Raw genomic sequence first — 284,494 nt, 5'->3', positions numbered from 1 at the left:
TCAAAAATCAAGTCCAGTGTGTGGGAGAAATTTGGAGTTATCTGAAGAAAATATTGTGAACGGCGTTGCTGCATTTTCGTGTTGGATAGCCGTAAATGTGGAACTTCATCGCCGAGGAAGCACGCAGATAACTGTGGTAACAAACCAAGCAGTTCTGTCGAACAGTATTTTTTCAAATTTAACACTAAGTATGTGTATTTTTTTTATATAATAAACGGGCAGACTGGGACAATGCTACGATCAAAGATGCTCGTGTTTGTAGTGTTATTGTGTTATGACAGTTATTGTGACAACAACGGTATAGTTAAGCCCTGGTAAGTAAACAGATGTTTTCTGTAAACTGTAGACTGGTTTAATAGTTAGGTGAAGTTCGATATCTGGAATTAATTGTGACCTGTGTTATGCTACTTAGCAGATAGCAGTATCTATCTGAACCATAGACTGTAAAAAAAATAGATCTGAACAAATGTCGTCTATTTTTTTTTTAACGGATGAGATCCTGCAGGAATCTTGAAAAATTTGACTCCACAACTGGTGTGATTTTCACAGTCCACGACGCAACAAGTAGGCATTTTTTCTTGACGAGAAATTCTCTGGTTAACACACAATTCAATGGGATGGAATGAACTTTCTGACCCCGACATGCGCACTTCGAACTTAGAATTTTCCTGTGACGTCGACCGTGAAGGGGTCTATAGATTCAAAACGGGACGCGCTATTTTGTTCTCAAATACGTGACGATTGCGTATTTTAAGGGACGGGTGGCAACCCTATGGTGTACCTATAAACCACATAACATGGTGTCAGAAGCAAAAACTTTATCTTAACGGACGTCTACAAATAAGAGATTACACAGGACGCCGGCAAGTTTTTTTTTTCTCTCTCTTCGCCGATTACCGAAAGTGTGGGGCTAACGCTAATGCTAGCGAGCTCACAGACGGCGACATGAGTCAGTTTCAAGTTTGTCCACCAGAGAAGTTCACATTCAAAGCCGAAGACTGGACTAAGTGGATTAAACGCTTCGACAGATTCCGCATCGCATCTGGATTGGAGACACAAGCGAATCAAGTGAATGCACTGATTTACACAATGGGGGAGGAGGCAGAGGATATACTGGTTTCCCTGCACCTCAGCCCAGAGGAAGTGAGTGAGTACGACACAGTTAAGAGGAAGTTGGATGCTCACTTTGTAACACGCAGAAATGTGATCTTCGAGAGGGCAAAGTTTAACCAGAGGCAGCAAGAGATGGGTGAGTCGGCTGACAGCTTTCACACAGCGCTGCACTGCGGATACGGGGCTCTGCATGACGAAATGGTGAGAGATAGACTTGTTGTGGGTCTGAGAGATAAACGCTTGTCAGAACAGCTACAACTCGATCCTGAACTGACTCTAGAGAAAGCAATTAACAGAGTTCGACAAAGCAAGCAGGTAAAGAAGCAACAGGAAATGCTAAAAATGAACTTTAAAGCAGATATCTCCAATTGCGGTAGCGCAATAGCGCACGTTCAAAGCAACCCAAGCCGCAACACAAGCAAACAGATAAAACACAGAAGGAAAGACAGACACAATGTAGAAGATGTGGTGATTCAAGATGGCATAGCCTACAACAATGTCCAGCTAGGGAGGTAATATGCAATAACTGCAGAAAAAAGGGACATTACGCCAGAGTGTGCAAAACCAAAAGAATGTGTGAAATGCATGTAGCCACAGTGGTTGAGGACACTGGTGAGGAAGTTGCATTTCTGGGTTCACTGTCAGCGGACGCAAATGGCAGCCCATGGATGACAGACATACATGTGGAGAATCTCAATGCACGCTTTAAAATTGACACTGGCGCAGATGTCACCGCTATACCTGAAATGCTGTATAACCAGGGCCAGTTCAGCAGGCTGGAGAGGCCAACGAGGGTTCTGCTGGGACCAGGAGGGACTCGTCTGAATGTGAAGGGCAAGTTCACAGCCACTCTAAGTAAGACCAGTAAAAGTACTAAAGAGGAAATATGTGACCCTGGACCACAAAACCAGTCTTATGGGTATTTTTTTTTTAAATTGAGATTTATACATCATCTGAAAGCTGAATACATAATCTTTCCATTGATGTTTGATGTTTGTTAGGATAGGACAATATTTGGCAGAGATACAAATATTTGAAAATCTGGAATCTGAGGGTACAGAAAAATCGAAATATTGAGAAAATCACCTTTAAAGTTGTCCATTTCTATTGGCGATTGTGCTGCATCCATTCACAAAAATAAATGTTTTATATATTTAAGGTGGGAAATTTACAAAATATCTTCATGGAACATGATCTTTACTTAATATCCTCATGATTTTTGGCATAAAAGAAAAATCTATAATTTTGACCCATACAATGTTTTGTTGGCTATTGCCACAAATATACCCGTGCAACATAAGACTGGTTTTGTGATCCAAGGTCACATATATGTTGTGGAGGGGCTGTGCACACCACTGCTAGGTGGCACACCACTTGCTGCAGTGGCACTGCAGTTGGTCGCCAGAATAAATAACATTAGCCTGGACTCCAAAGAGACAGTAAAAAGGGAGTTCCCAAAGCTTATCTGTGGATTAGGAAAAATGGAGGGCGAGTAAAACATAGTACTGAAACCAGGCGCTCAGCCTTTCTCCCTCTCAACTCCCAGGCGCATCTCCCTCCCACTCCTGCCAAAGGTTAGAGAGGAGCTGGACCGTATGGAGCAGCAGGGAGTTATCTCAAAGGTGGAGGTGGTGGTGCCGAAACGCACAGGCAAGGTGAGAATATGCACCGATCTCACAGAGCTGAACAAATCAGTTATGAGAGAGAAGCACCCCCTCCCCTCAGTTGAACACACTTTAGGACAGCATGCTGGGGCCAAAGTGTTTTCAAAGCTAGATGCCAACGCAGGCTTTTGGCAGATTCCACTGTCCAAGGAGTCATCTCTGCTAACCACTTTCATAACTCCATTCGGGCGGTATTGTTACAATCGCCTGTGCTTTGGGATCTCGTCAGCACCAGAACACTTCCAGAAGCGCATGTCAGGCATCCTGGAGGGCCTGGTGGGTGTTCTGTGTCAAATGGATGATGTGCTCATTTGGGGAGCCACACAGACGGAGCATGATGAGAGACTGTGGAGAGTACTGTCACGACTGCAGGAGGCGGGAGTGACGCTCAACGACAAGTGTGAGTTTTCCAAGAACAGGATAAAGTTCCTGGGGCAGGTCATTGAGGCATCAGGCGTCAGCGCTGATCCTGATAAAGTGAGCGCTGTAAAAGCCATGCCAGCACCCAGTAACGTCAGCGAAGTGAGACGCTTCCTGGGGATGACAAACCACCTGGGGAAGTTCCTGCCTCACTTGGCTGAGAGAACGTGACCACTCAGAGACCTGCTGAGAAAGTCCAGTATGTGGGCCTGGGGGCCGCAACAACAGCAGGCCTTCGATAACATCAAAGAAGAACTGACGACACCCCCAGGGCTTGCATTGTATGACCCTAACGCTGAAACGCTTGTCTCCGCTGACTCTTCCTCATATGGGATGGGCGCCGTTCTTCTCCAGCGGCAAACAGACACAGAGTGGAAACCTGTGGCGTATGCCTCGAGAGATTGATTGTATTGATTGATTTATATATATATATATATATATATATATATATATATATATATATATATATATATATATATATATATAATGTGACAACTGGAACGTTTTTCTCTGTATTTAAAGATTAAATGCGTTAAGTCTGCTCTGATCATCATAGCAGCCGTCATTTATGTTTCGCCGGCAAGGACTATAGTGTTTCTCTATTATTTCTCGGGATTCAAGGACCAAGAAGAGTCAGAGTATTATCAACCTGAGACGGTTTTATTTTCCTTGCTCTGTGTTCAACACCAAAAAAAGAAAAGGTGGTTTCATTTTATTTATTTCTAAAAAGAAGGGGATATTTTATTTTTACGTTTAAGGTTTTTGTTTTGAGGTAAAATAAATAAGTCTCTATTTGTTACTACTTTTGTATTTGTTTCATTCTATATGTTCATCCAGTAATTTGATTACCGTATTGTTGTAGGAAGCAAACAGCCCATAACAAATAATGAAGTAGCATTTTATTTAATCAAGGTTAATGTGTACACAAATTTGTGTATAGTTTAGGCTACATTTTTGGAGGCACCGTGACACAAATTATAGTTTCTGTAGAAATACCAGAGAAAAGCTGCTGATCCAGAGACGCTTCACGTCTGCCGTTCCAGAGACACTTCACGTCACGTCTGCCGATCCAGTGTCTCCGGACAAGATGGCCACCGCTGAGCCAGTGTCTCCGGACAAGATGCCCTCCGCCGAGCCAGTGTCTCCAGACAAGATGGCCGCCCCCGAGCCAGTGTCCCCGGACAAGATGGCCGCCGTCATGCTGTCTGTTTCTGTTCCCGATCCAGTGTCTGTTTCTGTTCCCGAGCCGGTGTCTGTTCCTGTTCCCGGGCCGGAGTCTGTTCCTGAGCAGAATCCCATAAAAAAAATCTGCCCTCAAGAAAAATGTTTTTGGGGTGGGGCAGTGTGCCGCCATGGCCTCCGGAACTGTCTGGTCCACCCTGGCCACCCAAACTGTCTGGTTTGCCCTGGCAACCCGAACTGTCTGGTCCACCCTGGCCACCCGAACTGCCTGCTCCGCCCTGGCCTCCTGTCCTACCGCAGTCTCCAGGTCCTCTCTCGCTCCATGGTCCTGGCCCTCCGTCCCGCCCCCGGGTCCGCCTCTGCTCCACAACCCTCCTGGACTATTCTTTCCTGGGGAGTGTCTGGAAGCCATGTTAGCAGTTCCCCATTATGTTGATTATTCTCCCCAGGTGTTTCTTATTAGCCACACCCCCTTGTTATCTTGTTTAGCTTGTTTGCCTGTGTATTTAAACCTCTGTGCTTCAGTTGTTGTTTGTCGGTCGTTGTAGCTGTTTGCTGTTAACTTTTCCTTGTTCCTGTCCTGAGTTCCATCTTCTGTTGTTTGCCCTCGATTACCTGTTTGTTTCATTAGTGCTTGCATGTGGATTCTCTCTCCGCTTTGTCCTTGCCTCATCATTACACCAGGTCTTGCTGATTTATGCGCCTTTAACAGTAGTGTTACACAATCTTAAAACATTATTTAATGCAGTTGTCATTTTTCAGTGTAAATTATTTAAATTGATTGGTAACAGCCCTATGTTATCTTATTATTATATTTATTGATCAAATTTAAGAATTTAAATTGAAAGATGAAGCATATATTTAAAACAATTAGGGGAAAATGCCCTTTATAAAGGTTAAAATATCATATGCAGATTTAAATATGTCAAGCTGACTGAACTGTGTGAAGAGTTCTTAAACTTTTTCATTGGTAAGATTGATGGAATTAGATCTCAGATTTCATCTGTTAGCAGTGACTTTATTGCTTCTGTTGACCCTCCTAATCAATTGACCAGTTTTACACCTGTTTTTACACCTCTGCAGCAGCTTAACGATATAATTGCTCATATGAAGCCTACCAGGTCTCCTGGTGATGTGTTTCCTTCTTCTCTAAGCAGGTACTTGACTCCACTGGCCCAATCATTCTGTCTATTATGAATATTAGTTTGTCATCTGGTGTTGTTCCGGTTAGTTTTAAGCATGCAGCCCCTTCTCAAAAAAAAAAAAAAAAAAAAAAAAAAATGGCTTAGACCCCTTTGACTTGAGTCATTTTCGCCCCATTTCGAAATTGCCTTTTATACTGGAAAAAAATTGTGAATGTACAGCTTAATGACTTTTTAATGAGGAATAACATTTTCGATAGATTCCAATCAGGTTTTAGAGCTGGTCATAGTACAGAGTCTGCTCTTTTGAGGGTCTCTAATGACATGTTACGAGGTGTTGATTCTGGAAACCGTGTTGTTCTTCTTTTGTTAGATCTTACAGCTGCATTTGATACAGTTGATCATAATATTCTCATTGATCGGCTTAGGGATCAGGTTGGTATTCAGGCCGTAGCCCTGAAATGGTTCTCTTCCTATTTGAAGGATAGGACTTTTTCAGGGGATTATTCTTCTACTGTTGCCCCTCTTGTGTGTGGGGTTCCACAGGGCTCTATACTGGGACCAATTTTATTTTCCCTTTATATGCTCCCTCTAGGTAGCCTGGCTAACGTCAGACCTCGTCTCATTGAGACGTGGTCTGGGAACCACGTTCATTTTCTCGTATTTGAGGCGTGGTTTACGAATGCCCAGAGCTGTTACGAAAATGCGCCTGTACATAGCTCATAGCCAATCGTTTCAATTATACCAGATGACGTATGTAGAGCGACAGAAACTCGACGAGGAAGAAGACGAAATAAACTTGCGTTCTAAACTACTTAGAACACTATCTAAGGCTGCATCGAAAGGTAACTTCGCGTCTGCTGCCATGTTGGATCCATAGATATAAACAAACTGCTTCGGTGTGTCGCATAGACGTCGTCATCGTCTTGCTGCTCCCTCCCCGTTCTGTGATTGGTTCCCTTTTTGAGGGGAAAATCTGGTCCATGGTGTCCAGGCTGCCTAGCAGCGTGAATAAAATCGAGCTGCGCGCAAGGCAGCATGGGGAAACCCAGGCTACCCTCTAGGCTCTATTTTGAGAAATTTGGGATTCAGTATCATCTGTATGCGGATGATTCTCAAATTTATTTACCACTGAAATATGGGCATAAATGTGCCATTCAGTCTCTCCATGCTTGTTTGACCAAGGTTAAGTACTGGTTGGCGAATAACGTTATCCAATTAAATGAGGATAAGACCGAGATGATTTTATTTGGAAATCAGGGGTGTGTGGAGGATGACTGCCTGGGGTTGTTTCCTGGGAAAAAACTGTCTAGCGTGAGAAACCTTGGTTTCATTTTTGACTCTGAGCTTAAATTTGACCGGCAAATCAATGCTGTTGTTAAGAATAGTTTTTTCCATCTTAGATCGATATCTAAATTGAAATCTATCCTCTCTTTCAAGATATGGAGAAGGTTGTTCATGCCCTTGTGTCATCCCGTTTGGATTATTGTAATGTGTTGTATCTGGGTGTGAGTCAGGCTTCTCTCTCCCGTTTGCAGATTGTTCAGAACTCAGCTGCCAGACTTTTAATGGGTACTAAGAAGAGAGAGCGTATTACTCCTGTGTTAATCAAAATACATTGGTTACCCATACGATAAAGAATTCAATACAAAGCGTTGTTGTATATTTTTAAGTCTCTGCATGGGCTAGCACCAGAGTATGTTACTGATTTAATGAGTCGCTGTCAATCCAGTAGATCTCTGCGCTCAAATGATCAATTGCTCCTTTAAAATGTAAAGGTGATCGGGCGTTCTCTGTTGCAGTTCCTAGGCTCTGGAATGACCTTCCTCTGTCTGTAAAATCTTCTCCTTCATTGGGTGTTTTTCAGAGTGCGCTTAAATTAACCTTTAATTAACCTTCCAACCTTTAAGGACACCAATTTTCTTTGTGAATGAATAATGTATCGTAAATAAATAAATGTTCTTCCTTAAAATACAGGGTGCATAAGTCTGGACACCCCTATGTTAAATTCCCATAGAGGCAGGCAGATTTTTATTTTTAAAGGCCAGTTACTTCATGGATCCAGGATACTATACATCCTGATAAAGTTCCCTTGGCCTTTGGAATTAAGATAGCCCCACATCATCACATAGCCTTCACCATACCTAGAGATTTGCATGGAGTACTTTCCATAAGATCATCTCTCAATGCAAATCAAACCAGCTATTAGGCTAACTGAAATAAAACCATGCCAATCTCTAGGTCTCTATGGGTATTTTAATTCCAAATATATCCCATATAACAACATTTTTTGGTAAATTGTATGAAAAGGATCCTAATGCTATTGACCCTTTCTAAATTCTATTACTTCAATAAAAACTGTTAGTAATGATTTTAATTCTATATGTTCAAAAAATATATCATTGGAAGAAGTTAATGAAGGCATTAATTACTTGAAAAATAACAAATCTGATGGGTTGACTTCAGAGCTATATAAAACGTTTTGTGACCCTTTATCTGAATTGTTATTGGCAGTGTATGAAGAATCATTTGTCAATGGATGTTTTCCTCCATCAATGAGAGAGGGTGTTATTACTCTAGTACCAAAATCCCATAAAGACACTCTTTTGATTGATAACTGGCGCCCAATCACATTATTAAATAACGACTATAAAATTTTGGCATCTGTTCTGGCAAAACGACTAAAATATGGCCTGGATGATTTGATTGATTAGTGCCAGTCAGGATTTATGAAGGGACGACACATATCAAACAATGTAAGGTTAGTTCTTGATTTGATTGATTATCCTGATTAGGTTCTGGATCCTGCTCTAATTATGTTTTTAGACTTCCAAAAAGCCTTCGATACAGTTAGCAATAATTTCATTTTTATTACATTTCTTTGACTTTAATAATTATTTTATCAATGCAGTGAGAACATTATATGTAAGAGGAAGTAGTTGTGTCAAACTTTTTTCTGGAACAACCTATAGGACTTACCTATAGGACTTATAAAGTTCAGAATTTAAGACTTTTTAAGACCCCGCGGGAACCCTGTGTTATGGTAATCGGAACGGAAGAGTGTTTTTTTGATCCGCAACTAGAGCGATCCCTTCACTGTCACCCATTTGCCTGGCTGCGCAGGCACTAATTCAACCGGAACCGAATCATGTAAAGAGTTAACTATGCTAGGCGCATCCAAAGCAGTATCTAAAGCTCTAGCACTCTTACTATCCTCAATTAAAGTTTGGATGCGTGTCACTAGTTCTGAAATCTTCTCCGTCAGCCTGACTATCTCCTTGCATTTATCACATAAGCCCCTTTCACACAGCACGATGATCCCGGCAAATTGCCATGAAATTGCCAGAACGCCTTCTGTGTGAACGCAAACACGACCCGGGATTGATGCCGGCATCGATGACGGGTTGGGGACCTAGTAACATTGCCGTGTTCAGCCCCGGAACGCGCGCTGTGTGAACAAAAGCCGTAATAAAGCCATGTCGTAGTGATGCCGCTGAAGCCGGGATCGTTCGCCAGCTGTGAAACGGTACGTAATGCGCAAATTTATGATCGAATGTGAGAAAAAGAAAATGCACAAGCGTGGTTTCTCGAGAGAGAAATCACAGCTCATAAGCAAACTTAAGACACTGCTGAGACATTACAAGTCACATCGATGTCACGTGTCTGTACGGGATTTATACGGGTTGTGTGTGAACGCACTCTCTGATTCCGTAAAATCACTGGCAGTGTGAATGAACCAAAATCAAACGAACCTGGGTCAAATCCTGGGTCACTTTATCCGTGTATTTTCCGGAATCTCTGTGTTAAAGGGGCTATATAAATCCTATATTGCAGACAGAGAAGGCTATGCTAAACATGTGACATGAAGTGCAGGTGACAATAACAGGACAAGACATTACTCACCGAGTTTGTTTACTGATTCTTACTCACCTGGGGCCTCATTTATAAACGTTGCGTACGCACAAAAGAAGGCGTACGCCGCTCTCTACGCAATAATTGGTATTTATAAAAAGCGAACTTGACGGGAAAATGTGCGGTCCTTCACGCAAGGTCTGACCCAGGCGTACGCACAAAAACACGTGAAAGTGTGTGAAACTGTAGACCGTTGTGTAAAAGAAATGGCAATAGGCCTACTGCCTCTCATAATAATGTGAAGACTTCACAAAGCAAGTTTTACAATTAACAGCCTACACGAACAGCCATTTGATCGATCTGCAGTGTAAAACAAACAAAATCAAACGAAGATTACAACAGAAATTCAAATTAACACATATTTGCAAAAAGAAAAGTGAAATATGTTCTGCAATAATATTGGCATGTTATGCAATTCATCCTCATAACACATCTGTAGCTTGTCAGATGCAATCAAATGGATGGTAATAAAATGGCATGATGCCGTCACAATGCGTAATGACGTGAGTGAAGTTACGTTTCTTGGTTTTCCTCTGTGTTTGCCATGATTTCGCAATCGATGAATATTAATTCTGGGCGTTTCACGGACTATTTATGGACAACTATGGGCGTGACATGAAGCCGCAAAAGCTGCGCTACATTTAGAATTGATTGTGATTTATTAAGGGAAAACTGCGTAGGATGTGCGTGCGCACGGTTTTATAAATCCGAATATTTCTGTGCGTACGCACGTCCTATGTTTCATCCGTACGCCACTTCTGATGCAAATCCTACGCCGAGTTTTATAAATGAGGCCCCTGGGCTTTTTATGAACTCAAAGGTGCGGGTGCGCGAGAGAAAAATAAATAAATAAATAACTGAGCGGGCGCGTTAACAGGCTAGCGAATTACTAGCGTGTTGTGCTAATAATAACGGAAGCTAGCGATGTCAGGTTAATCTGAGATGTTGGGTAAGCTGTATTTAGTAGTATAAACAACTAGAAATGATAGTAAATGATGGTTCAAAACAGAAAGAAATACGAGGCTAAGACGGAGCTTACAGCACCGAAGCAAACAAACTCACAGCAGGCAGCGAGGCAGACAGGAGCAATCGATCAGCGATCAAGCAGCGATAGGAATAAAACTGCAAAGTTTGGCGTGTGTAAAGCTGCAAAGAGGAGATTTCTGACTCAAACTCACAGCCTTTAAAGATATGGATTCTAATTGAAATGTACAGATAAAGAACACTAAGTACTTAAAGCTACAATATGCAAGATTTTTTTTGCCGCTAGAGGGCGCTACATCCAAACAACAACAACGGCGTAGCTTGATGACGATGTGAAGGAGCGTGGAACGATGGGAACTGTCGTTTTAAACTCCACCGTGGATGTAAATCAGTCAGACGGGAATCGAAAAATCATGTTCATGGATGAGGCTAAGTTCTATTTTTATAATGACATGCTTTTTGTGGCGAGGGGGGCGTGGTTCAGCGCGGTCTGTAATGGGAGAGAGAAGAGACGAGCGGGACGCAAGTAGGTCAAGCGCAAATGATGAACATCCGCATGGAGAGATCGCTTATGAGCCGCGCGCTGGAACGAGAGAGAGACTGAAGAGAAAATTGGACGCAGAGAAAGAAAACCGGTGGATCCGAACTCTCATTTTTGAACTGTTTTGTGCCGTCGCGGTTGCCACGGTGAATGCGCGTTGGGCACGACTTTTGTTTGTTTTGCTTTATTTTAATAAAGGACGAGTCCCAGTCACGCCGATCCCTGTCTTCTTCCTTCCTGACTCTTGAACCTCATCACACTTTTGTTTCATTAAAATGAATTAACCGCAAGAAAAGTAAGGTTTAATACTAAATCGGTTATCATAGAGGTTACTGTATGTCGAATTCATTGCTGTGATAACGCGGCGCAGTTTTACGTGTTCTAAACATTTGTTGTAAAAGTACATTCAAACATACCCACATCATTTGCCAAAATACTGATTAATCTTTATGTATAACACATGCTACTGTATATTTATTTACATGGCCATAAACACCAGACGTGATAAACAATGCCAATAAACTAAACACAAATCTAAAGCAATAATTCTTCCCTTACATAAACATAACTATTACAGAATGCTACATTTGGAAAATATAAAATTAAGCATGCTTTGTCGACAGAACCAGCTGCAATCGGTAAAGAATAATTGTGTTCCATAACGACTGCAAGAAACAAGCTAACGTTTGTTGCTTGATAGACGCTACAACTACAACTTCCGCATTTGTCCAGGACTCCACGCAGTACGAGCGGAAACCAAGGGTAACGCGGATATGACGCAATTGACTGGCGACTCCCATCTCCCCCCTGCTCTAACGCCCCGTTTCCTTGGTTAAAATCGCAATTTTCTCACGATTTAAAAATAGTTGGAAACATTTGGGATATTGTAAGTAATCAACTTAACAAAATATATAACACTGGCCTTGAGATTATGGGATATTTTAATGCAAAATTCTTGCATATTGTGCCTTTAAATGTGTTGGCTATTTTATTTCCCCTCGCCTGAAACAAGATATCTTAATGAAGCAGAATAGACAAAATCTTAAAATTCACCAGTGCATGAAAAAACAAAAACAAAACAATGGTTTTGCCTGTAGTGTCTGTGCCTTAATCTTTTGGGATGGAATTGTAGAGTTTCGAAGTATAAAATGGGGAAGCATTAGATCTCATAAATATATAAAAAAGAAAAGATGTGGTGAATAAAGAGAAACTTTTTTTTATTTTTTTCCCCTTAGTATAATTTAAGATGAAGTGTACAAAGAAGTAAATATGACATGTCTATATAAACATCATTACATTGCAGTGTAAGTCCCTGATGCATGCATTATTAAATCACAAAAGGAAAAATAATCATGTATCTCTTTACGTCAAAACAAGAATATAATCTCAGTCATCTTTTAAAAATTACACATCTAAAGATAGAACTTTTGTTAGCCTTTTTATACTTGTCATACAAAAAACACAAAGACATATAAAGAGGATGTATAGAATTATGGGTATATAATTCCATATAGAGTTATGGGTAAGAGTCAGAGGTTTTGGATGTAAAAAAAAAAAAAAAAAAAATCACACCCTGAATGCTTCAAAATGCCATTTGAACTTGAAGGTTTGTCCACCACAGGGTCAATCTCTAGCTGTGTCCCAAATGACGCACTATACACTATATACTTATGCACTATGTACTCAACGGTGTAGTATATGAACTTAATGAATGTATTTTGTCTTTCAACATCAGCGTCTGATAGCTCCTCCCCCATCCGCTACGTAATTAAAGCTGCGACAGTCGAGTGCATGAAGTGTCCAACGTTCAAAACACTTTGTTTTTTCGGTTAAACAAGTGCATGATCCATTCTTTTTAGAATAGTGCGAACAACTCGCACTATTTATTCCACAAAATGGCGTAGAATAGTGCACAAGTACTTGATTTGGGACGCACCTATAGACTAAACAGAAACACTTCATCCGGTTCACTCCTCGCTGGTCATCTTGAGGAGGTTCTGCTTGTCGATCTTGAAGAGCCTCCACCCTTCCTCCAGAGACAGATCTGACGCCCCACGCCGCTTGTAGAAGTCGATGGAGGGCTTGTTCCACTCCGCCACGATGAAGTGCATACTACTACACCGAGTCCTGACCGCCGTCTGCAGGAAACCAATGATTGGGAACACTGATTTAGTACAAGATATACTGCCATGAGGAAGATTGGAGAGGCTGTATAATGTTAGATCATTAACCTGGGTATAATTATTGTAGACTTTGAGCTTTGGTACACTTGTGGAAAAGAATTACACTTAGTATACTTTTACGGAGAAAGTCATAATATCATAATATTTGATATTATTTCAACATCGTCATTACAAATGTGAAAATGGCAAATTAGTTTATGCAAGTTTCAATCAAAATAACACTTAAGTATATTTTAGTGAAGTTTTACACACATATACATATATACATATATATATATATATATATATATATATATATATATATATATATATATATATATATATATATATATACACACACACTCACCTAAAGGATTATTAGGAACACCATACTAATACTGTGTTTGACCCCCTTTCGCCTTCAGAACTGCCTTAATTCTACGTGGCATTGATTCAACAAGGTGCTGAAAGCATTCTTTAGAAATGTTGACCCATATTGATAGGATAGCATCTGTAGTTGATGGAGATTTGTGGGATGCACATCCAGGGCACGAAGCTCCCGGTCCACCACATCCCAAAGATGCTCTATTGGGTTGAGATCTGGTGACTGTGGGGGCCATTTTAGTACAGTGAACTCATTGTCATGTTCAAGAAACCAATTTGAAATGATTCAAGCTTTGTGACATGGTGCATTATCCTGCTGGAAGTAGCCATCAGAGGATGGGTACATGGTGGTCATAAAGGGATGGACATGGTCAGAAACAATGCTCAGGTAGGCCGTGGCATTTAAACGATGCCCAATTGGCACTAAGGGGCCTAAAGTGTGCCAATAAAACATCCCCCACACCATTACACCACCACCACCAGCCTGCACAGTGGTAACAAGGCATGATGGATCCATTTTCTCATTCTGTTTACGCCAAATTCTGACTCTACCATCTGAATGTCTCAACAGAAATCGAGACTCATCAGACCAGGCAACATTTTTCCAGTCTTCAACTGTCCAATTTTAGTGAGCTTGTGCAAATTGTAGCCTCTTTTTCCTATTTGTAGTGGAGATGAGTGGTACCCGGTGGGGTCTTCTGCTGTTGTAGCCCATCCGCCTCAAGGTTGTGCGTGTTGTGGCTTCACAAATGCTTTGCTGCATACCTTGGTTGTAACGAGTGGTTATTTCAGTCAAAGTTGCTCTTCTATCAGCTTGAATCAGTCGGCCCATTCTCCTCTGACCTCTAGCATCAACAAGGCATTTTCGCCCACAGGACTGCCGCATACTGGATGTTTTTCCCTTTTCACACCATTCTTTGTAAACCCTAGAAATGGTTGTGCGTGAAAATCCCAGTAACTGAGCAGATTGTGAAATACTCAGACCGGCCCGTCTGGCACCAACAACCATGCCATGCTCAAAATTGCTTAAATCACCTTTCTTTCCCATTCTGACATTCAGTTTGGAGTTTAGGAGATTGTCCTGACCAGGACCACACCCCTAAATGCATTGAAGCAACTGCCATGTGATTGGTTGATTAGATAATTGCATTAATGAGAAATTGAACAGGTGTTCCTAATAATCCTTTAGGTGAGTGTATATATATACATATATATATATATATATATACATATATATATATATATATATATATATATTACATATTTACAAACTTTTATGTTAGGTGTGATTAATCGCGATTAATCGATTTGACAACACTAGTTTAAATTTATATTTAATGCAATTGGTTGAACTTTATTGGTTGTGCTTTTTTTGACCCACGTAAGCACATCTTAATATGCGATTTCATAATAATTATTTCTACTGTTTTTGAAATATTGTTAAAATGTACTGACTAGCATTTATGGTAAACTAAAATATACTTTATAAACTAATTTGCAATTTCCCATTTGTAATGACGATGTTGAAATAATATCAAATAACACACTACAGTTAAAATGATAGTTTTACTTTACATGTGCTTCAGTGTATTAGTCAACACATCAAATCAAGTGCACTTCTTTAAAGAACAACAATAGATTATTAAAACATAATGAATTAAAATGCAAAGTAAATAAAATAACAAACTATTGCAAAGTGCACTTCTAAAAGTGTGTACTCTCTTTAAGTACATTTAAGTGGCCCTTTATTTCATTTAAATTATATTATCTTCAAGTACAATTAAAAAAAATATAGCTGCAAGCAGCAATTATCGGGGCCAAGCAGAACAAGACAAGACGTGTCAGACCAGCTGCAACAATGAGCAAAGTTTGGCGTCAATATGTCAAGGCATTGCAGAGATAAAGCCTGAATAGTCTTTTTGTCATCATGCCTCAAATTTGCTGCTGCGCTATACAAAAACGGTTTCGTCTATCGACACGAAATCCATAACTTTTAGGTCGGCACAGTCTGGAGATGATACGATTCAATTTTGGTGAAAATCGGACATACGGTCTAGGAGGAGTTCGAAAAAGTAGGTTTTGAATGAAAATCAAGATGGCCGACAGGAAGTTCGGCCAAATAAGGAAAACTTGGTATCTATGTTCTCGGCGTGACCCAAGGAATCTATTAAGACCAGTGGCATTTCAATAGCCGGATGTATTCAAAAGTGATTAGCCTTTTTGTAAATTTTGTTATAACTTTTGACCACTAGGTGATGCTGGTTCAAAACTTCTCACGCTCCTTCATGGCATCGTGCTGATGACCCATACTGAGTTTCGTAACGATACGTTCATGCATTCATAAAATACAGCATTTTAGCACATAATTCAAAATGGCCGACAGCCAAAATGGCCAATATAGTAAAATTGAATATCATTTGACTCAGCATGACGCCCTGAATCTAACGAGACCACTTTTATGACAAATGGTTTGGACAAACTATTCAGAAGTTATAAGCAAAAACAGCCATTTTTCATATCTCCGGACCAGTAGGTAGCACTGAGCCGAAACACAGCATGTTGCCTCAGGTCATGCTTGTGATGATATGTACCAAGTTTGGTCTGAATATGATAAAGTGTTGAGGAGATACAGGCTTGAGTCTGTTTTCGCAAGCGCTACGTAAAATTTGTTTGCGTGGTATTTGAGAACGGTTTCACGAATTAACATGAATTCCATAACTTTTTGTCAGCATGGTCTGGAGATGATCTGGTTAAATTTTCGTGGAAATTGGAGCAACGGCCTAGGAGGAGTTCGAAAAAGTAGGTTTTTCGGAAAATTCAAAATGGCGGAAAACTTTCCATGACGGAAAATTACGTCATAGGATGCAATCGAATCGGCTTGAGCTCAGGAATCAGAGGAAAAAAGAATTTTGTTTCTAGCCCTTGTGATTCAAGGGTTATTAGCATAAACATGAGTGCAAATTTGGACAGTTGGTGGCGCTAGAGGAATGGGTTTGGAGACTCCAAATTTGCTATGGTGACTGTTCAGACTGTCCTCTATCAGTGTGCCGAATTGCACAACGCCAACAGATACAATAGGTGCCTACGCACATTCTGTGCTTGGCCCCTAATTACACTTGTAAGATTTGAAGTACACTACAAGTGCACAATTAAGCGCACTTCTGTTTCACAAGGATAACTATGCACTCTAGCAACACACAGGAACAGCTCACAGAAATAGATGCGGTTGATCTTTAGGTGTTATAAAGGAAATTACCTCACTCAGTTTCTTCAGGATTTCAGAACCGATCCCAAAGCCTAATTTGAGCAGAAGGAAAAGTGTTACATCATAAATCTGACCATTTGATTTCCCAAATGCATACGGTCACATTCATACCCCGATACTCCTTCATGACATAGAAGTCCTCCAAGTAGAGCAGTTTTCCAATCCAGGGGTCATAGGTGAAATAATACATGGCAAAGCCAACGATCACATGACCTGGAAAAAAAGGTTCAATCACTCTATTGTTTGCAGGAAGAGAATGCATTTTGTAGCAACTTCAAAATCACAGATAAGACTGATTTTACACGGAGACAAGCGCTGTTGGTTTGCGATTTGCTGAAATTAATTTCGGGTGGGATTATTGGCATCACAACTCTCACAGTCACCACAGTCACGTCATCCCAGGTGTCAATTTTTTGATTAATCTGTCACTTCACTTTTTCTTTTCACTTTTATTGTGTTGATTTGAACATTTATACCACACTGCAAAAAATTATTTTCCTTAGTATTTTTTGTTTTCCCGTACAAATATATATATGTCGTGTCGTGCAAACATATATATAAATGTTTATATAAAAACAACGGTGTTTTGTGGGCCTGAAAACGCATGTTTTTGAAACCGATACCGTTATTGTCACAATTAAACTACTAAAGCGTAAATTTGTGAATGCTTGGAAATTGTGCATGTGTATAACGTGTTCAGTCTATATGCGCGTAATGTTTCTTTACAAAGTGGCATCGCCATCTATTGACCTGGCATGAATAATACAGCGTTTTTTTAGCCATTTCCGCAGATCCGTGTGAACGGAGTTCGTTTTGACAACGAGGCCTTCTGTAAACGTAAAACACAAAGGAAAAACTTTTCCATTTTAGGACGTCATTGTCGTGTAAACGTACCCTTAAATCAAGATAGATTTACTTGAGAAGCTAAATGTTATAACTTCTTGTTTCCTGAAAAATTTTGTACGTTTATGCTTAAATATTTCCCCGCCATTGACAGAATCTTCCGGCAATCCATGTTTTCCCTGTTATACGGTAGGGGGCGCTATTACACATCTTCTGAAAGAGTACTGAATGTTAATATCTTAAGCCATTTTGCTTCTCAAGTAAACAATTTTAATTTGTTAAGATATATTAAGATATATATTGTTAAGATATATATATATATATATATATATATATATATATATATATATATATATATATATATACCAGAAAAACGAGACAAAAATACTGATTAAGAAAATATATATTTTTTTGCAGTGCAGTAGAGTAGGGTTGGGAATCAAAACACGCTAAAAAGACTATCATGACGTTCATTCTTCCACAGATGTAGATGGAATATAGTTATAAAATAAAATATCATGGCAATTAGAATAGTTTCCCAAACATTTGCCCATTAGTTCCTCCTCGGAATTACTAAAAGATTCATTAATGGAATCGATCATTCCTTGCAATTCCCATCCCTAGGTGTGAGTATGGTAACAAATCCATATGATCCATCTGAAAGAAAGTTGTTAGTTTTGGGCATATTGTTGTGTGTGTAAGGCTGGTGACGTCCCAGCTGTTATGGGCCTTACCTCTGGTTTATTGTATATGTTACACTATTGTAACCGATCTTTCAGTTACCTCCCCGCCCATCCATGTACACGCCACGGGCAATGTACATGGCGAAGCAAGAGACTGTAGCCTGAAGACAATAAATTACAGAGGGGGATTGGATAAGCGTTCTTGGCAATTGTCAAACAACTGAAATTCTTTGTTGAATGTTCAGATGCACAAAAAAGACACTTTATATTCCAGTGCTCATGTTACAGTGTTGCTTCAATTAATAGGCGAGTTCACCCAAACAAGAAACTCTGGCCTTATTTACTCACCCTCATGTCAATCTAAACCAAATTTTACATGCAACTCTTTTCAACAGCTTCAAAAAAAGACAAAATCCCATTATAAACTATACATGTAGTATAATCCAAGTCAAATGGTAGAAACAGACCCAAATTTAAGTTGTTGCACTACAAAAAATTATGCATTTTTGACTCGTTTTCCAGTTCAAATATCTAAACAAGATGCATTTGAGAAGCAAAATGACTTAAGATAACAAGTCTTGTTTTCTGAAAAAATTTAGCAAAAGAACAAATATCTGCCAAAAAGGTCAGGAAAAAAATAAAATTGTGTTCTATTTGAATTCGTTTATTGTTCTGACCCTAAATTTGTTCTTGTTTTAAGCATAAACTCACTTATTCAAGAAAAAAAATAAGACTTAATATCTTTAATAATTTAAGAATGTTTAAATAATTAGTAGTTTTGCACTGGAATATTGAGTACGAAAATAATTTTTGGGAGTGTGCATAATTATAATGTTCCTAAAATCTCATTTTTGGGTGAACTAATACGTAACATGGGCACTGCAATGCAAAGTGTTACCAAACACTGTTTTGCGTCATTATGCACAGAAACCCTTTTGGTAACCCGAGCGTCCGTGAGAGTTTAACACACTCCTGATGTGCTCACTTCAACCTGATTTGGGGAAAAAAAAGAAAAAAAAAAAGAAAAGCAGAACAACAACACAACACAAAGTGCATTGAAACGCAGAGTTTGTCCAGGCTCAGTCTTACCGTCGGCGCTCTGGTGCTGTTTAGGCACTTCAGCCACTATACAGTGATAGAAGGGATGATCTCCGAAACCGTCCTCCAGGAGATCTACAGGAGCAAAACAGCAATTACAAGACCGTAACAGAAGCTGCAAACTCTGAAATAGGGCTGCAACAAACGATTATTTTGATAATCGATTAATCTAACGATTATTAGAACGATTAATCGACTAATCGTCGATTATTTCGCCGACTAATCAGTAAGTTTGGAACGATTATTCAGCCTTTTCAATTTGTTAAAACACTGAGTTATACATATTCTAACTATAATATAAAAAAAGAAAATCACTTCAGCTTTTGAAATGGTTGGTTTAATGAACTTTGAGTCAACTAAACAGGTCATTCTCTTTAAGTTTTCAGATTTCTGTCCAACTCAAATCACACACAAATGCAAAAAGCATTGGTTAAATATTCGGTTCTCTTTCAATAAAAAAAATGAACAAAAAAAATTATCAGCTGCATTACAGACAAACTTAAACTGCAAACAATTATTATAAGAACACAATTTAAAAAAAAAATTGACAGCTGAGCTGACAGAGACATTCTCATTCACCTTTTAATTTACAGTATAAAAAATCAACAGACATGATATTCTTCATAACATCTCTTTTGTAAGTCTTCATGAATATGGAACAAAATACAGGCAAGTGATAAGACTGTAATAACTAATAGTTACAATAATAAAAACAGCCCTGAATCCTAAGCTCGATCAAGCTTTATTCTATGCAAAAATAATCATCACATTACTGTAATTATATTATTATTGTTAATATTATTGCTATTATTAGTAGTATTGCATTCTCTAAAAAGAGATTTACTGCTAGTTATTTACGTTAGCTCCAGCTGGAGAACATTCACCTCTCACCGGCTCGTCTCGTGCCGGGTTTTTCCTCTTTAAGTGCTTTAACATTCATGTTGTGCTCCCGTGAAAAGCAAGTTACGCCTTGCATGTATTGCACACGACAGCATTCTTGGTTTGAAGTTTTGTGAAACTTTCACACACCTAAGTTAGCTAGTTCGGATTCGTTTGCACTCCGTCATAATTCGCGCTGTGTTTTCTTCTACCGCAATAGCATTTGTAACGGCTGCATTACACTCTAGCGCTACAGCGCCGTAGCGGTCAAATCGCGATATTGCAGGCCCTTACATTAGGTCACGTGGGATCAAACGACTACTCGACAACAAAGATATTTGTCGACAATTTTTTATTGTCGACGTTGTCGACAATGTCGACTAATCGTTTCAGCCCTACTCTGAAATGTTATTGCATTTACACTGCCGTTCAAAAGCTGGAATAACAAAAAGCTTTAAAAAGAAGTCTCTTCAGCTCACTTCTGCTCAAAAACACAGTAAAAATTTGAAATATTATTACAATTTAATATAGCAGTTTTCTATGTGAATATATTGTAAAATGTAATTTATTCCTGTGATCAAAGCTGAATTTTCAGCATCCTTACTCTAGTCTTCAGTGTCACATGATCCTTCAGAAATCATTAATTGTAATGTTTTACCATATTACAGTCTTTACTGTATTTTCATTAAATAAATGCAGCCTTGGTGAGCAGAAGACACATTTAAAAAATCTTAATTATTCCAGACTTCTGACAGTCAGTGTACTTACCTTTTTCAGTCAGAATAACTTGATCTTCCATTTCCTCAAATTTTGCCAGTTCCTAATACAAAAGATACATATTCAGGTTAAAAATGATGAAGTTAGGATTACTAACTACTAGTGCTGTCAAATCGATTAATCGCGATTAATCACATCTAACATAAAAGTTTGTGTATACACACACACACACATTATATATTTGCAAACTTTGATGTTAGATGCGATTAATCGACTAGTGCTGAAACTCTTCAGATCTCAACATCACATTTGAGCTCACAAACACATCTTTATCGTCAGTATCTTGTATTAACACAGCATCAGTCAGGTTTAAAACTGAATTGATCACCTTTATGAGTCGCAGTATGTCAGACACGTCGTTGGGCTCGGCTTTCCGTAATATAAAATTGGCCATTTTCTTCTTTTACTCTTTTTTCCTTTGCTCACTAGTCCTCTGTATGTGAAAAGTAGTAAGATTTGTTTCTTCATCCGCTTCTCAGAGGGTTGCCCTCAGCTACAGGTCAGAGATCGGCTCTCTCTCGCTTGGAAAGGCATCCAGAGGCTGTTCTGGTGATAATGGTTCAGTTGTGTTCACAGTCGGGACGGTTCCTTCTTTTATTGATGCTCAAAGGGGACGGAAACTTTCAGGCCACTCCCAGTGTAACATAAACTGGTTCTTCCTGAAAACTGGGGCTTGTTTGTTCACTCAAAGCAATATGGGTTAATGTTTACCATTCTGGAAAGATAATCTCCAGTTTATGAACATGCAATCAATATATTTATACAGGTCATGTAATACATAACAATCCTGGTTAACCTAATAAAGTGTACCAATTCATTTGTTTGTGCAATCTAAACAATTGCACTAATTTAATTTAACTTAATTAAAATTGCACATACAGCCAGATGTAGACATTTCATATTTGACAATTATATTATTTATTGCAGATAGGCCTATATGTAAAAATTGTCAAGCCATATCTAGAGAGCAGACTGGTCAGTATATCCATAATAATACACTAATAATGTCAGAAAAATTAAATGTGCATTAAAATAAACACTTATTTTACACAATATTTACTCAAAAATCAGCAATAAACAATTAACACTTTTGCTAATCAACAAGTGGATAGTCTGATCACAAAGTCAAATATCAGTCAATAAAAGTAATACAAATTAAATTCAAAACCTAGAAAGTCAATGCATACTTGCATTTTTATTTATTAAAACATTTTTCTAAAATTCACAAAACAAAATAGGTTTAAACATGATTCATATTTATAACCAAAAGCACATCATGAATATAAATGATGGTTGAGGGAAATCTGCAAAAGCTTATAAAAACCCATTTATATCCTAATAAAAACACTATAAATAGATCAGTGTGCGTTAAGTCAGGTTTGCACATGATTTTATATATGCAAAGTTTTAATAAATCAGGGCTAATGTGCATGAGGAGGTTGGTGGAGTGTTTTGCCATGATTTGCTCTTGTGTGTTTTCAACACAACCTGACTTACGGTTGGTTTGCTACAGAAAAACATTTATTTTATATTATTAACATCATCTTCAGTGATATCACAGTTAATGCTGATTGTCAGGAAGTGTTTCTGGAGAATTCTTTCTGATACGCTTTCCTCAAAAGATCTTAAAAATAAACGGGTGTGACGATGGAAAAATGTTTGCACATGCAACTGGATGACGTATTAATGCATTTAACGACTAATATTACAACAGAATTTCCTGCACTGAGTAACTTCATATGCGGATTTTTCCATTGTTCCTGACACATGACACTGCCAGTATTTTTCGTGGAAAATTTTCGCATTACACCTTTGACCCAAACATGTGATTGACCTTTGCTGCATAAACCAAAACACAGTCTGAAGTAAAATCAGGTCTGGGAGCAATTTTCCACAGCCATCGTGTTACAAAGACACTGCTCTATTTGTTCTGGCTATTTTGACATTCATAATGGAGTATTATTGTATATATAAATTGTGCTGCAAAAACAAAAGACAAACTATTTGGATACAAATTCAGCAGTTTGTTTGCAGTACGTCTCGTCCATGAATGCATGAGGTCTGAAATGCCACTCAAACACTACAAGATATAGTTTAGTCTTAAGCTATAGCTTATTTCCCCAACATTATTAGTATTAGAGGGTTCCTGCACCTCATGACCAATGAATATCCACGACTTATATAGTCATTTGTGCTTAATGGAGGAAGTTTTTTAACACTTTATAACTTTAAATATTCAATTTATTGCAAAAAATGTGTTCAATACAATTCTCGATCACACTGGGAAAAAATGATATACATTATAGAAATATCCAAGACTTTTATGAGTTTATTGATTTTATCTATTTGGCCTTTGCAACTTCCTGAAAATTCCAGATTTTCTGACCATGGAAACCCAAATATATACATCACAGAGTACATACTTAAAATAATAATCTATTCTAAAGCACTAGTCCACTTCTATTATAGAGTTCATAATACTGAAATTGCAGCAAAACTGCATGCGCTTAACGTTAAGATTTAACATAACTTTATTGTCTGGCAGTTATGTTTGCACTTTAGCCTTAGCATCTGTCTGGGACGGGGTCAATAACAGCCTTATCTAGTCTTTAACAGTGTGACATTACTGCGCATGCGCATGTTTCACTAATACAGGCCTTTCCTTAAAGGGGTCATGACATGAGAAATCAAATTGGCCTTGATCTTGCGAGATATAAGAGGTTTTTATACCATTAAAACAAGATTCATAGCTTAAAACGTCCTCCATAAACAAAGCATTTGTTTAATCAAGCTCCAAAAATGGCTTGTTTGGATATTGCAGGATCTATGATGTCACACAGGCAGGCCTACATTTATTTGCATATGACATTGGCGAATAGTTTGTTTGCGCCTCTGTTTTATATGGATAATGTTTCACTCCTGCAATAGTGAGTGGCATTGATAATGTTTCTTCTGCAATGAGCCAATCATAACAGTGGTGTTTACTAAAGCCCTATAGGCTCTATGCACGATCGCTTCCGCGTTTTGTCTCAGCCCGCCCAGTTACATCCAGTGCTGCGTCAGAAGCCGTTTTTGCATTAGGTGGAGATAATGGCAAATTACACTCTCTGTTTGCAAGAACTTCCAGCGGTTAACGTGAATGATGTTAACAATATTGTGAGGCAGTTAACTGTCACAAATATGAGTAAGAAAGAGAAGTTCTTTAAATTAAAAATTTCGAGCTACATCGACAACTTTAAGGGTGAGTATTCTCTCATATCACGCGAAATCCGACTAGCGAATCAGTTTCTAAAATCGTTGTCTCCGTTTCTGAGAAAATTAATTTTATTAAAGTGAATTGTCCTATAGATAGGTTTCCGATGACGTCACATTTCTCCCGCAACTCCTTACGGCGCCATCTTGTGTGTCAAGTGGGTCAAGCGTGTGTGTTACGGAACATGATAATATCCTGAATCGTTATTATTCTGAACATAAAAATCATCCGATTATTCTCCGTTTGGCTGGAGTTAATGTTCAGTGCTGCTCTTGTGAACATTTAGAGGTTTTGTGCTCTGGAGATGTGACACTTTATCTAATCATTTCCAAGATGGGCTAGCTAAATGCGCTAACGTTAGCTCTCATCGGCTGTCAAATCGCTGTACCCAGGCGGCTACTATCGACACAGCCCTTGAGAGGTGTTGGTTGGGCAGAAGCACACTCTGACGATTGTCCACCTTCATCACTTTCTCTGTGGCCACATCAGCTGGTCGAGCCAGAGGCTACACCTGGAGCACATCGCTCCGTGCCTCTGCTCTCCATCTCTCTCCTACACTAAATTAGTTCGGAGCGTTGTGTTGTTGTTTTTTTTTACCCAGATGGTGTTGTCTTGACACTGAGTCTAAATGTACCGTATAATAAAGGCTGTGCAGATATCAGCCGCCTGGCTACAGCGATGTGAACCGCCAATGCAGGGCTCCAGACTAACATTTCCACGAGGGAGAGAGAGCAAGACAGCGCTTAGTTTGGAGACGGTGAAGTTTTGTTTACACATTCGCCTGGCTCCGAAGAGAGAGAGAGAATGCACGCGCGCGACCGGCTCTCTCTCTCTCTCTCTGCTTGTTCTTTCAGTTAAACATGCGCCCAGTTCATCTACATTACTCACCGATCAAATAAGACTTTGGCGGGACAAAAATTCATTTTGGCGAGCGCTAAAACAAGTTCAATGCAGGAGAATTCATGCGTGAATTTAACTGAGTAGTACATGACATGCACTCGCACAAATGCGACCATATAAAAATTTAACTCGCACATTCTAACAAAATAATTGTATGCTTCCAGAGACTTTCTTCCTCTTAATTCGTCAAAAGTGTACGCACTAACAGTGTGGATGAGATACTTGGCAATGTCCATTTCCTGAATATCGGGGTACGCCGCAGGATTAGCCTAACTTACATAACCAGTCCTCTTTCGACATTGTGTAAGGATCCTTTCCATCGATATAACTCAATTTCTCATCATATCTTGCCTGGCAAACATCGTCTGTGTCCCTGTAAATAACCTTCACCTTGTCGCCAGGTTTGGAGGAATTTGTCATCGTTATCTCAACACAAAAGAGTCAAAAATACTTTATATTAACTGGCTTTCTATTAATGCAGCACAGTGGCTTACTGACAGCTTTGACACACAACATGGCGGCGCGCCGCAGAGGATAATGGGTAATTCGCGAAACGGAAACCCATCTATAGAATGCGCTATCCGGAAGTAAAGACGCCGGCTGAGATCCTACCGGAAATATGTCAGCAGCGTTCGTGCATAGAGCCTATTCGGACAGGACTAGTGTAACATGGAGAGGAGGGGTAAAGTCATTATCTCCAGAGCTTCTCTGTGATTTTAGTCCCGTCTGAATGTGCATCTCAGTGATCATCACGGACAATGTCAGTAAAGATTACGGCGGCTTCTACCTTCAGTAAAAAGGTCTGGAAAAATGACCTCAGGTAATCCCCTGCGAATAGACCCGCTGTAAATATGCACGTAAATATTTCATCATTTCCTGTTTAAAAGTAGTTTTCCGCAGTTTTTCCAAGTATGGAGACGCTTGAAAAAGCATCAGTTGCGTTCTAGACGCTGGGATGAGTCTGTGGCAAAACTCAAGTGTTTCACACACACCATTCAGATCAGAAAGAAGATCGACAGCACTTGTTAGAGGCACGAAACATCTTAGTGCCTTTTACCAACATAATCCAATCTGAAGTTAATTAATACATCGTTTGACCGGACATAAAGGTTTTATATATATATATATATATATATATATATATATATATATATATATATATATAAATATAGGTTAGGCTATGTGTTATATATATGTGTGCTATATGCGCACGTGATATCAGGAAGCAAGGCAATACGCACATAACGACAGCCACCCACACCCCTCCCACTTCTGCTAGTTTTACTGAGATCTCTTACCCCGTGCGAATTGGCCATTAATATTACAGACGTCCTGTGGTAAAATTACATTACTCCATCTACCCTGGTAAAGTTAGTCCCGTCTGAACAGGGTTTAAGAAGCCTTAAAGGAGCCGCGCCTAAACTCTTTCCCTGCCAGTGCTTAAAAAAAAAAAGTGTTCAGCCACCGCCAGCATTTTTTATTGTTTTGACAAACTTCATGGCTCCCAGAATATTTTGATGTCTAAATATATCTGAACACGCTATATATTAAAAGAAAGACCATACCCTCTTTAAAAAAACAAACAAACATATGTTTTATTCTAACTTCATTTAGCATTTTTGTCATAGACCGAGTCTGGATGGGATTCAGAATGATGATCAACGCACAGATGGAGTAGATCGAGTCCATCAACACCCCCAAAGCTTCACTGTCCTGTAGCTCGTCCTGGCTCCACATTTCATTCAGTTTTGATTTATATATTGATGATCGCAAAATTTTACATTATGCATCTGTTAGCACATGATATCGCTTGATTCTGCTTCTTCTTCACCTGTGTTTTCAGAAGATGTGTAATAGCACACCCTGTATAAAAAATGTGAAAACATGCTAAGCCGTAAAATTCCGTCAAGGGCGGAGAAAGAGATAAAAACTGATCATTTCAGACAGAGGGTCAGAAAAGAAATCTATATATATATGCGATATTATACAATTACTACATTATAAGTGAACCTCAATAAATATATAAAATAATACAAAAATCCATGTCATGACCCCTTTAAAAATAATCAAATGTTTCTTATTCAGTCATTTAACTCTAATAAATTCAGTCTCAATTCAATTGGAATGTATTGCAATTACAGCAGCAGCAAAGCATCACTGATGATTTACTTTCATTTCAGAGAAACTCCTTTAATGACAGGACTGATTGATGGTTGAGTGCTTCAAAAACTGCACCATATCCCCCTCTAGTGTCAGACACATCTGATCAATGCATGTGTTTCTATCAGGACTCCCACACCTTTGACCAGTTTCCATGGCTAATGATTTGGTTCCACTTTATATTAAGTGGCTTTAAGTTCTATGTACTTACATTGAAATTAATAATTTGATACAATATACTTAGTGTACATACATGTTTTTACATTGTACTTCTATTTAAAAAAAATACCTAACAAACTAATAATACTTCTTTCGCATTTATTAATCTTAGTTCATGTTAATATTAATCTTACCATTTGCTAATATTTTCAAGATCCAAAATTGTATCGGTTAACATTAGTTAATGCACATGAACGTTAATATTTATTAACCAACATTAACAAAGGTTTATGTTAGTTCATGTATTAAATAATGTCAACAAATGACTCTATTGTTAAGTTTTACCCAAAAACGGTCTGTCTTAGAAAGCGCGGTAGAATTTTCTCTATTGAATTTTCTATTGTTTATGGCTAATATTCCATTCATTTCTATGACATGAGAAACAAGTTATTTTCCAGGCATACGAACAATCAGACACATATTGCAGAAGACAGAACAGACTACATGTTTATCAAAACTCTCCTTTTATTCTGCACTTTGGAAACAGCGATTGGCCACAAACCAGAACAAAAACCTCCAGTGAAACATTAACCTCATTTGAGTTTATCAAAGTACTTGAGTTTGCCTGCGGGGTCTGGGATGATCTGTGTGGAGAGAGAGACAGAGACACTTTATATATTTGCAGAGAAACACACACATACAGTACACGCGCTCTCACACACACACACACACACACACACACACTGAAATCGAGGTCAAATCTTATCAAATCTTACCGTATCACTGCCAGGCTTCCATCCAGCCGGACACACTGATATCAGACACACAGAGAGTCAGAAACACCACAGACACAACTCTTACATTTATGCATGCTCTTACACCTCTTATTCAAGTGTGATATAAGCTATTTATATTACAACGTTTTGGTTGTTTGGTGTTTAAAGCCATGCCAGCTTCCCTGGCTATTTTAATGGCGAGTAATAAGTAAAAAAAAAACTATAAAAGAAACAATTTAAAATTTGTTTTAGATAAAAACTCTCAAATGGATTTACGGTTGACTTGATAAAATTATTATGAATTATTCTATAATTTGTTAAGAGAATTTAAACCATATCAATTAAATAAAATATGATTAAGAGATACTGGACTCTGGCAAGAGAAACATACTTTTCTTGGAAAAGTATTTTTTTTTTTTTATTCTTTTTAACTATTAAATCATGTAAAAAAAAAAAAGACTAATTTCTCTGGCTAGTTAAGTAAAGCGTTTACTTTAATTCTGAATTAAATCTTTCAAATCATCCATTTCTGAGCTGAATTTAAATTTTGGTCATTGCCTTCCATAGCACAATTACTAGAAATAAATAGGTAGATACTCCAGATGTTATTTAGTAATATTATAATAATTATTTAATATATAATAATAATAATAATAATAATTCACTTCGTCATCTGATCACACTCCTGAACCAGTTTTATTTTAGTATTACTTATCTATTGTTATAGTATTTATTAATATTTTGAATTTGCTTTTATTTTTATATTTCTAGTCTAGATTTTAATTTTAGTTTTTTTTGTCATTTTTATTAGTTTCTTTTAAATAGTTCTATATATCTATAATTTATTTGTTTTTAGTCATTTCAGTTAACTTAGTTTAAAATTTATAACTAAATTTTAGTAATTTAAATAACTTATTTAGTTGCCAAGGCAACATTTCTAATTTAAGTTTTACAAGTTTTTCATGTAATATTTGTATATAATTACATTTAAGCTGTATTTCACTTTTTGAAAACTACTGTATTTTTAATGGTTTGTTGACAATAACAACCCTGTAAACTGTAAAGCAATATGAAAACCCATTTTCTACCATTTTGAATTTAAGATCAACCAATCAATCTCAAACTTTGTGTTTGCATTAAAATATTGTAAGTATTGAAAGAGATTAAACATTGGTTAACTTTGGCAGCTCTAGCAAACATTGTTTATAATCCATCATTCAGATTAAAACTGATTAAAGTCTAAAACAATGTCTCTCAGATAAAACTAGGGGTTTAATAAGAAGGCAATGGCAGATGTGAAAGTATGAGTAAATGCCGTACCTTCTCCGTGTTTGTCCGTGTACTGGAAGGCCTGCACCAGTCTGAGGGTCTCGTCCACCGAGCGGCCCACTGGGAGATCGTTCATGGTGATCTGCCGGAGAACACCTTTATCATCGATGATGAACAGACCTCTAGAAGACAGCAGGGAATAAAAACATATTGCAATACATGCTTTAAAACCACGGTTCTGATTTTTCATTGAACATCTATGATTTTAGGGGTGTAACTATACCCTAACCCTCATGTTACGATTCGATATACAGACCCTTTCCAAAAAATTAGAATATCATGGAAAAGTTTATTTATTTCCATAATTCCATTCAAAACGTTAAACTTCCATAGATTATAGATTCAGGGCCCACAACTTAAACGATTTCAAGTTGTTTATTTGTACATAATTTGGGCTTCCAGCTAGGGCTGCAACGATTCATCGAGTTACTCGATTACAAAAATTCCTCGAGGCAAAAACTCTGCCTCGAAGCCTCGTTAAATTCCTATGCGCACTATACGCGCAGGGATCTGATTTCACGGACCGTTGTTCAGTGTTCAGGAAGCACACCATGGCGCGTGATACATTTTGAATTTATTTGGCGCGATGGCAGAGAGTAGATGTCCATAAACGGCAGAGAATGTCTAAAGTTTGGGATCGCTTCCTTTCAGCGTCGCTGAATCAAGGTAACGATTCTGTCCCCCGCATTTTTTTTTTTTTTGACTATAAGCCTATACATTGATGTTCGCTGAATTTAATCCCATACTGTATTTGTAGTGATGTCGTGATGCGATTTGACTAGATATGATGTTTAGCTTTGATGTTTTTAAGAAGTACACGTATAGCCTAAAGAAAGAACCCCTTCACTAAAGAAAGAACCCCTTCACACACACATGCACCCTCGTCTCTCTCACGCGCCAGTCAGACCAATTGCGGCAATGCATCACATTTGCTTAAACTTTTGTGTAGCCACGCAACAATAATTTCAGCATGCATTCACTGTATTCACCGAGACGTGATGGAGGAACAAATATTGTATTGCAGTCTTTGCGAGACCTTGTCTATGTCACGTGTACCAAATAGTTACAGACAACAACAAAAAAAATGAAACTCCCCAGCCTGCTTCTCCAAATCCACTCGTACTTTTGGGGAAGACATAATCGGCTACCAAAGTAATTGAGCATAGAACATTTTAAATTAACAAAAAAAAATATAAAAACGTGCTAATATACTTCAACTAGCCTAAGTGAAAAACAAAATGCTATTCTTTTTCTATTTAACAAAATGCATATTTGCAATAAAACATTCCCCTTTTCAAAGCTACACTTATTTTTTTTTATATAAATTGTATACATTGTGTACCTGTTTGGCTTGATATTTTATATTCATTTCATTTATTTTTGTTCTCTGGTGGGTAATTTGCAGAAGGTGCAATAGTCAGGGGGCCAATTCTGAAAAGGGCTTCCGTTAAGACTTTTGCGGACATGTTTTGGTACAAGCTGTCACCCTATTTTTTTAGTTAGAAGACATCCATAGGTAAGATATTAGGGTGGTTGTCAAGCTGAATTTTTTTTTTGTGACTTGTACAAGCAATTTCAGGCCAATTTTTTGGTTTCCTGCTCAACACGACATGCCAACAGTAAATGTTGAATATCTCCACAACCACAAGGACCATATTCATAAAAATGGTATCAAATGAAAGCCAACACTCATGGGATGTCAGAATGAACATTTATTGTACAGTGTAAGAGACAACAGAACTAGAACATGAAAAAAACTATCTCCGCCTAAAGAGAACCAGTTTTCAAAGTGAATATCAGCTTGGAAACATAACCTAGTATCCCAAAACCTCTATCAATCAGTACCCATATCTATGGGAATGAGTCAAGCCAAGTTTAAAGCTTGTAGGGAGAGACAGTGCAATGCTGCACAAGTTATAATACTTTAATGTTAAGGCGGAAATTTAGAACTGTAGATGATGGTCTATGGTGCTATTTGACTTAATTAGTGTACCAGGTTGTAACACAAATTATATTACATTCACATATCACTATAGTTATTAATTCCATCCTAACAAAACTGCTCTCTCACTTCTTTAGGGTTAGGGGTTAGTAACTAGTTAGTAGTAATAACTATGTAATAGTCCTATGGCAAAGGTATGTTTTTCCCCATCAAAGCAGTGGCTCTCAGGTTGGCAGAGGTTGGCTCTCAGGTTGTCAGTCTCATCCCTTTGAGACTGAATGGATTGAATAAGCAAGGTCAAGCTAAGTGCAATGCAAATAATGGTGTGTGTCGATTATATTGCAAAAATATTGCACAATATTATACTACAATAATCTCCAGAAAGAGCACAAAGACACCACTTCCTGAAAAATCACTTCAATCAAAGGGCTTTATCTTGGCTGTATTTTCCATATTTGTCTTGACAAATGAAACATTGTTCCCAATCAATATCTCTTCCTATTTGTTTTTCTTTGGACGCTAGGCTTACAGCTTCCTCTGGATCCATGTTATCTCATCTGAAGGCAAATACATTTTTCACTACACTAGTCTGATTGGTTTCTGAGTGGATCACTACAATGTCCTCTGACATAAGCTGAGGGCTTTGCTATCTAACAAACGTATTAACGCTTTTAGCTATAGCAGACTGTAAAATAGGCTGCTGTGCAGCAAATAAATTAAAAACAATATTTCCATTACACATCTGCACAAAACTTAATTTACCTATTAGTAAGTAAGCTAGTAATTATGAAAGTAAATTAGCCTAGCTATACACTCACCTAAAGGATTATTAGGAACACCTGTTCAATTTCTTATTAATGCAATTATCTAATCAACCAATCACATGGCAGTTGCTTCAATGCATTTAGGGGTGTGGTCCTGGTCAAGACAATCTCCTGAACTCCAAACTGAATGTCAGAATGGGAAAGAAAGGTGATAAGCAATTTTGAGCGTGGCATGGTTGTTGGTGCCAGACGGGCCGGTCTGAGTATTTCACAATCTGCTCAGTTACTGGGATTTTCATGCACAACCATTTCTAGGGTTTACAAAGAATGGTGTGAAAAGGGAAAAACATCCAGTATGCGGCAGTCCTGTGGGCGAAAATGCCTTGTTGATGCTAGAGGTCAGAGGAGGATGGGCCGACTGATTCAAGCTGATAGAAGAGCAACTTTGACTGAACTAACCACTCGTTACAACCGAGGTATGCAGCAAAGCATTTGTGAAGCCACAACATGCACAACCTTGAGGCGGATGGGCTACAACAGCAGAAGACCCCACCGGGTACCACTCATCTCCACTACAAATAGGAAAAAGAGGCTACAATTTGCACGAGCTCACCAAAATTGGACAGTTGAAGACTAGAAAAATGTTGCCTGGTCTGATGAGTCTCGATTTCTGTTGAGACATTCAGATGGTAGAGTCAGAATTTGGCGTAAACAGAATGAGAACATGGATCCATCATGCCTTGTTACCACTGTGCAGGCTGGTGGTGGTGGTGTAATGGTGTGGGGGATGTTTTCTTGGCACACTTTAGGCCCCTTAGTGCCAATTGGGCATCGTTTAAATGCCACGGCCTACCTGAGCATTGTTTCTGACCATGTCCATCCCTTTATGACCACCATGTACCCATCCTCTGATGGCTACTTCCAGCAGGATAATGCACCATGTCACAAAGCTCGAATCATTTCAAATTGGTTTCTTGAACATGACAATGAGTTCACTGTACTAAAATGGCCCCCACAGTCACCAGATCTCAACCCAATAGAGTATCTTTGGGATGTGGTGGAACGGGAGCTTCGTGCCCTGGATGTGCATCCCACAAATCTCCATCAACTGCAAGATGCTATCCTATCAATATGGGCCAACATTTCTAAAGAATAAGGGTGTCACGATTTCGATTTTAAATCGAAATCGATCAAAATTAATGCTCAATCTCGATTATCGAATCAAAAAATGGAATCGTCGATGCTGCCACGCCCCCATGTCACGGCAGCCTGGCTTGCCTGTAATAGGTAAAACTCCTTTTCTAGAGAATATTGAAGCCTTTATTTTAAAACACATTGCAGCGAGAGCATCATATCTCGTCTGAGCGGGCTGATTGTCTGTGCTGCGGCAACTGCACGAACCTATGGCGAGTTAGCAGTGGCGTACGGTCCAATGGGAGCGCATGGCGCACTGCCAACCTCGAGCGCGCCAATTTGGATGTGGCTGGAGAGTATAATTCACAAAAAACTCGCCAAAGGATTTTAGGTTTAAATCGACTGAAGCGAAGTACCTGATATGAGAGTAATAGCACGGCAAGGCAAAGCAGTACTCGTTCCCTTATCTCTAAGGGAACCGAGGTTACGCAAGTAACCAAGTAGCCTACGTTCCCTTACGAGAACGTTCTCTCGTACTGCGTTGCAAACGCTGTGGGAACCCAATTTAAAACGCCGTGCTATTCGCCTGTGACTGCTCTGAGGAGTCCAGGGAGCCAGGTAATAGGTTATATTGTTTAAGTTTCCAATTGACTGAAGATATAAGTTATTGTTACATTATGTTGTTAATAAACGTTTTAAATTTGACAATGTAGTGTGTGGTATTGCGAACAAAGGTCAGATATTATTATATTGCATAAAAGTCTTAAAATGGCATAGCTTGTGCTTTCAATTTATTTTTTTAAAATCGAGAATCGAATCGAACCGTGACTTTAGAATCGAAAATGTAATCGAATCGAGGATTTGGAGAATCGTGACACCCTTACTAAAGAATGCTTTCAGCACCTTGTTGAATCAATGCCACGTAGAATTAAGGCAGTTCTGAAGGCGAAAGGGGGTCAAACACAGTATTAGTATGGTGTTCCTAATAATCCTTTAGGTGAGTGTATGTCTGGTAAGTATATAGCTAGTTGGAAAACAGTTTAGCTTACCTGTTTCTGGCAACATTTGATGGTAGAATGGTAGAATCTTGAGGTAAATGTTTGTGTAGACAAATAGATCAAGTTAATCTGTTGTGTGATTGTGTGATTCACTCCTTTATAAAGTTTTGTTCAGACTGTACTGTTGACACCTGCTGTGATCATCTTCTCTGGATCTGCTGCCTCAATCTACTGCCAAATCACAGCTGTGCTGACACAACAGTGCCCCTTGTGGTGTGATACTCTTGTGGTATTTATTGATTATTATTTTTTAACGATCATGCTTGCACATAAATTGGATTATATTGCACATTTGCCCAAAATTACAATAGGTAACATGGAAGAAAATGGAAGCACTTTGGGGGAAAAAATCTGCTTTTACCACTTTTAAGAATATAGTGTTAAAATGGACAAAAAAACATTTTCTAAGCTGACAACCTGGCTAGAACACATGTTGAGGGGATAAATATTAATACTGGATAGGTTGTATACTTGTACCAAAAAGTGTCCGACAAAGTTTTAATATCAGTTTTGGCCCCCTGACTACAATCCTTTTTTTGTAATGTTGTATTAAGAAGACAAAACTAAGGGCAAATGGCCTTTACTATTTAAGTTTGTATTCACAGTTTTACATGTTATACATGTTTTACAGTATAAAGTTGACTTAACTGTATTGTTATATAATTGTTGGCACTGGCACTTATAAACACTAAATGGGTAAAAATTACAATAAATAGGCTTAGTTTTGAAGCCAAATGTTGGAGTTTTTCAGCCACATCATTTTCGTTATGCATTATTTGTTTTGGTTGTTTAAAAACACACTAAAAGTTTTTATCCGATTACTCGATTAATCGATCGATTAAGTGCTAGATTAATCGATTACAAAAAGAATCGATAGCTGCAGCCCTACTTCCAGCTCATAAAACCCACGAAAACAGGATTTAAAAAAATTTGAATATTACATGAAATCACACAGTAATTCCACAGTGATACCATGGTCATTGAACCAGGTTTTGGTTCTTTTGGCAGTGTGGGCCGGTGCAAATCCTGCTGGAAAATGAAGGAAGCATTAAGTGCTCTGAACATGTCCTGGTAGACGGCTGCGTTGGCTCTGGATTTAATAAAGCACAGTGGACCAAAGTCCTCTTTTCTGATGAGATCTCATTTGGAAACCAAGGTCCCAGAGTCTGGAGGAAGAATGGAGAGGCACACAATCCAAGATGCTGGAAGTCCAGTGTGAAGTTTCCACAGTCTGTGTTGGTTTGGGGAGCCATGTCATCGGCTGGTGTTGGTCCACTGTGCTGTCCACTCAACGCAGCCGTCTACCAGGACATGTTCAGAGCACTTCATGCTTCCTTCATTTTCCAGCAGGATTTGCACGGGCCCACACTGCCAAAATAACCAAAACCTGGTTCAATGACCATGGTATCACTGTGGAATTACTGTGTGATTTCATGTAATATTCAAAATTTTTTAAATCCTGTTTTCGTGGGTTTTATGAGCTGGAAGCCCAAATTATGTACAAATAAACAACTAAATACTTGAAATCGTTTAAGTTGTGGGCCCTGAATCTATAATCTATGGAAGTTTAACGCTCTGAATGGAATTATGGAAATAAATAAACTTTTCCATGATATTCTAATTTTTTTGAAAGGGTCTGTATATATCACGATACTGAACTCTCTTTTTGAAAAAAATCAAGTTTTTTTTTTTTTTTTTACATGTGAGAGGCGGTATTAAAGTGAAATGACATCTGACACACAGAAGCCAATGGCACGTCACTATGCTTATTGGTACATCCGGTCTTTATTGGCATGTGTCAGTGGATAGTGATATGAGTCACTGACATTATCATGACACACTGACACTGATACGACACCTGGCTGACACTGAGTCGAGGAACATGTCGCTGTGTGTTGTGACACCTCCAGTATTTTAAATATATCAATTAAACGCATTAAAGTCAGTAATAAGTGTTATTTGTGTCTGTATTTGATTGGCATGTGCCACTGAATGTTTTGTGATACCAGTGCTAATTTATGTTTTTGCACTTGTACAATAAAGAAGATTGCTAGTAACTCGGTATGTAATCCTTTACAGATACGTAGCCTAACAAATGATTTTAATAATTGATTTTTTTAACACTTTTTGTAAGGACTTGAAACATTGGCCAGCGCAAGATTCTCATCTGTGGCTTTAGTGTTACACTCACTTATACTGACACCTACTGGCGTGCGTCCGTGCAGCATCACGCAAAAATAAAAGTTTACAGTAACAGACGCGACTGTTAAAGGGGTGGTTGATTATGATTTCACTTAGTTAGTGTGTAATGTTGCTGTTTGAGCATAAACAACATCTGCAAAGTTACAACACTCAAAGTTCAAAGCAAAGGGAGATATTTGCTTTTAAAGAAATGGCTTTTTAAGGACTACAACAAACGGCTGGTAGAGACTACACCACATTCCTCCCGGGTTAGTGACATCACCAACCCTAGAATTTACATAAACCCCGCCCCCTGAACACGATTTATAGATTATCAAGACAGAATATGCTAATCAATGACTAGAAGATAACACATACCTACTAACTAACCATTCAGAAATGTCCTGTTGCTTCTACATGTTGTCACTTCTTCTTGAGTCTCTCCATCATTGTCTGACTCCGGTTTGAACATAAAATGCTAAAAGTTTTTGAAATTTTCAGTGTGTGTCTGTGTGAGGTAAAAGGACACAAGCTGTTGAAGCTCCGCCCCCTGTGCCGGGAGCAACAGCTCATTTGCATTTAAAGGAACAGACAAAAAAACTGTGTTTTTGCTCACCCTCAAAAAGTGACAACTTTAACATGCTATATAAAAATATCTGTGGGGTATTTTGAGCTAAAACTTCACACACACACTCTGGGAACATCAGAGACTTATCTTACATCTTTTGAAAAGCACATTATACCACCTCTTGAGTCTTTAATGCGTTATTCGTAGTGAGCCATGAGAGATTTATTTCGTGTCTTTCCCAAGAATGGGCAGTTTGTGACTTTGAAAGATAAACAACAAAGTAGCACTGGTATTACAAAACATTCAGTGGCACATGCCAATCAAATACAGACACAAATAACACATCTGAAATACATTACTGACTTTAATGCATTTAATTGATATTTAAAATATCACAAAATTAGGCTATTTATATAGGATTTGATCATTCACACAAGAAAGAATGAGCACATCGCCTTCCAGTTTCCTTGCATATAAACTTCAAAGGTACTAATCCTCCCTTACATAACCTTGGCCCTACACACTTATCTGACTTCCCTCAACCTTACGCTCTTCTAGTGTGGGATTGTTCGTCACCCCTGAGTTTAGTCTGGTGAATACGAGAGCAAGGTCTTTCAGTGTTGTGGCATTTCCCAGGTTGTGAAATGCTCATCCTCAAAACATCCGTCAAGCATCCACCCTTCTCTCCTTCAAAAACACATTTTTTCTCTGAATATTACTCTCCAGTCTGTAAATTGTACCTTGTTATGGATATGTTATCCGTTTGAATCCCTCTTTGTTTGTATCTTTAAAAGGTTAGTTCACCCAAAAATGAAAATGCTGTCAGTAATTACTCTCCATCATGTTGTTCCAACTCCGTAAGACTCTCGTTCATCTTAGGAGCACAAATTAAGATATTTTTCTTTTAAACTAGGATGGCTACTTCCTCTGTGTTGTACGTCAGCACGTAGGCTCACTATTGGCCGACGCTGGTCATGTGTGTGACGAACAACCCAGAAGCGCTGCGCCATTACACTACATGAACTCACTCGAGGCCCACAGAAGAAAATGAATAGTTGAATAAAGTCGTTATTTTGGGGGGGTTTTTGCGCACAAAAAGTATTATCGTCACTTGATAAACTTAAGGATGAGTCACTGTAGTCACTTGGACTATTTTAACAATGTCTTTACTAACTTTCTGGACCGGCAAGTTTCAATTACCTAGAAGTCTATGGAGGAGTGATCCAGCTCTCAGATTTAATCAGAAATATCTTAATTTGTGTTCCAAAGATGAACGAAAGTCTTACGGGGTTGAACAACATGAGAGAGAGAGTAATTACTGACAGCATTTTCATTTTTGGGTGAACGAACCCTTTATCCTAACTTTGTAAGCAACTTCTGTATATTACTTTCTGGCCATGGGATGTGTATTGTGATGTTGATGTTGATTTGGTTCTGTTCCTTAACCTATCTTTGTAAAGCGACCTTGGGTGTTGGAAAGGCACTATATAAATAAAAATTATTATTATTAGTAGTAGTAGTACCTGAGTGTGTGTCCCTGATCCTCAAGAAAGACTCCATAGTCCTTGGATATCTGGTGGCTGAGGTCAGAAAGGAGAGGGATTTTCATTGGTCCGAGACCTCCTTGCTTCCTGGGTGTGTTGATCCTGAAAAAGAAAAGAAAAATCTGCAATGAGTCCTCACTTATATAACATTTCATATGCACAATTCTATCATCTTAAAGGGATAGTTCACCCAAAAATGAAAATTAGCCCATGATTTGCATTTATTAACCCCCTGCACTTGTATGGACACTATAAAAAAACAATGCCCATTCACAGAGCCGGCCCGTCCATTAGGCGACATAGGCGGTCGCCTAGGGCCCCGCCTTGCCAGAGGGGGCCCCTGTATCTAACAAATACTATATTTTATAAATCGTTAATTGAGCATAATATTGAGAATTCACTCAGGTGCGTGCATCTCGACTTTCGCAGTCGGAAAAGCCGGACGCATTGCATGGACCTGACTAATCATGATACAGTTCACAGAGACGGTGAGTTAGGGCTGTCAACGAATATTCTAAATTCGAATATATATTCGAATAGTTTTAAAAAACAGAAATTCGAATGTGAAAATTAATATTCGAATGTGGAAAAACGCCCGCGGTAGCAGAGGCGCGGCTGTCAGCTTTGCGAGTGGGCGCGCTGCCTGAGGGGTCAGGGACAGGTAACAGGAAGAAACGTTAACGGTAAACAGAAACATTACTAAAGAGTACTGACTAAATAGATATTGCGCAGCATGAATAAGGTAGGTTAGATACAGCAGTTTCATGCACTGCAGGCTTCCACTGGTTTGATTATTTACCGTTGGCGTTTCATGTCAAGGAAAAGTTAAATTTTTACCACAGCACAGCTCGCTCGGAGCGTTCAATGTCGGATTCGCGTCTAGTTGGACTCTTAAACATTTTGAATTTGCGCGTCAAAAGCAAAAGTTTGATGCTCGGAGAGCGTGACGCCTCATTCGCGCCACAGGACCTCCAGACGCGCGTAAACGCGTCTTTACATTGACTTAACATTGAAATCACTCGCGCCAGCAGACGCTCTATTCGCGTTTGGTGTGTGAACGCAGCGGGTGAGGGCGAGAGAGAGAAAGAGTGCTTGCGAGTGAGCGAGCAAAAGTGAGTGAGGTCTGCGGTCTTGGTCTTGGATTTACTTGTTTGTTTTTGTGTATGTAATACGTTGTCAAATATGTTTAAACTTAAATAAACTACCTATACAAGTAGTTATGTCTCTTTGTATTAATTTGTCCTGTTATTGACGTAATGTACGTCATTGACAAAATGCGCAACCAGATGTTCGAATAGTTCGAATATTCGTGTGTTTTTTAGAGGGAATATTCGAACGTAATTTTTGAGCAATTTTGACAGCCCTACGGTGAGTATCTAATAAATTACCCAGACCTACAACATATATAAAAAGGATAGCTCTGTGTAGTTCAAACATGACAAATTTCCGAAAAAGATAATAAATACATAACAATAGAACGAATAAAATACAAAAACATAAGAAATATACACAGTAGCTCGTCACATGCTAATTTGCATAATACCGCCCGAGACATAGTGGGAGACCTCGAGTACCGTAATTATCACAGTATTCACACCCACGGATTCCACCACACTTCTCTCCAAAATGCTCACGTTTTAGAAACAAGAGACATTTTTTTTTTGTGGTGCTCTTACCCTTTAGTAATGCTTAATTTCTTAGGCCTATATGAGGCATTTTGCATGACAGAAAATGTGCTGTCAAAAATAAAATACCAAATATTATAATCTCTATGGTAATATCGACTTCACATTTGGATTGCCTCTTGTCTGTCATAACGTCACAAAGTCTCGTCAGAGTCGTAGTCATACAGCAATGCTATTTTTAGTTAATTGAATAAATAATAATATGTTAAACTGTGGTAGAAATGGCATCCAAACGCCATCTTTCTGGAGCTGAAAAAAGGAAGAGGAAAGTGGTTGAGGAATAAAGACAAGCTCAAAGTAAAGGTGTGTTCTTCTGACTTCTATAAATAGTGCGTTATTTATTGCTGTAGGCCTATTATTAGTTTTACTAATAAATGTAACAATGCCCATGATCGCAGTCGCAGACAGACAGACATGGAAAAATTGGGCCACATTCAGCGTGTTAAGAATTATCTACCCATGCATTTTGTATAGATTTTAATTCTCTGATGAAGTTATCGTAGTTTTTTTTAAAATTAAGGTGGACCATCTCAGACCTCAAAATGGCCGTTTTACCCCTTTTAATAGGCTATTTATGCAATTAATTTATATTAACTGTCTCTTTTTCTGCAATTTCTCAACTGAGAATAATGGTCATTAATAATCACTATTATAATTTTGAGCAAAATAATTGTGATTATCAGTTCCATTATTATCATGCAGTCCTAACCCACCCCATCCATTCTCCCTTCCTGCTAAAAACAGGTTTCTCCCTCTTTCCAAATTAATATTTAAACATTTAAAAATAATACAAAACATTTTTATTATTGTGATCATCAGTAAAAAGTTCAAATGTAGTAGCCTACTGCATTTCTAGTCATGCATAATTACTACTGCATTTACAAAAATACCTTTAATTTATGCTTTATTTTATGCTTTATTTTTTATGTGTGCTTTCTGTCTTTTATGTACTAGGCTAGGGCTATGCTAAAAATCTCTTAGTTTCTTAGTGTTTTTTCATATGTACGTTGAATGTTAAACTTTTATAAACTTATATATTGAGCAATCTATAGCCTAATTTTTTTAATATATATATATATATATATATATATATATATATATATATATATATATATATATATATATATATATATATATATATATATATATATATATATATATATATATATATATATATATTATAATTTATGTACAATTTATACATTTTATTTCATTTATTTGAGTTTCATGTAAATATTTTTTTCATTTTTGAATGCTACACTTAATACACATTTACAAACTTAAATATTGAAATTGTCGTATCATGTGCTTTCTCTTCCTTCATAAAATTGTTATGAGAGTTTTTTACTCCAGTGGGGCCAATTTTCATGATCTTGCCTAGGGCCCCACAACCCCACGGGCCGGCACTGCCCATTCACTCCCATTATAAAGCTAAACATTTTTTTATACAACTCAGATTGTATTCGTCTGAAAGAAGAATGTCATTTACACCTTGGATGGCTTCAGGGTGAGTAAATCATGGGCTAATATTGATTTTTGGGTGAACTATCCCTTTAAACACATATGTAGACCCAGAGAGTGTGTGTGTCCTAACCAGGCCAGGTGAGTAAACTGCGAGTCCACCGAACAAGCGACCACCTCTGCGTTGATGTCCTGAAACTCGTGCAGGCGATCACTGAAGGCGATGATCTCAGTAGGACACACAAATGTGCTGTGGATCAATAATACAACAGTGTAATCAGATTCATGAGAAATAAGAGAGTTCTAAATTCAAAGAGTTTAGAATAATTATTTTTCTGAAAGTCTTCTGCTCACCAAAGCTGCATTTATTTAGTCAAAAATATAGTACAACAGTTATATTGCTAAATATTATATTACGCTTTCAAATCGCTGTGTATATATAGTAAAATGTAATTTATTCCTGTGATCAAAGCTGAATTTTCAGCATCATTACTCCAGTCTTCAGTGTCACATGATCATTCAGAAATCACTCAAATATGATCATTTGCAACTCAAAAAAATGTATTTGATTATTATCAATGTTGGAAAACAGTTTTGTCTGGAAAACAGTTTTGTGGAAACCGTGATACAACACCATTTAAAAGTGTTGGGGGTAAGAAGGTTTAAAAAAAAAAAAAAAAAAAAAAAGAATCAATGCTTTTATTCATCAAGAATGCATTAAATTGACCAAAAGTGTCAAAGACGTGCGCATTTACAATATTGCAAAAGATTTCTAGTTTAAATTAAATGCTGTTCTTTTCAACTTTTTATTTTTTCGGGATCAAAGAATTTTGGTTTCCACAAAATTATTATGCAGCAAATCATCATATATTAGACTGATTTCTGAAGGATCATGTGACACTGAAGACTGGAGTAATGATGCTGAAAATTCAGCTTTGATTGGAGTGCTGTCAGTACAGAGAACAACGACAAAAATCGGTGTTGCCTACACCGAGTTATCCTCTTTTTAAAATTTGCACCCTGTTGACTTCGATGGGGCAAGTACTAAACCTGCTTTTAGCCTCTTAACATCCTTGATGTGTCATTACAAGTGCACAGCTAATGTGAGTGATTCCTTTAGAGTTAACAGTATTCCATTGTCGAGTTAGGTTAGGTTAGGTTCCTTTTATTGTACCCGTAGGTAAATTTGTTTTACAGTGCAATGACTATGGCATCCAATACAAAAACACACAACATAGAACACTCCACAATACATAGGAACAAATAATTAAATACTCATACTGAATAAAGTGCTCTCAAAATATTAAATGTGGTCTTTGTAAAAGAACCTTAAGAAGAACCTAAAAACAAACAACTTAAAAATCAATAAAAAACGAGTCGAGTTGTCGAGTTCACACGCGTGATAACCTATGCGCGTGAACTCGACAATCGATTACTATGGACTTCGACCGAAAACAGGATGTAAACACAGGTATGAGCGCTGGCGGAATTAACATCATTTTTATTAATATCTTTCACATCTACTGCAGTCAGATTAACTCGTGATCACTCTAAAGGAATCACTCACATTAGCTGTGCACTTGTAATGACACATCAAGGATGTTAAGAGGCTAAAAGCAGGTTTAAAACTTGCCCCATTGAAGTCAACAGGGTGCAAATTTTAAAAAGAGGATAACACGGTGTAGGCAACACCGATTTTTGTCGTTGTTCTCTGTATTGACAGCACTCCAAATTTACAAAAAAATGAGCTCAATGTTAAAATTGACCGGAGTTCTCCTTTAATGATTCCCAGTTTTTGACAGGTAGTGTACGTTATGTAGGCAAAGCATGCTCACAAGTCCAGCGGGTAGAAGAAGAAAACCAGGTATTTTCCTTTGTAATCTGACAGTTTCAGCTCCTTAAACTCTCCATTGATCACAGCTGTCCCTTCCCAGTGTGGAGCTGGTTTTGAAACTAGAAAAGAAAGAAACAGAAAGTTTAGTACATTATTAATGCAGATCTTTCAGCTTGTGTACATGCATGTATGAACTACTGTCTCTTTAAGAGCTTCAACAGTCTTCTTAATGCATGCTGAAAAAATTGTCTTGGATCGAAGTCTTAAACCATGACGTGTCCTTAAAAGATTGATCAAAAAACACAAACCGAGTCAGAAAGAGCCGATCTGCACAAACAAACAGCGCACATATTAATAACTCAAACGCTGATGTGAACTTTCATGCAGACATAATATTGAATTTATGTAACTTCCATTCTCTCAAAATAAGTTATATAGCAATCAAATAGACGTTCATTTGAAATCACTCCACATATTTATCAAATAAGAGAAAATGCTAACAGGCTAATTAGTAAATATTGACAGCTGTTATAACTAGAGATGCATGCAAAATAACATTAGTTTACAATTAATAGATTAAGAAAAATCGGTAAGATCAAATTTTTCATTAAACTTATACATTGAGAATGCATGTGCTTTGAAAATGCATAAATACGCGAAACACACTTTTGGCTTTGCTCAGGTGCAAGGAATGATCAGAGACGGGAGCGCGGAAAGCCTCTCCGGGATAAACGTGTCCACCGGCATAATTATAACACTCCTGCTCCTTCCTCCCGTTTGCACCGTCACACACAACCGATTCAGTGATTAATAGCAGTGTGCACGCCACGCCGAGCCATTCTCTGGGCGTTTTAAAGTAGCGACGGACATCCATTGCTGCGTCTTGCAGGAAGCACGTCTCTCTCAGTTTGATTATTATTCCTCTATCTGGCGCCGCGCACGGAGACGTCACTGATCTGTATGATAGACGGATCGACTGCTCCGCATTCTATTGAGCGGGTCTCACGTGATGTATATGATGTAGAGATCTGGAGGTTTCCGCTCCAGCGCGCCATTTTCAATCCATTAGAATCCATCAGTGATGCACAAATGAAGAATTATTTAATTTATTTATTAATAAATTACCATTTAATAATACCCGTTTTAAAAAAAAACAGTTTTAATTAGTTTTATCGAACTGAAAAATTAACATGAATTTGAAAATGTCTTAGCATCTGGTTTGTCTATGCTCGATTTCACAAATTGAGTGTTTTTTTTTTAATATTTCTTTTTAATCTGATAGCATAACTTGCATTTTTTTACTCTGATTAATGTTTATAAGATTTTACAAAATAAAACTTTATTTGTGTGTACTCAAATTTTGAAATTAGTTTTTACCATATCTGTTGACTTGGTAGATTTTTAAAACTGACCAATTTTGCTAATAAATATTAATTTCTGTTACTAATTTAAAAGATGATCGGTCAGACCAATACATCTATTTGAATTTCCTTGTAATTTTTTATTTTTTTTAAAGATTTTTTTTTTCTATTTTAGCTAAAACTATATTCACGTAAATGATTAGTTTTGTTTTTCTTAGAAAAAAAACGCACATTTCCAAGGCCATTGTTCAGTAGTACTGCGGTCATCCAGTCACACGGTGGCGCTGTAGTTCCGGTATATGTTCGTCACTTCCGCTGCTGCTGTAGTTCAGGACGGTCGTGTGCTGGCGGGAGTTCACCAGACTAAAACCTTTTAAGCCTAGTTATTGGTTAGTATTGGACATACAACTATTATTGTGTGTCTTACCACTAATTTTAAACATTGACTAAAAGTTATACGTCACATTTGTCCAAGTTTGTCTGAACGTGTCCCTCTTTGTTGCGGTTAGCGGCTTTTTCCTTACGTAACTCGACGGAGCCGGTATGAATACGTGCCATTTGTTCTTAATCTGTGTATAATCGCGTTACATGTTCTTTGGGTATCTAAAATGTTTGATAATTTACTATACACTGGTTTTCTGGTTAAGTTGATGGTTGGTTTACCGGGTCACGAGCTGGACGCGCGCGCGCATGGCGCTGGCTATTGTGTGCGTAGTCTGTGTATTACTGATATGACTTGTGTATTCATAGTTATATTATTAATTTAATACACGGTGCTCTCTGTATCTGCACATAAGCTATTACACACACAAAAAGGATGTCAAGTCAGTGTTTTAAAACGATAGTTCACAAAAACGAAATTCTGTCATTTCCTCTTCCTCAAGTCCCAAACCTGTATGAGTGTCTTCTCCTGAACACAAAATATATTTGAAAGAATATGGTTAACTAAACAGTTGATGGACCCCATTAACTTAAATACTATGTTAGTAAATTCTGACATTTTTCAAAAATCTTCTTTCGTGTTCAGCAGAAGAAAGAAATTCATGTAGGTTTGGAACAACTTAAGGGTGAGTAAATGATGACAGAATTAAACATTTTGCTTGAACTGTCCCTTTAAGAGAAATGTAGAATTTTGATGCACTTGTGTGACACATTGTGATTTATGCATTAAGTCGAGTATAGACACAATCTGTCAATAATAAACATTCATCTCCTCTCTGTTGTGTATCACAGCAAACCTCTTCTGATACGCGTCCTTATTTAAACACCATGGGCGACAGCGATGACGAGTACGACCGCAGACGCAGAGACAAATTCCGCAGAGAGAGGAGCGACTATGACCGTTCCCGGGAGAGAGAGGACCGTCGGAGAGATGACTGGAATGACAGGTGAGGAATAGGGTATTAACCTGCATAAAGGAATTACATTTATGCATTTGGCAGACGCTTTTATCCAAAGCGACTTACATTGGCTCACATTTACATTCTAATCAGTTCTGAATTAAATGTCAACAGTATATAGAACAACACATATAGACACACACGCCATATATTTGTCAAATTCATGCAACACCACACTTTACAGCTTTTATCACTAACAAAACTCAGAATTAATACATTCTTACTTTTTCAACCACATCAAGTGGTATTTATAATTCAGGTCCCCATTTGAATTTCTTGGGGTATGATATTAGTCAAAAGGCTTGTATGTTTGCACATTTTTATATATTTCTTGTGGTTGTCGTTTACTGACGGCCCTCGGCAAGAGAGTGGGACCGGGGCCGTGAGCGGCGCAGTCGAGGAGAGTACCGGGACTACGAGAGAGGCAGACGAGAGAGATTCTCACCTCCACGTCATGACATGAGCCCCCAGCAGAAGCGCATGAGGAGAGACTGGTAAGACCTTTCAGTGCTGCGTTGATGTAGTTTTGTAGGCTAGCCTGGAAATTAGCGTTTCCCTTGGTTAAAACCAATATGATTTTTCTATTGGCTTTTGAATTATAGCAGAAAACAAGCTCTGTGACCAACAAAAGTTTATAATTCTTAATTGTTTTGTTAATGATAATCTTCACAAATGAACACAATTTTTATGAATTTGGAGTCCTAAGCAGAAGTAAAATAAGTAAACGTACTACACCACACTCACAGTACATCAGTGTCTCCACCATCAAGCTTCCAACATCTTTCAGTTTTAATAATAAAAAAAAAAATCCCTGAAAGTTTGTTGAAATAGTTTGAAAAAGCATGATTTATAAACTAAATGAGGCTGTGAAAGTGAAATAATGAGTGGATGAGTTTTCCAGTTTGACGTTTAATGTCCCAGATAATCTCTGTAAACACTGTATCTCTGTAAACACAGAATATTATCATTTAAACTTTTTTTTTTCCCAAGAAAAGCTTTACACAATTTAATTAAAAAAATCACAGTTATTAATTTATTTTATGTCTTGGAATAAAATGTGAAAATATCTTGAGCTTGTGTTCACCGCAGACTTGTTTCAAGCATTTAACCTGTTAAGCTGCAACCCCACTTTTGAAAAATCCCAAAAAATGACGTACCCAAACTGAAACAGATACAGTTCATGAACCCTTTGTACTAAAAGCACAAGTATGATCTCATTTGAAAGCTGACACCTGGCTGTTTATTGTAATGTAGAATTAATTATTGTCATAATGACAAAAATTGTTATAAATAGCTTCAAAGTTTTGTAAAGTTATTAGAAATTATTTTTTATGAAACATCCTCATGAAAATAAAATTGAAGTTGGCACTGGAGCAATCTAGAAATGCACTACAGCTAATGCCACATGTCTAAACATTTTATGTTTAAAATCTTAAGATAATAAGTCCAAAACTCTGTATTTAGTGAAATGTTTTTCAAGACCATGTCATGTGACTTTATTTTGATTTGATGCTAAAATGCTACTGATATTTATTGTCATCTTCTTACCATCTATGCAGTATATTGTCTTTATTGTTTTGTGGTGCAAACGAGCCCCATTCAGTCTCAGTCTCCCCCTGCACACATTCACACTTCTCCAGCCTGGCTATGGCTCTAAATATGCATTTCTTTTGTCTGCATTATAGTTACTAACGACTGGCTATTCACATGCTATTCATATGGTTTCAGTCACTAATTTCTTTTCTCAAAGTTCACCTCACATTCTAAACTGTTTTAAATGCATTTCTTGAATAAAGAAACATTTCAGTAAGCATTCAAAAAATAATAAAAATATAACTTCTAGGTGGCAGGTGCACCTAGGGCTAGCTAGCATGTTAGCTTAGCACACCATCAATACACGACAATTTATGAGATTAAAACCATGTTTGTGCTTATAAACTTACTTTATAAAGCAAATCGAGTATTTTAAATAATTTTCTGTGATCTAATTTGGCTTCAGATAAAAAAATCAGACAGAAAATATACTATTGTATACTGTTCTGCACAATGATAGTCTATATAGATTAGCATTACATTATAAATATAATCTATTATTATGGAAATACCTGGCATGGATTGAAAAACACAGGTAACTCAAATATCATAGCAAACATGTTTATTGTCTTCAAAACGACTGTATCTCCATGTTACAGCCATAGTTACAGCGCGATCTGTTGTTAGCTGTGTGTGTGTTCGAGGCTTCCTGGATTGTCACATGATTATGGCACTTCTTCATGTTCTAATACTGTGCACAGGGCGGCGAGGGCGCCCTCAGGCTATTGGTATGAATTGAAAACACATTAACAGAGTATACAAACGCTCATAATGATTACATCGACGCATTTGGATATAAATTCAATAAATATTATTCCTGTCTATAGAAATCTGATGTAAACCTATGAGAATATATCAATATTTCTCCAAATCTGCACATTTTTTAGCTAAAAGCCCGGAAGGACGTTGTTTTGTGTATCGCTGTCATGACGACGGCACGGGAGTTTTTTTATGAATGAAAGCGGCTGACGCGCATAATTCATATCAAAGGTATCGACTCATTTTTTCATTTCATAACTCCTGACACAAATTAAGTCAAGTCAAGTCAAGTTTATTTATATAGCGCTTTTCACAACACAGGTTGTATCAAAGCAGCTTCACAGTAATAAATTAGAACAATACATCAATGTTTGTTTCTAGTGGAACGTCTACGTTCGGTAATGCTGATCAATAGTATCGTTGATTGATTAATTTAATTAAATATCCCCAAATATCCCCAACTGAGCAAGCCAAAGGCAACAGTGGCAAGGAACCGAAAAACTCCATCAGGTGACCTAATGGAGAAAAAAAAAAAACCTTGGGAGAACCCGGGCTCAGTCGGGGGCCAGTTCTCCTCTGGCGTTTATGAACTAGAGGTCGGATTTAACTGTAGGATTAAAAGTATTATATGAATGCCTGGCTGAAGAGATGTGTCTTTAATCTAGTTTTAAACTGGGAGAGCGAGTCTGAGCAACGAACAGTATCCGGAAGACTATTCCAGAGTTTTGGTGCTAAATGTGAAAATGCTCTCCCTCCTTTGGTGGACCTAGATATCCTAGGTATGACCAAAAGCCTCGAATTTAGTGATCTTAAAGAGCGCGATGGATTATAGGGCGATAGAAGATCCGTTAAATAAACTGGAGCTAAGCCGTTTAGGGCTTTATAAGTCAGTAGCAATACCTTGTAATTAATACGGGACTTTATAGGTAACCAATGTAGGGATGATAAAATCGGTGTTATATGATCATATTTTCTTGATCTAGTTAGAACTCTAGCGGCGGCATTTTGGACTAACTGTAGCTTGTTTATTAAGGATGCAGGACAACCGGCTAATAACGCATTACAGTAATCTAGTCTCGAGGTCATGAATGCATGAACTAACTTTTCTGCGTCAGAAACTGATAGCATATTACGTAGCTTAGCAATGTTTCTAAGGTGGAAAAAGGCTGTTCTTGTAACATATGAAATATGATTTTCAAAAGACAGGTTGCAGTCTAATATAACACCCAGGTCTTTTACTGTAGAGGATAAAGTAACAGGACACCCTACTATGTTAAAGTTGTATTGTGAGAGGTTTTGTGGGTGGTTTTTTGAACCGATAAGTAGTACCTCTGTCTTGTCTGGATTTAATAAAAGAAAATTATGCGTCATCCAATCTTTTATATCTTTAACACACTCTGTCAATTTGGATAATTTAGCGTTTTCATCTGGCCGTGATGAAATATAGATTTGAGTGTCATCAGCATAACAATGGAAACTAATTCCATGTTTCCTTATAATATTTCCAAGTGGTAGCATATATATTGAGAATAATAGAGGGCCTAACACAGATCCCTGCGGCACTCCATAGTTTACTGGAGTTATGATAGATTTTTCTCCATTTAAATAAACAAAATGGTAGCGGTCAGATAAATACGATCTAAACCAGCTTAATGCTTGTCCTTGAACACCAGTATAATTTTGTAGTCGATCTAAGAGTATTGTATGATCTATAGTATCGAACGCAGCACTAAGATCAAGTAAAACTAATATTGAGATACAGCCTTGGTCAGAAGCTAAAAGTAAATCATTTGTGATTTTAACGAGCGCAGTTTCAGTGCTATGATGCGGCCTGAATCCAGACTGAAACTTTTCATAGGTGTCATTTTCTTGTAAGAAAGAGCCCAGTTGAGCGGACACAACTTTTTCTAGTATTTTAGACATAAAAGGTAGATTTGAAATGGGTCTATAATTTACTAGATTATTCGGATCTAATTGTGGTTTCTTAATGAGAGGTTTTATAACTGCCAGTTTAAATGTTTTTGGAACATAACCTAAAGATAAAGACGAGTTAATAATATTGAGGAGAGGCTCTTCCACTACAGGTAACACTTCTTTCAATAGTTTAGTTGGTATGGGATCTAATAAACATGTTGTTGTTTTAGAGGAAATGATAAATTTATTTAACTCTTTTTGTTCTATAGTTGAAAAGCACTGTAATTGTTCTTGCGGCGTGATAATTGAGGCTGAATTATAAGGCGCGATTGAGGATTGAACGTTTACAATTGTGGTTCTGATGTTTTCTATTTTCTCAGTGAAGAACTTCATGAAATCATTACTACTAAACTGTAATGGAATACTTTGTTCAGGAGACATCTGTTTATTTGTTAGTCTCGCCACGGTGTTAAATAAGAACTTAGGATTGTTATGGTTGTTTTCTATTAGTTTGCGTAGATGCTCAGCCCTGGCCGCTTTTAGGGCCTTTTTATAACGTGACATACTGTCTTTCCATGCGATTCTAAAGACCTCTAAGTTGGTTTGTTTCCATTTACGCTCTAAATTACGGGTTTCTCTCTTTAGAACACGCGTAGTACTGTTGTACCATGGTGCTTTACTTTTCTCTCTGACCTTTTTTAATCTAATGGGCGCAACAATATCCAATGATCCAGAGAGAATGGTGCTCATAGTGCTAGTTAATTCCTCAAGTTCATCTGTTTGTTTGGGTTCACTGAGCAGCTGAGACAGATCCGATAAGCTGTTTGAAAAATTATCTATGGTGGATGGAAGGATTGTTCTGCCTAATCGATAACGCGGCGCAGCATGATATATTACAGGAGTACGTAATATGCAAGTTACCATGTAATGGTCAGTGACATCGTCACTTTGTGGAATGATATCTATATCAGTTGGATCGGTTCCATGTGATATAATTAAATCGAGTGTATGATTAAATCGATGAGTCGGTCCGGTAATGTTTTGCTTGACCCCAAAGGAGTTTAATAAATCTGTAAACGCAGCCCCTAACGCATCATTTTGATTATCTACATGGATATTAAAGTCTCCAACAATTAATGCTTTATCGAAGTTAACTAATAGGTCTGAGAGAAAATCTGCAAACTCTTTTAGGAAATCAGCGTAAGGCCCAGGCGGTCTATATACGGTAGCCAAGGCTAGAGATAATAGGGATGTTTTTCGAACATCTAAGAGCGTAACATTTAGTACAAGTACTTCAAATGAAATAAACTTATAACCCGTTTTCTGAGTAACATTGAGAAAATCTCTATAGATTGTTGCAACACCGCCGCCACGACCATTCAGACGGGGCTCGTGCTTATAGGAGTATCCTGCTGGAGTAGACTCATTTAAACCAAAATAATCATTTGGTTTAAGCCAGGTTTCAGTAAGGCAAAGTACATCGAAGCTATTATCTGTGACTATTTCATTTACAATAACTGCCTTAGGTGTGAGTGATCTAATGTTTAGAAGACCTAGCTTTAAAAATTGTTTTTGATTACCAATAGCAACATTTTCTGGTTTAATAACAATTAGATTTTTTCTAGATCCTGCAGTAGATTTATGATTTGATCTCACTAAACGAGGAATAGACACAGTTTCTATGCAATGTTCTACACTATTTATATCAGTTAAATTGGTGCAGCAGAGACTATGATTTGGACTTTTGTTTACTAGTCAAAAGGTATTTAACATTTTGGAGATGTTATCTGACAGAAGATCCGATCCGAATCTGCTTGGGTGTAAGCCATCAGCACGGTAAAGCCTAGGACGCTCCCAAAACAGATTTCAATTATTTACAAAGAGAAGTTTCTGCTCATTGCACCATGACATTAACCATTCATTAAGCGCAAATAATCTACTAAACTTTTCATGACCTAGTCGATACGTGGGAAGCGGTCCTGACACAATAATCGTTATATCAGGCGATGTGCTGCGTACCGTATCGATCAGATTCCTGAAGTCTTTCTTCAGAACTTCCGTCTGGCGCAGTCTGATGTCTGCCCCTCCCGCGTGCAGGACCACGGTTCCGACGCGCTCGTTCAGAATCTCGGGAACGTGAGCAGCGATTTCAGAAACACGAGCACCAGGAAAGCAGTGACTATGCACCTTACTTTTATTTAACGTAACGTGTACGTGTCGAACGATGGAATCGCCGATGATCACAGCATCGCGTTCTGTTTCGCGAAGAGGGGAGAAGCGGTTTTGTGTGGATATCTCGAAAACCGGGAGGGTCGGAGAGAGTTTTCTTGGTCTAGACCTGACTCGCGACTTCCGCTGCGGAAAAATCCAGGCTTCGTGATGGCATGTTGGAGCCGGAGTGAACGAGACCATGGCTGATCGCGACCTCGACGTTCGGGACCGATGTTGAGGAACGCACGGAGTAGACGAGGTCGGAGTCAGCGGGTTAGTAACATTAATCTCTGATTTGTGTGCCTCGGCACGTGATGTTTCGAGAGCCAAACGCCGGTCTATCAGCTCGGCTTTTCTTACTAAAAGGTCGTGGATCTGTTTCTCAACAGCTTCCAGCTCAGACTGCACCGCGTGCAGCTCAAATGTGTCCTCACCTGCACCAAAAGGTAGACTACTTACATTTGATATATTCGCCATTTTAACAGATGGACAGTAAGTTAAGTTAGCAACGACGCTACCAGTGGTGCTATCAATATTAATACTAATTTATGGCTTAAGTCTTGGATATAATCCGTCTTTTCAGTGGTACGGGTGTAGAGTAGACGCACGATAGGCGAAAAAATGTTTGTTTGTAACTTAAATGAGTGCGGAGAAGACGCGTTCAGCCGTGATCCACGGACGTAACCTATAAGAGTATCCAGCGTTGGATCACAAGGCTTGAGACGCGTCTGCTCAACAATCCGCGTTATAACTATGAGGTGAGGAAAAGTAGAAAATGTTGGTTGTAAGTGAGTTTAAAGAGAAATCAAGAATTATAAATCAATCGATGGAGCTCCAAAGACAACAACGCGCTCAGACGCGACTTAAGAAATAACTGTCGCTATAAGTTTCTCAGAATACAATAGTGGTCAAATTCTGAAACTTGAGTCTTATATCTTTGTAATGATGTATAGTTTGTCAAGGTATAACATTAAATCTGATAGTAACTTTGAACTATTTATAAAAAAAAACGCTTCAGTGCGCCCGCGCACTGGCAACGGTTAACAGGTTAACCAAAAAAAAAAACCCTGTTGACTTCAGGATGGTGGAACTGGAAGTGCTATAATGCAGGTTTTGGCCTACAAATATGTGTCATCCCTGCAGCACTAAGCAAAGTAGTTAAAGTGACGTCAATGCATTCCCTCTATTGTAGACTGATTATTTGCTTTGGGAAAACAAATGGAGCACCTTAGACCATAACCTCACTCTGCATCTCTTCCTCCCTCTCATTTGTTTTTCTCAGGGATGACCATGGAGGCGACCCGTACCATGGTGGCTATGATCTTGGTTATGGAGGCGGTGGAGGACCCAGTTATGCCCCCCCGCAGCCCTGGGGTCACCCTGACATGCACCTCATGCAGCCTCACCATGGGATCCCCATTCAGGCCAGGTGAGAGAAGGAAATGAGCAGCTGTAAATCCATCACTTCTAGGGCTGCCCTCGACTAAAAAAATGTTTGGTCGACTAGTCGTTTATTTAAGTCATTGGTCGACTAATCACGCGTTTATATTAAAGGCACACTATGCAGTTTCCGTTTTTCTCAAACAGCGACTCTGTGGAGTACTTGTATTTAACGTTACTGACGTAAATACCACTCACACAGAGCCGTCTCTGCACTCTTCCGTCCGCGCTTTCTTTTCTCCGTCAACTCTGCCATGATTCACGTCTGAAATGCGTGCTAGTGTCTTCCATAAAGGCTGCTTCATATGTTGTTGATGTATGTAACGTAAAGCAAGTCATGATTCTTGCGAGATTTGTCGGGGCGCCACCTTTCAAACCTGCATTGCTGGTTTTGCCAGCGACGTCCCCCCCCCTGCTTTGCTATCGGGATGATTCGCCCTACTACGAGTTCGTTTACCATCGAAATGATTTCGAAGCTGTTATACTATGGTACAAATCTTGCATAGTGTGCTTTTAATAAGCCATAAATCATAAGTAATGCGCCTTTAATTATATATAAAATAGAAAGCCTAATCAGCGCTCAAACGCACACATAAAGCTTGCCACAGCGCACCGGCAAATGTAAGGATTATGAATGAGTTGTGAAAAAAACAAAACTGTCTAAACATTTACATTTATTGGTAATGTTTTCTGTATTTTCGGCTGCAGAGATTGTTAACGATGCTGACTCGTCATCTCCGCAGTAGTGGACGCGTCTATATGCACGTTTCATAGCCTACGGATTACATAATTACCAATCGAATCAATTTAATGAGTTTATTGAAATGTAGACATTTCAACTTTTCTATAGAGATATTTCTCGTGTCTTGCCTGTGAGGCAAGTATACGCTGAGCTTCGGTTCATTAATGTGATGTGCTCAAGTTCACTGAGACCGAATAGACAGAAAGCACCATTATTTTTCAAAAGCACAACATTTTGTTGTTATTATGAGTTTAAAGGAGTCATGACCTAGTATTACCTTGGATACCTACTGCTGTATTATAGTCTTTCAGGCCCTTCTAAAATAGAAAAGTGGAAAAAAAATAAACACAGAGCTCCTCAGACCCTTATTTCTGAAGGCATTATTGTCTCGCGAGATCTGATGCGATATTTTGGCTGTCGTGGACAGTCATTTTAATAATGCAAATGTGGGGCGCGTTGATTGGTGGCAGGAAGGAGTGGGTTGACACCGCAGGTGACGCTTTAGCATATCATTACAAAATGACATCATGGCGCAAATTATGAATGAACCCGACCCGACCCGAAGTATGAGGCGCCGTTTAGGGCTTAAATCAAACTTCATTCACGCACACATATATGAAACACGCTTGCATACATACTAAGTAGTCACACATACATGTATATGAACTCTCCACGCACATACTCATATGAGACGCGAGCACACACACACAAACTCGCGCACATAGCTGCTACTCATATGAGACGCGAGCACACACACACACACACACAAACTAGACGGCGCCTCATATATAAGCGTTAGGCAATCAATATACAATAACCGAATTCATGATGATCTCAGTCATTTGTTGTTTGCAAAGTAACGTTAGCAGCCATTCCCCATGTTTACCTCGAAGCTAATACTCCCGCTAGCATACAATAGCCGCATTAGCAGTTAGCTGCTGTTTGTTACACAGAGTAGAGCAATAAAAACACATTCTTACTGTTTCAATTGCAGGCAAGTGTCTGATTGTTGAAAATGGCCCCTTTTTCCCGAGCTTCGATGCCAACTTCGCCTGATATTGCCTCAAATTTGTGAAGGATTCCGGCGTAAAATGTTTAGTTAGCACAGACACATAACGTTAAGCCAGTGGGAAGGGTTGTAGGAACCGCGTCATTAAAAATGAATTTAATCCACTGGTCCCTGACAGCTTGGTCCGTTCTTGGGAGAGAAAACACATTTACATGTTGATTCTGGCAGTCAACAACAGAGCAACTCAGTGTGCACTACGTTTCTGCTTCTTTCTCGACTGAATATGAGGGGAGGAGGGGCGCCAGGGCGCACTTCCTGTGGCAGGTCTGCGGTGTCCATATATGGTATATCCTGCCCCGTCATGACATCAAGTCGGGGCTGAAATCAAAATCTCGTATTTGAGTGCGCGTGCACGCGCGCTGGTTTATGAACCCTGGGGTAAACGAACGCTTCACTTTTAAATATCGGCTTCCCGGCCAGTGTATAATCATTAGGCAATCATAACATACATTGATTCTCGTGGAAAAGTGAAAATTGCAGGTCATGACTCCTTTAAGAAAATTAAAGTAGACCTTTCCTTTCGTTAACAATCTGTCCGTTACAGCCTAATTTCGCCACTTCTTGTGGAGTATATATATTTTTTTTTCTGCGACTAACCGACTAATAAAATCTTAGTCGGCTAACGGTTACTCTACTATTAGGGGGCAGCTCTAATCATTTCCTTGTATTTAACCTGTGTGTGAAACATTTCTTCTTCTCTCTGGTCTTCCTCCAGGCTGGGAAACATCCACGATATGGATCTTGGTCCTCCCCCTCCTGTGATGAAGACGTTTAAGGAGTTCCTGCTGTCTCTGGATGACTCTGTGGATGAGACGGAGTCGGTCAAACGCTACAATGAGTACAAGATCGATTTTAGGCGTCAGCAGATGCAGGACTTCTTCCTGGCCCATAAAGATGAAGAGTGGTACGACAACAGTTGCTGTTTTTGCCCTAGTGTTTTGTTTAGGTGATGTTTTTGCATTAATCTAGTGATCGCAAGAGAGTGGCGAAACAAGTCCTGCATCTCAACAAAGAAGAGGCTGATTTCTGCATCTCTGAACATTTGACTATCTCTATCAGTTTATAACTACACCTCCGGTTAGAATAGTTTAATTATGTTAAAAGGATTTTGTCTAGACAGTTTTGTCTTTTTGTACTTACAAGTACGACTTTGTAGTCAGTGATGCACCAAATTGATTTTTTTTTTTTTACTGAAATTTAGTTTTTTGTTGCTGAAAACTGAAATCGATTTTTTTTTTTTTTCAACGTACCTTCTGATGTTCATGTTTATTTTTGTGCTATAACTATTAGTAAAGATTTTAGAGATTATCAGTTCACCTGCGCTACACACTGGCGCTTGAACTGATGCAGCTACAGCTACTGAGCGCTAATCAAACAAATTAATTTTTGACCAATTATTTTTGGTTGCTGAAATTTTGGTGCATCATATAGTTATATTTTAATGCATAGTTCATTTATTACCACAGTCAGTTGTGTTTTGAGACTTTTTTTTTTTTTTACATTTTTCATCATTTACTTGCCATAAGATCGAATGATAATTAGTCTATTTTGACATCAGTTTGTCTCTACAGCAACTCAATTGGTCTCGTCATTGACTTGATGCAGATGTTTTAAACATTCATTTCTTTTCAGGTTTTTGCATATTGTTTTTTTTTTGGTTTACAAATTAACAAAAACCCTTCTTCCCTCCATCACCACAAGGTATTGGAAGATGAGAAAAGCGCTTGGACCCGTCGCAGGAGTCGCTGTTAGTCAGTCAGGGTTTGCACTGCGCACAATGCAGCTGCCATTAGAATCAAAGTACCAGGGCTCTTAGTTAGACAGTCGAACACTCACAATCCAAACCTGCCGCCGCGGTCACGGAAAGATTTTTTTTATTTTCTGTAGTGTGTGATGCCTTTCTTCCCCTTTCTTTTTCATTTTTGATATTTGGATCAATCAAAACCCCCCCCAAATGTACACACTCCTCTGAGAAGACCGCTCTCAGTGTAAATGTGTTGTAATGCGGGGAGTACATCAGGTAAATTTAGTGCACACAATGGAAAATGTTTCACCCAACTGTTTGACTCTCATTTCTTGATAATGCATCAGTTGTTATTGTTTTTCATTTTTCTTCTTTGGTGGTGAGTGTTACTGTATTACACACACTTAAACACACAAGCTCTTTTCATAGTATGTAGTAAGACTGACAAGTGCACTTAACTTTAGCCAACAAATTGGTGTCATATGCTCTATTCAAAAACCTAGTGTGCTGTCAGCTGTTCAGCTACCTTCAAAGACAGCATCTTAACTAGAACAAAACGTCAGAAATGGACTGATTTGGAATGCTCTACATGTACAGTTTGGCAATAACATGTTGCTAAATATCTATATTCATAATTTCTTGTCTTATTTTGGAAGGAGACATGCAATGCTGTCTTTGAATCTAGCCAAAAGAGCAAATCTTAGAAGGCAACAGCTCAGTAGTTTTGGAATAGAGCTACAATTTCATATGACAAAGTTGGACAGCTATGTGGGATAATAGATATTGTTTAGTTTAAGAATTGGTGGCTTACATTTAAACATTTTTAGATATATTTACAAGGCAGGTTAGGACAAGGTTAAAGCTTGCATGACTGGGAAATAGTTGCTAACGTGTTGTTTTCTTCCCCAAACACCCCATTTGTCCCTCTTTCTCCTCTGTCTGCCTGTCAGGTTCCGTTCAAAGTACCACCCGGATGAGGCTGGGAGGCGCAAAGCAGAATCCCACAGTGCTCTCCAGAACCGGCTGAACGTCTACATGTATCTCATGGACAATAGCTGGTTTGAATCCGTCACTTTGGACATAGAGCGTGCTCCACAAATCACCAAGATTTTAGATGCAGGTTTGGAGAAGTGCTTTTAATTTGCATGCTCATTTTAATTGTCTAAAATTTACTCGCCCTCATGTCATTCCAAACTGTCCATTTGTTGATGCACCAAAATTCAATTAATTTGACTATTTTGAATGGAACAGTGACATTTGATTAGTGTGTCTTCAATGGCACGGAGAACTCTAGAATTCAACTCTAGATGACCATTTTTCTAAATGTGCACAAGCCTATATTACATATTTATTATTTAATGCGTGTTTGAATAAATCTGTTGTGAAAACAAGTTTTTATTGCATACACCCTTAAAATGTTTATTTAAACAAGGAATAACTGCTTTATTAAAATGTAAATGTTTATATACAACTGTTATTATTTGTTGATTATTTGTCAATTGATAACATTTTCTCATTTTTTTCTTCATTTTTGCTAAACGAAAACTTGAATTTTGGTGCATCACTTATGTCCACTGGTGTGATTTATGTGAGATACTATGACTGTTGTGTACCAGCGTGCCACTAAGGACAGATGTCCACAAGTAAAAACATGAATGCACTGAGTTTCTTTATAGTAGAAACTGAAGTTGTAATTTTAATTGAAAGAGACACTGACATTGTTTAAAAGCAAACAGCTTTACAGTTTTAAACATGAAAAAACAATCTATTGTATAAAATGCTCTATAAATAAATTGCGTAACTTTACCGGCATGCCGAATTGAAGAGCTTGTGCAAACATTCAAATCGCTAGGGTCAGTACATATTACAGAACATCAGATTTCATTTATGTGAAGATGGTAAGGAGAGATGACTGAGATGTCGGAGGATTTTGTGCGCAACAGATCCTGAGCGCCATTGACAAATTTTTTGTAAAATGTGTGGTCAGTAACGGCTCACAGAGTACGCGTACGAGTACACACACAGAGTACGCGTACGAGTACACACACACAGAGTACGCGTAATCGCGAATTTGAAAGTGAAAAGTGAGCACGCATTCAAAAGCGATCTCTTTCATCATTTCCTTTCCAAACATCATATTCAGCTTCGCCACATCCCTAATATCAGGGTCTTTACTGTATACAGTCAAACCAAAATTTATTCAGACACCAACATTTAAGATGTCGCTATAGTAAGAAAATGGTAATAAAATATGACAAGAACTCCGTTGATATTTCACTGGTTTTGTCCACCTTCTGTTAGACTGTCTTACAAATGAATTATGTTGAATATAACTACACAATTAGATAATGCCAATTTAGCTCAACCAGTTACCAAGCAATGCTTAATTTTGTTCAGTCTGTGGTGTAAAAATGTCACATTAACAATTAAAGAAAAAACACTTAAAGGTGCTGTATGTAACTTTTCACTTTACTAAAGCATAAAAATAACATATGTTTGCACATATTGAGGAAACATGCAAAGTTCACATACTCGTTTCTCTGAAAAACACTTCTACAGCCAGTTATTTTACTTAGAAATGTGCGTTTCCAGGCTGGAATATTTGTTTTTGTTTTGGTCTGTTAATGCACGTTGCCAATTTTTCATTGATTTCATTGAAACAATGATCTCCAATATTTTGAATTCGACATTATTAGGGCCCAAGCCCTGAAAGGGCGAAGGCCCTATTGTTTCCGGTAGGATTATTATTATTATTATTATTATTATTATTATTATTATTATTATTATTTTGTCAACCTTTCGGGCACTTTTGGGGCCCTTAACATGCTCGAAAACTCTTGAAATTTTGCACACACGTCAGAACCCGCGGCCATCAGGGCCGGACTGAAGCTGGTACCCGGGCGGGGCAGGGGGGCTCGACAGCGCCCCCTGGAACGGGATCCAAACACGTGTCCATAAATCAAACACGCTTGCATGTAATAATATGAAACTCGGTACACATATAGATCTCATCGGGCCGAACAACTTTCGTGCTCTAAGTTTTACGCCAGCCAAACAGGAAGTTGGCTATTTAGCGTTGTTTGGAAACGCATGCTGTGGAATTTAATGTACTCCTCCTAGGGAATTCATCGATTCGCCTCCAAACTTGGTGTGCATGAAGTCAAGACATTGAGGATGCTAAATTGCGGACGGATTTTTGATATCTCGAACGGTTTGGCCGTGGCGAGGAAACAAATTTATGGCGAAAAAATGAAACAGGAAGTGTGTTATAACTTCTGCATACATTAACTGATCTTGATGAAACTTCAGCAGTGTGTTCGTTGTAAGAGGCCGATCACATGGATGTGACTATTGTGAGTCAAAGTTATAGCGCCACCAACAGGCAGCAGGAAGTACATCACTTTCAAAATGCTTTGAAATCAGTGTCTTATTTTTACCCGATTTGCTTCAAACTTTATGTGTACAATGTAGACACACGGCAGATGTAAACCTGTGAAAGGATTATTGATATCTTAGATACTGTTGCCGTGGCAACGCATCAAACTTTAATATTATTTTTTGATGCTTTTGAGACTCTTAACATACTTGAAATTGCATGAAACTCAACAGACACATCACATTTATTAGCCCGTAGACATGTGCAAAGTTTCAGAAACGGGCGTGGTGGAATGGCTCAGTAGCGCCACCTTTAGTCAAAAATGGGGGCTTAGTTTTTCCTAGAATCACAAAACTTGGTATGTGTATTGTTCTCATCAAGACGGACAACTTTCTAATTTACATGAACCATCTCCGACCAACAGGAAGAGAGAGATTTTGGTTTGAAAGTGGATTTTCTGAAGAATTTTCTCTCCCTCTCTCTGTGTCTGTGTGTGTGTGAGGGGAGGGGGGGATTTGACTATTGCTTTTATATTGCTAATCAAGGTTTCAGGGGCTTTTGGGGTCCTTAACGTGCTCAAAAACTCTTGAAACTTTGCACACAGGTCAGAACCCACGGCCATCAGGGCCGGGCTGAAGCTGGTACCCGGGCGTGGCTGGGGGGCTCAACAGCGCCCCCTTGAACGGGGTTCTAAAACTTGATCCATATATCAAACACGCTCGCATGAATTAATATGAAACTCGGTACACATATAGATCTCATCGGGCCGAACAACTTTACCCGGTCAAGTTTTACGCCAGCCCAACAGGAAGTCGGCTATTATGGGTTGTTTGGAAAACGCTTGCTGTGGAATGTGAAATACTCCTCCGAGAAAATTCACCATGTCCCCTTCAAACTCGGTGTGCATGTAGTCAAGACTTTGAGGATGCTAAATTGCGGACGGATTTTTGATATCTCGAACGGTTTGGCTGGGGCGAGGAATCGAATTTATGGCGAGAAAAGAGAAACACGGAAGTGGAATAACTTCTGCATACATTAACTGATCTTGATGAAACTTCAGCAGTGTGTTCGTGGTAAGAGGCCGATCAGATGGATGTAGCTATTGTGAGTCAAAGTTATAGCGCCACCAACTGGCAGCAGGAAGTGTGTCACTTTCAACATGCTTTTGACAAAAGTGGGGGGGTTAGTTTTAACTACAGTAAAGAAAAAACAGTTTGTATATTGTTCTCATCAAGCCGGACAACTTTCTAATTTACATTCAATAGCTCTGGCCATCAGGAAGTCAGATATTTTGGTCTGAATGTGAATTTTTTGGCAAAATCAGCCTCTGAATTTTTAGCCACTCCTCTTAAACTATTTATTTTATTCGTACCAAACTTTTTCAACATGATGAAACTACATTAAATATGCTAAATTGTGATGGATAATAAATATCTCAAACGGTTTTGCTATGGCGAGGGATTAAAGTAATGTCCAAAAAGGAAACACTAAAAATCTTCTAAAAATGTAATTATATACCATTTATTTCTATATAAAAGAATACAAATATCACAACTAAACCCATTTTATTCTGTTTTTGCAATTCAAGAAGAATGAAAAAGTTAAAACAGGCTATTTATTGCTATTTGGTTCAACAAAAAAGCAAACATAGGGCTATACTGCCCTCTTGTGTCCAAAAGGACATCAAAATAGTATATAAAACTTTTTACCAGGTAGGCCAATATTGTATTTAAATATACATTTATTAGGTATGTGTCTGAGGATATTTTCCCACCGGTTAATCGACGTGTGACACGAGTGGGTGCTTTTAAATCGCTAATATAATAGTGAAAGAAAAATAATGATAATGTTGCACACACAAATCACACACATGTGGGAAAGAATGATGCTTTTAAACAACACTAAACCGCCATTAGGTGTCGCCAGGCATCCATCTTAATAAGCGAGTCATTGATTCATTCGTTCAAACGATTCGTTCGAATGAGTCGATCATGATTAAGACAGATGTTTATGGATTGATCATTCAATCTTTGAGTCAACCGATTCGTTAAAAATGCTGAATCGTTCAGTTATGAGAAAACACGTGATGCGTGATGGTTCTGCCGTGATCTTTGTTTAACTATTTTCGCTGCTGAAACAGAACAAAAACAGTCAACATTGCATCTAAAATGTAAGTGACTTAATTGTAACTGTTTATTAATCTGTTGTATGAAATCTAGGGGTGGGAGAAAAAAATTATTCTTAGATGCATCGCGATGCGGACGTGGACGATTCTGAATCGATTCACAAATGTCAAAAAATCGATTCTCTAAAAAAATATTTTTCTAATAACGTAATATTGACGGAAGGCAAAAGGCGGAACTCTAAGCGGACGTGCTGCACGCAGTCTGTGGCGCGCACATAACAGAGAAGTTTCTTCTGCTCACCAAGGCTGCATTTATTTGATTAAAATACAAACAAAAACAGTAATATTGTAAAATATTATTCCAATTTAAAACAGTTTAAAATATATTAAAATAGAAAGCAGCTGTTATTTATTCCTGTGATCAAAGCTGAGTTTTCAGCATCATTACTCCAGTCGTCACTGTCACATGATCCTTCAGAAATTATTCTAATATGATGATTGATACTCAAGAAACATTCATTATTATTTTAAATGTCGAAAACAGTTGTGTACAGTCTTTGATGAATAGAAAGTTCAAAAGAACAGCATTTATCTGAAATCTAAAGCTTTTGTAACGTTAAACACTACCGCTCAAAAGTTTTGGGTTAGTAATAATTAATTTTATTTTTGGGGGAAATAAATAAAATAAATCAGTACTTTTATTTATGAAGGATGAGTTAAACTGATCAACAGTTACAGTAAAGACATTTATAATGTTAAAAATATATATATTTGAAATATATGCTGTTCTTTTGAACTTTACATTCATCAAAGCATTTTGAAAAAAAAATCTGTACACAACTGTTTTCAACATTGAAAATAATAATGAATATTTATTGAGCATCAATCATCATATTAGTATGATTTCTGAAGGATCATGTGACACTGAAGACTGGAGTAATGATGCTGAAAACTCAACTTTGATCACAGAAATGAATTACTATGTAAAATATTTAAAAATTGAAAACAGCTGTTTTAAATTGGAATAATATTTCACAATATTACTGTTTTTGTTTGTATTTTTAATCAATAAATGCAGCCTTGGTGAGCAGAAGACACTTCTCCTAAAAACATAAAAAATCTTACTGACCCCAAACTTTTGAACAATAATATATATGTGTGTGTGTGTGTGTGTGTGTGTGTGTGTGTGTGTGTGTGTGTGTGTGTGTGTGTGTGTGTGTGTGTGTGTGTGTGTGTGTGTGTGTGTGTGTGTGTGTGTGTGTGTGTGTGTGTGTGTGTGTGTGTGTGTGTGTGTGTGTGTGTGTGTGTGTGTGTGTGTGTGTGTGTGTGTGTGTGTGTGTGTGTGTGTGTGTGTGTGTGTGTGTGTGTGTGTGTGTGTGTGTGTATGTATGTATGAATATAGCTGCGAGCAGCGATTACGGGCCCAAGCCGGCGGTACCGCCACCCCGGTGCCTTTTGGTAACTAAAGGCACCGGGGTTGCGGTACCACCGGCTTGGGCCCGTAATCGCTGCTCGCAGCTATATTTATTATTATTATTATTATTATACATTTTACTGGTGGCCCACTGTATGAAGAATGTTTGGGTATATAATATGTCAGTTTACTTTATTTTGCTATCCTCACTTACATAAATGAACTATAGTGTCCTGCACCCTCTAGTAAAAAAAAAAATCTAAAATTATATCTGGTGTCTGAATCATTTTTGGTTTGACTGTTTCCTCAAAGCAAGTGTTTGTTTGTTTTCGTTAGCCGTGATAAAGATGGAAGGAGGAGGGGAAAATGACCTGCGTATCCTCGAACAGCCCAACGAGGAAGAAGAGGAGCGGGAGAGACTCTCCTCTGGTGGACCTGGTTCTGAACCTCCCAAACGGGACGAGTCCAGGCCTGTGGATGCTGAGCGCAAACCCTCAATTGAAAAAGACAAGATGGTGAGTGAATGTTGCATAATGGAGCAAAGGATCATGCACTATTGGGAGGAATGATGTTTAATGTTGTATGTCAATAGGGAGAGGGTGATGAGGAGACTGAGAAAGATGCGGCCGCTTCTGCAGGAGGGAGTGAAGGAGAGAAGACCGAGAAAGAAGCGCCTGCCGAACCAATCCCAGAACCCAAGAAGGTTAGTTAGCCAGGTTCTGCTGCTTTGGGTAGTTGATGTGCCATTTATTGGGCCAGACTGTTTTGTAAATATGTGTTATCTTTATTAGATCTCAGCATGTCTACTTACATTCAATGCAATCCAGTGTATTAGCATTCTAGTGTTTCCCATTAATTACCTGCACTGTGGCGGCCCGACAATAGTCTAATCTCTCCTGCCAGAGTTTCATAACGAACCGAAAATATAAAAGATCTTTCATTGTGTTTTGAGCCATCTATCAATCAAGGTCATGTTTGCAGCACAAGAGAACTGCTAATGATTATTAATGATAAATGAACCGCTTAATGACATAGCCGATGTAATAAAGCATTTGTATACACGTTTGTCATAGAAATGTAAAGGTCTCCCAGCAGTTTTCTGCCAAAATAAAAGCTCACGGCTTTTACTTCTTGCAAGTAAAGGAATTAAGACATGCGTATTGTAATTTTACCACTGTAGTGTAAATAAAATAATGCAGACTTCCCCTCCACATTAGACCTTCCTCTTTCGTTTCCATGTTTAAATCCTCTTTGAAGACCTATTTGTATTCTTTGTTTTAACCGAGGGTGTAAATTCTTCATTTGTCCTTTTTAAATTCTGAATTTAATTCTGATTTATATTGCTTGTACAGCATTTTAGTTTCAATGTCTGTTGGTTTAAAATGTGCTTCACAAATCAATGAACTAAATAACTTTTTTTTTTTTTTTTTTTTTTTTTTTTATTATACATACTATCACAACTAAGAGGTTTGAGTCCCACTACAAGTCAAAGCAAAGACTCTTAATTTTGACTCAGTGCACCAGAAGGATGTATTTAACTTTTAAAAATGTAAACTCGTATGGAAAACACTGCATTCTCTTTCTCTCGCTAGCTGAGTAAGAAGAGGAAGAGGAAGCACAGTGGAGACAGTGAAGATGAAGCCAGTGCTTCTGAGAGCGAATCTGATTCTGACTCCGACTCGAACTCTCACTGCTCTGAGAAACCCTCGGAGAAAGAGAGAGAACCGGACGAGGGAGAGGATAAGGAGGAAGAGGAAGAAGAGGAGGGGGAAGGTCAGTGTCGAGGCTTCTGGCAATGAATCAGCAGTGTTAAAAAGATAGTTCACCCAAAAATAAAAATAACCCCATGATTTACTCACCCTCAAGCCATCCTATGTGTACATGACTTTCTTCTTTCAGATGAACACAATCGGAGTTATATCTTGGCTCTTCCAAGCTTGATAATGGCAGTGAATGGCCGTTTCTCTTTTTAAGTGAAAGAGTAACCCTTGACCTCACGCACAACGTAATGACGAACGCGGAAGCGCAGAGGATAGAGCAAAACAAAACATCAGTCACAAAGTCTAAAACGAGAATTTTTAAAGTCGGAGGAGCTTGAGTTTGTTGACCAGCCCTCTTTGTTTGAAACGTGAGAGGCATCAAAGCTTACAACAATACTCCTACATCTACGTCATACATGCATCACGGGTTACTCGTGGTGTCAGTCGACTTGTGTACGGCCGTTTGCTGGAAACTAGTTATTTTAGTCGATAAAGTTTTAAATATGAATATTTTTCTTACACAAACTCATTGCTTTGCTTCAGAAGGCCTTTATTAACCCTCTGGGGACCAAAAACGCGCCGGCGCGTTTTGCTCGTTTTTTTTTTTAGCAATGAAAAATAAACACAAAATGCTCTGTTAATTTTGATCTTTAATTTTCGTGTTATACATCAATCGATCCTGTTCAGTTTCTATTTTTTTTCTGTATACTCACAATAAAAATAAAGTGTTTTGCTTTTTGACAAATAAAGAAACTTTAACATGATGCGATTTCTGCCTTCTCTCTGTCAGTAAACTCCCATTTGAAACGCGTTCGAAAATGATCAATAACTCCGCGAAAATTCAGTCAAACAGGCAAACAGACCCACAGGCATAAAGCTTGAGATCGCATCTGTTAAATGAAGTCATTTATATAAAAAACAAATATTATCAGCTTCTGTAATCTGTATAAAAAGAGAGCGACTCCAGTCGACCTCATTACGAGATGATTCACAGTAATGTGACCACTCCCCGGAGAGCGCGTGCTATTCAAACGCAAATTCTGAGAACTATTTCAGAGCTGTGAAACGCCCACATCAGCTGTAAACAAAGCGCGTCGCGACTCCTCGCGAGTGAGACATTATAGCCTACCTTATGGAGAAATGTTTCCTCAGAACAGTGCTGATATGAGGAGCAATATCTCCTGATATGAGGAGCAGATTCCGCTGAGGAGTGAGGTAGGCTGTTTTCTTTTCTCACGTGTGGAATAACGTTATGGAATAACGTTAGTGTAGGCCTATGCAAACCGCAAAAAGATGAATCGCATTTCTATAATATGACTCGCCTTTCTGTGAGATGAATGAAGGGGACATATTTGTAAAGACTGTTTAGCCTAAATATGAATCGCGCGTCTGTTTGTGAAAGAATAAACTGCTTTGCTACTGAGATGAGTAAAAATTGACTGGAATATGTTGAAATAAAATGTAAAAAGCTTGGAAGAGCCAGGACATTTTTTAATATAACTCCGATTGTGTTCGTCTGAAAGAAGAAAGTCATGTACACCTAGAATGGCTTGAGGATGAGTAAATCATGGGGTAAATGAAAAAGTTTGGGTGAACTATCCCTTCAAAGCATCATAGTTGTGACAAACATGTTTCTGGTCTTTTAAAGCCGCTGATGTAAAGGAGCGGACGGAGGAGCAGAAGGAAAGAGAGAAAGAAAAGAAGAAGCCGAAGGATGATCAGCCTCCACGACCTCGACCTCTCCACAGGACCTGCTCTCTCTTCATGAGGAGCATCGCTCCAACCATATCCAAAGCAGAGATCGTCGCTGTGAGTGTTCACACAAACACACTGCTGAGTTTCTCTGTTATTGTCCATGTCGTTGTTGAATGCTGATGACTAAAGACTGGTCTCTTTCTTGGCAGCTGTGTCGACGTTATCCAGGATTTATGCGCGTTTGTTTGTCAGAACCACAGCCAGAGCGCAGGTGAGTTGAATTCAATTTCAACACACTTTATTGAGGATATTTGACTGGGATTTGTTGCATTTTCTGTTAAGCTTCTTTGAAATATGTATTCAAAGTCCCCGTAGGTCCTTCATATCATAAATTCAGTTATCATCAAATTTAAGGTCATAAAATGTCTAAGTTATAACAAATTTCTTAATTATTGTAAGAGGTCTTAAATTTGGGGATGGAAAAACAGGAATTGTAATGAAACCTAATGTGATTTATTACACTTTAGAAGGCTATAATTTAATTTATTGAATGTGATCACTGCACATTTCAAAGCAAAAAATCCAATATTGGTCAACTTCTGATATCAAACATGAATTTACTGAATAAAACACACCGAGTATTTTAAACGTGCAGTTTCTCATTTTGCTCATAAGCAGTATAAAGCTGAATGTGTACCGCAGCCCGTTTAATTAATTAAAATAATCTAAAATACTTTATTGTCGAGATTGTATTGGTTTGTTTCTGTATGGACATGGTAATAATTTTATTTGTGCGGGTCTTAAATGTGTTTTTAAAATGCAGGTATTGTGAAAAGCGCCATAAAAATAAACGTGACTATTAAATTTAAATCTTAGTAACTTAATGCTATTTGTTTTTCTCCATTTAAGAGATGAATCATTTACCTCAAATAGTATTTATTCCCTAGTAGATTAAAAACTTTTTATATATATATTTTTCCATACTGAGGAAGGCTTGCGACCCAAAACGTCTGTTGTATTATTCCTCCATAAAAAATGTGAGATAAAGTGACTAAAAGGGTTTTGAATTGAGTGCGGCTATTTTTCCAAAACTGTTTACTAAATTAACATACATTTATGTGCCAATATATATGAATATAAAATGCTTCACTAAATCATTTTAATACAAGAAAGGAGATGTGGAAACTTAAAAAAAAAAAAGTAGTAAATTTCTAATCTCTGTGTGGCCCAGGTTTTTTAGGCGTTGCTGGGTGACCTTCGACAGAGGAGTGAACATCAAAGAAATCTGCTGGAACCTGCAGAACATCCGGGTGAGTTCTAGAGCCATCAGCCTGAGGAACCATCATGCATAGCAAGCGTCTCGCTCATTCTCTCCTCCTGTTCCTCTTTGACCAGCTGCGGGACTGTGAGTTGGCTCCCGGAGTCAATCGAGATTTGGCGCGTCGTGTGCGTAATGTGAACGGAATGACTCAGCACAAGCAGGTTCTCCGTAATGACATCAAGATGGCTGCTAAACTGATCCATGCACTGGATGACCGGGAGAGACTCTGGAGCCACAAACCCAGAGAAGAGACGGTCGCTCTAGAGGTAATCTCACTTGCACAACCCCTGATACAATTTTAAACACCTTGACTAGGGATGCACCAAAATTTCGGTCGAAACTGCAATTTTCGCTTTTGGCTGAAATTGTTTTGGAGGGCTGAATCAGTGATGTGTTTTGACTGTCAGTGTGTATTTCATGCACACAATGTGGATTAGGGCTGTCAAAATGGCTGAAAAGCTCAATTTGAACTTCTTTCTTAAATATGAGCAAATTCGAATTATGTTTGAAAGGCAATACTTAATGTTAAGAGGAAGAACTGTATTGTCTCCTATGCCCACTAGAAGGTGTAAGTGAGCACAATAACCAAATATAAACCAAATCAAGCATTGCTGCTTTTATTGAAATGAAATGACATTCACTTTTTAAAGTGCATTAACTTTTGAAACGGTTATTCTTAAATAAACAAGGAAGATTAGTTTACACTAGTGCATGAAACTGTAAGTGCATCAGTAACCTGAGAAAGACAGCGTAATGAACTACATGAACACAAAATGGCAAACTGCCATTCAGAAACAATCCACTTCTACTCACTACATCTACATATTGTGAGTCAAAAACACCAGAAGGTGAACTTGATCTGCAGCGAGGGCTGAGCTCTTTTTATTGACAATGTTTTCAGCTGAGGAAAACACACGCTCATGCCAGGTATGGTCAAGTATGTCTTTGCCCGATTTTTGCCACCAACTGAGAGCGTTTTTGTCACCAGGAAGCCTTTTCCTGGCAATTTTTTCAAATGAACAACACAACCGCACCTCGCTGTATACTGGATAAGCTAACAAAAACCTCTTGACACACCAAAAATGTAATAAAAACTGCTTTGTGAAGTTTAAATGTTTGTCCAGTCAAACCAAAAATTATTCAGACACCAAAATTGTTTTACTCTTGGGTGCAGGACACTATAGTTCATTCATGTAAGTGAGGATAGCAAGGTGTCTGAATAAATTTCGGTTTGACTGTATATGTATAGTTTTGATTATTAAATAAATCTGATTAATTGATGATTAAACTAATTTTGGTTTGAGTTTTCAAGTAAATTACAAATGTAATTTTGGACTGAGCTTTTATCTATATTTTTTTTTTTAATGTTTTCCCTCCATTTTCCTGAAGATCCCTGCTCAGAACCCCATTCTGAAAAACATCACTGATTACCTCATAGAGGAAGTGAGTGCAGAGGAAGAAGAGCTTCTGGGAAGCGCCGGAGGAGCCGACTCCGAGGAGGGATCCAAAGAGGGAAACCCCACGGAGATTACTGTGGAGAGAGATGAAAAACTTGTCAAGGTCTGAAAGAGACTTTAAATGTCCAGCACATATTTCACACTAATAAGAAGAAAACTAAGCCTATTTTTTTTTTAGCACCATTCCAGGTTTATAAATGATTCTCATTATTGTCATAAGGGGAATTCTTGTGCTAAATTTTCACTTGTTCCATATTTGATGCATTTTATTCTGTCATTTTTATGCATTTTATTCTGTTTAAATCAGACTTGCTCTCAAAACTTTCTATTATATATTAATATATATTTATATTATATAATTTATTTCTTTTTTAACATGTACTGTGTTGAACTAAACTGGGAAGGGTCACAGCACTTGTATATTGTCATCCTATTGTTAGTTTAACTGCTTCTATTGCTCTCCTCATTTGTAAGTCGCTTTGGATAAAAGGATTAATTGTAAATGTAGTTTCTACTTTGAAACCCATCCCTCAGGAGTGTAATATGTTTTGGTTTCCTCCCAGGTGTTGGATCGTCTCCTCTTCTATCTGCGTATCGTACACTCTATTGATTATTACAACACCTGCGAGTACCCGAGTGAGGACGAGATGCCGAACCGCTGTGGCATTATCCATGTGCGAGGACCGATCCCCCCCAACCGCATTACTCACAGAGAAGGTAAGCGCTACTAAGAGATGACTAGTGTAGAAGTGTGTCGTTTATTCTGCCTTAAAATACTTTCTCGTAGAGCTGGGGCGGGATGATATGTAGGGGTGTAACGATACCCTCATGTAATGATTCGACAATACTAAATTCACAAACTAACAATTAACAAAAAAAATATTGTTTATTAAAATGCTAAATTTGGTATTTCATTGGGGGTGGAAGTGAATAGGCTTGAACTTGGTTGTAACCTTATGCATGTCACAATAGTGACACCAGAATAATAAATTTTAAAAAATCACGATTCTGAAGCTGAAAATGCAGAATTATTTTAGATAAATATATGCTTGCACTCTCACTGACTAGAAACAGTATATTTAAACACTTTTTACTGGTAACATCAGACATTTGGCATTATCAGGACCCACAAATATTCCCCATTGCATTATTATACATTATATTAAACATTGTATGTAGTAGTTTAATGTAGGGATGGGCATGATTAATCGACGATCGATAATTGATCGTTAAGAATTTCGTCGATCACGTTTATTTGTTATCGATTAAACTAATGCAGGTTGCGTTGCGTAGTGTGAGTCTTGAAGCAATGGAATTAATTTTAGTGCGGAGGTACCTGTGCATCCCGGCAACGTCAGTCCCCTCAGAGCGGGTGTTTTCGGCGGCTGGACTGGCTGTCACCAGGTTGCGGTTGCATCTGATCCCAGATCATGTCAACATGCTTATCTTTCTCAACAGAAATCAGTAGACTGGTGCAGAAGTTCTATGGGAACTTCATGCGTTTTCTCATATCGAATAGCTATCTTATTTATCAAAACGATTCCATTTACACATGGTCACATAAATGTGTTTTTGCAAAACGGATATAAATCCGATCTTGAATTCCCGCGCTATATGCATATTTAAACTGTTGCACGTCACCGAAAGCAACTGATATGAGCTGCATTTTATTGATCATCAGCGAACATTTCTAAATCAAAGACCGCAACAAGATATTGTGGCAACAGCCCTGGTAAGATCATTTCGGTTCTTTACGTTTAAAGAAGATGATTGTGTGTTGATGAATGACTTTCACTTTGATTTGCGATAGTTTGCACGTTGGCTTGATGAATAGATGCTCATCTGTGGTGATGCGGGTTGAAGTAGCGTCGTCATATCTGGCTATAACATGACATATAGCCTATAACACGCTCTCACACGTTTATTTCTTAGCATTTTTGGGATAAGTCAAATTTATGTAGTTTCAACAACCAGATGCATTTACTCTTGTCCAGTTTCGTCTGGAATGCTTCTCAGATCTCCTCCTGAAGTGGTTTGAGCGATCTGATTTAAAGGAATACTCCACCGTCTTTTCATATTAAACTGTTATTCCCTTAACTAAGACGAGTTGATACATACCTCTCTCGTCTCAGTGCGTGCACTCAATCGCTCTGGCGCGCGGCGAAACTTTGTTCACTCAGTTCATTCAATACGGGCCAAGCAGAGAAGCAACCAAACACCTCCACGTTTTCCCTATTTAAACACAGTTACTCGCGTAGTGTAACTCGACCTAGGACGGTGACACAAAACAAAACGTTGCGCTTTTCTAAGCATGTAAAATGGATAACTATATTGTATGGCGGAATACCACAGCAACCGCTTAAGATATTACTCCGCCAAGACGAAGTGCTTACAAGCACTTGCTATGGTATTCCGCTATACAATATAGTTATCCATTTTACACGCTTAGAAAAGCGCAACGTTTTGTTTTGTGTCACCGTCCTAGGTCGAGTTACACTACGCGAGTAACTGTGTTTAAATAGGGAAAACGTGGAGGTGTTTAGTAGCTTCTCTGCTTGGCCCGTATTGAATGAACTGAGTGAACAAAGTTTCGCCGCGCGCCAGAGCGATTGAGTGCACGCACTGAGACGAGAGAGGTATGCATCAACTCGTCTTAGTTAAGGGAATAACATAGTTTAATATGAAAAGACGGTGGAGTATTCCTTTAAATCCGTCTCGAATGCGTTTCGGAGGGCATTTACATTTGGTCTTTTCACGATCGGATAGCTATCCGATCACAGAAAACGGATGAAGTGGTCATGGGTCTCTGTTTAAGAACGCCGACTCGCTGTTCCGCTGTTTTAGAGCACCGCAGGGCATATCTTCAAGTCTACCGAACGTCCAGTTTCACTGCCACAAGTTGATCATCTTGTAATAAAGATCTCATCGAGGACAAACAAACTGTATTTTTGTATTTTCATTGCATTTTTAATTCATAAAAAGTTAAAGAAATAATGAATTTCAATATAAAAATATTAATGATTAATCGATAGTCGATCGTTAATTCTCCCGACGATCGACTAAGAAAATTTAATCGAATGCCCATCCCTAGTTTAATGTAGTACTGACATTAAAATTAAACTAAAATGGAACTTTTTTTTTTCACACAGTAATTTTAATTTTGGGTGAACTATACACAATACATATTGCCACTATCCACGATACATATTATTGCATTTTTGTATTGCGATATATTGTTACACCTCTAATGATATGTATTGTGGTGGTGATATTAATTGTCTAAAGAGATTTTGCTATGTTATGGGTATGTTTAGTTGTAAAGTGCATGTCTGCTAAAATTTGTTGACAAACGCATGTATGAGAAAGTAAGGCACAGGACGTGCTTGACATTACAAAGAATTAAGAAACTTCTGACTCAACCAATGGCCAAAAGTTGAGGACAGGATTAGCTGTTTGTTTGATGCAACAAATTGCAAAGAAATGTAACTTGTCGCTGCTTTTTCGACCATCTTGTAGTGTCCGACTGGCAAAAGACATTTGAAGAGAAGCTGGGACACTTGTTCAGTGTGAAGGAAAGCCTGTCTGAAGATGAGGCAGCGAAGATGGGCCGCAAAGATCCAGAACAGGAAGTTGAAAAGTTTGTGTTGGCCAACACACAGGAACTGGGCAAAGACAAGTGGCTTTGTCCTCTAAGTGGCAAAAAGTTTAAGGTGTGTGATTTTAAAAACGTGATCCTTTGTTCATGTAGTTGTTCATCTGGTAGCCTTGGGGAGGATGTTTGTGTTTTACAAAATCAATCAAAATATCTATCAATCTCTCTCAAGGGCCCAGAGTTTGTGAGGAAGCACATCCTAAACAAACATGGTGACAAGATTGAGGAGGTGAAGAAAGAGGTGGTCTTTTTCAACAACTTCCTGATGGATGCAAAACGACCCTCCATCCCAGAGATGAAACCGCCACCTCCTCCAGGTCCAGGACAAGGTAAAGCAAGCTAGGGGAAAATTGTTTTTTGAAGTTGTAAGTGAAAATTATTGGAGCAAGTTTTACAAGAAAATACCATTTCAGTTTTTCTACTTCAATTTCACATTTAATTTAAAGGGATATTTCACCGCTGGAAAGATGAATGTGTATTTAAATTGGGTCATTTATGTTGTACAAATGTGAAATTATTTTAGAAGTTGGTGCCTTCTAGACTGAAAAAAGCCAGGAAATGTATTTTTGGCTCATGTGGATGAAAGACAACAACTCCCAGAATGCACTTGCTTCGCTGCCCTACGAGGACACGCCCAAGCCACGCCCACCGGTTACAGAGGGCAGTATCAGAAGAAATGTTACAACTAGGCTACTAGTCGACTCGAAACTGAAAAGACGGCGTTTTATGGTGAGCTCCCCCTATGGGCGGGTCGAACACATGCGGGACGAGCTCCTCCTACTGGCTGTAGTCTCTCGCCTCTGGACTAAAAGCCTCAGATGATGATAAATGACGATCTTTGGGTCATCAGAGGTTTTTTTCCAGACACACAATACAGAAATCTCTCGTCTCAGCGGGACATGAGGGAGGGAAACATGGCCATTCCAGAATACTACCGGGTTTCTACTGATACAAAGCTTAATGCTAATCGGTGAAGTATCCCTTTAAATGTTACCTACCGTTTCTTTGTAATTTTACTAGCAATTAAAAAAGATTCTGCTCCAATTTGTATCAGTGCGTCTGTCAATCTTGTTGATTTGGTATTGACATAAATTGTGTTCTCAGAAGTTGGAGATATGAAATGAACATTTGTATTTGTTTCTCTCTTTAGGAGTGCTTTCACCCGGAGGTCTTCCATTCCCACCTCAGGCTCCTCAGGGTCTCATGGGCTTTGGCCAGCCCAGACCTCCAGTTATGGGTTATGGAGGTGTGTGTGTGTTACAGGAGGATAGCTAGAGTGAGAATGGTTGTTAGCAAGGGTGGGAATCATTTGGCATCTTCTGGGAGTCGTGATGCAATTGCAAATCAATTTTTAATGCATATCTCAGTTTTGGTGCAACAATTATGGTACATCTAGCTTTTCCTTTTAAAAGCACAGGCACACAATTATCATTTTTTTGTTGTAATGTTATGTAGACTATATCATAGACTTGTGTTGCACGTAACTGTATTTTCCTTTTTGAAGTGATTCCAATCATATTTCAAGCAATTCAAAACCATATATATATATAGGCATAGGCCAAGTTTTCTTTATCGGGCCGATAAAGATAACATTAAAAATGAATATACAATACTGTGCAAAAGTCTTGGGCATGTTAATATCCCACCCCCCACCATCATCGAGTCCGTCTGTGATTACATGAAGAAACTGAAGAAACAGGTTTCTTCAAACATATTGGAGACATTCCCGCAGTTCTTCTGAATTTAGTTTGTCTCAGTTTTTTGTGTTTCTTCATGGAAATGTAAACTGATATTTCCTACTGAAACACTAAAGCAAAAGATCTAAATAACTGACTTAAAACCATTTTCTTGGGGGGGGGGGGGGGGTATTAACATGCCTAAGACTTTTGCACAGTACTGTATTCACCTTATTTTTAACGGAAATACGGACGCAGCCAGTTGACGGTATTTTGTGCGAGACTTCCGGTCACTGGCGCGCTGATCACTTTTCACCATATCGGTTAATTAAACAAGTGTTCCTAACAACTAACTCATCGTCATGGCTTCGGGGAAGACCGGGATTGTTTGTGCAGTTAGAGGTTGTCATAAACTGATACAAAAGAAAGGTTTACTTGGAGCAGGAGTGTTTTAATCATCGAAATCATTTACATTTTAATCAGGCGCCCTACGACCAGAGAGACACTGGCTGAGTGGCGTTTCTGTTGCGTGGCGTTTTACATGTCTTTGCACACCAGAAACGTGTCTGACGCGGCACTGCTAGGTGACATATGATAAGCCTCATTCATTGGTGATTATATTCGACATAATGGGGAGAGAGTTGTGGAAGGCCTTTAATGTTAAACATATATATAGCAGCAAAGACAACGTCGGCAGTATTGACGGCAAAACAGGCTACAGAATATTTCGTTCTGTATTGACAGGTGCAATATTAGAAAATCGATTTTTTTTCATTGCATTTATATCTGCATTTGTCAAAACCTAAAATTTCAAACATCAAAATGTAATTTATTAATATGTATTCATGTAAAATTAAATACAAAGATCTTTTCCTATTCTATTTAGTCTGGAAACGCTTCCAAAACGCTTGCGTGTCGCGTGAAAAATAGGCGTCGATTCTATTTATAGCATGCACGCGTTTTCCGCGCCTGTGAGTGCGTGCGTGTCACGTGTCACGCAGGCAGTGTGCACGTTCTAACCTGTTAACATGGGAGCCGAAATAAAAACGGACACGCAGTGTGTCGCCGGCCTGAGGAATCCCTTCGCCTGTGGTTAAAAGCTTTACATTTGAAGAAACCATCGAAACGACCGTATGTTTGTTCTTTTCATTTCGTGAGCACCTATAGAAGACCACCCGATACCAGAAAAGTGGCTGGGCTATGAAGTCTCAATAAAAACCATGATAAAAACTCCAAGGAGAAACAAAATCATTATAGTAACCCCTGTATAAAATCTAGTGATCATGGCATAATGGCATGATCATGGCATTTATTTTGTATGATTTACAACTATTTATAGCCATCTACTTATTGCTATCCATCCTATGCTTTGGTTGCATTCTTATGGCATTATTAATACATTTGACTTGACAAAATACCTCCATATTAGTCCAGCGTTGGCTCGACTATGTTTAGGGCGGGGCTGAAGGAGCCGGTGAAGTTTTGGCACTCTGCCAGCTAGATGCATGAGTGTTTTCAACCAGGTCCGGTACCCTAACTGAGTGAGGCGGGGCTTTAGTTCTTTGTAGTATTCATCTGCTACGGCATGTGTAACATTTTTCTATCAACTCTGCATAATCCTTCGCGATCGATATGTTATTTAGCCCAGGGAAGCGAGGAAACGGAAGTGCCGCACAAAAACCGGATATTGGACCCATGTTTACTTCCGCGTTCGAAAATAAGGTGGATATCTGCAAATATATTGCGCATCCCGAGAATTTACAACATGGCAGGGTTTTAAAAATGTTTTCTACAATCAATTTTGCAGTGTTTGTGCATTTAACAGGCCATTTCATTGCAGTGTATCCGTAAATCTAAACCCTGACTGTCACCTTTTTCAATGCTGAATTATGTCATATTGAGGTGTTTCTCCAACCTTTAACAGGTGGTCCTCCTTACCCACCGAACCAGTATGGTGGAGGTGGCAGGGGCAACTACGACAACTTCCGCGGGCAAGGCGGTTACCCCGGAAAACCTAGAAACAATCGGTGAGTTGATTTTTGTATTTAAGTTTTGATGTATTTGCATGCAGTCAGGACACAGGAGTGATACTATATTAAGCTCTTTTAGGATGTTAATAGATACGCTTTAATAAAATGTCATCTTTTTTTTCCCATCTCTTTTCCAGAATGATGCGTGGGGATCCTCGCAATATCATTGAATATCGTGATTTAGACGCACCAGATGATGTGGACTTCTTTTAGAGCTCCAGTTTTATTCTCTCCATTTTAATCCATTTTTTTTTTTTTTTTACAGTTGTCTCAGCATTTCCTTGTTTTTGCATTCATTCCAGAAGCAGAAGTCTCTTTCTGTTCACTCGCATGAATTACAGAAGCGCTCCACCTTGAAGTGAACGCATGTCCTTTACGTTGGATGTCATTGCGTACTCAGTGTTATAGAATGAGCTTGTGCTTGTGGCCTTTTTTTCTTCCAATAAAACTTCGGTTTGGATTATTTTTGTGTACTGTGTTGGTTTTCAATTTAATTAAAATTGATTGTAATTTAATCATGTATCATTTACATTTTACATTAAATTACTATTTTACGTCTTTTTTTTTTTTAAAGGTACAAACAATTCAAGAAAACGCGGAAAAAAATGGGAAGCTAGTATTTTTGTGATTTTAAAAAGCAAGATTATTTGATCTTTTAAATAGTCTTTTTTAAGGTGAGACTCTCTCTGAGTGGATTTTGCTCCATGTAAACTTCCTTTCTGGTTCACACATGTGTATTGCATGCATTATGAAAGTATTTTCCACAGTGTTTCATGGTCATGACATGGAAGTTGAACGACTGGATGGACATTAGACAATTTAGTGTCACTATCTCCTGAGAGCATGTATAATGGATAAGTCTTTAGCTGTACTTTTGAGTGTTCTTGAATGTTATTTCATGGCCCTGTGCACTTCCAGTTATTCTAACTCTAGTAATGAGGTAAAATACCCACAAATGTGGCGTTAAACTTGTATTTACTTTACAACATTCCTTGAACTTTGAAATAAATGATACAGCTCACAATATTAGATGCATTAAGCTGATAGCCACTCATCAGCGCTTAAAAAGAGGTCTGATGATTAGTATTTTCATGCATCTGTATTAAAAGTAAGATACAGGATTATTGAGGGTGGACTCAAACGTTATGCTCCTAATAGCATTTTGTTGCTTCTGTGCATTTCTACTTTGTCTTTATTTGCAAAGCAACTCGATATTCGTACTTCCGCTCAATTTCATTTCGCTTCTGTACTCAGTCTGAGACAGTGTCATAGCTTTCCGTTTTCCTCCGGCCTGAAAACAGCCGGGCCAATCAACGAACAGAGGGCGGGCTGAGAGCCGTGACGTAGACGCTGATTGTACCGTGGATGCGTAGATTTACTTCACATAATCTGCAAGAGTCGTTCACAGCCATGTTCACTCCAGTATTTCGCTCGATGGTTTTGTTTTCGCATCATACATGTGTTTACAGTGGAAGTTAGATGCGGCTGAGCATGCGCATAACACACGCCATAACCAAACGTTATGTGATTGGCTTACGGGTAACCAATGATTTTAAACTTCAGACAAGCGCCCCCCCGCGAGAGAGAAAACGCTTCTCTATTATGTCATTCCAGACTCTGTCTACGAAGCAAAGCGAAGTAGCAGAGTTTGGTATTACCAGGCTTATTTTAAATGGTGAAAAGGAAAATTCCCCACAGCTTTCAGAAAGAATTAAGACGCACAAGTAAAAAGACTAAATAGCAAGTGGCCAAATGAAAACCTAGATCTTTTTGGGTGGGGAGAGGGGTAGTCTTGTAAAACTACTATTATCGTCTCAAAATGTGGAAGTGAAATTTCTTTAAGGAACATAAATGATTATATATAGGAGGTGGTGTTTTTCATTTCAACTATAAGAAGCAAATTACTTAAATTTGCTCACATTATATTGTCCTTTATAGAAAATGGATTGTTCCGAAAGATACGTTAGAATGGAGATGGAATCTGAACCAAAGAAATCATTTTGGAGAGGTTTGGAAGATTTACAATTTCACATTCAGTTGGAGAAACTATCTTAAAGCTTTTACAGCATGAGTGAAATGGAAAATATTTCGCGGTTACATTTATTTTAATGTCTTGACAGACTTTTTTAATCGTTATTTCAAAAGCAACTTTTATATTTGAAATGCAATTGGAATCGAGAATGCTGTGAATGTTTCTTCCTCAGGGGTAGTTGGTACTGGATAACATCATTTTTAACAACAATTAATCATGTTCATGCTAATTATGGATATATATATATATATATATATATATATATATATATATATATATATATATATATATATATATATATATATATATATATATATATATATATATATATATATATATATGAATAATCATTTTGCTTATAATCATATAAATGAATCAAGGATTTTGTCTGTTTTCTTCAGTTTGCTCAAATCACAGACAAACTGGCATCCTTGTGCTTCTAGGAACAGTTTGCATGATGTTTTTCATCATCATGACTTCTGTCATCTGTGAGTTATTAATGAAATACTGTCTTTAGTGTTTTGCTACTAGACTGCTTTAATTTAGCACTGGTGTGGATATAGACTGCAACATCTTTGTGTTTTTAGTGTGACAAATAATGTGAACATGGACTTTTTTTTGTTCAAGATCAACATTGACTAAACTGCTAATTGTGATATGAACTGAACTGCTTTGCTCTGAGCTTTAATAAACTATTTGAATTAGCATATGAATATATAAAATATTTGCAGAGAAGCTGAAAAAGTTTGTCTGTTTATTTTGAAGTTTCGCATCAAGAAAGAAAGTTCTCAATGCTGGAGAGTTGGATTAACAGCCATACGTCTGATCTAACCTCAGTCAAATCTGAGTTTCAGATCTCAGGTGAGAACTTCTTCATCATCATCATCATCATCATCATCACAGATCAGTTTTGGTAATGGAATGTTAATTAATAATTGTTTTTGACAGGTAGTGACCTAGAAAAGAAGGTTTCTGAGCTGCAGAATTTGGTGTCCAGTCTGAGTTCATATTTGAACATGTCTGCATCAATTAACACAATGACCAAAGGTTAGTGTCTTGACTGCCGTAACTCTGATGTTTTATTTTGTTTTATTAGGCCATTTATGGATAATAAATAAAAAAAAAATTAAGTATCATGATGATTTAAAAAAAAAAATCTTTTTAGAACAAAGTTTAAACATAAATGTCCTCCATTACTAATGTCTGTTTGGCGTCAAATCTTTAATGCAATGAATTTTTGCATGATTTAAGTGTCTCAGCAGGGCATGACTGTTAAACATCACTTCTCTTTGACACAAGATTTAATACGTGCATTAAAGTCATTGATTATTTACTTATCTTTTGTCCCTCTTACTCTCCAAAAGAAATGCATGAAAAGAAGTTGTCTAATATTGAGACCTTGATGACTGATCTCGGCTCTTCACTGAATTCACTCGCATCCAAACAAGAGAAAAACCAACAAAAGCTGGGTGAGTGCTGGACGTACATTCAGCTTTGAATAATCCTCATATCTAAGGCAAGCTGTATATTTCTATTTCTTTCTCCTACAGATCGCCAAAAGAAATTGATGGACAATTTGGGTTCGGCAGTATCATCTCTTGGGTCTAGCCAAACACGGGACCGTGTGATTTCAGCTGCGATTTTTCACCATGCACAAAGTAATTTTATAAATTCTAACTGTATTCATGAAAATCACGTTCTTCAGAATTGTGCTTTTCTTATATTAGAGGTAATCAGGCTGATATATTGTTCTGTTTGGCTCTTGTCTCTGGCTAAAGTGGAGATGGCAAGCTCACTGAGGGACATGAAGAATACAGTGGAGGAACTGGCATCATTAGTTCAAGCTTCGTCTTATAAAATATCATTAACCAGTGAGTAAACTCTAAATTCAAGGTGTAATATTGTGCTTATGTAGTGTCTGTTTAATCACAGACATTCTGAGCAGGATTACATTTCTTTAATCTGCATGAGATGAAAAACAGAAAGTGGTTTGCTGTCACTGTGTAATTATTTGTGAGGTTGGGTGAGGAAAAACTCTGATGTGTTTGATTCAGACGGTATTAAAATCATAGGACATGAGTACAGCGAAATACTAATTAAACCTCTTCCCCACAGAGAAAACTTGTCATGCCCAGGGTTTATAGGGAGATTCAAAATGAAAATTTGCAATTCAAATGCTGTTGTGTAATAAAACCATTAATGACTTTCTTGATTGAATCACAAGAGGAGTTGACTAACCGAGTGTCTCAGAGAGAGGTGGAGTAAATGATGACAGAAATGTTTTGTCTGGGAACTAAAGTGTTAATTTAGTCTTGTCCTCGTACATAGGCTCACTCACATCAGGCTGTAGTGGACTTGAGTGGATCCCATTCAGCAACAGCTGTTACCTGTTCTCTGGTCACTCAATGAACTGGACCCAAGCAAAAGATTACTGCGAAGAGCAGGGCGCGTTACTCTTAAAATTAGAAGAAGGCTCTGAGGAGGAGTGGGTGAGTACCAGAAACACACACACACACACACACACACTTTTCCTTAACCCTTTCAGGGATAGTGGCCACTGTGAGAAAACACTTTTTTTTTATTACCTCTCATATTGCTTTATAATTTAAAGCAGGAATGTTTCCATTTTTTATGGTGTTTTAAGTAGCGGATCGGAGGTAATGTGTTTGCTGTGAGTGTTGTGGAAGGAAACTGGTATGCTGCAAAATGCTAATTTAAAAAAAAAAAGAAAAAAAAGAAAAAAAAGATTGCTACAACTAGGGATGTTCATTTGGGGTTTTTCCTAACCGACGAGCGAAGCTCATTAACTGATCATTAATCATTAACCGACAAGATTAGAATTCAATTAAAATAGAATGGATTAGTGTCTGTGACCCATTAAAAATACCAACATTTTTTTTCAGGGGTTTAGTTTTGCATGTGCAAGTAACAGCATAAACAACAGAACATGAGGATACAAACATCGTCACATCATGCACCAGTAGCGCTTCTATCAACAAAAGCTTAATAAAATCATATATATATAAGGAATAAATATGCAACCCGTATAATTCACTTAAAGGTGCATTGTGTGATATTTAAAGCTGCAGTCGGCAGGCCCGTCGCGACAAGGCAAGCAAACCAAGCAACTGCTTGGGGCCCCGAGCTGGCCTGGGGCCCCAAGACAACGACTGGTTAAGAATAAAATGCAACGACAAACTGTGTGAGCGCATAGACTGTAAAAAAAGATGGACGAGGCCTCTTCGCTCTCTTCCATTGATGAGAACTGAAGCCGCCAGAGTCCCGATATGGCGCTGACATATTGGAACTTGAGTCTGAGTAGTGAGCAGGAAGTAAAGCCGCGAAATCAACGCTCCGCACTCACTTGCCTCAGGGAAAGTGCATTCTGCACACTTTTTTAAAAATTGATTGCAGTACGACAAGAGGCTTACTTTAAAATAAAGTAAATACAATCTCCTCAGTCCTCCGAAGATCCCGAAAAAATGTCCGTTGGTGCTTCAGTGACTACTTCGTTCGAGAACCTGTCAATCACAGCTGTCAATTATGACGTTACACCACCGCATCACGTAACTAACTAAAAACCAACTTATTTTAGAAGCAGACACTTGAAATTACATCAGCGTGATAAAAACGAAAGCAAATGAAAGAAACCACCTTTGGAAAAAGATATTTGAAGTGTAATTTAATTGTTTAGGTGGTCTCACATCCCGTTGACTAACACGGGGAGGCGGGGCTTATGACCTATACTAGGACCAGTCACCGGGGGGCGAACGAGACGTTTGGCTTCACTTTTCAGGGCTTGTGCGGCACGCTTGTGTGAGCCCCCTTTTGATAGTCAACGCAGTAAAGTGCAATGACACTGTTATCGGGATCCCCCTCAAGGGGGACAGCAGCCAGCCAACAACGTGATCTCTGCTGTCGGCAAAATACAAAACCTCCTCGGCAGTCATCATGAAGCGTAATTATGCTCCATGTCCATTTTGCTTGAGGCCTCCAAATTCCTTCAAACGGCCCTGGCAGTCGGCAAGTCTGGCAGATTGAGTCGACTTAGCCAAAATTTTGAATGTTTACAACTCTCATGCGTCATGCCCCTCCCCCACTACCAACGAGCACCCGCCCATCGTCAGTGCGTGTGTACCTGATTTTCTGTGAACGCGTCCGTCTCTTCAGCATCGATCAACACCATGGACTCGGAGGTAGGCTGCCCTGGCTAATCTATCCATCGATAGCAATAACCAAGGAATTGGAAGCTTGTTAGTAGATTTTCTCTCCGCCATCACGCTTCGTACAATCTTCAGGCGAACTTCAGGCGTGTCGTGTGCATGTGATATTGTATGGTGCGCGTCTGCGTGAGGGAGAGGGGATCTGTGGCGTGTGCACGAACTGTGATTGACAGTCAGATCTCACACCCCCCTGCGCTGATTGGACCCGATGATCCGGGAGCGGTGGATTTTTGCAAAACAAATAACACGCTCCAGGTGAAGTTAGAAGCTCGTTTTTTTTTCTAAAACCACCTTATTTATGTTGTTCTGTCGGATTATAGTGTCGATTTCACTGAATATGATCAAAAAAATGTTGCCGACGGCAGCTTTAAGAGGATCTGTTGACAGAAATGCATTATCATATACATAACTATGTTTTCAGTGGTGTATAAAGACCTTACATAATGAACCATTGTGTTTTTATGACCTTAGAATGAGCATTTCTATCTACACACACCACAGGTCCGCTTACATTGACGTGTTTCTACGGTGGCCCTAAAGGGACAAACGCGTTTCATCACTATGTTGTTCTTCGTGCAAAGAAACGAGCTAACGTCAGCGAATAAAACACTGACACAATTATGAACAAGTAACAATAATAATTATAAAAACAATACAAATAATTAAGTAAATATAATTTCTTAATTTATCTTTGTAAAGAAACCTCATTGCTTAACTGGCAACTCTCTGCTGTCTACGTCACTTCCTGTCGGCCAGCGTAACTTCTGTTGGGTGCAGTTCGCAACCTCACCACTAGAAAAAAATCACACACTGCACCTTTAAATAATTAACAGAGTAACAAAACTGTGTGACTAGTAGGCTATATGATGAGTTTCAGTTAATTTTTGTGACACGCTGCAAAAACAAGTTCACAGAAAGGAAACCGAGATGGCAGAAATTGGCATCCTGTTTGTTTTACAAAAGTTTTGTTTTTATTGTGAGTGTACACAAATAAAAGTAAACCCTTTACAGTTTCTAATCATGTCTTACTCTTATCTGTATGACCATATAAGACAGAGTACTTTAAGTACTTTCCACTATTATAAAATTAAAGTGATCCCGCCTCACGTGCACACACACAACATATCAGTTCTAGCATTGCTAACTTGACATCGCAGCCAAACATAAAAAGCTACACTGCTTAAATTAAATAGTCTGTAGTGTTAAATCTATGCCGTTCAGCGTGAGCATTTCTGAGCATGTGAAGGATGATGTTTTACATGGATATTTGAACGCGTGTGAAATACAGAGCCTAGTTTATATAACAAGTTATAGTTTAGCATCCATATACATCGCAAATATGGAAAATCATGCCAAATGAGAGAGGTAGGCTACGTTGGCCCAATGCAGGTTTCTGTTTTCGCTTTAAATGATTTTTTGACTTGACGTTTATAAAGCTACTTTTATTTTTCGTTCTTGTTCCGTTCTGAATATTGCAACATTTAAAGGATTTGTTGTGGCGTTAGGGGAACTAAAATAGCCTATAGCTATGTTTATAGTGTTTTTTTTTTTTTATATTTCGCTTTATTTACCAGTATTTTACATTAATGTTATAATAATACATTTATTTTAAAAAATGTGACTTATACACAACCTGTTTTTCTCTTAAAAAATGTTTAACGTTTTCAAAATGTCTTGAAAAATTACTTTCAAAATTACATTACTTTTTAAACCGTTAAACTGATTGTATTAACCGGTCAAAATTCTTGCTCTTGGTTAAAACCAGTTAATTATGAGCATCCCTATCGCTACAACTATAAAAATGACAATTTTATAAGGAAAACTTAGGTGGTTTTCATTGTAACCATTATGCCTACAGAAAAAACAGGGTTGTTACGTCATGTAACCATTGTGTGTATACAGGAAATCACTGGGTGTCTGTGCATGAAAGGATTAATACCTTTATTCTGCCTTTCAGTATTATTATTTTTTTATCTCTCCTCCTAGGAATTTGTTACCCATTTGTCCAAACCATTTGAATACTGGATCGGTCTAACGGATCAGAACACAGGCCAGTGGAGATGGGTGGATGACACTAATTGCACCATGGACAAAGTGTGAGTTGAATTATGCAGTCACAGTTTTCCATATGGAATTCATTTTCCATTATGTCCATTATACACAGCTTCCACATGATATCTTAAAATTATTCCCCTCAATTATTGGCCTTTGTAAAGGAAAGCAATCAATTCAAGATAATGTACTTTAAGAGTTTGATTGTTAAGTACATGCAACTTAAATTACCAAAAAAAGTTTTCTATATGCATTTTTTTGGCTTTGGTTACAGACACTGGGGACCTGGGCAGCCGGATGAGTGGCTAGGACATCCGTATGAGGGAGGAGAGGACTGTGGACAACTAACAAGAAATGCGAATATTAATGACAACCACTGCTCCCTCAAGTTGAGATTCATATGTAAAGGATCCAAGGATTCTTAAAGGGATAGTTCACTTTGAAATTAAATTTTGGTATGTTTTAGCTTACCTCAAAAAACAGGGGAATTGTTTTAATTTGGACTCTGTGCTTGCTCTTTGAGACAGTGACCATAGACCTGCATCAAATGACTGTGAGACAAGAACGGTTTGACCTAAAAATATCAAAATTGAAACTACTGCGGAAAAAAAGACACCTACATCTTGGATGCCCTTGAGGTAAGCTAAAACATACCAAAATTTAATTTCAAAGTGAACTATCCCTTTAATCGCAACCTATTAGTATGTTGCTTCAAGAGAGCGACCATGGATTTGTGTTTTCTTTTTTCTTTATTCATTTATAATCCTTTAATCATAATCATTTAATTATTCCATTTAATCATATAATCGTTTATTCATTTTTATTACATTTCCTTGCTCTCTGAATTCTTGCTGTTGTTGTTTAATCTTATGATCGTGTGGTTTCCAGAGATATTTGTGTTCACAAGTTAAGAGATCTTTAGTGTCACAGGACAATGCTGTGAAGCAGTAATCTTCCATTGCTTTTGCTTCTGTACAATGACACTTGTTGCATGTGTGCTGATCAAACAGAAGTCCAACAGGGATGAAGACCAAAGTAGGGATGAGGTTCAGAAGAAGTTTGCAACTAAGATTTTAGCATAACTTTTCAGGGTGCTCTCTTCTGGATTTTTGGGGCAGATCATGGGAAAATCACGGGACTATCAATTAGAATAGAATTATGTAGAATTGGGTAAGAGAGAAACATTAACCACTTAATTGGGGAAATTGAAAGATGCAAAATAAGATACACCGGTGTTTTGCAGATGAGAAGTTTATTCTATGTATCATCTTTTTACTACTTTACTTCATTTTACTCTAATTCATTCCTTTAATAACTGTTTTAATTTCCCTTGCTTTTATGTTGTGCTTATTTTCTATGCAAAAGCACTTTGAATTGCCATAGTGTGAAATTTTAATTCCTTTCTTTATAAAGCACTTTGAATTGCCATAGTGTATGATATGTGCTATATAAATAAACTTGACAGACCTAAACAGACCTATGGGGGTTATTTATATTCTTAACAACAATTGATGTTAAAGGGGTTGTTCAGGATTTTGGACATCGGACCTCATTTCCAAGTTAGCCTGGGTGTTATTTATCAGTGGAGACAGTTTTCAACATTTTTCATCCAGTCCTTTCAGTTGCATAGTTCGCCGGTGCTAGGCTAGTGCGAGTCAACGGTATCTGCTAGCCTGCCATTAAAAACAGTTTTACCCACTCCACAGTACAGCAAAAGCAAATAAATTATAACGCCAGGCTATCGATGTAAATGTCTGAGAGAATAATGTTAGAAATCAAACTACCCTTTCATCGCATTGCAATAGTTATACTTTGTTCCCTGTATTTATTAGCACAGTCTACAGCAGCGGCGGAGTGATATTAAGTTACCTAGGCAACCGAGAGAGCCGGTCCACATGACAATCATGCAAGTGTATGTCCCTGCCGCTGACACTCATCCCTCAAAGTAAAGTAGTTTGATTTCTAACATTATTCTCTCAACAGACATTTACATCGATAGTCTGGCAAAAGCAAACCCTTCAAAACTTCTGTTAAAAATATTAAACAAAAATAGAGAGTCAATGCATCAATGCATCAATGCATTTTATCTCTACACCCTTGCTTCATTTAGAATACACGGTTCAATGAATATGCAAATTAGCCCCGCCTCCACTCACTCACACCAACTCGGATTACCTGGGGCCTGTTTCAGAAAGGAGGTTCAACCAACTCTGAGTTAAAACTTGAACTCTGAGTTGACTTACCCTGAGATGGGAAACTCTGAGTTTTCGGTTACAGAACAGCTGAATTGAGTTAGTTCAATCAACTCTGAGTTGACTGACTCTGATTTAGCGCGTGCACCACAACTATAAAAAGCCATTATCAATGGAGCACAGATATTATGAGTCACCAATCAACAGCGCCAGACAAAAAAAGGGTCTTCATATTTCTCACCAGTGCGAACATTATTACTGTATTAGAACATTAATTTAATTAAAGGGATTACTCTTAATTCTTCTGTAATTTAAAGTAAAATCTGATGTAATTGCATTAGACTATAGAACAATTCTGTATATTTAACATACATTTTTAAAAGGTATATTTTTTAATGTAACCTCATATTTATTTAATTCTCATAAATAATTCATGCAATTGTATATTGTTTATTTGAAAGCATTAAAAGTGCTGTTTCTTGTCTCTCCTTGCATTGTTCAAGTGGTTTAGGTTGATATGGTAATTAGTAATAAGTAAACCAATGCTTTCTAAAGATTGTCATTATTACATTAAACTAATTACACTGTTGAAGATGTAATTTGTAGTTAGTAATATAAGTAACTTGCCCAACTGTTATAATATCAGAGGTGAAACTGGAAGAACAGTATGTTATTCAACCTAATTTTAATTTTCATGTAGGTGCAATCCTGCAGCAGCTGAAATTTAAATATATATAGTAAGGCTTTAGCATATCATGGGTGTAGGCTACCTGACTTTACAAACATTTGACATATTAAATAACTAAATAGCATCCAGTGTCTAGCAGTGCAGAAGCATTTACGGCTGAGGGAATTCCTGGAGGGACTTCAGAGCCAGTCACTCCCAAAGATCCAAGGGCCTCATAAAATGGGTTTACATATGTGTTATTTTTTATATAGGCTATTTTTTATATTTCCATATATTTTACTTTGAGTTAGGATTTTTGTTGGTCCCAATAGATTCTGATGGTAATATCTGTCTTTTGGAGCCTCCTGTCCCAACAGAATCCCAGGCAGTTGTAAGTCGCCTACTCAATACACCAGAAATGATGACAAATAGTGTTATAAAGTGCACTCAGCCAAATGCTCATCACATGGGGATAAAGAGTTTCTGCTGCCAGAGCTACAGAGGTAATGTTAATATTATGTGTCTACACATCAAACAATCTACACATTCACATTTTTGCACATTTTTATGTGGAGTAGCCTATAGAATCAAAGTTTAAATCTAAGTATAAACAGGTATTCGTATCTCCCCCCGCGCCCCAGAGTGTGGAAGAACAGCTGGAGGACGGTCCATCAACTTGTGTTGCACAGATGAACACAGTTCAGTGATTTCCAGTAAATGCCACAGTTTAATTCTGTAGAATTTGTTCAGAACTACATTATGTAACTCTTATCTACTACTGTATTTTTAGTTGCCAGTTAAGGAGTTATATAGACTTCATCTTATTAAAAAAAAAAGAAAGAAAAAAAAAACTGCAGTAAAAATAGCAATATTTTATTTATTAATAAAATATTAATTTTATTAATAAAAATGTACTGAAAGAATTAATAAGGTGTTTAAACACTACTTCCTCTTTAAAAAAGGGGAGGAGACCAATAGAAACTCTGGGTTTACCGAAGAAAACCTGCTCCCGACCAGGTTAGGTTCACAGAGTAAGTTACCATGGTAACTGACTCAGAGTTTAAGTTACCTCTCTTTCAGAAACGGGCTTGACTTACTCTGCTTTCTCAGGTTTAACATACCTCCCATTCTGAAACAGAAAACTCAGAGTTTCCCTCATTTCAGGGTTAACATACTCAGAGTTTTCACTTAACCTCCTTTCTGAAACAGGCCCCTGATCTACTCTCTCAACTTTACTGTAGTAAACACACAATGGCACAGTGGAAATATAAATATAATGTCTTGCTAATGTTACACAAACCACCTCAGAGTCAGAAAGCTGCCTTCTAACAATCATCAGAAACGCTTTAAAGGGGTCATATGATACGATGTCTTGTTTTACTTTTTCTTTAGTGTGTGTTATGTAGCTGCTAGTGCAAGTATAAGATCTGCAGAGTTACAAAGCTCAAAGTCTTAAACCCAAACTGCTTTGCCAAACGTTTTCCAATAATATCGATATTTAAATCGGTAAGCATCAAATATGAACTCACACAGCATCGATACATTAGCATAAAATTATTAGCAGCATTATTCTATAGCAGAAGCATTCTGCGATCTAATTAAAAAATTATGTATAGGCTAGACAAACGTAAGATAATACAATTCCGATTTGTGTCTAACTTCTAATAATAATTATTAAAACGTCCTCATTGACAATCTGCATGAGCCTACTATCGACCTGTTTTGAGGTGTTTTGTGAACTTTTTTTGCACTTGAAACGGAAAACATGAGGAGAAATCGAGTCGACTATGATGCGCATGCGCAGTAGCTTCAGCATCACCCTTGAGCTCATTCCTTTATGGATAAATATGGAAGCCCAGTTCCGCAACATAAGAAAAAAATGCTTTGGTAAATCATAATTATGACAAACTAAGTCGAAATTATGACATAAAAAAAGATGAAATTATGAAATAATGGAATAAAAAAACATTAAAAGTTTTCTAATAATTTCCACTTTTTATAAGCCTATCATAATTTCGATTTAGTATTTCATAATTTCGAGGTTTGTAATCGCATACATAAGCATATCATGACTGCCATGTCAATTTCCACTTTTTATTCTCATATCCTAATTATGACTTAGTATGTCATAACTTGCGATTTTAATAACTATGATTGTAATAATTTAGATTTTTTTTTTCTTAGAATGTCTTAATTTTTTTGTCATATTTAAGATTCAACAAAGGATGATTTCTTTTCTTATGTGGCAGAAATGATCTCACATAGATAAAAGCAATTGCAAATAAAAATAAATAAACCCCTTTAATCAAAACCAAAATATTCATTTTGACCATGCTAATTCTGGGTAAATAATCAAGGGTGAAGGTTAAACAAGAGGCAGACAAACCACAGTGAACCTGAGTGAAAACAGATGATGCTGAAAACACTGAGCAAGCAGTTTTAATTAGTCATTTAGCTGATGTGTTTCTGCAGAATAACTTATAGTACACTTGTTACAGGTCAATATCCTTTGAAATGAGGAACGGAAAGTGCTGTGTTATTATACACTAATGCCCTGTTTACTGTCATTGCAGGAGCTCTTTTGAATGTGTTTTGGATTCTCTCTAGAAAGCAAGTAACTGCAAAAGCTATGATGGTCTATCAGAAAACTGATAGTTGTGAAGAAATCATGAAAATTGACATGGAATATGAACAGAAGACGACATTTAGAAAAGGTTTGCTATGATACTAAATTGTATTTGATACAGAAAGATGTCTTTGTGTTGTGTTTGAGAGAGTTTTAGTTAGTTGCCTAGTAACACTTCATAATACATTATATTATACATTATATGATGCTTAGTATAAAATTAGATTGGATGGGATGCCAGGAAGTTATTATTTATCCAGATGCAATGGTGTGACATTTGTTGGTTGTCATTATTCACAGACGCTGGGCTCCCGGGCAGCCGGATGACTGGAAAGAATCACGGTCTGGGAGAGGAAGGAGAGGATTGTGGGCATTTTACATATACTGGGATTCAGGCAAACTAAATGACAGCCACTGCTCCAGCAAAATTAAATTCATTTGCAGAGTGTAATTCTGAATCTGAACAGAGCTGTGGTGTAGGGCCCGATGGAATTTATTCATCCAATTCTGTTTGTTCCATATGAATTTTTCTGGATTTCATTTTAATGGTTAAATAAAATTTTAGTAATCAAAAAGCTTGTCTAATTAATTGAAACCATTTAACAACAATTTATTAAAAGGTTAACAAAAAATGACATGTTTAGGGCGCTATGAAATACGTTTTTTATTTTTTTTGATCAAATTCTGTGTTTTCTGTTTTAAGATTTCTGGATTCCATTTTAATGGTTTGATTAAATTTTTATAATCAAAAAGCATGTCTAATTAATAGAATTCATAAAAACAAATTATTAATTAAAAAACAAATTATTTCTATCAAATGAAGGCATAAAACATTAATTTAATGTATCTTTTAATCATGTGAAATAAATAAAAAATTGTTTTAATAATTTATTATTATTATTATTATTAGTGTTAGTATTATTAATACATTGAGACGTAGCTAAATTCTACTGTACTGTTGGACAGGTTGCTTTGAAGACTTTGGAGTTTCTGTGTGTTTATGATATGACAATAGTTTTTCTCAAATGAAGTGGTAAAATGCTGATGAAGTGACTCTCGGAGTGGCTCTGGAGCTGAAGTTTATGCATTCATGTCCTCATATCATATGAGGCGGCAGAGGGTGAAAACGCCGCAAGAATCACGTCAAATTCCATGAAATACAGCATTATACAGTAAATTATGTTTTTATGTCTGGGTTCAACGATTCCGTCGTCATTTTTTTCGCATTGTGGAAATCAGAGGGCCCTACAACAGGTGCCATCAAAATAATCAGCTCTATATTTTTTCACGCCCTGACGAAACTTACCAATTCACAAAATTAACGGAATGCACAGCTGATATAATAATTTCCTACTTAATTCTGAAAAAACAGAGATTCTAATTATTGGACAAAAAACTTCCTCACGTATTAATCTAGAATACTGTCTAACACTTGATGGCTGCTCTGTCAAGTCCTCATCGTCGGTTAGGAACCTGGGTGTGCTCTTTGATACCAATCTTTCATTTGAAAGTCACGTGTCTAGTATCTGTAAAACCACATTTTTCCATCTTAAAAATATATCTAATTTATGACATATGCTCTCAATGACAAATGCGGAACAATTAGTTCATGCGTTCATGACCTCAAGGCTAGATTATTGTAATGATATTATGGGTGGTTGCCCTGCACGCTTAATAAACAAACTACAGCTGGTCCAAAACACAGCAGCTCGAGTTCTTACCAGAACCAGGAAGTATGACCATATTAGCCCTGTTCTGTCAACACTGCACTGGCTCCCTATTAAACATCATATAAATTTTAAAATATTGCTGATTACTTACAAAGCACTTCCACTTTGAAACCCATTTTCAAAAGTTTCCGTTTTCAGGAACCCAAAACACCGTTGTTGTGTAAACGAACGGCCAAAACGCATAAAAAGTTCCACGTTTTTAGTTGAAAACGGTGTCGTGTAAACAGCCCCTCAATTACCTACCAGTTTGTCTCGCTGGTTACTGATTATGTTCAGCTGTCTGTCATTAAGTTTCCCTGTGTTTATAGTCCCTGTCTCATTCAGTTCATTGTCGGTTCTCGTCTGTAGTTTATGTGATCATTCTCTGTGCTTTCATCTATATATTATTATCATCATTTTTATTAATGAAAGTTAGCATTGATCTTGATCATCTTCATTCTGTGAACTACAACATCGGTTACTGACAACATGAATATGATCATCTAAATATATCGATTTGTTTTTTTCTACCAGGACACAACTGTGTATTTCTGACTGTAATAGCAGGACTTGTTTTACTTCTTTTTCACAGAGCGCCAGCAAGGTCTGTCACACGCTGAAGTGAAGAGTTTGATGAACGGTTTGAGTCTTGCTGTGTCAGCGCTGACATCCAAACTGAATGATGCAGGTCTGCAAATCTGATCATTTAAAGAAGACAACCATAAGAAATACTTTTAAGAGAAAACTCTCATATTCTTGATTGTTTATCAATCATATATATATATTTTTTCCTTTCACAGTTGACAACCAAGTGCAGAAACAGACTGAAACACAAAAAATATTAGACTATTTAAAAACCGCTGTTACTTCTCTACAGTCTGATCTACAAAACAGGCAACGTGACTTTGGTAAGACAGAGGCAATATTCATATAAATTTTAAATTTAATAAAGTTATTTCATGAATTAATAAGACCTTATACTGAACATGTAATTATCTTGTTATGCTCTCTTTTAAAATATCTCCTATAACATAAACTGAATCTGGTTATGATACTTTGGGCCACACTCAAATCTCAGCATGTTTTCTTACTGGAGACATTAACACTGAATATATTCAGTACAAGTACAAGTAAGTACAAGTACAAGTACAATTAACGGTCTAAAAATCTAATCAAGTAAAAGTAAAAAGTAGCTTATCTAAAATGTACTCAGAGTAAAAGTTACTGAGTTAGTTTTTTAACAGCGGGGGTGGGGTGGGTGACTCTCCTGTGCAGGGTTGTAACCGTATGAGATTTTCACAGTATGATAACGTCTCAGAAAATATCACGGTTTACGTATTAAGCCCCTGAGGTTGACAATCGCGCCGGCGCGATAGGCTCGCTTTTTTTTTTTTTAGTTCAAAAGAGATTCATTTTGCTCTGTTGACTTTGATATTACAAACAAGTTTCATACATCAATCGATTCTGTTAAATGTGTATTATTTTTGTGTATACTCACGATAAAAACAAAGTGTTGTTCTTTTTGCCAAATAAAGAAAAATAAACACGAAGCGAGTTCTGCCTTCTCTCTGTCAGTGTAGTCCATTCTGAAACGCGTCCGAAAATGAACAATAACTCAGCGAATACTCAGTCAAACAGGCATACAGACACACAGGCATGAAGCTTGAATTCTCTTCTTTTAAATGAAGTAATTTATATAAAAAACAAATATTCTCAGTAGGGCTGTGTTGAAAAAAATCGATTCACCAATTCTGAATCGATCTTCATATTAATTTCTAAAGATCGATCCGTAACTCAGAGGATCGATTTAATAATAGGCCTACATTTTCCCCGTGAACTTTAACTTGCCGCGTCATTGAATTCACGCATGCGCGCGTGGAGGAAGGACATTAAAACAAGGAACATGGGCATGGCGGTCAGTAACGTTAAGCAAGCGGTTGCTTTGAAAACTCCAGAAACGCTCAAAGCTGCGATCTGGCACCATTTCGGGTTTAGAAGCAATGCAGAGAACGAGCTTGACAAAAGCAAAGCAATTTGCAAAGCCTGCCCCGGCCGCGCGTGCGCTCACCTTCACCGTCTTCAAACAACACGAGCGCTGTCTCGCTGTCTCCCTCGCGCATATTATTAAATCAAAATAAATTGACACGATGGTGTCGGAAAAAAAAAACTATCCAGTGATGAAATGTTTTCTGTGTTGTCAAATCTTGTGCGATATCCTAAACTGCCAAGATAATTACCATAGAGATAATTACACAACGCGTGCCGTACACGTCCGATTCGCGAACTAATGGTTCCTTTGAACCGATTCAATTTAATGAATGGTTTAAACAACTGATCTGTCCAACACTGAACTCACGAGACGTCTGAATTGGTGTATAAAAAATCTGTAACACTTTACAATAATGTTCTGTTTATTAAACTATTTAACTACATTAGTTAACATTTACTATTACTAAACTGCACTTCTACAACATTGTTAATTTCAACATTTAGGCTATAGCCTTCATTGTTGAAATCAAAAGTTGTACAGTATTTGTTAACATAGTTAATGCACTGTGAAGTAACATTACCAAACAATGAACAGCTGTGTTTTTATAAACTAAGATAAACAAAGATTAATAAATACAGTAACAAAAGTATTGCTCATGGTAAGTTCTTATGTTAACAATTCAAACCATATCCTAAAGTTACAAACAAATAATGTACTCTAATTTAAATAATACTCTGTTTAAATCATTTAAAATGAGAATGTTAGTGTGCTCACCCCATTTTTGTTTGTAAGAAAAAATAATACTCTGTTTAAATCATTTAAAATGAGAATGTTAGTGTGCTCACCCCATTTTTGTTTGTAAGAAAAAATTAAGATTTGTTACAGCTTTCTTTCTTTTTTTTGTTACAGAAAGTTACAGCTTTCATATCGCAATATATATCACAGAAAAATAAAATATCGCAATGTCATTTTTTCCCATTATCGTGCAGCCCTAATTCTTAATGTCATTTTTAATAATACATCAGGTTCGCGTCTAAATAATTGGTCTACTGCTGCTGATATACCTCTGCGTCCTCTGTCGTACACCAGTGCAAGTTTGTGAAAGCAGTTGTATCACTATGGAAGGGGGATTGTTCTTTACAACCATCAATACTCCATTTATTTGCAGTTGAATGTCTATAATAATAGTATCAATATGTTGCATAACTACAGTCCTGTAATTCAGGTAAAACTGGAAAAAAATGCTTTTTTCAAAATCACTTATCTAAATCCCGAAGATCGGATCGAATCGAATTATGATAATCGATTCAAGATCTTGAGAATCGGAATCGAATCGATTCTTGAAATTTGAATCGAAACCCAGCCCTAATTCTCAGTTCATGTAATCTGTAAGAAAAGAGCGAGATGTCAGTCGTTTTCATCTCATCTAATTATTTTTAATGTGACCCCGACCCACGGAGAGCGCGCTATTCAAACGCAAATGACTGAGGCAATCCACGCAAACCTGTGAACGCCCCCATATCAGCTCGAGAAAACACAAGTTTAATCAGATCATTGTAGCCTACTTGTTTACACCGTCTCGCAGCGCTGTGAGGAATAATAATAATGGAAAATGTACCTCAGAAGTGCGGCTTTTTCGAGGAGCAAGGATCCGACTGAGCCGAGGAATACTGTAGTAAGTTTTTTTTCCTTCTCAAGTGAATCGCGTTTCTGTGTGTGAATGAATGAACGGCAGAGATGCGCGCTGTTTACCACAGCTCGCAAAAAGACCGTTTAAATTTAAATCGCGTTTCTGTGTGTGAATGAATGATAATGTTTTAGCAAACTGTATTGCTATACTGAGATGAGTAAAAATCGACTGAAATATGTTGAAATAAAATGTAGGCTATTTGTATAAGCAACGTATTAAACTGCAAATTAACATTTATATGCCCTAATATTCCATAAAAACAACATTACAGCAACTTTCATTTTTATTTTTTTCAATAACCACGCATAAACATTATTCTCTTAAAAATACAAACATCTACATACATGTTGCTCGCATATTATGGCAGCCCTGTTTGTGCTATATAGAGTGAATTTACACCTTTATAAATAACTGAAAAAAGCTCAAATGTCAGGGCATGTCAAAACATCCCAAGGGCCCCAAAAACACCTTAGACCCCAGAGGGTTAATCAATTATTAAATAAACGGTATTATTAAATTATGTTTAATATTATTATCATCAGTTAAAATGACAGTTTTTTTTGTTGAACAAATGCTTTTATTATTACAAACTTAAAACCATAATTCAAAATTTCAATAAAACATGTCTAATCAACTAAATTCAATAATTGATAATGAATTAGATTAACAACTTATTTTTAACATTAATAATATATTAAAATGTTTAAGAATAATAGTCTTATGAAATGTATTTTATTCAGAAAATCTATGTTTCTTTTTATGATTTCATACAAATATTATCAAAAATGATAATCAAATGGAAATTTAATTTTATCATTTTATTTTTGGGAGGAAGTGCTGCAAAACAGATTTATTAAATTAAACCATGGACAAAATATATATATTCCTTAAATAATGTTTAAATAAAGATATGTTTGGAGCAAAATTAAAATTAAAAATCAATTATATAATTTACATTTGCCATTTCATACACTAGTTTTAAAGAAACACGCCGACTTTTTGGGACTTCAGCTTATTCACCGTATCCCCCAGAGTTAGATAAGTCCAAGTCTCATCTCCGTACGTGTCGAAGATACAAGTCATGCTACAGTTTTTGCTTGAACATGTTAAAGATATCTAATCATTTCTGTAATACATTTTCATTTTAATTTTGCAACTTATAAAGCGTTAAATTATTTATTCAAATTACATATTAAAACTAGTGTATGAAATGGCAAATGCAAATTATATAATTCAATTTTCATTTTCATTTTGCACCAAACATTGCACAAATGTAATGGAAAATGTAAATTTAAATACAGAAATGCATTGCCATTTTACATATTGCATTGTCATTTTGCATATTACATTTCAAATTTAATATTGCTACCCATATGCTTCCATACAGAACAAGCAGATTATATATTTATATAGCAGTCTTTTTTGCGCTTTTGTATTTACAGACCATGTCGCGATTGGATTTAATGCATAGATCTACTTTTGATTTATTCATCCATACATCATTTTGCGTGTTTTACCTTAAATCTGCATTATGTAAATTCCATTTTAATGACTGGATTCCGGGATTCCCTCTGCATCACGGAAATCATTCAGCCTTCAGTTCTAAACGGGACATACCTTTATCTGCAGGAGGGAGGGTGTTCCTGAACATTTTCTATGCGTTTCCTCCTTTTGCAGCCACCTGGCGTCCACATTTTTTGCAAATCGGATATCTATCCTCTAGGTCTAGGACAACCGCGTTTTTTCTACATCCAAAGTACTTCATCCATAGTATTCCCATACTGCCCATGGGTCGCTTCATAAGAATTCAATGGCGTTTCGGTTTCAGCTTGGGCTCCATCACCTTTTTTTGTGCGTTTGTTCTCCTGCCCCTCAATCAGAGGTGGACGAAGTACACAACTTCCTTACTTGAGTGAAAGTATAGATACTACTGGTCAAATATTACTCCGTTACAAGTAAAAGTTGTAAAGACCTATTTTTACTTAAGTAAAAGTACAGAAGTACTCGTTTTTAAAAATACTTAAGTATCAAAAGTAAAAAGTAAATGTCAGTACGTTGTTTTATTATTGTTGCATTGTTGTATGTAATACTTAAAGTACCGTATGCCTCTGAATCTATGCCTGCATACCTACCCTCATATCAATATCACATTTATTTCTAGAACACAGTTCCAGTAGTGGGGTTGAATGTGAGATTGAATAAATTCACTCACAATGGTTTCGGACACCCAAATGGCTGTTCCCTAAAATACTGCCCTATTTAAAGTTTTTTGGCTTTTAGCATGAATATGTTAGCCTTATTGTTATCTATAAGCTAGTGTGCTCCAAAAAAGTTACAAAATTTGCATTTAGAAGACCAAACCCAACGTTGAAAATGAAAATCAGGTTTATGTCAGAATCCAATGTCAGATTGACGTTGATCTCCAACGTTGGACAGACGTTGTATTGTGGTTGAAAATGAAAATCGGGTTGACGTCAGAAAACAACATCAGTCGGGTTCTGACGTCAACCCGACTTTCATTTTCAATCAATATCCAACGTCAATCTGACATCGGGTTCTGACGTCAACCCGACTTTCATTTTCAATCAATATCCAACGTCAATCTGACGTCGGGTTCTGGTGTCAATCAGATGCAGGGTTCTAACGTCAACCCGACTTTCATTTCCAACCAAAATCATCCACTGACTGATGTTACTTTCTACTCAAGGACCTTGACAGAATTGTAGTGGAGTAAAAAGTACGATATTTGTCTTTCAAATGTAGTTAAGTTAAAGTAAAAAGTTTCCAGAAAAAATAATACTCAAGTAAAGTACAGATACTCAAAAAGTGTACTTAAGTACAGTACTCAAGTAAATGTACTTTGTTACTGTCCACCTCTGCCCTCAATCAATGCAGTAGTTACGGAGCGCGAGTTTCCCCCCCCTTGTATTATCATTATTATTTTTTTTTTTACTCATTAACGGAGTAAAGTACAATACAATACAAACAAAATGTAGGCCTACTTAAGTAAAAGTAAAATTACAGATTTAAAAAACTAGCCTACTTTAAAAAAAGTAGTACACACAAAAAAAAAAAAAAAAACTACTCAATTACGTCATGCGAGTAAATGTAATTTGTTACTTTCCACCTCTGGAATTGTGAGATATAAACTCGCAATTGCGAGAAATAAAATCGCAATTATCTTTTAAAATGTTTTATTCTGTGGCGGAAACAAGCTTCCATAGTATGCAAGTTCTTGTCTAAGAAAAAACTGATATGAGCAGATGTTGATTATGTATTTTTATATTTTCTTATTCACAAAGCCATTATTTCTATGCACTCAGTGATCTTGCTGATCCAGTATATTGTATTTATGGCTTTTGTCTCATGTTTAAGAGTCTCTGTCGAGTTCAGTGAGTGTCCTGAAGAGTTCAGTGTCAAATCTCACTTCATCTGTCGCATCGCTTTCTTCTCAACTATCAGACACCAGTAAGTAGACACTCCATTACATGTGCAATACGGCACTCCATTACACTACAATGGTGTGAATTATGGAGTGGGTTGAAACCCGAAAAGGACACCAAAACAAAAGTATGAAGCAGTAAGTCAACAGGTCATGCTACTATTACGTAATCTACTATATTCAACATATAAATGCAATCTTCTTCTTTTCCACAGTGCGGCAGCAGGATATGAAGAGTTTTACTGACAGTTTGAATTCTGCAGTATCAACATTGACATCCAAACTGAATGATGCAGGTGTTGAAATCATTTAATAATCTTGCATATTTCTTATTATCTGTGGATTGAGGAAGATAATTCTATTAACTGCAACCTTTTTTCTCCCAGTTAAAACGCAGGACCAGAAACAGACTGAAACAGAACGATCACTGGACAGTTTGAAGTCCTCCATACAGTCTGATCAACAGAACAAACAACGTGACTTCGGTGAGTCAGAAACATAAAAAAAAAAGTTTGTATGAAGTTATAGGCTTGCATAATATAATACAAGCCAGTCTCAAACATCAAACATTACTGAAACTACACAGTAATCTTGCTGATATATCATATTTATGTATTTCATCTCGTGTTAAAGAGTCTCTGTCGAACTCATTGAGTGCCCTGAAGAGTTCAGTGTCAGATCTCACTTCATCTGTCGCATCTCTGTCCTCTAAACAACAGATCTCTGGTGAGTTATACTTTCACAATACTCAATAATGCAGTTATTCCCATATTGTACTCCATTAAATCTATTCAAGCATGATTTCAGAAATATAATCATAATTGTTGGTTTCATGGACCTGCATGCTGATACTGACATTATTCTTTACATTGGAAATAATTGGATTGAAATTAAATTCACAGGACACTGACTGCAGAAAGTCTAACAAGGTCTGATGTGTTTTATTCTGTTCTAGAGGAGAGAGTCATGAATGCTCTGAAGGAGCTGAAATCTAACATGGGAAACAAAACAGCAGGTACTGCATCTACACTCTTAAAGGGGTGGTATAATGATGTAAAATGTGTCTTTGATGTCCTCAAAGTGTGTATGTGAAGTTTTTTTAGCTTAAAATACCCCACAGATATTTTTATATAGCATGTTAAAATTGTCACTTTTTGAGGGTGAGCAAAAACTCAACATTTTTGTGTCTGTCCCTTTAAATGCAAATGAGCTGCTGCTCCCGGCGCAGCTGCTAAACGGGACTGTGTCGTTATCCCGTTATGGCGGGAAAGAAATCTCTCAGATTTCATTAAAAAGATCTTCATTTGTGTTCTGAAGATGAACGAAGTCTTAAAGGGAAACTCCACCTCTGGAAAGATGAATGTGTATTTAAATTGGGTCATTTATGTAGTAAAAATGTTAAATTATTTTTGAATTTGGAGCCTTCTAGACTGAGAAAAGCCAGAAAATGTATTTTTGGCTCATGTGGATGAAAGACAACAACTCCCAGAATGCACTTGCTTCGCTGCTCTACTAGGCCACTCCCAAGCCACGCCTACCGGTTAGAGAGCAGTTGTAAACAACAAAGCTAAGCTAGTACTAACGTTAGTCTCCGTGAGTCTGCCCGGGTTTTTGAGATCGCACAAAATGTCCGGGATTCGGCTTTTGCGTTCTCCAGTCGCGCACAGGACGAGACTAGGGCCGCGGGAGAATGAGGAGAGGCCGGTGGCATGATTACTGATGACCGACACCTGTGAGACGCACTGGTCTTGTATCTCTCACGGAGGAGCGAGTATTTTCTTAGCAAGGGTAAAACGCACATCAACCGATCACGCCACCGGCCTCGCGTCGTTCTCCCGCGGCTCTAGCCTCGTCCTACTCGCCACAGTAAACGTGATGAATGGCGACTGTAGAACGCAAAAGCCGGTGGCATGATTACTGATGAGCGCCTGTGAGACTCGTGGGCTATCTCTAACGGAGGACCGTGAATTTTCTTAGCAAGGGTAAAACGCACATCAACCTGTGATAGGTCTGTTAGCGCATTAGGTCCAACCCCCTATGGGCGGGTTTGAAAGGGTGGAAACTAGTGCTTGTAGTCTTAACAGAAACCCCCCCCCCCCCTCTTACACTTCCTCCTACAATGATGCAAAATGACGATTTTTGCGTCATTGTAGAAGGAAGTGTAAAGAGGTAAATACAGATTTCTCTCATCTCAGGGGAAAATGAGAAAATGTTGCACTTTTTGTCAGCCAAAAATAGTCAATCTCCGAATGCAACGTAACAGGGAGGAGAGTAAAGATGGAAAGCTCCTTAAGCTCAGTTCAATATAAATTCCCGGATAATTAGTTGTTTTCTCGTTAGTGAAAATCAATATTGACCTATATTTGAAAAAGGATCCTCATATAAGAAGCAATACTAAAATTCAGAGTCAGTTCATTCGCATTCGGAGATCGACTATTTTTGACTGTCAGAATGCCGGCGGACACAGAGACAGTGAGTTGTTCAAAATCTTTCTTTTTAGTAAACTCTGTGTACACAAACAATGTTCTCAATGCTAGAGTTCATGTGTAGAGCCCCTGGTGATACTTCCAGCGAAGTTTCATGTTGTATCAAGCCTCCTTAGTGTTTTAAAAATAGTGATTGATGCTATCCTAAAAGTGCCCCATTCACTCCCATTCACATGATACGGTCAAACTTAAAAATGGCGTGTCCATGCTAATTATGCTTTTAAACGAAAGTTTGCCTCTGGTAGATTCACAAAAAGAGCCTAGGTTGCATTTTGGCGAGTTACCCTTTAATGTTAAGAGGAAAAAAGTACTGTATTGTCTCCTATGCCCACAAGAGGGCGCAAGTGAGCGCAATAACCAAATATAAACCAAATCAAGCCTGGCTGCTTTTACTGAAATGAAATGACATAGACTTTTTAAAGTGCATTAACTTTAGAAACAGTTATTCTTAAATAAACAAGGAAGAATAGTTTACACTAGTGAATGAAACTGTAAGTGCATCAGTAACCTGAGAAAGACAGTGTAATGAACTACATGAACACAAAATGGCAAACTGCCATTCAGAAACAATCCACTTCTACTCACTACATCTACATATTGTGAGTCAAAAACACCAGAAGGTGAACTTGATCTGCAGCGAGGGCTGAGCTCTTTTTATTGACAATGTTTTCAGCTGAGGAAAACACACGCTCATGCCAGGTATGGTCAAGTATGTCTTTGCCCGATTTTTGCCACCAACTGAGAGCGTTTTTGTCACCAGGAAGCCTTTTCCTGGCAATTTTTTCAAATGAACAACGCAGCCGCACCTCGCTGTATACTGGATAAGCTAACAAAAAAAACCACATCAGTTACGTCGTCATCATGTCTCGAGCGCCTCTTGACACACCAAAAATTTTAATGTGCAGTTTTAAAAATAAAAATTATTTGAATATTCTAATTATTTGACAGCCCTAATGTGGATAAGCTTCAATGGGTAAACATGTCAGCTGTTAGGACACTGGCTGGATTGTCAATATTGTGGCATGACTGATCAACTCTTTCTCTTTACTAAACAATACAATTTTCTGAAATGTATTGTCTCGTAATAATTCAATTAGTGTTTCAACAGCGGAAAGATGTCATCAAAATAGCTTGTAAACAATGGCAAGTAACGTTACGTTTACCTCAGGAATTAACTGTCCATATTATTAGAATTTATATAAAAACTGCTTTATGTGAAGTTTAAATGTTTGTCCGGTCAAACCAAAAATTATTCAGACACCAAGATATATATTTTTTTTAATATTTTTTTACTATTGGGTGCAGGACACTATATTCATTCATGTAAGTGAGGATAGCAAGGTGTCTGAATAAATTTTAGTTTGACTGTATGTGTATAGTTTTGATTGTTAAATAAATCTGATTAATTGATCATTAAACTAATTTTGGTTTGAGTTTTCAAGTAAATTACAAATTTAATTTTGGACTGAGCTTTTATCTATAATTTTTTTTTTTATGTTTTCCCTCCATTTTCCTGAAGATCCCTGCTACCCCATTCTGAAAAACATCACTGATTACCTCATAGAGGAAGTGAGTGCAGAGGAAGAAGAGCTTCTGGGAAGCGCCGGAGGAGCCGACTCCGAGGAGGGATCCAAAGAGGGAAACCCCACCGAGATTACTGTGGAGAGAGATGAAAAACTTGTCAAGGTCTGAAAGAGACTTTAAATGTCCAGCACATATTTCACACTAATAAGAAGAAAACTAAGCCTATTTTTTTTTAGCACCATTCCAGGTTTATAAATGATTCTCATTATTGTCATAAGGGGAATTCTTGTGCTAAATTTTCACTTGTTCCATATTTTATGCATTATATTTTGTCAGTGAAATTGGGTGAGAGTATTTTTTAAATCAGACTTGCTCTCAAAACTTTCTATTATATATTTATATAAATTTATATTATATAATTTTTCTTTTTTTACATGTACTGTGTTGAACTAAACTGGGAAGGGTCACAGCACTTGTATATTGTCATCCTATTGTTAGTTTAACTGCTTCTATTGCTCTCCTCATTTGTAAGTCGCTTTGGATAAAAGGATTAATTGTAAATGTAGTTTCTACTTTGAAACCCATCCCTCAGGAGTGTAATATGTTTTGGTTTCCTCCCAGGTGTTGGATCGTCTCCTCTTCTATCTGCGTATCGTACACTCTATTGATTATTACAACACCTGCGAGTACCCGAGTGAGGACGAGATGCCGAACCGCTGTGGCATTATCCATGTGCGAGGGCCGATCCCCCCCAACCGCATTACTCACAGAGAAGGTAAGCGCTATTATACCATGGGCTGTTTAAATACTTGATTCTGATTGGCTGGAAGGTGTGCAGTAAAACCGTTTAATGCACAGGTAGTTCCAGTCAGTTTGATTACAGTTCGAAATTAATCCGCTACATTGATGCATACATATTAAATAATTAATTTAATTATCAATCACATCGAAACATTTTACAATCCTACTAGCCCTTTATTTATATTTAAAACCATTCTAATTGATTTGGTGAGGAACATTAGCATTTGCAGACCCTGTCATGCTGTTGGCCACATGCCACTGCAGTTGATGCATATCGCAGTATTAAGGCTAACGATTAATCGATTAATTGATCGTTAATTTAAACGACGATCGATCATGGGAATTTGTGAAAATTGACATCCCTAATCAGGACCCACAAATATTCCCCATTGCATTATTGTACATTATATTAAACATTGTATATAGTAGTTTAATGTAGTACTGACACTAAAATGAAACTAAAATGGAACTTTTTTTTTCTCACAGTAATTTTCATTTTGGGTGAACTATACAAAATACATATTGCCACTATCCACGATACATATTTGTAACAACAATGACTTATGTTAGGGAATTAATTAGCTCAAATTAGCCTTAATGTGAATATGCATATGTTGCTTACATGAATTAAAGAATTACCAAATAGGGAATTGGTCAAAACCTCGGCTTATATCAGCGGTTACACAATTACTTGTAGTACTCCCTGATATAGACGGGTAGAATATGTTCAATTTGGGGAAATTGTAGGTATAAGTTGAAGAATGTTCATTTATTGTACGAACTGTATGTCCAGCACACAAAAGGTACAATATCTGAACGGAAATCTCACGTCTTTAACACTGATAGACAATTTCTTTTCTGTGGCCACAAGAAAATAACTTATCTTAGTGTTTTAGACCATTTGAGATTTCTTTCAATAGCAAAATTTATCATAGAGCGTTAAGAGGTAAAGATCTGCACTACTCAGGGACTCAGTATTGAGACAAACAGGCAAACTTAATTCAAATGATTTAACAAAGTTTATTCAAACGAGCTACTGGTTACATATACTAATTTTAAATCACACAGGAGTAAATATGCATAAACAAAACAATATACGATCGCAAATAAGGAATATAACAAAATAAACGTAAGATCAAAGGTTAGAGTAGGGGAAGAAAAGGGAGAATATAAGAGAGAGAGAGAGAGAGAGAGAGAGAGAGAGAGAGAGAGAGAGAATTTTAAGAAAAGGTTTTGTGTGTGTACACTGAGAGAGTGGTAAGGAGAGGTGTGTGTGTGTGTGTGTGTGTGTAGGAGCACGCCTTTAGCAGCACGTGGCCGTGTGTTTATGTCTAGGAAACACGTGGAGAGGTGGACGTGTATGGGTGTGTGTAGGTGCAGATGTGTGCGTCAAAGAGTGTGTAAGTGTGAGTGAAGAGAAATGAGGGATAGGTAGAACAGTTCAGTCATTCACCTGAAACCCCAACAGACACAGTAATATTAGACACTTTAAACAGCACTTCAGATTGGAAATTAAGGTCTACGTTACGTCTGAGTTGTAGATCGGCCCTCTTTGTGTGGTCTCGTCTGTGTTGGACGGAAGCAGAGTCACGTGATTACAGCGTCTAGTTGCTATAGCGACTTGAAGCGAGCGGAACTCAGCAAAAGGATCTTTAGCTTTAAGTTGGTATCTTGGGTTGGTTGAAGGAGACTATCAAAACTGAAGTAAGGTAGTTTGAAGAAAATAAAACTTGGAAGAAAAATGAAAATAAACGAGAACGAAGCTTCCAAGGATGGAAGAAGGCGTGTCGTCTCTCTCTCTCTGGCGATGTGCACTGAGATCAGAGAAGCGCGGCATTTTGAAGGGGTTAAGCCCAGCCTCTTTAGGTGCGTGACCCAATCGCCTGGAAGGGCGATTGTGACTACCTCCTGACGTTTTGTGGAGGCTCACGCCCCTTCCTAATAGTTAAGGAGAAGCTAAATTTGTTCCTATCGTTAATAACACTGGATTTAATAAAATAATGCGTCTTCGGAGATTTTGGGTTAAAGATTCCACACCGTTGGGATTTATGGAACACAATGATACCACGAATGGTATCTCTATGACATAGTCACCCATGGATACATGATTTTTCGCGATTATAGTCACATCAAATGGATTACAAATCAATAAACTATATAGGCATAATATTTGGGGACAAGGGATCATGCATACATCAAGAGAATACATTTTAAACATTTCACAAGATGATTTTGATTCACACGTGGTAGGATCTGTGTGTGTTTCTGTGTGTGTGTGCTGGAAGAGTCACTGAAGGTTCATCCTGCTGCGTTGAACTTTGTCCTTGAGGGAGGGGTGAGAGGTTATGTGTGTGTGCGCTTTTCTGGTCTTGATGAGATTATCAGTTTAGCACATCTGGTTAGACAGAGCTCTTTGTTTTCTGAGCGTGTTAAATGAGTGTCTAAATGTAAATAAATGTCAGAGAGAGGATCCTTGGGGTTCTCTCGAGATTGCTCTTATTGGTCAGCGGATGTTCGCCAAGCCATAATTCCGAGGTCAGCAGTAAGGAATCTCTGTTTTCAGATTAGGCAGTTAATGATTTGCGCCATTTATCGGCGCCGTTGGGTCTGGTATCCAGGAAGGCAGAATCTTGAGGCAATAGAGGTGTTTGTGGATTAGGACACCAGTGATTTAATTAGGTCTCAGAGCAGAAGACAGGCTAATTTCAGTACATTAACATATAGAGAGATAGAGCTGGTGATCTGACCATCTGCTGTGTGTTACATTCCCCCCTTGATGAGTTGACGGGCGTGTATAGGCTTAGGCGACTCATCACGGTAGCAATGGTCAGATGGCAGGTCAGGGAGATGAGGCGGCTAGAAAGGGGTTGTTAAGGTTGCAGGTTGAGTTCGATGAGGTCCTCAGCATTCTCTGGTGAGACGTCGTCCTTCCGAGGGTTTCTCCTGAAGCCTACGGAGACTGCCTCTGTGAGCTTGGTTGTAGAGGTTCGGATTGCGTTGACTCTTCGGTACAGGACATAGGCCAAGCCCAAGGTGAGGGTGTGTCCGATGATGGTGGAAACACATAGTGCAGTATCAGCTGCGGTCCAGGCTTGAATGACAGGTGAAGTATTCAGGATGGGCAATCGAGACAAGGCTTGAAGGGCTGAGTCCAAGGGAGCTATGTCGACGATTTGTGACCCCCCTTCTGCAATTAGCTTTTCAAGTTCTGGGTCCAGAGTGAAGTTCTGATTCCTAAAGAAGGAGGGAATTTCTAGCTCGGCTTGGTACTCTTCGCTTGGCAGGTGATACAAGGCCAGGTCATCCAGGTGGAGGATGGCTCCTCGTGGGACTTGAATCCACATGCTTTGGTTGAGTAGATTGACGCGGGTCGCAGTGTCGTGTTGGTCGTAGGTCAGCGTTGCTGACCGCACTGGAGTGTTCTCGAGCCATCGATTTCCTACGATCTCGGCTTGTGTCTCGGTGACTTGGCCGCGAGGCTTAGCATCAGCTGGACAGCGTGCGTCGTTAGCTAGTTGTTGCAGGCCGCAGATTCCATCTGTGTTGTCCCTGAGGAAAGGCTTGCTCGGGCAGAGGTAGTGGATATCTTTGGTGAGAGTGCACATGTGCAAATTAGGGGCGAGATACAGTTGTGGGTCGCTGTCGTGGTAAGCTACCACTTCTGGAGTCCGTACCCTAAATTGAGTGTTTTGCTGCCAGAATCCCAGGTTGACCACGTCTTTAAGTCTGTAGATTCGGCTTGATTCTATGATGGGCAGATTGAGGAGGAAACCGATCTCTAGCTGTGTCGGGTCAATGTAAAGTGGAATGACGCTACCCAAGGAGTAGGCCAGGTGGATCTGTATCGGATCAGTGGGAGTCGTGACGGCGGAAGCCAGCACGTCTTGTACCAAGCTTAGGGGTATCAGGTACGGCGGAATTCTACCCATGGCTAAGCTGTCCAGGGATGAGCTCACTTCTCTGAGCATGTCGGTCATTAATGCGGTGACTAACTGTGTTTGGGCAAAGTCATTTTGGAAAACTGTGAACATCTGTTTGATGGAGGTTACAGTACGGTTCAACATGACACTGTGGGTGTTGAGGACGGTTATTGTTCCTCTCAGTGTCTTACCTATGGTGGTCAGGGATGCGCTCTGTACGGTGAGTTGATCTTTCAACAGTGGAAGTTCCGTCTGGATTTCTGCCACATGCCTTCGTACAGTGGCTATGTTCACGGCGTTGACGCTGGACATGCCAAGGTTGAACAGCGTGCCTACGGCAGCAGCGGCTCCGAGAAGCGCTCCTAGGAACCTTTTGGAACGTTTGTTATGGCCGCTAAGTTCCGCTTGAGTGACGGTCATCTTTTCGAGTTGGCTCATCATGTAGCTGATGTCGGCTTCAGCGTGGTTGAGGGCGGCTTCGGTCCATCTGGCACCCGCCCAACTGTACTGGGCGATTGCCTTCGGGTAATGTGCTCGGTAGACATTTCGAGGGTCGAGTCGCACGTACACCTTCTGTGTGTGTGTTCGGCAATTCGTGACAAGCAGTCCGGCTTGTTCTCTCAACACAATTCCCGAGGCTGGCCCTGGTGAGATGAGGTCGGATGGTGGCTGGCCTCTAGTCGTCTGAAGGCACATGATGACAATCCACAGCAGCATCCTATTACAGGCAAGAGAGAGAGAGGTGCGGAAAAGCAAAAGGGAAAGAGAAAAGGCACAGGTCAGCGAGGGTTGTCCCGTTGGAGGGTCCAGTCTTCTTTCCCTGTAACGACGGCGGTTGAGGTTAGCTTGCATTGGGCCCTTCCTGTCTGTTCCTGCTAGTAGCCACATATCTTTTAATCTGATTGCGGTGGACCCATTTGAGAACGGGTTCTCTTGGTCCCCGTTTTAGCTGGATTTGGTACGCTACGGAGGAGAGTTTGTTCACAATTTCATGAGGGCCAGTCCAGTGAGGCAGAAACTTTTTTGACAGTTGCTTGGGTGGCAAGGCGAAACTGTAGTACAGGACTTTGTCGCCCACGCTGAGTTCTTGGTGTGATGCCTTTCGGTCGTAATATGCTTTCTGGCCGTCAGCGCTGGTTTTCAGGTGTTGCTGGGCGAAAGCGAAAGTTGTTCTCAAGTGTTTATGGAGCTCGTCCAGGTACTGAGACGTGGTATAGGCGGTGACGAGGTTGTGGTCTCCTGATTGGTACAACAGGTGTAATGGCAGGGTCATCTGCCTCCCGGTCATGAGTTCAAATGGGGATACTCGTGTTGATTCCTGGGGGGTGGCTCTGAGGGCCATCAGCACCAGGGGAAGTTTCACATCCCAGTCTTTCTGGTTAGTTGCCACATATTTTCTCAACATGGCGACCACCGTTCGGTTAGACCTTTCTACCTGTCCGGATGAGATCGGATGGTGGCTGATGTGAAGTTTGGCTTGTACCCCTAGGATTCTCCAGATCTTTTGCATGATTTCTGCGGTGAAGTGAGTTCCTCGATCTGAGTTGACTCTGACCGGTAGGCCGAATCGGGAGAAGATGTGGTTCATCAGGAGATATGCCGTTGTTTGAGCATTGTCGTTGGGTGCTGGTAGACACTCTACCCATTTGGTAAACTGGCACACTACCGTGAGAAAGTACTTATTGCCTCTTGATGACCGGGGGAGGGGTCCTACCCAGTCGATTTGAAGGTCTGACCAGGGGAACGTGATTCCTCTGCGTTGCAAAGGGGCTCTGTGAGTCAGGTTTGTTGGGTGAAACTGACAGCAGACCAGGCATTCTCTCACATATTCTGCCACATCCTGTTGCATACATGGCCAGTATGCCACCTGTCTAAGTGTCTCATACGTGGCTCTGGTACCGTGGTGCCCAGCATATGGTGCGTTGTGGGCGTGATTCAACATTTCCCCCCTTTGACAGCGGGGTACCACGAGTTTGAGCGAAGTGGTGTCATCGTTGACAAACCAAAGAATGTCGTCCCGCACACGTAACATGTGTCTGGAGTTGTATAGATGTCTGAGATCGGAATCATCAGTGAGATTTGAAGGTGTGAGAGGGGAGGTGGTGGGGTCGAGGAGGTGCGTTTTAATCGCCTGTATGGCAGTGTCTGATGCTTGCATATCTGCAAGGTCATTGTTGGAAATTTGTGGTGTAAGTGACAGAAGTTCTGACGCAGGTGCTGTTGCAGGTGTGGTTTGCTTGCTGCGGGTTAGCACTGCTACTTCTGGGGTGGGTGGGGCTTTTGGGGAAACCCACGGTTCCCCGTGTAGGGCGCCCGCTTTTGCGAGGGCGTCAGTGTGGTCGTTGAGGTCTTTGTCTTGGCCTGGGAGTTTAGAATGTCCTTTCACCTTCTTCCAGTACACGGTAATGTCGTGTGTTGTTGTGATGTTGACACATTCTTGGAACAGGTGTTGATGCTTGACAGGTTTGTTGTTAGCAGTTGTGAAACCATTTCGTTTCCAGGTTGGAAGATGGCATACAAAACTGAGTCTGGCATAGTTCGAGTCTGTGCAGATGAGCAGTTCTTTGAGGTTATGGTCTGCTGCGATTTGCAGAGTAATGAGAATTGCTGCTATTTCTGCGTATTGTGATGACTGGGGGCCCAGCTTGAAGTGTTGGGGAGGGCATGGTTGGTCGTTTACCCACAGTACCCCTGCTCCAGCTTTTAGGATGCCCTCGCTGTTGTAGGAACATCCGTCGACATAAGCTGTGGGCATACCTTCGCACACATTCTTGTCAAAGTACCTGTGGCAGGTCAGTTGTGGCTGCTGGGGCTCAGGTGTATTTAGCGTTGCAGCAGGTGCGTTGTCCGAGCAATCTTGACATGCCGCCAAGCCGTTACCTAGAGCGGATTTGTGGTTTTGTGCATATCTGGCTTCGACGTTTGGTCCTTGGAGAGCCATTAGCCATGTAGCTATGCGTGAGTTGGTGACCACACCGTCTCTTATCCGTTGGCTGTTAAGGAACATGACGGGCTGGTGGCACGTCTCGATGATGACCTTCTGTGCTCCAATGTAGTTGGAGAAGCGCTGAATGGCCCATACCGTACAGAGCAAAGCTTTTTCACAGTCAGAGAATTTGCATTCTGGAGGAAGAAGTGTTTTGCTGGCATATGCGATCACCTTTTTGTCTTGGTCGTGCCGTTGGTATAGGCCAGCACTGAGACATTGGTCTGAAAACCCAGCGTCGAGGTGGAATTCTTTTTGTGGATCAGGGTACGCAAGGCAAGGGGCTGAGCACAAATGTCTTTTAAGTTCTTTCATGGCGTGTTCTTGAGCGTCTGACCAGACGAAAGGGCAGTCCTTCTTCAACAAAGCTGTAAGCGGTCTGGCGATGTCTGAATAGTGTTCGATGAATTGCCGGGAGTAATTGCATACTCCTAGAAAGCTACGAAGTTCAGAGACGTTGGTGGGAGGCTTGATGTTTTGGATGGCATGAATGCGGTTTGATTGTGGTTCAATGCCATGGCGTCCAATGAGCAGGCCCACGTAATTTACCTTTTTGCGACACCACTGCCCCTTGTGTAGGGCTATTTTGGCGCCGGCATCAGATAACTGGCTCAAGACATAGTCAATTTCTTTTAGGTGGTCGGCCACCGTCGTGCTTTTCATGAGCACATCGTCGACGTAAATCAGGTTACCTCTCACCCTGGCGTCTGGGCAGGCTTTGTTCAGGAAGATGTTGAACTCAGCTGGTGAATTGGCGTACCCAAACGGGCACCTTGTGAAAGTGTATTGGCGGTTGCCGAAGGTGAATGCCAACTTGTGTTGGTCGTCTGGGTGCACTGGAATCGTCCAGAATCCCGAGGCCACATCGAGTGTAGAGAAGATGGTGGCTCCCCTGATTCTGGGAATTTCTTGCTCCAGTTGTGTCATGGGCCATCGTGACAACGGCACCTGCTGATTTAGTTTGCGATAGTCGATCGTGGGTCTCCACTTTCCGTTCGGCTTGAGCACAGGCCAAATGGGGGTGGAGTAGGTACTGTTACAAGTTCGTATCACACCTTTCTCAAGCATAGATTCGATGATTTCCTGCACTGGCTCGTGTGAGGCGATTGGAATCTTGTATTGCTTGACAAAAGTGGGAGGAGCCTCGGGGTGCGTGGGGATACGCACTGTGTGGAGGTTGGTGAGACCACAGTCTAACGAATCTTTAGCAAAGTCTTCTTTGAATTTATACAGGACTTGTCGCAGCTTTTGGCGGTCTGCGTCGTCTTGAAGTGCGTCAGCATCTTGTAGGATTTGTTGCACTTGAGATTCAAAACCTGGATAGGGTTCGTCCGTTGGCTTGTCATCGGTCGAGTTGATTGTGACAGGCATGACAGGTGTATCAGTCTTAGTGACAGGCTGTTGGGAGACTGTGTACACTGCGAGTTGTTGGTCCTCTGTCAGCTCCGTTCTGCAGACAAGGTCTTTGGCCGCTGACATGACAGATGTGATGGCAATGAATTGGAAAGGGGCTGTGAGTAGTGTGTTGTCAGTATGCCCTTCAGGTATCAGTGCAGGTGGAATTGGCCCTATGACGGGTAATGTCAGATCAAAGTCATGGAAGGCGTGACTGATTAGCCATCCCAGCCGGTAGGCTTTGGGGATGCTGATGTCAGTTGCTGTGCAATTGTTGAATAAAATGTAGACTACCCGAGATGACACTTCAGTGAGGGGTGTGGCTTCAAGGGTGAGTCTGAGTTCCACACACTCGGGTGACGGTTGGAAGAAAGCCAGTGTGTGGTTTAGGGTTTGGCCCTGTCGCAGGTTGAGTCGCACGGCGACCCCTTTTGTGTAAGCAGGTACCACCGTTCCCTGCTCGTTGATGAGAGTGCAGACTTCTGGGATGGTCTGCCCTGATAGTAGATTGTCATGACTGATGGGAACAGGTGGCTGTAAAGTTAATGGAGCCCATACAACTTCATTTATTATGTCCACATGAGCCTTGAGGCGAATCAAGATGTCTGCTCCGATGTAGACGTCGTGGGCTGGGTCCTCCAGGATCAGGAAGTAATGGGTCAACTGCCGGTGGTTCCAGTTCAAGTTTAAAGCACAGATCCCTTTGGCAGATGTCATTGAGGATGGATCTGGGTTCAAAGGAAAACGTGTGCGTTTGCAGGTGTAGGGCAGGTCTGGAGTCTTTTCAATGATTGCATTGAATAGGGAGAGACTTATGGCTGAGTTATCTGCCCATAGTGCCAGGGTAATGTCTGTTGTGGTCACATCCTGCAACTGCAGGGGAGTTTTCACTTGGGGGTGGTAATTATCAGAGTCTGGCGTTGTTCTGAATGTGCAGAGTAGCGAACTTGAACCCTGATCAGCTGTGAGGACTTTGTCCCCTTGTCTGGCTGATGGAACTTCCGTGAACCCTGTGGCTTGACAGTCGGGTTTGATGGAGTCGTGTGGTTGGAGGGGGTGTGGTTCGCGCACCTGCGCCCAAACTTGGAGGTGCTTGAGGTCTAATAATGGTTCAAAGCGGTCCAGCAGGTCCTTGCCTACGAGGAATTGATACGTATTGACAGGTGAAATATAGACGGGGTGGACTATGCTCATCGGACCGATAGCCAGGTGAATGGGAGCTACGTTCCGTAGCTGGATGTCATTTTGGCTGTATGACTGCACGTTCAGCTCACACGTGTGGAATTTAAGAGTTCTGTTTTGTCTTTGAGCTTTAAACTTCAGTTTTTCAAACAGTTGAGCAGAAATAAGTGTTAGATCGGAGCCGGTGTCCACCAGTGCTTCGATCTGCATTTCCTTTTCCAAGGTAATTGTTAAGTACAGTTTTCGTGCCACTCCTCTCTCAATTAGGTTACCCAGAAGTTGTGGTGTTGAATCTTGCGTGTTGATTGCCAAGCAGTGAGGGTAGGTATCGGGTGGCTCATTGTGGGTGCAGATCAACAAGACCGCACTGTCTGGTACTTTATCATGAGAGCTGCTGCAGTTCCGTTCAGGGAGTGGCGTTGTCAGCTGGTTGTGGTGAGTGCTGCGGTCATTTGGTGCTGTAACAGTAGGTTCAAAAGTCTGTGGTTTGACAGCAGGGTTTTGTGGGGCTGTCAGCTGAATGGAGTGAGTGGAGCTGTCATTGGGTAATGAAACAGCAAGTTCAAAAGTCTGTGGTTTGACAGCAGGGTTTTGTGGGGCTGTCAGCTGAATGGAGTGAGTGGAGCTGTCATTGGGTAATGAAACAGCAAGTTCAAAAGTCTGTGGTTTGACAGCAGGGTTTTGTGGTGCTGTCAACTGGATGGAGTTAGTGGAGTTGGTAGTGTGGGAAACATTGTGTCCAGGCCTGTGGGTTAGTCATGCAGTGTCTGGTTTATCTTTGTCTTCCTTGTGGGGTTTCCTTTGGAGAAGCTCTTTCAGGATGTTTACAAGTTCTGTTGTGTCAGGCGTGGCTGCACTGTTCCCGCTGGATTTGGGCTCTATCTTGAGCTTACCGGTGTCTTGTCGGGAGGGGTCCCATTGCCGGTTCTCTGGGCTTGTGTTTCGGGGAGATCGGGGTCGGCCTCTCCTGGGGTGTCGGTCGGCATCCCAGCTGCCTCCCCCCTTTTGGTTGTGGGGGAAGTGCTGCCGGTCCCAGGATCCCCTGAAACGGTTATTTTGTGGTTTTGGGCGGGCTCCCCCCCGCCCACGCTGTCCTCTGCCAGCTTGGAACGGTCGTGGCTGTCTGTTGTTGGGTCCGTAGTTGGTAGGCTGTGCACCTTCTAAATTCAGTTCTGGAAAGGGTGCAGTGACAGGGAAAACTGTGGGGTATTTCCCAGGTTTGTCAGACCCAGTCGTTTGTTTTACGTATGCTTTGTGGGCCAGGTCACGTAATTGTTGAATTGACAGGGTCCGTGGACAAACTAAAACGCCCAGGTGTGCACTTTGAGTGGGGTGGAGATTCCGCAGGAAAAGTGTTTTGAAACTAACGTCCTCTTCCATAAATGCCTCATTCCTCGGTCCGAAGTAAGCGAGTCGCAGACGTTCGTAGTAGGCTTGCGGTGTTTCCAGACGAGCTTGTTTGAGGTCCATTGCCGCAATGATGCCTTGGTCCGAGTCTGGGTCAGAGAATTCGCGGATCAGGGCTTGTCGTAATTGTGGATAATTCTGTTTCACAGATTCTGGCTGTCTATCAAGGAAACTTCTTACAATACGACCAGAAGTGGTCCGAAGGAGGTATAACTTGTCCCAAGTCGTGACGTTGTCCACGGTTTGTAAGTGGAATTCAATGTCGGTTAAGTAAGAGTACACGTCATTGCCCCCGGCTGGATTTGGATTGAATGTAGGGATATTTCTTGCCAGTTTGTCCAGTTCTTTGGATGCTGTGCGGTGACTAGTGGCTCGTCCTTCCGGGACGGGGCCAGCAGGTGAGATAGCGTCCAGACGTGGGTTTTCCTCTTCTTCTTTAGCTTGAAGGGTTTGGCTGTGACCTGCAGGTTTACGGGTGGGGAGAGACGGGGTGATGTGTGTCTCCCCCACCCGCTTACCTTGTAGTTCGTACGCATGTTTGAGTTCACGATGGATGATATCCAGCTCGTCCTTGAGATCATGTCTTTGTTGGACGAGCTCGTCAATTTCAGCTTGGGCTTTCTGCAACAATGTTTCGCAAGCTTTGACTCTAGCGTTTCTGTCTTTTAATTCTGTGCGTGCTCTTGCTAGCAGTTCCTCTCCACGTGTTAGATCGTCACTGAGAGCTGCAGTGGTCTGTCTCTCCGCCTCCACTGTCCTGTCTGTGTCCAGCCGCAGGTCCTCCAGGGCCTGTTGTAGTCTCTCCACTTCCTGTTGTAGTTCCGGACGTGTGTCCTCCTCGTCCTCCAGAAGTAGTTCCTCCAGACGCTGCTGTGTTTGTTCCTTTTGTTTGCAGGCCTCCTCCAGCTGAGTCTTTAGTCCAGCGGTGTTCTTTTCCAGCTTGGCTTTGTCCTCCTCCAGTAGTCGTGCCTGTGACACCAGATAGTGAGAGAGACTCCCGATGATGCGGCTCCAGTCTTTTGAACTGTAGGCCTGTGTGGGGTCCTGGGACATGATCCGGTCCACTTTGTTGTCCAGTTCATGTTGGGTCAGGAGTTTTGGATCACCGAAGTCTTTGGCTAGACAACCCGAAGTCATGGCGGATAACCACACCTCCAGGCTGTTCCAGTGTTCCGCAGGACTGGATGTACGTGACATTTTGACTCACTGTAGGCGAGAGAAACACAATACACAAGACACACAAGAAGGGCCAATGCAACCGGGTCGTGAAACTAATAAACTATAGGACGGTGTGCCGTCTATAGAAATTTTGGGCTAACTGACTTTAGACAGTTAGGCGGGTCAGTTTGGGACCCGGAATAGAGACTGTTCAGTTGTCCCTGTGTTACTTAGCCTGTTGGGATCTCGTTGATACACTGAAAAACAGGTTATAACAGAACATGCACGGCACGCGTAGGTGAGAATTGAAAAGGAAGGAAGAAACAAATTAAACAAAAAGGTCCGTGACTTGATCTGGACTGTAATTTGGACACTAATAGCACGAGGGATGTGCCCAGAGGAAAATATTTACGATTATGTGGTTCATAAGAAAGACAAGGGTTTGTTTTTTTTTTTTTTTGTTTGTTTGATTATCAAAGTTCAGTTTACCTGAAATGGACGGAGGTCAACCCAGCCGGCCCCCGCTGAGCTCGTTCAACCTTCCTGGCGCTCCAAACACTTGGCCGCCGTGACTTTGGATTCTCCGTTACTCTGCTCACGACCACGCCCACTCAAACAGAGTGACCGTAAACACAACCCTGGTAGTCCCGGAGGTACCAACCAACCAAACGCAATGTAAAGGTGGGTACTACCCAGAACCCACTAGGCCGTAGGCCTAGAGTGACAGGGACTGTCGTTGGTTTGTGCAGTGGTCCCAACAATTAACTTTTGCGTTGGCGTAGAGGCTGGCACTCCGAGGCACCGGATTGCTGATGTCACTACTGCGTGCCGCGGCCAGTGGCAGAGACAGGAGAAACTCAAGAGTCACCTGCACGGTCAGAGTCGGTAACGTCAGTCGGCCAACTTGCCCACAGGGGTCTGCTCGGGGCTCCCCCCTAGTCCACTGCAGGCGCTGAGAGTTTTGCCTATAGGACACACAAGATGGAGTGAACAGAGTAGCTTAAAGTGAATTTAAGATTTCTGGCTTACACCAAATTGAGTTATGGGGAAAATAGGACAAAAGTCAGATGGGCCTGCGAGGGGTAAATGAAAACAATAATAATACAAATGATAAAGAAAACTTTGGAGAGAGAAAGAAAATCAAAGTAACCTGGAAGAGGGTGTGGTGGACTGCTGCAGTGGGTTACTTAGGCCTCAAGGGGGCGTCTCTCTGTGGTGCACCCTAATTGTTTGACACAATTTAAAATCTTAATTCAACATTGGTTCAAGATCACATCCAACTAAGCCTGAGGAAGAGTCACAAGTGAATTAGAATTGATTTCGTATAATAATCACAATAACTGAAGTTATTAAATTTAGTAACTCTATAAATTTGTAGCAGGCAGATGGCTGGAATGTGAAACTGGAAATAACCAAATTAAATTAAGTTTAAATTTCACCTCAAATCTAAATTTCCTTGGAGAGAAAAGCTTGGTTGTTTTAGAGAAATAGGAAGATTTCTAAAAAAAAAAAATTAAAATAATTACTATAACATTGAATTTGTTATTAACCCTCTGAGGTCGACAAACGCGCCGGCGCGTTTTGCTGGATTTTCTCCACATTGTAGCACTTTAAACTTAAATTTCTCCGTCATTTATGGTCATACAGAAAAAATAAATATAAAAAAAGAATCTGTGGTATTTCTACTTTTGTATGTGTCCACTTCCAATCAAATCAAAACATTGTGCTTTTGTAAAATAAGGAAAAAAAACAGTGTGTGCGTTCTGCCTCTCCGTCGCGGTGAACTTTTTTTTCTTGAGCACGTCTATAAACTGAAACAAAACTCAGCGAATACTTGTTACACATTTATGAGCCATACACCTTTATAAACATTTAAGTGTGTACTTTTAAATGATCGGATTCAAAACGAAAACAAATATTCTCTGTTTAAGTAATTTGTATAAAACCAACAAGATTTCCAGCTTCTCAAACGCTTCCTAATTATTTTTAATTCGGCCACGCCCACTCGCGCAAAAGATATTCACATGCAAATCTCCACATGGAACGCGATCGCCCTCATTACCTCAACAACAAAACACTTCACTTCACTTTTCGTCGAGTTTGAAAGACGTGCCTGAGCTTACATTGGATTTACATCAGAAGAAGAAGAACGATATTTGAAGACAAGAAAGATAAGGTAAGAAATTCTTACATATTAGTTTGCTATTGTTGCATAAATTTCACATTGCAGTTGAACTGTTGCTAGATATATGGTGAATATTATAATATTTAGACCCGTGTTTACTGTTACTGTGTTTGTGGATATCTGCTCAAACGTAGATAGGCTATGTATATGGTAGGCCTAACCATAATGTTTTATATTTGATCGCAATCGCGTTTTAATGTATCATATTTTTGATCGCGATCGCGTTTTAATGTATCATATTTTTGATCGCGATCGCGTTTGAATGTATCATATTTTGGAAAAGCAAAACGCTCCAAACGGCTTCATGTTTTTACTATTATCTCATTTCATATTATCATAACGAATGGAAACATTTGAAGTAACATGATAATCAATATATTTTTCTCTAGCTTAGTTGTTACTGAAATCTTTTTGAAAATATATATAGGCTGCTATATTGTTATTATTTTATGCAGCACTGCGCATAGCCTATACCTACAAGGCACAACAAACCTGGTGTTCATTATATATTGTTGGAAACATTTGTGTGAGTGTGTGTATTCTGTGAATTTTAAAAAGCAACTTTAACAAGAAAAATCTAAAATGTATTCCCAAAATCGTGCAGGCCTTTCTCTTGATATCAGTATGTTCACTTTTTTTTTTTTTCAGGGCCCAGATGCCACTGAGTCCTGCTGACTTCAACATTCACAGTACATGTCTCTGTACATGAACATGGTAAAGTGAAAATCAAACACCTTAGAAAATGAAAGGTATGTACAATGTTTTTAGGAATGGCACAAAGGTCTCTTTCTTCAATAAGTGCTTTTTTGTTGTGTATCTTTAGATTATGTTGTGTTGTAAATAAATCCAAACAATTTTAAAAGCCATTCTTTTTTAAATCTCCTCATTCTTTGTGCAAGGTTGGTCAGAATGATGGGCCCTGATAAGCTCCTAATAGGGCCATTAGGGAGGTTCTTTGTCTTTCTCAGGTGTGGAAAGCTTTCATATTAATGAGGTGATCCGCCCCTTCGCATATTGCTTTCTAACACAAAACACGTCGTAAAATTTTTAAATCAATATATTGTCTTCTCTGAATGAGCAGTCAGGGTGATTCTCACATCGTTTTGGAGCAAATATTCTAGGCTACGTGATACAATTTTTAAAGTCTTGTGAAGAAATAATCAGTATGGGTTTCATGACCTTATTTCAGTGAGAATTTATTTTTGTATTTTCACAAACCACGCATAAATGTCATTATCTCAAAACTACAAACTTTTACATACATGCTGCTGATATATTATTGTAGCAGAGTTTGTGCTGAATACAGTGTAATTAGACTTTAGCCATGAAAATGTCACAAGTAACAGAAATAACCACAAATGTCAGAGCATGTCAGAACACCTCCAGGGCCCAGAAAACAGCTCAGACCTCAGAGGGTTAAAATGATTATTGAATGGGAATAAAACCAACCAAAATTACTGAGCGAAAAGGGAAGAAAGTAATAAAACAAGGTTTTTTTTTTTTGAAATAGGAAGATTTCCAAAGCTGGAAATAATCAATATAACATTGAACTTGCTATTAAATGATTATTAGATGGAAATAAACCCTAACAGAATCATCGAGGCAGCTTTAGAAATGGAAGCAGCAGAGTAGAGTGACCAGAAGTGGAGGAGGGATAGTTGACCCGGAGGGGCGTGGCCACGAGGGGCGCTTGTTCGCTTCCGGGTGAGCTATCAGTGCTTTTGGATCGAGACACTCTATAATTTCCGGTTCCCTTTCTGGGAATTTAATATTCACAATAAAATGTCTCAGTCCAAAAACACAGGGTTGTTTTAACGAACTTAGCGTGCTGTAAATACAAATAGGTATTTAAACAACTTCTTAGATACTTATGACCGTGAATTTTGACTCACCACGAGTCAGGGCGGAAGGAATAACGACCAACAGGTCTTTACCTGTGGTTGACCACGCGGTGGCAGTGTTACGCTAACGCGGAACGCGTCACCGGGGCGGTAATTTGAGACGTATCAGAAATTACACTTTGCAAACGTGCAGGCTTTCGCACGGCACCAAACAACGCTGCAAAATAAATTCTTTAAAGACCACGGCCGGTCTTTGCAAACATAAAACAACACTGCAAATCAAAAGTTCGCGGCGGAACTGTTTCTGGTCTTTATAGACGCTTGAAACGGGGTTTTTCCTTCTGGTTAGCTAGACCAGGGCTTTAACCCGTATTTTATCGTTTCTTAACGACATACCATCAAATATATATATTTGTTTCTGACCGGAGTAGCGTACTTTTGCTCTCGGGTTTTACAGAAATACCGGTAACAATGCCTGAGGGACTCCTCTGTTCCCATACAGGTCTCAAAACAGAATTACATGTAGGGTCACAATAAAAAGAGAATTTTTTTATTTTTCTCTAATTCTGGACTCGCAACAACACTGTAAATACTGCAGTTTCCCCAATAACCAGGCTTGCTGGCGGGTAATGGCTTTTCGCCCTTTGATCAGTTTTCGAGTCGACTTAGTACTTTTCAATAACGTTATAAATTTCAAGCGCGCACACAATCATTAAACTTTTGAAAAATCACACATGAATACAAACTTGCACAATCTGTATCAAACTGAGTATGAGAGTGCCCGCATTCTCCACCAATAAATATGTAACAACAATGACTTATGTTAGGGAATTAATTAGCTCAAATTAGCCTTAATGTGAATATGCATATGTTGCTTACATGAATTAAAGAATTACCAAATAGGGAATTGGTCAAAACCTCGGCTTATATCAGCGGTTACACAATTACTTGTAGTACTCCCTGATATAGACGGGTAGAATATGTTCAATTTGGGGAAATTGTAGGTATAAGTTGAAGAATGTTCATTTATTGTACGAACTGTATGTCCAGCACACAAAAGGTACAATATCTGAACGGAAATCTCACGTCTTTAACACTGATAGACAATTTCTTTTCTGTGGCCACAAGAAAATAACTTATCTTAGTGTTTTAGACCATTTGAGATTTCTTTCAATAGCAAAATTTATCGTAGAGCGTTAAGAGGTAAAGATCTGCACTACTCAGGGACTCAGTATTGAGACAAACAGGCAAACTTAATTCAAATGATTTAACAAAGTTTATTCAAACGAGCTACTGGTTACATATACTAATTTTAAATCACACAGGAGTAAATATGCATAAACAAAACAATATACGATCGCAAATAAGGAATATAACAAAATAAACGTAAGATCAAAGGTTAGAGTAGGGGAAGAAAAGGGAGAATATAAGAGAGAGAGAGAGAGAGAGAGAGAGAGAGAGAGAGAGAGAATTTTAAGAAAAGGTTTTGTGTGTGTACACTGAGAGTGTGGTAAGGAGAGGTGTGTGTGTGTATGTGTGTGTGTGTGTAGGAGCACGCCTTTAGCAGCACGTGGCCGTGTGTTTATGTCTAGGAAACACGTGGAGAGGTGGACGTGTATGGGTGTGTGTAGGTGCAGATGTGTGCGTCAAAGAGTGTGTAAGTGTGAGTGAAGAGAAATGAGGGATAGGTAGAACAGTTCAGTCATTCACCTGAAACCCCAACAGACACAGTAATATTAGACACTTTAAACAGCACTTCAGATTGGAAATTAAGGTCTACGTTACGTCTGAGTTGTAGATCGGCCCTCTTTGTGTGGTCTCGTCTGTGTTGGACGGAAGCAGAGTCACGTGATTACAGCGTCTAGTTGCTATAGCGACTTGAAGCGAGCGGAACTCAGCAAAAGGATCTTTAGCTTTAAGTTGGTATCTTGGGTTGGTTGAAGGAGACTATCAAAACTGAAGTAAGGTAGTTTGAAGAAAATAAAACTTGGAAGAAAAATGAAAATAAACGAGAACGAAGCTTCCAAGGATGGAAGAAGGCGTGTCGTCTCTCTCTCTCTGGCGATGTGCACTGAGATCAGAGAAGCGCGGCATTTTGAAGGGGTTAAGCCCAGCCTCTTTAGGTGCGTGACCCAATCGCCTGGAAGGGCGATTGTGACTACCTCCTGACGTTTTGTGGAGGCTCACGCCCCTTCCTAATAGTTAAGGAGAAGCTAAATTTGTTCCTATCGTTAATAACACTGGATTTAATAAAATAATGCGTCTTCGGAGATTTTGGGTTAAAGATTCCACACCGTTGGGATTTATGGAACACAATGATACCACGAATGGTATCTCTATGACATAGTCACCCATGGATACATGATTTTTCGCGATTATAGTCACATCAAATGGATTACAAATCAATAAACTATATAGGCATAATATTTGGGGACAAGGGATCATGCATACATCAAGAGAATACATTTTAAACATTTCACAAGATGATTTTGATTCACACGTGGTAGGATCTGTGTGTGTTTCTGTGTGTGTGTGCTGGAAGAGTCACTGAAGGTTCATCCTGCTGCGTTGAACTTTGTCCTTGAGGGAGGGGTGAGAGGTTATGTGTGTGTGCGCTTTTCTGGTCTTGATGAGATTATCAGTTTAGCACATCTGGTTAGACAGAGCTCTTTGTTTTCTGAGCGTGTTAAATGAGTGTCTAAATGTAAATAAATGTCAGAGAGAGGATCCTTGGGGTTCTCTCGAGATTGCTCTTATTGGTCAGCGGATGTTCGCCAAGCCATAATTCCGAGGTCAGCAGTAAGGAATCTCTGTTTTCAGATTAGGCAGTTAATGATTTGCGCCATTTATCGGCGCCGTTGGGTCTGGTATCCAGGAAGGCAGAATCTTGAGGCAATAGAGGTGTTTGTGGATTAGGACACCAGTGATTTAATTAGGTCTCAGAGCAGAAGACAGGTTAATTTCAGTACATTAACATATAGAGAGATAGAGCTGGTGATCTGACCATCTGCTGTGTGTTACATATTATTGCATTTTTGTATTGCGATATATTGTTACACCTCTAATGATATTGTCACGGGGTGAAGAATCACACGACAAGGCAGGTTTAGTGCAAAGGCCCCGGAGGGTGGATTTTATTTACAGTGAAATAAAAGGTGCAGGAAGACGGTGATCCGGTGCGTGATGGCTGGTGCTCCAAGTGCTCTTCAGTGTTTAATCCAAACGAAAGTGGGTGTCCAAACGTGCTCCAAAAGTGATGGGCTGTCGGTCACTCGCTGCTTTCTGGAGGAAAACGAGAGAAAGGTTAGACCAGCAATTCATTCAGCTCGAGACCAGAGTCTGTCTGTCTGCTCAGCGCGTGCTGCTTTTGTAGCAGTTAATTAATGAGCTGCAGCTGTGACCGATCAGCCCGCTGTGAGGATGTGCAGGTGTTCGGTGTTTGTTACCAGGGCGACGCTGATTTCCTTGAGGACGCTCGTCACATTCCCCCCCCCCTAAGCGTCGTTCTGGTCCTGTGAACGTATGGAGATAGTAGGGGTGAAATAAGGGGAGGGTGGGGAATGACCCCTGACAGACCTGCATAAGCTGTCCATATCCGTGAGAGGCCATCAGCGTTCGCGTTGGCGGCCCCGGCCCGATGTCGTACCTCGAAGTAGAAGTCCTGGAGCGCTAGGAACCAGCGAGTCACCCTGGCGTTGGTGTCCTTGGCGCGGGCCATCCACTGGAGAGGCGCATGGTCGGTGACCAGGGTGAACTTGCGGCCTAGGAGGTAGTACCGGAGCTCCAGGACTGCCCACTTGATGGCCAGGGCCTGCCTCTCGACGGCGGCGTACTTCCTCTCGGCTGGGGACAGCTTCCTGCTGATGTAGATGATCGGATGCTCCTCACCTTCCTGGACCTGGGACAGGGCGGCTCCCAGTCCCGTGTCGGAGGCATCCGTCTGCAGCAGGAAGGGGCAGCTAAAGTCTGGAGCGCGGAGTACCGGTGACGACGTCAGTGCTTCTTTGACCCGGGCGAAGGCCTCCTCCACCTCTGGGGTCCAGCATACTTTCTCCGGCTGCCCCTTCCTGGTCAGGTCTGTCAGAGGGGCGGCTAAAGAGGAGAAGTTGGGGATAAAACACCGGTAATACCCTGCCAACCCCAAGAAAGCTCGTACCTGGGTCTTTGTCTGGGGTCTCGGGGCGGAGTGGATGGCCTCTACTTTCTTTTCCTGGGGTTGTATCAGGCCCCGTCCGACACGGAAACCCAGGTACTTGGCTTCAGAGAGAGCTAGATGACATTTTCGGGGGTTGGCGGTGAGTCCAGCCCGCCGGAGCTCCGAAAGCACCCTCCGCAGACGCTCCAGATGTTCTCCCCATGCCTCGGAGTGGATCACGACGTCATCGATGTAGGCGGCTGCGTAGGCTTGATGGGGCCGCAGGATGATGTCCATCATTCTTTGGAAGGTTGCGGGGGCCCCGTGCAGGCCGAAGGGAAGGGTCCGGTATTGCCAGTGGCCACTGGGGGTTGAGAAAGCAGTTTTGGGTTTAGCATTTTCAGAGAGTGGTACCTGCCAATAGCCTTTGGTGAGGTCCAAGGTGCTGATGTACCGGGCCCTTCCCAAACGGTCCAGCAGCTCATCGACCCGAGGCATGGGGTACCCGTCGAATTCGGAGACTTCTTTCAAGCGGCGGAAGTCGTTGCAGAAGCGGAGGGTGCCATCCGGCTTTGGAACCATTACGATGGGGCTGGACCACGGGCTCCGGGATGGTTCTATTACCCCCAACTTTAGCATTTGTTGGATTTCCTCCTCAATAGCCTGCCGACGAGCTTCCGGGACACGGTAGGGCCGTTGCCGGACGACGACTCCTGGGGGTGTCCTGACGTCGTGCTGGACTACGTTGGTCTGCCCGGGCTGGGTCGAGAACACATCCTGGAACTGACTGACCAGGTGCTGCAGCTCCGCCTTCTGGGCAGCCGAAAGATGGGGGTTGACGTCTACAACCACGGGATCGGTGAGACTGAGGGCCGCCACTTGGTCCCGGGTCCCCACCCACTTCTTTAGGAGGTTAATATGGTAGAGTTGCTCTGTCTGGCGTCGACCAGGTTGCCTTAGACGGTAGGTGACTGGCCCGATTCTTTCTAACACCGTGTATGGACCCTTCCAAGAAGCCAGGAACTTGCAGGCAGAGCTGGGGACCAGGACCATGACGCGGTCTCCCGGCTGGAACTCCCGTGGTTGGGCTGCCCGGTCGTAATGGCGTTGCTGGGCTTGTTGGGCTTTGCTGAGGTGTTCCCGGACTAATGGCATCACTCGATCGATTCTCTCTATCATTTGTCGTACATGCTCGATGACGGTGCGATGAGGGGCAGGCTGCTGCTCCCAAGCTTCCCTGGCGATGTCGAGGAGCCCACGTGGTTGGCGGCCGAACAGGAGCTCAAAGGGGGTGAAGCCAGTTGAGGCCTGGGGTACTTCGCGGATCCCGAAGAGTACGTAGGGAATCATAAGGTCCCAATCCCGCTTATCCTCCGCCGCCACGCGTCTCAGCATCTGCTTAAGGGTCTGGTTGAACCTCTCCACGAGCCCGTCCGTCTGGGGATGATAGACCGTGGTCCTCAACTGCTTCACCCGCAGCAGCCTGCAGAGATCTGCCATTAGCCGGGACATGAACGGTGTTCCCTGGTCAGTCAGTATCTCCGCGGGGATGCCGACTCGGCTGGCCAACAGAAACAGCTCCTGGGTGATGGACTTCGCGGTGGCTTTGCGTAAGGGAACTGCTTCTGGGTACCGGGTGGCATAGTCGACGATCACCAGGATGTGCTCGTGTCCCCGGGCAGACTTTGGCAACGGCCCCACTATGTCCATTCCGATCCGCTCGAAGGGCACCTCGATGATGGGCAGCGGGATGAGCGGGCTGGGAGGAGGAGTCCTGGGCGACGTGACCTGGCAGGTCGGGCAGGCTTGACAAAATCGTTTCACTTCGGCCTCCAGGCCAGGCCAGAGGAAACGGTCACGGATGCGCTGGGTGGTGTTGGCTGCCCCGAGGTGTCCTGCCATGGGGTGGGAATGGGCCAGCTCCAGGATGGTTTCGGTCTTGGCTCGGGGAACCACCAGTAGTTTTTTCTCCTCCCCCCTCCGCTGTGCGACACAGTACAGCAGGCCATTCTCGACGACAAAATGCGGGAGAGGATGGGGCCGTGGGAGGACGTCGTTTCCATCGACCATCCGGACCTGGGACCAACAGTGCTTCAAACGTTCGTCCTCCCGTTGTTCCTTGGCGAATGAGCCCCCTCCCGCAGCCTGTTGGTACACATCAAAGAAAGGATTAGAAGATTGGGAGGGGGACTCCCCATCTCTCCCGCTGTCGGAGGCAAGAAGGGCTGGTCTGCGGCGAGGTCCACGCGGCCGCTTCCGTCTTCGACGGTTTCCCTCTGGGCTGGCAGGCTGAGTAGCGGCGGTGAGCAGTCGTTCGAAGCCCGGCCAGTCTCTCCCAAACAGTACGGCCACCGGCAGGTCCTTCATCAAGCCAGCCTCCACCGGCCAGGTGCCTTGTCGTGACGCTATGGTGATTCTGCGGGCCGGTACTTGGCGAGTGTCTCCGTGTACACAGGTAATCGGCAGAAAACTCTTCTCACCGCCTCGAAGGGGACACACCCGGGACTGGATAAGGGTGACCGCACTGCCTGAGTCCAGTAAGGCCCGGAAACGTTTCCCTTCCACGACCACGTCCGCTTCAGGGGCTCCCGATGGTACACGCTGATGGACGATGCAGCCTGCCAGCCACGCACGCGGTGGTGTTACGGGTTCGGCGCTGGGCATGGGCTCGTCTCGCGGCGGGGAAACCGTCGGCCTGCTGACTGGACTTGGGGTGCCTTCGAGCGGGCGCCGCTCCTGGACCACCCTCCGGGGAAACGGCAACGCTCGATCCCCAGCCTCGCGGTGATGGATGGCATCCGCCAGCTCGATCGCCTCCACTAGTTCCAGAGTGTTGCAGGGATTTCTCATTCCAACCGCTTGACGAATCGGACGGGGGAGGGCGCGGAGGAGGCGATCGACCACCACCCGTTCCGCTACCTGAGCAGCCGAGGGATTTCCTTCTAATAGCCAGTGATGCGCGATGCGGCTGAGTTCAGCGGCTTGGGCACGGGCTGGCACGCGGGACTTGAATTCCCACTCACGAAACTGTTGGGCGGCACAGATGGATGACAGGCCGAGTCTCGCCAGGATTTCACGCTTGACTTCATTATAATCTTCGGCGATCTCATGAGGAAGTGAAAAATAAGCCCGTTGGGCTTCTCCAGTTAGAAGAGGTGCCAGCGCGCGTGCCCAATCGTCCTCTGGCCATGCTTCACATCGGGCTGTAGTTTCAAAGACTTGCAGAAAAGCTTCTACATCATCATCAGCCGTCATTTTCGGCAGCAGGCGGGTGGCTTGAGCTCGAGGGTCAGGTAGCGGAACGCGCTGGGCGGCGGAGGCACGGATGGCGGTTAGTTCTTCCTCCGTCCTACCCTGGCGGGTGGCGAGATGTTCCACAATTTGTTGCTGGCGGATGCTCACCTCCGCGAGGCGTTGTAGAACCTCCTCCATGACGGGGATCAAGCGTGCCGCTTTCCGTGTCCTGCAGTGCACAAAGGGGGAAAAAAAAAAAAAATTAGGATATTGGGGCGGTGAACTTGCCGGTGATTCCTCACACTCTTGTCCGCATTCTCCACCACTGTCACGGGGTGAAGAATCACACGACAAGGCAGGTTTAGTGCAAAGGCCCCGGAGGATGGATTTTATTTACAGTGAAATAAAAGGTGCAGGAAGACGGTGATCCGGTGCGTGATGGCTGGTGCTCCAAGTGCTCTTCAGTGTTTAATCCAAACGAAAGTGGGTGTCCAAACGTGCTCCAAAAGTGATGGGCTGTCGGTCACTCGCTGCTTTCTGGAGGAAAATGAGAGAAAGGTTAGACCAGCAATTCATTCAGCTCGAGACCAGAGTCTGTCTGTCTGCTCAGCGCGTGCTGCTTTTGTAGCAGTTAATTAATGAGCTGCAGCTGTGACCGATCAGCCCGCTGTGAGGATGTGCAGGTGTTCGGTGTTTGTTACCAGGGCGACGCTGATTTCCTTGAGGACGCTCGTCACAATATGTATTGTGGTGGTGATATTAATTGTCTAAAGAGATTTTGCTATGTTGTGGGTATGTTTAGTTGTAAAGTGCATGTCTGCTGAAATTTGTTGACAAACGCATGTATGAGAAAGTAAGGCACAGGACGTGCTTGACATTACAAAGAATTAAGAAACTTCTGACTCAACCAATGGCCAAAAGTTGGGGACAGGATTAGCTGTTTGTTTGATGCAACAAATTGCAAAGAAATGTAACTGAAAAAAAAGTGTCACTGCTTTTTCAACCATCTTGTAGTGTCCGACTGGCAAAAGACATTTGAAGAGAAGCTGGGACACTTGTTCAGTGTGAAGGAAAGCCTGTCTGAAGATGAGGCAGCGAAGATGGGCCGCAAAGATCCAGAACAGGAAGTTGAAAAGTTTGTGTTGGCCAACACACAGGAACTGGGCAAAGACAAGTGGCTTTGTCCTCTAAGTGGCAAAAAGTTTAAGGTGTGCGATTTAAAAACGTGATCCTTTGTTCATGTAGTTGTTCATCTGGTAGCCTTGGGGGAGGATGTTTGTGTTTTACAAAATCAATCAAAATATCAATCAATCTCTCTCAAGGGCCCAGAGTTTGTGAGGAAGCACATCCTAAACAAACATGGTGACAAGATTGAGGAGGTGAAGAAAGAGGTGGTCTTTTTCAACAACTTCCTGATGGATGCAAAACGACCCTCCATCCCAGAGATGAAACCGCCACCTCCTCCAGGTCCAGGACAAGGTAAAGCAAACATTTTTTTTTGAAGTTGTAAATGTAGATTATTGGAGCAAGTTTTACAAGAAAATACCATTTCAGTTTTTCTACTTCAATTTCACATTTAATTTAAAGGGATATTTCACCGCTGGAAAGATGAATGTGTATTTAAATTGGGTCATTTATGTAAAAGAAATGTGAAATTATCTTAGAAGTTGGTGCCTTCTAGACTGAGAAAAGCCAGGAAATGTATTTTTGGCTCATGTTGATAAAAGACAACAACTCCCAGAATGCACTTGCTTCTCTGCCCTACGAGGACACGCCCAAGCCACGCCTACCGGTTACAGAGGGCAGTATCAGAAGAAATGATACAACTATGCTGCGTTCCAGTCCACTTTTAGACACGCACTTGCGAACTTCCCTACGCACTTCCTCTCGGGGGAATCCCTGCCGCCATTTTGAAGTGCGTTCCACTTCGTGAAGTGGACGAGGGAAGTTTATATGGACAGACCCTCGTTCCCTCGATTTGACCGAGTCTACTGTACACTTCAGGCACCTATATGTCCCACAATGCAGTACGATTGTGACATCACCACAAATCTCATCTAATCACCACCACAACAAACAACTATGATATATTAATTATATATATTTTTAATTTAAAACAACCCACACACACCTATATACATTAAACAAATTCTTAAAGGGAAAAATGTTTTAATCAACTCTTTAGCTGATTCAAGTGATCAAGGGCTTAGGGCGTTCCAGTTCAGCCCATTGCAGTTTCCGCCAGTAGTGGGCACTCGAGCATCGTAAGCAATGACATACATCCGAGTGAACGAGACGGAGGGAAGTTAGCGAGTGAAGGGCATGACAATTTTGGACTGGAACGCAGCCCTAGGCAACTAGTCGACTCGAAACTGAAAAGACGGTGTTTTATGGTGAGATCCCCCTATGGGCGGGTTGAAGACATGCAGGACGAACTCCTCCTACTGGCTGGAGTCTCTCGCCTCTGATGATGCTAAATGATGATTTTTGTGTCATCAGAGGTTTTTTCCAGACACACAATACAGAAATCTCTCGTCTCAGGGGGACATGAGGGAGGGAAACACGGTCATTCCAGAATACTACCGGGTTTCTACTGATACAAAGCTTAATGCTAATCTGTGAAGTATCCCTTTAAATGTTACCTACCGTTTCTTTGTAATTTTACTAGCAATTAAAAAAGTTTCTGCTCCAATTTGTATCAGTGCGTCTGTCAATCTTGTTGATTTGGTATTGAAATAAATTGTGTTATCAGAAGTTGGAGATACGAAATGAACATTTGTATTTTTGTTTCTCTCTTTAGGAGTGCTTTCACCCGGAGGTCTTCCATTCCCACCTCAGGCTCCTCAGGGTCTCATGGGCTTTGGCCAGCCCAGACCTCCAGTTATGGGTTATGGAGGTGTGTGTGTGTTTGTTAAAGAAGGATAGCTAGAGTGAGAATGGTTGTTAGCAAGGGTGGGAATCATTTGGCATCTTCTGGGAGTCGTGATGCAATTGCAAATCAATTTTTAATGCATATCTCAGTTTTGGTGCAACAATTATGGTACATCTAGCTTTTCCTTTTAAAAGTATGTGAAAGCTTTAATGCCTCGTTCAGGTTCTCTGTACAGAATTTACTAGAGATGCACTGATATGAAAAATTTGGTCGATACGATAGTTCTTTAAATGTGAAAGAAGATAACGGATATATTGGCCGATAAATCTAAATCCAAATTTTTATATCATTTGAGAGAAAACAAGCCTCACTATTATATCCATGTCCCATGCACACAATTATTTTTTTGTTATAATGTTATGTAGACTATATCACGGACTGTGATAGTCACGTAACTGTGTTTTCCTTTTTGAAGTGATTCCAATCATATTTCAAGCAATTAAAACCATATATATATAGGCATAGGCCAACTTTTCTTTATCGGGCCGATAAAGATAACATTAAAAATGAATATACAATACTGTGCAAAAGTCATAGGCATGTTAATATTTCCCCCCCCCCCACACACACACATACACACACAAAAAGGTTTTAAGTCAGATATTTCTATCTTTTGCTGTAGTGTGTCAGTAGGAAATATCAGTTTACATTTCCAACAGCGGCGGTTTCTTCATTAAGGCGATCGGGCGACGCACCACTAAAGTGTGAAAGGGACTTTTTCAATCACTATCTCATTCAACCACAGAGTTACGCTAGCAGTCACTCACTGTTGTTCTGCCTCTGGATATAGTCCAATCAGCGCCGAGTCACGTTCTGTGGAGTACCGCCTCTTTTTGGGCGATTTCACTCTGGCTGAGAATCGCCCCGAGTGTTCCCATAGACTTACATTCAAAGATTTTTTTTTTTCGAACTGCAGGCACAGCAATGCATTCTCTATGGGTTCCGGGAGGGCTCGCACTAACGTGCTTTCGTCATCATACGTAACCTTAACTTGTGCAGCGATTGGTGGAAACAAATGTACCTCTAATAGTATTTAGCCATAAGCTGAAGTGACATCCAATAATTTCCTCAGTGCATAACTTACATTTCACGGACATATTCTCCATCTGTAAATGTTAGAAAGTCCAGTTTGCTGTCATGAGTGGGCGAGCTTTCTGCAAGCTATACTTCCGTGAACGAGCGCCCCCGCGTGCATGCGCGCCGAACAGACGGAGCGCAATGCATAGGAGCGCAATTATTCTGACTAAAATATACATTAGCACTAAGTTATAAATATATTTAGCTAAAATATAGCTATATTTAGCTAAATTTAGCTTGAATATTTGTTGTTGTTGGTGAACATAAATGTGCTAGAGAATTTCAAACCTACATGTGTATTTTTATGATATTAGCTTTTTTTTTTTTTTTGGTTTAGTAAATTTAACTACTTCTTTAAAAAGCATTATTTTGTTTTTAGATTGTAATGTTGCAATGTTAGAATGTAATGTGATTTGACCCCTTTTTGGATAGACTGCAGATAGACAGCAACACTATGTTTGTTTTTATAACCTTCAATATGAACATTGTTTGTAGGACAATATCGATCAGGATATTACATTTTTAAAAAAAATTAAATACAGGTTTTTTTTTATTCAAATAGAAAAATAATAATTAAATACTCAGATTATACCATACATCGCCATTTAGCCCAAAAATTCAGATTTATTTGGCAATTGGCTACCCTACCGGCTGAAGTTTTAGCTAAACTTTAGGCTAATGATAGCTACATTATTATCACTGTTAAATTGTTTTTAACAATAAGCCTACATTCAGTCCTGAATTAAAAATTCAGTTTGTTGTGCCCCCCCAAATTTTTTTAGCACCAGCCGCCACTGATTTCCAAACATTCTTTTTGCCATTAATTGTTATAATCCAGTGAGATTTGTGTATGCACAAGGAGTCTGACAACAGCCGGTATGATCTGATCTCACCATCATCGAGTCCGTCTGTGATTACATGAAGAAACTGAAGAAACAGGTTTCTTCAAACATATTGGAGACATTCCCACAGTTCTTCTGGATTTAGTTTGTCTCAGTTTTTTTGTGTTTCTTCATGGAAATGTAAACTGATATTTCCAACTAAAACACTACAGCAAAAGATCTAAATAACTGACTTAAAACCATTTTTTTAGGGGGGGGGGGGGGATATTAACATGCCTAAGACTTTTGCACAGTACTGTATATCTGAAAATATATCACGCATCCTGAGAATTTACAACATGGCAGGGTTTTAAAAATGTTTTCTACAATCAATTTTGCAGTGTTTGTGCATTTAACAGGCCATTTCATTGCAGTGTATCCGTAAATCTAAACCCTGACTGTCACCTTTTTCAATGCTGAATTATGTCATATTGAGGTGTTTCTCCAACATTTAACAGGTGGTCCTCCTTACCCACCGAACCAGTATGGTGGAGGTGGCAGGGGCAACTACGACAACTTCCGCGGGCAAGGCGGTTACCCCGGAAAACCTAGAAACAATCGGTGAGTTGATTTTTGTATTTAAGTTTTGATGTATTTGCATGCAGTCAGGACACAGGAGTGATACTATATTAAGCTCTTTTAGGATGTTAATAGATACGCTTTAATAAAATGTCATCTTTTTTTCCCCATCTCTTTTCCAGAATGATGCGTGGGGATCCTCGCAATATCATTGAATATCGTGATTTAGACGCACCAGATGATGTGGACTTCTTTTAGAGCTCAAGTTTTATTCTCTCCATTTTAATACTTTTTTTTTTTTTTTTTTTTTTACAGTTGTCTCAGCATTTCCTTGTTTTTGCATTCATTCCAGAAGCAGAAGTCTCTTTCTGTTCACTCGCATGAATTACAGAAGCGCTCCACCTGAAGTGAACGCATGTCCTTTACGTTGGATGTCATTGCGTACTCAGTGTTATAGAATGAGCTTGTGCTTGTGGCCTTTTTTTCTTCCAATAAAACTTCGGTTTGGATTATTTTTGTGTACTGTATTGGTTTTCAATTTAATTAAAATTGATTGTAATTTAATCATGTATCATTTACATTTTACATTAAATTACAATATTCTATGTCTTTTTTTTTTAAGGTACAAACAATTCAAGAAAACACTGCAGAAAAAAAATGGGAAGCTTGTATTTTTGTGAATTTAAAAAGCAAGATTAGTTAACATTTAAATTGTCTTTTTTAAGGTGAGACTCTCTCTGAGTGGATTTTGCTCCATGTAAACAGTTCCTTTCTGGTTCACACATGTGTATTGCATGCATTATGAGTATTTTCCACAGTGTTTCATGGTCATGACATGGAAGTTGAACGACTGGATGGTCATTAGCCAATTTAGTGTCACTATTTCCTGAGAGCATGTATAATGGATAAGTCTTCAGCTGTACTTTTGAGTGTTCTTGAATGTTTATTTCATGGCCCTGTGCACTTCCAGTTATTCTAACTCTAGGAATGAGGTAAAATACCCACAAATGTGGCATTAAACTTGTATTTACTTAACAACACTCCTTGAACTTTGAAAGAAATGATACAGCTCACAATATTAGATGCATTAAGCTGATAGCCACTCATCAGTGCTTAAAAAGAGGTCTGATGATTAGTATTTTCATGCATCTGTATTAAAAGTAAGATATAGGATTATTGAGGGTGGACTCGAACTTTATGCTCCTTATAGCATTTTATTATTTCTGTGCATTTGTACATTCTGTCTTTATTTGCAAAGCAACTCGATATTAAATTATCCTTAGAAACAGTTACAGATCAAGTTTTACTTATGAATCAATCTCGCTTCCCTAATTCAGTATTTTTTTACATTTTTGAAAGTCCAAGCTCAGCACAAATGCAGTGTTTTGCTCACTCAGCTTAATTGTTTTATTAGAAGTGCTATTTTAAATGGTAAAAGGGAAAATTCCCCACAGTTTTCAGAAAGAATTAAGACGCACAAGTAAAAAGACTAGTTAAACGCGAACCTGTGATAAACGCTGACGGCGTTCACATGCGCATTGAGACCCGAGAGTTTGCCTGGTGTGCATTTTATAATTGTTCTTGCTATTTGGGATAAGTAGGACCTAATAAGTATAATAACTAAAATTAGTTTTTGTACAGGAAGTAGTTTTTGCAGAAAATGATGTCCTCGTGTGAGGACAGTGGGTCTATGATTTACCATATGATGTCCTCATGTGAGGACAGTGGTTCTATGATTTACCATAGTACTAGCAATTATGTGAAGTGTCAGTACAAATGAAGTGCTAAACACTGACAAAATCTGATTGTGTTATAATAGTAAAGGTAATGGCCAGCAGAGAGCAGTAGAAGGCCACTTATTGGCTCACTTTCATTTTAAACTTCTTGATTTTTACCAGTTTTCTGCACTAAAGCAAACCAGTTTTTCCATGTTAACTCAATAATGCATGCTCACACACACACATACACACACAGACAAATGTTGTTTTTTCAATGCTATTGCGATCCATCTAAATATTCCCAAGTTTAGCTAACCACATGGTAGAATAAATAACGTTATATAGTCCCAATGTCTTCAAACGAGTGCTTCACGTTTACTGATGTCCTGGAGTGCTACTATTACTAAAATATGTCAAATTTTAATCCCCATATGATGATAGAGAAAGTATTGTACATAAATACATTTGTTTAATTCATATAATTGGATTAGATTTTTTACCTGGGTCATTTTTCTTTCGGGAACTGGTGTAGAAGTGTTTTGCTGATATTCCAGCCATTTTCTTCTCACTGACATTGGTGTAATGTTGTGATATCACCACAAGATGGTGTGGGCAGTGTCCCTAAATGTGGCTAACATGTCTAAGATTTACAAATTTGACTATCATTGTGTCAAGAGGCAAAAATGTAATGTCCTCATATGAGGTCGCAGGGACTCAGGAGGTTAAGAATTGGTTCTATAGTTATGTGCGTTTGAATATATGTGCGCAGGTTTGTAATTCCCTACAAACCAAGCCTAAGCAAAGTACTGGTCCTGACAACGCTTTATCTGGAGTGGTAAATGGATCCTCCATAGGGAGAGACTAGTCCCTAGTAGCAAGTAGCTAAATAGCAAGTGACCAAATGAAAACCTAGATCTTTTGGGGATGGGGAGAGGGGGAAGTCTTGTAAAACTACCGTCTATTATTTAAAAATTACCAATAAATTGCATGTTGGCAAATCAACTAATTGCATGCTGTAAAGTAGACATGACATAAGCATCATTAAAGCTGTCATGAAGAAAATGTACATGCAAAAAAAAAAAAAAAAAAAAAAAAAATCTATAGCATTAAATGTTTTCCTGTGTGTGTCTGGGTAACAGAATCGAATCTTCCCAGACGGAATTCCCTAAATATCACTTCCTCAGAATGTGGAAGTGAAATTTTTTTAAGGAACATAAATGATTAATATATAGGAGGTGGTGTTTTTAATTTCAACCATAAGCAGCAAGTGACTTAAATGTGCTCACATTATATTGTCCTTTATAGAAAATGGATCGTTCTGAAGAATACATTCAAATGGATATGGAATGTGAACCAAAGAAATCATTTTGGAGAGGTTTGGAAGATTTACAATTTCACATTCAGTTGGAGAAACTATCTTAAAGCTTTTACAGCATGAGTGAAATGGAAAATGTTTCGCAGTTACATTTATTTTAATGTCTTGACAGACTTTTTTAATCGTTATTTCAAAAGCAACTTTTATATTTGAAATGTAATTGGAATCGAGAATGCTGTGAATGTTTCTTCCTCGGGGGTAGTTGGTACTGCATAACATCTCAGATTAACCAGTGAGCTTCAACAATTAATCATGTTCATGCTAATTATGGATATATATATATTTTGTACTGCTCGTACTATGATGATTTAAACAAACTTCTAAGTATAAACTTGGGTATGTCACTTGTTCCGGCACCATTTTGCTACAGACATGAATAATATCTCAAAATGTGTGGAAAAATGCAAAAAGAATTAAAACATGGCATTGCAAAATTAAAATATTACATTTCACATGTGATATTATCAATATAAATGATTCAAGGATTTTGTCTGTTTTTTTCAGGTCGCTCAAATCACAGACAAACTGGCATCCTTGTGCTTCTAGGAACAGTTTGCATGATTTTTTTCATCATCATGACTTCTGTCATCTGTGAGTTATTAATGAAATACTGTCTTTAGTGTTTTGCTACTAGACTGCTTTCATTTAGCACTGGTGTGGATATGGACTGCAACATCTTTGTGTTTTTAGTGTGACAAATAGACTTTTTGTTCAAGATCAACATTTACTAAACTGCTAATTGTGATATGAACTGAACTGCTTTGCTCTGAGCTTTATAAACTATTTGAATTAGCATATGCATATATAAAATATTTGCAGAGAAGCTGAAATGTTTGTTTGTTTATTTTGGTTTGAAGTTTCGCATCAAGAAAGAAAGTTCTCAATGCTGGAGAGTTGGATTAACAGCCATACGTCTGATCTAACCTCAGTCAAATCTGAGTTTCAGATCTCAGGTGAGAACTTCATCTTCATCAGATCAGTTTTGGTAATAGACTTTTAATTAACAACTTTTTTGTGTTTTTTTTTTTACAGGTAATGACCTAGAAAAGAAGGTTTCTGAGCTGCAGAACTTAGTATCCAGTCTGAGTTCATCTTTGAATATGTCTGGCTCAATTAACACAATGACCAAAGGTTAGTGTCTTGACTGCCGTTTTATTTTGTTTTATTAGGCCATTTATAAATAATAAATTAAAAAAACTGAAGTATCATGATGATAATTCATGATTTTTTTGGTAATCTTTTTAGAACAAAGTTTAAACATAAATGTCCTCCATTACTAATGTCTGTTTGGGGTCAAATCTTTAATGCAATGAATTTCTGCATGATTTAAGTGTCTCAGCAGGGCATGACTGTTAAACATCACTTCTCTTTGACACTGTAAATAGTCTAAGATTTAATACGTGCATAAAATCATTGATTATTTACTTATCATTTGTCCCTCTTACTCTCCAAAAGAAATGCATGAAAAGAAGTTGTCTAATATCGAGACCTTGATGACTGATCTCGGCTCTTCACTGAATTCACTCGCATCCAAACAAGAGGAGAACCAACAAAAGCTGGGTGAGTGCTGGACGTACATTCAGCTTTGAATAATCCTCATGTCTAAGGCAAGCTTTATATTTCTATTTCTTTCTCCTACAGATCGCCAAAAGGATTTGATGAACAATTTGGGTTCGATAGTATCCGGTCTTAGGTTTAGCCTAACACATGACCGTATGATGTCATCTGTGATGTTTCACCATGCACAAAGTAATTTTATAAATTCTAACTGTATTCATGAAATATCATGTTCTTCAGAATTGTGCTTTTCTTATATTAGAGGTAATCAGGCTGATATATTGTTCTGTTTGGCTCTTGTCTCTGGCTAAAGTGGAGATGGCAAGCTCACTGACGGACATGAAGAATACAGTGGAGGAACTGGCATCATTAGTTCAAGCTTCGTCTTATAAAATATCATTAACCGGTGAGTAAACTCTAAATTCAAGGTGTAATATTGTGCTTATGTAGTGTCTGTTTAATCACAGACATTCTGAGCAGGATTACATTTCTTTAATCTGCATGAGATGAAAGTGGTTTGCTGTGTAATTATTTGTGAGGTTGAGTGAGGATGTGTTTGATTTAGACGGTATTAAAATCATAGGACATGAGTACAGCGAAATATTAATTAAACCTCTTCCCCACAGAGAAAACTTGTCATGCCCAGGGTTTATAGGGAGATTCAAAATGAAAATTTGCAATTCAAATGCTGTTGTGTAATAAAACCATTAATGACTTTCTTGATTGAATCACAAGAGGAGTTGACTAACCGAGTGTCTCAGAGAGAGGTGGAGTAAATGATGACAGAATTGTTTTGTCTGGGAACTAAAGTGTTAATTTAGTCTTGTCCTCGTACATAGGCTCACTCACATCAGGCTGTAGTGGACTTGAGTGGATCCCATTCAGCAACAGCTGTTACCTGTTCTCTGGTCACTCAATGAACTGGACCCAAGCAAAAGATTACTGCGAAGAGCAGGGCGCGTTACTCTTAAAATTAGAAGAAGGCTCTGAGAAGGAGTGGGTGAGTACCAGAACACACACACACACACACACACACACACACACACACACACACACACACACACACACACACACACACACACACACTTTTCCTTAACCCTTTCAGGGATAGTGGCCACTGTGAGAAAACACTTTTTTTTATTTATTACCTCTCATATTGCTTTATAATTTAAAGCAGGAATGTTTCCATTTTTGATGGTGTTTTAAGTAGCGCATCGGAGGTAATGTGTTCGCAGTGAGTGTTGTGGAAGGAAACTGGTATGCTGCAAAATGCTAATTTATTAAAAAATAAAAAATAAAAAGAATGCTACAACTAGGGATGTTCATTTGGGGTTTTTCCTAACCGACGAGCGAAGCTCATTAACTGATCATTAATCATTAACCGATAAGATTAGAATTAAATTAAAATAGAATGGATTAGTGTCTGTGACCCATTAAAAATACCAACATTTGTTTTTCAAGGGTTTAGTTTTGCATGTGCAAGTAACAGCATAAACAACAGAACATGAGGATTCAAACATCGTCACATCATGCACCAGTAGCGCTTCTATCAACAAAAACTTAATAAAATCATATATATATAAGGAATAAATACACAACATATATAATTCACTTAAAGGTGCATTGTGTGATATTTAGGAGGATCTGTTGACAGAAATGCAATATCATATACATAACTATGTTTTCAGTGGTGTATAAAGACCTTACTTAATGAACCGTTATGTGTTTTTATGACCTTAGAATGAGCATTTCTATCTACACACACCGCGGGACTCCTTACATCGACATGTTTCTACGGTGGCCCTAAAGGGACAAACGCGTTTCGTCACTATGTTGTTCTTCGTGCAAAGAAGCGAGCTAAAGTCAGCGAATAAAACACTGACACAATGATGAACAAGTAACAATAATAATTATAAAAACAATAAAAATAATTAAGTAAAGAAACCTCATTGCTTAACTGGCTACTCTCTGCTGTCTCAGGCAACGACATCACTTCCGTGTTGGCCAGCGTAACTTCTGTAGTAGTAGTATAGTCAAATCTTTATTTGTCCCTTTACAGGGCAATTTAAGCAGCTTCAACCTGACAAACATACACATTTTAATAAAACAGAAAACATCACAAACATTACAAAAACATCACAAACCCCGGGCATTTATAATAATTCTTCATATAGCTAGCTACTATTAAAATTCACAGTACCTTTATCTTAGTTTCAAATATGTATTTACACTCATAACTGCATTTGAAACAAAAGACCTAGAAGCTTTAACAGTCCTCCACTTGGGCGCTCTATATCGTCGACCAAAACAAAATGTGAGATGTATCATCCAAGATAGTCAAAGACTTCCTAAGAACATTTCTCTCACACAGAGCAGACAAACCCAGCTGTACAGAGCCTGTAATCTTTGACCCGGAATTAATAATGCTCTGAATCTGGGATCTACTTTTAACATTTAATCCATAAAACCAACAGATCATAGCAAAGGTCAAAACAGTTTCAATAAAAGATCTATAAAACATTATCAATATAGATTTATCCACTTTAAAGGACTTAAGCTTCCTCAATAAATATAACCGTTTTTGTGCTGTTGATATAATAAGATTTGTGTTTTCCACCCACCTAAGCTTATCATCAATTAAGCACCACTGTATCATCGGCATATTTAATAATATGTCTGTCTGGATATTGACTTCTGCACCTAACTGTATATAAAATAAATAATAAAGGTGAAAGAATAGGGACAGCCCACTGAAGAATACAGTTCCCGGGAATGTTCTCCATTACCCGTACTCTTCTGGTCAGAAAATCTAAAATCCAGGCCAAACCCTTAGGAACGTCAAATTCAGAAAGCAAACGTTCAGCTAAAAGAATTGGTTGAAGAATAGTGTTGAACGCTGATGAAAAATCTGTAAATAATAAACGAGCATGACGCTTATCGATATCCACGTTTATATATGAGTGGCATCCTCCACACTCCTACTTCTCCTATAGGCAAATTGTAGCGGATCCATCAGCTGACTAGTATGCTCTACAAGCCAAATTTTAATAATTCTCTAAAAACACTTAATTAATAATGATGTTAAAGAAATTGGTCTAAAATCGTTCATTTGTTTGGCGTTGGTCTTTTTAGGAATCGGTACAATAATGGATTTTTTCCACACTGAATTTCAATGAGGTCTGAAAAATAAAATGGCTGAAATCAGAGCTGATAAGCACAGCTCCTCTGTTGGGTGTAATTCACAACCTCACCACTAGATGAAGCTAAAAATTACACACTGCACCTTTAAATAATTAACAGAGTAACAAAACTGTGTGACTAGTAGGCTATATCCTGAGTTTCAGTTCATTTTTGTGACACGCTGCAAAAACAAGTTCACAGAAAGGAAACCGAGATGGCAGAAATTGGCATCCTGTTTGTTTTACAAAAGTTTTGTTTTTATTGTGAGTGTACACAAATAAAAGTAAACCCTTTACAGTTTCTAATCATGTCTTACTCTTATCTGTATGACCATATAAGACAGAGTACTTTAAGTTGTTTACACTGTTATAAAATTAAAGTGATCCCGCCTCACGTGCACACACACAACATATCAGTTCTAGCATTGCTAACTTGACATCGCAGCCTGTTCATTATCAAAATTAATACAGTCAACCAAACATAAAAAGCTACACTGCTTAAATTAAATAGTCTGTAGTGTAAAATCTATGCCGTTCAGCGTGAGCATTTCTGAGCATGTGAAGGATGATGTTTTACATGGATATTTGAACGCGTGTGAAATACAGAGCCTAGTTTATATAACAAGTTATAGTTTAGCATCCATATACATCGCAAATATGGAAAATCATGCCAAATGAGAGAGGTAGGCTACGTTGGCCCAATGCAGGTTTCTGTTTTCGCTTTAAATGATTTTGTTTTGTCTTGACGTTTATAAAGCTACTTTTATTTTTCGTTCTTGTTCCGTCCTGAATATAGTAACATTTAAAGGATTTGTTGTGGCGTTAGGGGAACTAAAATAGCCTATAGCTATGTTTATAGTGTTGTTGTTTTTTTTATACTTCGCTTTATTTACCAGTATTTTACATTAACGTTATAATAATAAATTTATTTAAAGAAAAGTGACATATACACAACCTGTTTTTGTCTTAAAAGCAAAATTTTATATGTTTAACGTTTTCAAAATGTCTTGAAAAAATACTTTTTAAACCGTTAAACCGATTGTATTAACCAGTCAAAATTCTTGCTGTTGGTTAACCAGTTAATTATGAGCATCCCTATCGCTACAACTATAAAAATGACAATTTTATAAGGAAAACTTAGGTGGTTTTCATTGTAACCTTTATGCCTACAGAAAAAACGGGGCTGTTGCATGAAAGGGTTAATATCTTTTATTCTGCCTTTCAGTATATATTTTTTTATCTCTCCTCCTAGGAATTTGTTACCCATTTGGCCAAACCATTTGAATACTGGATCGGTCTAACGGATCAGAACACAGGCCAGTGGAGATGGGCGGATGACACTAATTGCACCATGGACAAAGTGTGAGTTGAATTATGCAGTCACAGTTTTCCATATCGAATTCATTTTCCATTATGTCCATTATCCACAGCTTCCACATGATATCTTAAAAATGATTCCCCTCAATTATTGGCCTTTGTCAACGAAAGTAGGATAGGAAGCAATCAATTCAAGATAATGTACTTTAAGAGTTTGATTGTTAAGTACATGCAACTTGATTAAACAACCTTTCAGACATTTAAATAGTTGTTGTAGGTCACGGACATGGGATTAAATTACCAAAAAAAAATTCTATATGTATTTTTTGGCTTTGGTTACAGACACTGGGGACCTGGGCAGCCGGATGAGTGGCAAGGACATCCGTATGAGGGAGGAGAGGACTGTGCACAAATAACAAAAAAAGCGCATATTAATGACAACCACTGCTCCCTCAAGTTGAGATTCATATGTAAAGGATCTAAGGATTCTTAATAGCAACCTGTGTATGTTGCTTCAAGAGAGCGACCATGGATTTGTTGTGTTTTCTTTTTTCTTTGTTCATTTATAATCCTCTAATCATAATCATTTAATTATTCCATTTAATCATATAATCGTTTATTCATTTTTAGTACATTTCCTTGCTCTCTGAATGCTTGCTGTTGTTGTTTAATCTTATGATCGTGTGGTTTCAAGAGATATTTGTGTTCACAAGTTAAGAGATCTTTAGTGTCACAGGACAATGCTGTGAAGCAGTAATCTTCCATTGCTTTTGCTTCTGTACAATGACACTTGTTGCATGTGTGCTGATCAAACAGAAGTCCAACAGGGATGAAGACCAAAGTAGGGATGAGGTTCAGAAGAAGTTTGCAACTAAGATTTTATCATAACTTTTCAGCGTGCTCTCTTCTGGATTTTTGGGGCAGATCATGGGAAAATCATGGGAGTATCAATTAGAATAGAATTATGTAGAATTGGGTAAGAGAGAAACATTAACCACTTAATTGGGGAAATTGAAAGATGCAAAATGCCGGTGTTTTGCCATGAGAAGTTTATTCTATGTATCATCTTTTTACTACTTAATTAATTTTACTCTAATTCATTCCTTTTATAACCGTTTTAATTTTCCTTGCTTTTATGTTGTGCTTATTTTCTATGCAAAGCACTTTGAATTGCCATAGTGTGAAATTTTAATTCCTTTCTATGTAAAGAATTTTGAATAACTGTTTTAATTTTCCTTGCTTTTATTTTGTGATTATTTTTATTAATTTCTATGTAAAGCACTTTGAATTACCATAGTGTATGAAATGTGCTATATAAATAAACTTGCCTTGCCTTACATGATAAATAGAAGGCTTCAAACAGACCTATGGGGGTTATTTATATTCTTAACAACAATTGATGTTAAAATTAAGAGAATATTATGAATTGACAACCCTTTATTTATTGGCAAGCAACATGTGAAACATATTCCACATAACCCTTCTCTTAGGGTTAGGTTTAGGTGCCTAACCCTTTGAGGTGATTAGGAACAACTTAAACTTAACTTAAATATAGCTTTCCTGTGAAATAAATAATATAAATATAAAGTATAAATATAGTATACATTTTTATCAACAAAAGTAGGCTAATCACATGTAAAACAACACTGTATAGTTTTCACTAGGGATGTCCCGATACCACTTTTTCACTTCCGATACCGATGCCGCAGCTTTGGCTATTTGCCGATACCGATATCAATCCGATATTTTTATTTTATTCTAGAACTAATACTAATAATAATAATAAAATATATCGAAGTACTTTGCTCAATTAGCCACCTAAAAACATCTCACTCAAATGGAGAACAAATACTTCTCCAGTATATAGTCCACAACAACAGTTGATTATGAAAGACTGCCACCCTTTATTCAAACACTACAAAAAAAAATAAAAAATACAGGTACTCTCTCTCTCTCTCTCGCTCTCTCTCTCTCTCACACACACACACACACACACACACACACACACACACACACACACACACACACGTCTGGTTCACTATCTTTGAGGGGACTCCCATAGACTTAATGGTTTTTATACTGTACAAACTGTATATTCTATCTCCTTACACTAACCATACCCCTAAACTACACATCACAGAAAACTTTCTGCATTTTTACATTTCCAAAAAAACTAATTCTGTAGGATTCATAAGCTTGTGTTCCCATGGAGACCTCTATTTAGGTCCCCACTATGACACAAGTCCCCATGAGTCTGTGTGCATTCAGGTTGAAGTCCCCACCGGGATAGAAAAACATGAAAAACAATACCGATGACAGGAATCGGATCGGGACATCCCTAGTTTTCACTATATAATTTAAATATAGATTAATCCTATTAAATCCACTGAAGAGCCGTGATAATTTTTTCCTTTTGTCTTTTGATTAACTTTAGGGACACAGACAGAAGCAATAGGCTACTGTCACTTTAAAACTGAATCACGGTCTAACCTGAAAATAGCTGTGATATAGTGAAGGAAATGATACTGTCCTATATACAGACAAACCTAAATTTATGTAGACACCTTCAACATTTCTCACATTATCAGTTTATTTGCTGTAGTTTAGAAAATGGTAATAAAATATGACAAGAACTCAGAGTTATCAAATCAGTTGATATTTCACTGGTTTTGTTAGACTGTCTCACACATGAATTATGTTGAATATCTGTCAGCTGTTAAATTTAACTACACAATTAGATAATACCAGTTTAGCTCAACCAATCACCAAGCAATGCTTCATTTTGTTCAGTCTGTGTGTAAAAAGAGCATTAGCAATTAAAGAAAAAACACTTCAGCAAAACATGGTCAGGGCAAAGTGTCTGAATCATTTTTGGTCAAAATTGTTATAATGTTAGAATTCTGGGGTATAATATGTCACAGTTTACTGTATTTTGCTATCCTCACTTACATAAATGAACTATAGTGTACTGCACACACTAGTAAAAAAATATCAAAAATTGTATCTAGTGTCTGAATAATATTTGGTTTGGCTGTAGTGTTTAGTCCCTTGAACACTAGTTGGATTCAAAACTCAAAACTTCTGTTAACTTTGACAAATAAAAGAATTTCACAAAGAATTGTCTGCTTGTTTTCTTTTTTCTAGAGCGGTGGTTACCAGCAGGGGTATGCGAAGGTATCACATGAGACTCTGTCACTCACATGAGATCAACCAATAGCAAACCACAACCATCCAATCAATTCCCATTGGACAAAATCAAGCCCCGCCTAGGGTTGTCACAAAATACAGACTTCGGTAGCAAGTCGGTACTGAAATTTTAAAAGTGTGACGATACCAGCATTTCCCCCAGCATTTGAGTGAACATTTAAACATTTATTCATTTAGCAGTCGCTTTTATCCAAAGCAGCATACAAATGAGAACAATAGACCTTAAACACCTTTCTTAAACACCTCTGATTGGCCATTGTGTTCACAAGCTCAATATACAGTGGGGAGAACAAGTATTTGATACAATGCCGATTTTGCAGGTTTTCCCACTTAAAAGCATGTAGAGGTCTGTAATTTTTATCATAGGTACTCTTCAACTGTGAGTGACGGAATCTAAAACAAAAATCCAGAAAATCACATTGTATGATTTTAAGTAATTAATTAGCATTTTATTGCATGACATAAGTATTTGATACATCAGAAAAGCAGAACTTAATATTTGGTACAGAAACCTTTGTTTGCAATTACAGAGATCATACGTTTCCTGTAGTTCTTGACCAGGTTTGCACACACTGCAGGGATTCTGGCCCACTCCTCCATACAGACCTTCTCCAGATCCTTCAGGTTTCGGGGCTGTCGCTGGGCAATACAGACTCTTAGCTCCCTCCAAAGATCTTCTATTGGGTTCAGGTCTGGAGACTGGCTAGGCCACTCCAGGACCTTGAGATGCTTCTTACGGAGCCACTCCTTAGTTGCCCTGGCTGTGTGATCCGGGTCGCTGTCATGCTGGAAGACCCAGCCACGACCCATCTTCAATGCTCTTACTGAGGGAAGGAGGTTGTTGGTCAAGATCTCGCAATACATGGCCCCATCCATCCTCCCCTCAATACGGTGCAGTCGCCCTGTCCCCTTTGCAGAAAAGCATCCCCAAAGAATGATGTTTCCACCCCCATGCTTCACGGTTGGGATGGTGTTCTTGGGGTTGTACTCATCCTTCTTCTTCCTCCAAACACGGCGAGTGGAGTTTAGACCAAAAAGCTCTATTTTTGTCTCATCAGACCACATGACCTTCTGCCATTCCTCCTCTGGATCATCCAGATGGTCATTGGCAAACTACAGACGGCCCTGGACATGCGCTGGCTTGAGCAGGGGGACCTTGCGTGCGCTGCAGGATTTTAATCCATGACGGCGTAGTGTGTTACTAATGGTTTTCTTTGAGACTGTGGTCCCAGCTCTCTTCAGGTCATTGACCAGGTCCTGCTGTGTAGTTCTGGGCTGATCCCTCACCTTCCTCATGATCATTGATGCCCCACAAGGTGAGATCTTGCATGGTGCCCCAGACCGAGGGAGATTGACCGTCATCTTGAACTTCTTCCATTTTCTAATAATTGTGCCAACAGTTGTTGCCTTCTCGTTGTTGCTTGCCTGTTGTCCTGTAGCCCATCCCAGCTTTGTGCAGATCTACAATTTTATCCCTGATGTCCTTACACAGCTCTCTGGTCTTGGCCATTGTGGAGAGGTTGGAGTCTGTTTGATTGAGTGTGTGGACAGGTGTCTTTTATACAGGTAACGAGTTCAAACAGGTGCAGTTAATACAGGTAATGAGTGGAGAACAGGAGGGCTTCTTAAAGAAAAACTAACAGGTCTGTGAGAGCCGGAATTCTTACTGGTTGGTAGGGTATCAAATACTTATGTCATGCAATAAAATGCAAATTAATTATTTAAAAATCATACAATGTGATTTTCTGGATTTTTGTTTTAGATTCCATCTCTCACAGATGAAGAGTACCTATGATAAAAATTACAGACCTTGATTTGTAAGTAGGAAAACCTGCAAAATCTGCAGTCTATCAAATACTTGTTCTCCCCACTGTACAAAACAACATACATTAAAAGCGAATAGAAATAAGTGAAATTAAATACATTAAAAAAACAATGGCAGTCAATACATACAATACAACATACATTAAAAACAAATAGAAAACAAGTGAAGCTAAATACATAGAAGACACAATGGCAGTTCACAATATTTTATCTCTGTTTAACGCTTTGATTGCAGTAGCTAGGAACAAAGGAATTTTTCAGTCGATTAGACCTGCACATCAAGACCCTATACCTCCTTCCTGATGGTAATAATTTAAAGTTGGCATTCAGGATATGAGTATCGTCTCCAACAATTTTCTTGGCATGGTTTAAAATTAAACAACTCTTGTGGTGATCGTCTCTCTTCACCCCCTATAATTTTAAAGGCGGTGTGCACCAAACGTCCTAACCTTGATTTTAATTGGACAGACAAATTACCATACCATGCAGTAATATCATATCTAATCAAGCTTTCGAAAATAGACTGATAAAACAAATACATGATTCTCTGATTCACTCCAAACGCTTTTAACCTGTGTAGAAAGTATAGTCTCTGCTGTAGCCTGGAACAAAGATTGTTGACATGAAAAGACCAGCATAGTGAATTACCTATATAGACTCCCAAGTACTTATATGAAGGAACCTGTGCAATGATATTACCATGTATCATTACCGGACTGTGATCCCCTTCTAGGATCGAAAAACATCTCAACCGTCTTAGTTCCATTAAGTATAAAGGCGAGCATACACTGTGCGATGTCTGTGCGATTTCAGCAAGGAACCTACTCACACTGAACGAGTAGATCGCATGCGATGTAAAGCCAAAGCTCAGGATTTATGTGCTCACACTGTACGGTCCGAACGTCGAGCTGCGACTTGACTGCTCACACTATACGTGTGAAATATGCGCGAATCAGCACGATAAATCCTCGTGCCAGGTTGCGCCTATGGACGATATCATGTAGCCTATCCAGAGATATTGTCAAAACAAGCATCAGCTATCAATATCAAGAAGATTTAGCATTTCCAATTTATATATTAAATTATTAGTAGGCTAGTATTATTGTATTATTATTATTATTATTATTAGGGAAGGCTACTTTTATTATTAAACTGATAGGCTATTATAATTAAATTGTCAGGACTCTGGTTTGATCTTCAGCCTTTCTGCTGTGTTTGTCTTGTGTCTTGATTGTCAGTTCACCTCACTCTACCATCACAGCTGAATCCCATCCTAATTAGTGCTCTCACTCTCATTACTCACACCTGTTTCCCATTTTCTGCACTGATTTTCTCCACTACTTATGCTTTCTCTTTCTTTGGTTCTCTGTCAGTGTGTCTTGGTTTTCGTCCACTTCACCACTGTCCCCTTGCCTGAAAGTCTTGTTTTGGTTGCTTCTAAAAACCTTTAAAGCCTTGTCTGATTATTTGATCCTGTTTTGTTGTTTATTTGCCCAGTTCCTGTTCCCTATCTCAACTCAGCTTGCTCACCCGGCTTTTGACCCCCCTGCCTTCGTCCTGGACTATTGCCTTGGCCTCTTCCTTGAAACTGTTGGTCCGCTACTGGTTTTGACCCCAGCCTGTCCATTGGATTTCGCCTCTGTCTCGCCCTCTTACTTGGTTGCTCGGCTACCAATTATTTTATGTTTTGTATTGTTTTCTTTCAACCTTTTGGACAATAAATTCTATTCTGAATTGATCTGCTCTTGGGTTCCTATTGTCTCTGCACCTCCCTAACATAAATAGCCACGCAACAAATGTCATAGCGCATCACCGCATAACCAACGCGCTGTGAGGATAATAAAATATTAGCCTACATAGAAGCTTTACTTCTCCTCATTAAAAATTGTCTAAAACATTTAGGTCGATTACAATGAATTATATACATATAATTAATTATTAACAGTCTATAATATGTCCGAACAGTGCAATAATTCATCAATGAAAATTAAAAACAGCTTTATTTAATTTTTCAGTGTACATCGCAGGCAGGTGGCTTGGAAGAAGTGGGTAATGGTTAATCCATTTTGCAACACGAACTGGAGGTAAGCAACAGTAATAACTTTGAACTACAGAGCTTAAAGATCTCCCTTTTTTTCTTTTTTTTTTTTGCTGCAGATGAAACTGTTTTCACGCAGGCGCAGTGAGGGAAAAAACACCGAGTTTAGGGCAATCGGTTCGTAGCTCTGCTTCAACTGTGCGATATACGGCACGGCACGGCACGACAAACGACAAACGACGCACGACAAAGCTGAAAATCGGCCCGACCCGAAAAAGAGTCGCACGAGTCAGAATTCGGCTCAAAATCGGACGAAAATCCGCCTTTAGGGAGTTATTGTCACACCAGTCTACAAATCTGTCCGCCTCAGAGAAATAATGTGATGTATTGTCTTTCCTATTTAATAAGCTTAAAATGTATGTGTCATCAGAAAATTTGATTAAAAAAAGTACTGTCTTGACTTGCTACGCAATTATTGGTGTATAATGTAAATAAAATGGGTGAGCAAACGCATCCTTGCAGGGCTCCTGTGTTCGTAATTTTAACCTCAGAATACGAGTTGTTGACTCTCACCTGTTGTGTGCGGTTGTTCAGAAAGGAATAGAGCCACTTAATAAAGAATGGATTTACCTTAAGCTCTTTTAGCTTTGTGGTCAACAACATGGGATTCAGGGTATTAAACGCTGAACTAAAATCAATAAAAAGTAAACGGGCATATGCTTGAATGTCTTCTAAGTGACTGCTAACCAAATGAAAGATGCAATTAATGGCATCTTCAGTACCTCGCCTCTCCCTATATGCGGATTGAAACGGGTCGAGTAATGGTTTGACTTGATCCTTTTAAACTCATTAGAACAAATCGTTCAAAACACTTCATAACATGAGATGTAAGGGCCACTGGTCTAAAATCACAATTCTCCACTGAGTTCTGTTTCTTAGGAACTGGTATAACAATGGATTTCTTCCTTAGAGATGGAATAGTATGTGAGTCCAAAGATTTTTGAAAAATGGGGCAGAATGCCGTGGAAAGCTCCATAGCACAAGTTTTTAACAGAAAGGCCGAAATTCTATCCGGGCCCATAGATTTTTTTTTTAGAGCATACACCTCTAAATAAAGTGCTGACCACCTGTGGGTCAACCACTAGCCTCTGACCCGTTTAACATATTACATTGTCCAGAACACCCATATAATCAGATGGTCTTAATTCTGAAAAAAACAGAGATTCTAATTATTGGACAAAAAACGTCCTCACGTAATAATCTAGAATACTGTCTAACACTTGATGGCTGCTCTGTTAAGTCTTCGTCGTCGGTTAGGAACTAAAAACACATCTCTTTGAACTAGCATACACATAACACATTATAGACTTCTGTAATTCAATGTTAGCATAGATCAGGTCAGCCGGAACCGGGAACACTTCCCATAAATCCTGATGTACTCATTACATCATAAGAAGAATGGCATCTACGCTAATATTAGTCTCTCTGTTTATCCCGAGGTTTACCGCAGTCCACCGGATCCAGATCTGTTGAAGGACCTGGACGCGACTACAACGCAGTCCTGAAGTGCCAACTAGTCTCTTCCCTGTGAAGGCCTTCTCCCCCCCCTTTACCTCTCTACAGATAAAGCGTTGTCGGGTTAATTCCGGTTCGTATGGCTACGTGGAAGCGATACAAATTCTGTAAATAAATAGGGCCTTAAAATTCAAAATACAGACCCTATTGAGTCATAGTGTTTGAACTCGGACTCAAATATAAAGAAATGCGGTCAGTGCTTAAGTGTAATTACAACACTTCAAAACTTGCTTTAAGTTCAAACAATATGAAACGTTCCATTAATGTGTGGAGCTCTGAAACACTGCCAGCGGGACATTAAACAGGACGTGTCTGTCGAGCTCACAAGAAGGTTTTGCGTGGGAACGCAAATAACTTTGAGAGGGAATGCAAACGTTTTGTGTGGGAATGCACATAATTTTGCGAGGGGACGAAAAAGATTTGAAAAAAATATATTAAAAAAATACTCCCGTCCCAAATTTTTTCCACCAGCACATCCCTTTAGGGGCTCCGTATGAAACGCAAAACATGAGGAAAAATCCATTTTTTTACAGTCTATGGAGAAATCGCGCACTTGCACTTGACAATGTTGACTATGTTGCGCATGCGTAGCTTCAGAAGCATCACCGTTGAGCTAAATATGGAAGCCCAGTTCTGCAACATAAGAAAATAAAATGCTTTGTTAAATCAGAACTATGACTAAATAAATCGAAATTATGACATAAAAAGACATTAGAATTTCATAATTTAAAATTTTTTTAATCTAATAATTTCTATTTAGTATTTCATAATTGGTTTTTAATTTCATAAATGAGTAACTGTATCATGACTGTTTATGTCAATTTCTACTTTTTAAATACACAGCCTAATTATGACGTAATTTACGATTTTAATCGAATAAATGACCATGTCATAACTATGACTGTAATAAGCATGATTTTTTTTTCTTACGTGGCAGAAATTAGCTTCCTAGCAGTTTTAATTAGTCGTTTAGCCAGAGGTAGACAGTAACGAAGCACATTTACTTGAGTACTGTACTTAAGTACACTTTTTAAAGTATCTGTACTTTACTTGAGTATTATTTTTTTATTATTTTACTTCAACTTCACTACATTTGAAAGACAAATATCATACTTTTTACTCGACTACATTTCTGTCAAGGTCCTTGAGTAGAAAGTAGTTATGTCATTCAGGGGATCATTTTTTTTGTTTTTCATCTCTAAAACCTGATTGTTTTTTATGCAGGTGACAGACAGCCTATCAGTAATCTCTCTTGTAGGGTCACATGGTGTGAAGTTCAGCGATTTCCCATCATTTTCTTTGAACACTAATCAACTCTTGGCAAAATGGATGGAAGACAGATCCTCGGCACATGCGCACATCCATGGCAAATAGGTCTTTCTGTTTCGCTGTTTGTTAAAGCAGTATTGCTGTTGGACAGTTATATAGCTATTGTTGTGTATCTGGTTTTAAAGCAGGTTGGATTTTTACAGACCATTTCATTCAAATGTGCATTAATGGATTCTCATATACTTCTTTTGTTGGGGTGGTAGGAGTGTTCAAAAAATTTTTTTTTGTCAATTCGTTCGTTTAATTTCTATAGGATTTATAAGATTCTGAATGCTCTTAATCCCACAGATACTATTAACTGGTAGGTGTATTCACTATATTGCTTCACAGGCATAAGGTACTGTAAGTTTTAATGCAACAATAATACAACAATCCATTGACATTTACTTTTGATACTAAAGTACTTTTTAAAACGAGTAGGCTACTTCTGTACTTTTACTTGAGTAAAAGTCGGTCTTTACAACTTTTACTTGTAACGGAGTAATATTTGACCAGTAGTATCTTTACTATCTCTCAAGTAAGGAAGTTGTGTCTTTTTTATTCTGTTTCTGCAGAATAATAAGTTAATATTTTTTGGAAAGAGGAACAGAAAGTGTTGTGTTATTATACAGAACAACCCTGTTTACTGTCATTGCAGGAGCTCTTTTGAATGTGATTTGGATTCTCTCTAGGAAGCAAGTAACTGCAAAAGTTATGATGGTCTATCAGAAAATGGATAATTCTGAAGAAATCATAAAAATGGACATGGAATATGAACGGAAGACGACATTTAGCAAAGGTATGACATTTTGCTATGATACTAAATTGTATTTGATACAGAAAAAGGTCTTTGTGTTGTATATGAGAGAAAGAGTTTTAGTTAGTTGTACAATAACTTCAATGCCTGGTAACACTTTATAATCACTTTCATTTATTTTATACATTATATGATCCGTAACAAAGAAATGAACCTTGAGAATGATTAAAGCATTTGATTCATTATTCATAATCTAAACATTGTGGCTTATGTTTGTTAATGACTACTGTGAACATTTTGAACAAAGATACGGAGCCCCTAATTAGAGATGTTCCGATACCCTTTTTCCCTCCCCGATACCGATTCCGATACCTGGACTCAGGGTATCGGCCGATACCGAGTACTGATCTGATACCTGGGTGTGTATCTATACAGCTGCAATTAGCCCTGTATGAATTGATATAATTATTTTATGGTGTGCTTCAGACTAATCCCTTAATAAAACATGAACAAATACATACAGTGAACTAGAGTATTTTTATCATCTGACATACATTTCACAGCAATATATTATTTATTTGAAAAAGAACTTCAAATGCAGCCACACATCTAATCCTATAAACTGAAAAGGGTATTTTAGTTTTATTTAGTTATATAACTCTATGAATAATATAAGAAAAATAATCTCTTTATAACTTGAAGTCCAGAAACAATTTTGTTAAATAAACGGCATTTCAAATACATACGTTAAAAAAAAGAAAAGAAAAAAAAGTACAACAGTAACTTGTACTCAATCTAACGTTAGTCCTTTAAATAAGTGCAGCCACAATGTAGTGAAATAAGAGACTTGAGTATAAATAAACCTCAACTAAAGATGTCAGGAGTAAAGCTGATTGTTTTCACATCTTTTAGTTTACATGAAATGTGTTTACGCACTATCTAGAATAGGGAACGCTGTTTCAGAGATGTATTTGCGTCCAGTCAAACTCTACCGGGGCTCCAAATGTTAAATTAAGCGGCGAAATCCATTGTTTTCGATGACTGACAGCGGCTGGTCATCCAGAATAATAAACTCGATAATTTTGTTGGATAAATGTATCGCTCGTTTGGCTGTCTTTTGAAAACTTTTCTCTTGGTTTGAATGAAGCTTCCAGAGATTGTTGATTCTGGCGCGGCTCATCCTTCTCTGTCCTTGCGTTTATGTAACCGTCGTGTTCTGCGGGGTGACGCGTCTTCAAATGCTTTATTAAGTTACTCGTGTTGAAGTTGCTTCTTCTTGTGCCACCCCTCGCAATTATTACAGTATGGCATATGAGACATGTCGCCGTTTTAATGGCTGGTTGGTCCAGTCTGAAATACTGCCAAACAGCGGACATACTGCCAGTGCGCGTTTTCATTTCTTCTTCGCTGCTCTAAACAGTGGTTGCTTGTGGCAACAGCACAACTTCCTGCGTTGCCACACGCAACCACTGTTTAGAGCAGCGAAGAAGAATTGATCTCCGATTTGCCGCGTTAAGCAAAGCTAGCGTGCTTAGCTAGGTAATGTTATTGTTTATAGAAAATGGTATCGGATCGGTACATGGGTACAAGTACTCGCCGATACCGATGCCAGCATTTTGATTGGTATCGGCGGCATTTCCGATACTGGTATCGGAATCGGAACAACTCTACCCCTAATGGGACATGGTGATTGAAAAAATATGAGATGTGAGGGAAAATATATTTTAATACATTCGCATTCCCCCGAAAAACTTTGCGTTTGCTCACAAAACCTTTGCATTCCTTCACAGAAACGTTTGCATTCCCCCGAGAAACTCTAAAGAACTTAAGGTTTGCAAGCGAAAGTTTCTCAGGGGAGTGCAAAACATTTGCAAGAGAACGCAAAAGCATTGACTTATTATTTATCTGTACAAAACTTCTTAAAATAGATAGATGAGAAAGAATCCTTGAGGAACCAGACTCATCAGACTTAAAGGGGTGGTTGATTATGATTTCACTTCTCTAACTTTAGTTAGTGTGTAATGTTGCTGTTTGAGCATAAACAACGTCTGCAAAGTTACAACGCTCAAAGTTCAAAGAAAAGGAAGATTTGCTTTTAAGGAAATCGCTTTTTAAGGACTACAACAAACGGCTGGTAGAGACTACAATGAGCTTTCTTCACGTGTTAGTGACATCACAAAACCTAAAATTTACATAAACCCAGGAACGCAATTTATAGCTTATAATGACAGAATAGGCCAATCAATGACTAGAAGATACATTTTTATCATCAATGTTTGAGATTCAAGTTGGCTGCATTGCTTTAAAGAAATAAAAGAAAGTAAAATGTTATTTCTCATGGTGTGTTGTTTTCTGCAGGTCGTCCATGTAGCAGAAAAACTGGCATCTTTGTGCTTGTAGGAACAGTCTGCATGATTATTTTCATCATCATGACTTCTGTCATCAGTGAGTGGTTAACATCATACTTTGAAAGTGTTGCACTGTAAAATATTAGCATTTTAAAAAAGTGAGTAATGCAAAAAAAATCTGCATGTTTAAAGCCTTTAAATTATGCTGATTAAAAAAAAAATATTTGTTCACAGTTTTTCATCAACAAAGAACATTCTCAGTGCTGGAGAGTTGGATGAACATTCATAGTTTCAATCAAACTTCAGTCAAATCTCAAGAAAAGAATATTGAGAACTTGATGACCAATCTTGCCTCTTCATTGAGTTCAATCACATCCAAACAAGAGGAAAACCAACAAAAGCTGGGTGAGATTTAAAGATTTTATTAGTACATTTAAATCCTCCCAAACCAACACACATGTCAGGATAATGTTGTGTTTTGTGTTAGTTTCATTCCTGTGTGTTTATTTCATGTGATTAAGTTCAGTTTAGTTTTAAGGTCCTTGCACGCAGATTTCGAAATGCTCGTCCTTAAAGGTTGTATCAGTGATTTCAGGCCCAAAAATATTTTTATCACATTCATCTAATCTTTCCTAACGATCCGCTAGCTGCCCGCCCCATAAGCATGCCGTCAAAAAAACGCGTCTCTGTAGGCAGCCTAGGCTCTGAGATCTGCACACAAAAACAAATGGTTTAGCCAAACACTCAAAACCAAAACAAATAGTGTTCCAACCAATCACAGACAGGGGGAGGGTGTTGTGAGGTTTTGAGCCAGCTTTTTCTTCAGCTCTGACTTCGCGAGCAGCCGTGCACGAGCACAAAACCTCACAACACCCACCCCCTGTCGGTGATTGGTTGCTAAACCATTTGTTTTTGTGTGCAGATCTCAGAGCCTAGGCTGCCTACAGAGACGCGTTTTTTTGACGGCATGCTTATGGGGCGGGCAGCTAGCGGATCGTTAGGAAAGATTAGATGAATGTGATAAAAATATTTTTGGGCCTGAAATCACTGATACCACCTTTAACTTTCGTCCATCATAAAAAATTCACATCAGGTTTGATTTTCTGCATATTTTCGCATCCCTCGCAAGCATTTTGAGAGGTTTTTTGACAATTCAGAGCCACCGAATTACAAATAAGAAAAAACACATGAAAATTTTGGAAATTTAGGTTAGGCCTACGTATACACAACAACGATTTGCTTAAAACAGATAAGTCCTTTGAGTTTTCTGAGACGACACCATTGTCGAAACGATCTCCATTCACACTGATCCGTGAAAATGACAAAAAAATGTATATTCTGCTGCCAGTGATTAGATGGTCATCATTTTCAGTTTAACGTTTTTGTTGTTTACACGGAGACCGTTTTCAAAAACTTCCACTTTGAAACCCATTTTCAAAAGTTAGCTTTTTCAGGAACCCAAAACGCCGACGTTGTCGTGTAAACGAACGGCCAAAACGCATAAAAAGTTTCACTTTTTTAGTATAAAACGGTGTCGTGTAAACAGCCCCTCAATTACCTCCCAGTTCGTCTCCTTGGTTACTGATTATGTTCAGCTGTCTGTCATTAAGTTTCCCATTAATACTCCATTTCATTCAGTTCATTGTCGGTTCTCGTCCGTAGTGTGAGTAGTTTATGTGATCATTCTCTGTGCCTTCATCTATATATTCCCTTAATGTTTATTAATGAAAGTTAGCATTGATCTTCATCGTCTTCATTCTGTGAACTACAACATCTTTTGCTGACAACATGGATATGATCATCTAAATATATCGATTTATTTTTTTTATTTTTTACTTCTTTTTCACAGAGCGCCAGCAAGGTCTGTCACACGCTGAAGTGAAGAGTTTGATGAACGGTTTGAGTCTTGCTGTGTCAGCGCTGACATCAAAACTGAATGATGCAGGTCTGCAAATCTGATCATTTAAAGGAGATAACCATAAGAAATACTTTTAAGAGCAAACTATCATATTCTTGATTGTTTATCAATCATATATATTTTTCCTTTCACAGTTGACAACCAAGTGCAGAAACAGACTGAAACACAAAAACTATTAGACTATTTAAAAACCGCTGTTACTTCTCTACAGTCTGATCTACAAAACAGGCAACGTGACTTTGGTAAGACAGAGGCAATATTAATATAAAGTTATTTCATGAAGTAATAAGACCTAATAGTGAACATGTAATTATCTTGCTATGCTCTCTTTTAAAATATCTCCTATAACATTAACTGTATCTGGTTATGATACTTTGGGCCACACTCAAATCTCAGCATGTTTTCTTACTGGAGACATTAACACGGAATATATTCAGTACAAGTACAAGTAAGTACAAGTACAATTAACGGTCTAAACATCTACTCAAGTAAAAGTAAAAAGTAGCTTATCTAAAATGTACTCAGAGTAAAAGTTACTGAGTTAGTTTTTTAACAGCGGGGGTGGGGGACTCACGGTTATATCACGGTTTACGTATTAATCAATTATTAAATAAATGGTATTATTAAATTATGTTTAATATTATTATCATCAGTTAAAAAGACAGTTAAATTAAGGAAAAGTTTTTTTTGTTGAACAAATGCTTTTATTATAACAAACTTGAAACCATAATTCAAAATGTCTAATCTAAACATGTCTAATCTACTAAATTCAATAATTTATAATGAATTAGATTAACAACTTATTTTTAACATTAATAAATTATTAAAATGTTTAAGAATAATAGAGTCTTATGAAATGTATTTTATTCAGAAAATCAATGTTTCTTTTTATGATTTAATACAAATATTATCAAAAACGGTGGTAATCAAATGGAAATTAAATTTTATCATTTTATTTTTGGGGGGAAGTGCTGCAAAACAGATTTACTAAATTAAACCATGGCCAAAAATATATATTCCTTAAATAATGTTTAAATAAAGATATGTTTGGAGCAAAATTAAAATAAAAATTAAATTATCTAATTTACATTTGCCACTTCATACACTAGTTTTAAAGGAACACGCCGAATTTTTGGGACTTTAGCTTATTCCCCGTATCCTCCAGAGTTAGATAAGTCCACACATACCCTTCTCATCTCCGTGCGTGCCGTAACTCTGTCTGACACACCCACTGCTAGCCTAGCTTAGCACAAAGACTGGAGGTAAATGGCTCCAGCTAGCATACTGCTCCCAATAAGTGACAAAATAACGCCAACATTTTCTTATTTACATGTTGTGATTTGTATAGTCACAGCGTGTACAAATAACAAGGTCACATGAAACACAGCCATCTTCTTACCATATACATACTGCGGGACATTTATGAAAATACAATCGCAAGTGTCGCAAGTGCATTTTCAATTTGCACATTGAATTTTGCTATATTCATTGCGGGATATTTAATGAAAATACAATCGCAAACTGTGAGTGTAAATGCAATTAAGAAAAATAACATTTAAATGATCATTTTGCTGCAGTTTTTGCTTGAACATTTTAAACATATCTAATCATTTCTGTAATACATTTTCATTTTAATTTTGCTTAATTTAACTTCTAAAGCGTTAAAATATGTATTCAATTTACATATTAAAACCTAGTGTATGAAATGGCAAATTAATTTTCTTTCTTTTTTTTGCACCAAACATTGCACAAATGTAATGGAAAATGTACATTTAATTACAGAAATGCATTGCTATTTTACATATTGCATTGTCATTTTGCATATTACATCTCAAATTGAATACTGATACCCTTATGATTCCATACAGAACAAGCAGATTATATATTTATATGGCAGTCTTTTTTGTGCTTTCATATTTACAGACCATGTTGCGATTGGATTTATTGCATATACAGTGAGGAAAATAAGTATTTGAACACCCTGCTATTTTGCAAGTTCTCCCACTTAGAAATCATGGAGGGGTCTGAAATTGTCATCGTAGGTGCATGTCCACTGTAAGAGACATAATCTAAAAAAAAAAAATCCAGAAATCACAATATATGATTTTTTAACTATTTATTTGTACACCTGAGAAAATCAATGTTAATATTTGGTACAGTAGCCTTTGTTTGCAATTACAGAGGTCAAACGTTTCCTGTAGTTTTTCACCAGGTTTGCACACACTGCAGGAGGGATTTTGGCCCACTCCTCCACACAGATCTTCTCTAGATCAGTCAGGTGTCTGGGCTGTTGCTGAGAAACACAGAGTTTGAGCTCCCTCCAAAGATTCTCTTTTGGGTTTAGGTCTGGAGACTGGCTAGGCCATGCCAGAACCTTGATATGCTTCTTACAGAGCCACTCCTTGGTTATCCTGGCTGTGTGCTTCGGGTCATTAAGACCCAGCCTCGACCCATCTTCAATGCTCTAACTGAGGGAAGGAGGTTGTTCCCCAAAATCTCGCAATACATGGCCCCGGTCATCCTCTCCTTAATACAGTGCAGTCGCCCTGTCCCATGTGCAGAAAAACTCCCCCAAAGCATGATGCTACCACCCCCATGCTTCACAGTTCTTGGGATGGTACTCATCATTCTTCTTCCTCTAAACACGTTTAGTGAAATTATGACCAAAAAGTTCTATTTTGGTCTCATCTGACCACATGACTTTCTCCCATGATCATCCAAATGGTCATTGGCAAACTTAAGACGGGCCTTGACATGTGCTGGTTTAAGCAGGGGAACCTTCCGTGCCATGCATGATTTCAAACCATGACGTCTTAGTGTATTACCAACAGTAACCTTGGAAACGTTGATCCCAGCTCTTTTCAGGTCATTGACCAGCTCCTCCCGTGTAGTTCTGGGCTGATTTCTCACCTTTCTTAGGATCATTGAGACCCCACGAGGTGAGATCTTGCATGGAGCCCCAGTCCGAGGGAGACTGACAGTCATGTTTAGCTTCTTCCATTTTCTAATGATTGCTCCAACAGTGGACCTTTTTTCACCAAGCTGCTTGGCAATCTCCCCGTAGCCCTTTCCAGCCTTGTGGAGGTGTACAATTTTGTCTCTAGTGTCTTTGGACAGCTCTTTGGTCTTGGCCATGTTAGTAGTTGGATTCTTACTGATTGTATGGGGTGGACAGGTGTCTTTATGCAGCTAACGACCTCAAACAGGTGCATCTAATTTAGGATAATAAATGGAGTGGAGGTGGACATTTTAAAGGCAGACTAACAGGTCTTTGAGGGTCAGAATTCTATCTGATAGACGGGTGTTCAAATACTTATTTGCAGCTGTATCATACAAATAAATAGTTAAAAAATCATATATTGTGATTTCTGGATTTTTTTTTTTTATTATTATGTCTCTCACAGTGGACATGCACCTACGATGACAATTTCAGACCCCTCCATGATTTCCAAGTTGGAGAACTTGCAAAATAGCAGGGTGTTCAAATACTTATTTTCCTCACTGTATCTACTTTTGATTTATTCATCCATACATCAGTTTGCGTGTTTTACGTTAAATCTGCATTATGTAAATTCCATTTTAATGAGGATTCCCTCTGCATCACGGAAATCATTCAGCCTTAAGTTCTAAACGGGACATACCTTTATCTGCATGGAGGGAGGGTGTTTCCGAACATTTTCTATGTGTTTCCTGCTTTTGCAGTCACCTGGCATCCACATTTTTTGCAAATCGGATATCTATCCTCTAGGACAACCACGAGTTTTTTTCTACATCCAAAGTATTCCCATACTGGCCATTGTTCGCTTCATAAGAATTCAACAGCGTTTCGCTTTCAGCTGGGTCTCCATCACCTTTTTTTGCGTGTTTGTTCTCCCGCCCCTCAATCAATGCAGTAGTTCCGGAGCGTGTTTTCCCCCCTTGTATTATCATTATTATTATTATTATTATTTATTTTTACTCAGTAACAGATATGATTTAAAATGTAGTAAAGTACAATAATTCAAACAAAATGTAGGCCTACTTAAGTAAACGTAAAATTACAGATTTTAAAAACTACTTTTTTAAGTAGAAGTACACACAAAATACGTCACGTGAGTAAATGTAATTCGTTACTTTCCACCTCTGGAATTGTGAGATATAAACTCGCAATTGCGAGAAATAAAGTTGCAATTATCTTTTAAATAGTTTTATTCTGTGGCGGAAACAAGCTTCCATAGTATGCTAAGTTCTTGTCTAAGAAAAAACTGATATGAGCAGATGTTGATTATGTGTTATGTGTTAATTTTTTAATTTTATGTGATTATGTGATTTTCTCATTCACAAAGCCATTATTGCTATGCACACAGTGATCTTGCTGATCCAGTATATTGTATTTATGGTTTTTGTCTCATGTTTAAGAGTCTCTGTCGAGTTCAATGAGTGTCCTGAAGAGTTCAGTGTCAAATCTCACTTCATCTGTCGCATCGCTTTCTTCTCAATCTCAACTATCAGACACCAGTAAGTAGACACTCCAGTACACTACAAACATGGTGTGAATTATGGAGTGGGTTGAAACCCCAAAAGGACATCAAAACAAAAGTATTTAGCAGTAAGTCAACAGGTCATGCTACTATTACGTATGTCTACTATATTCAACATATAAATGCAACATCTTCTTCGTTTCCACAGTGCGGCAGCAGGATATGAAGAGTTTTACTGACAGTTTGAATTCTGCAGTATCAACATTGACATCCAAACTGAATGATGCAGGTGTTGAAATCATTTAATAATCGTGCATATTTCTTATTATCTGTGTATTGAGGAAGAGAAATCTATTAACTGCAAACTTTTTTCTCCCAGTTAAAACGCAGGACCAGAAACAGACTGAAACAGAACGATCACTGGACAGTTTGAAGTCCTCAATACAGTCTGATCAACAGAACAAACAACGTGACTTCGGTGAGTCAGAAACATTAAAAAAAAAAAGTTTGTATGAAGTTAAAGGCTTGCATAATATAATTCAAGCACTTCTCAAAAAGATCACTGAAACAACATTGCTGATATATCATATTTATGGCTTTTGTCTCATGTTTAAGAGTCACTATCAAGCTCAATGAGTGTCCTAAAGAGTTCAATGTCAAATCTCACTTCATCTGTTACATCACTTTCTTCTCAACTATCAGACACCAGTGAGTAGACCCAACATTACATGTGCAATACAACACTCCATTACACTACAATCAGGGAGTGAATTGTGCAATGGTACATTTTAAAAACCCCAAAGGACACCAAAACAAAAGTATTTAGCAGTAAGTCAACAGGTCATGCAACTATTACGTAAGTCTACTATATTCAACATATAAATGCACCATCTACTTCTTTTCCACAGTGCGGCAGCAAGATATGAAGAGTTTGAATGACAGTTTGAATTCTGCAGTATCAACGTTGACATCCAAACTGAATGATGCAGGTGTTTAAATCATTTAATAATCTCTCATATTTCTTATTATCTGTGTATTGATGAAGATAATTCTATTAACTGCAACCTTTTTTCTCCCAGTTAAAACGCAGGACCAGAAACAGACTGAAACAGAACGATCGCTGGACAGTTTGAAGTCCTCCATACAGTCCGATCAACAGAACAAACAACGTGACTTCGGTGAGTCAGAAACATAAAAAAAAAAAGTTTGTATGAAGTTATAGGCTTGCATAATATAATTCAGTCTCAAACATCAAACATTACTGAAACTACACAGTAATCTTGCTGATATATCATATTTATGTATTTCATCTCGTGTTTAAGAGTCTCTGGCGAACTCATTGAGTGCCCTGAAGAGTTCAGTGTCAGATCTCACTTCATCTGTCGCATCTCTGTCCTCTAAACAACAGATCTCTGGTGAGTTATACATTCTCAATACTCAATAATGCATTTATTCCCATATTGTACTCCATTGAATCTATTTCAAGCATGATTTCAGAAATATAATCATAATTGTTGGTTTCATGGACCTGCATGCTGATACTGACATTATTCTTTACATTGGAAATAATTGGATTGAAATTAAATTCACAGGACACTGACTGCAGAAAGTCTAACAAGGTCTGATGTGTTTTATTCTGTTCTAGAGGAGAGAGTCATGAATGCTCTGAAGGAGCTGAAATCTAACATGGGAAACAAAACAGCAGGTACTGCGTCTACACTCTTAAAGGGGTGGTATAATGCCCTTTTCACAAGATGTAAAATGTGTCTTTGATGTCCTCAGAGTGTGTATGTGAAGTTTTAGCTCAAAATACCCAACAGATATTTTTATATGATGATATATGATTTTATAGCATGTTAAAATTGTCACTTTTTGAGGGTGAGCAAAAACTCACCGTTTTTGTGTCTGTCCCTTTAAATGCAAATGAGCTGCTGCTCCCGGCGCAGCTGCTAAACGGGACTGTGTTGTTATCCCGTTATGGCGGGAAAGAAATCTCTCAGATTTCATTAAAAAGATCTTCATTTGAAGATGAACGAAGTCTTAAGCGTTTGGAATTACATGAGTGTGAGTTTTTAATGACTGTCATTCATATCCGTGTGAACTGACTTTTTAAATCTGCTCTTATTTTGCATCTCTTCTCTCTCTCTCACTCAGACGTCCCTGTAACCTGTAAATCTGGCTGGAAATTGTACAAAAGCAGCTGTTTTTTGTTCTCCAATAATAAACTCAACTGGACTGAGGCACGAGATTACTGCAAAGCACAGGGCGCGTTACTCCTCAAAATAGAAGAGGACGAGGAGGAGTGGGTGTGTGTAATGTTCATGGATAAGCATAACATAGAATTTTGATTTTACTTTTTTTTTTTTATCAGTTTCTATCTTCCCCCTAGGCATTTTGTAACAAACAAACCATACCCGAGCAATACTGGGTCGGTCTAACGGATCAGAACACAGGCCAGTGGAGATGGGCGGATGACACTCCTTACACTATGAACAAAGAGTGAGCTGATTCATGCATTATTCAATTTGATTTCTTAGCAAGCATGCACTTAAATAGCATGCATTTAAATTTACATTTGAATCATATACATATACCTTTTAGAGGTTTAGTACCAAATTTTGGCCTCAAGATGGCATTTACTTTTACATATTTATCCCTAAATATGATCTAATGTCCACTTTATTTTCCATGGCGTATATGAGATTTTCTGTGAAGATTTCTTTTCGCTGAAACTGTGGTCCTTGGTGATTCATACAATGCAAGTCAATGGCTTCCATCACTTTAAGAGTAAAAAAAAATTATAATAATAATATCTGTGGCTCCTAACGATTCATTGAGGTCTCATGAAACGAAACGATACGTCTGTGCAAGAAACTGAACATTATTTACTCTTACTCTTTCAATTGAGAAAATTAAAACTCACATAACGCACAAGAGACTGAACGTGATTCAAGACCCCGATATTCTCACGGCAAAGTTCTTTTTAATTTTTTGCTTAAAAGTGTAAGTGAAGTCAAAATTAGGAAATACCTTTGCAGTGATTTACTGTCAAGGAACATCCCAGTGCCATCCACATTTAGATTGATTATGTCCTGCTTTTTCCAAATAAACGCACAACAGAAATGAGAAAAAAGCAGTTCAGAAAGGATCTGATCATAGCGATGTAAAGATGTTTGCATTAATAATTGCAAAAAGAATACATGAAATTCTTACATATAGCCCCTTTAATCTGGTAGATGCTTTGGTGATTCTAATTGAATGGTGATAATATATATATACAGTGAGGAAAATAAGTATTTGAACACCCTGCTATTTTGCAAGTTCTCCCACTTGGAAATCATGGAGGGGTCTGAAATTGTCATCGTAGGTGCATGTCCACTGTGAGAGACATAATCTAAAAAAAAAAAATCCAGAAATCACAATATATGATTTTTTAACTATTTATTTGTATGATACAGCTGCAAATAAGTATTTGAACACCTGTCTATCAGCTAGAATTCTGACCCTCAAAGACCTGTTAGTCTGCCTTTAAAATGTCCACCTCCACTCCATTTATTATCCTAAATTAGATGCACCTGTTTGAGGTCGTTAGCTGCATAAAGACACCTGTCCACCCCATACAATCAGTAAGAATCCAACTACTAACATGGCCAAGACCAAAGAGCTGTCCAAAGACACTAGAGACAAAATTGTACCCCTCCACAAGGCTGGAAAGGGCTACGGGGAGATTGCCAAGCAGCTTGGTGAAAAAAGGTCCACTGTTGGAGCAATCATTAGAAAATGGAAGAAGCTAAACATGACTGTCAGTCTCCCTCGGACTGGGGCTCCATGCAAGATCTCACCTCGTGGGGTCTCAATGATCCTAAGAAAGGTGAGAAATCAGCCCAGAACTACACGGGAGGAGCTGGTCAATGACCTGAAAAGAGCTGGGATCAACGTTTCCAAGGTTACTGTTGGTAATACACTAAGACGTCATGGTTTGAAATCATGCATGGCACGGAAGGTTCCCCTGCTTAAACCAGCAAATGTCAAGGCCCGTCTTAAGTTTGCCAATGACCATTTGGATGATCATGGGAGAAAGTCATGTGGTCAGATGAGACCAAAATAGAACTTTTTGGTCATAATTCCACTAAACGTGTTTAGAGGAAGAAGAATGATGAGTACCATCCCAAGAACTGTGAAGCATGGGGGTGGTAGCATCATGCTTTGGGGGAGTTTTTCTGCACATGGGACAGGGCGACTGCACTGTATTAAGGAGAGGATGACCGGGGCCATGTATTGCGAGATTTTGGGGAACAACCTCCTTCCCTCAGTTTGAGCATTGAAGATGGGTCGAGGCTGGGTCTTAATGACCCGAAGCACACAGCCAGGATAACCAAGGAGTGGCTCTGTAAGAAGCATATCAAGGTTCTGGCGTGGCCTAGCCAGTCTCCAGACCTAAACCCAAAAGAGAATCTTTGGAGGGAGCTCAAACTCCGTGTTTCTCAGCGACAGCCCAGAAACCTGACTGATCTAGAGAAGATCTGTGTGGAGGAGTGGGCCAAAATCCCTCCTGCAGTGTGTGCAAACCTGGTGAAAAACTACAGGAAACGTTTGACCTCTGTAATTGCAAACAAAGGCTACTGTACCAAATATTAACATTGATTTTCTCAGGTGTTCAAATACTTATTTGCAGCTGTATCATACAAATAAATAGTTAAAAAATCATACATTGTGATTTTCTTGTTGTTGTTTTTTAGATTATGTCTCTCACAGTGGACATGCACCTACGATGACAATTTCAGACCCCTCCATGATTTCCAAGTGGGAGAACTTGCAAAATAGCAGGGTGTTCAAATACTTATTTTCCTCACTGTATATATATTAGGGGTGGAGCCGAACCCGAATACGGTATTCGGAAAGCACAAATAATGTGTTTTTTACGAATACTTATTTCGAACAAATACTTTTAAAAATATTTGTATTCGGGAACAAGAAAAACTTTATATCAAAAAGCTGCGTTTCCTCATGAGACATGGCGACCGGCGGTGCTGCTGATGTGGTGGCTGAAATATTTTGGATTAGGCTAATGTCACGTTGTCATAAGGGGTAGTTCACATAGCGCGTTTTTTGCGCGTGCAGATTTCAAATGTAGGCGCGCGGCAAGCGCGCTTATAATAGAAGCGAGCGGCGCGCTGCATAGCAACGACAGACGCCACGGGAGGGCAAGCGCTTGTGGAAAGGAGAAAGCGTGCGAACTGCGCTCTTCATGATTACGAAGTATCAGCAAAGAATTAATTGATTTCTAGCCCTTGCATTAGCTTTAGATATATTTATGGAGATGAGAAATGAAATAAAAAAGCCGTCATTTTGTCATTAATATCAGTCCGTCAGAAAAGCAGTTCTAGGCTTATTCTTGGCTGGATAACTCTTAGCAGGTTTAAAAAGCTCTTTTAAAATTAATTATGAATGCAGTTTTGGATTAAATATAAGTACAGTCAAGTCAAATAAAACATGTTTTATCTCCTGTTTGGTAACACTACAATAAGATACCATTCATTAACATTACTTAATGCGCATCTAACATCAACACATTGAGTGAACAATATATTTTTACAACATTAATTAATGTTTGTGAATGTTATTTAATACAAACACTTGATTGGTCATGTTTGTTCACTTCATTCATTGTGCATTAAATAATGTTAACATAAATAATGTTAACTTTTGATTTTAAAAATGTATTTTTAAATGAACCCCAAGGAGAATAATTGCGACAGTATATAGCCTAACTATTGTTTATTGTTAGGTCATTTTATCTATTGTTATCTAACAAATGTAATATTAATGTAGTGTTTTTAATACTACAGTTTCCATCTTTGTAACCGTGATATAAACTTTAATATATGTAAATTTAATCTAAATTAAGCTTTACCGAAATTGTTACCGAGAACCGTGGATTTTCACAGGTATTGGTACCGAATACTGAAATTTTGGCACCGTGACAACACTAGTAGCTCTGTTAGCTTGGTAATTTAGACAATAGGCTGTTGACAGAGTAACATTAACGTAGGTAATGGCTGTTATGTTATTTTCTTTTCAATGACGTTCCTTGTTACATGTTCATTGCTGGATTTATGGAAAAACATCAACCAATATTGCATATCCATAATTATTATAATGGATATAATTAAAGAATACTTACACTATAACGTAAATTAGAAGTGTAACGCAAAAAAAATGGATTTTTACACCTATTTTGAAATTTACTCGAATACAAATACAAATACAAATACTTTTCCCCTCTCAACAAATACAAATACAGATACAAATACCGGCTGCTTTGCACACCCCTAATATATATATATATATATTTATTTAATTATTATATTTGCTCGTTTTATTCATAAAGTCAAGTGGTTTGAAAGAAATGCATATATACATATTTATTAACAATTTAAAATGTATTTGGAAACAATATCTATAAAGAAGAACTTATACCATGTTTTTCTGTATTTTTCTTTTTCTTTTTCTATACCCCTGATATGTTTGGTTATATGTTCTAGGAAAAAAAGAATAACAAAGTGCAATACATGGCACAACTATTTGTACTAGAAACCAATGTGTTTATGATTATGATAATTAAAATAATGTGATAACAAATACCAGTTTGCAATATCAAGCAGCATAACAGACCGTGTTTGTAAAGGTAAAACCAGACACCGGAAGCCTCACAAATTCAAGTCAGAAATGGCTACGCTACGCTACTCTTACGTTTTCCAGTTACTGCTAATTATAATCATGAGTAGGATAGGACGCAGCTATACTTCAAGATAATGTACTTCAACTTTTTGCTTGTCAAATAAATGCATCTTGCATTAAACAAAAATTCCACCTGTTTAAATATTTCTTAAAAAATTTACCTTAGATCGGATGGGATGCCAGAAAGTTATTATATATGCAGATGCAATGGTGTGACATTTGTTGGTTGTCATTATTCACAGACGCTGGAATCCCGGGCAGCCGGATGACTGGAAAGATCACGGTCTGGGAGAGGAAGGAGAGGATTGTGGGCAGTTTACATATACTGGGAAACTGAATGACAACCACTGCTCCACCAAAATTAAATTCATTTGCAGAGTGTAATTCTGAATCTGAAAAGAGCTGTGGTGTAGGGCCCGATGGAATTTATTCATCCAATTCTGTTTATTCTGTTTGAATTTTTCTGGATTCCATTTTTTACCCGTTAAAATATTTCTGGATTTCATTTTAATGGTTAAGGTAAAATTTTGTAATCAAAAAGCATGTCTAATTAATTAAAATCATTTAACAACAATTTATTAAAAGTTTTACAAAAAAATCCGTTTAGGGCCCTATGAAATACGTTTTTTATTTTTTACCACATTCTGATTACTAAATCTCACATTTTAAGATTTCTGTATTATATTTTAATGGTTTAATTCAATTTTAATAATCAAAAAGCATGTCTGTTTAATTCATAAAAACTATTTATTCATTAAAAAACAAATCATTTCTATGATTCTTTTTCAGAAATTTTCTGGCAATAAAATTAAGGCATAAAACATTAAGTGAATGTATCTATTGATCATATGAAATAAAATAAAAATTGTCAAACAACGTGCTGCACAACATGGAAGAGAAATTATTGATTATTCCTTAAACATTTTTTAATAATAATTTATTATTATTTTTAGTGCTAGTATTATTAATACATTGAGACGTAGCTAAATTCTACTGTACTGTTGGACAGGTTGCTTTGAAGACTTTCTGTCTTCTGTGTTTCTGTGTGTTTATGATATGACGATAGTTTTTCTCAATTGAAGTGATAAGATGCTGATGAAATAAATCTCAGAGTGGCAGTGGCTCTGGGGCTGAAGTTCATGCACTCGTGTCCTCATATGAGGTGGCAGAGGGTGAAAACACTGCGAGAATCACGTCAAATTCCATGAAATACAGCACTATACAGTAAATTATGTTTTTATGTCTGGGTTCCACAATTACGTCAGCATTTTCCACATTGTGGAAATCATAGGGCCCTACAACAGGTGCCATCAAAATGACTATTTATGGACATTAATGCCACCAGTTTCTGATAAATTCTTAGTGGGAAAGAGTGTTATATCATTACTATATACATATAGTATTTATTAATTTGTTTTATATATTTTTCCTCTGTTTTAATTTTAGTTTGTGTTATTTATTTTTGTTGTATTTTTTTTCAGTTTAATTTCTGTTTAATCAGAAATTCAGTTTCAGTTTAGATGCTTTAAATAGTATACATTTATTTATAAATTATATATAAATTATTAATTTTAGTAGCCTACTTAAACTTGAAATATTGTCTTGGCTTCTAAGTGAAATATTTACTTTACAAAGGATTTTTTTATATTTTATTTCATTAACGTAAATTATTTTAACAGTTTTAGTTGGTCAGATTCATGATTCAAATACTTACTAATTGTAAGTATACTAGTAATTGACCATCATCCCACAAATGCGGCGTTAAACCTGTATTTACTTTACAACATTCCTTAAACTTTGAAAGAAATCATACAGAAAGCAAGATACAGGATAATTGAGGGTGGACTCAAACTTGATGCTCCTAATAGCATCATTGTCATGAATCAGACCTATGTCCGATGGCCACCGGAGGTATTGACTTTCCCGGACTCCATTTCCTACACTCAAAAAATGATTTTAGCTCTTTGTTCAATTTCATTAATTAAAATGAGCATATACAACACAACCCTTCATAGAAATGATTCCAGCTTAATTTCATTAAACGTAATCAATGTAATTTGTAAAAAATTTGGTTTACCAAATTTTTTTTAATTGAGTCAACATGAATATTTTTCGTTCGTCTTAACCGGATGTCACTCAAAAAAAGAATTTTGGCCTCTTGTTAAAATAATTAATTACAATAAGCAAAAGTAACACGATTGTTTAATATTGTCACAACTTAATTTAATTGTGTTCAATCAACCTAATTCATTTGTGTGAAAACTACATGAATCATTGTTGCTGACATCTAACTGGGCAGTGGATCTGTAGTTCCCAGCATGCTTTGCAAGGGACTGCATTAAGAGGGTCAATTTAGGGAAAAAGTGTTATTTTATGTGTTTTTCAGTAAATGGAAAGATGTTGTTAGTTAATGTTAGTGTTTAATGTTCAGTTATGTTAGAAACTTAGAGGACTTTCTGTAATGTTTTTGAATTTTGTGGTTACCATTATGCAGAAGAGTGGCGACTGTGTTTAGGCTGTGGGCTCAGTATTATGCTATATGTGCATTAAACCTCATGTTCAGGCTGTGGGCACTCAGTATACACTGTGTAAACCTCGCTTACAGACCTGCACAAGTAATAATTCAATTGAATACTAGTAGTGTCTATCATTAGAAGTGACCATAGAGTCAAATTAACAAAAATTATAATGTTGGTTATTTAAGGCAGGACAAAAACTAAATGTAGTTAACCTGACAAAACTTTATCTAGCAGGAATGACTAAATTAATTTAAATTCATACAACAAGATTACAACAAATTATTTCAAACTATTTCGATTTTGTTGGAAAAGTGTAATTCAATTTCGTGGAAAACCTTTCCTTAATTTAATTAAGTTCGTTCAACAGATTATTTTTTTGAGTGTATGCACCCCGTACACTCAAAAAAATAATCTGTTGAACGAACTTAATTAAATTAAGGAAAGGTTTTCCACGAAATTGAATTACATTTTTCCAACAAAATCGAAATAGTTTGAAATAATTTGTTGTAATCTTGTTGTATGAATTTAAATTAATTTAGTCATTCCTGCTAGATAAAGTTTTGTCAGGTTAACTACATTTAGTTTTTGTTCTGCCTTAAATAACCAACATTATAATTTTTGTTAATTTGACTCTATGGTCACTTCTAATGATAGACACTACTATTATTCAATTGAATTATTACTTGTGCAGGACTGTAAGCGAGGTTTACACAGTGTATACAGTACTGAGTGCCCACAGCCTGAGCACAAGGTTTAATGCACATTTAGCATAATACTGAGCCCACAGCCTAAACACAGTCGCCACTCTTCTGCATAATGGTAACCACAAAATTCAATAACATTACAGAAAGTCCTCTAAGTTTCTAACATAACTGAACATTAAACACTAACATTAACTAACAACATCTTTCCATTTACTGAAAAACACATAAAATAACACTTTTTCCCTAAATTGACCCTCTTAATGCAGTCCCTTGCAAAGCATGCTGGGAACTACAGATCCACTGCCCAGTTAGATGTCAGCAACAATGATTCATGTAGTTTTCACACAAATGAATTAGGTTGATTGAACACAATTAAATTAAGTTGTGACAATATTAAACAATCGTGTTACTTTTGCTTATTGTAATTAATTATTTTAACAAGAGGCCAAAATTCTTTTTTTGAGTGACATCCGGTTAAGACGAACAAAAAATATTCATGTTGACTCAATTAAAAAAAATTTGGTAAACCAAATTTTTTACAAATTACATTGATTACGTTTAATGAAATTAAGCTGGAATCATTTCTATGAAGGGTTGTGTTGTATATGCTCATTTTAATTAATGAAATTGAACAAAGAGCTAAAATCATTTTTTTGAGTGTACAGAGACTAATCACCTGCACAGGTGTTTTCCATTATCTGCTGGGCTTCTTCGCCCGAAAACGGGCGAAAACTTGAACGTTTCGAATTGTTTAATTTTTTTTGCTTCATCGGATAGGGGTGAAACTTGGTGACTTTTGTTTTATTACCTATATGAACACACAAAAAAAATCAAGGAGATGATTCTGATATGTTAAAGGGTCGTAAAAAAAAAAGTCACACTTAGCTTCCTCCCGCCCGAAAACGGGCGACATAGGAAATGAATGGGAAATACAAAAAAATAGGAAAACTCAGAGAAACTTTTGGTGGTACAAGCTACAGATCAGCCACTGTGCTGAAAAAAAGTGTACAGCAATAAAGGGGTGACACTCTAAAATATCAAGAGTGCAAATAAGACACCCCCCCCCACACACACACACCTACACACACAAACACACACACACAGAGAGAGAAATGAACTGGTAAGACTGAAACAGCTAATTTTGCCCCAAACTATATAAAAATTATATAATCATAATAACTCCAAAACTATAGCAAGGAGAGTCAAAAGGTAGGTATCGTTTGAAAGAACTCTTTTTAAATTTTTTGAAAATATAAATTACATTACATTTGGACATTGTCCTGCCAAGAAACAGCGGATAAAAGACAATATATATATATATATATATAATTTGTATTATGATTTTGCATATCTTTCTTATTTGTCATTGAATAACTCAGGAAGTAAATAAGGTAGGAGAAAAAATTCTTTTTTAGTGAAGTCCCCCTACATGTTAGCTGCATCTGGATAAAAAAAAAATATATTTTTTGGATAAAGGAATCAAAAGTTACAGCATTTGGAAAAGAGACAGCCTTTTTGTACAGTCTTTGACACCCCCTCATGGGCAATTTTTTCTCCATGAATAATATCTTGTCATAAAAGCAATAGATTATGTTAATTTTGGGCTCATTTTAATTGTAATAATATGCTGTAAAAAATGAAGTGCCATTTTCAATTATCTGAGAATGTTTCATGAGCTGTATGATGTTTTTGACACATTGCAGTACATTATTTTATAGATTATGAAAAAAAAAGAAATTATATTTATCAGCAAATAACTCAGCAATACTTAAGAGTATTTCAAAGTGGATACATTCACTGTAAAGTTCAGACTCTAAGCTTTCAAATGACATCAACTTTGTGTTAATCAAGGCAAGATTTTTAAAAAATATGGTAAAGAATATTTTCGCAGCTAGGTGGCGCCTGCTGGCGGTACACTCGGTTTTAGAGGGATTACTCAGCACTCGTTAGGAGTTAATAAATGTAATTAGATGCATTAAAAAGCTGAGATCCTAAGATCCTAACCTAAGATCCTAATAATTTGTGCTGTTCCATTCAGTGGTTGCTTAGTAATAATTTTTTTTCTTTCCGAATGGGAATAAATCAAATAAATAAATAAAAAAGCTATAGGCCGCCTATAGGCGGTTATAGGACATGACACAAATTAATACATTTTGAAGCCACTAGATGGCGCTCTTCTCACTTGAAAAAAAAAATTTTTTAGGCCTGCACTCTATTTTGATGTGAAATGTTGCATTTATTGAAAAATAAAATAAAAAAAATAAAATAAAAAAATATATATTAATTCTAATGGAAAAAATAGCTCATAAAAATTATATAATTAATGCAAAGTATCATAAAAAATTCTAAAAATTCTAAATAATAATCAGAAAACATTATAGAACAAAAATATATTTAATTGGTTATCCTGGGAAAAAGTAAAGTAAAATTGTAAGGCTTCGCCCGTTTTCGGGCGGGAGGAAGCTAAGTGTGACTATTTTACGAAGAAGCCCAGAGGGTTAAGCAGCATTCACACTCACACTGCGAGGTCTTGGTTTGCCCCGGCTGACATTTCTAAGTGTTTATCTTGATATTCTGTGACCCTTCTGTGTATGATCTTGGGTTGTTAGACTACTGTTGATTCTCTGCCGCCTGCCCATGTGATCTTGCTCTCTGGAACTTCGACTGCTTTGCTGCCTGCCCTGACTCTTGCCTGGTATCATTTCTGTTTCTGCTCTGCCTCTGATATTCCTGCCACTGTTGTTTGAACACTGCCTGTTTGACCCTGATCTTGATTATTAAAGAGAATCTGCAAATGGATCCACATGCTTCCGACCCCTCATTACAATCATATTGGTTCTGTTCATTTGTACATTGTACAACTCTTATAAAATTATCCTTAGAAACAGTTACAGATCAAGTTTTACATATGAATTACTCTTGCTTCCCTAATTCAGTATATTTTTACATGTTTGAAAGTCCAAGCTCAGCACAAATGCAGTGTTTTGCTCACTCAGCTTAATGATTTTATTAGAAGTGCTATTTTAAATGGTAAAAATGAAAATTCCCCACAGTTTTCAGAAAGAATTAAGACGTTTACAGAGTAACACAACTTGACCAAAACCACTTATTTTTGTCGAATAAAGGAGAAGACAACACATTACAGACTGTTTTTACGAGCGTTCATGCTTACGGTTGCCAGATTTCAATAACTGAAACCCCAGTCAGAGCTTTTCAGTTAAAAGAGCACGTTTTCTACCTGGGGCTGTATTCACAAAGCATTTTATCTTACCACTATTATACTCCTAAATCGCACTAAAAGATTTTAGCTAGGAGTTTTCTCTTAAAAGTTATTCACAACGCCTTCCAGACCTACTCTTAGTAAAGAAAAATGACAACTCCTAAACTAAGAGTGAGTCTTCGTTGCTATGGATGACGTCATTACTCATGCACGAGCTTGACTGAAGTGACCACCTTGATTGGCTGATGATTGTAACGCGGGAATGATTCCAAACACCTCCCCTACGATGATGAGTGACAGGTGACAGGTCTGAGAATGCGTGCGCTACACAAGTAGTGCGAAGGACGGAAGATGATGAATAACTGAATAAATAGCCTAAATGAATAAAGAGTAAGGCAAAACAAATAGCCTAGTAGCCTAATGAAACATATGGATTGATGCAATATCTTTGCAACATTATTGAATTAATCTGTCACTATATGCCTCTGCCTACGTTTGCAAAGAGAAGAACATTTTAATTTGATACGTTACAATTAGTTTACATGCAATGAGTAGCCTAGTTTTGGTTGTTGTTGGTGGCGTTATTGCATCCCTAGTTATGCCTACAATGCTAAATTGTTCCCTCGCGATTGGAAGCTCCTGTAGCCGCCGCATACGCATTTCAAAACATCGCAACGTGAAATGCCACAAAAAGCGGTTTGTGAATAGGTCTTAGTGAGTTAGGAGTCCTCTCGACTTCTTTTAAGCTGTCCCAGGCTTACCCACTAAACATTGGACGTCGGATAGACGTGCAGATCATGTCTATATTGGGTCCGTCGGTCCATGACCAATTCTGGACATCTATTCGACGTCCAAACTAGGTCCACTATTTGGACGTCCAACCATGACCCAACTTGGACGTCATATAGACGTTCAACATTGGACCTTTGAACTGGGTAATTTTTTTCGACGTCCAAACTAGGTCCACTATTTGGACGTCCAACCATGACCCAACTTGGACGTCATATAGACGTTCAACATTGGACCTTTGAACTGGGTAATTTTTTTCGACGTCCAAACTAGGTCCACTATTTGGACGTCCAACCATGACCCAACTTGGACGTCATATAGACGTTCAACATTGGACCTTTGAACTGGGTAATTTTTTTTGACGTCCAAACTAGGTCCACTATTTGGACGTCCAACCATGACCCAACTTGGACGTCATATTGACGTTCAACATTGGACCTTTGAACTGGGTAATTTTTTTCGACGTCCAAACTAGGTCCACTATTTGGACGTCCAACCATGACCCAACTTGGACGTCATATTGACGTTCAACATTGGACCTTTGAACTGGGTGATTTTTTTCGACGTCCAAACTAGGTCCACTATTTGGACGTCCAACCATGACCCAACTTGGACGTCATTTTTACGTTCAACATTGGACCTGAACTGGGTAATTTTTTGGACGTCTATGACAGGTGCAGGAAATTTACATGATTATTATAATTTTTTTAATTTACAAATGAAGAGCTCTTTTCCAAAACGCGAGTTTGTCGTGTCATTTTGCTGTGTAATGAACCTATTCACTGCTCCATCCACGTTTCCAAATCGCTATATTTAAAATGTAATAAATTTTTAAAATATTTAAAATATTATATTTAAAATATTTTAAATGTACTGCAAGATGCTCGTGATCCAAGCGCCGAACCTATTTTTAGCCTAAACGCGATAATCATAAATTATATCACTCTCTCTGTAGCTCAAACAGTAGAGCGTTGGCACGTGGAGCAGATGATCACGAGTTCGAGTCCCAGGTAAAGCAAGGTGTGTGTGTGTGTGTGTGTGTGTGTGTGTGTGTGTGTGTGTGTGTGTGTGTGTGTGTGTGTGTGTGTGTGTGTGTGTGTGTGTGTGTGTGTGTGTGTGTGTGTGTGTGTGTGTAAGAAACCGCTGTTTTGTTTGAGAGCACTGAGCGCGATTTATTGTAAACAAACTTTTGTGGATGGACGTCGAAAAATGACGTGCGGAAGACGTCGAAAAATGACGTGCGGAAGACGTCGAAAAAAGACGTCGCCTGGCGTTACAAAACAACCCCTTCAATGGACCAAATTTGGACGTCCAAAAATTACATGAAAATGACGTCACTACGACGTCACATTGCGCAGTGGGTAGGTGCTACTTTTAGGGCTAAAATACTTCGTGAATTACTCTTAGTCAAAAAAATTAGGAGTCCTAAAGTTACGAGTGACGCCCATTATTTTTAGGAGTTGCTCCTAAATTCGCCAGTTAGGAGCTACTTTTAGCCTTAAAATTCTTTGTGAATACGGCCCCAGGTCTTTTCTTTTCTTTATCTGGCAACCATACGCACGCGTGCACTTTCTACACTTTTGAAGAAGTGCGGGTGAACTGAAAACACAGACAAGTAAGCTGGAGTTCTGCAATCTTCACATTGAAAAGATTTTCTCACGACCAGCATTATACATCATCAGCATTTTCCGCATTGTGGAAATCATAGGGCCCTACAACAGGTGCCATCAAAATGACTATTTATGGACATTAATGCCACCAGTGGGAAAGAGTGTTATATCATTACTATATACATATAGTATTTATTAATAATTTTTAATATATTTGTCCTCCGTTTTAATTTTAGTTTGTGTTATTCATTTTTCAGGTTAATTTTTTTCTTATTTTTTTTATCTGTTTAATCAGAAATTCAGTTTCAGTTTAGATTCTTTAAATAGTATACATTTATTTATAAATTATATATAAATGATTAATTTTAGTACTTAAACTAGAAATATTGTCTTGGCTTCTAAGTGAAATATTTACTTTACAAAGGCTTTTTTTATATATTATTTCATTAACGTAAATTATTTTAACAGTTTTAGTTGGTCAGATTCATGATTCAAATACTTAGTAATTGACCATCATCCCACAAATGCGGCGTTAAACTTGTATTTACTTTACAACATTCCTTTTGTAAAGAAATCATACAGAAAGCAAGATACAGGATTATTGTGGGTGGACTCAAACTTGATGCTCCTAATAGCATCAATTCATTTGTACATTGTACAACTCTTATTAAATTATCCTTAGAAACAGTTACAGATCAAGTTTTACATATGAATTACTCTTGCTTCCCTAATTCAGTATATTTTTACATGTTTGAAAGTTCAAGCTCAGCACAAATGCAGTGTTTTGCTCACTCAGCTTAATGATTTTATTAGAAGTGCTATTTTAAATGGTAAAAAGGAAAATTCCCCACAGCTTTTAGAAAGAATTAAGACGTTTACAGAGTCACACAAGTAAAAAGACCAAATAGCAAGTTAAATGAGACAAAATGAAAACCTAGATCCATGGAACGGGACACTTTTTTGGGGGGTGGGGAGAGGGGGAAGTCTTGTAAAACTACCGTCTATTATTTAAAAATTACCAATAAATTGCATGTTGGCAAATCAACTAATTGCATGCTGTAAAGTGACATAGGCGTCATTAAACTTATCATGAAGAAAATGTACATCTTTATCATCTTTATCATCTTTATCATGTAAATTTTTAGCATTAAAAGTTTTCCTGTGTGTGTCTGAGTAACAGAATAAAGATAATCTTCCCACATGGAATTGCCTATATATCACTTCCTCAGAATGTGGAAGTGACATTTTTTTAAGAAACATAAATGATTAATAAATAGGAGGTGTTGTTTTTCATTTCAACCATAAGCAGCAAGTGACTTAAATTTGCTCACATTATATTGTCCTTTATAGAAAATGGATTGTTCTGAAGAATACATTCAAATGGATATGGAATGTGAACCAAAGAAATCATTTTGGAGAGGTTTGGAAGATTTACAATTTCACATTCAGTTGGAGAAAAAAGCAAAAAGAATTAAAACATGGCATTGCAAAATTAAAATATAAAATTTTGACATTATATATGTGATATAATCAATATAAATTTATTAAGGATTTTGTCTGTTTTATTCAGGTCGCTCAAATCACAGACAAACTGGCATCCTTGTGCTTCTAGGAACAGTTTGCATGATTTTTTTCATCATCATGACTTCTGTCATCTGTGAGTTATTAATTAAATACTGTCTTTAGTGTTTTGCTACTAGACTGCTTTCATTTAGCACTGGTGTGGATATGGACTGCAACATCTTTGTGTTTTTAGTGTGACAAATAATGTGAACATGGACTTTTTTTGTTCAAGATCAACATTTACTAAACTGCTATTTGTGATATGAACTGAACTGCTTTGCTCTGAGCTTTAATAAACTATTTGAATTAGAATATGAATATATAAAATATTTGCAGAGAAGCTGAAAAAGTTTGTCTGTTTATTTTGAAGTTTCGCATCAAGAAAGAAAGTTCTCAATGCTGGAGAGTTGGATTAACAGCCATACGTCTGATCTAACCTCAGTCAAATCTGAGTTTCAGATCTCAGGTGAGAACTTCTTCATCATCATCATCATCATCATCATCACAGATCAGTTTTGGTAATGGACTTTTAATTAATAATTGTTTTTGACAGATAATGACTTAGAAAAGAAGGTTTCTGAGCTGCAGAACTTAGTATCCAGTCTGAGTTCATCTTTGAATATGTCTGGCTCAATTAACACAATGACCAAAGGTTAGTGTCTTGACTGCCGTAACTCTGATGTTTTATTTTGTAAGAGATTGCAAGGATGATAATCTTTTGATAACAAATGAATCATAAACAAAGTTGCAACTGTAAATATATATACAGTACCAGTCAAAAGTTTGGAAACATTACTATTTTTAATGTTTTTGAAAGAAGTCTCTTATGCTCATCAAGCCTGCAGTTAAAAACAAAAAAAAAAACAGTAATATTATGAAATATTATTACAATTTAAAAAAATGGTTCTCTTTTTTAATATATTTTAAAATGTAATTTATTTTTGTGATGCAAAGCTGAATTTTCATCAGCAAGTACTCCAGTCTTTGGTGTCTTATGATCCTTCAGAAATCATTCTAATATGATGATTTAATACTCAGTTATTATCAATGATGGAAACAGTTGTGCTGTTTAATATATTTTTTTGGAATACTTTTTTTCAGGATTCATTGATGAGTAAAACGTTAACAGCATTTATTCATAAAAACACCATTTATTCAAAATAAAAACATTTCTAACAATATAAATCGTTACCATCACCTTTTATCAATTTAACACATCTTTGTTGAATTAAAGTACTAATTTCTTTAAAAAAAAATAGTTATTGTTCCCAAACTTTTGAACGGTAGTGTATATTGTTACAAAAGATTTCTATTCTAAATAAATACAGTTCTTTTTAACTTTTTATTCATCAAATAATCCTGAAAAAAGTATCTCAGGTTATAAAAAAAATATTAAGCAGCACAACTGTTTCCAACATTGATCATAAATCATCATATTAGAATGATTTCTGAAGGATCATAAGACACCAAAGACTGGAGTACTTGCTGATGAAAATTCAGCTTTGCATCACAAAAATAAACTACATTTTAAAGTATATTAAAAAAGCGAACCATTATTTTAAATTGTAATAATATTTCATAATATTACTTTTTTTTTTTTAACTGCAGGCTTGATGAGCATAAGAGACTTCTTTCAAAAACGTTAAAAATAGTAATGTGTCCAAACTTTTGACTGGTACTGTATATATATATATATATGACACTGCAAATACTCTAAGATATTATAAGTGCATTGATCATTTACTTATTTGTCCCTCTCACTCTATATCAATAAGAAATGCATGAAAAGAAGTTGTCTAATATTGAGACCTTGATTACTGATCTCGGATTGTCACAGAGTTCACTCGCATCCAAACAAGAGGAAAAACTACAAAACCTGGGTGAGTGCTGGACGTATGTTTCAGCTTTGAATCCTCAAATTTAAAACTGCATATTAAGGAGTTGAAGCTGTATATTGATTGGCCCATGATAAAACTTTCTCTTCTTCTTTCCTCTGTAGTGAACAGTTTGATTTCATCTCTAAGGTTTTATTCACGCACACGACTTATCCCGAGTAAGACCTAAAATTATACTAATTAATATAAACACAAATACTAATTAAAATATAAATGTTAATAAATGTTTCATAAATAAATCTTAAATATGATGTTATACAGAATTAAGCTTTTCCTGTATTAGAAGAAATCATGCTGATATGTTGTATTTTTCTGACTTTTGTATTCAACTAAAGTTGGCACGTCAAGCTCAGACCTGGAGGAACTGAAAAAATCTATTCGAGCTCTTTCTTATAAACTATCATTTACCAGTGAGTAAACTCTAAATTCAAGATGCAATATTGTGCTCAAACATATGTAGCTTCTGTTTTAATGCTGTTATGCAGCAGAATAGCAGGTTATTTTACCAAAATATGTCATAATGAAGGGCATCAGGCAGCACAACAAGAATTATATTAACTTTAATTACGATATTTTAAGATGGTCAAAGTAAATGAGGAGAAGCATTTTTTTGGGGGGGGGATAATATTCAGTATTATCTGGGTAGGATTACATTTATTTAATCTGCATGAGACAAAAAAAAATTTGCTCTGTAATTTTTACTCAGGGTGTGTAAAAAAAAAAAAAAAAATATTGAAATACTTAAAATCACATCCGTACAGTTAAACAAGAATTTATGATACCACCTCACAGAGAAAACTAGTCCTGCCCAAATATTGTTTATGGCGGTGGTTTACCAGAATGAAAATTATATCGATTTCAATAATTGGTCATGTCCTCATTTGAAAAAAAAAATATATATATTTTACTTTGATGTTTTAATTAAATGTGTTGAATGACTAAGTAAAACATTATTGTGTAAAACACTAAGTACTGCAACATTATTATGCATTCTCTCTCTCTCTCTCTCTCTCTCTTATAGACTTATTTCCTGGCTGTCCTGAAACTGAGTGGATCCCATTCAGCAACAGCTGTTACCTGTTCTCTAATGACAAAATGAACTGGACCGAAGCAAAAGATTACTGCGAAGAGCAGGGCGCGTTACTCTTAAAAATAGAAGACGGCTCTAAGAAGGAGTGGGTGTGTAATACACATACACAAAAACCCTTTTCCTACCTTCCATTCTGTCTTTCAGTGATTAACTTTTATCCCCCTTCCTAGCAATTTGTTACCAACTTCGCCAACTCACATGACTACTGGGTCGGTCTAACAGACCAGAACACAGGGGAATGGAGATGGGCGGATGACACTCCTTACACCATGGATAAAGCGTGAGTTGAATATAATATAGAGAACAGAATATTCGGTTCTCATTGTAACATAAAATTGATTGGCCATTGTGTTCACACGCTCAACAGATAGGCCTATGTCTGTGATTGGCAGAAATGCTGGTATCGTCACATTTTTTTAAATTGCAATGCTGACTTGGTGCCGAAGTAACAGTACTTTTAAGGGTACCGTTAGTAACAAATTTTAATTATATTTTTGCAGACAATGGAGAACTGGGCAGCCAGATGATTGGACTGAACACAACTTGGGAGAGGAAGGAGAGGAAGGAGAGGACTGTGGGCACATTGCATATGATAGTTTGCTTAATGACATCCACTGCTCTTCCAAATTGAAGTATATATGTGAAAAGGGAAATTCAGACTAAAAATTGCTGCAGCAAAGTGTCCAAAAGCACTGCGCAAATAGGCTTAGTTTTGAGTGTATTGAGTTTTTGTGAGGTGGGGTGGGAATAATCCCGAAATTGTTTTTCTTTGTTTGTGTAAATTACAAATCACATTAATGATGTGTATATCAAAGTTGTGGTGTAGTTACTAATATGACTACATTGATATCTCATTCTACCATGTTATCCCTTCTCACTTCAACAGTCAACAAATTCACACTGATAAACTGTATATAAAACACTTATAATAATCATAAATAAAATAACTTGTCTTCCTGTCATGCAGTAAAGGATCTGAATGATGTCCTGAATATTGTGATTTAAAATAAATAATTATTTTAAAATACTTCAAAATGTGTCATTATTTGAAATGATTATTGTGTGATTTCTATTGTTGCACAGAAGCAGTAAGATGAAGCTCATCTCTCTTTTTTTTCAAGTAAAATTTAATTTATTACTAGGACACCAATTGAACCTTGCTGACATGGAGGGAAAAAGTTATAATCACTTAGCAAATCCAAAACATTTTGCTAGCTAATGAGAAATTAGTATAATTAAAATTTGTATAATTTTTGTATTGGTGGATCAACCAAAGTATCATTTCTTTGCTCATGATGTATGATGATGAGTCTTCTGCACTTACCTGAGACACCCGGTGAAGAAGCTTCAAACATTTAATTCTTCACACATCCTGCATCTGTGGCTTCTGTGTAGCTGAAATAGCATTTGCAGTTAGTTATGTTACTTTTTTTTCTTTCTTTTTTTCAAACAAACTTGCTTTCAAGGTATCACTTATGCATTCACTGGGAATCAACACACATGACCTTGGCATTGCTACCGTTTGAGCTTTAGGAATGCTTTTACAGAAAATGCTATTTTTGACCACATAAATGCAGCCTTGAGGGGCAAGAGACTTCTTTCAAAAACATTTTTTGAAAATCGTACTCATTCCAAACTTTTGACCAGTATTACAAACTAATTATGGTGTAATTAATCTAAAACCCGTGAAAGGAAAACGAGAAGAAATCGTACTTGGACTTGACAAATTTAATTGACGAACTGAATTTGATGCGCATGCGCAGTAGCTTCACCCTTGAACTGAATGGATAAATATGGAAGACCAATCTGCCTATAAAAAGTCGAATTTATGACAAAAGGACATTACAATTTAGATTTTTTTTAAATATCATAATTATGACTCAGTAGCCTATGATGTTATGAGTTATGACTCAGTATCTCAATTATGACTTTTTAATCTCATAAATGACTATTATTACTTTTTTATCATTTCTCAATTTTAATCTCATATAATTATGACGTTTTATGTCATAATTACGACTTTTATGTCAATTATTACATAGTAAGCCATAATTATGACGTTTATGTCATATTTAAGATTGACCAAAGCACGATTTTTTTATTATGTGGCAGAAATTATCTCCAATATAGATAAAAGCAAGCACACACTTACTTTGAAATAAATAAACCCCTTTAATCAAAACCAGAGGTCTTTCTGTACCAAAATGTTCAATTTTGACCATGCTAATTATAGGTAAATGGTCAAGGGTGAAGGTTTAAACAAGAGGCAGACAAACCACAGTGAAACTGAGTGAAAACAGATGATGCTGGAAACACTGAGCAAGCAGTTTTAATTAATCATTTAGCTGATGTGTTTCTGCACACTTGTTACACGTCAATATCCTTTGAAATGAGGAACGGAAAGTGCTGTGTTATTATACACTAATTCCCTGTTTACTGTCATTGCAGGAACTCTTTTGAATGTGTTTTGGATTCTCTCTAGAAAGCAAGTAGCTGCAAAAGCTATGATGGTCTATCAGAAAACTGATAGTTGTGAAGAAATCATGAAAATTGACATGGAATATGAACGGAAGACGACATTTAGCAAAGGTTTGCTATATACTAAATTGTATTTGATACAGAAAGATGTCTTTGTGTTGTATATGAGAGAAAGAGTTTTAGTTAGTTGTACAACTACCTTAAATGCCTGCAACACTTTATAATCACTTTAATTAAGCAATAAGGTGCTGTATCGTGAATAAGTCACGGCTGAAGGGCGTTGTTAGGCACGACGCAAAGCATTATAGCCTACATTATATGATGCTTAAAGAAATGAACCTTCAAATTCTATTCAAAACAGAATTATTATAGCATTTGATTAATTATTTGAATGTAGCCTACATGAACTATTGAACTGAACATTGAGGCTAATGTTTGTTAATTATTACTGTGAACATTTTGAACAAAGATACGGAACCACGAAAGGAACATGGTGATTGAAAAAATATGATGGGAGGGAAAAAATATTGCCGCGTTCCCCCAAAAACCTTTCCGTTGTAAAACTACGAATTAAATTTTAAGCTTTGGAGTTTTAAGCTTTGGCGTATCTTGTTATGCTCTCTTTTAAAATATCTCATATAACATTAACTGTATCTGGTTATGATACTTTGAGCCACACTCAAATCTCAGCATGTTTTCTTACTGGAGACATTAACACTGAATATATTTCCAAGGAATTTCAATTGCAAGGAACGATATAGGGAAAATATTAATATTTAAAGTTCAATGAAGTAAGTGCATAAAGTACAAAGAGAATTTAACATGTTATTTCATTTGTTAACATTAGTTAGATTCGTTAGTAGTATGAACTATCAATGAACAATACTTCTAAAGAATTTATTAATCTTGTGAATGTTAATGTAATGAACTTTGAACTATGAATATTTTTATTAAGCAACTTTTAAGGTGAAGTAATCGATTTCTGAAAAACGCTGCTCAAAGTGGATTTTATAGAGCACTACAACACACTTGTGGCCAGTCAGCAATAGGGGCAATAGGGGGTGTATCCACTCATAATGGGGGAGAAGAGAGTTTTTTTTTTTTTTACTTTTTGAATTATATATATATAAAAAAATATTTATAAATGAATTTCACTGTATATAGTATAGTCTAAAGTATAAAAGAAATGTATGTACAGTTTTTGAATTGACACAACATCATTAAACACAACAATACGCCATCACATTCACGACTCTCCTGTGATTAAAGGCAACACTTCCGGTTTTCTTCCCACCGGAGCCTCACTTTCGATTTCAAAATGGCGGCTGCGTGAAATCAGCGTATAGGAGAGGAGTGAGAGTGAGCTAATCAGCAATAGGGGGCGTTTCCACTCATAATGGGGGAGGAGAGAGAGAGTGAGCTAATCAGCAGTAGGGGGCGTGTCCACTCATAATAGGGGAGAAGAGAGTAAGCCAATCAGCAGTAGGGGGCGTGTCCACTCATAATGGAGAAGGAGAGAGTGAGCTAATTAGCAGTAGGGAGCATGGCTGCGTTCAGCCCCGACAAAACGTTGCACAACGTTTTTTAAATAGAAACGGTGATGCGTTGAACACACTGTTTTGATGACGCGAGATTTGCAACTATGGCAGCTGAGAAGGCCATTCTTTGTGTTCTTTGTGAAGAATTTTCTGAGCCTGATGAAGTCGGTATAAATATGTGTTTAATACTACAAAATATGCCTGATGTTACAGTTACTGCACTTGCCGCCGAGAACAAAAGAGAACATCCCAATCGAGTGAAGGTGTGTTGAAGGCTGTAGAATGCACTGATTGCTATTACGGTTCTAAATCACCTTAGAGTATTATTACACAATTAATGTCCAGTAACTAGGAGAAGAGTAAAGAAACCAGAGTCAAAGATCAAATTCAATCACTGTATTGATTGATTGATTGATATTCATTTTCTCACAATGTCAACAAAATATAAATATCACAATAAACAGCGTAGGCCTACGTAAAATAAACAAACAATAAAAACAATGTGGTTATATACAAAAGATACAATTATATTCAGAGAGGGCAACGAAGTGGTGGTGATAAGTAAGTGTACTCAGTTTAAGAAGTCCCAAGTATGCCAGAGGAAGTCCACTTAATGGAAGAAGGGTGCAGATGTCATCAGAAGTCGATCCTCAGACGAAAGGGTTAATTGCTGCGATGTTCAGTGTGTGTGTGTTGGGTTTGTGTGACAGGTCAGCTGGACAAAATGTAGATGAATGTGTATGTGTGGTTAGTCTGCAATGACGCACACGCGAGTATTCACCACAGAAATCCAACAACCTCAGGAGCGATCACACAACATCAGCCGCCCATCACATATGAAATACCAAACTGCTCACCAGCTATATTATCGATCTATAACCAGATGGCCTTCTGATGCACCTTAACTCGTCTCGTTTGCTCACAATAATAACTCGCGCCACATTTCTTCACTCTTTCCTCCCTTGCCGCGAATATGTGATCTCGCGTCATTCTCACCGAACTCGCGAGACTTCTGATTCAAACCCCGCCCACTCGGCTAACTCAACACTTGAATAGAACAATGTAAAACTATAATAACAACATAAATATAAAATGACCATGCCCTTTTGCACAGCCGCCCCCAAATTTGGTATGCAAATTTGCCATTAGTAGGGTCTATGAGGAACTCTCTGAGTCTGGGGGTAATATTGGCAATTCAATCAACTTAGCTACTGGTCTTGTGTACGTTTGATCTTTCACTTTGACCACAGCTGTTCTGACTCTCCCATCTGAACTAGGAATGACAGAAGAGACAGTACCAACTCTCCAGAGTGCTCTTGGAATCTGCTCGTCAACAATGAGTACTACAGTACCAACTGCAATATTCTCTTTCTCTCTGTGCCATTTCTGTCTTGACTGTAATGTGGGTAAGAAGTCATGAATAAAATGCTTCCAAAAATGATCACTCAGAACTTGACTATGTCTCCATCTTTTCCTACTGAGTAATTCTGGGTCTGAATAGACAACTTGAGGCAAGGAGGAGTCAGGCCGCCCCATCAGCAAGGAATTTGGCGTTACTGGGTCTGGATCTGCTATGTCGCTAGAGACATAACCCAAGGGTCTAGAATTAAGGATGCTCTCAACCTCGATCAGAATGGTTCTTAATACCTCCTCAGTAACTGTCTGTGCGCCTAAGGGGGTTCTCAAGGCTGTTTTTACAGACCTCACTTCTCTCTCCCACGAGCCGCCGAAATGAGGTGCACTTGGTGGATTGAACCGGAATCTGATTTGTTCTTTGGCCAACTGGTCTCTGATACTGGGCTGAATCTGAGAGAAGGTGTCCTCCAGCTCTTTACATCCACCTCGGAAATTTGTTCCCTGATCCGAGAGAAGCTCATAGGGTTTCCCTCTTCGGGCAATGAAACGCCTGAGTGACAGCAGGAATGAATCTCCATCCATGTGATCCAATAGGTCAAGATGTACGGCTCGAGTAGTGAGGCACTTGTATACAATACCCCACCTTTTCTCAGTGCGGCGGCCCACCTTCACTATCAGTGGTCCAAAACAATCTACTCCAGTGGAGTAAAAGGGAGGTTTACACAATCGCAGACTTGATGGGGGTAAATCTGACATTCTAGGAATCATTGGCTTGCCTCTCCACTTGTTACACTCAAGACAGTGGTGCTGGTGTCTTCGAATCGCCTCTCTCCCCCTCAAAATCCAAAACTTACGCCGCAGTTCGGCATACACCCTGCCGGCTCCTGGGTGGTGCAATTGTTCATCGTAATGCTTGATTAGAAGCTTCACCACGGGATGATTCTGTGACAGAACGATAGGGTGTAGAACTGCATCACTCAATCCATGACACCTACGAAGTCGTCCTCCTACTCTAATCAAGTCTAGCTCTTTGTCATACTCCGGAGCAAGCTTAAGAAGTCGGCTTTGTGCAGAAATGTCTTTCCCTCCCTTGAGTAAGGCAAACTCGTCAGGAAAGTCTTGCATCTGACATTGTCTAAGGATAGACAATTCTGCCTTCTGAAACGCATCTGCACTCGGTGAATCTGTGTTGCCAGCCGCCCCATGAAGAACTCGCGCTGTAGCCTCTAGTAACTCAGTATAGCTAATAAATTGGCTGGGATCAGGTTCAACTTGCAACTTATGTTCAGTCAACGAACCGCAAAACACAGATTTCTTAAGTTCCTGAACTTCTTCAGGGGCCTTTCTTTCTGGTGCCTTAGGCCAACAGTTGCTAGACTGCATCAAGAAAGCTGGTCCTTGTTTCCATCGCGTTTCTTCAGCTAGCTGAGCCAAAGACAACCCTCGTGTTAAATCATCCGCAGGATTGGCTGCAGAATCGACATAACGCCAAGCTCCAGGGTCAGACAACTCTTGAATTTCTGTGACTCGGACTCCTACGAACACTCGGTATCTGCACGAATCAGACTGAAGCCAAGCAAGAACTGTAGTCGAGTCAGACCAATAGACGAATCTGGAGATATCTAGAGTTAGCTCTTTCTTCAGGACGTCTCCTAGCTGCGCTCCCGTCAATGCAGCGCAAAGCTCTAAACGAGCAATGGAGATCTGTTTCCTCGGAGCGACTCGTGACCTTGCCGCCATGAAGGCAACCTGCGTGTTGCCCTGATCATCTTCAGAACACAAATAGGCTACAGAGCCGTACGCCCTTTCAGACGCATCACAAAACACGTGAACACTGCGGCTCTTGATAGGATACTGAAGACTGGAACTGTAGCATCTTGGCAGGTGGATCTGAGACAATTGTGGAAGCTCGCTCTCCCACTGATGCCAAATGTCTAGTAAGCCGAATGGTAGATTAGGATCATCCCATTCTCGTTTCTTCTCCCACAACGACTGCACGACAATCTTGGCTCTTGTGGTATACGGAATGAGATATCCAAGGGGGTCGTACAGCTTGGCTAAAGTGCGATAGATGCTCCGCATCGTAATTTCACCATCCTCCCTCTGGTAAGGTTTGTATACCAATGTGTCTGGTCTACATTGCCATATCACTCCAAGGGCATTCTCCTGCGGATTGGCCAATTCTTGACTGAGCTGAATCTCACCACTCTTTGACTTCAACTCAGCAGGAAGGTGGTGAATAACCTTGGGGATGTTACTGGCCCATTGCCTCAATTCGAATCCACCGTCCATAAGATGACACTGCAATCGGTTTACCAGCTGTAAAGCTTGAGCTTCAGTAGAGACACTCTTGAGACAATTGTCAACATAGAAGCTACGCTCCACCGTTTGACGTACTTCATCAGTAGCTTCGAGATCCATCTTTGCATGGGACTGAAGTGCGTAGGTAGCACAACAAGGGCTACATGCTGTGCCAAATGGCAGAACTTGCCACTGATACACGATGGCTGGTTCAGATGTTTTCCCATGACGCCACAGAAAACGGAGGAAGGGTTTATCCTCGTCAAGAAGACGGATCTGATGGAACATACCCTTCACGTCACTGCAGATGGCCACAGAATGTTCTCGAAAGCGGAGGAGAACGCCCAACAAGCTGGCACTTAAAGTCGGACCGGGGAAAAGATGGTCATTAAGAGACTGACCCTGATACTCAAAAGAACAATTGAAGACAATACGGTTCTTCGCATTGTGATGAACCATATGATGTGGTATGTACCACGCTTTGGAACTCAGATCACATTCTGCAGATGTCAATGGGGTGACATAACCCGCTTGCAACAGTTTCTGAATCTCTGATTCGTAAGACGCAGCCATACTAGGCTCTCTAGCTAGTTTCCGCTCTGTGCTGCGTAACAGGGCCATGACTGCCTCTTTTGGTGCATTCAGAGGTGGAGGTGACTCTTTCCAGAGTAGAGGAGTGGCGCACCTTTTGACACCATTGACATCGATCCTGATGGTTTTCTCCTCTAGGAGGCGGATAGCTTCTGCATCCTGTCGTGATCGACTGACTACTTTCTCAGACTGATAAGGAAGGCTATCCAGCTGCCAAAGTTTTTCGACTTGACGGAATAGCTCAGCTTCAGGAGAAACACAAGAAATGAATAAACATTCTTGAGGCTGCAAGTGAGGCTTAATAAGACTTGAGGGACCTTGCAATGTCCAGCCAAGCATCGTATGAACCGCCGCTGGACCTCCAGGAGGACCCAATCTCACTGGCTCCACGGGGGTTATCAAGTGAGGATAATCCGAGCCGATAAGTACCAAGGGCTGTGCTTCGTGGATGTCATGCAAAGGTAAGTCACGGAGATGGCGATATCTTCTTTGCAAGTCAGAGATGGGGTAAGTATGTTGCACCAGGGCTAGCTCTCTTGCAGTGAACGCACCCTTGACCGGGTAGGATTTGTCAGGGTGTGAAACAGGTGCTATGGAGAAAGATACAGATCTGCCATGAATGGTATGAACATCCTGTCTCACTGTGCGCAGAGCCAAATCTTCAATTTCACCTTGAAGGTCTAGACGTCGAGCAGCTTCATTCAACAAGATAGTACGCTCAGATCCGTCGTCTAGCACAGCATAGGTTTCTAATGACTTATCACCATTCCGAATGATTACTCTACTTAACTTCAGTAACACTTGCTTGCCACTCGTAGGCCGATCCAAGTACAGGGTCTGAGAAGCAGGGCTTACTGTACTTTTCTCCGATGTCGGGTTATTACCTTTACTCATCCCATCGGCGTTGGCATTGACTTCATGAAGAACATCAAGATGCCTCCGTTCACACCGCTTGCACTTCGCCTTTAACGTGCATTTAGATGAAGAATGCCCTCGTCCACAACGCCAACATCTTCGTCCCGTTCTAATCCAACTCTCAATCTGCTCCTTAGTTAAGAGTTTGAAGTTGGAGCACTGATTCATGTAGTGCTGAATTGTGTCACAGAACGGACAATACTTTTTCGGCTTCTCCTGTGGTCTTTCTGAGTCCACGTATTCAGTCTTCGGGAGCTCTACCAATCCTACTTTCTGCTCTCTTCCATGTAGAACAGTAGTCAGCTTACGGGGCACAAAGCCAGTTCGCTTGTCTTTGTGAACGCTGTGTTTCACTTGATCAGGATAGGACCCATACTGTGTTCCTTCTACCTGCACACGAACCTCATATTCCAGCCAGTCTGCGAAATCAATCAGTGTTGGAATAGGTGTCTGAATGGGGTTAATGAATCTCTTGAAGTTAGCTCTTAGGTCGTACGGCAACTTGGCTAAGAGACGAGAAACATGAGAGCCACATTTCAGTTCAGTCCAACCTGTGCTACATAACTGGTTTAACATTCCCACCAGTGCTCGGACACGAAGGGCAAATGCCTTGAAAGACTTCACATCCCCACTCCTGATATTGGGCCCATCCATCAAATTAGTGATCCTTTGCAGTGCCAATTGATGTGGCTGCCCATACATATCAGTGAGCGCTCTCATAGTGTCACTGAATGGAGTGCGACTGTGACTATACGAGTCAGCAACAAGTAAAGCATCTTCCAGCTTAAGGTGGTCCATAAGTATTTGGAACTTAAAAGACTCAGAAGCGTCTTCAGGAAGAACGTTGTTTAACGCAAGCTTAAGACGAGCAAATTCTCGAGGATCATCCCGAACGAAATGAGGGATTGTAGGAGTTGGCCCTCGATATTGCATTGGGGGTGGATGCACCGGACGATGAATCTCAGATTGTCCAAGAGAATGGTGAGAACGATAATCTGTACGTAACGTTCGCGATTGTGCTCTTGCCTCCAATCGATTGGAGAATGATGAAGACGATCCCTAGGGGCATCGTTATACAGACGCTCTCTGTCACTTAAGCGGCAATGATAAGGGTCTGTTGTTGGTTGATAATAAACATCATGAGACCGCATACTGGACCGCAACATTGGTGGGTCATCTGCACATTGCTGACGGATATCAGATGAACGAGGTGGGCGCAGAGGAACATCAGCTTCATAATAATGATCATACCGTGGCGAATCATTCTTACTACTATGTGGATCATTATACGAAGGGGTCGACATACCTGAATTAGGCGGACTATCACTAAGCCTGACTGTTCTCTTTAGACTGTCTGTAAGCTCCTCAATGAGATCTCGCTCACAACTGCGAACTGTAAGAAGGGATTCATCTCTATGTGGCACCAAAGGAGTATGTTCTGTCTGGCCAGAGTTTCCATCACCCTGAAATGACTCCTGCATACTAGTAGACTTTGGTGTAGAGGACACCACAGCTCCTTCATTCGTAAGCCGTTGCTCAGATAATGAAACCTGGGAAGCTAACACAGGAGAGTTAACAATCATATCAGATATGCGTTGCATGTCCTGCCTCATTCGCCTGTTTTCCTCCCTCATTTCACGCATAAAACTAAGCATATCAGACTGCTCATCTGCAAATGCTAGCTGTTTCTGAGGATAACTAACCTCATAGTCACGCAAATGTGTTGGCCGTCTTGTTTCTCTACGAGGACGTACAACCTCTGGCTCTATAGCTTCCTCACTAGTTCTGGACATCATCGCTAAGGTGGTTATAGATCCGGCTCGAAGGACCATAAAATGTGTTGAAGGCTGTAGAATGCACTGATTGCTATTACGGTTCTAAATCACCTTAGAGTATTATTACACAATTAATGTCCAGTAACTAGGAGAAGAGTAAAGAAACCAGAGTCAAAGATCAAATTCAATCACTGTATGTCACGGGACACTGAACGAGAGACGAGGATTCAAGTGCAGAGAAGATTTAATAAACAAACATAGACAAAATACAAAAACTCAGAACTCAGATACCAACAGCACAGGAACATCAAATACAGGTAACACGGACAACGAGCCAGCACAAGACTACAAACACAAGGAGGCTAAATAGGGGAACAAACAAAGGAGGGTAACGAACACAACAGGTGGGACAAATTAACCAAATAATCAGATAACAAGATGGGAGGGGCTAGACAATAAACAAGAACACATGGCAAACAACAAAAACACCCATGTGCAGCACAAGACAGGACAGGCATGTGACATTACCCCCTCCCTACGGAGCGGCTACCAGACGCTCCACAAGACCCGAACGGAACGGGAGGGACAGACCAGGGTGGGACGGGAGGGACAGACCAGGGCGGGACGGGAGGGACAGACCAGGGCGGGACGGGAGGGACAGACCAGGGCGGGACGGGAGGGACAGACCAGGGCGGGACGGGAGGGACAGACCAGGGCGGGACGGGAGGGACAGACCAGGGCGGGACGGGAGGGACAGACCAGGGCGGGACACAAAGTTCGAGAGTCCAGGGCGGTGCAGACCGTCCATCTGGCGGCCAGGGCGGAGACTCTCTCTTGGGCGGCCAGGGCGGAGACTCTCTCTTGGGCGGCCAGGGCGGAGACGACCCCTCGGGCGGCCAGGGCGGAGACGACCCCTCGGGCGGCCAGGGCGGAGACGACCCCTCGGGCGGCCAGGGCGGAGACGACCCCTCGGGCGGCTCAGGAACAGACCCCACCGGCTCAGGAACAGACCCCACCGGCTCGGGCACTGGAACAGACACCACCGGCTCGGGCACTGGAACAGACACCACCGGCTCGGGCACTGGAACAGACACCACCGGCTCGGGCACTGGAACAGACACCACCGGCTCGGGCACTGGAACTGGCACCACCGGCTTGGGCACTGGAACTGGCACCACCGGCTCAGGAACAGACCCCACCGGCTCAGGCACTGGAACAGACACTGGAACTGGCACCACCGGCTCGGGCACTGGAACTGGCACCACCGGCTCGGGCACTGGAACTGGCACCACCGGCTCAGGTTCAGGAACAGACACAGACACAGACACAGACACAGGCTCAGGAACAGACACAGGCTCAGGAACAGACACAGGCTCAGGAACAGACACAGGCTCAGGAACAGACACTGGCTCAGGAACAGACACTGGCTCAGGAACAGACACTGGCTCAGGAACAGACACTGGCTCAGGAACAGACACTGGCTCAGGAACAGACACTGGCTCAGGAACAGACACTGGCTCAGGAACAGACACTGGCTCAGGAACAGACACTGGCTCAGGAACAGACACTGGCTCAGGAACAGACACTGGCTCCGGCTCAGGAACAGACACTGGCTCCGGCTCAGGAACAGACACTGGCTCCGGCTCAGGAACAGACACTGGCTCCGGCTCAGGAACAGACACTGGCTCCGGCTCAGGAACAGACACTGGCTCCGGCTCAGGAACAGACACTGGCTCCGGCTCAGGAACAGACACTGGCTCCGGCTCAGGAACAGACACTGGCTCCGGCTCAGGAACAGACACTGGCTCCGGCTCAGGAACAGACACTGGCTCCGGCTCAGGAACAGACACTGGCTCCGGCTCAGGAACAGACACTGGCTCCGGCTCAGGAACAGACACTGGCTCCGGCTCAGGAACAGACACTGGCTCCGGCTCAGGAACAGACACTGGCTCCGGCTCAGGAACAGACACTGGCTCCGGCTCAGGAACAGACACTGGCTCCGGCTCAGGAACAGACACTGGCTCCGGCTCAGGAACAGACACTGGCTCCGGCTCAGGAACAGACACAGGCTCCGGCTCAGGAACAGACACAGGCTCCGGCTCAGGAACAGACACAGGCTCCGGCTCAGGAACAGACACAGGCTCCGGCTCAGGAACAGACACAGGCTCCGGCTCAGGAACAGACACAGGCTCCGGCTCAGGAACAGACACAGGCTCCGGCTCAGGAACAGACACTGGCTCCGGCTCAGGAACAGACACTGGCTCCGGCTCAGGAACAGACACTGGCTCCGGCTCAGGAACAGACACTGGCTCCGGCTCAGGAACAGACACTGGCTCCGGCTCAGGAACAGACACTGGCTCCGGCTCAGGAACAGACACTGGCTCCGGATCAGGAACAGACACTGGCTCCGGATCAGGAACAGACACTGGCTCCGGATCAGGAACAGACACTGGTTCCGGCTCAGGAACAGACACAGGCTCCGGCTCAGGAACAGACACAGGCTCCGGCTCAGGAACAGACACAGGCTCCGGCTCAGGAACAGACACAGGCTCCGGCTCAGGAACAGACACAGGCTCCGGCTCAGGAACAGACACAGGCTCCGGCTCAGGAACAGACACTGGCTCCGGCTCAGGAACAGACACTGGCTCCGGCTCAGGAACAGACACTGGCTCCGGCTCAGGAACAGACACTGGCTCCGGCTCAGGAACAGACACTGGCTCCGGCTCAGGAACAGACACTGGCTCCGGCTCAGGAACAGACACTGGCTCCGGCTCAGGAACAGACACTGGCTCCGGCTCAGGAACAGACACTGGCTCCGGCTCAGGAACAGACACTGGCTCCGGCTCAGGAACAGACACTGGCTCCGGCTCAGGAACAGACACCACCGGCTCAAGTGTGTGCGTAGCCCACACACACAACATGGCTGTGGCCATAATGGCCAGTGTCGCGGTCACAAGGGCTCAGGCTCAGGAACAGACACCACCGGCTCAGACACAGGCTCGACGGCGGCCATCTTGTCAGGGGACACAGGCTCGGCAGGCGTGATGTGAACAGGCTCGGCGGCGGCCATCTTGTCCGAAGACACAGGCTCGACGGCGGCCATCTTGTCAGGGGACACAGGCTCGGCAGGCGTGACTTGAACAGGCTCGGCGGCAGCGACGACCATCTTGTCCGAAGACATAGGCTCAGGAACAGTCTCTGGCTGGGCCGACGTGACGTGAACAGTCTCTGGCTGGGCCGACGTGACGTGAACAGTCTCTGGCTGGGCCGACGTGACGTGAACAGTCTCTGGCTGGGCAGACGTGACGTGAACAGTGTCTGGCTGGGCAGACGTGACGTGAACAGTCTCTGGCTGGGCAGACGTGACGTGAACCGTCTCTGGCTGGGCAGACATGATGTGAACCGTCTCTGGCTGGGCAGACGTGACGTGAACCGTCTCTGGCTGGGCAGACGTGACGTGAACAGTCTCTGGCTGGGCAGATGTGACGTGACGTTGAAGTGGCGCCTTTCTCCTCCTCCTCCGTCTCCTGACCACCGGCTCCGAAACCACCGAACCACCTCCTCCGATCTGATCACCGTCAGACATGGTGCTCTCCTCCTCCAAAGTTCTCTGAGCACACCTGGCAAAATATTCAAACAGGGAAATGGAGTTTCCCTTGTTCTCCCCCGGAGGAAAAATCTCGCTCTGCTGAATCCACATACTTGGCTGGCTCGTTCTGTCACGGGACACTGAACGAGAGACGAGGATTCAAGTGCAGAGAAGATTTAATAAACAAACATAGACAAAATACAAAAACTCAGAACTCAGATACCAACAGCACAGGAACATCAAATACAGGTAACACGGACAACGAGCCAGCACAAGACTACAAACACAAGGAGGCTAAATAGGGGAACAAACAAAGGAGGGTAACGAACACAACAGGTGGGACAAATTAACCAAATAATCAGATAACAAGATGGGAGGGGCTAGACAATAAACAAGAACACATGGCAAACAACAAAAACACCCATGTGCAGCACAAGACAGGACAGGCATGTGACACTGTATTGATTGATTGATATTCATTTTCTCACAATGTCAACAAAATATAAATATCACAATAAACAGCGTAGGCATACGTAAAATAAACAAACAATAAAAACAATGTGGTTATATACAAAAGATACAATTATATTCAGAGAGGGCAACGAAGTGGTGGTGATAAGTAAGTGTACTCAGTTTAAGAAGTCCCAAGTATGCCAGAGGAAGTCCACTTAATGGAAGAAGGGTGCAGATGTCATCAGAAGTCGATCCTCAGACGAAAGGGTTAATTGCTGCGATGTTCAGTGTGTGTGTGTTGGGTTTGTGTGACAGGTCAGCTGGACAAAATGTAGATGAATGTGTATGTGTGGTTAGTCTGCAATGACGCACACGCGAGTATTCACCACAGAAATCCAACAACCTCAGGAGCGATCACACAACATCAGCCGCCCATCACATATGAAATACCAAACTGCTCACCAGCTATATTATCGATCTATAACCAGATGGCCTTCTGATGCACCTTAACTTGTCTCGTTTGCTCACAATAATAACTCGCGCCACATTTCTTCACTCTTTCCTCCCTTGCCGCGAATATGCGATCTCGCGTCATTCTCACCGAACTCGCGAGACTTCTGATTCAAACCCCGCCCACTCGGCAAACTCAACACTTGAATAGAACAATGTAAAACTATAATAACAACATAAATATAAAATGACCATGCCCTTTTGCACAGAAGGGATTGCTGAAACTGAAATGGAAGCACACATCTTAACTAAAACACATTTATTTAGCCTCACATACTGACTTTATTTGTAGTTACTGTTTTAATACCCTTTATTTTCTTTCTCATTTTTAGGAAAAGCACTTAATTACCATTGTTTATTTCTATACCAAATGTCATACACATGCAATGAAGCTAAAAATATAACTACATCATTATGTTGATATCCTACATTTTTACAATAAAACTTACACAAACATGTCTTCTAATATCCTCAGTTGTTGCGTAGGCCAATACCGAGCTGCATCGAACACATTTGTAAATTACTTTCCTTGAACCCATTGTGCGAGTTCACTTTAATACCGCGTGCTTTATATACGTTGCTGCTGATTGGACTGCAGTTCTGACACACCCACCAAACAAGAGAAATCGTATCTCAAACCCCGTTGCACACCAGTGCACGCCGTTTCGAAACATGACGTTCAACCCGGAAACCGTAGCAAAACGTTGCGCACCGTTTGAACTTGAACGTGCCCCATGTCTACTCATGATGGGGGAGGAGAGAGTGAGCCAATCAGCAGTAGGGGGAATATTTTTATATTTTCTCATTCACGAAGCCATTATTTCTATGCACTCAGTGATCTTGCAGATCCAGTATATTGTATTTATGGCTTTTGTCTCATGTTTAAGAGTCAATTTCGAGTTCATTGAGTGTCCTGAAGAGTTCAGTGTCAGATCTCACTTCATCTGTCGCATCATGTCCTCTAAACAACAGATCTCTGGTGAATTGAGTGCAATATTGCAATAACTGCATTATTGAGCATTGTGAATGTATAACTGAATCTACTGAATTGATCTCTTTTTTAGGCATGATTTCAGAAATATAATCATAATTGTTGGTTTCATGGACCTGCATGCTGATACTGACATTATTCTTTACATTGGAAATAATTGGATTGAAATTAAATTCACAGGACACTGACTGCAGAAAGTCTAACCAGGTCTGATGTGTTTTCTTGTGTTCTAGAGGAGAGAGTCATGAACGCTCTGAAGGAGCTGAAATCTAACATGGAATACAAAACAGCAGGTACTGCATCTACACTCTTTAAAAATAAAGCTTCCAAAAGAAGGTTTTCGCAGCGATTCCATAGAAGAAACATTTTTAGTTACACAAAGACCCCTTCAGTGAACATTCTGGAAAATGTGAAGGACCATTTGTAAAACACACTTCTGAAGAACCTTTTGTGGAATAGAAAGATTCCATGCATGTTAAAGGTTCTTTGTGGAACCTAGATGCCTATAAAATAAACTTTATATTTAAGAGTGTAGCGCTACTTTATGTGGTTAAAGGGATATATACGGTAGCCAAGGCTAAAGATAATAGGGATGTTTTTCTAGCATCTAAGAGCGTAACATTTAGTACAATGAAATAAACTTATAACCCGTTTTCTGAGTAACACTAAGAAAATCTCTATAGATTGTTGCAGACGCGACGCATGCGCATTCGACAACGATAATGGCGAATAAAAGGACTAAAGTGAAACAGGCACACGGAATCAGACTCACCACACACATACACCGATTAAACTGACTCTGTTTGGTTAAACTCGTTATTTTAGTCAGTCAGTCAGAGAATCTCGAACTGACGAGCGCTAAAGACAGCTTGACGTCGATAACTCTGAGTTCCCTTTCAAGGCGGTCACTTCGACATTACGTCACTGACGTATATGGGAACTCCTTCCTTCTCCATTTTCACTGAAATCTTATAGGCTAACGCCAGCTGGAGACAGCTGGCCAATTGCAAATGAACATGCAAATACTGACCAGACCGCGGGCAGTATAAATAGCGTGGGCGCGACAATTACGTCAGACTCTCTTTCTTCACGCTAGAAGTCTTATCTGAAGTCATCGTGGAAGTTGCAATAGAGGTTACTCACCATGTACCCTCCCCGCATCCGATGGCTGCTAACTTACATGCCATATGTGCGGGTCCTATTGACTCGCTCTACCCTAACAAGGATCAACCGAGGCCGCACTCAAGGACGACAGGCATGTGCCGGACAGTGCGCGCCCTCAGGGGAATAAACCCGGGCATCAGCGGGAATGAGGCCCACTGCCGCCAGCAGGCCGCTGGTGGGCCCTCTCCCGCCCTAAGACGAGTTGACGCTGCCCGTTGCCACTCCGGTCCTCTTCGCGGGCTCGCTAGAGGGACTCGACGCATTAGGCTCCGTTAAAGGATACTTTAGCCCGGTATCTCAGCAGCAGCCAACGAGCCCGTTGTACAACCCGCTCGCCTGCACCTAAACACTGTTTCTATGGCAACTCAAAGTCTTCCTAGCCAGTCTAGGGAAACGACGGTGTTCAAGTCCCGCTGCGCCGGACTTCCACCAAAACTTCTAAAGAACAGGCTACTTCAAGAAAGACTCCGTCTTCCACGACGTCCTATGGTAGTCGTGCGCAAGACGCACGTCTAAAGAGACGAGGCAAAGGCCATGGCTCCGTGTCTAAAAGGGAAGTGCGGATGTTATGAAAGTCTCTAGACGCCCCGCTCTGACAATGGAAAGTGCACAGCCGCAATCCGGTGAGTGTTTACCCCCCTTCTAGTCAGTCTCGACTACAGTGGGTTGCGCAGTCGTTACCGCTTATGCTGTTGACGCTGGGCCTACGTAACATTATATATTGATGTGCTTACAGCTTATGTTGTCAGGTTGCCCTGTATTCAGTGCAACTGGCCATGCTGATTTCACTCCGTATTCACAGTTGTTGTCACTACGCCACTGACGCTGTGTTTATGTACACACTGCACACTGATATGTGCTATGATTTATGCCGTTATGTATTGCCCTGTATCCTTCAGTGCAAATGGCTATTCTGATTACCGCATGTTCACAGTTGTTGTGCAACGCAAATGACGCTGTGTTTATGTACACACTAGCTGCTACACACTGATATATGTTATAATTTTGCCGTTGTATATTGCCCTGTATCCTTCAGTGCAATGGCTATTGATTACTACGCAGTACGTATTCACAGTTGTTGCGCGATGCAACTGGCGCTGTGTTTATGTACACACCGCACACTGATATGTGCTATGATTTGTGCCGTTATATATTGCCCTGTATCCTTCAGTGCAACTGGCCATTCAACTACGTATTCACAGTTGTTGTCGCTACGCCACTGACACTGTGTTTATGTACACACTGCACACTAGTGCTATGATTGTGCTGTTATGTATTGCCCTGTATCCTTCAGTGCAACTGGCCATTCTGATTCAACTATGTATTCACAGTTGTTGTGCGATGCCACGGACGCTGTGTTTATGTACACTATATGTGTGTGTTATGCTTATGCCATTATATATTGCCCTGTATCCTTCAGTGCAAATTGCTATTCTGATTACTACGCAGTGCGTATTCACAGTTGTCGTGCGATGCAACTGACGCTGTGTTTATGTACACACTGCACACTGATATGTGCTATGATTTGTGCCGTTATATATTGCCCTGTATCCTTCAGTGCAAATGGCTATTCTGATTACCGCATGTTCACAGCTGTTGTGTGATGCAACTGACGCTGTGTTTACGTACACACTACACACTGATATGTGTTATAATTTTGCCATTGTATATTGCCCTGTATCCTTCAGTGCAAATGGCTATTCTGACTACTACGTATTCACAGTTGTTGCACGATGCAACTGGTGCTGCGTTACGTACACACCGCACTCTGTGTGATGATTTATGCCATATATATTGCCCTGTGTCATTCAGTGCAAATGGCTATTCTGATTACTACGCAGTGCGTATTCACAGTTGTCGTGCGATGCAGCTGACGCTGTGTTTATGTACACTCTACACTGATATGTGTTATGATTTTTGCCGTTATATATTGCCCTGTATCCTTCAGTGCAAATGGCTATTCTGATTACTACGTATTCACAGTTGTTGTGCGATGCAGCTGACACTGTGTACACACTACGCACTGATATGTGTTACGATTACGCCGCTATATATTGCCCTGTTTCCTTCAGTGCAACTGGCTGCTCTAATTACTGTGTATTCACAGTTTTTGTGCGATGACACTGACGCTGTGTTATGTACATTGATATGTGTCTATGATTTATGTGTCTATAATTAACTACGTATTCACAGTCGATGTTGCTATGCCTCTGACGCTGAGTTTTGTACACATTAATGTACTATGCCATCACGTTCAGTGCAACTAGCTATCCTATCTAACTGTGCATTGTCACAGTTTGTCGCTACGGCGACTTGCGGTGTTCCCCCCCCTGCGGCTCAGTGGCAGAACATTAGGCTTTCGTGCCAGAGACCCGTGTTCGATTCCGGCTCTGGCAGCAGATAAAAATTATCTGCATCTGTGTACACACTGAAGTGTTATGCTGTCATGTTGCCCTTCAACGTAACTGACCATTGTGTTTGAACTGTGCATATTCATGCAGTTTCGGTCGCTTTGGCGACTTGCACTGCATTATACACACAGATGTTTTAAATGTGCACACTGACTGTGTTATGCTGTTATGTTGCCCTCTATCCTTCAGTGCAACAACCAGCTGTCCTATCTAACTGTGCATATATTTACAGTTCTGTCGCTACGGCGACTACACTGCACTTATGTACGATCAGTGCAAAACTAGCTGCCTTAATCTAACTGTGCATATTCACAGTTTCTGGATGTTTGTACGTACATGGATGTGTTATGCCAACGCATTCTCATCCTTGGACGTCACATACTGACCCTTGTGACATTTCGTCTACATCGAACGCACATGGCACCCTTTAGCGTCAATATGACACGCACAGGATATGGGTAGGTTTAGTTCTGGGGTAGGTTTAGGGTTAGACCGCTAGGAGGCGCCTTCTGGCTCATTTCTATCTGCGTCTCATATTGACGATAAAGGGTGCCATGTGCGTTTGATGCAGACGAAATGTCAACAGCGTCAGTATTATGACGCCTTGGGATGAGAACGGGCTGGTTATGCTGTAATGGATGCGCTATTCTTGCGCACTTGTGTTATGCTGTCATGTTGCCCTGTATCTCAGTGCAACTAGCTATCCCAGTCGAACTGTGCATATTCACAGTCTCTGTCGATACGGTGACCTGCGCTGCATTTATTACACATGGATGTGTTCATGCTGCGGTGTTGCCCCGTATCCTTCAATGCCTATACTGAGCTACTGCGTATATTAAGTTGGCGCTACAGCGACCGATGCTGTTACGTACATGTGCTACGCTGTTATGTTGCCCGTTTCCTTCAGTGCAACTGGCTATTCTGTACTAACTCGTATACTCACAGTTCTAGCTATGGCTACGACAGTGTTTGTGTACTTACTGAGGTGCTATGCTATTATGGAGGCTATTATCTAACTGCATATATTCACAGTTGTTGTCGCTACGGCCACTAGCACTGTGTTTATGTACATTCAGTCATGTGTTAATTTGCACTTCCGTACATCGGCTATAGAACATCGGCTATGTTCTACAAGGGAGTGTCAGTTTCCTGTGACCCCCTTACTGGCCTATCATCCCCGGTTCACGGACCTGAGAGAGTTATGGGGCTCCCCCATGACAATCCCCCTCAGGACGGTCCTGCTTCTACAGGCAATCGGCACGATTGGCACCCCAGCCCCAAGCTGTGGAACCTTCTTGTGTGTCCGCTGCTGGGTCCATAGTTGAGCAAGACACTTAACACTATTAAGTGCTGAGAGCTTTCCTTGAGATGGCCTTTCCACCTGCTCTCGACCCAGCGAAGCTCTTTGGAGATATACGCTCATTCTAAGTGAATGATGTTGCATTGTCTCGTACCTGGTGACTGCAGCGTCACTCTCCGTCCGATACCAAGCTGCGTTCCGAAGTCGCTTACACCGTTCAGTGCACAGTTTGATCCTACGGGATGCCTACGGGATTTAGGTATGCTGGCTGTCTTCTCAGAACACGTTCGCCAGGGTTTCAAGTTTGGTGCACTGCCTATAGCGTCGTGGGTTCGGTGAGTTTTATTAATGTACTCATGAACTGTTACCACCAGCTGTGCAGTGGTCTGCATTATGTAGAGTTACCATTGCTGCTAACTCTGTGTTATGACTTAAGGTTTCACGGCTGTTTCCGCATTACGCAGTAGTTTTCAATGTACTGTTAACTCTGTGTATGGCTATAAGGTTATGCAGCTGTCACCGCTATTGCCGTCGACACTGTGTTAACTCTTGTGCTTTGAGTGCTTATGGTGTTGTGCTGCCCTGTCCAGTGCAGCCTTCACTTCATTGCATTGGATATGCAACTTGGTAAGGTTGGAACAGATGTTTCTTGGTCTAGTTTCGCCTCAGTTCGAGTGCTCCTGGCGGCGCTGCTGGCTTAGAACTGTTGTCTCTCGTGGGAGTGTAGCTTTCCCGTTCAGGGCTTATCTTCACTGCGCTCACGGCGGGATTCTATACAGTTCCCATATACGTCAGTGACATAATGTCGAAGTGACCGCCTTGAAAGGGAACGTCTCCGGTTACTATCGTAACCTCGGTTCCCTGAGAGGCGGGAACGAGACATTACGTCAGCCGCCGCGCTCGCCGTTTGATCAGCTGTGCTAGCGTTCAGTCTTGATTCTGACGTAATTGTCGCGCCCACGCTATTTATACTGCCCGCGGTCTGGTCAGTATTTTCATGTTCGCGTCAATTGGCCAGCTGTCTCCAGCTGGCGTTAGCCTATAAGATTTCAGTGAAAATGGAGAAGGAAGGAGTTCCCATATACGTCAGTGACGTAATGTCTCGTTCCCGCCTCTCAGGGAACCGAGGTTACGATAGTAACCGGAGACGATTTCCGTCGTGTGTGTGTGGTTTAGACTAGATCGCGATGTTTAAGGATGAGTTACAAAGACTTACCCATCAGCAGACTCCAGACACCTGCAGAAAAACACTGTTTAACGACCGTCATGACGTCTGTCGGGAAAAGCGCAAAAACGAGCGATAAACACCGCGGACTAAAGCCTGCGCACTGAACACGGATGCTGTGAGTCTATCTATAAGCATATTGTATTGAATATTGGCAGAGATCACATTATTTAGCCTGATATATTGAATGAAACTCCTTGTTTATTATTATTTGAATAGATATTGCCATGAGCTAAGTGGCTTATGCTTTTTATCATGCTTTTTCAGTTTTTTTCAGTTTTGACTGACAAAATGCCGGCGGCCGGAAACAACAAGTTACAGTGAGTTGTTCAAAACCTTTCTTTTTAGTAAACTCTGTGTACACAAACAATGTTCTCAATGCTGGAGTTCATGTGTAGAGCCCCTGGTGATACTTCAAGCAAAGTTTCATGTTGTGTCGAGCCTTCTTAGTGTTTTAAAAATAGTGTTTTAAAAAATTTTATGCCATCATAGTCATGCCCCAATCACTCCCATTCAAAAGGCAATTTGACCGAAAACGAAAATACGGTCAAACTTAAAAGTGGCGTTTCCATCTTAATTATGCTTTTAAATGAAATTTTGCCTCGGGTAGATTCACAAAAACACCCTAGGTTACATTTTTACTTTAAAGGTTTGGAATGACATGAGGGTGAGTTTTTAATGACCGGACTTTCATTTTCAGTTGAACTGAACCTTTAAATCTGCTCTTATTTTGCATATTTTCTCTATCTCTCACGCAGACGTCCCTGTAACCTGTAAATCTGGCTGGATATTGTACAAAAGCAGCTGTTTTTTGTTCTCCAATAATGAACTCAACTGGATTGAGCCACAAGATTACTGCAAAGCACAGGGTGCGTTACTCCTCAAAATAGAAGAGGACGAGGAGGAGTGGGTGTGTAATGTTAATGGATGTGCATAACAGCATTTTGATTTTACTTTTTTTATTATTAGTTTCTATCTTCCCCCTAGGCATTTCTAAACAACCATACCATACCCGAAAACTACTGGGTCAGTCTAACAGATCAGAACACAGGCCAGTGGAGATGGGCGGATGATACTCCTTACACTATGAACAAAGAGTGAGCTGATTCAGGCATTATTCACTTTGATTCACAAAAACATTTCTTAGCAAGTATGCACTAAAATAGCATGCATTAAAATTTACATTTGAATCATACAGTCAAACCAAAATTTATTCAGACACCTTCAACATTTCTCACTTTATCACAGTTTATTCGCTATAGTTTAGAAAATGGTAATAAAATATGACAAGAACTCAGAGTTATCAAATCAGTTGATATTTCACTGTTTTCGTCTATCCTACTGTTAGACTGTCTCACAAATTAATTATGCTGAATAGCTGTCAGCTCTTAAAGCTGCAGTTGGCAAGATTTTTTGGATCATATTCACTGAAACCAACACTATAGCTGTGTCCTAATGTGAAGGCTGCATCCTTCGGAGGACGTGTCACGTAGCCTTCGTAGGATTTCCTAATTGTGCAACCAGGTGTTCCCGATTACCGCTCCTGGTGCCAAGCAACGTTGCAAGAGGACAGCTGCCATCCTGATAATTAATTTGATATAATTGAGTAAACAGCTATGAAGCCAGCTTGGCTATTGTCATTTTTATGTTTTATATTTTACTGGAGGACATGGTGAGGATGTTTCAGCCCTGGCGTTGCCAGGTCATGTATTTACGGCTTAGCCAAGACCATGGCCAGATAAATTAAGATGGATTGCAGCGTCCCAATTCAGAGGCTGCGTCCTGAATTGGCGGATTACACTTTAAACTAAGTATTGGGTGCTAACTTAAGTAAATAATGTAATGATATATGCAAATAAAATAAAACTTGCATAGGCCTATATATATATATATATATATATATATATATATATATATATATATATACATACATACATACATACACACACACACACACACACACACACACCTAAAGGATTATTAGGAACACCATACTAATACTGTGTTTGACCCCCTTTCGCCTTCAGAACTGCCTTAATTCTACGTGGCATTTGGCCATGGGCGTAGGTTTAGGGGGGACGCTAGGTACTAGTCCCAATCAATATTTTGAGATGACAAATTTGTCCCCACCAATATTTAGCAAGCTCCTTTGAACTGCTATTTGGATCGATTCCAACGGGCAAAACAACGACAGTACAAGAAACGCCGTAATTTGATTGGCGGCGGTGTATCTGACAACAAGCTACACGCGCGGGCCGGGACTACTTTTGTGCTTGCACTGGCAGCGAGCGGTTGGTGTGTGTGTGTTTATGTGTGTGTGCGCGCGCGCGCGCGTGTCGACGACGCCGACGGTAAGTTACCAGGGCTGTCTCTCTGCCACATACAAAGGCCAGAGTAAAACATTTTAAAATTCAGTTTTTTGCCACTTTTTGTACTTTGTAGATAGATCAGCTATGCCACCCAAGAAGAAGAAAGGGGACATACAAAGCTTTTTCATAAAGCAGAGTGTAAGTAGGCAAAATAACTAGCCACACAAATAATAAACTAGCAGTATACTAGTGACTGACCAGGCTTTCAAATGCAGATTCTACTGTGGAAAATAGTATTGGTGATAGTATGTGTTACCCAGGATGTTGTTACAGTTAAACCTAGCAGCAGCAATCTTTCAACTAAGGTTAAGAGTATTGGCTGTGCAGCACAGCACTGATAGACTCATAGAAGTCGCGCTATCATGATAGAATGCTACGTTAGCAAGTCACTGAATGTTAATTAGCTGACCTTAACTTAGAATCTTGCAGTCAACATAAACAGTGGATCTGAGACATTTTTCGTTTCTACATTCTATTTATGTAATGTATTTGTGAGTGAGTGTAGCCTAAGAATTTAATATTTAAGAATATAATATATCAATAGAATTTGATATAGAATAGTAGATATACAATTTTAGTATTAATGGAATACTGTAATCATGGATAATAATAATAATAATAGATAATAATAATGGATTTGTTGTGTTGAATGCATACTATGATACCACGTATAGAATGCATACTATGATACCAGGTGTGTATTTTATTCATTTGTTCATTATATAATAATTTATGTTAATAAAACGTTTGGTTGTTCAGCATTAGGCCTACACAGTCTCAGGTTTTTATTTTTATTTTTTGAGAGTGCATTTTTGAGATTATACAGTTATACTAGCTCTTTAGGGACAGTATACAGGATGGTGTATTGGGGTCAGGAGGATACAATATAATGAGATGAAGTAGATTCACTTCTGTATTGTGATATTCTGTATTGCCAACAGTCTGAAATCGGGGGGGGTGGGGGTGGGGGGATGTCCCCACCAAAGCTGTGGCCAAACCTACGCCCTTGCATTTGGCGTAAACAGAATGAGAACATGGATCCATCATGCCTTGTTACCACTGTGCAGGCTGGTGGTGGTGGTGTAATGGTGTGGAGGATGTTTTCTTGGCACATTTTAGGCCCCTTAGTGCCAATTGGGCATCGTTTAAATGCCACGGCCTACCTGAGCATTGTTTCTGACCATGTCCATCCCTTTATGACCACCATATACTCATCCACTGATGGCTACTTCCAGCAGGATAATGCACCATGTCACAAAGCTCCAATCATTTCAAATTGGTTTCTTGAACATGACAATGAGTTCACTGTACTAAAATGGCCCCCACAGTCACCAGATCTCAACCCAATAGAGCATCTTTGGGATGTGGTGGAACGGGAGCTTCGTGCCCTGGATGTGCATCCCACAAATCTCCATCAACTGCAAGATGCTATCCTATCAATATGGGCCAACATTTCTAAAGAATGCTTTCAGCACCTTGTTGAATCAATGCCACGTAGAATTAAGGCAGTTCTGAAGGCGAAAGGGGGTCAAACACAGTATTAGTATGGTGTTCCTAATAATCCTTTAGGTGAGTGTGTATATATATATATATAGAGATATATGCCAACTTTTTTTATCGGGCCGATAAAGATAACATTAAAAATTTGTATATATCGTGCATCCCGAGAATTTACAACATGGCAGGGTTTTTAAAATTCTGTTTTCCACAATCAATTTTGCAGTTTTTGTGCATTTAACAGGCCATTTCATTGCAGTGCATCCATAAATCATTTTTTTTTAATCTAAACCCTGACTGTCACCTTTTTCAATGCTAAATTATGCCATATTGAGGTGTTTCTCCAACCTTTAACAGGTGGTCCTCCTTACCCACTGAACCAGTATGGTGGAGGTGGCAGGGGCAACTACGACAACTTCCGTGGGCAAGGCGGTTACCCCGGAAAACCTAGAAACAATCGGTGAGTTGATTTTTGTATTTCAGTCAGGACACAGGAGTGATATTGTATTAAGCTCTTTTAGGATGTTAATAGATACACTTTAATAAAATGTCATAATACACAAAGCGGAAGCAATGATGCAAGTAAACTCTTTATTTGAGGGGTCAAAAAACACAAAAACACTTCAGGAACTTGGGTGGGCTGGTGGCGCAGGGACAAGATGGTCAGCGTGCTGGTGAAGAGTGGTGACGGTGAATCCAGTACAGGTGAACATCCAGACGAGACGAACCCCACGAAGACACCGAACAGGAAACTCGAACCAGGAACAGGACTGTAGACGGCACACGATGAACACACACTGAGGACACCAAACAACGATCTGACAAAGAGAGGAGAGTGCGATGAGTCTTTATAGGTGAGTGAATTGGCAGCAGCTGGTGCGGGGAATGAGATCAGCTGGCGCGCTGATCAGCTGGAACGAGCAGTCACGCCCACTCACACACACCCACCCACACACACACACAGAACAACAAATACACGAGACACGAAGAAAACAGTGAATTCATGAACCGTGACATAAAATGCCCTTTTTTTTCCGTCTGTCTTTTCCAGAATGATGCGTGGGGATCCTCGCAATATCATTGAATATCGTGATTTAGACGCACCAGATGATGTGGACTTCTTTTAGAGCTCCAGTTTTATTCTCTCCATTTTAATACATTTTCTTTTTTTCTTTTTTTTACAGTTGTCTCAGCATTTTCTTGTTTTTGCATTCATTCCAGAAGCAGAAGTCTCTTTCTGTTCACTCGCATGAATTACAGAAGCGCTCCACCTTGAAGTGAACGCATGTCCTTTACGTTGGATGTCATTGCGTACTCAGTGTTATAGAATGAGCTTGTGCTTGTGGCCTTTTTTTCTTCCAATAAAACTTCGGTTTGGATTATTTTTGTGTACTGTATTGGTTTTTAATTTAATTAAAATTGATTGTAATTGAATCATGCATAATTTACATTAAATTACAATATTTTACGTCTTTTTTTTTTGAAAGGTACAAACAATTCAAGAAAACGCTGCAGAAAAATATGGGAAGCTTGTATTTTTGTGAATTTAAAAAGCAAGATTATTTGATCTTTAACATTTAAATTGTCTTTTTTAAGGTGAGACTCACTCTTGAGAGTGGATTTTTTTTACAATGAAGTTTAAAGGATGTACAACTAAGGTCATTAGACAATTTAGTGTCACTATCTCCTGAGAGCATGTATAATGGATAAGTCTTTAGCTGTACTTTTGAGTGTTTTTGAATGTTTATTTCATGGCCCTGTGCACTTCCAGTTATTCTAACTCTAGGAATGAGGTAAAATACCCACAAATGTGGCGTTAAACTTGTATTTACTTTACAACATTCCTTGAACTTTGAAAGAAATGATACAGCTCACAATATTATAATCTCAGGGCTTAAAGCAGGGGTGGGGAACGTTGATCCTGGAGGGCCATTGTCCTGCAGAGTTTAGCTCCAACCCTAATCAAACACCTAATCAAACACACCTGAAGCTAATCAATGTCTTCAGGATTACTGAAGTTGCAGGCAGCCAAATGTTTTATTCAGGGTTGGAGCTAAACTCTGCAGGACAATGGCCCTCCAGGATCAACGTTCCCCACCCCTGGCTTAAAGTATTCCGGCCGGGGGCCGGATTTCCGGCTTGAGGGCAGGTCCGGCCTCCGGCGCAGGCAAAATTTATTTACCAGGCTGCAAATTACAGTCGGAGACGCTTGGAAAAAACGAGCGCGTCCCACCGCGCGACCACGTCGCTTCCATTATGAGAGCGCATACTGCGCGGCTACATTTGAAATAACGAACTTGAGCACGCAAACAGCGCGCTTTTCGGCGCCTCATCATTCTCCATTCACTAACGTTCAAACAGCGCGCGCGCCTCTTCCGGTTACAGCAGGATGCACGGTAAAACTCTTAGTTTCCAATATGATATATGCACATTATAATGCTTGATCTGTAAAGAAAAGGCTGTTGATTTGCATAAAATGACTTTATTTTGTTGGAGTTTTTAAACGACTCGCTACTGCCTGTTAGATCACACACAGCACAAGGAATCGGCATCGAACGCATATAACTGGATATAACAAATAGCTAACTGGAATTTAAAACTCTTGAAGAAACAAATGATCAATAAACTGTTGGACAGATATACACTAGGATTTGTGCGCTCGACATTTCTTCGCTTTGTGCCGTGAACTTTTAAATGCGCACTTGCTGTGACTCCATGTTGCTTTGAGCACATCATTCTGCACCCGCGATGCGCATACACGCTTTGTGCGCTCTGTTTTGAACATGGATTTTGAAGCGTTTCATATTACCATGGTTTTGCGCACTGAAAGATTATTAAAAGCCTATATTTTTTATACTTAGCCTGCTCAATACATTTAAAATAAGCATAATTTAATTGTGTATTATTTCTGTGTAGTGTACTGTAGGCTATATAAATATATACACTTCTTAATTCTTGAAATTTCATTTATAAATATAAAATTGTGAAATGTATGATTGCCTGATTGAATTTTATAAGAGTACTAATAGTAATATTATTTGTACTATTTATAATACTATTTGTTTTTATTAACATGTTTTAATTTATAAAATTACTTTTTTCAAAATTAGATTTTTTTCAAGAATTACTTTTTGCTGCTGATTTATACACTAAGTTTAATAAAAATACATAATACATTTATGTAATTTTTAAAGGTGTTAACTGTAATCTTACTCTGCAAAATGAGAACTTAAAGGGATAGTTCACTTTGAAATTAATTTTTGATATGTTTTAGCTTACCTCAAGGGCATCCAAGATGTAGGTGTCTTTTTTTCCGCAGTAGTTTCAATTTTGATATTTTTAGGTCAAACCGTTCTTGTCTGTCAGTCATATAATGCAGGTCTGTGGTCACTGTCTCAAAACACAAGCACAGAGTCCAAATTAAAACAATTCCCCATCGTCCAAATGAAACAATTCCCCATCATAAGTACACATTGATGGCCTAAGACACGAAACGAGCGGTTTGTGTGAGAAAACGAACAGTATTTATATCGTTTTTACCTCTTGAAAACAGCACACGTCCAAACGGCGCAGGCGGGTATAGATGTATACGTAGATGTCGCCTTGGCTACTGCAGTTCATTGGAACGAAACCGTAGCAAAGCGACATCTAGTGTATATATCTATGCGGGTATAGATGTATACACTAGATGTCGCCTTCGCTACTGCAGTTCATTGGAACGAAACCGTAGCCAAGGCGACATCTATGAATATATCTATACCCGCCCGCGCCGTCAGACCATTTGGACGTGTGCTGTTTTCAAGAGCTAAAAACGATATAAATACTGTTCGTTTTCTCACACAAACCGCTCGTTTCGTGTCTTAGGCCATCAATGTGTACTTATGATGGGGAATTGTTTCATTTGGACGATGGGGAATTGTTTTAATTTGGACTCTGTGCTTGTGTTTTGAGACAGTGACCATCGACCTGCATTATATGACTGACAGACAAGAACGGTTTGACCTAAAAATATCAAAATTGAAACTACTGCGGAAACAAAGACACCTACATCTTGGATGCCCTTGAGGTAAGCTAAAACATATCAAAAATTAATTTCAAAGTGAACTATCCCTTTAAAGGATTAAATTCATCACAATTATGTAAGTATCTGGATATTTGCCGCAGGGCGAGGGCTTCGATAACCTCTCTCTTTTTTTGACCATACATGTGTTTGCATCCCTGTATGATATAAAACAATCTCAGCTCTCAGATTCTGTCACTTTTATTACAAAATTCAAACAATAAATACCGTTTTGGTGCTTGTAAATGTGACGCTACCACTGATCTATATAGAATAACATTATATAGATCAGTGGACACGACAGATCCCTAGCAGCAGGTGAACTGATCATCTCTAGCTAGTAAATAAACACAAATTAACAATGTTGAAAGATACAGTACAACATACCGAAATGTATATTCCTCATACATAATATCGACCAATCAATCAAACAAATGGGTCAATAAAACAGCTGGAGAACAATTATGTAGTCACATAACATTTACCTCAGGAAAGCCATTTGATGACCATAATATAGGCTATAGAACGTTAGTTGGCTAGAAAAAAGAGCTATAGAGAGTATTTTGCTAAATATGTGTACTATATTCGGCTACATATTTATTATATTTTACTTGTATCATTAAATAAGTAGTTGTTATTATAATAGAAAAAAACGCATTATATATCTCTCTGTATGTTTACAGCATTAGGTGAGTTTTTTTCTTAAGAAAAATGAATAGGCCTACCTATCTTGTGTAGCCTACGTAATATTTATTTAAATGAGTCAATATTAAATCAAATCACAATAATTGAATTGAATTGAAAACCAGAAATTGTACCATATAGCCTAAACATTGTAACATGTTGTCACTAAGCCTAATAAAATTCAGTTTAGTTACTAAAATGTTTTGACAATCACAATACAATGTGATGCAATATTTTTTTTAGACCCCGAGATTGCGTGTTTATGTATATGTGACTGTGTGTGTTTGGGTGTGGATGGAATCACACGGAGAGCAGGTGGATGGTTACTCAAGATCTTTACTGAGCCTGGAACAGACAGACTGGGACAAACAGGACCAAAAGCTGGTTAAAGGACAGTGCATCACGCATCAATGTTGCTCATAGATCAGCAGCGAGAGATGTGAAACTCTGCTGAATATACATTTTTACTAAGTGATCGTATAGTGGAATTAATCTCAAAATAAAACATACATTGAAGAAATAAAATATACATCACTTTCTCTGTTCTCATTTCTCATAAATTCACATAAATGCAGAGAACTGAATTTAAGCAACCATCATTTTGTATATTTTTGTATAAAATGGAATACAGAAATAAAAGAACAGCCACCTAAAATGGCGCAGTTACACAGTTCAGCACGTGCGAGCACGTGAGAGCACATAGCACATGTGATAATGCTAACACACTCAGTTCGACTAATATATTCTTACACAAAACATGAAAAATCCGAATATAAAACATACCTGGGACAAACAGGACCAAAAGCTGGTTAAAGGACAGTGCATCACGCATCAATGTTGCTCATAGATCTTAAATGAAATCAGAGATTCGGAGCTCACAAGCAGGTTAAAACACACACACTCTCATCACATTTCATCATCGCAAATAACATATTTGACTCGACTGACAGAACTAGGGACTGACAGGCACATGAAGTAAACTTGTGTGTAGTTTAAAAGTCTAACCTTACACTTGAAAACAATCTAAACTCAGTTTTTATGACGCAGCGCTTATTGATGCGACTTACCAGCAGCGAGAGATGTGAAACTCTGCTGGTGGTGACGTAGCTCCGCCCTTAATATCACGCGAGCAAATGCAAGGGACGCAACAGCCAATGTCGAGTTTTCCCAATTAATGCATGAATTTAACAGCATTATTTAAACTCCGTTACATACACCCCCCTTAAATTCTGCTAAATTGGGCTAGAACCGGAATATGTAACAAACTAAATATACAGTAAAGATAGCAGAGAAAAAAAATGAAAATAGAAATAGGTGCGAGTAAAAGAGCTTTACAATACAGTATGTCAGAATTGATCTCTTCCCCAGGAAGTATGAAAGAATGGAATGGTACCAGGTTCCACACTTAACACAGACTATAGGAGGTGCAGTCTACACACTCCTAGTGGTTACAAATGTATCTCTGCTCTTCAAATATCTTTTGATGCAAACAACAAACTTCTCAGACTCTTTCTCAGAAAAAAAAAACTCACTTCAAAAGTCATACTCTTAACATCACAGTCGACTCTTAGATATGAATCATCATTTAGACTCAGTCATTCTAAACAAAAATGTTCCTTAACAACTCCACTACAAAGTTAGTTCCTTGAAAAATAACTTGTGCATCACTGTGCGAATCACTTTCCACAATTTTCTGACTATCAATTTCACAAATAAGTCTATTAGGGGGCTTAACTGATCTCCCTAATCGTGTAGTGATGTGGCCTGTATATGTACTTGTGGGCTGTTTGCAAATGACAGGGGCAAGTCTGTTATCAGGTTCTTGCAAACAACTGGGGTACTCATTTGGCTTGGTTGCAGGTAAACTCTTTACACTCTCAGCAGGTTCAGGAACATGCTCAGGTTCTGCACTGTACTGATCATTGCCAGAGCACTCAGGAGTCATCTCATCAGGAATGTCTGAAACTCCACAAGTGGCATCTTGCATTTCGTCACCGTCATGTGTTCCACCCATCTGCATTAACCATTCTGATGTTTTTGAAACAGGATCAGGATCATCCATCAGAGCGGAATCGAGAGCACTGCCACGGGTAGCACCAGTGGAATCTGATCGAACGGATTCTTCCTCACCATCATCCCAGAATAAAAAATTAACTGGAAGCAACAGATTTCTGTGCACCACTTTTTCTTTGCCAGTCTGAACATCCGTAATCCTGTACACATTAATCTCTGGTCTCACTGATTGAACCTCATACAAAACAGAGTCCCACTTGTCCGCAACTTTCCTCTTGCCTTTCTCTCCACGGTTAGCCAGCAAAACTCTATCTCCCACTGCTAAGGGTGAACCTCTGACCTTCCGATTGTAAAGAATGGCATGGCGGTTCTGCTCTTTTAGACTGTGTTTCCGGGCAATTTCTGCAGCTGTGCTCAGATCTCTTCTCAGTGCAGTGACAAACTCATGGTGGCTGACCACCCTCTCATCGCAAAGGACATGCTGAAACATGATGTCGATCGGCAGCCTCGGAATACGCCCAAACATAAGATAAAAAGGAGCGAACCCGGTTGTTTCATGCACAGTACAATTGTAACTGAAGGTTAACATTCTTAGAAGCTGTGGCCACCTCGCCTTGGATTTCACTGGGAGAGCTCTTATCATATTGCCCAATGTCCTATTGAAACGTTCTGCCAGACCGTTACCCATAGGGTGGTATGGTGTGGTGTGTGATTTTTGAACACCAGCCATCTCAAGCAAGTTCTTAATGATTTTGCTTTCAAAATTTGCACCCTGGTCCGAATGTATTCTCTTTGGAAATCCATAAATGCAGAAGAGGTCATTAAAAAGGCGATGGGCAACTTGCTTAGCCGACTGGTTGTGACAGGGAAAGGCGTGTGCCATCTTAGAAAAGTGATCCGTCACTACTAGGACATCGACGACCTTCCCTGAAGTCTGTTCAGCACTCCAAAAGTCAATACATACTAATTCCATAGGCTCAGAGGTGCGAATATGTTCAAGGGGCGCACGAGCATTTGGCTCTGGTGTTTTTCCGACAACACACCTCTGGCAGTTTTTCACATAAAGCTTGATGTCTTTACTCATTCCTGGCCAAAAGAACCTTTCAGCTGCAAGGGAGAGAGTTCTTGCACCACCTTGATGTCCAGCTGAGTCATGAACACCACGGAGAACATCATGCTTCAGGGAATCTGGTACAACGTATTGAAAGAGTTTCTTATTCATCAGTCGATCTTTCTTCACTCTGTACAGCACACGATTACGAATCTTTAGCTTTTTCCAGTGCTTCAAAAGGTTTGTCACAGAGCTAGACTCCTTCGCTTTCTCACTCTTTGAAGGACGTTTATGTCTCAGAACATAGTTGATGACTCTACCGACTATGTTGTCCTGCTCTTGGAGATTTGCAAGTCTGGAAAACGGGATTGCAACAGATGGATCTTCATCAGGGAGCTGGAGTGACGTTGGACTTGTCACGGGCAATGGACTAACTCCACCATCGCAGTGAGCACCCAGAAAAGCAGAAACTTCAGCAGCATCAATAGATCCAGGACATGAGTCATTCACATCATCCTGCAACTCGTTCTCGGTTTCGTCGTCACTGGTAGCCTGCACATTCTGACAGTTGTTAGTGACACGGAAGGCATCTTGCACGGTTCCAGTAACCACACCATTCACCTCATCCAAGAGAGAAATGTATGGTTCTTTCAACAGACGATGGCTGACACAAGACTTGACAAAGGGCTCTCTGCTCAAGGCATCTGCAACAACGTTCTTCGTGCCTGGCACATACTTCAGGTCAAAGTCGTAAGCAGCGAGCTTCGCCACCCATCGCTGTTCACACGCATCCAATCTGGGTTTGGTTAGAATATAGGTCAAGGGGTTATTATCAGACCATGCAGTGAAAGGTCTCCCTTTTAGCCAGTGGCTAAACTTGTCAGAAACGGCCCACTTTAAAGCCAGAAATTCGAGTCTATGTGCTGGGTAGTTCATCTGAGACTTGGAGAGCGTTTTGCTGGCAAAAGCGACTGGACGTGCAATTTTCTCCCCAGGGGGCACTTGAGATAACACAGCTCCTATGCCATCAAATGAAGCATCAACAGAGAGAATAAAGGGATGACTGAAATCTGGGTGTGCTAAAGTAACACTGAGCAGTAAGTCTTGCTTTAAAGTTTCAAAAGCAGTACGACATTCACTAGTCCAATCCTCTGGTGAAAGCTTCACGACACTGAGTGGCTTCCTCATCCGACCACACTTCCTCTGAGCTCTTTTCTGTGACTGACCTGATAGGAGACTAAAAAGAGGTTTCGCCTTAGCAGAGCAGTCTATAATGAAATGCTGATAATACAAAATCATACCCAGGAAAGACCTGATCTTCTTTTGAGAAGGAGTTATACTATCTGCTTCCATGAGGTCAGAAATCTGGATGTCACTGATCACCTTCACCTTTTCTGGGTCGGTCTGGACACCATTCCCAGTGACAATGTGTCCCAAGAACCTGACAGATCTCCTGAGGAACATACACTTCTTTGGCGCTAGCTTTAAGTTGTGCTTAGACAGGCGTGAGAAAACAAGTTCCAGTCGGTCAAGAGCTACTTGCTCACTTGGAGCAAAAAGCATCAGATCGTCCAAGTAGCAGAGAAGGCTTGTGAAATTTTCATCCCCGAAAATGGACATCATCATCCTCATAAAGGTTGCTGGACTGTTGGTCAAACCCTGAGGTAGACGATTGTACTCGTGGAGGCCGAAAGGAGAGGAAAAGGCAGTGTACTTCTTATGCTCTTCAAACAAGGGGACATTATAAAAGCCAGAAGTCAAGTCCATAGTTGAAAAGAAACCGTTACCTCCCAAAGCTGCGAGTGCATCCGCTTGATGTGGGAGTGGGTGAGCGTCCTTCACTGTCTTCGCATTCAGCCATCTAAAATCTGTACAAATACGAAGGTCACCATTCTTTTTCCACACTAAAACTAGCGGCGATGCATATTCACTCTGAGACTTCCTTATAATGCCTTTTACTTCCATCTCACTCAAGGCAGTGCGCAGCTTATCATAGTGGCTGGGGGCTACACGTCGGTAAGGGAGTCGAAACGGCTTCTCGTCCACCAAGTGGATTTTGTGGACAAAGTCAGTGGCTTCTCCACAATCCATTTTCCCACGTGAAAAGGTTGACTCATACTTTTCAATGAGGTTCAGAAGTCTATCTTTCCACTCCTCTGACACTTCACAAACATCCAGATTCAAATCCTGCAGTTCTAATATATCCAGCACGTTTCTCCTTTCATCACTGGTCCGTACATGATTTACAGGACTTGCAGCACACTGAACGTTACTCTTCAGGGACTCGGGTGTAGACAACTCTTCCACAGCAATACAAGTAAAAACATCCACAATCTTTGTGTTTTTCTTAAGAATGATTACTTTGTCTGTAGGGTTCATTATTTTGAACGGCACCCATCTACTGCCCCACATAGGTGTGATGACTCTCCCTATGATCACGTTCCTTGGACGGCACTTACAGAGGGTTGGCTCAACAATGACTGTGCTCCCCACAGAAACAGCTGTTGACTCAGGAAGCTGAGCCCAAGCGAGATGTTCATGGTGCGGTTCTAGAGTTATTTTCTCCTTCAACTTAGCAGTGCCCACTCTATCAGGTATGTCTTCACCCTTCCATCGTTCCACATTTGAAAGTAGAGACAGGAATTGGTGACATTCAACATCTTCAGAGTTAACCGGGCTGGACACGAGTCTCCAGTATCCGTCGGTCTCTTTCATTTTTTGAATCAGCCACTTGATAGCATTGATCCCAGGATCAAATCGTCGGTTTGCCCTGGAACCACTAAAACTGGAACAACCATCTTGCAGGCATAAACTGAGAGCTCAAGCTCATACATCACTTTCGGTGTAACACGCTGTCCACCACAACCAATTATGACAACATCACTGGCAGGGAAATTTCGTAAATCAGGCTTGTACTGTAACAAGAGACGTTCAGCAGCTTCACTCATCGTGCATGCCATGGAGCCACTGTCAACCATAGCTCTCAGCTGAAGGTCGCCCCATACTGTTGCCGGTGTGTAAAACAGACTATCAATTCGCTGTACTCTGTGCGTGTTCTGAAAAATTAAAGTTTTCCCTGCAGGCTCAACAGAACTAGAAAGACTATAAACGGAGGTTGGATCATTCATACAACACTGGTTTGGAGGAATAAACTCACGATCTACACGGTCCTCCTTTAAGTGCAGATCTTCTAGTTTCCCAGCCCTTGAAAAGACGGAGACTTCACTCTCTCAGGACAGACAAAGCGGGAATGGTCAGGAGAGTGACACTGGAAGCACAACTTTTTCTCAAGACAATGCGTGAGGCCAGAATGATCAGGGCTCGAACAGACAGTGCATGGCAAGTCATTGAGGCCTTTTACTCGAGGCAGGCTTCCTTTGGGCTTCACACGTGAACTTGGCTCTTTCCTGGCAGACTCTTTTAACAGGACTTTTTCCAACAAGCTCATGACTCGCTCCAATGCAGACGCTTCCAGGGACCTGGACTGCTGGGCATCAGGAGAAGCTGAAAGTGCTGCAGACGACAGTTCCACCTCAGTTCTGTTCACAGGAATTTTAGTGGGTGCTGCCTTCCTTACTGCTGGTACAAGACTGGAATCAGAGTGATATTCGTTCAAAATATCTTGAACTTCTCGCACAGACCATGCGGCAATTGTTTTAGATCGAAAGGTGATGGCAAGCTCTTTACACGGACAGTGTCTGATGAACATGCGCGTTACCTCTGTTCCTGGACAATCCAGTACTTTACCCTGTTCTTTCAAGCGCTCAGCAGCGACGTCAACTGCACGGTTTAGCCTGATCCAGTACTCATAAGCATCTTCATCTGGTCTGGGTAAGGTGGTATAAAAGTCAGCCAGTGGGAGAGGAGAACAAGGAGCAGCTTCGAAGTGTTTCCTGAGAATACTAATGATTGCATCAGGGTTATGCACAATGTCAATGTCACAGTTTCTTATGCCAAACTTGACCACATCCCTTGCTTTGCCTCTTAGATGGGCTATAATCTCCTCCGCTTGATTCTCTTTCCTCAAATTATTGCGTTTTATATAGTCTCTCATGATATCTATCCACTCATTTAAGTCAACAGCATCAGAAACTTCTCCCCTGAAGCTAGGAGGTTCTCTCACATTTCTGCAAAAGGACAACTGGCTTTGTATCAGGTCCAGCATTTGTGAAGCTGATCCATCTGCAGTCACATTTTTGGAAGAATTGTCAACTGAATGTGCGTCAACTTTACGTGTTGGGCTTAGTCTGGTGACAATGCTATCAGCAATTTGCTGACCAACTTGGCTGATTATGTCAGTCATTGCAGTGATTACATTTGGTGGCTGTGAATTAGGGTATGGAGTAGACGAAAACACACCCTGCTGCCCTCTTGAAGCATCTGATTCATAACTTGTGGATGGGCCCTCACAAACTAATGGATCTGAATTTGAAGTGTTACTGTCTATAGCTACATGAGCTTCACTCTGTACACCAGGCCCACTGAACTGTAATGTCTTTGGCACCTTCAATAAACCCCACCCTCTACCTTTACTACCACAGACTGGAGTGTGATAATTATCAAAACCACTCATAATGAATATCAGTACTTGTAAAAAAAATGAATACAATAAATCAAAACATAAAATGTGCTGTTGTCTCTATAGCAAATTGTCCTTGGCAAATGTTGCAAACTGTTTGAGTGCAGTCACTGAATGAAAAAAATAGTCTCTTTTTTTTTTTTTTTAGTTCTTCAAAAAAAAAAACTGTTCCTGAGCAAAATTATGTCCACCTGACTCCAGCGGAAGCTTTAAGAAGAACCCTCGGCCGCTTCAGGAAACATCTTGTGACATCAATGTGACTGTGTGTGTTTGGGTGTGGATGGAATCACACGGAGAGCAGGTGGATGGTTACTCAAGATCTTTACTGAGCCTGGAACAGACAGACTGGGACAAACAGGACCAAAAGCTGGTTAAAGGACAGTGCATCACGCATCAATGTTGCTCATAGATCAGCAGCGAGAGATGTGAAACTCTGCTGAATATACATTTTTACTAAGTGATCGTATAGTGGAATTAATCTCAAAATAAAACATACATTGAAGAAATAAAATATACATCACTTTCTCTGTTCTCATTTCTCATAAATTCACATAAATGCAGAGAACTGAATTTAAGCAACCATCATTTTGTATATTTTTGTATAAAATGGAATACAGAAATAAAAGAACAGCCACCTAAAATGGCGCAGTTACACAGTTCAGCACGTGCGAGCACGTGAGAGCACATAGCACATGTGATAATGCTAACACACTCAGTTCGACTAATATATTCTTACACAAAACATGAAAAATCCGAATATAAAACATACCTGGGACAAACAGGACCAAAAGCTGGTTAAAGGACAGTGCATCACGCATCAATGTTGCTCATAGATCTTAAATGAAATCAGAGATTCGGAGCTCACAAGCAGGTTAAAACACACACACACACTCTCATCACATTTCATCATCGCAAATAACATATTTGACTCGACTGACAGAACTAGGGACTGACAGGCACATGAAGTAAACTTGTGTGTAGTTTAAAAGTCTAACCTTACACTTGAAAACAATCTAAACTCAGTTTTTATGACGCAGCGCTTATTGATGCGACTTACCAGCAGCGAGAGATGTGAAACTCTGCTGGTGGTGACGTAGCTCCGCCCTTAATATCACGCGAGCAAATGCAAGGGACGCAACAGCCAATGTCGAGTTTTCCCAATTAATGCATGAATTTAACAGCATTATTTAAACTCCGTTACATATATACCTAAAAAAAGTAATAGTATGTGCATGTCTGTCTGTGTGTGTGTGTGTGTGTGTGTGTTTGTGTATGTGTGTGTCTGTGTGTGTGTGTGTGTGTGTGTGTGTCTGTGCGTGTATGTATGTGTGCGTACATGTGTGCGCGTGTGTCTGTGCATGTGGATTTGTATGTGTGTGTATGGGTGTGTGTCTGTGCGTGTGGATGTCAGTGTGTGTGCATGCTTGCGTTTGTTTGTATTCCTGCATGTGTGTGTGTGACAGTATCATCCTAAACCAGCAACCCTTCGCTCAACAGCACCATCTACAGGCCGATGAGTGTACAGTCACTAAATGTGCACATAAATGAATTTATTTTATGCCACGGTTCAGGTAGTTATTTAGGAAAAACTGCATTTTTTTGGGTTTGGGGGGGCCCAGCGCGGGGGGGGGAGTGGCCCCCGGGGACCAAACGAAATTTTTCCTTAGAAGTGTAGTGGGGCTACATGCCCACCAAATTTCATGTTCCCCGGTGCTTCGGTGTCCCTGGTATCGTTGACGAAAAATTTACGGGGGCCCCAGCGCGCGGGGGGGAAGTGGCCCCCGGGGACCAAGCGAAATTTTTCCGTAAAAGTCTAGTAGACCAACATACCATAAAAATTTCTTCATCCTCGGTGCCACGGTTCAGGTAGTTATTTAGGAAAAACTGCATTTTTTGGGGTTTGGGGGGGCCCAGCGCGGGGGGGGGGGGGAGTGGCCCCCGGGGACCAAACGAAATTTTTCCTTAGAAGTCTAGTGGGGCTACATGCCCACCAAATTTCATGTTCCCCGGTGCTTCGGTGTCCCTGGTATCGTTGACGAAAAATTCAGTAAGGTGACGAAAAAAAAAAAAAAAAAACTTTGACAATCCCTATATGACCGCTTTCGCTAGCTACGCTAGCGGCGGTCATAATTATCCTTAGAAACCGTTACAGATCAAGTTCTACGTGTAGCCCTGCACAAAATTACTATAAGTTACAGAGCATAAAAGATCATTAACAGATGTAATAACAGTGTAAAATAAAAAAAGTTCATAAATAGAGTTCATGATAGTTAAAAAATGGTTAAAATGGTGTGCTGGTTAAAAGCATAAATATAATATGTACAGTTTAATAAATAAGACTATTTACAGTTAAATATAAATTCATATAAAAATCTTTAAGTTCATCTGCGAGAAAAGTAGAGAAGAAGAAGCTGTGTTTATCTGTGTAACCTAACCTGTTACCTGTCACATGTCAATCATTTAATTCCTGTTTTGCTTTTGGATGTGTTAATACGTGAGCCAATCAGAGTAACATCACCGTGTAAGGGGCGGGATTAGTGGGACAGGTTTGTGTGAGGAGTACTGAGCACGCATGAGAAAAGTCAGACAGACGCTATCGAACAGAGAGCTAATGAAGGAGGCATCGTGGTGTGGGAAGCATTAATGTTTTGTTATGAAGGTCGACTACTCGTGGTCCTGACATTAACTTTGGTGTGACCTGCAAGAGGTGAATATGATTGTGTATGCCTGTAATGTTGTGCTATATCGAACTGTTATAGTTAAGAGACTGGATGTATAACGTGGTTAGCGACATGCTAGCTAGCGGTAGCATTCTGTGCCAATGTGCTCATATGTAGTAGTTTTAGCATTGTGATATCTCTGTAGTTAAAGCAAAGCTAACGCTAACGCTAATTCAATAAGAGATAGTGTTTGATAATGTGGCTCAATTCAGATAATATGCTCTAAGGAGACGGACGTTGGTGAGAGAGAGAAAGACAGAGACGGGTTTCCAACCGAAGGCCCTGCTGTTTCTGCCCTGCTGTTCTGCCGTGACTGCTGCTGTGCCGTGACTTTCTGTGCTGTGTTTCTTCCTTTGCCATTACCATCGCCATTACCTGTGCCATTACCATCGCCATTACCTGTGCCATTACCATCGCCATTACCATTGCCTTTGCTGTACTGTCTTAACCTGGATTCGTGAGTACTAACATTCACATTGCACGTGCTTTTTGTTTATGCTCAGTTCTGAGTGAAGCGGCCATTCCAGTTTTTAGGCCCCACCGCACACAAAGTGTCATCGAACAGGCCTGCAACGGGGGTGGACATTTTCAGAGGAAATAAATAATTATTTAATTTCAATATAACCACAGAAAGGTTTTCCTTTTGGAAAGTGAAGCTTTATTTGCTTGTAAGATTTACTTTCACTTCTTTTTCCGTACCCTTGTGATTTGTTTTATTTTATTCTAAGATACATTTTATTTTTTATTTTATTTCATGTTGTAAATAAATACTGTTGAATATTTTTGCATCTAAAATACAGTTGTGGTGGTCATTATAAGAACAGCAAAGAGTATTACAAATATACATTTATTAAGTAACATACAAAAAAAAGTTGTATTTCCCTACAACGAGCCCAGGCCCAGTCTCATTGTATTAACCACTCCAGCTTTATTTTCTAATTACATGGGACCTGGGTTACATAAAATGGAGGCACCGCTGGGATTATTTAATATAAACGGGAATTTATAAACCTAGAGTACAAGTCATTAGACCCCACAACTTTAGAGCAGTAGTAGTATAGAGCATTCGTATAAAAAAAAATAACGTGCTAACAGTAACTAAAAGCAATTTAAGTAAAGTACAGCAATGGAAAGCCAAACAAGTAGTTCATCACAACGTGAGCTAATTAACTGGTGCAAAGGAGAATCATTAGATTTAAAGCATGCCCTCCTTTTACATGGAGTGCCAGAAGGTGTCTCAAGAGAAGACATTGAAGAAACAGCAGGGACCATCAAAGCATTGGGAAAAGTTAAAGTGAGAGGCAAAATGTTTCACCCTCAACAACAATCAGTCATGGTGCTATGTGAGTGTCGTGAAGAGATTGACCCCTCTAGAATCCCATCTGAGATAATGCCTATAAGTGAAGGAAGTGGTTGGAAAACTGTCTATTACACAGAGCCTCAGCTTGATAACTTTGAAGAGAAGCTACTTACCTTTTTGCAGAGCGAAGGGAGAACCTTAGAGGACATACAAGGTCTATGTTCCCCCACCAAAGAGGGTAACAGCAACCCTGAAGACATCATCCGTGCGGTCGGTGATGTTATGAGCAGAACAAACAAACAACCTGACAATCATCCATACAGACGTCTGCGGACATTCTCCGGGGTCAGTCCCACCCCAACTGGAGAAGAGACCTTAGACAACTGGCTGGAGCAAGCAACACTTTTAGTGGAGGAAGGTGAGTGCTCTGACAAAGAGAAACGACGTCGTATACTGGAAAGTCTCAAAGGGCCCGCCTTTGAAATCATTCAAGCTGTGCGCCTGACTCAACCTGATGCTAGCCCACGTGAGTACATAAAGGCTATAGAGAGCATTTTTGGTACAGTAGAGTCCCCAGAAGAACTATACTTGTCTTTTAGAGCCCTCCACCAACAGCCTGGTGAGCGTCTGTCTGAGTTCCTGCGAAGAGTAGAAAAATCCCTTGTCAAAGTAGTACAGGGAGGTGGTTTACCTGTTAGCGCTGCCAATAGCGCTCGTTTAGAGCAGCTTCTTAGAGGGTCTACTTCTGAACTCATGTTGCTTCAGTTGAAAATTAGGGAGCGGAGTAGTAATCCCCCTACATTCTTGAACCTGTTAAGAGAAGTGATGGAAGAGGAGGTTCGCCAGTCAGCCAGACAAAGCCATGTGTCACACATGCGTCCTCAGCGTGTACGCACTGTCCAAGCTGAAAAGGAGAAAGAACCTGAATCAGTCTCTAGGAGTGAACTGCAAGCTCAGATTCGAGAATTGAGAGCGCAGCTAGAGCAGAGCAGCAACCTACCACCTCAGCCAACCTCTGATGAATCCTTTCAAGGTCTGAAAGAGAAACAAAAACAGAAAAATGAGTCACAGAGTGAATTGCAATTGCTAAGGAAACAAGTGAAAGCCCTAGAAAATAAAATGAGTGTAATGGCAGTGAAATACACATTGGACCCTCCACGAGAACACACACCCCAGCCTCACCGATACAAAGCAGCTCCAGTTCACAAGCCCGCTCATTCCAAAGTTTTTCCTCCCCGACAAGACAAGGATGAGTTTTTCTGTTATCGGTGTGGGGAAAATGGCCACATAGCCACCAGATGTACTGCCCCTGAGAATCTCCAGAAAGTGATTAGAAAGCTCATACGCTTGGTGCGAGTTTCCCCTTTACCAAACAAAGAGAACCCAAATCCTGCAGCTGAAGAGCAGCATGTAGCTAGAACCAATAAGGTTGAAGTCCCAGAACCTAACACTGACTTACCTGAAGGTCTCGTAGGTCCATCATTTATTCATACCATCAAAGTTAATGATGTGGTCTGCGATGCTCTCATCGACAGTGGGTCTAACGTGACTATTATTTTTGAAAGCTGGTATAACAAACACTTACCTGATGTCCCGATAAAACCCCTCTCTGGACTTGGACTCTGGGGCCTTTCAGACACTGAGTTTCCTTACAAAGGATATGTTGTGGTTGAGATGGAGTTCACTGAAGAGATCACTGGTGTATCGGGACGAGTAGAAGTGCTTGCTTTAATCTGCCCTGAGCCAAGAAACCAGCAACAAGTCCCTGTATTGGTTGGCACAAATACATCTCTGTTTCGCCGCTTATGGGAGATGGTGAAGACAAAAGGTGACGAGAACACTGTGCACTCAATGAGGATTCAGTCTGTTTACGCCCCTGTCAAAGCACAAGAACAGTTTGCAAAAGATGAAGTCTTGGGACAGATAAAGTGGAATGGACCCGGTTTACTCTCCATTGCTCCAGGTGTAAAGTACTATGCAACGTGCAAAGTGGAAAGACAGAGTGCCCCGTCCAAAGACCTTGTACTGATTGATGCACCCATTGAACAGTTGCTCCCCGCCGGTCTGCTGGTACAGCCTGATGTGCTCTCAGACGCCAAAATAGACAATAACAGTTTCACTGTCCTCATTCAGAATGAGTCCAAAAGGACAACTTCCATCCCAGTTGGGACCATCGTTGCTGAGATGTATGCTGTGGACACAGTTACCCCAGTTCGGCTCTCCGACCTCCCAGCTGAAACCTTAGACCCAAGTCTTTTCAATTTCGGGGACTCTCCCATTCCCGAAGAGTGGAAAAGTCGGTTTCAGCAGAAGTTGGCTGAGAGGCGGAATGTTTTCTCACTGCATGAGTGGGATGTTGGTCGTGCCAAGGGTGTTGAACACCACATACGCCTGCATGACCCCAGACCCTTCAGGGAGAGGTCAAGGAGACTAGCCCCTGCAGACATAGATGACGTGCGGCGACACATACAACAACTACTGGCCACTGGCATTATCACTGAGTCCCGTAGCCCATACGCCTCACCGATAGTTGTAGTCCGCAAAAAGAATGGGAAGATAAGAATCTGTATTGATTACAGAACACTGAACAACCGCACCACACCAGACCAGTACACAATGCCACGCATTGACGACGCCTTGGATTCTCTATCAGGCAGCCAATGGTTCTCAGTTCTGGATTTGCGCAGTGGTTACTACCAGATAGAGATGGCTCCGGAGGACAAAGAGAAGACAGCGTTCATTTGCCCTCTCGGTTTCTATCAATTTGAGCGTATGCCACAAGGAATCACCGGAGCGCCAGCAACATTCCAGCGCTTAATGGAAAAGGCTGTAGGCGATATGCATCTTCTGGAAGCTCTCGTGTACTTGGATGATATCATCATTTTCGGCAAGACACTTGAGGAGCACGAGCAACGTCTTCTCAAAGTGTTGGACAGACTAGAGGAGGTCGGATTGAAAGTTTCAATTGACAAATGCCAATTCTGTCAGCCCAAGGTCAAGTATGTGGGTCACATTGTTTCTGCTAACGGAATAGCTACGGATCCAGACAAAGTGGAGGTAGTAAAACATTGGAAAGAGCCCACTCACCTGAAACCGCTGAAGTCCTTCCTCGGATTTTGCAGTTATTATCGGAGGTTCATTGCAAACTACTCTGCCATTGTCCGTCCCCTCTCCGAGCTCACCAAGGGTTACGCCCCCACTTGGAAAGACCCCAAGACTAAAAAAAGTGTTGACCCAAGTAAAGTCTATTTCAAGCCATCAGAGCCGTTCGGAGAACGGTGGACTAAGACCTGCCAGGATGCTTTTGAGCGTATTCGTGACTGTTTGATCAATGCCCCAGTGCTAGCTTTCGCTGACCCCACAAAACCGTACATCTTACATGTGGACGCCAGTATGGATGGTTTAGGTGCTGTCCTGAACCAGGAATATCCTGAGGGCCTCAGGCCAGTAGCTTTTGCCAGTCGTAAGCTTAAAGACTCAGAACACAACTATCCAGTCCATCAATTGGAATTTCTGGCATTAAAATGGGCTGTCGTGGACAAGTTTCACGATTACGTGTATGGAGCAAAGTTTATAGTAAGAACTGACAATAACCCATTAACATATGTATTGACCTCCGCCAAACTCAGTGCAGTCGGACATCGTTGGCTCGCCGCCCTCGCCACCTACGATTTCACCATCCAGTATCGACCTGGGAGACACAATATTGATGCTGACTTGTTGTCCAGACAGTACTCTTCAGAGGAGACAAAAGAGTGGACTAGTGTCCCACCTGCTGGCATCAAAGCCCTCTGCAAAAGAGCCTGTGTCAGTGAAGAGGCTGATGTGCCAGACAGATTAGTTGATCAGTTGGGAGCTCCTGCCACCGCAGTACCTGAAGCTTATGTCTTTCCAGTGAACCTTAGCATGAATACAATTGACAAATTGAGCTCAAAAGACATTCAAGCATCACAAGATATGGACCCAACAATTGGACCATTAAAGAAAACACTGGAGAAGAATAAAGGCCTGACACGCTCCGAGAACGACTCACCTGAAACTGTGCTGCTCCTTCGTGAAAGCCGCAAGTTGGAGTTAAGAGGTGGATTACTCTACAGAGTAAAAGAAAAGATGTGCGGAAAACAGATCAAACAACTTGTCTTGCCCACAAGATACCGCCCAATGGTGTTAAGGTCTCTACATGATGAGTGTGGACACTTGGGAGTCGAACGCACCACCGAACTGATCAAGGACAGATTTTATTGGCCGCGAATGACAGCTGAGGTCGAGCAGTACATTCGAACCTGTGGTAGATGTATCTCCAGAAAGACGCTCCCTCAGCATGCCTCGCCCTTAAACCAAATAACAAGTAATGGCCCCTTGGATTTAGTTTGTATTGACTTTTTGCAAATAGAGCCTGACTCTAAAGGTGTTGCTAATGTGTTGGTAGTGACAGACCATTATACACGTTACGCACAAGCATTCGCTACAAAAGATCAAAAGGCTATCACAGTTGCAAGAGTATTGTGGGACAAGTATTTTGTGCACTATGGCCTACCTGCAAGGATACACTCGGATCAGGGCCGAGATTTTGAAAGCCGCCTGATAAAAGAACTCTTGTCCATGCTTGGGGTTCGGAAGTCACGAACATCTCCCTATCACCCTCAAGGGGATGCCCAACCAGAACGATTCAATCGAACACTATTAGCCATGCTTGGTACCCTGGATGCTGTACAGAAACAACATTGGAGTCAACATATCACCTACCTGGTACATGCATACAATTGCACAAAAAATGATTCCACAGGATACTCCCCTTATCATCTCATGTTCGGAAGGGAAGCAAGGTTACCCATTGACATCTGTTTTGGAATCTCACCAAATGGTGAAAGTGAAACCTCCTACCAACAGTACGTTGCCAGGATGAGGAAAGAGTTGCAAAAAGCTTATCAGTTGGCATCTGACGCTGCTACAAAGAATCACCTGAAAAATAAAGCCCGATATGATCAACGTGTGAGAGACCAACCTTTGGAGAAAGGAGACAGAATTCTCATACAGAATGTGGGTCTTAAAGGCAAACATAAACTCCAAGATCGATGGAAATCAATACCCTATGTTGTTGTGGAGAAGTTGCCCAACCTGCCTGTTTATAAGGTCAAACCGGAGCATGGTTCAGGTGTGATGAAAACTCTCCATCGAGATCAACTGTTGCCCATCGGTTACCTGGTCAGGATGTTTAACCCATCAGATGATGCAAGCTCTGTTCGGAGACCTGTAACAAGAACTCAACGTGCTCAGAAACGTCAACCAACTAAGTCTGAAGAAAGTGACACAGAGTCATCAGGTTCTGAGTTTGAAACTGTCCACAAACCTCCCGATTTTGATATGGATGAGGTCCGGAGACGGATAAACATAAATCACTCTGTGGAGAATGATGAGAGTGAAAACTCTGAGGAGGAAAGCTGTGAAGTTACAGAAACTCAACAACTTACAGAAACAGAGTATGAGGAACCGCTTGAAGGTGCTGCACTTCCTCTGTCACACTCTGATATCCAAGAGACAAATACTGAATCTGTGGAAGAGGATTCTCAAGATTCAGAAGAGGGAGCAAGCTCACCTCTCTTACAAAGAAACAGACGTAATATAGCTGCTGAAAGTGCAAAAAGTGAAAGGTCTTCTACAGTCCGGACATCCCTGAGAAAACCAAAGCCACCTATGAGATTTACTTATGAGAAACCTGGTCATCCATCTTTTGAACCAGTTACCATCATGCACCATGGCATGGTCATCCAACTCAAGTTAAACCCTTCAGACCAAGACAACGAACCAAGGAAAAAGTCCAAAACATCCAAAAGGTATATGGAGGAGGATAAAAGGAATCACCCTTCCAAGTTGAAGAGGGACAAAAGGTGTGATGAGGACATCTACACATTCAGAAGAGGGAGGGTGTAGCCCTGCACAAAATTACTATAAGTTACAGAGCATAAAAGATCATTAACAGATGTAATAACAGTGTAAAATAAAAAAAGTTCATAAATAGAGTTCATGATAGTTAAAAAATGGTTAAAATGGTGTGCTGGTTAAAAGCATAAATATAATATGTACAGTTTAATAAATAAGACTATTTACAGTTAAATATAAATTCATATAAAAATCTTTAAGTTCATCTGCGAGAAAAGTAGAGAAGAAGAAGCTGTGTTTATCTGTGTAACCTAACCTGTTACCTGTCACATGTCAATCATTTAATTCCTGTTTTGCTTTTGGATGTGTTAATACGTGAGCCAATCAGAGTAACATCACCGTGTAAGGGGCGGGATTAGTGGGACAGGTTTGTGTGAGGAGTACTGAGCACGCATGAGAAAAGTCAGACAGACGCTATCGAACAGAGAGCTAATGAAGGAGGCATCGTGGTGTGGGAAGCATTAATGTTTTGTTATGAAGGTCGACTACTCGTGGTCCTGACATTAACTTTGGTGTGACCTGCAAGAGGTGAATATGATTGTGTATGCCTGTAATGTTGTGCTATATCGAACTGTTATAGTTAAGAGACTGGATGTATAACGTGGTTAGCGACATGCTAGCTAGCGGTAGCATTCTGTGCCAATGTGCTCATATGTAGTAGTTTTAGCATTGTGATATCTCTGTAGTTAAAGCAAAGCTAACGCTAACGCTAATTCAATAAGAGATAGTGTTTGATAATGTGGCTCAATTCAGATAATATGCTCTAAGGAGACGGACGTTGGTGAGAGAGAGAAAGACAGAGACGGGTTTCCAACCGAAGGCCCTGCTGTTTCTGCCCTGCTGTTCTGCCGTGACTGCTGCTGTGCCGTGACTTTCTGTGCTGTGTTTCTTCCTTTGCCATTACCATCGCCATTACCTGTGCCATTACCATCGCCATTACCTGTGCCATTACCATCGCCATTACCATTGCCTTTGCTGTACTGTCTTAACCTGGATTCGTGAGTACTAACATTCACATTGCACGTGCTTTTTGTTTATGCTCAGTTCTGAGTGAAGCGGCCATTCCAGTTTTTAGGCCCCACCGCACACAAAGTGTCATCGAACAGGCCTGCAACGGGGGTGGACATTTTCAGAGGAAATAAATAATTATTTAATTTCAATATAACCACAGAAAGGTTTTCCTTTTGGAAAGTGAAGCTTTATTTGCTTGTAAGATTTACTTTCACTTCTTTTTCCGTACCCTTGTGATTTGTTTTATTTTATTCTAAGATACATTTTATTTTTTATTTTATTTCATGTTGTAAATAAATACTGTTGAATATTTTTGCATCTAAAATACAGTTGTGGTGGTCATTATAAGAACAGCAAAGAGTATTACAAATATACATTTATTAAGTAACATACAAAAAAAAGTTGTATTTCCCTACAACGAGCCCAGGCCCAGTCTCATTGTATTAACCACTCCAGCTTTATTTTCTAATTACATGGGACCTGGGTTACATAAGTATGAATCAATCTCGCTTTTGTTTGAAAGTCCAAGCTCAGCACAAATGCAGTGTTTTGCTCACTCAGCTTAATGATTTTTATTAGAAGTGCTATTTTAAATGGTAAAAGGGAATATTCCCTACAGCTTTCAGAAAGAATTAAGATGCACAAGTAAAAAGACTAAATAGCAAGTGGCCAAATGAAAACCTTGATCTTTTTGGGTGGGGAGAGGTAAAACTACCGTCTTGTAAAACTACTGTCTATTATCGTCTCAAAATGTGGAAGTGAAAATTTTTTAAGGAACATAAATGATTATATATAGGAGGTGGTGTTTTTCATTTCAACTATAAGAAGCAAATTACTTAAATTTTCTCACATTATATTGTCCTTTATAGAAAATGGATTGTTCCGAAAGATACGTTAAAATGGATATGGAATGTGAACCAAAGAAATCATTTTGGAGAGGTTTGGAAGATTTACAATTTCACATTCAGTTGGAGAAACTATCTTAAAGCTTTTACAGCATGAGTGAAATGGAAAATGTTTCGCAGTTACATTTATTTTAATGTCTTGACAGACTTTTTTAATCGTTATTTCAAAAGCAGCTTTTATATTTGAAATGTAATTGGAATCGAGAATGCTGTGAATGTTTCTTCCTCTGGGGTATTGGTACTGGATAGCATCTCAGATTTTTAACCAGTGAGCTTCAACAATTGATCATGTTCATGCTAATTATGGATATATATATAAATTTTTACTGCTTGTATTATGATGATTTAAACAAACTTCTAAGTATAAACTTGGGTATGTCACTTGTTCCGGCACCATTTTGCTACAGACATGAATATTATCTCAAAATGTGTGGAAAAATGCCAAAAGAATTAAAACATGGCATTGCGAAATTAAAATATTACATTTCAACATTATATATGTGATATTATGAATATAAATGAATCAAGGATTTTGTCTGTTTTCTTCAGGTCACTCAAATCAAACTGGCATCCTTGTGCTTCTAGGAACAGTTTGCATGATGTTTTTCATCATCATGACTTCTGTCATCTGTGAGTTATTAATGAAATACTGTCTTTAGTGTTTTGCTACTAGACTGCTTTAATTTAGCATTGGTGTGGATATAGACTGCAACATCTTTGTGTTTATAGTGTGACAAATAATGTGAACATGGACTTTTTTTGTTTAAGATCAAAATTGACTAAACTGCTAATTGTGATATGAACTGAACTGCTTTTCTCTGAGCTTTATAAACTATTTGAATTAGCATATGAATATATACAATATTTGCAGAGAAGCTGAAAAAGTTTGTTTATTTTGGTTTGAAGTTTCGCATCAAGCAAGAAAGTTCTCAATGCTGGAGAGTTGGATTAACAGCCATACGTCTGATCTAACCTCAGTCAAATCTGAGTTTCAGATCTCAGGTGAGAACTTCATCACCATCGTCATCATCATCATCACAGATCAGTTTTGGTAATGGAATGTTAATTAATAATTGTTTTTGACAGATAATGACCTAGAAAAGAAGGTTTCTGAGCTGCAGAACTTAGTATCCAGTCTGAGTTCATATTTGAATATGTCTGCATCAATTAACACAATGACCAAAGGTTAGTGTCTTGACTGCCGTAACTCTGATGTTTTATTTTGTCAGAGATTGCAAGGATGATAATCTTTTAATAACAAATGAATCATAAACAAAGTTGCAACTGTAAATATATATATATATATATATATATATATATATATATATATATATATATATATATATATATGACACTGCAAATACTCTAAGATATTATAAGTGCATTGATCATTTACTTATTTGTCCCTCTCACTCTATATCCATAAGAGATGCATGAAAAAAAGTTGTCTAATATTGAGACCTTGATTACTGATCTCGGATTGTCACAGAGTTCACTCGCATCCAAACAAGAGGAAAAACTACAAAACCTGGGTGAGTGCTGGACGTATGTTACAGCTTTGAATCCTCAAATTTAAAACTGCATATTAAGGGGTTGAAGCTGTATATTTATTGGCCCATGATAAAACTTTCTCTATTTCTTTCTCCTGTAGGGAACAGTTTGATTTCATCTCTACAGTTTTATTCACGCACACAACGTATCTTGAGTAAGACCTAAAATTATACTAATTAATATAAACACAAATAGTAATTAAAATAAACATTTTTCATAAATAAATCTTAAATATGATGTTCTACAGAATTAAGCTTTTCCTGTATTAGAAGAAATCATGCTGATATGTTGTATTTTTCTGACTTTTGTATTCAACTAAAGTTGGCACGTCAAGCTCAGACCTGGAGGAACTGAAAAAATCTATTCGAGCTCTTTCTTATAAACTATCACTTACCAGTGAGTAAACTCTAAATTCAAGATGCAATATTGTGCTCAAACATGTGCAAACATGTCTGTTTTAATGCTGTTGTGTTATGCAGCAGAATAGCAGGTTATTTTACCAATATATCATAATGAAGGGCATCAGGCAGCACAACAAGAATTATAATAACTTTAATTACGGTATTTGAAGATGGTCAAAGTAAATTAGGAGAAGCATTGTGGGGTGGGGGGGGGGGGTAATATTCAGTATTTTCTGGGTAGGATTACATTTATTTAATCTGCATGAGACAAAAAAAAGTTTGCTCTGTAATTTTTACTCTGGGTGTGTAAAAAAAAAAAAAGTATTGAAATAGCCTACTTAAAATCATACAACATTCGTACAGTTAAACAAGAATTTATGATACCACCTCACAGAGAAAACTAGTCCTGCCCAAATATTGTTTATGGCGGTGGTTTACCAGAATGAAAATTATATCGATTTCAATAATTGGTCAAGTCCTCATTTAAAAAAAAAAAATTATTTTACTTTGATGTTTTAATTAAATGTGTTAAAGTAAAAAAAAAAAAAAAATTATGTCTTCTGTACTACAACATTATTATGCATTCTCTTTTTTTCTCTCTCTCTCTTATAGACTTATTTCCTGGCTGTCCTGAAACTGAGTGGATCCGATTCAGCAACAGCTGTTACCTGTTCTCTAATGACAAAATGAACTGGACTGAAGCAAAAGATTACTGCGAAGAGCAGGGCGCGTTACTCTTAAAAATAGAAGACGGCTCTAAGAAGGAGTGGGTGTGTAATACACATACACAAAAACCCTTTTCCTACCTTCCATTCTGTCTTTCAGTGATTAACTTTTATCCCCCTTCCTAGCAATTTGTTACCAACTTCGCCTACCCACATGACTACTGGGTCGGTCTAACAGACCAGAACACAGGGGAATGGAGATGGGCGGATGACACTCCTTACACCATGAATAAAGCGTGAGTTGAATATAATATAGAGAACAGAATATTCGGTTCTCATTGTAACATAAAATTGATTGGCCATTGTGTTCACACGCTCAACAGATAGGCCTATGTCTGTGATTGGCAGAAATGCTGGTATCGTCACATTTTTAAAAATGTCAATACTGACTCGGCGCCGAAGTAACGGTACTTTTAAGGGTACCGTTAGTAACAAATTTTAAATTATATTTTTGCAGACAATGGAGAACTGGGCAGCCAGATGATTGGACAGGACACAAGTTGGGAAAGGAAGGAGAGGAAGGAGAGGACTGTGGGCACATTGCATATGATAGTTTGCTTAATGACATCCACTGCTCTTCCAAATTGAAGTATATATGTGAAAAGGGAAATTCAGAATAAAAGTTGCTGCAGCAAAGTGTCCAAAAGCACTGCGCAAATAGGCTTAGTTTTGAGTGTATTGAGTTTTTGTGAGGTGGGGTGGGAATAGACCCGAAATTATTTTTCTTTGTTTGTGTAAATTACAAATCACATTAATGATGTGTATATCAAAGTTGTGGTGTAGTTACTAATATGACTAAATTGATATCTCATTCTACCATGTTATCCCTTCTCACTTCAACAGTCAACAAATTCACACTGATAAACTGTATATAAAACACTTATAATAATCATAAATAAAATAACTTGTCTTCCTGTCATGCAGTAGAAAGGATCTGAATGATGTCCTGAATATTGTGTTTAAAATAAATAATTATTTTAAAATACTTCAAAATGTGTCATTATTTGAAATGATTATTGTGTGATTTTTATTGTTGCACAGAAGCAGTAAGATGAAGCTCATCTCTCTTTTTTTCATGTAAAATTGTATTTATTACTAGGACACCAATTGAACCTTGCTGACATGGAGGGCAAAATTTATAATCACTTAACAAATCCATGTGCACGGAAAACATTTTGCTAGCTGTATAATTAAAATTAGTATAAGTTTTGTATTGCTGGATTAACCAAAAGCAAAGTATCATTTCTTTGCTCATGATGTATGATGAGTCTTCTGCACTTACCTGAGACACCTGGTGAAGAAGCTTCAAACATTTAATGCTTCACACATCCTGCATCTGTGGCTTCTGTGTAACTGAAATAGCATTTGCAGTTAGTTATGTTACTTTTTTTTCTTTCTTTTTTTCAAACAAACTTGTATGTTACCTTTTTTTTTTACATTTGGCAGACAATTTTTTCAAAGAAACTTGCTTTCAATGTATCACTTATGCATTCACTGGGAAACAAAACACATGACCTTGGCATTGCTACTGTTTGAGCTTTAGGATTTCTGTTATAGAAAATGCTATTTTTGACCACATAAATGCAGCCTTGAGGGGCAAGAGACTTCTTTCAAAAAAAATGTTTTTTTTTTATCGTATTTATTCCAAACTTTTGACCAGTATTACAAACTAATCATGGTGTAATTAATCTCAAACCCAACCTTTTGCTGTATATACTGCTAAAATCATCTGAATTGAGTCAGATTTACTGAACAAAAAGTGTTTGTGTGTGGGGAACTTGCATCAAGCCTTTTTCAAACAATGGGTGATCGTAATTTCATCAAAACCTATTTTGCAACGGAAAATAAAAAGCTAAAACAGCTCATCAAACATTCAAACATTAAGATATATTCTCTTGACAACAGTATTTTTTTATACATGTAATTGTTCTGGACTATTCTCAGGTATGATAATGTATTCATCCAGACAACTCCTCTCCCATGGCCTCATGGGACACAGTGGAGGCAGTGAATCACATAGGATTTTTTTTGTAGGGAACTACTTTTTCATGAAGTAATTATCAGACATACTGTAACACTTTACTATTTGTAAAAATGTAGAGCATTTAATACAAGGCCCGAGCCTGAAAAATATCCTATTGTCAATATAGCACAACAACCTCTTATTGATTATACTATTTAATTACATAATTTATTAAAATACTGTTTTAGTAATATTTAAAACATATAATTCCCCTCACTTTTAAAAAAATATATCTAATTTACAACTTTTAAAAACGTCTGAAATCTAAATTCGACGGCCCATGCCATCTTTCAGCATATAAGGTAGCCTAAAATTAAAAAGATGCTTTGCTAACGGCTGTGCTCGAGTAACGTTAGCGCTGAACTAACTTTTCCAACTAATATCGATATTTAAATCGTCAGAAATGAACTCATAGAGCATCGATATACATTAGCCCAACTTTTTGTCTCGATAAAAGCAGCATTCAGTGATCTAATTCAAAAACAATGACGCGACCACAAATACACAAATATGGTAAGTTAAGTTAATTTTTCCGATTCGTCAGCCTAATAAATAAAATTATTAAAAAGTTGTCATTGACAATCTGCATATACCTACTATCGATCTGTTTTGAGGCGTTTCGTGTACTTCTGCACATTACATAACTGTGAAAGGAAAACATGAGAAGAAATCGTACTTGGACTTGACAAATTAATTGACGAACTTAATTTTTAGCGCATGCGCAGTTGCTTCAGTAGCGTCACCCTTGAGCTGAATGGATAAATATGGAAGACTAATCCGCCAATAAAAAGTCGAATTTATGACAAAAGGATTTAGATTTTTTTTTTAAAATATCTTAATTATGACTCAGTATGTTATGAGTTATGACTCAGTATCTCAATTATGACTTTTTAATCTCATTAATGATTATTATTACTTTATCATTTCTCAATTTTAATCTCATATAATTGTGCGTTTTATGTCATAATTTCGACTTTTATGTCAATTATGTCATAGTAAGCCATAATTATGACGTTTGTGTCATATTTTAAGTCATAATTATGACTTTTATGTCATATTTAAGATTGACCAAAGCACGATTTTTTTATTATGTGGCGGAAATTGTGTGCTTGCTTTTATTTATTGGAGATAATTTCCGCCACATAATAAAAAAATCGTGCTTTGGTCAATCTTAAATATTGAGGCCTTTCTGTACCAAAATGTTCAATTTTGACCATGCTAATTATGGGTAAAGGGTGAAGGTTTAAACAAGAGGCAGACAAACCACAGTGAACCTGAGTGAAAACAGATGATGCTGAAAACACTGAGCAAGCAGTTTTAATTAGTCATTTAGCTGATGTGTTTCTGCAGAATAACTTATAGTACACTTGTTACAGGTCAATATCCTTTGAAATGAGGAACGGAAAGTGCTGTGTTATTATACATTAATGCCCTGTTTACTGTCATTGCAGGAACTCTTTTGAATGTGTTTTGGATTCTCTCTAGAAAGCAAGTAACTGCAAAAGCTATGATGGTCTATCAGAAAACTGATAGTTGTGAAGAAATCATGAAAATTGACATGGAATATGAACGGAAGACGACATTTAGCAAAGGTTTGCTATGATACTAAATTGTGTTTGATACAGAAAGATGTCTTTGTGTTGTATATGAGAGAAAGAGTTTTAGTTAGTTGTACAACTACCTTAAATGCCTGCAACACTTTATAATCACTTTAATTAAGCAATAAGGTGCTGTATCGTGAATAAGTCACGGCTGAAGGGCGTTGTTAGGCACGACGCAAAGCATTATAGCCTACATTATATGATGCTTAACACAAACACAAACGTGCTTTGCCCATTGCATACTCACAGATTAAACAGACCTGTTAAAGAAATTAATCTTCAAATTCTATTCAAAACAGAATTATTATAGCATTTGATTAATCATTTGAATGTACATAAACTATTGAACTAAACATTGAGGCTGTTTGTTAATTATTACTGTGAACATTTTGAACAAATGAACACGACCTTGGTGTTGCTAGTGCTGTGCGCTACTGTTTAAGGAACAGGAAGGCTGTCTTGCTTTAAAGAAATAAAAGAAAGTAGCCTAGAATGGGATTTCTCATGGTGTGTTGTTTTCTGCAGGTTATAGCAGAAAAACTGGGATCTTTGTGCTTGTAGGAACAGTCTGCATGATTATTTTCATCATCATGACTTCTGTCATCTGTGAGTTATTAACATCATACTTTGAAAGTGTTGCGTTGTAAAATATTTGCATTTTAAAAAGTGAGTAATGCAAAAAAATTATACATAATTGTGGTATGCATGTTTACAGCCTTTGCATTATGCTGATTACAAAAAAGTTTGTTTTTGTTCACAGTTTTTCAACAAAGAACATTCTCAGTGCTGGAGAGTTGGATGAACATTCATAGTTTCAATCAAACTTCAGTCAAACCTCAAGAAAAGAATATTGAGACCTTGATGACCAATCTTGCCTCTTCATTCACATCCAAACAAGAGGAAAACCAACAAAAGCTGGGTGAGATTTTAATTTTTTATTATGGACTGTACATTTAAATTCTCCAAAACCAACACACGTCAAGGATTATTTTGTGTTTTGTGTTAGTTTCATTCCTGTGTGTTTGTTTCATGTGATTCAGTTCAGTTTAGTCTTAAGGTCCTTGCACACTGATTTTGAAATTCTCGTCCGAAATTTTCGCATATTAAAGGTATAGCGGAGGATCTTTCCGAATTTTAGATAAGACCCGCCCCGTCTCCACTTTTTGAAAAGTTTGATTGATTCACCAGAATGATTGACAATTAGGAGGGCCATAGTATAGGTGATCCACCCGGAAGTAAAAAATCCTCCGCTATACCTTTAAAAAATAAATATGACCTCATGTTATGTCAATCACGTTTACACGATACACACTGCCTCCGAAACATTCGTCCGTCATAAAAAAATTCAGATCGGGTTCGATTTTCTGCATTTTTCGCATCGTAAGCAAGTATTTTGAGAAGTGTTTTGACAATTCACAGCCACTGAAAGATCTCGTCCGAAATTTTCGCATGTTAAAAAAATAAATATGACCTCATGTTATATCATTTACTTTTACACACTGCCTCCGAAACTTTTGTCCGTCATAAAAAAATTCAGATCGGGTTTGATTTTCTGCGTTTTTCGCATCCGGTAGCAAGCATTTTGAGAGGTGTTTTTACAATTCAGAGCCACCGAATGACGAATACGAAAAAAACGCATATGAAAATTTCTGACTCGGTGTGCAAGGAACTTTAGGGTATGTTTACACGACAACGATATGCTTAAAAAAGAGAAGTTTTTCCTTTGGGTTTTCTTAGATGACACCATTGTCGAAACGATCCCCATTGAAATCCGATCCGTGAAAATGATTAAAAACACTGTATTCTGCTGCCAGACCATAAGATGGCGAATTGGCGATGAAAGACTATACACTGAACATGTAGCCTAATACACGTCTTCATTTTCAGTTTAACATTTTTGTTGTTTACATGGAGACCGTTTTCAAAAACTTCCACTTTGAAACCCATTTTCAAAAGTTAGCTTTTTCAGGAACCCAAAACACCGTTGTCGTGTAAATGAACGGCCAAAACGCATAAAAAGTTTTACGTTTTTAGTAGAAAACGGTGTTGTGTAAACAGCCCCTCAATTACCTCCCAGTTCGTCTCCTTGGTTACTGATTATGTTCAGCTGTCTGTCATTAAGTTTCCCATTAATACTCCGTTTCATTCAGTTCATTGTCGGTTCTCGTCTGTAGTGCGAGTAGTTTATGTGATCATTCTCTGTGCGTTCATCTATGTATTAATACCTTAATGTTTATTAAAGAAAGTTAGCATTGATCTGCATCGTCTGTGTATTTCTGACTGTAATAGCAGGACTTGTTTTGCTTCTTTTTCACAGAGCGCCAGCAAGGTCTGTCACACGCTGAAGTAAAGAGTTTGATGAACAATTTGAGTTCTGCTGTGTCAGCGCTGACATCCAAACTGAATGATGCAGGTCTGCAAATCTGATCATTTAAAGGAGATAACCATAAGAAATACTTTTAAGAGCAAACTATCATATTCATGATTGTTTATCGATCATATATATTATTTTTTTCCTTTCACAGTTGGCAACCAAGTGCAGAAACAGACTGAAACACAAAAACTATTAGACTATTTAAAAACCGCTGTTACTTCTCTACAGTCTGATCTACAAAACAACCAACGTGACTTTGGTAAGACAGAAAGGCAAAATTAATATGAATTTTAAGTTATTTCATGAATTAATAAGACCTTATAATGAATATATAATTCTCTTGTTATGCTCTCTTTTAAAATATCTCATTTAACATTAACTGTAGTTATGATACTTTGGGCCACACTCAAATCTCTGCATGTACACACTTGTAGCCAGTCAGCATTAGGGGTCCACTAGCGTGTCCACTCATAATGGGGGAGGAGAGAGTGAGCCAATCAGCAGTAGGGGGTGTGTCCACTCATGATGGGGGAGGCAAGAGGGGGATTTGAAGAAAGAATGTAGACAGAGAAATGGCTGAGAGACATTACAAAAGAGAAAAACTCATGTGGAATATAACTGCAAAAAGAAGGTTATGATCAGACAAGAGCTTTAGGACCTGCATTAATGTTAGAGACGTTCAGTGGTTAAAGTGGGATTTGGCAGGTGGGGGAACCCTCAAATTTTGTGTAGGTGCAACAGGGAAAAATGATTCAATGACTATCTCACAACATATTGAGTATCGTGGGACAAGAGTGTCACTGTGGCACCAAGTATCACAATCAGGGCATGACATCAACACCCGCCAAATGCGGGTGGATTTTGCTCGTGGCGGGTAACACAGACACTCCAACTAGCCACTTTGGTGGGTTGAATAATTGTAGTCTTTTCAAAAGGCATCTGAAATAAGTGTGACACTACGACACTACAACTCCCATAGGGCTGTCAACGAATATTCTAAATTCGAATATATATTCGAATAGTTTTAAAAAACAGAATTTCGAAGGTGAAAATTAATATTCGAATGTGGAAAAACGTCCGCGGTAGCAGAGGCGCGGCTGTCTGCTTTGCGAGTGGGCGCGCTGCCTGAGGGGTTATTTTATTTAACGTTAAACAGAAACATTACTGAAGTGTAGGCTACTGTAGGCTACTGACTGAATATATATTGCATGAATAAGGTAGGTTAGATACAGCAGTTTCATGCAGGCTTCCACTGGTTTGATTATTTACTGTTTCATGTCAAGGAAAAGTTCCATGTTTACCACAGCACAGCTCGCTCGGAGCGTTCAATGTCGGTTCTATATACTGTAAAACTTCAATTAATGTTAATAATATTTGTTTCAATCACTGAATGAAGCCTGCTATATAAGAGTCGCGACCTTAAATTGCTTGCACAAAACTCTTGATCAGCACTTAACATTTGCTTATTGTTGTTGTTCATTTAAACTGTTATGCACAGAGTGCGTGACGCCTCATTTGCGCCGCAAGACCTCCAGACGCGCTTAAACGCGTCTTTACACTCACGCCAGACGCTCTATTCGCGTTTGGTGTGAACGCAGCTTGAGGGTGAGGGCGAGAGAGAGAAAGAGTGCCTGCGAGTGAGCGAGCGAGAGTGAGTGAGTGAGGTCTGCGGTCTTGGCCATTAGTTGATTTACTTGTTTTCGTGTAGGTAATACGTTGTCAAATATGTTTAAACTTAAAAAAACTACCTATACAAGTAGTTATGTCTCTTTGTATTAATTTGTCCTGTTATTGACGTAATGCGCGTCATTGACAAAATGCGCAACCAGATGTTCGAATAGGTCGAATATAAGCTAAGTGTTTTTTTTTAGAGGGAATATTTCGAAGATCATTTTTGAGCAATTTTGACAGCCCTAATGAGTAGCCTATTGTCGCTAGTGACCGACAACAAAGAATCGAAGAGACAGCTATAGCTGCCCTGCTGGAGTTACGTCGGTGGAGCAATGTGGCGACATATAATACATAATGCATGGTTTTATAAAAAAAAAAAAAGGAGCTTTACACACAACCTTATCAGAGCTAATGATAATGACCTGTATTGTTATATATTTATGTAGTCTTGATTTGGGTGTGTACAGTGGTTTTACATTTAAAAGGGTTGTAAATCTAGTTCAAGTAAATTTTAGCACGCCATAGTCAACTTTTATCAGGTCATTTCACAACAACAAAAATGTGGCTAGTAAAAATGCTGTGTGGCTAGTAACTTTGGAAAACCACTAGCCACATTAGCTAGTGAGCAAAAAAGTTAATGTCAAGCCCTGATCACAATACTTATTTACCTGATATTTTAATGGTTTTATTGTGGTCCATCTACATCTACACTGATATGATGACGATACTATGTTAAAATTGCTTAACACCACAATATGGAACACAACCTTGTTTTTCATAATGTAAATTTAAAGTCCAAAACTGACTCAAATTTAACATACCAAAATGGCTGAAGACAACTATAACAGAAATAAATTAATCACAGTTTTGACATTTGAAATTTGACATTAGCCTACTTCACCTTCGACTTTTTACTCCACTGCAACATCCACTTACTTTCCTGTAGCTCAAACAGTAGAGCGTTGGTGCTTGCAATGCCAAGGTCATGGGTTTGATTCCCAGGCTTTGGATAAAAGCGTCTACCAAATGTGTAAATATAAACCCACTTACTCATGGCTAGAACAGAAACTGTCAGGGGCAGACTGGGACAAAAATTCAGCCCTGGCACTGTAGCCACACCAGCCCACATTCCCAAAATTTGCTAATTATAAAATTAATACAATTATATCTCGCAATTCTGACTTTATAACACGCAATTGTGAGTTTATATCTTGCAATTTTGACTTTATATCTCGCAATTCTGAGAAATAAAGGCAGAATTGTGAGATGTAAACTCGCAATTGTGACATAAAAAGCCGCAATAATCTTTTAAAATTTTTATTCTGTGGCGGAAACAAGCTTCCATAGTATGCTAAGTTCTTGTCCAAGTCAAAACTGATATGAGCAGATGTTGATTAAGAATTTTTATATTTTCTCATTCATAAAGCCATTATTTCTATGCACTCAGTGATCTTGCTGATCCAGTATATTGTATTTATGGCTTTTGTCTCATGTTTAAGAGTCTCTGTCGAGTTCAGTGAGTGTCCTGAAGAGTTCAGTGTCAGATCTCACTTCATCTGTCGCATCTCTGTCCTCTAAACAACAGATCTCTGGTGAGTTGAATGCAATATTGCAATAACTGAGTTATTGAGCATTTTGAATGTATAACTGAATCTATTGAATTGATCTCTTTTTTAGGCATGATTTCAGAAATATAATCATAATTGTTGGTTTCATGGACCTGCATGCTGATACTGACATTGTTCTTTACATTGAAAATAATTGGATTGAAATTAAATTCACAGGACACTGACTGCAGAAAGTCTAACAAGGTCTGATGTGTTTTATTCTGTTCTAGAGGAGAGAGTCATGAACGCTCTGAAGGAGCTGAAAACTAACATGGGAAACAAAACAGCAGGTACTGCATCTACACTCTTTAAAAATAATGCTTCCAAAAGAAGGTTTTCGCAGCGATTCCATAGAAGAAACATTTTTAGTTCCTCAAAGAACCTATCAGTGAACATTAGTGTTAAGAAGAACCTTAGAATCTTAAGAAAATTTTTACACTATGAAGAATCTTTTGTGGAATGGAAAGATTCCACGCATGTTAAAGGTTCTTCGTGATTTAGATGCCTATAAAGAACCTTTATATTTAAGAGTGTAGCGCTACTTTATGTGGTTAATGGGAAAGTTCACCCAAAAATGAAAATCCTGTCATAAATTCGGAACGCATGAGAGCACCACAACACATGCGTGTTGTTGACGGGAGAGCAGATGTTGTTGCGTGAATGTGTGTTGGAGATAAATATTTTGTCAATAAAGCGGTAAACTGTTTTTTTTGAGCACGTAACTGTATTTTCCTTTTTAGAAGTGAATTTAATCATATTTCAAGCAATTCAAAACCATCATGTTGAACAGTGAATTGTCTCAGATGAAGGAAATAATACATTATTATCGGCTTTAATATATCGGCCAAATTTTCTTATCAGGCCGATAACGATAACATTAAAAATGAACATATATCGGCCGATACCGATATGGTGGCCGATATATCACGCATCCCTAATTAATTTAATGATGTCTTTACTACCTTTCTGGGCCTTGAAAGTGGTAGTTGCGTAGACTGTCAATGGAGGGACAGAAAGTTTCAGATTTCATTAAAAAGATCTTCATTTGTATTCCGAAGATGAACGAAAGTCTTAAGGGTTTGGAATGACATGAGTGTGAGTTTTTAATGACGGGACTTTCATCGGGTGAACTAATCCTTTAAATCTGCTCTTATTTTGCATCTCTTCTCTCTCTCTCATGCAGACGTCCCTGTAACCTGTAAATCTGGCTGGATATCGTACAAAAGCAGCTGTTTCTTGTTCTCCAATAATAAACTCAACTGGACTGAGGCACGAGATTACTGCAAAGCACAGGGCGCGTTACTCCTCAAAATAGAAGAGGATGAGGAGGAGTGGGTGTGTAATGTTCATGGATAAGCATAACATAGCATTCTGATTTTACTTTTTTTTTTTTTTATCAGTTTCTATCTTCCCCCTAGGCATTTCTGCGCAAAAATGCCATATCCGAGCACTACTGGGTCGGTCTAACGGATCAGAACACAGGCCAGTGGAGATGGGCGGATGACACTCCTTACACTATGAACAAAGAGTGAGCTGATTCAGGCATTATCCAGTTTGATTTCTTAGCAAGCATGCACTTCTGTGAAGATCATGGTCACAAAGTTTTCCATTTTCCAAATATTGCCCATTAAAATCATGAATAGGAAGCAGCTATACTTCAAGATAAGTAGTGGTGTTGGGATTAAATGCATATATAAAATTAACTTTAGATCGGATGGGATGCCAGAAAGTTATTATATATGCAGATGCAATGGTGTGACATTTGTTGGTTGTCATTATTCACAGACGCTGGTATCCCGGGCAGCCGGATGACTGGAAAGAACACAGTCTGGGAGAGGAAGGAGAGGAAGGAGAGGACTGTGGGCAGATTGCATTTAGTTTGAAACTAAATGACAGCCACTGCTCCAGCAAAATTAGATTCATTTGCAGAGTGTAATTCTGAATCTGAAAAGAGCTGTGGTGTAGGGCCCGATGGAATTTACTTATTTTTTGCTCCGTTTAAATTTTTCTGGATTTAATTTTAATGGTTAAATTTCATTTTAGTAATCAAAAATCATGTCTAATTAATTTAACATCACTTTATTAAAAGTTCAATAACAAATTACATGTTAAGGGCCCTATGAAATATGTTTTTTATTTTTTTACCAAATTCTGTGTTTTCTGTTTTAAGATTTTTGGATTCCATTTTAATGGTTTGATTAAATGCTAATAATCAAAAAAGCATGTCTAATTAATTGAATTCAAAAAAAAAAAAAAAATATATAATTTCTATGATTTTTTTCAGAAATTTCCTGGCAATGAAATGAAGGCATAAAACAGTAATCTAAGGTATCTTTTAAAGAATAAAACATATTTGTCAAACAAAGTGCTGCAAAAAACATGGATTTTTTTATTATTATTCCTTAAAAATTGTTTTAATAATAATTTATTATTATTATTATTAGTGTTAGTATTATTAAAACATTGAGACATAGCTAAATTCTAATGTACTGTTGGACAGGTTGCTTTGAAGACTTTGGAGTTTCTGTGTGTTTATGATATGACGATAGTTTTTCTCAAATGAAGTGGTAAGATGCTGATGAAATGGCTCTCAGAGTGGCTCTGGAGCTGAAGTTCATGCATTCATGTCCTCATATGAGGCGGCAGAGGGTGAAAACATGCGAGAATCACGACAAATTCTTTGAAATATGATGTTTTATTAACAAAGTTCGGGAGGAGCACGTTCAGATAATTAACACAAGTGGAGAGCACTCAGCAATCAATGGTAAGAGGTGTATATATATTCCGCAGTCTCACCTCAATTCGTTGACAGTTTAGCAGCATCCCTCCACCACACCTTCTCCACACTGTTAGTCCTAAATCACTTACATACGGGGGGAGTACACTGGGTTTGGGCCGAACTCCGAGCTCGGAGCTCTCCCTTATGTCTGGCTTCCGAGATTCCGTCAGCGTTTTTCGCATTGTGGAAATTATAGGGCCCTACAACAGGTGCCATCAAAATGACAACATTTGAAATGTTGTCATTCAGTACATACATCAACAGTATGTAGGCTACATATTAAATCAACTATTATATCCATAGAATCAGACATTATAAACAATAAAATTGTCCAAAACACACATTAAGCTACCAAACTCTATTCTTAATTCATAGAGTAAATTTACTATATATATTGTATATTTATATACATTCCTGTAGATTTATTAGGACATTAATGCCACCAGTTTCTGATAAATTCCTAGTGGGAAAGAGTTTATTTTAGTGTCATTACTATATGCGTATAGTATTTATTAATGTTTTTTGTTAAGTTTAATATTTTTGTCATCCGTTTTAACTTAGTTTAGTTTAGATACTTTCAATTTTTGTACATTTATTTATAAATTATATATAAATTATACATTTTAGTGCTTAAACTTGAAATGTTGTCTTACTAACTGAAATATTAATTTTTCAAAGGCTTTTTTTTATATTTTATTTCATTAACGTAAATTATTTTAACAGTTTTAGTTGGTCAAATGCATGATGTCAAACCTTTAAAACTTTTATTAAACCTTTATACTGTTCAAAGATGAAATATTTTGCAAAACTAGGCCAAGTTGTCATTAAGTTTAAGTTCATTGGTGTTTTGTCATACTGCTATAGCCTATGAAAGCTGAAGATTAATCTGCATTAATGTAAATTTCCAATTAATTTCTGACATACACTAAACAGAGTTACATATTATTGAGTAGAGATTAGAAAATACAGCCATGAACATTATGAATACAGAACATTATGAGATTCGACAGCAAATGATGGAAGCCGCTCAGGTGTATAGGAGACAGTTTAATGTTTCATTCATAAGTTAAGCATAAGCTAAAAGGTTTTGTGTAAATGGTATAGGCCTAATATTTCTCATCATGTCCATGGACAGTGATCGCAGTGTTTGGCTTTCTAAAGATTTAAATGATTTTTAATTAATGCATCAATAGCAAGAAGCTACAAATCAGATTCAAAGGAGATGTAACCTGTAACATGAACTTTAACACGTCTCTATTTCTGATAACTGCTATTACACTATTTTATCTCTCACATGAGCGATACATTTTAGTTGCTGTGTCAATTGTTTTATTTTCGTTTTTGTGTTTGAAGCTCCTGAAACGGAGAATAAAGATGATATTTACCTTCAATCAGTGGAAACTAATCACACTGAAAGTGTTTTCTTTGTCTGAAACGTCTTTGATGGCCGTGCCCTCCTAAAACTAGCCAGACCAGATCAAACTGGCTTTGGATCTACCGGGGTGGCATGGGGTGACATTCTCAAACGCTTAACGTGGCTTAATGTTTTAAAACAACAACCACTCAAAACGAATTTCTCATGTCAAAAACACTACTGCTAAGACAATAATGTCATGACAAATCACTGGAAGCAATAGCAGGTGAACAAGTGTTTATTAGGACTCAACACTCAATACAGTGAAAATCACTCAAAGTCAGGGAGGAAGATCCTTCTCAGATTGAAGTCGCGAAGACGATTCTCTGGCCACAGGGCTGACGGAAGACACAGGGGAAAGACGCTCAGGCTCGGTCACACAGGGACTTCGATGGTCTGGTGCTCGGTGCTCAGTGCTCGGTGATCGGTGCTCGGGTGCAGTGAAACAGGCAGGAAACATCCACAGAAGACGGCGACAAAAACCCGGAAGACAGCACGAACAAACACGAGGGACTGCAAGCAACGGATGGACACTGGAATGGAGAGATGAGTGAGTATATATAGAAAATGGTAATGGGAAACAGCTGAGGAGGGGAATGAGATGATTGCAGACAGCTGGAGCACTGAACAAACACGTGAGCGGGACAACGCCCACTCACGCCAACTCACAGACATGTAAACAAACAGTGACACGCGACACAGAGGAAACAATGAATTATCAACCGTGACAGTACCCCCTCTCCTAGGAATGCCTCACGGCATTCCCAGACCTCCTTACCTGTCGATTGTAATCATCGATAAGGGAGTGATCCAGGATGTCACGAGCAGGAACCCAACTCCTCTCCTCCGGACCGTAACCTTCCCAATCCACCAAGTACTGAAATCCACGTCCCCTCCGCCTAGAATCCAGGATGCGACGGACCGAATAGGATGGTTCCCCGTCTACGAGTCGCGGCGGTGGGGGAACCGGGACAGGCGGATTAATACGTGAAAAAAACACAGGCTTAACTTTAGAAACGTGGAAGACGGGATGAATTCTCCTGTACGCCGGAGGAAGATTGAGGCGGACTGCCACCGGACTAACAATCTTGGTGACAGAAAACGGGCCAATGAATTTAGGAGCTAGCTTATTCGACACGGAACGGAGAGGAATGTTCTTGGTAGAAAGCCACACTTTGGAACCGACGACGTATACGGGAGGCCTTGACCGGTGGCGATCGGCCTTGGCCTTGGTGCGCTCCCGCACTTGGAGGAGTGTCTCTCGGGCCCTCGTCCAAGTACGGTGACACCTCTGGATGAAGGCGTGGGCAGAGGAGACCGCAACTTCGGATTCAGCACTAGGAAAAACAGGTGGTTGGTACCCTACACTACACTCAAATGGAGATAGGCCCGTGGATGACACTGGCAACGTATTGTGGGCGTACTCCACCGTAGCAAGTTGTTGACTCCAGGAGGAGGGATTCCTGGAGACCAAACATCGTAACGTTCTTTCCAAATCTTGGTTGGCTCTCTCAGTTTGACCATTGCTCTGGGGATGGAACCCAGAGGACAGACTGACCGTCGCCCCCAGCAATCTACAAAACTCTCGCCAAAATCTGGACACAAACTGGGGTCCCCTGTCAGAAACCACGTCTGTCGGGAGGCCATGTAACCGAAAGACGTGGTTAACGACTGCCACCGCTGTCTCCTTGGCTGAAGGTAATTTGGGCAAGGGAACAAAGTGGGCTGCCTTCGAGAATCGGTCCACCACGGTCAAAACTACCGTGTTACCCTGGGAGGGTGGGAGGGCGGTGATAAAATCTAGAGCGATGTGGGACCAGGGTCTCGAAGGCACCGACAGCGGTTGAAGTAACCCATCTGGGGGTCGATTGGACGACTTACCAGTGGCACAACTAGAGCAAGCCAAAACAAAATTGTGAACATCACGAGCCATAAGAGGCCACCAGAATCGCTGCTTAACAAGAAATATGGTACGACTCACCCCTGGATGGCAAGCTAGACTGGAACAATGACCCCACTGGATAACGTCTGATCGTAATCCCTCCGGCACAAATAAGCGGTTAGGTGGGCACCGGATCGGAGGCGTTACCCCTTCTAAGGCCTTCTTGACCTTCGATTCGACCTCCCAAGTGAGCGCAGAGATAATTAGGGTCTCCGGAAAAATGCGCTCGGGAGTAGATTCGTGTTCGGGACGATCAAAAATACGCGACAAAGAATCGGGTTTGATGTTCTTGGAACCCGGACGATAGGAAAGAGTAAAATCGAAACGGCCGAAAAAAAGTGCCCACCGAGCCTGCCTGGAGTTCAATCTTTTGGCGGTTCTAATGTACTCCAAATTCTTGTGGTCAGTCCAGACTATAAAGGGTACCCCAGAACCCTCCAACCAGTGACGCCATTCCTCCAATGCTAGCTTGACTGCCAACAACTCACGGTTACCAATGTCATAATTTCGTTCAGCAGGAGATAATCGATGAGACAAAAACGCGCAGGGATGCATTCTGTCGTCTGAAGGAGAGCGTTGTGAAAGCACTGCACCTACCCCCACCTCTGACGCATCGACCTCTACCACAAACTGACGTGAAGCATCAGGGGCAATTAAGATGGGAGCTGAAACAAAGCGGCTCTTGAGTTTGGCAAACGCAGCCTCAGCTGCGTCTGACCACCTGAACGCAGTTTTGGGAGAGGTCAAGGCAGTCAGAGGTGCGGCTAGTTGGCTGAAATTGCGAATAAAACGCCGATAGAAGTTGGCGAATCCCAAAAACCGCTGCAGGGCCTTGCGGGAATCTGGGATTGGCCACTCTACCACAGCCTTAACCTTGTCAGGATCCATCAGCATACCTTCAGCCGACACAATGTGTCCCAGAAAAGGAACCGACTGTGCATGAAAAACGCATTTCTCCGCCTTGACAAAAAGCCCATTCTCTAACAACCTTTGAAGCACTAGTCGAACATGTTGCACGTGTTCCTGGAGAGACGAAGAAAAAATCAATATGTCATCCAGGTAAACATATATGAATTGATCGATCATGTCTCGCAACACATCATTGACTAGTGCCTGGAAGACTGCGGGACTATTGGAAAGCCCAAAAGGCATAACCAAATATTCAAAATGCCCCCTAGGGGTGTTAAAAGCAGTCTTCCATTCATCCCCCTTCCTGATGCGGACCAAATGATAAGCATTACGCAAGTCCAGTTTTGTGAAGAGTGAGGCTCCCTGCAACCTCTCGAAGGCTGAAGACATCAACGGCAAAGGATAAGTATTCTTTACCGTGATGTTATTCAACCCTCGGTAATCAATGCAAGGTCGCAGAGATCCGTCTTTCTTCCCCACAAAAAAGAACCCCGCCCCCGCTGGAGAAGAGGAAGGACGGATGAACCCGGTTGCCAGAGAATCAGAAATATATTTCTCCATAGCCTCTCTCTCCGGAACAGAGAGCGAATAGATCTTGCCCTTAGGCGGAGACTTACCTGGCAGAATATCTATTGCACAGTCATAGGGACGATGCGGAGGGAGAGAAGCAGCCCTTGACTTACTGAACACTTCACTCAGGTCCCGGTACTCCTCGGGCACGTTTGATAAGTCCACGGCTTCCTCCTGAAACACAGGGACAGAAACAACAGAACAAGCAGACACTAGACACGACTTATGACACTCAGTGCTCCAAGCTGAGATGGTTCTGCCTTTCCAGTCGATTCGTGGGTTGTGCAAGCTAAGCCAGGGGTGTCCTAAAACTATGGGTGTGAGTTGTGAGTCCGTAATGTAAAATGAAATGGTTTCGGCATGATTTCCTGATGTGATGAGGGTAAGTCTTTCGGTGGCTTGAGAGATAGTAGGTAGTGTTTGTCCGTTGAGCGCATTGACAGTGATTCTCTGGTGAAGTGTTCGGAGGGGAATCTGTAACTGTAGTGCAAACCGGTGATCCATGAAGTTACCTTCGGCTCCAGAGTCTATGAGTGCACTGCAGTGGTGATCCTGGGTAGACCATCTCAGTCTTACCGGGAGGATGGTGGAAGTGGATGAGGTCTTTCCTGCGGAGATCCCACCCGATAGTAGCCTCATACTTACTATCGGGCTGGGCCTTTTACCGGACAACTATGAGCAAAATGTCCGGCGCCACCACAGTACAGACAAAGGCCCTGGGATCTCCGCCTTTCTCTCTCCTCCCGGGAAAGCCGAGCTCGCCCCACCTGCATGGGCTCGGGATCGTGGGGACCGAACGCGTCCAGGCCACTGGACCGCTGGTTCTCCATCCCGCCACGAACCGGGTTGGGTGACGTCCTCTGACCAATCCGAGACAGTCGGGCGTCCACCCTCAAGGCCAGATCCATGAGCTCGTTGAGAGAGGATGGGAGGTCCAGGGCGTAGATCTCTCTCTGGACACGTTCGGCCAGCCCATGCAGGAAATGGTCCCACTGCGCCTCCTCGTTCCAGCGACACTCGGCCGCCAGGGTCTTAAACTCGATGGAATAATCCGACACGGAACGATCTCCTTGGCGTAGATTCGCCAAGACCCTGGCAGCTTCCCTCCCCGCGACGGCTCGATCGAATACACGCCTCATCTCCGCCGCGAGTGCCTGGAACGAGGAGCAGCACTGGTCGTGGTTCTCCCACACTGCAGTTCCCCAAAGCGCCGCTCTCCCAGTCAGCAACGTGAGCACGAATGCCACCTTAGCCTCCTCTCTCTCAAAAGTTCTGGGCTGTAATGAGAAATGCATACTGCAACGTGTTAGAAACGAACGACAAAGATTAGGCTCACCGGAGTACAGCTCAGGAGTAGGCAATCGGGGCTCAGACTGGGAGAGAGGCACAGTTGGTGTGGGGGGAACCGCAAGTGCTTCCGGGGGTGCTGGCGCAGTGGGAGGTTGCAGCTGATGGAATCGCTGGGTGAGCTCGGACACCTGTGTGACCAGAGCCTGAATAGCACGTCCCGTCTCCCCCTGGTTGCGATCCTGTGCATCCATCCGGCCGATGCACCCGCGAATGAATTCCTCCAATGAAGCAGATGAATCACCCGCTGCTCCCGTTTCATGGTCCATCCGTTCTGTCATGACAAATCACTGGAAGCAATAGCAGGTGAACAAGTGTTTATTAGGACTCAACACTCAATACAGTGAAAATCACTCAAAGTCAGGGAGGAAGATCCTTCTCAGATTGAAGTCGCGAAGACGATTCTCTGGCCACAGGGCTGACGGAAGACACAGGGGAAAGACGCTCAGGCTCGGTCACACAGGGACTTCGATGGTCTGGTGCTCGGTGCTCAGTGCTCGGTGATCGGTGCTCGGGTGCGGTGAAACAGGCAGGAAACATCCACAGAAGACGGCGACAAAAACCCGGAAGACAGCACGAACAAACACGAGGGACTGCAAGCAACGGATGGACACTGGAATGGAGAGATGAGTGAGTATATATAGAAAATGGTAATGGGAAACAGCTGAGGAGGGGAATGAGATGATTGCAGACAGCTGGAGCACTGAACAAACACGTGAGCGGGACAACGCCCACTCACGCCAACTCACAGACATGTAAACAAACAGTGACACGCGACACAGAGGAAACAATGAATTATCAACCGTGACAAATAAGGCATTGTAATCAAAGTGCAAAGACATTTTTCTTTTTACGTTACACTCCTTAAAATAAAAATGACAACAGGTTGTTTTCGCAGCGATACCACAGAAGAACCATTTTTGTTTTCCCAGAGAACCTTATGGTGAGCTGTTCTTAAAAGAACCATTTTTTTCCTCTGTGTAAAGAACTTTTTTAAAAATTTCAAGAACCTTTATTACCACTATTAAGAACCTATTGTGTAATGGAAACGTTCCATAAATGTTAAAAGTTCTTCATGGAACCATCGATGCCAATAAAGAACCTTTGTGTTTAAGAGTGTAAGCGATTAGAAAGCCATTAAAAGAAAATGCTTAACGTGAGTTAATATATTAAGACAGTGATGATATGAAAAGATCAAATTCATACACCTTAATGATAATGCATGAAGGCAAGCAGATGAGATAAATGCGATAAATTTAACGTTAAGCGCTTTATTTATAATGGTTTTCCAAGGGAAAAGGCTTAGCGTGAAACCTTGCACATGCACATTGCCTTGATATTCTGGGTTTATCTGCTTACCTTTACATACATGCTTCATTTAGTTCTATACTGAATTTGGTTTCTTTAAAATCATGGTCAATGCATTAAGCGGCATTTTCTTTATAATGGTTTTCTATGGGAAACTCTTAACATTCAATTTAGTGAGTGTGTTTACATTCTCTGCTTTCCTGTATATATGCATCATCATACTGAATTATATGTATGAATTACTTTCTAGAATATCTAGAATTCTATAAAATAAGAAAAAGCATTGCCAATCCCATCTGCAAACTCAGGATTTCCCAGTGTAAAAAATATTTTAATTAAATGATAATGTTAATGTTTGTTAAAGAAACTATCATAAATTAAATAAATATCACAACATTATTAATTTAAAATATGCAAGCTTCCTTATGCAATAATTTTTCACGCTTTACTTGTAATGTGTCTGAAGACTTTCCCCTTTTCCCAGCAAAAAGAGCCTTATATAAACATGTTCAATCAGATCAACCTGTTGTCTGCCACAAAAAATTAAATTAAAGGTGAGGCTGCACAAGGAAATGTTGCATTTTCCTGGTCCCTGTGAATGATTGTATAATTTATCATTCATAACCTCACCCTTATGATTATGTCTGGACTTGCAGTGTATTTTCAGAGCCATATAAAGAGCATCTTCTGTTCGCTTGTCAAGAGAACAGCAGCTGTGTTGATACAGTATTGTTGGTGAAGACTCGGATTTACAGGAATAGTAAGTATATATTTTAAAGCTTAAATTAAATAATGTCTTTTCAACGATAGAAAGGCAATTAAAAGGTTTCATGGCATTATAAATTACATGTGATAATTGAATCCAGCATTTATAATCTGCTCTTAAACCATTTCAAACATGCTCAATAGCACACTATCAAAAGTGCATACAATCATGGTGAAAAATGATTTGAGGTATTCCTATTTCAGTGGTAAAGGTTTCAATTTGTTATGCATCACAATGTGTATAATTTTAAATATACTATAAATAATTATACGTTTTAATATAATTTAAGTTGAAAGGACTTTTTTTTACAGTTCTGCTATTCTGATCCATACATTTTATTTATTTGTTTATCTGACTCTATTAGAGTAAAAACTATGAGGATTTAAGTTACTACTTTTTGTTGATTGCATTGAAAGAAAAGAAGCGATAACTGTGTTTAAATGAAGTGACTTGTGAGTGAAGTGTGCATTGTCCATACAAGATCTTGACCAAACATTGATGCACCTCTTGATGGAAATAAATGTTACTCAAAGACTTTTAATGAATTTAAGGTCTGGACTCAGAGGAGCCAATTCATGTGTGAGAATGATTCTTCGTACTCCTTCCAACCATTCTTTCACAATCTGAGCCGGATTAATCTTGGTTTTGTCACCCTGGAATAAGGCCATGATGTTCTTCCTACATGGTTGAAAAGCTACACACTCCATCAGTTAGGGTTAGAAGAGCTGTTGCCAAACATATAACATGCTAAAAACATAATAATCACTGCAAAATGTGTGTGTGTGTGTGTGTGTGTGTGTGTGTGTGTGTGTGTGTGTGTGTGTGTGTGTGTGTATGTATATATCTCAAATAACAGAAACTGACTTGCATGTGGACTCTTTTGTTTTACAGATGAGTGCATCCAAACCCCTGGAAAGGTATGTAATCCTGCTCAGATTCATGGAAGCATTCAAATAAGTTTTGTACTGACACAAATTTCTTACAAAATAATTACTTGCACAAAGTCGACAACAAACTGGACAACTATGATAATAACGGTTTAAAATAAATGCAGACTTAAATGCATTCTCTCATAAATGCATGAAATCTAGAATATTCAATATCTAAATATATCAAATAAGTTAAATAAGTTATCAAATAAGTTAAATTCAGGACTGTCTGTCGCTGCAGTGGTAAGGTGCGAATCGAACCGTCTCTGAATAAGGACGAGGAGGAGTTTGTAGCCAGAAGGAGAAACTCGGTTCTACAAAGCCTGAAGAAGCTTCAGATAAAGTGCAGTAAGGTAAAGCTTCTTATTTTATACTTTATATATCTGAGATGACCTGCGAATGGTGCATCAATTTCACTTTCTCGAACTATGCCAATCATACCAAGCAACCGTTGAAACAATGCTAAGTCAACACTAATGTGTCAATGTTAAGAGCATTGATTAAAAGTGCAAGGTGACGTTAGTTCATCATCACTTTCGCACTCAGATAACAATGAAACGTACTAAGTTCCCTTTCAGTCGCTCACGTTCGACGTAACGTCGACGTGACGACGTAATTGGGATCACTTCAGGGAGCCCTATCAACTTCGAGTGTCTACAGAACGAGCCAATGAACGTTGGCGTGCGTGAATCGCGTCACGCGCCCCGCCCCGCCGCGCGGGTATAAACAGGAAGCGGGCGCACGCACACATTGTCTTTCACTTCGGAGCCGAGCTTTTGCTTTCACTTCCGAACTCTACAGGAAAAGACTGCCTTTGAAAACGAGAAGAGGACTCTCCTTGTGTTGGTGTGACGGCGCGATCAGCGGTGGCCGCGAGCATTGCAGCTCACAACTGCTGTTTTCACAGCACTATTGTTCTGTGTTTGTGTGTGTGTGTGTCGGTTCGGTGGGCGTTTCCCCGTGTGTTCATTCACACCGCGGCTACCCCTGGGTGCCTCAGCACTGAGAGAGTTATTTTTCTATTTTTTTGTTTTCACTAAAAGAGCAACACAAGCGTGATCCTGCGTCTTTTTCAAGATGTCATTCCGCTTGTGCGTTTCTGGATGCCGTCGTTCCCTGGCGCCAGCAGATGGCCACAGTAGTTGCCTCTCGTGTTTGGGCATTCAACACGCTGAGGCAGCTTTTGTGGATAGTTCATGTTCCCATTGCGGGAATATGACTATCGCAGCGCTTAGATCGAGACTCGCTTACCTCAAGGGAGGTGCAGTCCCCTCGCCTATGCCCCGATCTAGTGTCTATTCTGCCCCGCAGAATATACCTACTTCGGTGCATGACCAGGGTGATCTGAGGATTACCGTGAGGGCTTCCCCGTCGAGTCATCCTCCGCGGGCCCCTCACGCCTCACAAGCGCTGTCGCCATTGGGGCTCCTTAGTGAACGTCTTGGTCCTTCTCCGGAACGGCCAACCGTTTCCTTTCGGGCTCCAGCTGACGATCAGATGTCGATCGCAGCATCGGAGGGGGAGCTGTCCTCTGGAAATGACGACTCGGCTGCGTTGCCCCCCTCGGGGTGTGTAGCGTTGTCCGAGCCAGATCCAGAATGGACTGCTATGCTTTCCCGGGCCGCCGAGAAGGTCGGGCTTGCGTGGAATCCTCCACCACGTCCCGAACCTTCTCGGTTGGACGATTGGTTTCTCGGGGCGGGCCGTGCTGGTTCTCAGTGCGCCGCCCCGGTACCTTTCTTTCCGGAAGTGCATGAGGAGCTTTCTAGGACGTGGAAGGCACCGTATAGTGCCCGAAGCCGTTCTAGTGGCTCCTCACCCCTCGCCACCCTCGACGGCGGGGCAGCTAAGGGGTATGTGGATATCCCCCCAGTGGAGCGGGCCGTCGCGATGCAGCTGTGTCCGGCGTCCGCTTCCTCTTGGCGGGGTAATCCACGCCTCCCGTCCAAGGCCTGTAAGTTTTCGTCCGGTCTAACGGCGAGGGCTTACAAGGCCTGTGGACAGGCTGCTTCCGCCCTCCATGCCATGGCGCTCTTGCAGGTCCACCAGGCCCAGGCGCTCATGGACATGAACGAGGGTGGTTCTGACCCAGAGCTCCTCCGGGAGCTCCGTGTGGCAACCGACCTCGCCCTCCGGGCGACGAAGGAAACCGCACGTTCAGTTGGTCAGGCGATGTCCACCATGGTGGTCCAGGAGCGCCACCTTTGGCTCAACCTGGCGGATATGAGGGACACTGATAAATATCGGTTCCTGGATGCCCCTCTTTCCCAGGTTGGGTTGTTCGGCGACGCGGTCGAGAGCTTTGCCCAACAGTTCTCGGCCGCACAGAAGCAGACGGAGGCCATCCGGCACATCCTGCCCCGGCGGACCGCTGCTGCTCCCACCCGTCCGCCGGCCGCAGACCCTCCGTCTACTCGTCGCCGAGGTCGGCCTTCTGCGGCGTCCTCCGCTCCCGCCAAGCCCCAGCAGCAGCAGCCATCATCCAGGCCTCAGCGTGGAGCAAGCCGCAGAAAGCCGACCCCGCCCGTCCAGGCCGCTGCCAAACCAGGAGGCAAGCGACGGTGCAAACGACCCTGAGACGGGCGGCCCAGAGGTGGATCAAGTTGCTCTTCAGGAGATGGCGAAGGCGCCACTCCTTCCCCCGGTGGAGGGCCGGGCGGAGAATCTTTTGTTTCCTTTTCTTTTTGTTCCGCCACTGACCCACGGGTCAGTGGTACCCACATTTTCAAAAAAAGAGCAATTTCTGAAACCTCTGGGCCCCAAGAGGGCGCGCTTGGCAGTCGACGACGCCGCCATGCCTTGTCACTCCCGAGCCCCTCTTTCATCGCCAGCGAGCAGCAGTGGCTGTGTTCCGGACGTGCGGTCGCCTCCACACACTCACTCTGCCCTTCGACGGAAGCAGGTATGTGCTGCACCACACACTCAGACCCCACTTCGGGCCGCTGTGCCGTCCGAGTCGGGTCCCTGCATTCCGCCGCGCTGCCCCACCCCGGGTACGTCTGTGGTGCCGTTAGTCCCGCTTGCTCGGTCTCTGGGAGCCTGGTTAACGCTTCCCAGCCCGTCTCGCTGGCTCATCCGTACCATCAGACTCGGCTATGCGATTCAGTTCGCCCGGCGCCCCCCTGCTTTCAAGGGCATCCTGTTCACCCGTGTTCTGGCGGACAATGCCCCCGTGCTCAGGGCGGAGATCGCAGTCCTACTGGCGAAGGACGCGATCGAGCCGGTCCCTCCAGCCGATATGAAGACCGGCTTCTACAGCCCGTACTTCATTGTACCCAAGAAAGGTGGTGGGTTACGACCAATCTTGGACCTGCGCGTCCTGAACCGGTCCCTTCACAGGCTACCGTTCAAGATGCTTACGCAGAAACGCATTTTCAAATGCATCCTTCCCCAAGATTGGTTTGCAGCGATCGACCTGAAGGACGCGTACTTTCATGTCTCGATTCTCCCTCGACACAGACCGTTTCTCCGCTTTGCGTTCGAGGGACGGGCATATCAGTACAAGGTCTTACCCTTCGGGCTGGCCCTGTCGCCCCGCGTCTTCACGAAAGTCGCGGAGGCGGCCATTGCTCCCATGTGCGAGCGTGGTGTTCGCATCCTCAACTACCTCGACGACTGGCTGATTCTGGCCCAGTCGAGAGAGCAGTTGTGCGAACACAGGGACATGGTGCTCAGTCACCTCAGCCATCTAGGGCTTCGGGTCAACTGGGAAAAGAGCAAACTCACCCCCGGGCAGAGGATCTCTTTTCTTGGTATGGAGTTGGACTCGATCAACATGACAGCGCGCCTCACCGAGGCCCGTGTCCAGTCAGTGTTGAACTGCGTGAGCACGCTCAGACGCAGAACAGCGGCACCACTGAAACTGTTTCAGAGGCTCCTGGGGCATATGGCATCTGCAGCCGCGGTTACGCCGCTCGGATTGCTTCATATGAGGCCGCTCCAACACTGGCTCCACGATCGAGTCCCGAGATGGGCGTGGCAGAGCGGCTCGTGCCGGGTCCAAGTGACTCCGCACTGTCGCCAAACTCTCAGCTTGTGGTCGGACCCTTCGTTCCTGCGGGCAGGTGTTCCCCTGGAACAAGTGTCCAGGCACTCTGTGGTCTCCACGGATGCCTCTACCACCGGCTGGGGGGCCACGTACAACGGGCATGCAGCTTCAGGTCTGTGGACGGGGCCTCAACTGCATTGGCACATCAACTGCCTCGAGTTGTTAGCAGTACGTCTTGCACTGAGCCGTTTCAAAACGCTGCTACTAGGCAAGCACGTACTGGTCCGTACGGACAGCACTGCGACCGTTGCGTACATCAACCGCCAAGGTGGTCTACGCTCCCGCCGCATGTCACAACTCGCCCGCCATCTCCTCCTCTGGAGTCAGAAGCATCTGAGGTCGCTTCGTGCCGTTTACATTCCGGGCATGCTCAACCGTGCAGCCGACGAGCTCTCACGGCAGCAGGTGCTACCGGGAGAATGGCGACTCCATCCCCAGGTGGTCCAGCTGATTTTCAGGCGCTTCGGGACCGCTCAGGTAGATCTGTTTGCCGCCCCGGACACGTCTCATTGCCAGTTGTTCTATTCCCTGACCGAGGGGACCCTCGGCACGGATGCTCTGGCACACAGCTGGCCCCGGGGCCTTCGCAAGTATGCGTTTCCCCCAGTGAGCCTTCTTGCACAGACCTTGTGCAAAGTCAGGGAGGACGAGGAGCAGGTCTTGTTAGTTGCGCCGTATTGGCCCAACCGGACCTGGTTCCCGGAACTAGTGCTCCTCGCGACAGCCCCTCCCTGGCCCATCCCTCTGAGAGAGGACCTGCTCTCTCAGAGACGGGGCACCCTATGGCACCCGCGTCCAGACCTCTGGAAACTCCATGTCTGGTCCCTGGACGGGACGCGGAGGTTCTAAGTGACCTACCCCCTGCGGTAGTTGACACCATCACTTCCGCTAGAGCCCCCTCTACGAGGCGCCTCTATGCATTGAAATGGAACCTGTTCGTTGACTGGTGCTCCTCTCATGAGGAGAACCCCCGATCTTGCTCGATCAGAGCCGTGCTTTCCTTCCTGCAAGAAGGGCTGGAGCGAAGGCTGTCTCCCTCCACCCTTAAAGTGTATGTTGCCGCTATTGCCGCACATCACGATGCTGTTGATGGTAAGTCTTTGGGAAAGCATGACCTGATCGTCAGGTTCCTGAGGGGAGCGAGGAGACTGAATCCTCCTCGCCCACTCTCTATACCCTCTTGGGACTTGTCTCTGGTCCTTTCGGCACTTCAGAGACCACCCTTTGAGCCTCTGCAATCAGCTGAGTTAAAAATTCTGTCCTGTAAGACAGTACTCCTGGTTGCATTGGCCTCTATCAAGAGGGTAGGGGACCTGCATGCATTTTCGGTCGACGAATCGTGCCTAGAATTCGGCCCGGATAACTCTCACGTCATCCTGAGACCCCGGCCCGGATACGTGCCCAAGGTTCCTACCACTCCCTTCCGGGACCAGGTAGTGAACCTGCAAGCGCTGCCTTCGGAGGAGGCAGACCCAGCCCTGGCTTTTCTCTGTCCCGTTCGCGCTCTGCGTCTGTACGTGGACAGAACGCAAAGCCTCAGGACCTCAGATCAGCTCTTCGTCTGTTACGGAGGCCAGCAGAAAGGGAAGGCTGTCTCCAAGCAGAGGATGGCCCACTGGATAGTGGATGCCATCGCCTTGGCTTACGAAGCCCAAGGCGTGCCCTGCCCGCCTGGGTTGAAAGCCCACTCCACTAGGAGTGTCGCTTCTTCCTGGGCGCTGGCTCACGGCGCCTCGCTGACAGACATCTGTAGAGCTGCGGGCTGGGCGACACCTAACACGTTCGCTAGGTTTTATAGCTTACGTGTTGAGCCGGTTTCTTCCTGTGTGCTCGCTTCTACTAGCCGGTAACACCGAAGTTCCCGCTCTAGTGTCGGCTTGCTGCGCCACTCCCTTCCTAGGAACGGATACGTGCGCTTTTTACTCCAGTCGAGTTCCCCATTGGCGAACCCTGTGAGTTCCTCCGCACCCCTTCGGCAGTCGGACGTTGCGGAGCGTCCGACGCCAGGCCTAGTGCTCGTATGCTTGTGTAACTTGTGCTAGGCTGGGTTCCATATGTGGTGATCCCTGCGGCGATCCCATATGTGTATTCTTCCACGACCAGTTCCCTGCGGTGAGCCCGTGTCTTCCCTTGGCAGAGTCTGCTCTGCCGTCACTGTCCGGTGTGTCTCCCCCTTCGGGTGGAGCCACCCCAGTGACATTCCATATGTCGCACTGCCCCTTCGGCCAGTCCATATGTGTATTCTCCACATGTTACCTCCCTTCGGGCAGGATGTGGCTCCGCAGCGTTCTTTCCCCTGGAGAGGTACGCTTTCCCAGTGTTATCCAAGAGTTCCGCTGTGTGGGGTATAATGGAACAGCAGTTGAACTCCCTCTACGCAGATCTTCCGCCCCAGCAGTTGGGGGTCTGAGAGTCTTGCGTAGGGCGCTGGATGTGGCAGCAACCGTGGCGTTTTCCATGGGATCCCAATTACGTCGTCACGTCGACGTTACGTCGAACGTGAGCGACTGAAAGGGAACGTCTCGGTTACTGATGTAACCCTCGTTCCCTGAAGGAGGGAACGGGAGACGTAACGTCCCGTCGCCACCGTTGCTGACCATCGCTGCATGGCCGTCACAAATCTCGGCTCCTCAGCGAAAAACAATGTGTGCGTGCGCCCGCTTCCTGTTTATACCCGCGCGGCGGGGCGGGGCGCGTGACGCGATTCACGCACGCCAACGTTCATTGGCTCGTTCTGTAGACACTCGAAGTTGATAGGGCTCCCTGAAGTGATCCCAATTACGTCGTCACGTCGACGTTACGTCTCCCGTTCCCTCCTTCAGGGAACGAGGGTTACATCAGTAACCGAGACGTTTTCAACTACACTTCAATGCTGTCAACAAATTCCTGACCATTAAAAATTTTCTATTACTACAGTAAAACACTGTAAAGTATGATGAAAACCCCTTTTTAAAAATGTTCAATTTACTTCATTTTTTAAACAGTTATCACTTCTTTTCTTTCAACACAATCAATAAAAAGTAGTACATATCATGTGATTGCAAAACACTTTTTGTTATACTTGTTGAAACTCTTTTCACATCCTGATAGCAATCAATAATAAAAGTGTTGTAAATATTAAAAATGCACATATATCTTCTGTGGAAGTCTCAGGACCAAAAAATGTTTGGTCTACACTTTTCGCCACTCTCAGCAAACAAAAATATGTTCTAAGAAGGTTGTGTTAACGTTCCCATTAAGTTATGAAAACATTATTTCTGAATGTTCTCTGATTGTTTAAAACGTCCATTTAAAAAAAAATAAAAAATGTTTCAAAACCATTTTATCCCGGTATGTGAACTGTAACATTTAAAAATGTAAGATGTACGTCCACTTAAAGGGATAGTTCACTTTGAAATTAAATTTTGGTATGTTTTAGCTTACCTCAAGGGCATCCAAGATGTAGGTGTCTTTTTTCCACAGTAGTTTCAATTTTGATATTTTTAGGTCAAACCGTTCTTGTCTGTCAGTCATATAATGCAGGTCTATGGTCACTGTCTCAAAGAGCATGCACAGAGTCCAAATTAAAACAATTCCCCATCGTCCAAATTAAACAATTCCCCATCGTAAGTACACATTGATGGCCTAAGACACGAAACGAGCGGTTTGGATATCTATGCACCAGTCTGCGCACACGTCACACACCAGGATGCACGCGCGCCCTCAGATCACTTGGACGTGGCTGTGTTACAAGAGGTAAAAACGATATAAATACTGTTCGTTTTCTCACACAAACCGCTCGTTTCATGTCTTAGGCCATCAATGTGTACTTACGATGGGGAATTGTTTAATTTGGACGATGGGGAATTGTTTTAATTTGGACTGTGTTTGAACTTTAAGACAACCTTCCCAGAACGTTAACTAAAGTTCTTTACATTAAAAATAAGGTGGATATAATGCTTTAAGTTGTGTGTGTGTTTCAGGATGAAGTGCCAAACATTGCATTACTGGGTTCTGGAGGAGGACAAAGAGCCATGGTGGGTTTGCTGGGATCCCTGGTTCAGCTCCAGAAAACCTCCAGTCTTCTGGACTGTGTCCTTTATCTGAGCGGAGTCTCTGGATCCACCTGGTATGAACTCTGAGAAACAACACACACACACACACACACACACACACACACACACACACACACACACACACACACACACACACACACACACACACACACACACACAGATGGGTTGAATGTCAAAAATGACAGCGGTATGTTGTTCCTCTGAAGGTGTATGGCCTCCTTATATAAGGAACCAGACTGGTCCACCAAACTAGAGACTGTGAAAGACAAGATCGTCCAGAGACTCAGCGGTCCTGCAGTCAGCTGGGGAGATTCATTTGCCAAACTGAAGAAATATTACTATAGGAAAGACTTCTTCAGCATGACTGACATCTGGGCAGCGATGGTCATTCCGGCATATGTGAAAGAGGTTTGTAAATAGCCAATTCATGACCAGGGACAGATATAGCAATGTTTTATAGTGTGGCATGATGACTATGAGAAGTGATAAAACCAAAGCAAGCAATAATGCTTAGTTCTTGTGAACTTATGGCCTGACATAGACAATTTGTGTCCACTCTCACGCAATTTGCTGAAGGCACCTTTAGTCATGCCTGAAAGGCCAGTGACACATGCCGACATGGGCAGGGTTACCTCAAGTCTAGCTTTGCTAATGAAGGGCTAATAAACTTTTTTCAAACAAAAATGTCTAAACACAAGTTCAGACAGGACCACTTTGACAAGTTACTTGAGTTTATTAAACACAATTTATCTTTGGCGGTATGGTTCCTTATGGGGGTTCTTGCTCCATAATTAATGACATACAGAGCTGAACCATTAACCATTAGACATTATGCCTAGGTGGTCTGCCTGCTCACACTGAGCTCGATAAGGGTTCTCGCCCCTGTCCTATGACGTGTGGGTGTTTACTGTCTACATTTACATTTAGTCATTTAGCAGATGCTTTTGTCCAAAGCGAATTACAACTTAGGACTACATTAAGCGAGTCATCGTGAAGAGGCAAAAACAACACAAGAAGTGCTCAAAATACGAAGTTCAGGCATTGGTCAGAGTAGCATAAGCCAGATAAGGGAGGATTAAAGGAAAAAGAAAGGATTTTTCTATTTTTCTTTCTTTTATATATATGAGGTTAAGTGCTCACGGAAGAGATGGGTTTTCAGTTGTCTTTTGAATGTTGTCAGGGACTCTGCATCCCGGATGAGGGTGGGGAGCGCATTCCACCAGCAGGGAACTATGAATGAGAATGTTCTGGAAAGTGATTTTGTGGCTTTCTGTTATGGAACCACAAGACGTCGCTCGTTGACCGATCGTAGGCTTCTGGTAGGGATGTAGACTCGTAGGAGTGAGTGAAAGTAGGAGGGAGCTGAGCCTGTGATAGATCTGTAAGCAAGCGTCAATGCCTTGAACTTGATGCGAGCAGCGAGTGGTAGCCAGTGCAGAGAGATGAACAGAGGAGTGACGTGGGCTCTTTTGGGCTCGTTGAAGACAAGACGAGCTGCAGCATTCTGAATCAGTCTAAAAAAGATAGACACGAGAACTGTCCGGTGTGTTTGGGGATTGTCCACGCCAAGTTGGCTATCTCAAACCCCGGGGTGTGTGTTCATGACAATTTGATCAGGACTTAGTTTGAGTCTCGTGAGGATGGTTCTGTCTCGCTTGATGTGGGCGAGGAATTGGCTGATGATTAGGTGATGGCTTAACGTCATCTTTGGTTGACCCTGACAAACCTGCCCGTGGGGGATCAGAATGCTTTCCTTGGTGCACCGATCTTCCCAGCCAGTTTATTTGGTGGGGGTTTTGATGCATTTCAGGCGCAGTTTGAAGACTCTAAGAAACAAGCGAAATCTCTGAGTGGTTCAATGCCGAGGAAGCTTAGCAGACCAGAGCAGTCGGCTGCACAACCAACGGTTTAGGCTGTCAGCCAAGAGACCGGCCCCAGCAACAGCGTTGAGGCCCAGTGCTTGGCGAGCTAGCCAACACACACACAGCTTAAACAGCAGGCATGGTCAGGATAGAAGGGCCTGTCCCCGGCTACAGGGTAATATTTCTCTGCAGGAAAGAAAAGGCAGTCGGATCCCTAGACCGCAGAAGGGAGTGCAATGTCGGTCCAGAAGCAGCCGCGTTCTTCTCTCGGCACAGAAAAGACCTTGCAAGATAGCACGTTCAGTTTTGAGTTTATTGTCAATAAAGAAATGTTGTGATCAGCATACAATGCCTCATGTGTTGATTTGTCAAAACAATCAAAATGCATTAGGACCACTAACCTCACATTCGGGCCATGTGCCGACAGAGGAGGAAAATGCAGTGATACGCAATATCCAGCAGTATTTGGAAAAGGACGCAGTGTTTCCACAGGTGATGCCGGGGATCATCGCTGCCTGACTAGAACAATGGCACGTATGCATTCTAATACTGTGGGTTATTTGCATGATTTAGTGGGGCTATCAGTTGCAGTTCCTTTCACGCCCTTTCCATTGAGTAATTGCGAATTAAATGAAGAGGAGAGGTCCCCAGTGTTGAGGGAGGAAATCCACAAGTCGGGGCTTGTGCCCTATCCTGGATTTACGGTATAAGCACCTCAGACATTACAAGATCAAAATGCTTACAGTAAGTCACCTGCTATGCTCTCTGCACTGTTGGTATACATGGGTGGATTTGTCCGATGCATATTGCCATATCATAATCCACCCTGCACACAGAACATTTTGGAGGTTCTCCTTTGAGGAGACTGCATTAAAATTTCCATTCGGGCTGTCCCTAGTGCCGCGCATATTTACTAAATGTGCAGAAGCGGCGTTGACTCCACTGAGTAGTAAGGGCATGAGAGTGTTCACCTATTTAGACGACCTGCTCCTGACTGCAAATAGCAGGGAACAAGCAGTGTTGCAAACACAAGCACTTGTCTCCCATTTACGAACTCTAGGATTCTTAATAAATCTCAAGAAGAGCTCCCTGGTTCCGAGTTAGCCGATTTCATATCTCGGTTTAGAAATAGATTCAGTACAGAAAACAGCTTTGCGGTCAATACGGAGGGCAGAGGATTTTTGCAGCTCTCTGATTCAGTTTCAGCTAGGCAGGCAAGTGAGTTTTCGTACAGTGCTGAAACTGCTGGGGCTCATGAACTCATTGATAGTGCTCATTCGACTGGGTCTCCTCTTTATTGCGTGCATTCCAGAATTGGGAGCTGAACACTGGGCTGAATGCCACACGGCATTTAAACACAGGTGACGATAATGAAATCGTGCTTTCCTGCTCTGATTCCATGGGAATACCCAGATCTGTTGACAGAGGGAATCCCCCTGGGCAGGGTTATGTCGCGTGGTGATGATAGTTGTGTCACTACATGGATGGGGAGCTCTGTGCCAGCGGAGCTCTGTAAGAGGGGAGTGGTCGACAGCGCTGATAGAGTATCACATAAATGATTCGGAGTTGAAGAAGGAGTTCTTCTGGGACTGAAACACTTTGCCCAGCACTTGCAGGGCAAACGTGTTAGTCAGAATGGACAACACGACAGTGGTGTCGTACATAAACATACAAGGAGGGTACTCGCTCTCTACCTCTGTTGGAACTGGCACGGACACTCCTGATATGGGGAAGCAAACATTTAGTGTCACTAGGGCAATGCACGTCCCTGGCCATCTGAATAGTGGGGCAGATCTGCTGTCCTGGGGAGGGGACTTAAAGTCAGGGAATGGCACTTGCACCCTCGAAGAGTGGTGCAGGTCTTGGACCGGTTCGGCAGGGCCGAGGTGGATCTTTTTGCATCTGCTGTTTTGTCGATCACAGACAGGAGCTCCCCGCTGGGGGTGGATGCCCTGTCATATGTATGTCAGTGCATCCCTCATACATCCAATTTGGGTCAAGATGATGTTGCGCCTGAATGCGGTGGATATGCCTAAAGTCATGTCGGGGGAGTATAGTGTGCACTCGTTCAAGCTGCCTGCCTTGTCAAATCTCTCTATTGACTCGGAGGACATTGACAGGAGACCCTGTGCGGGTTTTACGGAGGTACATCGAGCAGACGCAGGCTGTGCATTCTTCTAACTAGCTTTTTGTAAGCTTTGCCAGCCTAGTTCATGAGAAATCGCGAAACAGCAGTCAGTCAGTATAAGTACCTTGGAATTATATTGGATGATAAACTGACCTTTGAGGCCAACACAGATAGGATCTGCAAAAAGGTCAATCAAAAACTGTTTTATTTAAGGAAACTGAGGAGTTTTAATGTTGAAAGTTCACTTATGAAAATGTTTTATTCATCATTTGTTGAGTCAATTCTCACATTTTCAATGATTTGCTGGTTCGGCAATCTTAATTTGATTAGAAAGAATAGGCTGGGAAGTTTTGTTAAACAGTGTTTGAAGATCACTGGTGTCAATCTTAATGATCTGAGCCAGGTCTACCAGATAAGGTGTGTCCGGAGGGCAAATGCCATTTTGGCAGACCCTTATCACCCTCTACACGCAGAGTTTCGGCTCTTGCCGTCTGGGAGAAGGTTTGCCTTCTCTAGAAAGGCAAAGTCAAATCGATACACAAGATCATTTGTACCATTAGCTGTTAAATACTTGAACCAGCTCTAAACATCGCAATTTGTAAATTTTCCAGGATGACATCTATGGGTTAATTGTGTTATTTATTTATTTATTTCATTTTTTTTTATAACGTATTGTTAATTTTGCTGTATCTTTTACTGTATTTATGTGTTGGCTGTGCCAATGGCTGCTGTGGAACAAATTGCCCCTTGGGGATAATAAAGAAACATAACATAAACAGTGTCTTTCACATTGGATTGTGGAGGTGATTTCTATTGCATACAAGAGGGGCATGGCAACATCATGGGCATTATTTAGAAGGGTATCTGTGGAAGATATTTGTGTGTTGGCCAGTTGGGCATCACCGCTCACATTTGTTTGTCTGGTTCACCGAGTGAACCGAATGAATTGGAATGTTGAGTTATGCATATAACTACAATTCCAAGAAGGAGGGAAACGAGGTACAACACCTCTAAGTTGGAGGCTCGGTGAAGAACTGAAGAACAAGGATCATGACGCATGCGACTGCATTTATATGCTGTGGGCAGGTAACGTCATTGGCCTTTCATGCGTAAATAAAGGTGTTTTCAGAAAATGTCGTGATATCCCATAGTCATAGAGATAAAACTGATGTGAAAAGTCAGAAAATAAATCTCCAAAATGACCTTCAAAGTCCGTTTTATTCTCGTGACGTCAAACAGTCATATTTCTTTGTTTCAAGCATGAATTAAATGGTGATGAAATTTACTCAACATTTTATCAGTAAACTTCTCTTTATAAAGTCTCACTGCAGAAATGTAAGGATACTTGAGGCTCCATTTGTTCTGCAGATCTTTATTGCTGAGAAAATTAAGCTTTATAACTTGAACTTGAAATGTGTTCTCTATAGATCAACGAACACACTCTCACAGAGCAGTGGGACCAGCAGGGTAAAGACCCGTTTCCCATCTACACAGTGATCGACAAGCAAAGCAAACAGCGCAATAACGCAGGTCTGTGTTTGTCTGAAAGAAAGACAGAGAGTTGATGTGTTTGTGTCAGCTGTTATATGGACGTGTTTCTGTCTGCAGACCCCTGGTTCGAGTTCACTCCACATGAAGCAGGTTATTCTCTCACTGGAGCGTTTGTGGACGCCTCCAACTTTGGCAGTCAGTTTCACAACGGCTCTAAGAAAAATAAGCAGGATGAATTTGACATGCTGTACCTGCAAGGTAACTGTTAAAGGGTAGTTTAATATTTTTAATATCAGCCTATATTCTACACTGTACGTCATTGACCTAATACTCAATCTGTATGATCAGACCTGCATTACTAGCATATTGCATTAAACTATGTGGTATTTATGTTATATGTTAGGGTGTTATAGTACCTACAGTATGTCCATTGTTTTATTGTAAACTTTAAATCTTTACTGATATTGTGTGTTTTCTGCAGCTCTATGCGGCAGCGCTTTAGCTGATGAAGACGAGATTAAGAAACTCCTCTGGCAAAAGATAAAAGGTGCAGCTGCAATTATTCTGAGGACTGAATTCTGCTTAAATTTAAATGGTTAAAATCATTACCATCCATTTGATTTTTGTTTGTTTGATTTGTTTTTCAGATTTCTTTCAACAAAAGGAAAAAGTACTTGAGGAAATGCAGAAAGGTAAAGCATTTCTTAGGCTTTATTTACTTGAATGTTTAACATGAAGTTGAAGCCCTGATTTGAAGTTTTAAAGACTCTTATGCTCACGAAAGCTACTTTTATTTGATCAAAAATACAGGAAAATCAGTTATATTGTAAAATATTATTACAATTAAAAACAACTGTTTTCTGTGTGATTATATATTGTAAAATGTAATTTATACCTGTGATCAAAGTTGAATTTTCAGCATCATTACTCCAGTCTTCAGTGTCACATGATCCTTCAAAAATCACTCTAATATGATCATTTGCTGCTCAAGAAACATTTATGATTATTATCAATGTTAAAAACAGCTGAGCTGGTTTATATTTTGATATAATCTTTTCTTTGATGAATAGAAAGTTCAAAAGAACAGCAGAATAAATGTGTATATATATATATATATATATATATATATATATATATTTTTTTTTTTTTATCTTACTTACCCCAAACTTTTAAAGTGCATCATGGTTTCCAAAAATATTAAGCAGCACAACTGTTTTCAGCATTGATAATAATCAGAAATGTTTCTTGAGCATCAAATCATCATATTAGAATGATTTCTGAAGGATCATGTGACACTGAAGACTGGCGTAATGATGCTGAAAAGGTAATTAGGTCTGTATAATTATATATAGAACAGGACAAGAGGAGACAGGAAGAATTGAGAAGAGAGCAGGAAACAGGTTCGGGAAAAGACTTTGCGGCGGGATTCAAACTCGGGCCTCCAGAAGCGCTACTAGACCATTTATCAGAGCGAAGTCAACCAGATCCAAACTCTCCAGCTACAGACGAATGTTACCAGGTGCTCATGAAAACCGTGGACATGAACCTCTCTGTTTCGACTGCTCTTGATGAATCCTTCAGAACAACACTGAACGGTAACAAACCATTGAATGGTCTGTATGTGGTGCATATCTATAGCACAAATTTTATTTCTCGTGCCATTTATACGCCAAAAAATAGTTTTTGCGTGCAAATGGTACGAGAAATAATTTTTTTGCTATAGATACGTTCATGTCTTCATTAAATACACCACGCGACAACATATTGTCGGCTTTTATGTGCTATAAGTCATCACAGCGAGAACCTGCTGTCAAGGCCCGTTTACACCAAGGACGATCACTATAACGATAAAGATATAAGCTAGTTCTAAATATAAAATAATAGCAGAGTCAACACCACAACTATAACGATAAGTAACGGAGCAGAATCACTTTCTGAATGTTTTTTTCCCAGCTGATGATTAATAAAAACATCGACAGCCAATCAGAATTCATTCTGCTTTAAAGAGCTCGACCAAACTGCAGCGCGCGCTTGAAGAATTAGGATAGTTCACCCAAAATGATATATTTTTTGTCATTAATTACTCGTTCCAAACATGTAATACTTTCGTTCATCTTCAGAACACAAATTATGTATTTTTGATTAAATCTGAGAGCTTTCCATTGACAGCTTTGCAACATTAAGCTACACTATCAAGCCCTAGAAAGGTAGTAAAGACATCATTAAAGTAATCCATGTGACTCCAGTGGTTTAACCTCAATATTATGAAGTTTCACAAGTGCCTTGTTTACATAAAATAATTATAATAAAAAAACACAATTTAGCACTTTATTTTCATAATAGGCTATCAATCTCCAACGTGCATTCACACATCATTAGCCGCATTTTACACATCATGAAATACTGTATAATACATATTTCACATATCTGCATTTCAAATTTGTTATTATTAGTTGCTTTGGATAAAAGCATCTGTTAATGATTAGGCTAAATGTAGTTTTAAAATTTAATTTTTGTATTACAGTCTATCTTTGCTTTTTTTGGCAAAAAAAAATAAAATAAAAAAATTATGAAAATCAAACCATGAAACAGAAAAAAAAAAGCTAAAAAAGATTTAACTATAAGTAAATTATTATTGTAAATACACAAACTACAATAAGAAGAACTCAATAACATACGTGTCCCGTCTTTTTACAGACCTCTCTGGAGGAAGACTGAAAACTGTTGATAAAAAAGCAGAAAAACTGAAAGTGAAGCTTCACACCATGGATGTATGCAACAATATGAGTGAACGGATTAATATCTGGCCATTTGGTAGGTTAAACTGTTTCTAATATCATCCCTTCATTCTCCACACCACTTTTCTAGAGTCATGGAGATGCTGATCTACACTTTAAGATGTATGTGTTTGAATTTCATATAAAATGTCCATCCATTGTTTTAACATAAACTAATAAACGTAATGTTATGCATATTTGTCAGTCATAAATAAATAAAAACAGGTCAGATTTCTGCACTCAAAATAAGTCATGGCCTAGTTTATTATTAACGATTTGATTTGATTTAAATCATAATATAAATCATATTTTAATTTATATAAATTATATTTTCAAAAAGCCTTTATTCAACTAACTTTTAGAATCAGCATAAATTCTATGGACAGTTAAATCATGGCTAGCTGTGGAAAAAGCGATTCAATTAGTTATAATGTATGAGATTTATCAATATATAAACCTGGTTATTGTGAATTTAAAAAAACATGTTAACTGACTGACGAATATGTATCACATGAAGTTTATTATAAAACTGTGTAATTCAAATGGATTGATATTTTAGCCTATGCAATTCAAATACATTTAAGCCTAATTTTTTGTTGTTGTTGTTGTTGTTATTTAGTAAGTTAGTTAGTTTCAACTTTCCACTGTTGTCTGATAGCAATCGTTACGTCAGCATTGCCAAACTTTTGTAACATTATTTAAAAACAATTGATTTCAACAAGTCAAAACAACAGCTACATAAATACTTACTCATAATAGGCCAACATATTTTTCAGATATCCGCCTTTCTTTCATTATTGGGGGAGTTCAGTTTTGATGTCGTTAGTGACTTTAGCAGAATTTCGCACTAAAGATTCTTCCGCGCAGGAGCCGAAGCACAACTCACGAAAATGATCAAAGCAGTGTTCCTCCGCAAGTAACTTATAGTTTTATGTGTCAACCGCTAAAGGGCGTTTAGTTTAAATCTAGTTTAGCTTTAAGAACTATTTACTGAGCCTTAGAAGTGAAGAACTTCAGAAAATTAATTTTGATGAGTGTATTTGTTTTACAGATGCGTGGATGAGCATCATTAAATGTATGGATCTGTGGGTCTGGGGCAGGAATTATAACTTCCTCCATAACATGACAGGTAAGAAGTAAGAACATATGGAAGTAAAATAATGCCAAATGTTTTTGAAACAAAAAAGCCTGTTGAATTGCACTACTTGAAAAAAATAGGCATTGCATTAAATATGCTTGCATTTTAATGCATTGTATTTTTAGGGCTTGCATTTTTATGGGTTGAAATATTTCAATTAAAAACATTTCAAACACATTTTCATTATTAAAAATTCAATAATCCATATTCACCTTTCATATTTCACTTCCAAATTATTCAAACTGTTTAAAAATACAACCTATAATATTCAACAGGCAATTTTCGGTCCATATTATTTCGCTTTGCAAATTCGCTTCCACAAATTCAGTGGTTCAAAATCAACAGTAAATTCAGCATTGACATCCAGGAACTGCAGGAAAAGCAGTAGATTTCCGAGCATTCTCTCCGTCTGCTGTTAGTCGACCTCACCAGCAGGAAGTGCAAAAGCGCGTGTTGTTGACGAAGACCAGCAACAGTTAGAGCAGGTTTAGAAATGATCAGGAAATGATCATAGAAATGATCATAGAAATGATTTGCCATTATTTTACTTCCATAGAACAGACCTGCTAACTGGAAATTCCCTGTGAATAATAGGATGATAAAAATAATAATAATAATAATAAACTTTATTTTATAAAGCGCCTTTAAAAGCAACTTCTCAAAGCGCTGTACACAAATTAAGCAATACAAAGCTCAAGCAATAAAATGCTGTGTAAATATGCTGTGTAAAAAATAATGCTGTGATCCCTCAGGTGAAGCAGTGCAATCCACTCTTCTGGAAAGTAAGACGAGAGACTTAATAGACGCTGGACTGTTGCTCAACTCACCCTATTTCTCAGTGCTGAGAAAAGAGAGAGACATTGACCTCATCATTTCCCTGGATTTCAGTGATGGGGATCCTTTCATGGTATTATACCATGCGTATTTAATTCTCTACAGCTTCACTCATATGTTTCAGAATCTGGAAAATGTTAGTAATTAAATAATCTGCACTTGTGATGCTTTTCCTCTGCAGACAGTGAAGGACGCTGCCAAGACGTGCAGGGAACGAAACATCCCTTTCCCTGAGGTCAACATTGACGGTGAAGACCCAAAGAAACCGAAGGACTTCTATGTGTTCAAAGGCCAAAACGCTCCAACCGTGATTCACATCCCTCTCTTTAATGTGGTCAACTGTGGAGGCAAGTTAAAATCTTACAATATCCTGAATAAAATGTAATATAATATCAACTGTGTTCTGATTTAAGTGTGTTATCGTTCCCTCAGATAAAATTGAGGCCTGGAGGAAAAAGTATCGCACGTTTCAAGGATCTTACAGCGCTGAGATGATCACTGATCTAATGGAGGTCGCTGGAAGAAACATCTTGAACAACAGAGAGAAACTGGTGGAAGAGATTCGTGCGATCATTGCGCAAAAAAGATCCAGGCGCTAACGTGAACACATTCAACACTATGACTAAAATCTGATAAGTGATTTTACAATAAATGTTTCATTTCTTTTTCTGTCATAGGGGCCATTTAAATGACACTATTTTTAAACAGAAAACTTTTTATGTGTTTTGGCCGTTCGTTTACACAACGACGGTGTTTTGGGGGCCTGAAGGCGCCAACTTTTTTAAACAATGTCGTTATAGTCTTCATGTAAACTACAAAAGCGTGAATTTGTGAAACAGTGACATGTGCATGCGTATTATGTTCAGTCTTTAGGCGCGTAGTGTTTCTTTACATTGACATCGCCATCTACTGGCCAGGCATGAATAATAGCGTTTTTTGTTGTTTTCGCGGATCCGAGTGAACAGGATCGTTTTGACAGTTTTTACATTGAGTACCTTGAATCAACGTCCTTGATCATCACTTACGATAAATAAGCATTTTTACTTTTTCCGTCAAAATGTGATTTGTGTGGCATTAGAAGAGCATCAAATGTTAGTCATTTCCTTTTTAAAATGTTTCTGCTGTTTCTTCATGTTTGACCTTTTTTTTAAGCAATAAATGGCTGATCATCAACAATAAAATCAGTGGACTGGATTATTACTTATTAAAATATTGTATTACTTTGCTTCTGTTGTTTTTTAACGAATTAACGGTTCTTTAAAATAATTGATTTTATCCTAAAAATGCTGATTAAAAAGCCATTAAAAAAAAAGCTTGACAACATGACAATGTATAAAGATAATATTAAAATAAGGTTATTATTGATATGCATACACATTATTGATATTCATATTCAAATTTATACACTTTGCATTAAGGCAAGCACTGCAGGTGAGCCTATTTTATGAAAGCAATGCGCAAAATTATGTTAAGTGCTTTATTTATATATCTGCCATCTCATCATTTAGTAGGTTATCCCAGATAATGTTGATGTTTCTTAAAGAATCAATTATAAATTAAATTGCATTATTATTACATCCATATGCAATACTTTATCGCATGTTTTACTGGTAATGTGTCTGAAGACTTTTGCCTTTTCTCAGTTAAAAGAGCCTTTTATAAACATGTTCAATCAGATCAACCTGCCACAAAAACTAAACTAAAAGGTTAGCGAGGTTGCACAATTAACTACAGTGAATGATTGTGTAATTTACAACCTCGCCCTTATGATTATGTCTGGACTTGCAATGTATTTTCAGAGCCATATAAAGAGCATCTTCTTTTCGCATGTCAAGATAACAGCAGCTGTGTTGATACAGTATTGTTGGTGAAGACTCGGATTTACAGGAATAGTAAGTATATATTTTTAAAGCTTTAGGAAATAAAGTATTTTCAGCAATAGCAAGGCTAAGGTTTCATGGCATCATCATAGATTACATGTGACAATCATAGTATGAACGGATCCAGCATTTTTCAGCCATTTGCTTTAAAACTCTTATTTGAGTAAAAACTATAAGGATGTAAGTAATCAGCTGTTTTATGGCCATCTTATATTTTATTTTCTTCATGTTTCTTCATGTTTGACCTTTTTTTTAAGCAATAAATGGCTGATCATCAACAATAAAATCAGTGGACTGGATTATTACTTATTAAAATATTGTATTACTTTGCTTCTGTTGTTTTTTAACGAATTAACGGTTCTTTAAAATAATTGATTTTATCCTAAAAATGCTGATTAAAAAGCCATTAAAAAAAAGCTTGACAACATGACAATGTATAAAGATAATATTAAAATAAGGTTATTATTGATATGCATACACATTATTGATATTCATATTCAAATTTATACACTTTGCATTAAGGCAAGCACTGCAGGTGAGCCTATTTTATGAAAGCAATGCGCAAAATTATGTTAAGTGCTTTATTTATATATCTGCCATCTCATCATTTAGTAGGTTATCCCAGATAATGTTGATGTTTCTTAAAGAATCAATTATAAATTAAATTGCATTATTATTACATCCATATGCAATACTTTATCGCATGTTTTACTGGTAATGTGTCTGAAGACTTTTGCCTTTTCTCAGTTAAAAGAGCCTTTTATAAACATGTTCAATCAGATCAACCTGCCACAAAAACTAAACTAAAAGGTTAGCGAGGTTGCACAATTAACTACAGTGAATGATTGTGTAATTTACAACCTCGCCCTTATGATTATGTCTGGACTTGCAATGTATTTTCAGAGCCATATAAAGAGCATCTTCTTTTCGCATGTCAAGATAACAGCAGCTGTGTTGATACAGTATTGTTGGTGAAGACTCGGATTTACAGGAATAGTAAGTATATATTTTTAAAGCTTTAGGAAATAAAGTATTTTCAGCAATAGCAAGGCTAAGGTTTCATGGCATCATCATAGATTACATGTGACAATCATAGTATGAACGGATCCAGCATTTTTCAGCCATTTGCTTTAAAACTCTTATTTGAGTAAAAACTATAAGGATGTAAGTAATCAGCTGTTTTATGGCCATCTTATATTTTATTTTAAAGTGACCTTAATCATAGTTGAATTTTTGTGTTTATCATGTTATTTAAATATTCAATTGAATATTAGACGATAGGTTTGTAGTTACTATGATACTATATTTATCTCCATTAATCTCTATGCCGATTTGCTATTTGTATGTGTATATATACATACTTACCGGCCACTTTATTAGGTACAAGTTGCTAGTACCGGGTTGGACCCTGATTCAACAAGGTGCTGGAAACATTTCTCTGCGATTTTGGTCCATATTGTCATGATAGCATCACACAGTTGCTGCAGATTTGTCGGATCTGAACATCCATGATGTGAATCTTCTGTTCCTCCACATCCCAAAGTTGCTCTACTAGATGGAGATCTGGTGACTAGGCCGGTTGAGTTTAGTGAACTCACTGTCATAAGATGATTTGAGCTTTGTGACGTGTGTTATCCTGCTGGAAGTATCCACCAGAAGATGATACGCTGTGGTCATAAAGGGATGGACAGGGTCAGCAACAATATTAAGGTCAATACTATAACAATACTAGGGAAACCTGCAGTGTGTGGAAGCAAGATGGATTTATTGAAGTATCAGAAAACCCTAGGAGAAAATGTCATGCCGTCAGTGAGGAATCTGAAGCTTGGGCGTCATTGGACCTTCCAACAGGACTATGATCCCAAGCATTCCTCAAATTCCACCAAGGCTTGGTTGCAGAAGTCCTGGAAGATTGTACAGTGGCCATCACAGTCTCCTGACTTGAACCCCATAGAATATCTCTGGTGGGATTTGAAGAAGGCGGTTGCAGCACGCAAACCCAAGAACATTACTGACCTGGAGGCCATTGCTCATGAGGAACAGGCTCAGATTCCTCAGAAACGCTGCCAGAAGTTGTGTCCGGTTATACATCTTGTCTGCATGTATGAAATGGTCATGGTCATGACAGCGAAAGGGTCTTCTACTAAGTACTAAAGATACTTGCCATGAAGGGGTTGAATAATTTTGAACTGCAGAAGTCATCAAAAAGTTGCATTTTCAGTTGAATTTGGGGAAACCACATGAAACATTTGTTGTGTTGAGCTATTTCAATTACTTTTGTTTGATTTGTTCATTGCAAACAGCTGAAAGTCTGTAAGTCTGTAAGAATATTCAAATTAACATGCCTAAGACTTTTTTGCACAGTACTGTATATATAATTTCAAATAACAAAAACTGACTTGCATGTGGACTCTATTGTTTTACAGATGAGTGCATCCAAACCCCAGGCAAGGTTTGTAATCTTGCTCAGATTCATGGAGGCATTAAAACAAGTGTAACAGTTATATAACTGTTCAAAATAAACTGCATACTTAAATGCATTGAAATCTAGAATATTCAATATCAAAATATATCATAAGTTAAATAAGTTATCAAATAAGTTAAATTCAGGACTGTCTGTCGCTGCAGTGGTAAGGTGCGAATCGAACCGTCTCTGAATAAGAACGAGGAGGAGTTTGTGGCCAGAAGGAGAAACTCGGTTCAACAAAGCCTGAAGAAGCTTCAGATAGAGTGCAGTGAGGTAAAGCTTCTTATTGTATACTTCATATATCTGAGATGACCTGCGAATGGTGCCAATGAACATCAGATGTCACATCAGTTTAACTTTCTTGAACTATGCCATTAATAGCAAGCATCATCATTAATAGCATTGATTAAAAGTACAAGGTGACGTTAGTTCATCATCACTTTCGCACACTCAGATAACGATGAAACGTATTAAGTTTTCAACTACACTTCAATTCTAAATATAAAAAAATGCACACATATCTTCTGTGGAAGTCTCAGGCCCAAAAGATATTTGGTCTACACTCCCAGCAAACAAAATTATGTTCTAAGAATGTTTTGCTAACATTCCCATTAAGTTATAAAAATGTTATTTCTGAATGTTCTCTGAACGTTTAAAACGTCCAGTTTTTTTTAAATGTTTCATAAACAATTATCTTGGTTATGCGAAATACAGTAGTCAACATTTGAAGTGGATCAGAAATGTTCATCAAAGTTGTCCTAAGACAAGAACGGGTATTGTTTAACATTCATGTATAACTTTGATGAAAGGTTTTGATCCACTTCAGATGTTGACTACTGTATTACATTTTGCCAACATAATTGAAAAGTTACTTTTGAATGTTTTCTGAACATAGATTTAAAAATCTTAGACAAACGTCCAACCAAACATTTTAGAAAAAAGAAAGCTCCATGAACGATGGATGGATATAATTTTGAGAGCATTTTTAAAGACCAGATAATATTGAATGTACATTCTCTTAACGTTACTTGAAGAATGTTTGTTCAGAACTTTAAGAGAACCTTCCCAGAACGTTACCTAAAATTCTTTACATTAAAAATAAGGTGGATATAATGCTTTGAGTTGTGTGTGTGTTTCAGGATGAAGTGCCAAACATTGCATTACTGGGTTCTGGAGGAGGACAAAGAGCCATGGTGGGTTTGCTGGGATCCCTGGTTCAGCTCCAGAAAACCTCCAGTCTTCTGGACTGTGTCCTTTATCTGAGCGGAGTCTCTGGATCCACCTGGTATGAACTCTGAGAAACAACAAACACACACACACACACAGATGGGTTGAATGTCAAAAATGACAGCGGTATGTTGTTCCTCTGAAGGTGCATGGCCTCCTTATATCAGGAGCCAGACTGGTCCACCAAACTAGAGACTGTGAAAGACAAGATCGTCCAGAGACTCAGCGGTCCTGCAGTCAGCTGGGGAGATTCATTTGCCAAACTGAAGAAATATTACTATGGGAAAGACTTCTTCAGCATGACTGATATCTGGGCAGTGATGGTCGTCACAACATTTGTGAAAGAGGTTTGTAACTATCCAGTTCATGACCAGGGACAGATCTAGAAAATTATGTATAGTGTGGCATGAGGACTATGAGGAGCGAAAACTCCAAAGCAAGCAATAATGCAGTCTTTGCTGATTTATAGCCTGACAGACATTGAAGATGCAAAACATTTGCATAATCATCTTACTGCTTAAAAATAATTAATTAATTAATAAATAACAAATAGACATTGTCTATTAAGCGCATCAACTGATTCTAAATGATCTCTGAGCTTAAGGCCAATTCACACCGCTCAGAAACACGTTTGATGGTTTTTTTTTCCCAGGATCAGTTTGTTACCCTTGTCAGTGTCTGTTGACGTTGGCCGGGGTTTGTTTTCACCTGACTTAACATGTTTAAGTGTCTGTTGGGGCAGAGTTATTTTTCATAAAAATATAACTAGTTTGTGAGTGTTTGTCTGTGCGGTGTGAATTGGTTTGTGACCACTACATAGAGAAAACAAGTTGTAGCATTAATATGTTAATAATATATAACACAAAATGAATACATATATAGCCTAGGTGTGAACATTAGCCTACATGATATCAGACATCCCAACCTGCACAAAGTCATTTCCGGGAGTCAAGAAATTTCGGCGATTCGGTTATGAATAATTCGGTTCGAGAAATCTCCAACTGGGGGGGGGGGGGGGGGGGTTCTGATTAATTCGGTTCGAGAGTAGAGATAAAATCCCGAGGCACACACGCACACTAGCGCACACACGCAAGGTCTCTCGCTCCCTCTCTCTGCCGTGCGTGCGCTACGCTTGCGCGCTCTTGCTTCCGGGACATTTTAACTGATTTGCGGGCATCAGGGAGCCGCTATCAATATGCGGGAGACTCCCGGAACTTCCGGGAGACTTGGGATGTCTGTGATATGAATATTGAACCCATTGAAATAAGAATTGTGTGACTAATTAACAAATGTTGCCTAAAATAAAAATAATAATAATATTGTATACCATATTAAGTCAAAATAAGTCAAATTTGTGCTTTTAACAATACACATACCACTTTAAAGCAGTGTGTCTGTCGTTATTATCGGAAGATCTAGTTTTTGATTAAACATTACAATGTTTTCTACACCGAACAAAATTATAAGCGCAACACTTTTGTTTTTGCCCCCATTTTTCATGAGCTGAACTCAAAGATCTAAGACTTTTTCTATGTACACAAAAGCCCTATTTGTCTCAAATGTTGTTCACAAATCTGTCTAAATCTGTGTTAGTGAGCACTTCTCATTTGCCGAGATAATCCATCCACCTCACAGGTGTGGCATATCAAGATGCTGATTAGACAGCACGATTATTGCACAGGTGTGCCTTAGGCTGGCCACAATAAAAGGCCACTCTAAAATGTGCAGTTTTATCACACAGCACAATGCCACAGATGTCGCACGTTTTGAGGGAGCGTGCAATTGGCATGCTGACTGCAGGAATGTCCACCAGAGATGTTTCCCATGAATTGAATGTTCATTTCTCTACCATAAGCCGTCTCCAAAGGCGTTTCAGAGAATTTGGCAGTACATCCAACCGGCCTCACAATCGTAGACCACGTGTAACCACACCAGCCCAGAACCTCCACATCCACCATCTTCACCTCCAAGATCGATTTGCATAACCAAAGAATTTTGGAAACCATCTCAGGGAAGCTCATCTGCATGCTCGTCGTCCTCATCGGGGTCTCGATCTGACTGTAGTTTGTCGTCGTAACCGACTTGAGTGGGTAAATGCTCACATTCGATGGCATCTGGCACTTTGGAGAGGTGTTCTCTTCACGGATGAATCCCGGTTTTCACTGTACAGGGCAGATGGCAGACAGCGTGTATGGCATTGTGTGGGTGAGCGGTTTACTGATGTCAACGTTGTGGACCGAGTGGCCCATGGTGGCAGTGGGGTTATGGTATGGGCAGGCGTATGTTATGGACAACGAACACAGGTGCATTTTATTGATGGCATTTTGAATGAGATCCTGAGGCCCATTGTTGTGCCATACATCCACGACCATCACCTCATGCATGATAATGCACGGCCCCATGTTGCAAG

General features: G+C 39.9%; 11 protein-coding genes and 2 long non-coding RNA genes across 15 annotated transcripts; 10 read left to right on the top strand and 3 right to left on the bottom strand.

Moving 5' to 3' along the window:
- Positions 1 to 12,158: 12,158 nt before the first annotated feature.
- sat1a.1 (spermidine/spermine N1-acetyltransferase 1a, duplicate 1) lies at positions 12,159 to 21,619 on the bottom strand. The gene is made up of 6 exons (XM_081365945.1): positions 21,378 to 21,619; positions 21,041 to 21,092; positions 19,385 to 19,468; positions 16,881 to 16,982; positions 16,761 to 16,801; positions 12,159 to 13,096 (listed from the first exon to the last, which is right to left on the bottom strand). The coding sequence occupies exons 1-6, from the start codon at positions 21,441 to 21,443 to the stop codon at positions 12,926 to 12,928; spliced, it is 516 nt and encodes a 171-aa protein (XP_081222071.1). The 5' UTR covers positions 21,444 to 21,619; the 3' UTR covers positions 12,159 to 12,925.
- Positions 21,620 to 28,028: 6,409 nt separating this feature from the next.
- On the bottom strand, positions 28,029 to 44,753 carry prdx4 (peroxiredoxin 4). The gene is made up of 7 exons (XM_081365468.1): positions 44,464 to 44,753; positions 43,799 to 43,916; positions 42,097 to 42,213; positions 38,797 to 38,919; positions 29,618 to 29,748; positions 28,298 to 28,332; positions 28,029 to 28,165 (listed from the first exon to the last, which is right to left on the bottom strand). The coding sequence occupies exons 1-7, from the start codon at positions 44,669 to 44,671 to the stop codon at positions 28,115 to 28,117; spliced, it is 783 nt and encodes a 260-aa protein (XP_081221594.1). The 5' UTR covers positions 44,672 to 44,753; the 3' UTR covers positions 28,029 to 28,114.
- Positions 44,754 to 45,453: 700 nt separating this feature from the next.
- Positions 45,454 to 78,998, top strand: LOC308691067 (serrate RNA effector molecule homolog). Its single transcript, XM_081365936.1, has 21 exons — positions 45,454 to 45,547; positions 45,668 to 45,699; positions 46,392 to 46,546; positions 46,909 to 47,052; positions 54,318 to 54,464; positions 57,002 to 57,190; positions 58,981 to 59,150; positions 65,282 to 65,460; positions 65,538 to 65,648; positions 66,538 to 66,718; positions 68,354 to 68,514; positions 68,610 to 68,671; positions 69,632 to 69,710; positions 69,796 to 69,987; positions 71,111 to 71,281; positions 71,742 to 71,895; positions 74,695 to 74,888; positions 75,003 to 75,159; positions 75,981 to 76,076; positions 78,431 to 78,533; positions 78,674 to 78,998. The coding sequence occupies exons 3-21, from the start codon at positions 46,428 to 46,430 to the stop codon at positions 78,747 to 78,749; spliced, it is 2,685 nt and encodes an 894-aa protein (XP_081222062.1). The 5' UTR covers positions 45,454 to 45,547; positions 45,668 to 45,699; positions 46,392 to 46,427; the 3' UTR covers positions 78,750 to 78,998.
- Positions 78,999 to 80,403: 1,405 nt separating this feature from the next.
- LOC308690603 (uncharacterized protein) lies at positions 80,404 to 88,312 on the top strand. The gene is made up of 10 exons (XM_081365172.1): positions 80,404 to 80,544; positions 80,970 to 81,056; positions 81,334 to 81,429; positions 81,517 to 81,615; positions 81,933 to 82,037; positions 82,119 to 82,226; positions 82,347 to 82,439; positions 82,897 to 83,057; positions 86,778 to 86,887; positions 87,118 to 88,312. The coding sequence occupies exons 1-10, from the start codon at positions 80,478 to 80,480 to the stop codon at positions 87,266 to 87,268; spliced, it is 1,077 nt and encodes a 358-aa protein (XP_081221298.1). The 5' UTR covers positions 80,404 to 80,477; the 3' UTR covers positions 87,269 to 88,312.
- Positions 88,313 to 93,294: 4,982 nt separating this feature from the next.
- Positions 93,295 to 135,333, top strand: LOC308690936 (serrate RNA effector molecule homolog). The gene is made up of 14 exons (XM_081365726.1): positions 93,295 to 94,725; positions 94,838 to 94,945; positions 101,093 to 101,185; positions 101,375 to 101,455; positions 101,546 to 101,644; positions 101,793 to 101,885; positions 102,115 to 102,174; positions 105,165 to 105,331; positions 105,791 to 105,944; positions 130,428 to 130,621; positions 130,736 to 130,892; positions 132,214 to 132,309; positions 134,762 to 134,864; positions 135,005 to 135,333. The coding sequence occupies exons 1-14, from the start codon at positions 94,671 to 94,673 to the stop codon at positions 135,078 to 135,080; spliced, it is 1,536 nt and encodes a 511-aa protein (XP_081221852.1). The 5' UTR covers positions 93,295 to 94,670; the 3' UTR covers positions 135,081 to 135,333.
- Positions 135,334 to 137,793: 2,460 nt separating this feature from the next.
- LOC308690935 (uncharacterized protein) lies at positions 137,794 to 145,325 on the top strand. The gene is made up of 10 exons (XM_081365725.1): positions 137,794 to 137,915; positions 138,420 to 138,506; positions 138,773 to 138,868; positions 138,948 to 139,046; positions 139,371 to 139,475; positions 139,557 to 139,664; positions 139,786 to 139,878; positions 140,312 to 140,472; positions 143,904 to 144,013; positions 144,311 to 145,325. Exons 1-10 carry the CDS (start codon positions 137,849 to 137,851, stop codon positions 144,459 to 144,461), a joined length of 1,077 nt encoding a protein of 358 aa, XP_081221851.1. The 5' UTR covers positions 137,794 to 137,848; the 3' UTR covers positions 144,462 to 145,325.
- An 8,674-nt stretch (positions 145,326 to 153,999) lies between these two features.
- On the top strand, positions 154,000 to 171,036 carry asgr1c.1 (asialoglycoprotein receptor 1c, tandem duplicate 1). Its single transcript, XM_081367315.1, has 17 exons — positions 154,000 to 154,242; positions 154,579 to 154,719; positions 157,036 to 157,122; positions 157,260 to 157,430; positions 158,875 to 158,970; positions 159,078 to 159,185; positions 163,342 to 163,440; positions 163,612 to 163,692; positions 163,783 to 163,881; positions 164,019 to 164,111; positions 164,312 to 164,392; positions 164,483 to 164,581; positions 164,726 to 164,818; positions 165,049 to 165,108; positions 165,558 to 165,709; positions 165,793 to 165,902; positions 170,387 to 171,036. Exons 1-17 carry the CDS (start codon positions 154,212 to 154,214, stop codon positions 170,526 to 170,528), a joined length of 1,743 nt encoding a protein of 580 aa, XP_081223441.1. The 5' UTR covers positions 154,000 to 154,211; the 3' UTR covers positions 170,529 to 171,036.
- A 9,248-nt stretch (positions 171,037 to 180,284) lies between these two features.
- LOC308690804 (C-type lectin domain family 10 member A-like) lies at positions 180,285 to 185,712 on the top strand. The gene is made up of 10 exons (XM_081365495.1): positions 180,285 to 180,406; positions 180,557 to 180,643; positions 180,920 to 181,015; positions 181,103 to 181,201; positions 182,325 to 182,429; positions 182,549 to 182,602; positions 182,780 to 182,854; positions 183,466 to 183,623; positions 183,705 to 183,814; positions 184,035 to 185,712. The coding sequence occupies exons 1-10, from the start codon at positions 180,340 to 180,342 to the stop codon at positions 184,195 to 184,197; spliced, it is 1,014 nt and encodes a 337-aa protein (XP_081221621.1). The 5' UTR covers positions 180,285 to 180,339; the 3' UTR covers positions 184,198 to 185,712.
- A 257-nt stretch (positions 185,713 to 185,969) lies between these two features.
- Positions 185,970 to 211,378, top strand: LOC308691077. 2 transcript variants are annotated; one of them, XR_014030231.1, is made up of 8 exons: positions 185,970 to 186,123; positions 200,265 to 200,324; positions 206,399 to 206,451; positions 206,890 to 207,000; positions 207,119 to 207,228; positions 210,355 to 210,457; positions 210,598 to 210,851; positions 211,049 to 211,378. It is a non-coding gene; the product is annotated as an uncharacterized lncRNA (long non-coding RNA). The 2 variants fall into 2 exon arrangements; XR_014030232.1 differs by having other exon boundaries at positions 206,890 to 207,041.
- On the bottom strand, positions 210,678 to 239,588 carry LOC308691079. The gene is made up of 3 exons (XR_014030234.1): positions 239,558 to 239,588; positions 238,220 to 238,290; positions 210,678 to 210,815 (listed from the first exon to the last, which is right to left on the bottom strand). It is a non-coding gene; the product is annotated as an uncharacterized lncRNA (long non-coding RNA).
- Positions 234,127 to 237,926, top strand: LOC308691043 (C-type lectin domain family 10 member A-like). Its single transcript, XM_081365897.1, has 10 exons — positions 234,127 to 234,294; positions 234,810 to 234,890; positions 235,167 to 235,262; positions 235,347 to 235,445; positions 235,688 to 235,792; positions 235,912 to 235,965; positions 236,133 to 236,207; positions 236,825 to 236,982; positions 237,064 to 237,173; positions 237,395 to 237,926. Exons 1-10 carry the CDS (start codon positions 234,228 to 234,230, stop codon positions 237,555 to 237,557), a joined length of 1,008 nt encoding a protein of 335 aa, XP_081222023.1. The 5' UTR covers positions 234,127 to 234,227; the 3' UTR covers positions 237,558 to 237,926.
- On the top strand, positions 239,253 to 248,585 carry LOC308691069 (uncharacterized protein). Its single transcript, XM_081365938.1, has 11 exons — positions 239,253 to 239,473; positions 240,412 to 240,552; positions 241,087 to 241,167; positions 241,322 to 241,480; positions 242,879 to 242,974; positions 243,087 to 243,194; positions 246,106 to 246,198; positions 246,444 to 246,503; positions 247,397 to 247,548; positions 247,632 to 247,741; positions 247,999 to 248,585. The coding sequence occupies exons 1-11, from the start codon at positions 239,446 to 239,448 to the stop codon at positions 248,147 to 248,149; spliced, it is 1,179 nt and encodes a 392-aa protein (XP_081222064.1). The 5' UTR covers positions 239,253 to 239,445; the 3' UTR covers positions 248,150 to 248,585.
- An 8,539-nt stretch (positions 248,586 to 257,124) lies between these two features.
- On the top strand, positions 257,125 to 277,685 carry LOC308691559 (cytosolic phospholipase A2 gamma-like). Of its 2 annotated transcripts, XM_081366915.1 has the most exons (16): positions 257,198 to 257,242; positions 257,800 to 257,963; positions 258,140 to 258,165; positions 258,419 to 258,530; positions 266,188 to 266,333; positions 266,487 to 266,688; positions 271,698 to 271,800; positions 271,879 to 272,019; positions 272,243 to 272,308; positions 272,409 to 272,453; positions 273,114 to 273,356; positions 274,459 to 274,575; positions 275,590 to 275,667; positions 276,429 to 276,583; positions 276,692 to 276,857; positions 276,943 to 277,685. In XM_081366915.1, exons 2-16 carry the CDS (start codon positions 257,931 to 257,933, stop codon positions 277,107 to 277,109), a joined length of 1,800 nt encoding a protein of 599 aa, XP_081223041.1. In that variant the 5' UTR covers positions 257,198 to 257,242; positions 257,800 to 257,930; the 3' UTR covers positions 277,110 to 277,685. The 2 variants fall into 2 exon arrangements, with proteins under 2 accessions (XP_081223042.1, XP_081223041.1); XM_081366916.1 differs by lacking the exon at positions 257,800 to 257,963 and having other exon boundaries at positions 257,125 to 257,242.
- The last annotated feature ends 6,809 nt before the right edge of the window (positions 277,686 to 284,494 follow it).

The sequence above is a fragment of the Scardinius erythrophthalmus genome (genome assembly GCF_964197995.2).
Source record: "Scardinius erythrophthalmus genome assembly, chromosome: 5".
Lineage (NCBI taxonomy): Eukaryota > Metazoa > Chordata > Actinopteri > Cypriniformes > Leuciscidae > Scardinius > Scardinius erythrophthalmus.
This window is presented reverse-complemented; position numbering and strand designations above follow the sequence as displayed.

What these genes read in the sequence shown, in the direction of transcription:
- sat1a.1 (XM_081365945.1), bottom strand. Translation starts at nt 21,443, where the DNA reads ATGGCCAATTTTATATTACGGAAAGCCGAGCCCAACGACGTGTCTGAC. An exon ending in ACATACTGCGACTCATAAAG is followed by an intron (nt 21,093 to 21,377) that starts GTGATCAATTCA and finishes CTTTTGTATTAG; the next exon opens with GAACTGGCAAAATTTGAGGA. An exon ending in TCCTGAAGAAACTGAGTGAG is followed by an intron (nt 13,097 to 16,760) that starts GTAATTTCCTTT and finishes GGTTTCCTGCAG; the next exon opens with ACGGCGGTCAGGACTCGGTG.
- prdx4 (XM_081365468.1), bottom strand. Translation starts at nt 44,671, where the DNA reads ATGGATGTCCGTCGCTACTTTAAAACGCCCAGAGAATGGCTCGGCGTG. An exon ending in GCACCTGAGCAAAGCCAAAA is followed by an intron (nt 43,917 to 44,463) that starts GTGTGTTTCGCG and finishes TTTCTTTTCTAG; the next exon opens with TTTCAAAACCAGCTCCACAC. An exon ending in CACGGACAAACACGGAGAAG is followed by an intron (nt 28,333 to 29,617) that starts GTACGGCATTTA and finishes GTCTGATATCAG; the next exon opens with TGTGTCCGGCTGGATGGAAG.
- LOC308691067 (XM_081365936.1), top strand. Translation starts at nt 46,428, where the DNA reads ATGGGCGACAGCGATGACGAGTACGACCGCAGACGCAGAGACAAATTC. An exon ending in CAATCCCAGAACCCAAGAAG is followed by an intron (nt 65,649 to 66,537) that starts GTTAGTTAGCCA and finishes TTCTCTCGCTAG; the next exon opens with CTGAGTAAGAAGAGGAAGAG. An exon ending in GGAAGAAGAGGAGGGGGAAG is followed by an intron (nt 66,719 to 68,353) that starts GTCAGTGTCGAG and finishes GGTCTTTTAAAG; the next exon opens with CCGCTGATGTAAAGGAGCGG.
- LOC308690603 (XM_081365172.1), top strand. Translation starts at nt 80,478, where the DNA reads ATGGATTGTTCCGAAAGATACGTTAGAATGGAGATGGAATCTGAACCA. An exon ending in AATTAACACAATGACCAAAG is followed by an intron (nt 81,616 to 81,932) that starts GTTAGTGTCTTG and finishes ACTCTCCAAAAG; the next exon opens with AAATGCATGAAAAGAAGTTG. An exon ending in AAGGCTCTGAGGAGGAGTGG is followed by an intron (nt 83,058 to 86,777) that starts GTGAGTACCAGA and finishes CTCTCCTCCTAG; the next exon opens with GAATTTGTTACCCATTTGTC.
- LOC308690936 (XM_081365726.1), top strand. Translation starts at nt 94,671, where the DNA reads ATGAACGGTTTGAGTCTTGCTGTGTCAGCGCTGACATCCAAACTGAAT. An exon ending in CATGGGAAACAAAACAGCAG is followed by an intron (nt 102,175 to 105,164) that starts GTACTGCATCTA and finishes ATTTTCCTGAAG; the next exon opens with ATCCCTGCTACCCCATTCTG. An exon ending in TCCTCCAGGTCCAGGACAAG is followed by an intron (nt 130,893 to 132,213) that starts GTAAAGCAAACA and finishes TTCTCTCTTTAG; the next exon opens with GAGTGCTTTCACCCGGAGGT.
- LOC308690935 (XM_081365725.1), top strand. Translation starts at nt 137,849, where the DNA reads ATGGATCGTTCTGAAGAATACATTCAAATGGATATGGAATGTGAACCA. An exon ending in CATCATGACTTCTGTCATCT is followed by an intron (nt 138,507 to 138,772) that starts GTGAGTTATTAA and finishes TTTGGTTTGAAG; the next exon opens with TTTCGCATCAAGAAAGAAAG. An exon ending in ATCTGAGTTTCAGATCTCAG is followed by an intron (nt 138,869 to 138,947) that starts GTGAGAACTTCA and finishes TTTTTTTTACAG; the next exon opens with GTAATGACCTAGAAAAGAAG.
- asgr1c.1 (XM_081367315.1), top strand. Translation starts at nt 154,212, where the DNA reads ATGCTCTTAATCCCACAGATACTATTAACTG. An exon ending in ATCCAAACTGAATGATGCAG is followed by an intron (nt 164,393 to 164,482) that starts GTGTTTAAATCA and finishes TTTTTCTCCCAG; the next exon opens with TTAAAACGCAGGACCAGAAA. An exon ending in CTCTAAACAACAGATCTCTG is followed by an intron (nt 164,819 to 165,048) that starts GTGAGTTATACA and finishes ATTCTGTTCTAG; the next exon opens with AGGAGAGAGTCATGAATGCT.
- LOC308690804 (XM_081365495.1), top strand. Translation starts at nt 180,340, where the DNA reads ATGGATTGTTCTGAAGAATACATTCAAATGGATATGGAATGTGAACCA. An exon ending in AAAGAAATCATTTTGGAGAG is followed by an intron (nt 180,407 to 180,556) that starts GTTTGGAAGATT and finishes TGTTTTATTCAG; the next exon opens with GTCGCTCAAATCACAGACAA. An exon ending in AATTAACACAATGACCAAAG is followed by an intron (nt 181,202 to 182,324) that starts GTTAGTGTCTTG and finishes TATATCAATAAG; the next exon opens with AAATGCATGAAAAGAAGTTG.
- LOC308691043 (XM_081365897.1), top strand. Translation starts at nt 234,228, where the DNA reads ATGGATTGTTCCGAAAGATACGTTAAAATGGATATGGAATGTGAACCA. An exon ending in ATCTGAGTTTCAGATCTCAG is followed by an intron (nt 235,263 to 235,346) that starts GTGAGAACTTCA and finishes TGTTTTTGACAG; the next exon opens with ATAATGACCTAGAAAAGAAG. An exon ending in AATTAACACAATGACCAAAG is followed by an intron (nt 235,446 to 235,687) that starts GTTAGTGTCTTG and finishes TATATCCATAAG; the next exon opens with AGATGCATGAAAAAAAGTTG.
- LOC308691069 (XM_081365938.1), top strand. Translation starts at nt 239,446, where the DNA reads ATGACGCGACCACAAATACACAAATATG. An exon ending in ATCCAAACTGAATGATGCAG is followed by an intron (nt 242,975 to 243,086) that starts GTCTGCAAATCT and finishes TTCCTTTCACAG; the next exon opens with TTGGCAACCAAGTGCAGAAA. An exon ending in AAGAGGATGAGGAGGAGTGG is followed by an intron (nt 247,549 to 247,631) that starts GTGTGTAATGTT and finishes TCTTCCCCCTAG; the next exon opens with GCATTTCTGCGCAAAAATGC.
- LOC308691559 (XM_081366915.1), top strand. Translation starts at nt 257,931, where the DNA reads ATGGTTGAAAAGCTACACACTCCATCAGTTAGG. An exon ending in CTTCAGAACAACACTGAACG is followed by an intron (nt 273,357 to 274,458) that starts GTAACAAACCAT and finishes GTCTTTTTACAG; the next exon opens with ACCTCTCTGGAGGAAGACTG. An exon ending in GATTAATATCTGGCCATTTG is followed by an intron (nt 274,576 to 275,589) that starts GTAGGTTAAACT and finishes TTTGTTTTACAG; the next exon opens with ATGCGTGGATGAGCATCATT.